The sequence below is a fragment of the Sinohyriopsis cumingii genome, chromosome 12, assembly GCF_028554795.1.
Source record: "Sinohyriopsis cumingii isolate HCF-2022 chromosome 12, ASM2855479v2, whole genome shotgun sequence".
NCBI classification, from domain to species: Eukaryota; Metazoa; Mollusca; class Bivalvia; order Unionida; family Unionidae; genus Sinohyriopsis; species Sinohyriopsis cumingii.
In genome coordinates, this window is record NC_142972.1 from 20,075,169 (window position 1) to 20,335,407 (window position 260,239).

Consider the following 260,239-nt stretch of genomic DNA (forward strand, 5'->3'; position numbering starts at 1 on the left):
TAGTAATGTTGGGTGGAAAGGGCCAACGAAGTATGTCCACTCAGGTTTTTTCGCTACCTGGGAAAAGTCAATAAAATATGTCAAGTCAGTTTATCCCATCACAAGTCTTGTGGATAATAATGAACATACTCTATTTTAAATAATGTTTAGTTATCCAATTGTAAAATTGTACATTGATTTGTTTATGATTTGTACGGTAAAGGTAGGTTAATATGATAATATTTACTTATAATAAGAAAACGATAGTCATCGAGTTCGGCTTAAGGTCACTGTAAACACGACATTCCACGGGCAAAGTGTGCAAACGTGAAACACAAAAAGCAAACTAAAAATCTGCTGGAAGCATCCCTATAACTATTATCCGCAACTAACTTGTGCTAGCGAAAGCTCATGGGGGGGGGGGGGCAAAGTTTACGTTATCCGAGTGCAGTGTTATGATAGCGAAAGCTCATGCGGAAAGGTAAGGTCTCAATTATCCCACAGTAGTGTAATGCCAGTTAAATCTCATTCGGGAGGGCAAAGTCTCCATTCTCCCATAATAGTGCAATGCCAGTTGGATTTCATTCGTTATGACAAAATCTCCATTATGCCATACTAGTGTAATGTCAGCTAAAATTCATTCGGAAGGGCAAGTTCCCCATTATCTTAATGCAGTGTAATGACAGCTAAAGCTCATTCGAGAGGACAAAATATACATTTTCACAAAACGTCATCGAAGTCGGCTTAGGGTCACTGTAAACACGACATTCCGCTGGCAAAGAATACCAATTTAAAAAGACATAAAAAAAGGTCTTCATTTTCTGACAGTAGTTTTATTCCAACTAGCTCAGTGGGGGGTGGGGGTGGGGACAATCCACAATTAATAAATAATGTCATCACAAAATTTGTTAGCAACGAATTTACAAAATATTTATCCGAAGTATCGTCAATACTCGCTTATAAAAGGAGTCAAAGTACAAACAACATAAGTGCATAGATCCATTATGCCACGGTAGATCTAGGTCCCTGCATAGATCCATTATGCCACGGTAGATCTAGGTCCCTGCAGTTTGCAGTTGGATCTAATTCACATCGCAAAATAGTGGAACTGTTTCAGACTGAAAGCAAGTAGCGGTCATTTGGGTAACTAGAGTCAATCTTACACAGTACTTGTTTAAGAAAATCAGCATGTGCAAGTAAAACTAACTAAAAAGACGTCAAACGTCTTCATTCCTAGTAAATGTATTCATTTGCACAAACCTATGCTGTGTGACAATTTTCTAGACAAAGAACATTATCCATTAAAGACTGAACCATACGCAGATGAAATCATTTGGATGGAAGATGTACAAAAATAAAGGGAATATTTAATATTCTGTCATGTCATACATATATACTACTAAGTTATTTAAATTTAAACTAAAATAATATAAATCAGAACATTACAAGAGTAATTACTTGGGAACTTTCAAGTAATTGCAAGCCTTTAAAAAAAACTGAAAAGGAAAAATAATATTCAAACTTGTGACGCTTAGTATATTGGACATACAAATGCTTATCAATTTGTTAGGCCTTTAAGAAATAGTTGAGATAAACAGTTGGGATTTTGCGTAGGGGGAGTTTCATGACGTTCTGGTCTATGTATATTTATAATCTGAAAGAATTACATAAATACTTATAGGTCTTCAAGTTGGTCAACTGCAATAGATCTAAACGTATTTGCAAGTTATTTGGTCCAATATTTATAATTTATACTGAGGTTTATATGCGTCTTGCAATATTCATAATTTATACTGAGGTTTATATGCGTCTTGCAATATTCATAATTTGTACTGAGGTTTATATGCGTCTTGCAATATTTATAATTTATACTGAGGTTTATATGCGTCTTGCAATATTCATAATTTATACTGAGGTTTATATCCGTCTTGCAATATTTATAATTTATACTGAGATTTATATACGTCTTGCAATATTGATAATAGTGTAATTCGTTAACTTGAACACACCAAATTAATGTAGATCTCGAGATCAACATGCAGTCTTATCCGAACGAAGCATTGCTAACAACGCCCAAACATCTACGCCGTCGAGCAGAGACAATTAATGTAATCTGCACGCAAAAGACGTCACACATTGTAAGTCAGCAGTTGCTTGTAGGCATTGTCCTTGACAATGTTAAGTGCATATTTTTCTAGTAAGATTTATGATATACGCTATATATTATATATATATATATATATATATATATATATATATATATATATATATATATATATATATATATAAACTGACGAACAGTGAGAAACTAGTATCTAACTAGCCTGAGCGATTTCGACCCTTTAATAGGTCTTTTTCAAAGGCAAGTACAAAACATAGACAAGACAAACGAATAAAACAGAAAAACAGTTATGTTTGTAAAACTTTACATGGCAGTTTCTACAGGGATTAAACCTTTAACTTTATTATGTTTCAACTACTTTATTTTAACTTGTTGCTGATACCGGAAAATATTTTATTGACCTTGAAATCAATGAGCCATAACGACATCTGCAATTTTATGTAAATTTATGTCAGCGCAAATTATATCCCGGATATTTCATTGTTATAGTAGTCATTACAGGATATGAAGCAAAGTTAGAGAATTATTTAAAAGAAAATGTGTCGGCTGCAAAAGAAAATTGTATTTGTGCATGGCTGTCTTTTTCTAGTCTTCTTGGCTTAAACCGCTTGGTTTCAATGTTCTAAGGCGGCGTATCCAGTAAGATTCCTTTTCTTTCCTGGTTTGGCAACTCCAGCTGGGGTTGTGAGTAATTGCAGTAAGTGTTATATCACTGAAAGTGTGGCCATGGGGAGCAGAAGAGTTGTGCGACCGGACTTCTGTACAGCTTTTTTGTCATCCAATCAGATCTATGAAGGTTAATCATTTTGGGTAGCTTTTCAGTTTCTCCGACATACCGAAGGATACAGATCTTACATGTGATGAGATAAATTACACTCTGTTTTGCACGTTTTGTTTGGACCATGTATTTTTAGTTTTTCCCTACTCACTGTGCCATAAAATGCCCTGGTCTCTATGATATGTTTACAGGTTTTGCACCTTTTATCGCCATAATTGCCATATTGACTAGTGTGGTCTTGATTAGTGATTGGTGTTAGCTACGCCTTAACAGGATGTCCTTGAGGTTTTTTGGTCTCCGGTAGGCTACTAAAGGTTTGTTAGGAAGGATTAACTTTAGTGCGTCCAATGATCCCACGATGGGCCAGTGTTTCCTGGTGATTCTACCTACTTTGGGGTTGTCTGGATGGTAGGTCTGGATAAATGATATCCTATCAGCCTTTTCCTTCTTTCCATATTTTAGTAGGTCAAACAAACCGCAATGAATTGAAAATTAGAGCACAAATCTTAGATAATTTTAGTATTGAATAAGTCATATGTCCAAAAAAATAAACTGATAAACGTCATGAATAATTAACCCTCTTTTTTGGTTTTCTTCATGAGCAAAACATCGGAAGATAATGAAGGAACTATAGGCACTTTTGGTGCCAGTTTTTCAAAATGCAATGGACTTTGCATATACAAATTATCTAGAGCGTTTGGCATGTTAAAACTGGTTACTAGTGGCAGTGGTCCCTGTGGATTTTCCGTCGTTAATTGAGATATATTTGAGTCAGGAGTGCGTGGGGATGTTTTGCGTGATATTTGTACCCACACAAATTAGATATTTCTCAACATCGTAATAATTTTTATTAACATGCATATTAACTAGTATTCTAATGACAGTCCTTGTCCTAACTTTAACAAAATACTTAGAAAAAGGAGCTTGTAAAGTCTGCCTCAACACCCTACAAGACGCCACATACTGATATGCGGTTACACTCCGATCAGTCAATCCAATTAATCAATTCATGCATACATGGAAATGTTGCTCTAGTACTTACCCTACTCCAAACTCAAATGATGTAATTTGAAAATAGTAGTCTGTAAAGTGTTGGGCGTTAATTGGATTAACTTCACAGGTCTAACACTGGAAATTTATACGTTGCCTATAATTTTGTGTTAGATGAGACACTTGAGAGTGAAGATTAATGTATCGTACCTGACACTCGCACATAATTGTTCATGTTTCTCACAAGACAGTCTGATATTGTAAAAAGATGGGGCAACCATGCTTTAAAATAGAATATCAGCTTTAGAAGAGCATCCCAGTCCTCACACAATACATATTAATTATTCTAGGTTAATTGCCCGTCCTCAGTATTACAAAATTAGAAAAGTGGGACGAGCGAGCTTAAAAGAAATTTAGAACGTAAAAATACAAAATGGATTTAAAAAATAGACCCCACTTGATCCCTCTTGTTTGGAAAGCGAAACACACATACAGAAAGACAAATGTGGGTGTTTATATATAGTGTGAGTTATGTATCCGCTCAAATAGATGTATATATATGAGAGAGAGAGAGAGAGAGAGAGAGAGAGAGAGAGAGAGACTAACTCAGATAGTAACATCAAGGTTGCATGACATGAGTAGATTTTCGATATTGATTCAAAGAATAAAAAAGGACGGAAGTTGAAAATTGATCGTCTTATTTATTGTTATATTCTGCACATGATCAAAGATATAAAGCATTAAACTGAAAAAATACAATTATTAAACAATGCGGGGAAATAAAAATAAAAAAAGAATAGCAAATCACTAACTATCTTAGTCATTGATCAATGAATTCAATCCAGAAATAAGCTATACTATTGTCGTCCATATATTCAATTTAATGTATTTTGGCAACATTTTACAAGCATAAATTCGGAAAACCTATTATAGCACAAAATATGAATATATTCCATAAAATAAAACAATATACCATTTGCAGGTAAATTTAGGTTGGAGTATTTTAGCACTTTCAAATCTGTTGCCCTTTAGTGGACGAAATAATGGTAGTTTTCCATCACCAGGGCAGTTATCATGAAACAGTAAAAATTGATATCGCCATCTACCCACAAACTTACTTTCAATTCGACCTGCAAGTAGATTTAAGAACATACTTAATTACTGATATTGTTTTCAGTTCTCACCCTGCATTCAAAGTGGTACAAGGCGTTTTACAAAATTATGTAGAACTGTGTTTTTCAACAACAATTCTAGTCCAGCCTACATGTACTAATGACGACTGTCGGCGAAACACGATGACATAAACCTAAGAACTCGGATGAAACTGTAGACTTGCGAAGGACTTTTAATACAACAATATTACAGTTAGTCTCAACATGGTGAATATCTTTTTAAAGCTGGTCATATCCTTGGAAGAACTTAGACGGAGGAAAGGTTCTACCTATGCAGTATCAATTTTTCTTTTTACTAGCTTGGTTGTAGAACCCCAGTTAGGAAACTAGCGGTTTATTCCTTAGGTGTGGAATGTGGGATCTAATTTTCAATGAAATATAGGTTTGGTTTTAAGTATTCCAAAAATTGAAAGATACCTAATGGTCAGTATCATGGTGGGCTTATAGGTCTATTATAGTAATTGATTAGTACCTTGTGCTCTGGATTAATGGTCACTCGCACATGCACTTTAACATGGTTGGACGTCAAAAAGGTGCATATCGAGCGTTTTACCGCCGCGGTATGCGGGCAGCATTCATACCTTTTACACCAAAGTACAAATTTTAGCGCGCATTATTGGTTCATAAAAATGGCTTGAACCATTTCATAATTTGATTTTACATATTGCTTGCTAAAATAATAAAATAATTGTACTTAAATCGTTCTGACACATTAGACTATGCACCGATCATAACTTATTTGGAGCGGTTTAGAGAATGAATAACCCTCGAGTGTTTCAAATTTTGATCCATTGATTAATACCACTCAGGCTCATACCAAGTGTCCTTGTGTTTTTTTTAAATTGTTTATTTTAGCAACGGATTAAAGTTCTGCTAAAAGTAACAGGCTAAATCGGATAGGTCTACCTCTTTATTGTGTCATAATTACAAGGCGTGCGACCACAATTACACGCACATACATACACACACACACACACACACACACACACATATATATATATATATATATATATATATATATATATATATATATATATATATATATATATATATATATATATATATATATAAGTGTGTGTGTGTGTGTGTGTGTGTGTACTCATTCCTATTCAAGTCAATATAAATGCGACATGACATACGCTGTTGTATCAAGTTAGTCCATTTTATTCGATACTTTGATGTGCCTTTTGTGCTTGGCAACTAACTACCAGAGAAGCCGGAAGAAAGCGGCACCAGAGCCGGCTGCTGATTCTGTCAGATCAATCAATAAGAAAGACAACTGCCCACGGTGCCATCACGATCTAGTCAGCATTGCGCATGTACCATACTAGGCAGAGTTCATCGATTTTGCCACTTCTGTAATTGTCTTGAGCAACGCTGAACACGGGAAGCGCAGAGACACAGCATTCTTCAGTTCGAATCTAGGTAAGTTTTTTTTGTAGTAAAAAGTCATTTTACTCGATATTTGTTTATTTACTTTTAACTTTCGACATTTATTTCAGAAAGAGTTACAATATTTTTACATTTGAATCATCCATACACAATGACAATGCACTCATCTGGCGAACCATATTGAAAGCAATATCAATAACAGAAGGACACCCGAGTCAAGTAATACAATGGATGTAAGTAGAAAGAGCGTGAACAGTACAGTCATGCTAATTGCAATACAGAACGATGTAAGGTTGAGCTCTAGGTTCTGTAAACCGAATTATTGATGATGTATTTTTTGTTTAAAAATATACATCAACATGAGTTAAACACTTAACTATTTTGAATGAGGTTTTCCTGAATAGAACTTAACATGGTCATTAATAGAACCGAACATTTTCTTAGTGCTGATTGTTCGAAACAGTTATAGAGATTATCAAATGACTAACATTTTACTTGGATGATACCAGTAAGATTTCATTTGTTACTGCATGGACTGGTCCTAGATAGAGTTAACAACTGCATGGAGTGGCCGTAGGTTGGGTTATCAACTGTATGGACTGGCCGTAGGTAGGGTTAACAATTGCATAGAGTAGCCGTAGGTAGGGCTAACTGCTGCCGTTACAATAAGCAACAAGCCTTTCACATGTCGTTATGTCTGTCTCGTACAAGTTTTATTCTGCTCTAATCATTGTTTTACTAAATACAAAGTGAAGCAAATGTATACTACGCAGGGAAATTTGTGTAAATCAAGTTTATCGATTTCTCCGTTCTCCATGGCGACTGTTAATGCTTCACAAATTGGCTCTTTTGTATCGAGCGTGTTCTGTACTGACGCAGTACGTGACGTAACATCTTTGTGCTGTCGCTATATGTGCATGTATCAATATACAATGATTTAATTCTATTTAAAATAACAAGTGCCTGGACAAGGTTTTGATAATCGTTGATCTCAGCCAAGAGTATGTTCTTCAGAATGTATACTACTACTACTAATATTAATAATAATAATTATAATACTTTTTACATAGGATTTACGGATCACACACTACTGTCAAACTATTAAAATAAACATGGACAGAAAAATGAAGGCAATAAAATGTCAAACCTACACGAAACTACAGTGCCGCGTTCTAAAATTATGCTAATATTTAAGGTATTATTTCCAGGTAAACATGAGACCAATCTGAAGCTGTGAATCGTATTTAATTATAAATACAATTTAGACGATCAGAGCTGGTGAGTCTCATTTAACTTTATGTACGCTTTAACCAGTCTAAAGGGGTGTATTCTATTTGATTGTAAGTACGTCCTACACTAATCTGAAGGGGTGGAACATATCTGATTGTAAATACACTTTAGAACAGTCTGAGCTGATGAATCCTACTATATGTATGCTTAAGACGAGTTTGAAGGTGCGAATTCTATTAATTGTAGGTACGCTTTAGGCTAATCTGAAGTGGAGAAACATATTTAATTATAAGTATACTTTAGACGAATCTAAAAGGGGTGAATCCTATCTAACTGTAGGTACACGTAAGACCAGTGTGAAAGGCGAATCCTATATAACTCTATGTACGCTTTGGACCAATCTGATTTGGCGAATCGTATCTAACTGTAAGCACACCCTATAAAATCTGATGCGTGAATCGTAGCTAATTGTAGGTACGTTTGTAGACCATTCTGAGTTTATGAATCCTATCTGACGTTAGGTATGCTTAAGACCCATCTGTTTAGGTAAATCCTATCTAGTTGTAATTACACTTTAGGACAATCTGACGGAGAGAATCCCATCTAATTGTAGGCACAATTTAGACCAGTCTGAATGGGTAAACCCTGTCTAACTGAAAGTATGCTTTAGACCAATCTTAGGTGATGAATCCTATCTTCTTGAAGGTATGCATGCTTTTAACCTGTCTGAGGTGGTTAATCCTATCTAAATGTAGGCACGATTTAAACCAACGTGAGAGGGTTGGTCCTATCGAATTGTAGGTACGCTTTAGAATAACCTGAAGGGTAAATCCTATACAGTTGTAAACATCATTCTCATATTCTTCTGTCTCAGACGAAGCGTACTCTAAATGCATTGCAAGAGTACTCAATGTACTATACTCCAAGGCTTTAACTTATGAATTTTGAAAACAACACTCCGTAATGGAGAATTATCGGTCAATATGAATCACTTGAAGGGAAAAAGAATTGCCAATGTCAGCCCTTATCTTTGTTATATACAGGGTATTATCTAGCACCCCCCCCCCCAATTAATTATTAAACAAATATAAACACTATCACACGTCTAGATCCTATGAATTATATGCCCCAACGCACCTGATTATGGCAACTTCTTATACCATCTGAAAACCATACAATGTATATAAACAGGCAAGGAAATAGGTAAATATGGTTCAGACAAATTAATCGAGTGTGATGAAAACTAATATCATTTAAAATTCTAATAATTTAACTTTACATGAGAACACTTTTGAAAATTTGGTCAGAGAACAGCATCGAAGGTGCTAACAAGATCGATAAGATCCATGACCTCACAAATATGCATAGATTTCGTTTATAATTTTTTTTAATCCTGCGTCTCTATAACATAGACCCAATGCCACGTTTGCTCAAAATCATTTTATAAATATATATAACGAGGTGGTAACTGGATTCTGGAAATAATAAAAGTGAACCATACGTCAGATTCCCTTTTGCATGTTGTCGTTCCGAATCAATCCAATCGGAGACATGCTCCAAGCTTAAGAAAAAGGTATGTTCATAAATATAGTCACCGTGGCGCCAATAAACCAAACCAGTCGGTTGGATCCTATGTTACCTCAATCATACACATATATGCTTGCCAGGATTAAGGTTATTTAGGACTTTGATATGTAAAATTAATTAAAACTTGCTGGAAAATATAGCTTCTGGTGTTGTAGTAAACTTGACCTATGAAGCGTCAGATCATCTAATTAATATTCATAAATGTTGCTCAAAATCGAACTGACTGATGATCCTCTTAACATATACATCGTCTAATTAATACATCGTCTAATTAATACATCGTCTAATTAATTAACATCTGTTGAAACATGCAACCTTCGGAGTGTAACAGTCTCACCAATCAGATACTTGATCATGTCACAAATAAATGTAGATGTGCTGATCACTGAACTCATAGAGTAATTTAATGACATAGCCTCCGTTTTAGGTTTTAAAAATATATTTTTCCAAATAGCAAAAAAGCACAGAATACTTATTACTCAATACTGACAGACATCAGACAGACGGACAATTTCCTACCTTCACATGCTAGTCTTTTATTGAACATTGTTTCCATTATGGCTGGGCATGAAACTTTGTTAAACTGGAGTGCTCATTCATATAGTACATACATGTTAGAGAGATGCTCGTGTTTTTAAATTGTTTAATACTGACAACAATACCACCATATTTTGTTTTTGAAATTGCAAGTCAGTTTTGAAAAGAGGCAAAACATTCTAGACATAAGTATGAAATAAAAGACGAAACGTGCAGCAGAAAGACATTTCGTATCATTCTTCATTGCATGTCATTCTTCATTGCATATCATTCTTCATTGCGTATCATTCCACACTGCGTATCATGCTACATTGCGTATCGTTCTTCATTGCGTATCATCCTTCATTGCGTATCATCCTACATTGCGTATCATGCTTCATTGCGCATCATGCTACATTGCGTATCATTCTTCATTGCGTATCATCCTTCATTGCGTATCATGCTACATTGCGTGTCATACTTCTTGTAGGTATTGCATTTTATTTCTTCAAGCACATCTAGCAAAAAGTAAATTTAGGTTTACAACTTTTGAATATATTACTTTTAAGTGCACGGATGATTATACATTTCATCACAAACTCTCTCTCTCTCTCTCTCTCTCTCTCACACACACACACACACACACACACACACACACACACACACACACACATTTCGGTTTTATTGTTCTAAATAGTCGACATTATCTTTCAGTAAAGTTTGCTCACTAAGTACTCCAACTGATTGCTGAGATATATGCGTTAACATATGCGTGAATGTATTCACAACACTTCCTAAAATATATTTTGACCAGTTTTCACTACTTCCCCTTTACTTCAAAGCGGAAAACCGAGAAATGTATTTCTTTGTTTGTGCATACTCAAGTGGCTTAATATTCCGCTTAAACGATGTTGCATCGATTTTATTCCCTCTTTGGATGCACACAGTTATGGTGCTATTGTCGATTACTTGAGTTAGAATCTTTCATAGCTTGCCAACAAAACATAAACACGCACTAACGATAACAAGAAGGAAAATAACAACTTCATTAAGGTTATTAAAAAATCAAAAACAAGCATAACACATTTAAAATATGACAATCGGAACTAGGCAGCTCCTATCCACTAACATATATTTATTTCTAACTCAAAATGGCTTACATTTGTCTTCTTAGTATCTGCATTGATTAAAATTTCAGCTGGAATACGCATATCGATCACATATGTGCAATGATCGTTAAAAGAATAACTCTCTTAATATTATTGTCGGAATTTCTACCTCCCAAGTCACTTTAACTTCATTTTTCGGGGGAAAAATCCCATTGGTGGACTGCGGCTGTACTATATGAGGAATTACACCCAGTTATAATCTTTCCAGAATTCACTAACATGAGAAAAGATCATACCAAATAATTCTATAAGTACCTATTACGACTGTCTCGAATGTTTTGTTTGCAAGTTGTTACGAGTATATGCTCTTAAAATAAGTAACAGAAAAAGAATGAAAGACAACAAGCTTTGCAAAATTTAGCAAATAATTTATTTCCCAAGAGAACTTACTGTATTGCGAATTAAATTCCAAGATAATCCAAAAGTTACAGACGCAAGTCCTAGTAATTTAAAGTCCTGAATAAAACTCAGTATAAGTCCCTAAGAAATAAAACAAAAAAAAAACTGAAAGCGATAAGGTGTCTGTTATAGCTTATAGAGTGTCGATGTGTCAAAGGTCTCTTGTTGAATCACAGTAATATAATTCCGAGTTTGTGTTCAGTATAAATTCCAGTGAATGTCTCTATCCTAGAATTGTGTCAGAGTACGTTTGTTTCCAGAGAAAATAATCACTTGAATTCAATAATTTGAAGAAATAAAATTCATCCCATCTGGACACAACATAATACAACTTAAAAGTGCTAGATGTTAAAGCACGAATGACCAATTGCTCACAGTTACATTACACACACACACACACACACACACACACACACACACACACACACACACACATATATATATATATATATATATATATATATATATATATATATATATATATATATATATATATATATATATATATATATATATATATATATATATATATATATATATATAGTTTGGCTTGACCTTAGGTCAGAATTAGCAGTTTCTAGAAAAAAAGATTTACTAGAATGATCGTGATGTTTACAAAATCAAAACCATGACCTGGATTACACTCAGGAAATTCCAAAACTTATACTCAAATAAATGTATTTATTTCTTCTATAAATAATGATCTTGATATTAAGCCCATAAACAGAGAGAATGATTTAGCTATGTATTAGTTGTTTATACAAAATAAAAAAATAAGGCAATCAGGTCAAGCAGAAATGAACTCAGTTTTGGACAAGATCAAGTCCAGCATACACTGTTACATTACAATAGCATGTAATGAAATACATTTAATTAAAAAAAAACTAACTAACAAACAATTAAATTAAATATACATAGAAACATCTACCATGGCTACATACACAAAAACGTATTCAGTATTTCAAAGGAATCATGACATTTAAGTCTTCAATCGATCTGTCTCCATAATTATATGTTTATCGCAATTGAACTAAGATCATCAATACTGTGCGTAATCACTGATCAACAACTAAAACCGAACTGAAGATTCCGTGGTCGTGAAGAAAAGAACCAATTCAAAAACTCTTCTATTGCATCAGCACCTAGCATTTGGAATTATTTACCCCTAAAGATACATAATACAAGCCCCCCCCCCCCCCCCCGCTTCGTTTAAAACCTCATTAAAGGAATATTTATGGAACAGCTGGTATGAGATATCAAGCCTCCCAATACATAATTGTATCATTGTGTCAAGAAATAAAATATTCAAGTTTCACCCGATGTGTGCGTATACTACTTCTGACATGCTGAAATGTATATAGTTCTACACAGTATATTGTTCATATATGTATGTTTTAATCAATATAGTTACACATATTAATTCATTTTAAGTCTGTGTGAGTTTGTGTGTAAGCATACTCGAGCGTGTGTAAGTGACTTTTAAAAAGAAAATTATAACATAACCGGTTAAAATATCGCAGATGGGTATTTCATGACCGTATGTGTTATCCTGGATAATAATTATTATTATTATTATTATTATTATTTCATAGGGCTGATTTAATCTTATGTGGAAACAATTTCGTTAAACAGTATGTATTTACAAAAGTCATCGTGGAAAGCATATAAAATTAAAGGGAGGATTGTGTGACTCCTCATTAAAAGTAACGTTTCCATATAGAATGTGGCTAAAGTGTTTTATGAAGGAATACTATTACATACATTAAAAATGATAATGAGATATTGAAATCCGATTATATATACAATAATGGTATAATGTCCACCTGCAAGTAATAAGTATTTAATGCAGAATATTTTACCGTATACATGCAAATCAACAAATGTGAAAGAAGAGAAAAAAGTATAAATATGTTGGCATTGATGGAGTAGAGGGAGGTAGATAAATAAAGACTCAACTTCAGCATGAATTGTATATATTTATTATAAACAAATGCATACTGGAGATGTAACATCTTAAAGCGAGAATATAATTAATGATCAGGTACATCTTTTAGTTCTAATTATCAAAACAACCGTCCTTGTTGCTGGCACGGGCAAATGGTTTCGTAGGAAACACATTAAAAGTCTGTCTGGAAGGAAATTGCAAAGGTGTTGTCTTTTCTGAACGATTTTTTCCTTTGATGTTAACGCTGCCTAGTTATTTTGTTGGAACTATACAGATTTTTCATGAGACTGGAATGTTGACTTTGAGCATACGGTATAAAAACCCATATCCTCGGGGGGACGGCGTAATTACCAAAATCATTTAACAAACACCTTAAAATAGTCCAAATAGTAGAAACTTGCTGTTTGTTTGCGGGATTAGGTCAAAATAGCTGGAATCTATTATAAAGTTAATTGAGAGGTGTTATGCCAGTTTAGTATGCTTTTTTTTTTAAGGAACAAATTGCAATTCTTTATACCACATGTACATTTATACAGGAATAATGGATCCTGCTGGACTGACCCTTTGATGCAGGCTTCTTTAATGGGACAGGTTGAATCGACCCTTTGATGCAGTCTTATTCAAATTTGCCGAAGTAACTAAGTCGGAACAACTAAACTAGACTCCATCCTCTTGCCTCGCATAATAATGACAATAAAACATAATTAAAATATGCGTATTAGGTTTCCTTTGTCTTACAGACAGAACAGGGAGATACGTGACCATACGTCATATGAGTACTTACTCCCAGAGTATAAATACTAAATCTTCTTCTCAGTTTACCTCATTAAGAGGGTACTTGCTCCAAACAGATTTGAACCACGTCAGAACTATACAAGTCTTCATGTTCATATTGTTTCGAAAATTTATATGCATTACGTTGCCTGATATTATCAATGGATACTTGGTGAATTTAAATTGTACACAAATTCATAATATTCTAGGCGGCTTGTAATCTTTTAGTTGTTAAAATTTCACCAACGACCGTCAAACTGTCTGCATTGGGTTGGTCTTGCTTTTTTTTAAGGTTATTTTACCTTATGAAATAAATATTGCAGAATGAATTGCCTTTACGTTTGTTTAGCTACTATAATAACTAGAATTCAAATCGATATTTTAAATCTTAGATAAAAATGTTGTTTCAATCCGTCTCGTTTAGACTTAGTTACGTATGGTGAAACGGATATGACATGGATTTATTTGGCAATTTAGATTGATTTACATTATGGCAACACAATCGCTTCCATTAAAGAAATACCCTTGCAGAATCTATCTCTTATATTAACGGCTTAATCGGCTTAAATATGTTTGAAGCCTACACCTAATACTTTACACAAGTACGGCATTCTGAAAGGCAGTGAGCGTTATCAGAAAATATGGCTATGACATCACCCTGTACATCCGGGTACAACATACAGATTAACATGTTGATGGCGCTCATGAAATATTAGTTCCATAAACGATTGACGAAAACGATGGATTCTGTGTTTGCAATCACTTTGTGGAGTGAGGGTATTTTTATTATTTGCAAATAATGCCTACCTTAAAATTGCTTCCAAAACAAACAAAGAAAACGTGAGATGAAATGTTAACCCTTAAACCAAACGAGTGAGGGTATATATATATATATATATATATATATATATATATATATATATATATATATATATATATATATATATATATAAGAAACTAGATTGAAAACAGGTTTATCGATTCTACAAATTCAAAGAACAAGTTGTTTTCTTATTTTTAAATCCCCAGCGTTATTAAAATAATTTTCCAAGTACATTATCGCCCTCTGTGCATGATGACCTACCTCACAAAAAATGTTGCATGTATCCCAAATACACTGGGTCGATATATTATGAAGTTATTGGTGTCAGTACTTTAATAAACCTAGGGTATATACTATCTGTATGTACGTCGCCGTTTATAGCTTTATTAGATGTTAGTCATTATTTCTTGAGTATGGGTAGTCAGTGTTGGGAACTTGTGAGTAATTAGCCAAGATCTAGTAACATACATCATAATGTGCAATATTCATGAAACTTTATGGCAGCATTGACTAATTTCGAAAAATGGACCCTCCCTAATTTATTAACATGTGGAATTAACGGGATATTTGTTGGTATAAGTGTTTAGTGATTTGAGATATGAACAATTCTTTTTGTTAGGTGCGTGGGTAGTGTTTTGTATTGCATAGCGTGAAGAACTAGTATTCTTGTTGGAAAAGCTTAGTTAGTATTGACATCAATAACTTGCCATATAAAACGATTATCTTCAGTAACAAATGGTTTGGCAAACAAAAAAATTCAAGTCCTGTTGTGGACTACTAACCTATTATTTGAGAAGACATAATTACTTGGTCTATTCTTATGCTTTGTACAGTTTCTCCTTATTACTTATTTCCTTTCTTTCTTTCTTTCTTTTTTCTTTCTTTCTTTCTTTCTTTGCAAGCGTATTGTGACGTGTACGGGGCATGCATAAACGAACATGTACTGCTTTGGTAACGAACCTTCCTTCTTGGTGTTCGTACGTACTCTGGTTTGTCAGAGACTGGTATCGGCACCCGATGAATATTCTCAAGTCCTGGCTCTTACCTATGCGTACAAGATAAAATAACTATTCCCTTGATTAACTTTGGTATGATTAGAATCGTGGAAAGCCTTTTCAGAGACTTAATTCCTTGTCTACTTATTAGAATAATTACCTCATGCTTATCGTGACTGTCTCAAATTTCTCAAAGTTTCTTGGTTTGAGGACAACATGCATCAGAATCGCGAATCCGCTTATCTTCGGCCTTTATATAGTTACCGGACGAGCCCGTTCATAACTGGACCACGCCATCATTGATACAGGGGTACTTATCAAAATGGCCGACTCAAGATGCACGGGAAAATCACTACAGTGTGTTTCGCCAACTTTACATTTGTAACCCCGAATTGGCAGTATTTTCCACAAGTTCGCCATTTTATTCAACCCGTTAGAATCGTGTGACGTCATGTCATCGTGTCTGATAATGACCATTCCTGCTATATCACATTCTCTCAGCCATGCACTAGTGTTATCACAGAGAAATTGGCTTTTTGTAATACAAAGTATTTGCTTAGGCATGTTAACATAGGCCTTTCTAAAATTTTAAACTAAAACAAGAAACCACTCTTTCAAAGCTTTAATTCGCTATATAATGTTATATTTAGTACAAACGCCCCTTATTGTAAATGTCAAGCTTGAAAAGCTCAAGCTGTAACAAACGCCCCTTATTTTTATTGCTTATATGTAACAAATGCCCATTATTTTCACTGTCAAGCTGTAACAAACGCCCCTTATTTTTACTGCCTAGCTGTAACAAATGCCCATTATTTTCACTGTCAAGCTGTAACAAACGCTCCTTGCTTTTACTGCCTAGCTGTAACAAATGCCCCTTATTTTTTACCGCCAAGCTGTAACAAACGCCCCTTGCTTTTACTGCCTAGCTGTAACAAACGCCCCTTATTTTCACTGTCAAGCTGTAACAAACGCTCCTTGCTTTTACTGCCTAGCTGTAACAAACGGTCCTTATTTTTACTGCCAAGCTGTAACAAACGCCCCTTATTTTTACTGCCAAACTGTAACAAACGCCCCTTATTTTTACTGCCTAGCTGTAACAAATGCCCATTATTTTCACTGTCAAGCTGTAACAAACGCCACTTGCTTTTACTGCCTAGCTGTAACAAATGCCCCTTATTTTTTACTGCCAAGCTGTAACAAACGCCCCTTGCTTTTACTGCCTAGCTGTAACAAACGCCCCTTATTTTCACTGTCAAGTTGTAATAAACACTCCTTGTTTTACTGCCAAGCTGTAACAAATGCCCGTTATTTTCACTGTCAAGCTGTAACAAACGCCCCTTATTTTCACTGTCAAGCTGTAACAAACGCCACTTGCTTTTACTGCCTAGTTGTAACAAATGCCCGTTATTTTCACTGTCAAGCTGTAACAAACGCCCCTTATTTTCACTGTCAAACTGTAACAAGTTAAAGCTGTAACAAACGCCCCTTAGTTTTAATGTCAAGCTGTACCAAGCTAAAGCTGTAAGAAACGCACTTATATTTAACGTCAAGCGATAACAAGCGCTGATTTTAATAAAGTATTCAAAAAAATGTATAAAGTAACACTCTTAAGTTTTAAATTAAACAAAAGGGCAAATCTGCACTTTAGAGTTCTCATAACGAATATAAGTTTGACTAATTCAGCCATCCAACTTCAAACGTTTTGTTTACTTTTTGTACTAATGTCTGTGATGATCGTCTCTCTTTTAAGACAAAGAAATTATTATATTTTATCAGTTGAAGAAAAATGGAAACGTTGTACAGACTAACGCACAATAACATGTATATGGACATAAACAAATCAGTGATATTTTTTTCATAATTGTTATTTCTGTCGGCACTTCAGTGTAGTCGCAAAACAAATACATGACCAGTAAGCTATAACTGAGTAGGTGTTTTCTGCTTGATAATATTCTGTCTTGATTTTATGCTCAATTTTGACCATCAATTCGTGGCAGATTTAAAAATCTGTTTTACAGTGGTGATGTTCTGAAAAGCATAACAGAATGTTAGTTTAAGAACCACAACTGATAAAATGGAAACTGACACGATTCTATTTTGTATACATGTTAGTTTAAGAACCACGACTGATAAAATGGAAACTGACACGATTCTATTTTATATACATGTTCAAGGCCTTTAATAATTATGAACATGAAGCAGGTGACTAAATAGATCGTTGGGAAAAAAAAATTAAGATTATATTCGTTTAAAGCTGTTGATATTGACACAAATATTAATAGACAGCAGTGCAATATTTGTAGGCTGCATTTAAAACAAAAATTGTTTAGAGGTTTAAAATGTCATAGTGGTGTAAAACCCTTTCTCAAAAGAATTTTTTTAGAATTTTTTTAAAACAGCTTGAAAAGGTTAAAAAAGCTCCATATAAAACGGTGTAAAACAACTCTAGAATAGATTGTAAAACCCCTATAGAAAAGGGTGTAAAACCCCTCTATAAAAGGTTAATTGTATCTCAACGATAAATATTTACATGATTTGAAGTTTGTGTCTGATATATATAGTACCACTACCAGGATTGACATATCTGATATCTATAGTACCACTACCAGGATTGACGTATGTGATATATATAATACCACTACCAGGATTTACATGTCTGATATCTATTGTACCACTACTCGGATTGAAATGTCTGATCTATAGTACCACTATTATGATTGACATTTCTGATATCTGTAGTATTACTAACAGGATTGACAGGTCTGCTATCTATATTATCACCACAAGAAATGATATGTCGGATATCTTTAGTAAGTATTACTACCACTATTGACATTTCTCATATTTGTGGTACCACTACTAGGATTGATAGGAGGATTGACATGAGGATTGACATGACTGATACCTGTAGTACCACTGCAAATATTGATATGTCTGATATATGTAGTATCACTACAAGGATTGACATGTCTGATACCTGTAGTATCATTACAACAATTGGTATGTCTGATATATGTAGTATCACTACAAGGATTGACATGTCTGATACCTGTAGTATCATTACAACAATTGGTATGTCTGATATATGTAGTATCACTACAAAGATTGACATGTCTGATACCTGTAGTATCATTACAACAATTGATATGTCTGATATATGTAGTATCACTACAAAGATTGACATGTCTGATACCTGTAGTATCATTACAACAATTGATATGTCTGATATATGTAGTATCACTACAAAGATTGACATGTCTGATACCTGTAGTACCGCTATTAGGATTGACATGACTGATATCTGTAGTATCATTGCTAGGATTGACGTATCTGATATCTGTTGTATCACTACGCGGATTGACAAGCAACGAAAGTTTTCGAGGGCTGTTGGGTTCACAGTGTGTAGAGTACCCAAGGTGTGGCCAAATGCCCGAATGCCGAGATTCCTTAGTACTACCGACGTTGATTGGTTGTACTAAGGCAAATACAATTGTTTATCTTGTGAAATATTTGTTGAATAAATATTTTAAAGGCGTTCTCATATAACATTGAAACCGTAAGTAGTCTTAACTGCCATTACGGCAGCCATTAATCGTGGCTTGTATATTTTATATTTTTTTCTCTCGGAATTTTCATGAAAAATGGTATCGTACAAAACACAAACACATTTTTTAAATCTTGCATTGATCAGTAGTTTATCTGAAATAAACAGAGTGATAATGGATAGTTAACTACCATTTTCCGTTTCTTATACCATGATTCATAACAATGTCTGACAGATTACAATCTCATTTCACTTTTACATTTCAGCCATTGACAGGTGAACAGTATGTAGCCAGTCAATGTAGACATTAGAACTAATATACTTTATTTAATCACGAAAGATACGCGGCAGAACTGGCTGCTTTTACGCTTATTCAGGAAATCAATGAGAGCAATCAATCTTGCCCATTAAATGCATGCTACATTTGCTCCAACATCCATATCACAGTTCTTATTATCTAGCTGAGAAGACTGGTCATTAAGAAAGATAATAAAATTCGGAACATCAAAATTGAGGTTACGTTTGTCTCAACATCCCGCGGCACATCCCTTGTGTCCCTGATTGACGTAAATGGTTATTATTTCAGGTCATTGTCTGTCTGTCTGAAGTTTTGTTGCCGCTTTATATTTTCCGTCTGTAACAAAGAAAATCCCAAATGTTTTTTAAAAAATGTAATTTGTAAACTGCACCAAGTATTATGTCTAGATGCCATCACTAATGTGAAGAATATATGTAGCCTCGCAGTTGTGAATTGAGTCGGTAAGAAGCAGACGATAATGTTAGCCGAATTTTTTTATTAGTGAAAATAAATAAATAATTAATAATTATTTCTCATTATAATTCAGACATTAAAAAGTGGTTTTACATTTGTGGTTCCATAACAAAATGGGTGGGCAAACATTTAGTATGAAAGGTTATCATGCATTTTTTCTCCGTCTTTTTTTTTTTAAGGCGATATTTAAAAGATCACATTTTAGTATACACTAGCTGGCCACTGTAACTATATTATGCAAACAGTTTAAATCGGAGTGTACGCTTTAGGATCAAGGTGGTGAACTGTTAGAAAATAAGCACTATTGTTTTGGGTTTCTTTCCAGAGGTGTCCAGATTCACGCACTGCAGAAGATTATTTTAGGAATAAAACTATACTCGTTTTGTACCAAAATAGTTAGATGATGATACGGCACACAATGAAATCTAAACTTTATCAAAGACTATATGAAATCATTTCTATTACTAGGTTGTGCCATCCTTTAGATTTGAGACTTATCGATCAACTATTTATCAGATGAATATATGACTCCAAACCCAAGCTGCGATAAGAATCAAGGACCAGTAAAAAGTATTGATCGTGTAAATACCATGGCTTTTGCGGAGGTTGCTTTGAAATTACAATAACCGTATTGTTCAGCCTCTGCAGTTAATTAAGATTGGTACATACTTCACACACCGTATTATACATTCCAATAATTATTAGTGTAATATGTATTGCCCATTATCTTTAGGACAGTGCACTACCTATCTGAGTGAGGTAAATGTAATTTACAATATGATACATAATACACTGGTGTAACAGACATCTAGATTATAACATCTTGAAGAAGTATGTTTTTACTTAAATTTTTTCTTCTTCTCAAATGCTGTCTGAAAAAATATTGTTTTCATTTTCATCATCAATGCATACCCCCCCCCCATTATGTTGTTTCTTTCGGTTGGCACATTCTAATGTTATATGGCTTTATAAAGCACTTTAAAATATATATTTAATGTCTATATTAAGCTCCAACGTGTACGATGCCTATGCAGAAAAGATTTTAAAAATGTTTCAAAATGAATTAAAATACTGAGTTTCTAAATGTAGTCAATATCTCTCTATATAAATGAAAGCGAATTTTGACAGACAGACATACAAATATATAGATAGATGGAGAAACATAAATGAATAACATTTAGATGAAACTATTGAAAACTAATTTGCTGTTCAGCTTTATACTGATGTGCGTGCACGACGCAATAGATTGTGTCGCTTTCCAAACCGTTCCATTGTTTGAATTTATGTTCGAAATTCTCGTTAATACAGATTAAAGGGAATCAATGCTGTCTCCCCTACGTCGGCCGACTATGAAAAAAAAGAAGAAATCGGCAAACTTAAAAGAATCCAAAAGCAACCAAGGTTGGCTTCCTTACGTCGGCCGACTTCATAAAACATATCAGCACCCTTAAAAGAATCCAAAGTCAATTTCCGGGGTTGGCTTGCTTTGTACTAAAATAACCTTTGTATTTTATATCTTGTTAGTAAGTTTAAGCAAGGCGTTTATTGCTCGCTGCCAGTTGTGTTGATTCATTGATGTATGCTTGGTAAATAGCATACACAGCAATAAATTGCATTAATAATACTTTTGTAACCCATGCTGGCGAAAAGATTATCATTTGCACTCACAGTGAATGTATTTAAAAATAATGATTTTTAATTGCGAGATACCGTCGTATAGTTAACCTGGATGCATTACAATCTTGGTCATTTTGTACCTTATAACTTATCACGTGTGAATGGCAGGTGCCTTCAAGCAATCGGGTGATATTCTCGTCTCTTTTGCCATTTTGTTATCTGACATAAGCGATAAACACAACAGTAATGATGCATAGGCCAGCCGGCATCCGCTACATATACGGAGTTTGTGGATATATTTGTTTCTTTAATAAATTTCGCATGATAACAATGCAAGGTTAGTTTCTTTCATTTTAATTTAAAATAAGTGTTTGTCTATTTTATTGTACTGTGTAGGTGTGTGTGTATGTGTGTGTGTGTGCGTGTGTGTGTATGAGAGAGAGAGAGAGAGAGAGAGAGAGAGAGACGGGTTGGGGGATTTACTTTTTTATTTGCATGGAATAATGGAGCAAATATGATTGACGATATTGGCTAGTAATGACAAGTGTTTAGGTTACGCGCGCACACACTAAGATATCAACTTGAAAAATAAAAACAAACAATACAATTAGCTGGTAAAGAGCTTCATATTACAACAACTAAACACAAACAAAATGCTCATCATTATTCTCTCTCTCTCTCTCTCTCTCTCTCTCTCTCTCTCTCTCTCTCAGAGAGACAGAGAGAGCAAATAATGCTGAGCATTTTGTTAGTGTTTCAACTCTGTCTCTCTCGCGTGAAAAAATTGCGAATTTGTGAATATCCTGTTACAGCCAAAATGCCAAACGTGACACGTACTTCTAAAGCGCTATCATCCAACACTGCTTATAACCCGACAGTGAATAAAAAAGAACAATTTCACGATAGCTATTCAGTGTAAAATACTATATTGATGAGATCGTCAATAAAGAAACTAGGACAACAAAACTGTGTAATTTCTACAAAATATTTCTCTCTCTCTCTCTCTCTCTCTCTCTCTCTCTCTATATATATATATATATATATATATATATATATATATATATATATATATATATATATATATATATATATATTACGCAGGATCAAATGACTACACTATGCTGTCGAATATGAGTCAAATTCTTTCAATGGAACGTCTCTAAATTGTCAGTGTAATCCTATATATCACAATATGCGAATAACGTAAGTGAAGCATTCTTAAATATGTTAATTTTGCTCTGATGCCAATAATATAACGGGGACAAAAAACAACAAGGGACATTCTCCAAGAAATCTGATACTAATGTACTAATGGCAGAATCGATGAGTCGCTCCGATAATCAACTGAAGATACATTGCTTACCATGGAACAAATGCATTACAACTGGACAGGAGTAATCTATTTTTCATGTCAATGTGGGAGGTGATAATGGAGGACAATAAGACTGCATCACGCAGAATGCACATTCCTGCCGCCAGAGATTTTACTTGCCTCCACTCCCATTGTGCTGTTAACCGAACGAAAGACATTTACACATGTTGTGATATTTTCATCTAAAAAGTCGAAAGTCTCTCCGCCCGACCCTCCTTTTTCTCTCTCAAACACACGCACACACACACACACACGCGCGCGCGTGCGTACATACATGTCCTAATCATCATTCTTATTTTTATAAGTAAGACCTTGTCCTTGAAAGTTGAAATATTAACATATTCGTTATAAATAAACAACACGAATTATTCTTATTTATTCATGTGCTAGTTTTATAAAGGACACATTTAGTCATGATATTAAACATTATTCTATCGGGATTATGGATACATTCCCTGAAAACAATTTAATACGGTATATCCAATGTTTTATTAATATTGACTTTATGTTGTCAGACAATATAAAGATTAATAAGCTAACCCATGATAAGAAAAAATGGTACTTCCATAAAGTCCATCACAAGATAAATGGTACTTCCATAAAGTCCATCACAAGATAAATGGTACTTCCATAAAGTCCATCACAAGATAAATGGTACTTCCATTAAGCCCATCACAAGATAAATGATACCCCCAAAAAATCGATGAGACTTTATACTTTATGCTAATAACGTTGTTACTGCTCAAAGATCTATTCATATGCTTGCATGATCCGATACAGCGAACGCGTGACACCGATCTCGTACTTAATAACAATGTGGGTGTTTTTTTGTGGTTTTTTTTTTTTTGTTTGCTTTTTGCTTGTTGTTAAATAAATATATTCTTATGTCTATATACAGCATTTGACCGTAAATATGTAACTGTACTGGAAGGCACTAATGTGGAAAATATCTATTCATGAGATAATGGGTACATATAATTATTTCTGGAACGATCGATTCCTGAGCGGAGGCTGGAAAATTGATTTACAGAAGGAGTTGTCGTCAGTGAGAAAAATAAAATAACCCACTTTATTCAAGCAAGACTGATATTGGCATAGTTGCCAAGCAACAATGACATACTACCTGACCATTAATTATCACAGAGACATTGCCCTGAGGACGAAATACAAAGGGCACTGTCTAGGAATTTCAAAGCAATTTCCTTTCAGTTTAAGAGAACATAATAACGTTTCCTAAGATGAGAAACATCGTATTCTTATAATGTGTTATTAGGCAGTTTTCTCTCTATATTTTAAAAACAATATTTTACATCTATGTCACGTGATATAGAAAATAATTCCACATTTATATTGGGGTTATTCTTAATAATGTTTGTCACTGCATATTAACTCGATCTTAGATATATAAATATAAACTGATAGACTAGTTTGTCTAGTAACAGTATATAACACAATCACAGTGATATAGATATGAATTGTGTGTACAATCACAGTGATATAAATATGAATTGTGTGTCCCATTTGTCCAGTCACAGTATGTAACACAATTACAACGATATAAACACAAACTGAGTTTCCCATTTGTCCAGTCACATAATGTAACACAGTTACAGTGATATAAACGCAAATTGAGTTTCCCATTTGTCTAGTCACATTATGTAACACAATTACAGTGATATGAACATAGACTGAGTTTCCTATGTGTCCAGTCACAGAATATAACACAACTACAGTAAACTAAAACAAAAACTGAGTTTCGCATTTGTCCAGCATGTAAACTTCTGGTAATATAAGGGGAAAAATAGCCAGATTAAATACCTTGCAATACCTGTCATCATTACATATAGCTGGTACTGAACATTGCAATTTGTCGATGAAAAACGTCCAGCTCATTAATGTCGGTGTACATGCACCCAACATGTATCTCGTTATGAAGTCTGGTGCATTTCTTTAAAGATTGTTTGTCATTTTAGCTGCACGGCATTTGCACTCGTGTATACATGCGAGGAGTCTTAATTATCACTTTTACTGCATAAATATGTTATCACGCAAGTTTTATATTCAGTCCGTAGGTTATTCCGAGTTTCCTCTGACCCTTGTCACCCCTTTTTCGATATTTGGATATTTATGTTGGTGTGTAGGGTCAGAGTCCATTCCCTAGCGAAAAGCTGGAATTCGCCGACACCATTTGGTTCAGCATTGGGAAGCTGCTTAATAGCCGGCCCAGCCAACTTGAATGACCTTTCGTCGAGATATACCTGCATGAAATTGATAGGAATATGATTTATTTTCTCAAAAGTCGTGAGCATAGCATTCATCATGTTTTTAATCCTCTGACAGACAAGACGAAAGTACATCGTTACTGAAATTTGATCTGGATCTGGCCATTTGCATCCCGAGTAACATGACTATAAAAATCTCGCAACCAACATAAATGTCCAAATATCAAAAATGAGGTGACAAGGTTCAGAGGAAACTCGGACTATCCGTAGGTAAATTAATTTTTGGAAGAAAGAACTGAAGAATGCTAAATAATACCCCAAATGTTACTCATATATCCAGGCGAATAGAATCAGTTTCTAAAGGAGAACATAATTGCACAACTGCAAAAATGGAATCATTTCTCACTAGGCTTTTGCCAAGGAATCTTGATGATTTGAACGCTTCCCTAATTTGTGTATGACTTGTTTTAAAACTGTTCCGTCAAAGAAGTAAAACCAATTATCGTACATGTAATATCAAAGTCATGGAATGAGTGTCCACATCTTTTGGTAGAAAGCTCACAAAATCATGGAATAAGTGTCCACATTTTTTGGGGGTAGAAAGCTCACAAAATCACGTTTCCTTCATTTTTGTTTTGTACGTTAAGAATTTAAATGAAAGGTTAATCACCACTTAAACGAGGTAATCTCCAAGGTCCATAGGTGTAACATCCTGAACGGAAAAGACCATCAGCCGTAAGTTTCCTCCATTGTGGCATTAGTAGAAGGAGGTTGATGCAAGTAGTAATTCGTTGTTGTAAAGCCCAAGTTTGTTTCATATCGCAAATATATTCGCACATGGAAACAATACAAATTTAATATTTTTTGCAGGTCTCTGGCCACCACTGAGGAATCTGAAGCCATGAAGTACATCATATTGTTATCAATGCTGGGATCGATATATTGTGCTCCAGTGGATGACAATGTGGTACAGCTAGGTATATTCTTAGACCAATCAATTAAAGCTGATAAAGTGAAAATTTGAACTTCACTGTTACAAGTTCATGTTCTGCTCAACTTTGGCTATGACCATCCAAATTCAGGATGGCATGGTTTTGGTGGGGTGACACAGGTGGGTTAATACCACATTGATCCTGGATCATTCGCAGCTTCGAGATCAGTTATACATTTCATACTTCCAAGGTCCATTCGGATCACTTCAGATATTTACTAAACAAGGATTGGGTGAGAGGTTACGAACGATCGAACTCTTTTGTTTCCATTTACAACTACACGATGAATCTAACAGTTAATGCAATACTATACATAGTCCAGATAGTCTGAATATATTGGGTATTTTTTCTTGGTGGCGAAATTTCCGGCTAACGAACTGTATGATTTTTATGTAAATCCAAAGCATACTTTTGTCTGTAAGAAATGTACGAGATATTTCTGAATGAATCCTGGATAGCAAAATTACTGTAGAGTGAGACATATGGGCTAAAACTATTATAATCCTGGATGGTAAGCTTGCCGTTGGCTGATATATAAGGACTATGAGTGTAATGATTAAAAAGCAAGTGTTTATAATGTTTGGTTATTTTCCAATTGTATAAAACATTACTTGTGCAAAGCCCAGGGAATAAATACTTGTGTACAACATTAAAATTACCTTGAAAGTGCATCATTTTAAAGTTGACATCTTTGTTCTGTTTCACCGACATTATTAGCCAGGTTGTATAGATGCTTCTTTACGACTACACATACACAAGTCCAATTCTTGAATATAGTTTTGATCATATTAGTTCAATAATTAACCTTCCACATTTTTTATTGCCGTACAGGTTGAAACTACATTATAATAACAATCTTCGAGTACTTGCAGAAAGCACTGTTCGAACAGCTGACAAATATTCAATTTTTATTCCTCCAATATAAAAATGGCTGACAATGAAATTTAACAGGAGACAAATTATTATAGATAATAGTGATTAACACACACACACACACACACACACACACACACACACACATATATATATATATATATATATATATATATATATATATATATATATATATATATATATATATATATATGTGTGTGTGTGTGTGTGTGTGTGTGTGTGTGTGTGTATATATATACACACACATGAAACAACTCTAAATGGACACAACTAGCTGTGTGCGGATGACAATGATAATCTTCATCAAGGTCAACGTTATAGGACTAAATCCAACCAACCAACTTGTATTAAGGTATACTGATGGTGGTTAACTTACTAGGCCAAATTTGAATCTGATCTGATGCATTATTATAATTATATGATGTTCTTTACATTTTTCATCAGTTTACCAATTCTTTCTGATACTTCCCTTTATGAAAACTTGTCAAACATTTTTAAATGCTCCAAGAAGTGCACTTATCTTCAAACACATAAAAATGCCAGTCAATATATGAAAGTTTTCTGTTAAAGCACTGAAGTCTTGTACCTCCCCCCCCCAAAAAAAAAACAAACAAAAAAAATATTTTGAAAATAGGTACTGAATAAAGTTAAATGTTATGCCACAGGAATTTATTTCTGTATATTTTCTCAGCATCAAGCAGACAGGCTTCCATATTATTTGGCGAAATGTGAAAATATTTTTTCCGCAAACTGTCGACAGTGCCACGGGAAGTATGTTTGTTAAACTTGAGGTTGCTGCTACATTAGGTAGTTAAAAAAGTGTTAATCGTACTGAAAATAGTTTGCTTTTACCACATACGACCCCAAAGTATACATTATCTTATCATAGTTACACCTATTACAACACAATAACCGATTGGACCCATAACGTATGTAACTAGCTCCGTTCGGTACCTGGTTCGTGTGTGGGGTGGGTGTGGGGGTAGGGGCTATGTGCAATAGGACATTTGTGGCAATGGACGCATGTTTTCACGTTTAGAAACATTTCTAGGTAGTCCGTCTCCAAAGTGAATTTCACTGGTTTGATAGATTTTATGTACGTTTATGCTACGTTTTTAGCAGAATTTGCATGACATGGAGGTAGCTGGTTTCAATCATAATTATATTCCTCTTTCAGTGAAGCGTGCACAAGAGACAATCATGTACGGTAATCAACAGAATGAGCCAATGAACAAAGTAAAAAAAAGTGGTAACGATTTGGCCACTGATACAGATATAGGGGGCACTGTGAAGGCATTTCCGCCAGTAGACATCCCGGAACAGAAGACTAAAGAGAAAGATACAGTGTCGCCAACTGCAGATAAAATAGATACAGGGAATAGTCATGACGAACATGGACCAGAGAAGGGAAAGAATGAAAATTCAAACCAAGCAAAGGCTTTGCCTGTTTTAGAAAATCTGGAAACTTCTTCAGATGTAAATGGCGTTGATTCGATTACTGATGTAGCTTCTCAAGGAAATGATGCAGAGGACAAGAGCAAAGAATCCGAAGATAACTTCAAAACTGGACCCGCCTTTACTGGTGAGATTTTCTTTCAGCAATGTTCCACCATGAATTGATCAGGTTGCGTCAGTATGTTATTTGACAGATTAGCAAACAGTCTGAACATTTGAATCAGGGTATATGTATTGCAAACCTAGGACTAATTTCTTTTACTTTCTATTTCCTCTTTCTTGGCATTGTATTTTTGGTTGAAAGAAGTTTGCTTACACAGGAACTAACACACTCGTTAAATTTGTCAGCAAAAAACTATCTTTCTTTCTGCTTCACAACTTATTATTTTTCACACTGCATGTAAATGACGTTCCTTGATCTTATATGGCAACATTCAAATTTGTCTGATCGCCATTTATATTAGCCTTTGAAATTCAAGACATGGTGATGGTGTTGCCTGCTAACACATAATTTAAAAACTCTTGGCATGATTCTCCTGTATACATTCCTTTGATGCCCATTTACTGTTATTTATGGTATTACAGGAATGAAAAGTTATCTTATGAATAGTAATTTAAGTACATTTGTTAACTAATATAATACAGTTTCATTAAATCAGTTTTCTATATGCATATTCAGTCAAAATAGCTTAATATGGCAAAAGCCATTAGATTATAATATGCCAGGAAAGTATAAATATTAACCAGAACTATGTCAGAATTAAAAATTATGTTCTTCAACAAATATGATGCAATTCTGAGAAAACAGAAACGTGTTGCTCGAACAAGAAGCCTTTCAAACGATAATACCTTTTTGTTTGGGTTAAATGTAACAGCTTCTTGAACGTTTCCGATAATATTTGTATCATACTGTATTCTGCTCTACGCAGAGGCGTAGCTGGGTCGGGGGGGGGGGGCAGGCGGGTTACATATGTCCCCGGGCGCCAAGGTACAGGGGTGCCAAAATGAGGCTTACAACGTTACATTATAATACGTAAACAAGGGTAATGTTCAAAAATGTGATTAAACGGGGAGAGGGCTGGGGCGCCAATTTTATAGTTCGTCCCCGGACGCAAAATATCATAGCTACGCCTCTGGCTCTACGCACTTAAAGTTAAGGCCACTTAAAGTTATCCTTTGTTCGGAATATGAAACCTCCAAAGCAACACGTTCATCAAACTATATATGAGAGAGCATGCAAGTGTATTGCTACAATGGCGTGGCAGATTTAACTTAGTTTTAAAAGGGCCCTGAGTGGCCGAGTGGTCTAAAACGCTCGCCGTTACTGATCATTGCCATCTCATCCCTGTCTGCGTGGGTTCGAGTCTTGGGTTCGGCCAATGTGGGTATGTGAGAAGCTTGCCAGTAGCTTCTAGTGGGTCGGTGGTTCTTTCTCGGGTCTTCCTGGGTTCTTTCTCCACCATTTATAATGGCCGCCATGTATAGCCTATCTTGTACTGAAAATAGCGTTAAACCCTGCAACAATAACAACTTAGTTTCAATAATGCAATTACCAAGCACCGAATCAGCATGTAGTGTTATATATGCATTAAGAAACGACAAGTTTAATCACTTCTCAGTTGAAAAGGCTATGAAAGTGTCTGCTGCAGGAAAGTACTTAATATCTTTCATTTGTTTATATTGGCCTATGCAGATGATGACGAAGCAATAAGGGCATACTTACAAATGCTGGAAACTGCTAAAGATTACTACAACCCTTACCAGGGACAACTGTACGATAACTACCCACCATATCCAGGCTACCGAAGGTTGAGGAGGAGTTACAAGTTACCTAAAGCGCGTACCATTAAGGAAGGCCACAGGACAAAGCGTGACCTCTTAGCACCAGAGGAAGAGCGTGCCCTTCTGGAATATCTAGAGCCATACGAAGGGTATGAAGTGTACGACCCTTACTCAGCGCATCAGAATGAAATGAACCTAGAACTTCTTCGACAGTATCTTGATCTTGATAGCCCCAGTGACTACACCAGTGGAAACAGTATCTACCCAGAAGAGCGATATTACAGCAATCAGGAAGCCGAACCATTGACCTATCGAGGTGAACCCGGATATTTCGTACCAACGAAGCGTCAGGCTGGGCTATCATTTGTTCCGGGTATAAAGAGGGACCAGTACTTCTTCCCAGCTTTCGAAGAGCCTCGCACCCATCTTGCGGCATTCACTGGAAAGCGGAATTATGATGACTATGCCGCCAACTATGAGCGGCTAATGCAGTTAGCGAGAGATCTAAATTTGAGAGGAGAAGGGTACTATGACCCTTATGAGAATTCGGTGAGCATTCAGTTTAATCTTCTAAATCGACCCTCTTTCACCCCAAAAAAATAATAATGTGGCACTCAGATAGCATATCCCGTGAGAAATGGACAAGTTTTATGATAAAATTCATTGCATGCTTCTCATAACACTAGTTGGGTGTCCATTACTCTACATAATTTGCAAAACATTTGGTCTTTCTATGACAGTTGTACTAAAATCGTATACCCCGACAGAGTACCGTGAATGGAATTAAAAGATATAAACAGTATTTTCAAATAACAAAAGGCCATGGGACATTAAAAATGTCCTTTTTGGCGCAAATCTTTTTATTTCAACGTCTTGCCCTTGTTGTGTAATATATACTGTTCAGCAAAGCAAAACAAGAAGCTTCTTATCTTCCTAAAGCGTTGTTAGTATTTCAATACTATTATACATAAATGCTGTCAAAATCTAACTGACCTATCATTATATAAGTCGCAATTTATATTTATGTACAACATGTTTCCTCCATCTCCAATTTCGATGATAGCTGGTATTCTAACATCAAAACAGAGGGACAACAATCAATTTTCTGAATAATAAATCCACTCTGAAATTACAATGGAAGTAGCCGCTACATTCTAAATTCTGTGCAGCAGATTGTGTTATCCTGTCTGTTTCATTATCTAATTGTCCTTTTCAGGAATACGGGTACCGGAAGTAAACAGTTCCTTCTCAGAGTGACATCAAAAAAGGAAATGGAGATACAATACGTATTCAAACTACGATCTAACAAAGAGTCAAATATGAGAGATAAAGTTCATTTTAGTTGTTAACCTATAGTTTGCTTCTATTACTATGTGTTCGTTAACCTATCATTGTCTGTTGTAATTCATATTTTCCGATATCACCGATAAATGTTTGTATGAAATGATTTGAAGAGCAGCTTGTACCGAAATTACACAATAACTGCAATGCCAGTAGCTGGTAAAGGAAAGTAACATTTCCATTGGTCAGAATGTTACCACGTGATCAAAATGAATTGCGTTTATTTTTGTATGAACTGTAAGGAGAACTACTTTTCTAAGAATACCCACTTCTATAAATATAGTCACATGTACAGCATAAGATAAACACTGCCTTTGAAAGCAAACACGAAGTAAGCATTACACGAAAAGAATATTCTAACCATTTGTAAAAGAAATAATTGAATAAATTTGGATTCCATTGGTTGAAGGACTGGTATTATCATGACCTTATTACAATCAACCAGAACAATCCCAAGTGCTATAAATAGCTACGTAACAGTAAACCCCAAACATGTATTTCTACGCTCAGTTAGGATTTATGTTTTTTAATGATGCAAACAAAATAACATAACAAATAATTGAAATTTCAATTATAAGAGTTTAACGTTGTTTTCGTCTGAGTTTATCGTGGTATAAACTGTCAGTTGCCTACTCACACAGCTTAAATAACACCCTTCGGGCGTTATTTGTTGTGTGAGTCGGCAACTAACAGTTTATACCACGATAAACTCAGAAAAAACAACGTTAAACTCTTAAATAACTGCAGTTGCATCAGTTGATAAATGAAGGGAAGATTTCCATTGGTCAGAACACAATTATGTGATCAGACCCAGTTGCGTTTATTTCTGTACGTATAACTACTTTAGACTAACTTCTATAAATAGAAGTCACGTGCAAAGTAACAAACGTTAACACTGAACTGGAAAGCATATACACTGCATGCCTTTAAAACGAAATAAAAACGGTGGGTTTATATTTTATTTCGAAAACTGAATAAATTGAGTTGACAGAATCAAATAACATATTTTGGCTGTTTTCTGAATATAAATAATTCTTTATTTGACCAGATCTGAAAAAAATAAGAAAAGCTGGGAAACTCAAAATCTGCCAAGAACACTGAGGCTACAGAACTTTAACAGCAGCTCGTTATAAATGAATTTCAAACAATATGTAATAGATATAGGGACTGGGAGGAGGAGATTCAAAGACTAACATTATAAGACTTGGATTCACAGTCCTACAATGTAAGACGCCGAACTCGATATTTACGATGTGGGGTGGGTGGGAGATCCGCTACACGCCCTTCGTAACCATTAGTCTCGATGTATTGCACTGTTTGAATATTGGACCCCCATCACTACAACCATTTACCGATAGTCTTGATTTCATCTGTAAGTAGCACCTGTAGGAAACATAAACTATTAATGAACACGAAAATAGATTTAAAGACGCGAAAATTGGTTACTCACTTGTCTACACAATAACGATCCACAAGTCACAATGAACTCATGATAACAGCAAATCCATGAGTCATTCGTATGTCAAACAAAACAACACATCCTTTGCTTTGAATAATGAACTTCAACTCAGAAAACATATGCCAATTTAGATAAAGATTAAGACCATGCTGTGGAATGTTCAAAACCTTAGATCACCCACCACTGGTTGAATTTTTTGTTTGATATTGACGTAGATATTGCGTTGCAGATGGAGAATTCCCTGTTCTATAAATAGCTACTCAGCAAACGCCTCAACAAGAATTCATACGCTTAAACAGGCTCTTAAACTGACAGGGAAATATCTGTTTAAAAAAAAACACAAACAGAATAACAATAATAAATAAATAAAATTATAAATAATTGCAATTATAAGAGTTTAACGTTGTTTTTTCTGAGTTTATCGTGGTATAAACTGTCAGTTGCCAACTCACACAGCTTACATAACGCCCTTCGGGCGTTATTTGCTGTGTGATTCGGCAACTGACAGTTTATACCACGATAAACTCAGAAAATACAACATTAAACTCTTAAATGAAGACACACATACAAACAAACAAACCTGCATACGAGGATACAGAATACAATGGTAGTTGCATTGAAATACAAATAAATATTAAAGATTAAATTATACACTGGATGAAAACGAAGAGGACAAAACATACTTTTTAATTTCTAAAGTAGTAGTCAGAAGATATTCTTTTATATCATTGAAAGTACTGATAGATTTTTCTTCCGAAAGTACTGATATATTTATTTATTTATGAAAGTACTGATACATTTTTACCCTGAAAGTACTGATAAATTTATTTATTTATGAAAGTACTGAGAATTTCTTTTATTTAAGCTTTGCTTATGCTTCAAGTGCTTTGTAGTTTTGTTGAATTTAAAAAAGGTTCGAACTTGTACCTGTCTCTTAAACAAATACATAAACCCAGAACTTGTCCGGTCTTCGTTATGTTCTTGATAATTTCTTTTTAATGTTATCAGTAAAATTCTGTGTATATCAATCTTTTGAAAATAATTGTATTTGCTCATCAGTAACCTTAGTTTTGTTGGTCCCATATCTATGCTTAATAGCTCTCAAATATCGCCTTGTTAAACAACTGTTTGTACTGAGAATGATCAAATAAAGATAATATATCTTTGTTACACTCGTTTTTAAAGTTCTAATTTTAACATTCTCGAAACGAACGTGATATATAGCAAGCAAAGCTAGCTTTATCATATGGTAACACACACACACACACACGCACGCATATATATATATATATATATATATATATATATATATATATATATATATATATATATATATATATATATATATATATATATATATATATATATGCGTGTGTGTGTGTGTGTGTGTTCTACACATACTTTGAAAGATGAACAATCAAAATATAAAATAAGCGAACTTGCTGGAAAATCTGAAAACAGAAAAGCGGATGTACACACATTTCTTTTACTTATTTCAGGAGTATATATTTATGAATTGAGGAAACAAGTTTGAAGGGACAGTGAGGTATATATGTTATGACGGTAACAATTTTCCTGTAATTCCGGAAATTCGTTATCCTCTGTCTGTCGCTCTGCCTGTCTGTATATCTGACTGTCTCCGTCACACACACACACACACACACACACACAAACACACACACACACACACACACACACACACACACACACACACACACACACATATATATATATATATATATATATATATATATATATATATATATATATATATATATATATATATATATATATATATATATATATATATATATATAGAGAGAGAGAGAGAGAGAGAGAGAGAGAGAGAGATCAGGCTAAGTGTTTTCCGAGTATAGATGTTTAGATGACCTCTTCACATTACTATCGAATGTAGATGATATGTATATTCAATTTCGGAAGATCATAATTTAAAAAATATGAAACTTATTAGAGAAAGTTATATCAAAGTGAAAAGATGTCTCCTGTCTTATCAGCTCGGGGAAAATTAATTCTGAGGCATCATGAGGTACGTCCTTATCCCCATTACAAATTCCCCAGACAGCAGATCACATAATTCTACTGGAAATACAATATCTCAGGTTTTTTTCGATAGAGTAAAAAGTGAAAACTTAAAAATAAAACAGTACGGTGATTAAAATCCCAAATAGCACCAAACATTCTATCATAAGATCAAGTGTATGAAATTCCAATTGAATTCCAGTGGTATTCTGAAAACATTTCGATATTGAATGAGTGATATGCCTGTGGTTTTCTCGAATGTGTTAATGTGCCAGTTGCCTGGAGTGTGGCGATGTGTTAATATTCTTTCAATGTATCATAATAATGTAATCGAAAATGTCGTTGTCGGAATTCACAACAATTCCAATTAATGTTTAGTCCAAGAATATTACTGATCACATTGGAAATCCAGTGAATAATAATTGCAATAAATAAAAGCACCAAACTAAAAACTGGACACCACAATAAGACTGATTTCGCTTCGGATGGTAAGACAAGAAAGAATAATGTTTCAAGTAAACAACACATGAAAAACTAAAACACATTAATAAAGCCAGGTCGTAGGTCAGTCTCCTTTATTTGCCATTCAGAGATATCAACAAGTGTAGGAATTTCCAAGTGGAAATCCATATCAAGGACGCATATTTAAATAAATATGTTTACATCTAAATATAATAATCTGAATATTTCATCTATACACTTAAATAAATATTAGCAATGTATTATGTTTGTCAAGTTGTGAAGACAGTCCTCATTTATGTACGAGCTACTAAGGACGAAAACCTAGACGACAGCTATTCGTTCAGTCTATTTGGTATTAAATTCCTCTGAAGCATTTTGTATAGAAAAGCTGATAAAGTCCGCAACATCAGAAGTTAAACAACATGGCCTAATTGATCAGAGTGTGAATACTATTCAATAGCAATTGAATGGAAAGCTATTGGTACAAAAACATACAAGCAACATTTAACTGAAAAAACCATTTCAGCACAAAGGTTACATTATTAATGTTTATAATTTATTTTTTAACATCTTATAACTCTATGCTAGATTTTAGAATCCGAAAGAAAAATGTAAGTGAAAGAGCTTTTGTTGAATAAATGAACGAATGACAGGTTACAGTTGACTTACCAAAATGGATGCGGCGAGTTACATAAAAATACGTAAAGTCTTATCACATAGCGTTATGAAGACCCCAAAACTTGGCATGTCTTCGAATGAATTAACTGCACGCTGGAAGCACTTAGAATTCAATGACGTTGGAAAATTTCATGAAGATTGACAAGATTTATTACCACAATTAGATTAGAAATACGAAAAAGCCTTACCTCCATTCGAATATTTTTCGTTGGAACCTTCCAGAAAACAAAAGGTCATTCGTTTATTATTCCAGAAAATACAAGTCGCACTTCTAAATTTCCTGAATAAATAAACCCACCCAATCTGTTAATACTAATGAATCGCTTTATTATAAATTTTGGTGTAAGAAAGTTTCTATCCGGCTTGAAAGGATCAGAAACACGCTGACCTACTTCTCTAAAATACAATTCAATTAGCATTATCTAATTGTGGATTGACATCATATAATTCATCTTAATAGTTCTCACACAGTAAGCTATTTGTGACTCCACATAGGAAATTAATTCTTATTCTCAGTGTATCTATGACATTCTACTGAACTACTACTTAATGAAATAGGTACCATATAGTATGAACTGGAAATTGCTACATTATGTACACTATTACACTCGATTTTCTTAATCTAATAATAATATAGTATTATATCTTATTCATTGTTTAATTTGTTTCTTTCTTTCTCGATTTTACCACCCGTACTGTCTCTCTCGCGTGTATATGTGATAACTGGCCGCCTCTATGGCCTAGTGGTTAGAGCGTTCGCCTCGGATGCGGGAGGCTCTTACCCCAGCTGAGTGATATCAAGGACGTATAAAAATGGTACTAACAGCTGCCTCGCTTAGCGCTCAGCATTAAGAGGATAGTGTTAGGCGTAGTCGGTCTGGTGTCAGGACTGGGTGGGGCATGATGCTACATGTCTGTGGCATGATACCCCAGTGCTAGACATTACCATAAACTGCCACACTGCAGACATCGTAGCGAAATAACTGAAAAATTGTTAAAGCTACGTTAAAAATACAAAGCACAAACACACAAACAGACACGCACATTTTGAGAACTATTTTTTTCAGGAGAAGACATTTATTCCCCGCCTCTGAAGCAATGTTATACCACGTCTAATTTAGAGGGAAATGAATTAAGCATACAGCGCATCATCTACAGTGTTTCATGTGCCATCCTAAAATGTCTGTCTCAGAAATTCAAAAGGTTTCCCAATTTTGCCTCAATAAATTTAGCACATTCCCATTCTTGTCTGAATAATAATTCATGATGTTTCTGAATATCACACATGTGGAGTTAAAAAACTGAAAACTAATTTGATAATTTTAGAATTAAAACTAACATTATGACTAGTCTTCTAGTGTCAAGGCTTTTTTCTTATATACCTCAAAGTCATGGATTGCACACATGCCAAAGTGGTACTATTAACTGCAAGAACAGAATAGATTAATCCTCGGTAGTCAGCCATACCAGATGCTCTGGCACTTTTACAGGCAGATACGTCATCTGATTCTCGACAGTAATGTACGATGAATGGACCTTTTTAAGTTGTGTTCATGAATGCAGCGAATACCTGATGATCAGGGCATATATTTTGTCCTTCATGTATACAGTTTATACACTTCAGCAGGACACATTTTGCACAATTACATTGAAATAAGTAAATCTCATTTGACACCTTTTTATTCACTACATTTTGAAATTAATTAAAATAGACTACATTTTAAAATTAATGAAAACTGACTACATGTTGAGATTAAGGGGGTGGGGGTGGGGTGAATATTCAGCTAGAAACACCGGAACATCTTTTAGTATACACCACTAAGGAGGATAACCTAGGAGACCGCATTAGTCCTTTACAGAAAGTTGCTATCCCCTTTAGTTATTTCGGAGGGACGCGCATTTCTGTACTAATAGGTAGTTGAAGAAAATAAACACTAACCAAGAGAACGATAAACACCTCAATAAAATCAATACTGACAATCTAAACTGTAAACAGATGACACTTTATTTATGCAGATATAATAAATTTGTGACTGGGCACAAACTCGAGTTGATATCCGTGCACGAAACACTTCGCTTTAAAACTGTTCCATTGTTTTAATTTGTTTTCAAAATTCCCGTGAATACCGGTGAAAGGAAAACAAAGAGGATACACAGTATTAACTTGCTTTAATAATACTTTTTGTAACCCATGCTAGCAAAAAGATTGTCATTTACACTCACAGTGAATGTATTTTGATATAATGATTTTAATTGCGAGATACTGTTCGAAAGACAACCTGGATAAAATAGACATTTTCCGAAAATAAAGAAATAACTGTTAATTTTCTGGGTTTTTGAAGTAACAGAAAACTCGAATCGTATGGCACATAGCCGAAAAGCTAATTCAAACGGCATAATATAACTTACCCAAATGTTATATAATTTTTCTGTTCCGCTTGGTCTTCGAAATATAGTTGGTAGATTTTTTTGGCTTTCATGGTCCCGTTAAAATGTTGGGAACAATTCTTGTTTGGTCGTTATTGACATGTTCAAAATTTCGCCTCGCATTTTTGTATCGTTGAATCAATATTTTTCTCAGTAAAACGATTGCACAAAACATACACCGTCTACCTAATAATGTTTAGTTGGCCTAAACACGATTTGGCTTACTCACTGCAAAAATTAAGAATTATGTCTCTGTAATCAAACCGTGTAATCCGATTACATCAAATAGCGCGTGCAGCAGCATCATTTCCTGGTATAAGGGAAGGTAAAGGTAATATGTCAATCACGGAGAAAACCTCGCCTGTCCCCATGTGTCAATATCGCCACAAACTCAAAGGGTACCATTAATTCTCTTCGATTTCATTATTGACACAAAGTTCGCATTTCCTTTCATGTCCTTCGTTTCCAACATGGCTACCAATATCGATATTTAATGGGTGTTAGGAAGCCTTTAATTTACTTAAAGCCTTTATGTGGCTTTCATTAGGATATTATTTCAAGATAAGAAGCTGTTTCGAACAGATCTTTCATATCTGATACATGTATGAATTTTCTGAAGCAACTGCTAAACTCCAGTCAGAATCAAGTATGTCTTTAAGACTTTGGTTAAAATGCGATAAAAGGAAAATATAGGGTAATACCAGGCTTCTCCGAATCGTGAGATCAATAGCGTGTTCTTAAGTTAGAAACCCAGTTGTTAGAATTCTTTATTTCTCCATCGGTAATATTAATTGGTACAAAGAATATAACTATTTGTGTTTAGCAGTTTGAAACAGTACTAATTATGGGCATATATATATTTAGATACAGTGGATATCGACATAACTCTCCATATACAAACATATATATGTTTTTTTAGAAATTTGACATCTAGTTACCAAAGGCAATACTTTCTATGAAACCGTTCAAAATTGCCCAATTTCACAGCAATACGATACAATTCGAGATACAAAAGAATCAAATAAATCACACATTATAGTCACTTGACATTGTAGATATTCTGTAGATTGTTACTATGACTCAGAAGTACGTTCATTACATTGACAAATTGTTCAGCAACAGTATCTGTGGCACATGGAAATGAGATTCCGTTGGTAGAAACAAGTCCTAAGTAATTCAAATGATCCACAATATCTAGAAATACATTTCCGTACTTAAATGAAATGTTTAGTCTTCTAACTCTTTTGTTAAAAATTACATGAGTTGTTTTATCAATATTTACAAATATATACCATCTTATTTATTATGCAAGTAACTTATTTAAGAATGGTAGCAAACCATCTGCTGTCTCTAAAAATATCACCGTATTATCAGCAAATAATAAAATATATAAAGACATTTCTTTTTATTATTGCAAAATTTCTGTCCATTATCATTCCTGCTTTGAAAACCTGAAACATGAGTCTCATAGTTCTTAATCTCAGACGCGAGTTTAAGCGAAATTAAGTTTTAATGTTGCAATGATTTCTTGTAGAATGGAGTTATTACTAGATTTAGTCATGGTTTCTGCGGTCACTCTGTCGATAAATCCAGCAAAATAGATGATATCGACTACCGAAAACAAAATCTTCGAGAGGTAGTGGGCGTCGGTTTGGGACGGAGCGCTGAGATTTGGGACCGTCTATTTAGTACGTATTCATGGAGGGGGAGCGGATTAACCCAAATGCATACGCTTGCGTATGGGGGTGTCTACTGATAATGTACGTACGTATATGAAACGGGGGTCGGTGGGTGAAACCTCGATAATAATTTGTCTACATTGGCCTTCAAATGAACCACAGCTACCGGGAGAAGTAGGATTGAGGGAGAGGTCTAACTTGTATGCCACCGTATCCCTGATTGCTAGCTATCACGCAGGTCAGCAGCGAGTCTGACACAGTATGGCAGCCTGCCATATGGATTACACATTCTTCAATCTGGCCTCAATGCGGACTACCGCTGGCTCAAGATTTTAGCTGCCGCGGTGCTCAAACGTATGTACGCAGGTGGGGGAGGTGTAAAAGAAGTACACACGTGTACAGGGAGGGGATGGGGTCAAGCTTTGCCATATTTTTGCGTACATACTAAATGGATGGCCAGTTATCTTTCAATAGGAATTTTATTTTTAAAAAGAGTTCTTGTTTCAATGTGGACATTTTTATTCTTAGACAATGATTGATTATTGTAAAGTTCAAGGCAGCAGTTTTAATTAACTTTGTTATCCGATTGACATTTTTCATTACGCATCAAATTAATTTGCTTATTTGACATGGAATCTGGATTTTCCCATCCATGTCCGTCACTATGTCCATCACCACTCCCTAGAGATGTTACTGACCACACCTTAGAATACCAGACCATAGCGAAGGCGTATACATTCAGAGTCATGTTTAAAAATAGCAGTTCTGTCCTCTGCAATAGTTTCTGTTTCATTGTCCCGAGTCAGTGTTGATTTGCAAATATGGAGCTGTCGGACTATATAGATACGGAGAAGATATGCACTGTTTTCATGTTATTCGTCTCCAAGAGAAGAGTCTGATAAAAAAATACTAGTGAAATGTAAAGGACGACACACAGAGCGAAATACTACCATGTAGAAACCAATAAACTCTAAACTACCGTTTGATGAAACATTTTACTCTATGGAAAATCTTACACTGGAATATAAGAAGATGCGGTGTAAATACGAAATGAAGAAAAACTGGCAATGGTCAGTTGATGCAGTTATTAACCAGATTGCACCAACAATATTATAAATTGAAAAAATATTAAATGGCTTCGCCAAATATTGATGAACTCAAAAACATTTGAAAGTTTGCTTGCAACAATCACTAGTATTGCTCAGGGAAGTACCTGTTGAACGTTTTTCAAGCTCAAGTTGTCATGTGTTTATTTCATGATGGTCATTCTTGTTACGGGTAACTAAATACCACTTTACGACTGCTGTGTGCAGATATTTTGGTTGTTAAGAAGACTGTTTATATACCTTTATTTCCCCAACAGTTATCCCTTTATGTGTATGTGCAATATTACTACTAGATGCTAAGGTGTCACGTCAAAATTATATGTGGATGCTTTGAATTTAACCAGGTTTTGGCGGCGGTTTGGAAACCAGCAAACTCTAAACTACCGTTTGATGAAACATTTTACTCAATGGAAAATCTTACACTATGGAAAGTCATACACTGTGGAAAATCATACACTGTGGAAAATCATGAAACATTTTACTCACTGGAAAATCTTACACTGTGGAAAATCATGCACTGTGGAAAATCGTACACTGTGGAAAATAATTTACTGTGGAAAATCATGCACTGTGGAAAATCATACGCTGTGGAAAATCCTAGAGTTTGGTAAATCACATTCTGTAGAAAATCTTTCACTACGGAATATAGTACACTATGGGTTCTCTTATGATATATATGAAAATTCTAAGGCTATGGAAAATCTTCTAAAATTGCTGCCTTCAAGAATTTTCCAAATAAATATCTGCAGATATTGCTTTGATTAATTGTATCATTTTGGAAAATATCTTTACATGATAATATTAAGTTATTTTTATCTTTTTCTTTTGAAACAAATCATTATACCATAAATAATAGTTACTTTCAAACCATGGCGCATTCTGTTGCAGATCACGCATAATTACTTCTTTCTGATTTCTGTCCACCTCAGTAGAAACTAATGATATTTCAAACTAATATACCAACGAAAATTATGTTTTATTTCACGTTTACCCCACTTCTATATCATATTCTCAATTTTATGAGACGTGACTAATAAGCCAACATCTGCAGTGATCAAACCTTATCATGAAAAAGAACATAAATAAGACTTTGAAAGACTTTATATTGAATCAGACTCTGCCAAACTCTATTGAATATGGCTCTGACAGACTTTATTGAATATGGCTCTGATATACTCTATTGAATATGGCTCGGACAGTCTCTATTGAATATGGCTATGTCAGACTCTACTGAATATGGCTATGACAGACTCTTTTGAATATGCCTATGACAGACTACTGAATACGCCTATGACAGACTTTATTGAATATGGCTCTGATATACTCTATTGAATATGGCTCGGACAGTCTCTATTGAATATGGCTATGTCAGACTCTACTGAATACGCCTATGACAGACTCTTTTGAATATGCCTATGACAGACTACTGAATACGCCTATGATAGACTCTATTGAATATGGCTATGACAGACTCTGTTGAATATGGCTCTGACTGACATTACTGAAAAGTGCTCTGACAGACATTCTGTATTAGGTATACGTGACTCCGACTCTCAGAACTCCGTAGGCTCATGCTAGTTTGTCAAGGTCCCAACATAAATCTCTCGAGTCTCCAAGTTAACTGGTCATAGTAATAGTAATGCTTTCTTAATGGCCTTTTTAAAGCACACGATGACAGTTACTATGGAATATGATGTTACCTTTATTTCCATATACCCACCTGTAAAACCTTGTTTATGTAATTTCAGGCACTGTGGTGGGGCATCCGTGTTCTTTGAACACATCTCTATTATTTTCCTTCACTTGTGAGTTCACACACACACACACACACACGCACACACACACAGAGCAACACAGATATATATATATATATATATATATATATATATATATATATATATATATATATATATATATATATATATATATATATATATATATAGTTTACTTACACACGTGCATACATAGACACTGTCGCCATGGAACTTCGAAGGATGGTACTCCTAGCATCGATGATTTGGGAGGAGTAAGAAGATCAACTCACAAGGCAAGTATTTTACTTTGAACTAGTTATTACCGTGCAATGAAAAGAATAAAATTTAAACACAGTGCCCCTGTTTCATGTACGAGAGTATTAATTCAGTGCTCAGAGGAAGTCATGCAATTTCGTAGGAAATCAGTAACTTAAGAGGAGGAGATTAATGTTGGTTAGGTGTGAATGATCCAATTATGTTGAAGGATACTACAGAGTCTTGATTTAGAATTACATAGGAATTATTGGATCGTCTGAATGTCATCCTAGATTTCGCAAACTTCATTACATTCTCGTTTTGTCGTGGCCAAATTAGACATTACAGTAATGTTTCCTAAGGCGACATTGTCGTCATCAACAGTTTGTTCAGGTGCTGGCTTATGTCTCTTATTTGCATATATTTCCTAAACCCCTCATCATGCTTGGAATAAATCAAACAATTCGGAGGCGAACGCTTTTATAACCCGGGCCTTGCGGTCAACTTCGCAGTCATTGAATCTTTTACGCTCAATGATTAAAGTATATTTTTCCTTTTATTATTTGCATACATGTGTTAAAGCCTTTGGTTGGTTTTCCTCGTACTTGGGATTAAAGAGAATGAAGCTGGTGAATTTTTTTGTTTTTATTGATTTATATTTCCATAACTCCTGTATGGCTGTTTATCAAAATTGGGATGAATCACTATGAAGCTGGTGCAATGCATTCTGTGACATGCGCACTTTGCCACTGTCATCTTAATACAATATTAACATTCAGGTTTTGCTTAAAATTATTTAACTTTATTATATTACCGTGATGAATATTCTTCATACTTGAAACGTATGATTGCTTAGACAATTTATTTTGGAATACTCTATATCTACCTCTCTCCCACCCTGTTCCTTGGTTATGGGGTCGAAGTTGCAGTCGTAGAAAAAAAATGCATTAAAATTTGGTTAAACGTTTCATCTGCTTATATTTTCCGAGCATCTTGATGGATTGTGTTCATACATTTTGATGAATCGTTGTTACGCTGTGACCATTTATTCTGTAACATGCACACTCAACGTTTTAAATTTGCGGCCAATTTTGCGCGTTTTATGACAAAATGTTGGTCGTGGGTTCCATATGCAGTCCCTGCCATTCTTATTACAAATTAATAATAAATTAAAAGGAAACAAAATATCCATTCAATTCATGCGATAATTAAATGGTAAATGTGTAGTTTTGGTGGCTCATTTACTGTTGTAAAAAATCTTGGTAATTTGGTATTGCCAACCACGAAGTCACATCACTCATTTTCATATTTAGATATTGCTTTGTTGCATCATCATCATCATCATCATCATCATCATCGATAGTCTCTTGCATCATTTGAATCTGGTTTCCATTCACGACAAGGTCTCCACTCATTTCGTATTTATATCGACACAGCCTTTGATATAGGCAACCGCCACGCCAAAGTCTCGTTTCAGGCCTAGTAGCTTCAAAAGATGATCTTGAATGTCCGCGTTAGACGTTTCAAATTTGCTGTTTTGTTCATCCTCATCTTTGCATCGATTTGACATTAGGCATTTCTTGTATATATAAGATAAAATCATGGTCTAATTGTAAATTCTGTCAATATTATTTTTCAACATTTCTTTTTTACCAGGATCAGAAACTGCCATCGCCCCAATCGTAACTGTTGTTTAACTGACTTCTTTATCTTCTTCCTCGTCAGTATTGACGTCTTCGATTGTTTCTGCAATCACTGGTTCTATATTCGTTGCGTTGGTGAATCTTTGCCGGCGTGTACAATAATACTCGCATATAGCTTCTCAAGGCCGACAAAGCTGATTATGCAATTTTATTGCGATACCACCTTTAAGGCATTTGCGGACGCCAAGAGCAACACCAGCAGCGAGTAAATGCGATTTACAGTAATCATAATGGCACCTAATTTGGCATATTCTAAACTTTCTAAGACATAACACTTTTGCACTGTCTGTGTTTTCACTGAACCTTTAATACACGTACAGAGTACGCCGTTTTATTTTCTGTACTTACGGTGGTATCTGACTAATGATAGATTAAGATTTCACAAAGTCCATCAAGCGACCAATAACACTTTTGTGTTCTGGAAATTCGAAATTTTATATCAGGAGTTTTCGAATCTATAGCCCTGTTGCTTTTGGTACCGTAATAAATTTATATGCAAACAAGGATGGAACTTCCATCAATTCGGTTCCATCGCTGATTATTAAGACAACTTGAACACTGTCAGAATTTTCACGTTTATCACCAACAACATTAACATTCTGGCTTGCTTGTATATTGATACAATGGCCGGACGAAATTGTTTGGTAGAATTTTTCCGAATGTTTGAGTTGCTCCTTTACGCGGATTTGTCGATCGGTTCAAAGTAATTATATTCCTCATGATTCCTGGGTGCGGATGCCATTGTTATATTATGATGCTAAAATAATCTCTCTAATTTATTTATCCTTTACGATCATATTCACAAATTTTGTTGAAAACTTTATTGTTTGTAAGTTTTTGTCCATGATTATATAATAATAATAAAAATAATAATAATAATAATAATAATAATGAGGACTTTGTATAGCGCCTAATCTTTAGAAGCTCTAAGCGCTTTACAACATTAGACAACACCTATAAGATAAGAAACAATAATATTATTACAAAAACAAGCAACATGAAATTAGAAAAACATTTTAAAAAATAAAAATAAAAAACATGCTGAGAATATTTCAGGTAGGAAACATTAGGTCTTTAAGTTTGTTCTTGCAGTTGAAATAAGTGAGTTTTGAGAGCCCTCTCTGGTCTGGTCAACGTCAGCGACTTTCCTTTATGGATATGCAGTCCAGGAAAATCAAAATTTTGATGAAGTTTAAAAAACTTGTTGGTTTTCGTTCTTTTATATTGCTTCTGTTAAGATCACAGAGCCCACACGACTCTTTCAATACTATCACTGGAATATTCACTACTTGTTTCATTATCAGCACTGGTTGGTCTGGTCAACGTCAGTAGTGAAGGGGGACACTTTACGTACAATGGGAATTAGCATTAAAAACACCCTTGGGACACTTTACGTACAATGGAAATTTAACATGGAGAAAAATCGTGGGACACTTTACGTACAAGGGGAATTAACATGGGAATAAATCGTGGGACACTTTACGTACAAGGGAATTTAACATGGGAATAAATTGTGGGATACTATACGTACAAGGGGAATTTAACATGGGATTTTTTTTTTAAAAAAAAGTTTTTTTTTTAAAATTTAAATTTAAATTTAAATTTAAAAAAGGGGTAGGCAATTCAAAGACTATCTCTTTTCGAGAAATATGGCTGGCCCTGAAAAGGGCCTTTGGGTTTTATGTTAATGTATTCATTAACATAAATGGCACCGCATTGGTCTTCTTCTTGTCCTTAGGCTGCGTCTTACTGTTGGTCCGTACATCAGCACTCTTTTCAGGCATCCTTGTCTTTCGACGTAGATCCTACGTATCCACAGGCTGGTGTTTGTCCTGTGGACAACGGTCCACTTGGATCGGACATACATGAGCAAGTCTGTCCGAAACATCATGGAAGACACAAGGGTGGATGACTCAACTGTAGTCCACATCTTGAAGCGACGAGAACAGGTGAATCAATGCATTGAACGGCGCTTATTTATAGGCGGAGGAAGGATTGAAACGGATTGAGTTCATTTACCAATCCGAACACGCGTTACAGAATTCAGTCAGCTCGCATCCAATCCGAAGAGAGCAGTCTGTGACGTCACGTAGTCAATATAGATTCGCTAGCGCTTGTGTGCAGTCAATCTATGCGACAGTGATTCAACATGACGGAAACTCAGAAAACGATCCAGTGGTGTGCACCAGCAGGGGAGACTGCCCAAGGGAACCCGGACTTACTTTCAGAAGAGGTGAATTGGGATTTTGTGGATTTTCTCTCCTCGCAAGAATTTGTTCCGGAACCTTCGTTACTTTCTTCATTACCGCAAGTGGAGAATTTTAGACAGAGACAGAAAGAAGAATTGGAGAAATTTATACAACGACAAAAGGAATCGGAACAGGCTTTTCTCCTACAGCAACAGCAACAAGAAGAAGAGGTAAGAAAAAAACAACAGCAACAACAGCAAGAAGAAGTAGAAGCAAAGAAACAAGAGGGTGAAAATCAAACGGTCACGGTACTGTTGGACATTTTAGCGGAGTTAAGAAGTCTGAAACAAATGTATCAGACTTCTTTATCACGACCGAAGAGAATACGACCTTCCCGAGCCAAACATGTCAACCCTGTGACTAAGCCTACCGTACCACCCTTAGTGATTTCAACCCAATCATCATCATCATCATTACGCAGTCCAGAAGTAGGCCTTGGCCGTGGCAAAGGCTTAAGGCAGTTAAAATTGATTGCTTAAACTCACCCCTGCACCATAAATAAAAAAGGCCCTTTTCAGGGCCACCCACATTTCTCGAAAAGAAATACAATTTCAATTTGCCAATAACTCAAAAAAACTCACCCATGTTACCCTTATAGTACGTGTCTGTGTATGAGTGCGTGAGTGTAGCTTCTTATTTTAAAATCACAACTCAAAGACACTTACCTTATATCATTCATTTATTCTTTTCTCCATTTTTTACAATCCAATTCACAATTTATAACACAACACTTTAATAAAGAAAAGTTCATTAATTTCTTCTTTTCTCCTTGTTTAGTCTCTCTGTTTTTTGAATTTCTTCACCGTCACACTCTTTTCCTCTTCTTCCTCCTCGCTTTCTTCCCTTCTTCTTTTTTTCTCCTGTTTCTTTTTCTTCACCTGTCTTCTTTCTTCCTCAAAAGAATCCCTCTCTTCCTCTGAAGAATCCCTCTCTTCTTCTGAAGAATTCCTCTTTTCTTCTGACTCCTCTTGTTTCTTTTTTGGGCAATCTGGAGACCAATGTCCTTTTTCTTGACAATAATAACAGGTATCTTCACTTTTGTCTCTTTTAGTCCCTGTTTTTTTTCTTTTTTGACGGTCTGGACACTCTGAAGACCAATGCCCTTTCTTCTGACAGATATAGCAAGTATCTTGACTTTTATCTCTAAAGGAAGGAGAGTAGTCCGTAGGCTGGTCTGAAGAGAATTTTCTAATGACCCCTCGCAAAGCTCTGACGAAACGTTCCATCTGGTCAGTCTCTTCCATCGTTGTGCTCGGCTTGAGAGTGAAATGAATAGTGAAAGGACAAGACACACACCCTTTTATATACGCTGGTCTGCTATGACTATAAAGTAGTTTATGGTGTTTGAACTTGAGTCATTTGACTTTTTGCTTTCAAGATGAAACGATCCCATTCATTCGAGAAGAAAGAAGAAGAAAGTAAGAGGCAGAAACGTGATCTATCGCCTCGTACCAGGGCTGAAATCTTGGCACAAATTCATGCCAGTGATTTTGAAGAGGACATGAGTGAACCAGAATCCGAACCCTCTAAACCAAGTTCACCACCCTTTGTCAACCCTGAAAAGTACTATTCCATTCGAGAGACGGAAAAGCGCTCCTCTAGAAAATTTAGAACCACGGCTTACAAATACACGGTGAAGTTTAAAGATTTCAAGTCCGAAGTACCGTTAGAGAAAGCAGAAGTGTTCATCACTGAGGTGTGGGATTCTTTGCTCACTGCACTCAAGCGACAATGTCAACCCAAAGAAGACGATCGTTTGAGACTTTCCATACAACACGACGGTTTGAAATCCCCTGTTTGGATCGAGTTTAGCACCCCTGCAGAATTAACTGCTTCCAAAGTCATGGACAAGATTCAACACGTACAACAATCTAATGATCAGTTTGACATCACCGATGGTAAAGCCACACTGGACATGACCCACGTCTCTCCTCCTCAAGGGACAGGACGCAAAAAGATGTTATTGGTGGACGACCTTCGCAACACCAAAAAGAGTCTCGTCCGAATTAACAACTCTCATGACCAGATGTGTTTAGCCCGTGCCATCGTGGTGGGACGAACCTATGCCGACAAGAACGACACGGTAGAATGGAAAAGAACCTGGAACACTATTCAACGTTCCCATCGAGCCAAGCAACTAAACGAAGCAGAACTCCTGTTGCAACAAGCTGGCCTGTCCAAAGACACACCCTGTGGCATTCCTGAGATGCAAAAATTGCAAGATGCCCTAGCTCCACGCTACACCTTGAAAGTGCACCCTCAAGAAGTGCGCGGACCTCTGTTGTTTCGAGGCCAAGACTTTAAGGACGGAAAATACATTCATGTCTATTATCACGATGAACATTTCGATACCATTACCAGTATCACCGGATTCCTGAAATACGGTTATTACTGTGAGAAATGTGACCATGGTTATAACAATCGAGAGCAACACAAGCATTGTGGATCGAAATGCACAGGATGTTTGGCCTCTTCACCCTGTCTGAGCGAAGAACCAGTGCCTTGTTCCACTTGTCTGCGCACGTTTGTCAGCCCTACCTGTTACCAACAACATCTGAAAACGCAAGGTTCACAGAAGAAATGCGCTTGTCAACTGCTGAGATTGTGCTCTACGTGTGAACAAGTCATACGTACCAATAATACCAAGGCACACGTATGTCGAGGAAAGAAAAAATGTCACATTTGTCACCACATCGTGGACTTGGAACACCAATGTTACGTGCAAAAATACCAACCCCCACCAGAGAAAGAGGACGGTCACAAGAAGAAAGGCAATTTCATCTTTTTCGATTTCGAATGCATGCAAGAAACTGGCATTCACATTCCTAATTTCTGCGTGGCTCATCGAGCGTGCGAGAAGTGCATTCAAGAACCTATCTTCAGTCATTGCCCTCACTGCAGCAAGATACCCGGAGGGCGTGAAAAAATCTTTCGGGGACCGAACACGTTAGCCGATTTTGCCCAATGGGCCTTAGACCCCGTCGACAAGACGTGGAGCCAAGAGGACATCGAACGTTACGGAGATTGTCATCGTCATGCCACGGTGATGGCTCACAATTTCTCCGGATACGATGGACAGTTTCTTCTCAGATATTATACGGAACAAGGCACCGAACGTCCTAAAGTGACTTTGAACGGAGCCAAAATCATTTTCATGCAAGTGGGACAAGTGCAGTTTAAAGATTCGATGAGTTACTTGGCCATGCCTTTGAGTCGAATGCCTAAAACGTTTGGAATGACAGAAATGGCTAAAGGGTACTTTCCACACTTTTTCAATACGGAAGCCAATCAACATGCCGTTCTACCCCATTTGCCTGAGGCTCACTATTACGACCCCGACAACATGCGTACCGAACAACGAGAAGCTTTCTACGCTTGGTACCAGGCTCACGCCTCGGACCCTTTCGACTTTCAGGAAGAAATGCTAAAGTATTGTCGTTCCGACGTGGACATTTTACGGCGTTGCTGTGGAAAATTTCGAGAACTGTTCATGGAACACGGAGGGGTCGATCCTTTGAAAGAAGCTTGCACCATTGCCAAAGCGTGTTCCTTAGTGTATCGACAACGATTCATGCCTGAAAAGACCGTGGCTGTCATCAGTCCTCAAACGACCCACTTTGTCAAACGTCAATACTCGGTCAAAGCCCTACGTTGGTTACATTACTTGTGCGACAAGGAAGACAAGTGGATTCAGCATGCCCGCAACGGAGGGGGCGAAAAGACCATCGGAACGTATTCGGTCGATGGCTGGGACTTAGAAAACCCCAAGATCGTGTACGAGTTTAACGGTTGCTTATTTCACGGATGTCCCGTCTGTTACCCTGACCGTGGCACTAAAAATCAGTTTTTGCAACGAACCATGGAAGACTTGTACCAGGACACTTGTCAGCGGCGCCTAAAGTTGGAACAGCAAGGATACCAAGTGGTGGAAATGTGGGAACACGAGTACGATCACCGTATGAAAACCGATCCCGAGTTTAAACGCCTCGTGGAAAGTTACCAGTTCGTGGACCCGCTGAACCCGAGGGATAGTTTGTACGGAGGAAGGACCAATGCCACCTGTTTGCTGTACCAAGCCGACGAAGAGAAAGGAGAAGAAATCAAATACTTGGACGTGTGTTCGCTGTATCCCTACGTGTGCAAATATTGTCGTTTTCCTGTAGGGCACCCGCAATTGCTGACGGAACACATTGACCTGAAAAACATTCGACAATACGAAGGCTTGATCAAGTGCAAAGTTTTGCCTCCCACGAACCTCTACCACCCCGTCTTACCTCACCATTGTCAAGGCAAACTGATGTTTCCCTTGTGCCGTACTTGTGCCGAAACGTGCAACCAAGACCAACCTTGTCAGCACAGCCAGGAAGAACGTGCCTTGACGGGAACCTGGGTCAGCGTAGAATTGTTCAAAGCTCTGGACATGGGATACCAACTGTTAGAAGTGTACGAAATTTGCCACTTTCCCAAGACACAACAATACCGCAAGGGTGACCCCACGCAGAAAGGCATTTTCGCCGACTACGTGGATGCCTTTTTGAAACTGAAACAAGAAGCCAGCGGCTATCCTTCCTGGTGTCACACTCCCGAAGACCAAATACAATTCAAAGAGAAATATTACGAACAAGAAGGTATCACTTTAGACCACATCGAGAAAAACGAAGGCAGGCGATCGTTTGCCAAAGTGATGTTAAATTGCTTCTGGGGCAAAATGGCACAACGACCGTGTTTACCCAAGACGGAATATTTGACAGAACCTTCCCGCTACTTCCAGATGATTCACGACAAAACCAAATACATGAAACACGTGGACGTCGTTCGAGAGAATTTGATCTTGGTCAATTACGAAGAAGATCTGGACTTTGTGCAAGACGACCCTTTTGGAAATGTCATCATTGCGGCTTACGTGACAGCCCATGCTCGCTTAAAATTGTACGAAGCTTTAGAACTGTTAGAAGAACGCGTCCTGTACTTTGACACGGACAGTTGCATTTACATCCATCACCCGATTCAACATCACCCTAACATCGAAGGAGACCGTTTAGGAGCCTGGACAGACGAACATCCCGACGACAAGATTCTAAGTTTCGTCAGTGGCGGTCCCAAAAATTACGGCTACGAATACCGGGACAAACAAGGAGAAGTGCACACGACGTGCAAAGTGAAAGGACTGACTCTGAATTATCGTACCAGTCGAGTGGTCAACTTTGGGGTATTGAAAGAAGCCTTGCAATCGGGAGAGGATGGAAACTTTAAAGTGACCACTCACCAACCGAACAAGATTGTACGTTTACCCACTCACCACATCGTCAGTCGACCTTTGGAAAAAGTTTATCAAATCGTGTACCAGAAGCGAGTTCGACTTCCCAATCATTTCACCTTACCGTATGGACACGTTGGTATAAAACATTGGTTGTAAGAGGATAGTTACCCCACCAGAAAGATGACTTCGCCACAGCAAGAATCGAGTGAGAAACCCGATGAGAACTCCAAGTTCAAACCCTACCATTTTCCAGTCTTCTTACCTGACTATTGTGATTGTGCCCGTCGATTGGACACGTTTCAGAAATGGCCTACGGATAGGGAAGGATTACCTTCTTCGCATGTTTTAGCTAGAACAGGATTTGTCTACTTGGGACCTGAGTCAGGATTGGGATACGAGGTACAGTGTTTCGCTTGCGGACTGAAGTTACGAATGGATCTATGTATCTATAAAGATTCAGCTATTCTGGAACATACTCGATGGTCTCCTCACTGCCCTTACCTTTCTATGGCCTTTCCACCCATTACACTACGGTACAATGTTGACGGTACCTTAGAGACGGTACCTTCCGAAACAAGACATAAAAAACGTAAAAAAGGAAAGATCTACAAGCTGGAGACTGCATTGCGACTAGTATAAAAAGGGGGCTATGGTCAAGATCGATAGTTCATTGTGACTACCAAGACCGAGCGAACAAGATGAATACTTTGAAAAAGACATCGTTCCAGTTTGGGGATTGTAAAAAAGTTGTATCTTCCTCTAGTGTGACTAATATTGGATGGATAAGACCCAGGCATTGCGACGGAAAATGTCCGGAAGGAAACTGCGATTGTCCATGTGGTTACCATTGTAATTGCGTAACGGAGTTTGCAGACGAGTGCGATTGTGAGCCTTGCGATGGGACCGATGCTGTACCTTGTGACCTGAGCGATGCCGTAAAGCATCATGGGAACTTTAGTACCCCTACCCCTGTCATGGAAAGTGATGCTGTGCGTGTCAAACCTGTGGGATGCGAAAGCGATGCTGCTCGTCCTCTTGGACATTTTACTGGGTTTCGTTTTAAAGGGGAATGTCGACCTTCACGTTTACCTCCCTACGGATGTCATCCAGCCCTGAGCAAACTCCTACCCATTTCACTCAACCCTCATCGAAACGAACCTGTGAAAAACGAATATTCGTTTCCTGTGCGTTCGTCGGAATACTGCGACTTTGAAAATCGTCTTCAATCGTTCAAAGGAAAATGGCCAAAGTATCTGGGAGGACCGACCCCCGAAGAATTAGCCAGAGCCGGATTTTTCTACTTGGGCGAAGGAGATAAAGTCAAGTGCTTCAGTTGCGGTGTGTCACTTCACCACTGGGAACCGCAAGATTCGGCCTTCGTTGAACATGCTCGATGGTCACCGAATTGTCATTACTTACCCTTAGTGGGACCGAGACATTGAAGTAACTTTTTACCATAATCATCTGTTCATGGATACTTTACAAGAGAACATTCGTGCTTTGCCTGTGGAGTTGAGAGAACGCATTTATCGAGAACTGGTCAAAATACAAGTGAAACGTAAAGAACAATTGCATCCGATACGTCACCGGTGTTTGAACCACTGGTACCTGAAGGCTATACAAGGATTGATTCAATTGAAAGTGTTCCATCGGACAGACATTGATCAACGATCCTCTAGTTTTAAAAAGGATTGGTTTGGTATGGACGATTGTAGTTACATCATTGTAAACGTACTGCATCGAATTCCAGAGGAAGAGTTAACGAATTACCAACATCTTGAACACAATGTCAACTTGGTGAAAGAGGAAACTTCTGAACGAATTGTCATGTGTAGATTAGTGACTCAACGATTTAAATTCGACACTGAAGTGAAACCATGTTTGTGCAAAGAGTACATTTCTTGTGTCAGACCAAAGAGGATTTAGTATGACCTATTCATGGATACTTTGCTAGAGAACATTCGTGCTTTGCCTGTGGAGTTGAGAGAACGCATTTACCGAGAGCTGGTGAAAATACAAGTCAAACGTAAAGAACAATTGCATCCGTTACGTCACCAGATCTTTAACCACTGGTACCTGAATGGTATAAGAGAACTGATTCGTCAGAAATTGTTTCAGTGGTCAGACCTTGTTCAACACTTTGAGTTAGTGAATGATCGAAACGTTCATTATTTTGGTTACTTCGAGATTCACCTACAGCAATACATTGAGGAAGACAAGTTAAAGGATTATCAACATATTTTACGTGGAATCTACTTAGAGGAAGAGGAAACTTCTAAACGAACTCTGAAGTTTCGGTTACAGTATGCAAGATTTAGATTCCCTACTGGAGAACGAAGATCTCTGGCTAGAAAGTACGTGTATTGTTTCCGAAACAAAGAGACTATAAAAACAGGCTGCCATGCCACGACTTATGTCACATGTCATCCAACAGATTCCGTGGAAGGAACTCAATGACCATATTCAAACCGTGGATCATTACCATCAATTATTACAAGAACTGTATCCATTCAATTTTGGACGACAAGTGGTGTGTGTCTTAGTGACTTGTTTTCTAGGATTTCGTTTACCAGCCGATTCTTTGTGGACTCTTTACGATCAGTACTTACCACCTCCATGGCCTTAAATGGTCACGAAAAACTCCTTTTGTTCAAAGCCTTGCGTTTTCATCTGGATACTTCTCGACCTCAACAGGAAAAAAAGATTCGTCAACTTTTAGCGACCCAAGACGTGTATGACGATGTGTGTGTAGCTTGTGACTTACACCCTCATTGGACAGATGTTCGTGATTGGAAAAAGGGGGGTTTTGAGGTTTGGACCCAAGAAGTGGCCCAGTATGCACAAGAGTTGTTCAAGGAAAAAAGTTACTTTTCAACCCGTGTTAGTGACGGTGCCAGAAGAACCCGTCACCGAGAACAACCACTCGCTTCAGGACAGGACTGTCATGGACATGCCTGAAAGGTCATTCCGGGAGGACACTTGTGTGACAATACCTCATGTAGAGACTGTAAGAACATTACACACTGTCCCTAGGACATCTTGGTTAACCAAAACATGTTGTACAGACACTTGTTTATATTTCACTTTGATCGCTTTGCTGTGTTTTATATTCCTGTACATCACTATTTGGGTTGTATGTATTTTTGTCTTTCGTGTTCATATTTGAAAAAAACATTCAATAAACGTGTTCTGAAAAAGTATATAAACTCTTGTCTTGTTTGTTTTTTCGTGTCACAAGTGACATTTCTCATACCATGGCTACCTCTGCTGTCTCTGCTCCCTCTTCCTCTACTGTCAAAGTCATCGACGAACACTTAGATCGTGCCAGTGGGAGGCTTTGTATCTTCGCCATCCCTTTAACATGCTCATTGCTGGACCTAGCGGTTCAGGCAAAACCGAATTCGTCAAACGTTTGATCGAACATAAACATCATTTGATCGATCGGCCACCTCAACGGATCGTGTGGTGTTACAAAGAGTGGCAATCGGCGTACAGCCTCTTGCGTGAACGTCAAGGCGATTCCATCGTGTTTGTGGAAGGCATTCCTAAAGAAGACGATGGCATCGTCTCTGACTCCCGTCTAACCCATTTGGTCATTTTCGACGACATGTTAGGAGAAGACGAAGAAGAAATTAAATTGTGGTTCACGCGCAAAGGGCATCACCGTAATGCCAGTGTCGTTTACATCACCCAAAATTTGTTTCAACAAAGTAAAGCCCATCGCACCATCAGTCTCAATGCGCATTACGTGGTCTTGTTTAAAAGCCCTCGAGATAAATCGCAAGTGCAAGTCTTAGCCAAACAGTTAGGAACGCCTTGGCTGACTCAGGCGTACGACGATGCCACTCAAACGCCACACGCCTATTTACTCGTCGATTTGAAACCTACGACCCCCGAGGATTTGCGATTTCGTACCCACTTGTTTCACCACTGGTGCCAAGACGGAGGGCCTGTCCTGTACACGTCTCCGTCCTCGACTTCATTTCACTCCCCATGAAAAAATCTATAAAAACCTCAGACCCTTTTTCGTCTGTCTCACACAGTGTGAACATGACGTCCCTTCAGTCTCATCTTCCCGTCAAATTGATTCGTGCCTTGTATGGCATCAGCCGAGAAAAAGATCCACAAACACGAGCCCGTGTCTTAGAAGCTAGTCTCAAAGAAGTCTTACGATGGTTCACGGTGACGGCACGTCAATTACTCCAAGGAATCATTCAGATTCCTCATCAAACCCAACGCTTTTTCGATCGAAACAAAGTCGCTTTGGTCCAACTGGCCGATCCTCGCATCGACACTCAAACCAAAAAACAAATCATTTTGAAACCTGGAGGGAGCGGTACTCTAGGAGGGGTCATCATTCGCTCACTCTTAAGATGGGATCCTAATGCCCCCAAAGTTATCCCCAAGACAAAAGTTCAACGAAGCCCCAAGAAGAAAAAGAAAAAGACCAAGTCCCCAAGAAGAATAACTTCTCCAGTGGCAGGACCCTCCTCTTACCAGACACCACCACCATCACCCCGGAAAAAGAAAAGAAGCCCCCAGAAAAAGAAACAGAGAAAAAGTCCTCAAAAAAAGAAAAGTCCACAGAAGAAAACTAGTCGCAAGAGAGGCACTTCAGCCAGGACGCAACCTTACACTCGCAAACCACGACCTGCCACAACGTCTCCGGCAGCCTCACGTTTGTCCACTTCTCCGTTGATGTCACCAGGAACTGAAGAGTACTTGGAGACGTTGATCACACCAAGAACTTCTCCGTTGATGACCCCCAAAAGAGCTTCCCCAGTGGCAGGACCTTCCAATTTAGCAGCAGTGGCTGCTGCTCACAAAGTACCTTCTCCCAAAATCAAAGTTCAAGAAAGATCGGGCATGTTACAAAGTTTACTGGATTTGTCCAAGCAAGAACTGGCTCGATTTAGTCCGTTACGTACCCCTGCACGACGTGTCATGCCTGTCCTCAAACTGATAAAACGTAAAGACAATCAGTGGCGACGCGTTCCAGTATAAAAAAGGCCTGTGACCGAGTAGGGTATCAGTGTTTTTAGGTGCTCCTAAAGACTCAAAGATGTCACCCTCCAGAAAACCCCAAGGAAAGAAAAGGAAAGGACTACCACCACGTTTAGCCAAACATGGGGACCTGTTATCTGTCCTGTCCAAAGCTTCTCCACCCCTACGAAAAAAACTCATTCAAACGGCCTCCAAAGAGGTCATCGATACCGTGTGCGAATGTTGTTTGAACGTTTTGAAAGGCACTATCCCTTTGTCCAAACACCAGAAACAATGCTTAGGCAAACATCGTCACGTTCTTCGGAAAATGGTTCAAAAGAAAGTTCCCATTCGTCAGAAAAAGAAGATGTTGGTCCAACGTGGAGGTATTTTACCTCTCTTGTTAGGCCCCATACTGAAAGGAGTCTTGGGAACCATGTTGGGAGGACTGATGGGAGCAAGATAAAAAGGCCTTCGGAAGTCCCAAGATCTCAGAATTCACCCCTGACAACCCCATGGAAGGACGAAAACTAGCTTTAGTGCCTTACAAACGATGGATGGAATACCATCGGTGGCAAGAACAACGCACCCCGCATTTACCTCCCAATCCCAATTTGAGCGAGATGTCCCAGTTACAACACGAATTGCAATCCTTGCTGGATCGCCAAGATTTGTCCGAAACAGAAAAATCGCAAAAGTACGGTCAACTCTTGCAACGACTGCAACTCTTTCACCAGAAAGCTTTAGACGAAACAGCTCTACCCACTTTGAAAGATTTTAAGACCTTGATGAAAAGTCCAGCACCATCACCAGTACCAGTACCAGTACCAGTACCAGTGGTCAAGACAGAAAAAGGAAAAGAAGAAGAAGAAGAAGGGTTTCAAACTCCACCAGAAAAAGTACGCAAGTTAACAACACCACCTACCTCCAGAATTGGATGGATTAAAAAGATGATGGCCACCCCTTCTTCCTCACAAGAGAAAAAGAAAGTGAAGACAGAAGTGAAGACAGAAGTGAAACAAGAACCGATATCCCCCGCTCAGACATCCTCCTCTTCGACACCTATTGCTGGCCGCACACGCAAAGCCTTGCAATCCAAGAAAATACCCCAAGAGAAAAAGAGTAGCCTCTTCCAAGAGTGGGTGCCTTATTAAGACACCAATCCACACAAAAAAATGGAAAAAGTCTTAGCTAGCATTTACTACGATCCCTCGCATCCTGCAGGTTACGCAGGAGTTCAAAAATTGTATCGTGCTGCCAAAACGCGACTGAAAAGTCTCCGTTTACCTCAAGTGCAACGATGGTTACAAGAACAAACTACCTACACTTTACACAAACCCATTCGACGCAAGTTTGCCAGAAGTCGCACCCGAGTGGAAGGCATCGATCATCAATGGCAAGCCGATTTAGCCGATGTCTCTCATTTGGCCAGCTACAATCGTGGTTACAAATATTTGTTTTGTGTCATCGACGTCTTTTCCAAATTTGCCTGGGTCGTGCCTTTGACTTCCAAATCGAGCAGCGAGTTAGTGCGAGCCCTGCAACGGGTGTTGAAACAAAGCGGTCGTCACCCTCTTCGATGGCAAACGGACAAAGGCACCGAATTTCTGAACCAAGCTTTCCAAAAAGAATTAAAGAAACGTGACATTCATTTTTTTACCACCGAGAATCCCGAAACCAAAGCCAGCATCGTGGAGCGTTTTCAACGCACTTTGAAAGAACGCATGTGGAAATATTTTACGCATCACCACACTCTGAAGTACATCGACATTTTACCGCACCTGGTGCAAGCGTACAACCAATCTTACCATCGAAGCATCGGACGTGCCCCGCAAGACGTGACTCCCGACAACGAAGTGCTGGTGTTCGAGCGCCTGTTCGGTACGTCCCCGACGAGGGCTGTCCCTAAGAAAAGTGGAGAGTTGGCCGTAGGAGATTGGGTGCGCATTGGCAAAACCAAACGCACTTTCGACAAAGGTTACTTACCTAACTGGACGACCGAATTGTTTCGCGTCACTGGACGAGTGCATGGCCGTCATCCTGCCGTCTATAAATTGGAAGACATGAACGGAGAAGTACTCAAAGGAACGTTTTATTTGCCCGAGTTACAACGTGTCACCAAAAAAGAAGACGACGTGTACGACATCGAAAGCATTCTCGAACGCAGAACCCGTAAAGTGGGCAAACGACGTGTCAAAGAAGTCAAAGTATGTTGGAAAGGATATCCACCCAGTTTCGATTCTTGGATCGACGCTTCGCAAGTCATCGACTATAAAAAGAAGAAGTGACCATCATGCCCTTTCACACATCAGACGCAGCTACGTCGACCAGTCCTTCTTCCCCTAGTTCTTCTGTGCAAGATTTACAAAAACAACCCTTGTGGGTGTGGTGTGGAGAACGTGTGCCTAAAACGCAAATCGTCTTTTTCTGCCAAATCTTCGTGGTGTATTGTGTCATCGGGGCAGCCATCGCCAATTTGAGTTTGCAACAAGGAGACAAACAATTGTGGACCATTTTATTGAGCAGTTGCATCGGTTACCTGCTTCCCAATCCCTCCCTGAAATTCTCCTCGAACGGGAACGTTGTGTCCAGTGCCAGTGTCAGTCACCACTCCAATAACAACCAGAACCCCATTTTGGGCGGAGACACGCCTCTGACATCCACTAACCCCTCGGACAGTCACAGAACTCTGGAATTATGAGTCACCAAAACCAATTTTACTTAACCTTACCCAGTGACAGTTCCATGGAGGTGTTTCCCAACAACACGTTGTGCTGTTACACGGCCAAATTACCTCAAGCCATCCCCTTAGATCACGAAGCCCATTGGGAAGTGGCTTTAGTGGAAATGATTCACCCGACCCAAGTTCACAATGTCATTCCCAATCAAAATAAATTCGATGTGGAAGTTCATGACGAGCCATTGCAAGAGTACTTGGATAAGAATGTCAAATATGACAATAAAACCTATAATGAGAAAACTAAAACGTGGACCTACCACTTTGTGATTCTCCCAGGCTATTATTTCAGTGGTCATCATTTGGTCAGCGCCATAGCCTCCAGGTTTAATGGCGTGTTTGGGAAAGCTTTTGACATTGTCAAGAACAAAAGTGTCACCCTGGAGTACCACAAAGTAGCTCGTCGCTTCTTGATGAAATTTGAGCGAAGTAAAATCGTGTCCATTGAATTTTGTCCTGAATTGTTTGACATGTTGGGCGGTAACATGGAGCTGAGGAAGAAATTAGAACAAAAAACACCACCCGAATTACCCATCATTTACGACAACGTGACTTTTGGCCAGTATTTTAATAGCCCGGTAGAACTGAACCAAGGACTGAATTTGATCTTTGTGTATTCCGATGTGGTGGAATACAACGTGGTGGGACACACCTCCGTGCCGTTACTGCGTGTCATTCCTTTCAAAGTGGATTCTGCCACGAACGCTGACGAGGAAGGTGGAAACACTTACCACGTCCACCGCGAATTTGTCCATCCTCACTATTTGCCTGTCAGCAAGTCGTATTTGGACACGGTCAACATTACTATAAAAGGAGATTTGGGACAAAATATTCCATTCACCAAAGGAAAAGTCACGGTGAAACTCCATTTTCGAAAACGGTTCTCTCACGACTCGTAAGTAAGTAAGTCATGTATCCAGTGTACCAAGGGGTGGCTCGACAGCGAGGACACGGTTTAGGAGACATGTTAAAATCGGCCTTTCGTTCGGTGGCCCCAGTGTTGAAACCGATGGTGACACGCGGATTGCACGCCTTGAAAGATGCAGCACTGACACAAGGCAAAGAATTTCTCCAAAATGTCATCATCGACAAACAAAACCCTAAAGAAGCCTTCATGAGGGCTGGCAAAAATGTCTTGCTGCAAACGGGCAAAGACATTTTGGGCCGACGAGACACACCTATAAATGCCCTGCACGCTACCGAGTCAAGCATTCAGCAAGGACAAGGCAGAAAGAGACGACGAAGAAGAAAACACCCTTTCACCAGACTTCAAGCGAGAAAGGCCAAGAAAAGAAGAACCGTTCGAGACTTAGACGTTTTCGATTATTGAAACACAGCAACAACAAAAAAATGATGCACCGAGAGTCTTGCGCTTGTTCCAAGACGGAACTGGATCTGTTTGCCATGCCCCCCACCATGATGACGATGCAAGAATCCCAGTGGGTGGAATTTCATCCCGTCTCCTCATTGACCGATTCCACTCCCATCGAGTTTGAAATCAAAGGACAGCCCGAAGATTACATCGATCTGAATAGCAGTTACTTGTACCTGAAAGTCAAAGTTGAAGATAAGACAGGAGGTGATATAGACACTGAAGCAGTAGCTCCCGTCAACAATTTCATGCATTCCTTGTTCAGTGGAGTGGACTTGTACTTGAACAACAAACTGGTCAGCAGCAGCATGGATACTTACCCTTATCGGGCCTACCTGGAAAATCTCTTGACGTACGGAATAGATGCCAAGAACACTCATCTCAATGCCTGTGTGGTATGGGAAGCTGACGATGAAGATCAGTTTGAATTACTTGAAATTGATACAACCAAAGAACACAATGGGGGATTTGTAGAACGAAGAGACAGAATCAAAGGAGTCAACAAAAGTTTAGAACTGATGGATCGTTTGCATTTGGACATGTGGCTGCAAGAGAAATATTTGCTGAACGGAGTGAATGTTCGCCTGAGACTGAATCGGAGCAGTACCGCTTTCCATTTGATGGCTGATAGTGACGGTTACAAAACCAAAATCCAAGAAGCCAGACTCTACGTGCGACGTGTGGAAGTGCTACCTAAAGTAGGTAACGACATCAGTCAGACGTTGAGCAGAACGACCGCCAAGTATCCCATCCGACGCGTGGAAGTGAAAACGTTCACCATTTCTGCTGGACTGCAATCCATAACCGAAGATCATCTGTTTCAAGGACAGTTACCCAAACGTTTGATCGTTGGTATCGTCGAGAATACAGCCTTCAACGGAGATGCCGAAAAAAATCCTTTCAACTTTCAACACTTTTTAGTGAAGAAAATCGAAGTCAGTCGTGATGGCAAGACCTTGTGTACCCGACCTTTCGAACCTGACTTTGCCAAGAAGAATTACTTGAGATCGTACTTGTCCTTGTACGAAGCCACCGGACAGTTAGGAACCAACACCACTCACGGCATTACGTATGACGATTATGCAGGAGGCTATGCTTTGTGGGCTTTCGATTTTACTCCAGACCAAGGCAGCGACGAGGGACATTTCCACCCTATAAAATCCGGCCAGATTCGTGTGGAACTTCAGTTTGCAAAGCCACTGGACAAGACAGTGAACGTCATCCTGTATGCAGAATTCGATAATACCATAGAAATCAACAGTTTGAGAGAAGTCATTCTAGATTATTAGAAAGCCATGGAAGACTGTTGTCCCTCTTTACCTAGTGGAGAACCTTTGGAGATGGAATGTAAGGAGACCGTGGAAGGAGAAGAATCTCAAGACAAAGACGAAGAAGATATCATGATGAAGTCGAGATGGCCAGAACAAGAAGCCCATTTAGTCTGCTGTTTTGCCAAACACTTGGTCGACAAAATGACGGAATTGATCAAGAAAAATTGCTATGGATGTCAAAACGATCATCCCAGTCAAATTCAACACGATAAATGCCTGATGTTGAGTCAAGAAGAAAAATTGGACGAGTATCTGGACGAAGCTTGGAGCCTCATCTCGAACAAAGACGTGTTGCACCAGTGGTATAAAGACTTGCGTGAACATTCTTGTCCAGCATTAACCACTCAAGAGATCCATCGTATCGAAGCTCTCCTGAATCAGAGTGAGGAAACAGAACGAATAACCGTTTATTCGTCAGACATTTTCAAGCAAAAAGTCAGGATCGAATTGACGACGTATTATTACCTGTGAAGAAGAAGAAGAAGAAAACAAACACAAAACAATGGATACCTGGGAACTTTATTACCTTTTGAACCACAGTTCGTATACGTCTTCTTGGAATCCCGTCGTCTGTGCTAAAGATGAACTCCCTCATCGCAAACCTAAAGACCATCAAGCTTACGTGATCAACACGGACGATAGTCATCTCCCAGGAACCCACTGGGTAGCCGTCTACTTTCCTCAAGAAGGCTATGTGGAATATTTCGATTCGTATGGATTGCCCCCTTTGGAAGACGATATCATTGACTTTATGAGAAGAAATGCTCAAACCACCCGATTCAATAACGTGAAATTACAAGGCACAGATTCCTTGGTGTGTGGACAATATTGTGTGTATTTTCTGCATCATCGCAGCCTGGGCTATTCCTTAGAACATTTAGTGACTCATTTCGATCCTCGTTCTTCTGCTAGAAACGATGTGAAAGTAGATCGATGGTTTTGTGACCATTATGCTTATCTTTTGTCTCATGCTAGGAAACGTAGTGTCCATCAATGGCCTAATGATTTCCAACAGTGGAAATCACAATTTCATTCACAACGTTGTCAGCCTTGTTTAAAGTAGATTGTATTTGAAGAAAAAAATGTTTGGTATTTGAAAAAAATTGTTTGATGTTATCATGTTGGATTATTGTTAGAGTTGTTGTTAGTTAGTGTTAAGTGATTTTTGAATAAAAAATGTTGTTTTGAAAAAAATGCCTTTGTGGTTTGTTTAGCTAGAAGAATGTTGGATTGATGCTCTTTCATTTCTTACTATCCCTCTCATGAACGTTGCGGCTCGAAAACCGTGTGGGGGATGTTTTCCTTCACGTCCGCGCTTTCACTTTAAGAACCGGGTTGTTCCCAGTCTAGCCATCCATTGTCGACTCATCCTCCTAAGAAGATGTGCTCCAAACTAGCTAAGCTCAACGAAGCCTACGTGAATTTGCATAGGGTCAGACACAGTCTGATACCGAAACCAGAAGAAATAGAGAATGTGAGAATGTTAAAAATCACTGAAGACCTGATAGAAGAGCTCTTCAGAGAAGAAATGAACAGGGAGAAAGAAGAATGGACAGAGAAGTACAGACTTCAAAAACAGCAGCAACAGCAGCAACAACAGCAACAACAGCAGCAGCAACCTGAAGCTGACAGAGGCTTTGTCGATTGTCGTATCGACACCAAAGAATTCTTCTTCTCTTTCCGAAGAAGCAGACCTATTGCCAGAAAGTCTATCCTCAGAGGACATCGCATTCTTAGAAACTGAAAAAAGAATGCCATAGCAAAACAAAAAACAGCCCTTTTCAGGGCTACCCAATACTCTAGAAAAGAAATAACTATCGATTTGCCAATGTATGTAGGTAGAGTAGTGTGAAAATAAACACTAACTCTAGCTTTTAAAAATGTGAGCGTATGAGTTTGAGTGATTGTGTTTGTAAGTCATAAAGTAGGTTGGTGTGGATAGTAGATTAAAATGATGTTTGTTTTTTTGGGCTGCTTGAGGTGTATATTAGGGGTTAGATTGGATTGCTTTGCGTATGTGGATAGTCTATTGAAGTGATGGGTAGCATAAAAAAGTGAGAGAGTGTTTCTTTTAGGTCCGCGCGTTGTTGTTGTTCTTGGTCATGATCTAGGTAAGATGAATTTTATGTTTTTAGGGGGATGTTTTCCATCACGTACGCGCTTTCACTATAAATTGAAACTCGTTCGGCAGTCGAGCTACCCTTGTTGATTGATCAACGCAAAAAATGAACACGAGACTTGAGAAACTGTTGGAGCTTCATGTGCATCTGGAATATGCCAGGCGCATATTAAATGAACTGGCCGCGGAAGCCATTGTCGAGGAGGGAAGGATAAGAGAGGAGGAAAGAAGAAACAAAGAAGAAGAAGAAAGAAGATATAAAGAGGAAAGAAGAAACAAAGAAGAGGAGGAGGAAAAGGAGAGAAGAAATTTCAAAATCCCAGAGAGTGAAAATTGGGATTCTGAAGCAACATATCCTGCCTCTGCTCTCTCCCCTCAAAAGGTAAAAAGTAACTGGGGGATAAGATGTGTATGTGGCGCCAGGCCTGGAAGGTGCCACCATTAACCAGGTGCCCATGAAGTTCCAAACAAAACAGCCCTTTTCAGGGCTACCCAATACTCTAGAAAAGAAATAACGATCGATTTGCCAATGTATGTAGGTAGAGTAGTGTGAAAATAAACACTAACTCTTTATTAAAAGTGGAAGTGTATGTGTTTGTAAGAGCTCAGGTATGTTGGTGTGAATAGTAGATTATGGGTTTCTTAGCAAATGTGGAGAGTATAGTTAGGGTTATATTATATGAAATGAGAAAAGTGGGATGTTTTCCTTCACGTACGCGCGATGTTCGGTCATCATCTAGGTAAGATCCATTTTATGTTTTAGGGGATGTTTTCCTTCACGTTCGCGCTTTTCGTATAAGAACCCACAGTATTCGTCGTTCAAACCATTCTGCAAAGAATACAAAGAAGATGGCGTCAAACCAAATGGACAAATTACAAACCTTGCAAGACGTTTTAGACAACTTAGGAATAATGGAACAGATGCTATTAAGACTGGTTGAAGACCATTATTCCTATAGTCCCCATCGTGTAAAGATGGAAATTAACAATTTAAGGAAAGCAAAGGACAAGATTAGTGGTGTAATGAAAGAGATCAAGGAGGAGAAGGAGGATGAAGAGGAAAAGATAAGAATAAGAACATGGAACGAAAAAATTGAAAAAGAAGAGGAAAATGAGAAGAGGAAGAAAGAAGAAGAGGAGGAAGAGAAGAAAGAAGAGAAGGAGAAAAAAAAGAAGAGAAAGAGTGTTGGAGATAAAATAAGAAGTTGGTGGAGGAAAAGAAGAAATTAGAAGCAGAAGAAGAAAACCCAAAGGCCCTTTTCAGGGCCAGCCATATTTCTCGAAAAGAGATAGTCTTTGAATTGCCTACCCCTTTTTTAAATTTAAATTTAAATTTAAATTTTAAAAAAAAAACTTTTTTTTAAAAAAAAAATCCCATGTTAAATTCCCCTTGTACGTATAGTATCCCACAATTTATTTAAACCAAAATGTAATCGAATTGATAAAAGCAATACATAATATCCAGAGTCGGATAATGAAACGACCACTGGTCAGACAGACAGGAGTCAACTCCGAACTGATCGACCAACACGCGCTAACGAAAGATATGAACATTCTCAGACGGATCAAAATCGATTTAGTCATTCTCCAAAAGCAACAAAGACACTGATTACAGGATCATCTCTCCTGAAAGGAATCAACACTAGAGGACTTTCACGCAAGGTTCATATGAAATCATACCCTGGTGTCACCATTGACAGTCTCAAAAGAGAACTGAACAAACTCGACCTAAAACAATTACCATTCGATTATCGTACAAGTAGGAGAAAATGACGCCGATAGAGATCTGGAATTAAACCAGTTTGAAGTCAAATACATGTCCCTCATCAACCAGTTGCTAGTCCAGGTAGAAGAGTCGTTATATCTCGCCTTATTCCAAGACGTAAGGAGGACATGACGCAGTATGGTGACATACTGATATATATTGGCAGGTCCTTCAACCTGCCATACGTATCGAATCATGATAGCCTTTCGCTAGTGTCGGGTCAGCTACCATCTATTTTTTTCATTCTAACCTGATCCATATAAAAGACTCGGTCACAGCAAACCTATTGAAAAATATGCATAGTGTTTCTCCTGTACTCAAAGCAACGCCTACGAACTTGAATAAGCAAAAGTCAACTGTACTGGCATAAGCAACAAAAAAAAGCCCCAGACTAGCAATGCAAGACAGTAATGGGAGGGAACAGAAACAAAATACACAGAGTACATGATATGGTTATCGAGGCAGACTCGATCGTAGTACAAGGCTCTAGAAAAAGGGATACCTCAAATCAAACGACAGTACGGTGTGTTCATCTGGGTATAGTGACGATAATACAATAAACCTCAGTCACAAATAAGTATCATGTTCTTGGAGAAAGTTCGTCCGACTGTCTTTCTGTCGAAACTACCAATTCTAATTGTACATGCCAAGGTTATAATGTCTCTTCCCCTTACTCGAATGTAACTAATAAATAAATCTTCACTTATACAACGACTGTGAAAAATGTAAACTGTACATCTTTTGGTCTGAAAAAGAAAGGCTTACAAATTAGAAATCTCAGTGTAAGACGCATCTTACCGAAAATCGACGAACTAAGACTTACGATACAAAATGAATCCATCCTTGCAGTAATTGGACTATGCGAAACGTTTGTAGATTGTAATGTACCCGACTTTGATATCTCTATTAGCAACTTTTCTTTGGAAAGACTAGATCGACCACAAGGCATAAGAGAAGGGATAGTAATGTACGTTTCAAATAACGTAACATACAAGAGAAGAACTGATTTCGAAATTTCTACTATATAATCAATGTGGATCGAGTTAAGTTTCCTCAGTAGTCAATCTATTTATATCTGCTCCGTTTACCGACCTCCAAACTCCCTCTCCACATGGACTGACCAATTTGAATATGAGCTAGTGGTTGTTTTATGTTCCAACGATGAAGTAATAATCATGGGAGACTTTAACATTGACTTCCTCTCTGATACTAGCGCTAAATGGCCACATACGATACACGACTTTATACAGTTAATAAATGCTCCAGCAAGATTAACAGCCTGTACTTCCACCCTGATCGACCACATCTGCACTACCCATTCTGACAATCTCTACTAGATATACGGAGCCTCTAGCACTGTGGCATCATGCCGCAGACATGTAGCATGATGTTATGATGTTCCACCAAGTCACATTATCCTGACACTAGGCCGACCAGTCCTGACACTAACCTCTTAATGCTGAGCGCTAAGAGAGGCATCTGTTAGTATCATTTTCGGGGTCTGAACCCGTAATCTCTCGCATCCCAGGCTGGACGCTCAAACCACTAGGCCACCGGAGCGGTAGAGGACGCCAAAGACAGACATACGTTGAGTACGTGCGTTAAGAAACCTAGTAAATTATTCAAGCTAAAGCAGCTAACGCCGGGGAAAATAAATTCAGAACTTATTTCGACAACAAATTATGGGGCCTTGAGTAGCCGAGTGGTCTAAAGCGCTCACCGTTCCAGATCACTGCCATCTCACCTCTGCCTGCGTGGATTCGAGTCTCAGGCTCGGTTAACGAGGGTATTTGAGAAAGCCTACCAGTAGCTTCTCCTGGGTGGGTGGTTCTTCCCGGAGTTTTCCAGGGTTCTTCCTCCACCAGTTATACTGGCCGCCATGTATAGCCTATCTTGTGCTGAAAAACGGCGTTAATCCCTACAACAACAACAACAAATTATACCACTGTTGCAAACTCGTGTTATAAAACGATCGCTTAAGGGAAAAGTTCCATATAACAGGACAAATGATAAGTCCTATGAGTGCCAAGTTTACACTAAAATCGGCAACGCTGTGGAAATCAAACGTCATACCTCGGCCTACAGCAATAATGTATGAAATAACTATCGGGGATAAAACTAAACGCTTCAGAGCTATAGGAAACACACGAAACTATCGACTTTAACCATTATTCACCCATCACTTGATATTCGTGGACTCACGGACAGACACGTTACAGGACCCACGTGACAAGAGGAAAAAGAAGATCCTCAACGACACATGTATTTGGAACATAGTAACATTCACAGCTAGGATAAGCTCTCAAAAGATTATTTTTCTTAGAACATAATTTACATTATTAACCTATAGGACACACGGTACTAATGATATTGAAAAATGGGAACCAGCCTGGAAATAGGTGAACCTAAAATAGAGTATATATGGGTTTTGGCTGACCAGGATTGGTTAATAATGTAAGTTATATTTTAGAGAAAATAATTTTTTTGAGATCTTATCCTGGTTGCAAGTAAAAAAAATAGAGACATTGTTTTATTGATGGAACTTCAGTCCTTTAACAGCCTTGAGTTTGGAACACTCATTATTAAAATTAGCACCTGACTCATCGGTGCGGAATTGAAAGCACATGTATAAACTGCCACACTACAGACATCGTAGCGATATAACTGAAAAATCGTTAAAGCTACATTAAAAATCCTACACACACACACACACACACACACACACACACTCCATTGCGTATAATGATTTCCACTGTGTATAATGATTTCCATTGCGTATAATGATTTCAATTGCGTAGCAGGTCGGTCTTTGAGTAAATTTGAACTATAATTTTAAAAAAGTATTCATTTTTATTTGTTGACACCAATTTTACACCAGAAGACTTATCTAGTTAAAATAGTGACGAAACAGTGTATATATAGTTTTGTTGATTTCCGTTACGTACGTTACTTCCATTGCGTGTTTTAGTCATACTGACCTGTACTGCGTCCTATTACAAGGGAAGGAGTTGAGGGTTGACGGCCTTGATAATTTCAACATTTTGAGGTTTGAATCTGAAACAATAAGGCGGATCGAAATTTTCAGCTAAGTCAGCTGTTATAAAGAATTGACTGGTTTGCGGTTAAATTAAAATACTCATCGTGGGATATTTTATTTATGCAAGAAACCGATACGTAGAACCGGTTCCCCCCAAAAAACAAAAACAGTTGGCGTATTTATTTAAAAGACAGGACAGAAGGCAAGTAATTTTATTTATTTTTAAACATACATACAGGTGTACACATGTATCTCTTTCTAGCTAACTATCGCGGACGGGGAATGCTACACCAAGTTTTATAGACTTCTCCAAAATATAACATATTGAATCATAATCCATGCTTGACTGCGGATTGTAAACGAAATACAATTATGCTAGGCCTACTTGATGCCGAATAATTCAAGAGCAAGGTATCTTTTCTTCCAAAAGTTCACAAGTTCTGCAGAAATCAGAACTATATCAAGAAAGTTAGTTCGAGTGCGACAGCTTATTGCTCTCCCATCATCCCAAGCGCCAACAGCTGCCATTTTCACCTAATTTAACTGCATTTCTTAAAATTACTAACTGTGTTGGCATTCTTGTTTAATTTATAATGTATAGCAATAAATCATTCCCGATATTTTATAAGTGGGCTGTTATTTAATATTTTAACTTGTAAAGTCGTTCCAGGCTGGAAGTGTGAAAAGGACTAGAATTTTTAAGATTCATTTGGGTATATTTAAACAAGAAAATTCTAAACAATAATTACAATATTGTTTTATTTTCTTCTGTTTATTGTCTGCTTGAACAGTCGCAAAAATTTAATACGTGATTATACAATTCCCTTTGGGAGCCGCAATTTTGAAACAGTCCAACCATGTCACAAGATGTAAGTCTTCTAAATTAACATCCCAATCAAAACATATGATGTTCACTGTGATGCGTCTACCTGGACGCTGCAAATGTTGATCAGTTTTATCCTCAGATTCACTAAATGCATTCGATTTTTTGGTAATTTTAATAGACAGATCAAAAGTCCACCACTTTAACTTGCTCCTTACAAAAATATTCCACAGAAAATATGTTTCAAACTCTGACAGCTGAAATGGATCTTAAGTTATTTTAGATGATTTACACTCTGGAATGTCTCTTGAATTAAAAAGCATGGGGCAAAGTTTCTCTTTCTCTCTCTCTCTCTCTCTCTCTCTCGTTTGTTTAATTTTGCAAACTACATCGAATTATTCATTGTCAAACATTTTGTCCAAACTATTGTTGTCAACCTCAACTAACTAATTTCTTTACCTAGTTGATACCGTGAAAGTCACTTAAGCCGCTCTCGTTGACCTGCGGTGCTATGCCATTAATAAATCATTGGAGGTCGTAGGTAGATGGCGCTGGCGATCAACATTAAGATTGTATGAAAATGGCAACCACATTACCCCTACAACCTTCTCTGCTTCTATATGAAAAATATTGCCATTATTACATCTGAATTTATTCATGGTTGAAAGGTCAACATTTTATATTTAGCTGAAATGACACTAGGTCTTTTATAAAAAAAATATTAAGCGGAAATAAACGGGACTTTACAAAGCGCAGTAAATCTGAATATACGAATATATACGCTGACCTACAACCACTTTTAAAAAATTTTGGAGACCATTTTGCGAAAATAATATTAAATGTGTGAGAATATTTGAGTAAAAACCCCGAATTAAATCTTATAAAGGTACCCAAGCCATCAAGAACAGGGGCTCTTACAAGCACGTCCCTACGTAAAATATGTAATAAATGGCAACAATACGACATTGAGTTCTAAAACATACGAAAACTTATTTTATGAAAAAGCGGACATCTATCCCGAGGAAGCATGTTATACAGGTGTGTTGTCGTTTATTAAACTATATGCTCTGAACAAAAATGTTACAACTTTTCGTGTGTAATGCATTTTTCGATGTTAGACTCGGACATGACTGGCGATAGTGATACTAGTGATAGTTATTATCTGTTTGTGATTGTGATCACCTCAGTATTATAACAACCAGATCATCAGTTCCTGATACGATCTTTTTCTAGTGATACTGGCATTGGAATTAAAATTACCATTTTTTTATAGGAAAAAAACTAAAATTTAATTTATGTATAGGACACGAAAACCAATTCATGTCATTTCTTGTGGATATTAATCTGAATGAATATTGTCATTATCAAGAACAGAAAAAAAGATCTGTAAAACAAAAAAATCCTCGTCATAAATACTGTTTGATAACTAACTCGTGATTGGTCCCTCTCTCTCTCTCTCTCTCTCTCTCATCTTACAGTTTAACACAACTTCATGATCTTTATAATATTGCTCAAAATTGCTCAGAATTTTTAAGAATTATAAAAAAATGTGTCAGATTTGGGATATCCAAATTTTAATGTTGCAGTATCCACAATTTATACCATAGAAATGCAGATTTTCTGTAATGACAAATTAGTTGAAAACTTGTACAATATGAAAAGCTGATTGAGGAATTTCAATACTATCATAAGTAAATACTAAAATGGCAATTGTGGTTGACTAAATTGTTATTTTATATCAATGTTCTTATATATGTACACGAACACTGTGTTAGGTATGTTTAATTTATATTGTTTGTTGGCTTTTCTCTATGGTTAAGTCTTATGCATATCTGTATTTGGTAATTGACCTTTGTACCTGACTAGTGACATTTATAAATTATTTTGTAAACAACACAATACATATGTAAATATTCTGATCATTATTATTGGAGGTAAACATCTCTATGTGAATCTGACTAATGGCATTAGTTTTTCACTTGGAAATTCCAAATCTTGTTGACAGTTTTGAATGTTTTGATTGTTAAACTATTCACTGGAATTACAAACTGCTCATTAATACCTCTTGGACTAAATCATTAATTTGGAAATTTAGTGGAGTCAGTCAAGGATATTTTGGATTATATTATTGAGACACATAAAAAAAATCAACATATCGCCACATTAAAGGATATTTACACATTAGCACATTTTGACCACAGGCACTTCAGCACATTCAGTACTGGAATTTTTTTGGAACACCTCTGGAATTGAATTGGAACTTCATATATTTAGGCTTGTGATATAACATTTAGTACTATTTGCGATTTAATTCACAATACTGTAAGTTCGTTTTAAATTTTCACTTTGTATTCTTGGGAAAACATGATATGTTGAATTTCCCAAAACTTGTTGTTTTTTTGCGCTCATTTCTGTTACTTAGTTTAAGACCATATATTCGTTACAACTGTAATGAATATACACTATTGGTTTTAATAGTGACATATAATTTCAACCTGTGTATGACTCATCATTATAGTATTACTTGGAAAAAATGGGGCTTGGATAAAAGGCTTTACAAGTAACTGAAAGAAAACATGAATTTATTCTTGAAGCTGAATGTTTACAAAACATTTATATGTAACCTTATACAAGACATCCAAATTTCAGCATGAAATATGGTGACGTCAAGAATTTGCATAAAGTGACCAAAGACCAATGTTTAAAATGGTTGACAGTGCACGAGTTTGAATGCCACGCGTGAAGTTATTTGGAACGAATATAATACAGATCAGTTAATTTTTCTTAATTCTGCACACACAAATTATGTATAAAACATTGAAATGAAGAGCAACAAATACCTTCAACATTGTTTGACTCCAGAAAAGTAGCATTGGATGCAGACGTTGTGTGTGTATGAGTGCGGATGTGTGTGGATGTGTGCGGGGAGGAGTTGATTTAATAACACAGAAAGGCTTCAGAAGTACCAGCAACATAGAACAAGTCAATTTATTCTTATTGCCGAATGTCCACACAACATTACTATCTTACCATATGTAAGAAATATGCACATTTCTGTTTGATATAGCATGGTCATGATTTTGCGAAGTGACCAAAGACCAGTATTGAAATGGTGGACTGTGCATGTGGTTGAATGCTTAGTGTGCAGTTTTTTGAAAAGATATGATAAAGGTGAAGTTATTTTTTAAATTCTGCACACTCAAATTATGCAGACAAATAACATTTTTGTGTATTTTAAACTTTTAAAAAATAACATCCCTTTTCTCTTCCCAGAGAGAAAAGCAACGATTTTCACCCAATATGACCGGCTGCACGCTTCACCCCAAGCCTGCTCCAAACCACCCAAATCTAGCCCAGATCCACCACAAACATAATGTAAATCAACGAAACATACCCAAAACCCCACAAGAAAGCTATGGAAACAGACAATATTAAGTCGCATTTAGTATTTACATTGGCTAGAATTGATACAAGGGAGACAAATCTTCTTAGATTCATCGCCAATGCTGGTTATGAAGTCAAAACAGACCCTGTGAATACTTTTCCAAGTTAAAAGAAATTTATGCAAGAAAACAAACCAAACAAAAAGCAAACACTGTTTTCATGCTCGCTCCACTAAGCGATGGACGACAAAAAGCAAACGAGAGGCAATGGATAGATGACATTTAATTAAAAATAAAGATGAACTTGGCTTTTTGAAGCTTGATGCATATCTTGTTAAATTAACAAATTTGCAGTAGACAAAGTCAGTTCTAGAGCAAAATGTTTTTGATAATACTACGATCTCTTGGACCGGTTGAGTATATTTGTCTGCTTGTCTGTATGTGTCTGTCTGCTTGTCTTTACTGAACTTTACTCTCGTTGTTTATCCTTTAAGTTTACATAGATTACTTCCCGAGATCTATGTTGAACATGTGTAAGCATTTACTTGTGTCCATTGGAAAGATTGTCCTGTTGAGAGACGTAACGGCTTCCACAACTGAACAATAAAATAAAAAGAAATTTAATTAGGAATATTTAAAAAAAATACAAGGCCTCAATGTAGAACGAATACTTTTATCGAATTTAAATGCGGGAATAATAAACAGAATAAAGAAATAATGAAATTAATATTGTTATATGTATCAGCATCATATCTGAGATTATTCGAAACTGTCAAGTCTATTTGCAGTGGTTGAAGCTGCGTGCACTTTATTCATCTTGGCACTTAGTAAGTTCATCCTCTATCATCTACATCCTTTCTCTATCTGTCAGTAGTAAGGGGGGCCACCTTACGTACAATGGAAATTAGCATTAAAATACACCCTGGGCCACTTTACGAACAATGGAAATTTAACATGGAGAAAAATTGTATACCACTTTACGTACAAGGGGAATTAACATGGGAATAAATTGTGGGTCATTTTACGTACAAGGGGAATTTAACATGGGATTTTTTTTTTTTTAAATTTTTTTTTAAAAAAGGGTAGGTAATTGAAAAGTCATTCTCTTTTCGAGAAATATGGCTGGCCCTGAAAAGGGCCTTTGGTTTTCTTCTTCTAATTTCTTCTATTTCTCCACCAGCTTCTTATTTTCTGTCCTACACTTTTTCTCTTCTTTTCTTTCTTTCTTTTCTCCTCCTCCTCTTCTTCTTTCTTCTTCTCCTCCTCTTCTTTCTTCCTCTTCTCATTTTCTTCTTCTTTTTCAATTTTTTCGTTCCATGCTCTCATCCTTATCCTTTCCTCTTCATCCTCCTTCTCCTCCTTTATTTCTTTCAACAGATCACTGATGATTACCTTCATTTTTCTTAAGTTGTTTATCTCCATCTTCACTCGATGGGGACTATAAGAATAGTGATCCTCGTTTAGGTTAACCAAAATTTGCTCCATCATTCCTAAATTGTCCAGGACGTTTTGCAATTTTTCCATTTTGTCAAGGTGGTTCGAAGCCATCTTCTTTTTTATTCTTTGCAGAATGGTTTGAACGACGAATACTGTGGGTTCTTATACGAAAAGCGCGAACGTGATGGAAAACATCCCCCTAAAAACATAAAAATTGATCTTACCTAGATCATGACCGAACAACGCGCGGACGTGAAGGAAAACATCCCCCTACTTTTCTCATTTCATATAATAGAACCCTAACTATACTCTCCACATACGCTAAGAAACAATAAAGAAACCCATAATCTACTATTCACACGAACTTACGTAAACTGTTACAAACACAATCACTAACACACAAACACATACACTCGCATTATTTAAAAAGAGTTAGTGTTTATATTCACACTACTCTACCTACACACATTGGCAAATAGATCGTTATTTCTTTTCTAGAGTATTGGGTAGCCCTTAAAAGGGCTGTTTTTTTTTTTTTTTGAACTCCAGATGCACCTATCTAATGGTTGCACCTTCCTGGCCTGGCGCCACACACGCATCTTCTTCCCCAGTCTCCTTTCACCTTTCTTCTTGGGAGTGCAGAGGCAGGATATGTGGCTTCAGAATCCCAATTTTCGGTTTCTGGGATTCTGAAATTTCTTCTTCTCTCCTTTTCCTCCTCCTCTTCTTTGTTTCTTCTCTCCTCCTCTTCATTTCTTCTTTCCTCCTCCTCCTCTTTCATTCTTGCTTCTTCGACAATGGCCTCCGCGGCCAGTTCATTTAGTATGCGCCTGGCATATTCCAGGTGCATCTGGAGTTCTAACAGTTTCACAATTCTGGTGTTCACTCTTCTGGTGGTGTTGATCAATCAACAAGGGTAGCTAGACTGCCGAGCGAGTTTCAATTTATAGTGAAAGCGCGGACGTGAAGGAAAACATCCCCCTAAAAAACATAAAATTGATCTTACCTAGATCATGACCAAAAAAACAACAACGCGCGGACCTAAAAGAAACACTCACTCACTTTTTTATGCTACCCATCACTATTTTAAAATTTTTATAAATCACTTCAATAGACTATCCACATACGCAAAGCAATCCAATCTGACCCCAAATATACACCTCAAACACCAAAAAAAAGACATCATTTTAATCTACTATCCATACCATCGTACTTGAGCACTTACAAACACAAACACACAAACACATAGCAGCAGAGGGGGCGAATCCGACATTTTGTCCAATCGTCATTTGGCTTGATTAATACTTCTGCAACTCAACGATCTAGTGTCGTCAGCGCCTGGTAAAAAAAAAACGACCTCGTCGTTGGGGGATCGTCCAATCGTCATTTGGTTTAATTAACACCTTCTGCGCGCCGATCCCCAGCGTCGTCAGCGTCCGGTAAGCACATCGACGACCGCGTCGATGTCATCGCCCCCTCTGCTGCTAAGGAGTTATTTACAATGAGGGTCTTTATGATCTTACAAACAGAGTGATCACTAACTCCTCCTCCTGTAGATCAATTAGGTTATTTGACTGATCGGTAAGTCTAAAATTAATTCTCGTTAAAAACCGATCATGGCATCGCATATAGACCGGATTAATCGGACTCTCAACGATTAAAAATCCCGGAGGGGCTGTTGGTGAAAATGAATAAAGGATATATCCCTGTTGAGCTTGATTTGATTGATTGGTATCTACCTGGTAACTTCCTTCGATAGCATCACACACTAGATTAATTGCTATCACCGATGCGATATTTACGTTGTATGGAGCAATATGCCTACCACCATCTCCGTTATCGTGTCTGAGGATAGTTGATGGACCGAGAAAATCATTAAGAGATTTTTTTAGTTCTGGCGCGTTGTATCCTGGAAACTCGAGATTGGGTAAATCGGCTTCTATGATATTATACTCGGTTAGGAATTTTTGCTTATTATCATCGCTGTTAGCAGATATTGTCTCAACGATTCGTTTATTAATATATTCCATGTCTGATATAAGTTGATTTAACACCTCAACGTGTTTTCGTACTTTTGTTTTCCGTAGCTGTTCTAGTTGTGATTGGCAAATATAATTAATCTCGATAAAAAAATTATTGATATCATTTAAACTAACTGTGACCGCGGCGCGCGATTCAGGAGTTCCCCTATGCCGAAAATGCCATTGCATGGTATTCCTGTCTTGAAATATAAACCTGCCGGGTAATAACGCGTTTTTTTATAGTGGACAAAACACCTTGATAACTGGGATTAATCTCATGATACGATTGCGCATTCGTGTGCAAGTCCGCGGGACTTTCATGAAGTGGATTCTCAGGCCATCCTAGTATGGTTCTTATTGAACTGTTATGAATATCAACCATATACCCCGGTGTGCTTATTTCAATCGTCGACGATAACGTTGGTTCATGAACCGTAATAGCGATTTTTGATTCTTTTCCTGTGATCGATTTTATCCTGCGCTGAAATTCTTTATTGATTTGTTCTATTTGGTATGACCCAGTTGGTATTGTAACCTCCTTCCAGTCTGGGGTTACATCGGGTTTATTTGTCCATGCAAAAACCAGCGAGTTATTAGGTTGTTGTCCGTTAAATGCGTCCGCTCGAATATTAGGCCAACTGTGATATACTCGCAATTTTGCCAGCGCTATTTCCTTCACTGGAACCGGTGATGGGAAGTTCACACTGAATTCGGGTTTCGTTGACGTTATCGATATCATATTTGTTTGTACCGGAGTGGTGTTCTCCGCGATCCGCTGAAGTAATTGAAACCCTTCGGGGTTCAGCGACATTATTATTATTCGTTGTGTCTAATTTCAACAACCAGAGCCCATTGAAGTGGTCCCGGCTTCCAGTTGAAAATCCTCGATTTTTGACATCGTGGAGCTATACAACTGGACCATCGTGGAGAATTCAACATCGGATATGAACAAATTATCAATCGACAACGAGATCAACCCGGATAATTTCGAGTACGCGTCGGATACTATTTGATGTTTTACTGTATACTCGTTGAGTTTTTTCTGAAAACACGATGATATCTTCCTAGTGATTGCGTTGGCAACTTCAGCAACTGTTGTCATCGCGGAGACAGCGATTGGAACAGCGATCGGGGCTATCGTGGTCACCGTGGATAAAATAACACCGGTACCGGCTACTATACCTGACACCGAGTACACGACCGCGTCGATGGCGGTTATTTTTCGGCGGTATTTTTTTATTTTTGCACGGTATTGTTCGGAAAGCGTTTTCAAATTCGCGGAGAACTCTTTTGCGGTATCGAATCGATATTGATGTGACGTTGGTGATACCTCTGATTCAATTACCCTGGTGGTCATTTTATTTTAAAAGAGCTAGTGTTTTTAATTACTTAGATCCGCTACAAATTCCACATACCATGTAATGTTTGCCCCGGCTATATTTCTATCAACGGCATAAATTGTAAACGGTTCAGTTGCGTCCTTGTCTATAATTGTTGATATTGTATTGTTAAACCCGGATGAACTCGACGATAATATATTAAACTGCATCATTGAAACCAGTGTCAATCGATAAATGCCCTTAACAGTTGCGGTGATATTTACTGTATTCTGTGCAGGAGTCCAATCGAATGATCCATGCCGAATCGTGTATACTGTGTTGATGGTGTTCTCATGAGGGATTTTTATTTTTATCATTTCCGGTATTCTGTCTTTGATATTTGCAACATCAGCTATGATTGTTTCTATTTCCCGTGTATGCACGTATAAACCCCTTTTGATCGAGCTTTCAATATCAGTTTTGATTGTTTCTATTTCCCGTGTATTCTCGGTCATACTTTTTTTGTTCGCTGCAACATCAAGTTTGATTGTTCCTATTTCATATGTATGCACGTCTATACCTTTTTTGTTCGCTGCAACATCAGTTTTCATTATTCCTATTCCCCGCCAATACGCGTCTACATTTTTTTGTTCGCTTCAACATCAGTTTTGATTGTTCCTATTTCCTGTGTATGCGCGTCTACACCCTTTTTGTTCGCTTCAATATCAGTTTTGATTGTTCCTATTTCCTGTGTATGCGCGTCCATATTATTTATGATCGTTGTAACATCAGTTTTGATTGTTTCTATTTTCGTCCATGCGAGTCTACATTATTTATGATCGTTGCAACATTAGCGCCGATTATTTCTATTTCCCGTTCATGCACGTCTACACTCCTTTTGTTCGTTGCAACATCAGCTTTGATTGTTTCTATTTCCTGTCCATACGCAGTGATATCATTTATAGTTATTGTGATTTCATCCGGTTTGGCATTTTTTTTACCAAGGAATTTATCAAAGTTGTCATCGATCCTGTTAACATTTTTTCGTAACGAGGTAAATTGACCCGACAGCGTCGTAAACTCCAAAATAGTATTTTTTATTGTTGCAAGATTCGGTTCGGTTACCGTCGGGGTCCCAAAAAAACTAGCGGTAGTGAGTTGTATATCGGTGACAGATTTTTTCACCTCGGTGACAGATTTTTTCACCTCGGTGGCAGATTTATTCACCCGCGCGTCAAGTTCGGTCACTGATCTATCCAACCTTGTAAAACCGTCTCGGATTAATGTTATCGCCGATATATGTTCACCCGGTTTGAGTCGTCCGTCGCCGGTATACAGCGCGATAGTGTCCTCGGCGGCATTACGCTGTCGTATTAAAACGTCATCCAGCGACACATTACTGGATTTCAATTTACCCTGGCGGTCTTGAAATACAACTATTTCACCTGGGTCAACACTTGTTAAATTCAACGTATCAGCGATTTCATCCTCAATTAGTTTTTTTATGTCATCGGTGGCGGACGTTTCCGTGGACTTTTTCAGCGCCGAAACCGGTCGTCCCCAGATATCAATCATTATTATTGTAAAATAAAACAGCGTTTCTAATTAACCCGCCGGGCCTCTACGACCCCACTAGTGTATTCGTTTACAACCACATGAGGTGGTTTCCGCGATGATGAAATCGTCGCGAGTACGTTCAATACCTCACGGCCACATATCGGTGGGTCACTTAACTGCTGTGTTGGCAGAGTGGAATAAAAAACCCGGGCTGAACACGCCCGGACATACCGCATGAATTCGTTCGGCGGGGATAACCCGTATGAATCAAAATAGACGATCGCACGCGGATCAATCGCGTATGCAACCCAATGAGTTCCCGCTCCGGAGGACCCATCGAGGTTAATTATGCCGGTTTCAATATTCCTTGGTGCCGCCGGTAATTGATCCCTCATAAAAACACCTCTGAAGTTTTTTATCGCTAGCGCGTTTGCGGCGTCTATTAAATCAAAATTAGACATGGGAGTCATTGACTCCTGCGTTAATAAACGGTTCCCGGTAGTCTTAGACCCTTTCCCGAGTACCATGAATACGGGGTTCCCGGTAGTCTTAGACCCTTTCCGGCTACGGGTCGTTTTTTTTTATAGCCTTTCCCGGTTGCCTTCTTCAATGCCATTCCCGCCGCGGCACCAACGGCTCCTAACGCCGCCGCCTTAGCCACTGCTGGTGCGGCCGCGGCAATCAACGCTGGAATCGCAGCTAACAGCGGAAATATCCCACCGGTCTTTTCCATGTTTTTAATCGCTGCGGCCGAAAAATCTATTTGAACGCCCTTTTTATTCTTCATCGCATCATTGAAATGTTTTATTTGACGCGCCGTCAACGATATCTTATGATTACCACCCGCCATCTGCGACGGCTTCAGCGTTATTGTGGTTCCGCATTGTTTAGCCGACTTTGATCGTAATTTCTTGACTTGACCATCAGTCAACTCTACACTGACAACACTATACGACATTTTATTGTAAACGCGTTTGTGTTTTCAATTACATGTTTTCCACTGGCGCATCAACGATTCTCATTCGTCCACCAACACCTTCTAGCAGCATTGATTTATCGCTGAGAATGACAGCAACCGCTCTATAATTAACATTACCCGGGGATATATGAGCTCGGAAGTGTATATCAACGACGGATTGTCTCGTTAAATCAAGATGCTCCAACGAAAAATAATAAATCGGATACAGGTTTTTAAAATCAAGTTGCGATATTTGCAAACCAGTGTCGACGTTTTGATCACGACCCATGTATGACAGCAATCGATGATACACACGTGCGATATGGTTGTCGCCGTAATTAAGCTGTATATCCTCGGATGGTTCCTGTTGTCCGTTTATTCTCAGCGAAACATCCCTGACTCCTAATTGATCAAATATCATATGGCTGCGTTCTTGACTGCCCAATCGTTCCCTATTCTGTAGCGCTATGAATATATGACGCGGGGCTGAAACACCCTGTTTTGATGCCAGGTGCCATGTAAACGTATCGGCGACGTTATCCTCTTTAGCATCAGTTGTTACCGCTAGCCAACTCAACAACGATTTCCCTCCCTGTTCCATAAATGATAACAATCGTGCTTCCGTGGTAACTGATGGAGTCAGCACCGGCATCCACAACAGCAGCAGCAGCACGCCATATTGCATTGTTATCATCGCCCCTTCGCGTTAGCGCGATTGTATGCTTAGCCCCATAGATAACTTTTCTGACATTTCTGCAGAATCCAAATATGTGATGGAGTGGAATCGCGCATGAAAACTGTCGGCGTGGTCTTTGCAACATCCCTACTCGTGCTGCGAATCCTAGATTGTAATCATTGTTGATACTCTTTATAATATTGAAATTAGCGCCTGGTCTTGCTCTGCGGTCTGGATTGGCTGCTTCAGCCTGTGGGTCAGCTGCGGTATCTCTTTCCGCCAGCACGTTGATGTACTGAAGATGATCAGCGTTATTAGTGGTGTCCTTCGCAAACATCATAGATGGACCCGCCGATCTTGTATAATCATCCGAGTATCTCGCTAACCCAATTATCGTCGTTGCAACATCAACCTCGCGTTCTATTGATTCAATTTCTCGCCCGTCAATAAGATATCTGGCACTCTCAAATAACGCCATGATACCGTTGTTAACGAAGCCAACTCGAACACGATCGTCATCTGCGTATGGTGCATTATCGGCAGCATTTGTCACGAGTTCTCCATCAATTTCGATAAACGCTTCACACGGCAGAAAGTATTTACTGGTATCTTGGACTTGAAGTTCAATTCGCGATCGTAGGTCAGGTTGCGCTGCATAATAAGAATAAAATTGATAATCACGGACAGAATCATCCCTGCGCACTGGGGCATCCATATCAAACGCGGGGTCAGCGGTTCGCGCAAACATTTTATTATTATTCATGTCGGTGTTTTCAATTGAAATCCATCAACGTCGTTTTCGTCGTAGACCACTCCCCGCTATCGCGTTCATGAGCGCGCTGGTTGCCGCATCGGCGGATGGCGAAGTCGCCATTGGCGGAGTCGTCGGCGCCAACGACTCTAGTTTTTCTTCCACGGCGTTATTTATTACTTTACTGACATTTGCAGGCATCACTGTCGTTGATGGCATCTGTTTTCGTTTTGAAAATCTCCTGGATTTCACCAACGACATTAGTTTGCCCCACGCGGCTGAAAGCGCCTTTCCGGCAACATCTCCAATAGCGCTGATTCCCTTATCACGAATAACATCAATAGCCTTCATTCCTAATTGTTTGGCTAACGGCGCTACTTTTGGAGCCATTCTTGTAAATAACCCCGCAATGGTGCTACCGAGACCATCTCCATAGTACGCGCGGTAAACAGGCAATCGCGAGTTTACCACGTAGACGAGTACTGGTTTATCATGGTTGTAGTGTATGATCATCCTTATTAAAAACACCAGTTTTCCAATTAATCATCCACGAGCTCGTGTATGAGCGTTCGATATGCATCAATGTCCATAATACCGCCCGCAAATAAACGCTTGCAAATATCAGCGGCCTCATTGATTATTTCCGGAGAGTTATTTCCGGCTCGTTTTCCTCCGATTAGTACTTCCAGCCGTGATATATCACTGAGAATACTATTAGGACAGGTAACGCCGTAGGATTCTTTACCAACAGAGTATCCTTTTCCTTTTTTTGGTGTTCTACTCTTAACTTCCTTGTGGAATGCGTCGTAATCGGAATCACCACGTGGTACCGCATCTTTATGTTTACTCGCTAAATACACTATTCTTGCCCAATCCTTTAACGTCTTTATATTTTTCTCATAACCGCTATTAATATACTCATCTCGTATGCCCTTAGTAAAATTTTTGACAGTAAAATCAACTAATTCTTTATTGCTGTTGAAGGCTCTAATTTGATCTATTGTGCTTTTTTTAAGTACATTACGGGGTATATTCTCCCCTTTCTCTTTTTCTTCCGGTATTTCTTCCAGTAGTTCTTCCGGTATTTCTTCTTCTGGTTCTCTTGCGGTGGCGCCTAGTTCTTCTTCGGGGGCCATTGTAACATAAGGTTCTTGTGGTTCGGTTATAGCGAGTGGTGGTGGCCTCCGTGTTGTAGCAGCCGCTATTTTTGCAGGGAGTGTTTCTAAAGACCTTTTTGTTTGTTTTGTCTCTGCCGCTATCTTTTCAAGCGCACCAAGAACGGGTACAGTTGCCGCCGTAACATCCTTAGTCGCTTTAGTTACCGGGGCAAATAACTGTTCACTTCCAACAGCAAAATCAGTTTGCATTTGTTGTCGCGTTTGAAGTTTCTCTCTCACTCTGTCTCGTAACGGTATAAACTTTCTAAGCGCTGCTAGCCGCTCTCTGGCTAGCCGAGTAGTAAGTGATTCACCTACCATTATTGTAAATTGATCCGCAATTTCAAATAAAATTTTCCGCCGGGTCTTTCCACGGTGGCAAGAATATATCAAAGCAAAAGTTGTGTCATTGTGTACATCACATGTATATAATGTTACATTGGTATGCCGACTTCGTCACGCGACGTGGGCACAGGTAACTTCAAGCTGAGGCTCCCCACAGGGGTTTCGTCTATGATCCTCCTAATGTTTTTAATCTTACTAGAGATCTCGCGGCGTTTTTCATAAAGCTGCCCGAGTTTTTTTCGTATTGTTTCAACGGCAGTGAATAACCCAATGAATACGCTTACGTCATTGCCATACAGGTTCTCATTAATTGTATGTTGTAATCGTTTTATAAAAGAATACTCGCGGGCTAGCGTAAAACGCCCCCGCTTCGATTGCTCGTTTATAACCTCATAATCGGATAATATTTCCTCGCTGTTGAGCCTATCAGATAATACAATTCCTTGATTTTTTAATTTTGAAATCTCAGTTAATATATTATTGATGTCTTGGGGATCCATATTCTTATAAACATCTTATTTCTAATATCAAAAATTTTAATAAAATTTAAGTTTAAAGTTTAAAGTTTAATAAAATTATTGGGGGTCAAAAATGACCCCGTTTTTGTATGGACAGTACAATGCCGTAAATCTCCACTCGAGTGTTGTGGCAGATTGCAGGCATATGGACAGTACAATGCCGTAAATCTCCACTCGAGTGTTGTGGCAGATTGCAGGCATACATGGACTGACGGGGGCGTGGTTTGCACTCAACCGAACCAAAACGCAACCCATAAAAATCAATCATGGTTGCGTAGTTGGAAAAAACCAACCGCGCACACTATGAATGATAGTGTGGGCTGCGTTTTGGTTCGTTTTGAATTTCAACGAAGGGGGCTTTATCCCCTACCCCCCAATTATATAGAAAAAAAAAACATCTGACCGTTTCCCGCCAGGCAATTGCCCGCTGCGAGGCGCGAACCCGTAAATTGTTGACTCGAGTTTCATAGTCAAACATGTTTGCATTGGACTACGGACGCACCTAACAAATAACGAGATTTTAAAAAATATAAGCACGTGGTGCGTTCCAGGTGAACGCGCATAGGTAACTCATTTACATTGAAACAGACGACTATTTGCAAATCACGTGACAGCATAACTCTATCATGGCGACTTCGTCATACCCTCACGAGTTATCCCCCTTCAGATATGAAAATCGAATTCTATGTCCGTTTTTACTTGAGAAAGCTGTTTGATATACTCGTTCTGCAACAAATCGTACTGAGGCGCTACAAATGTCAAAATATTTTCCTGCCTCATTCATTGACTGAAATATTTTTTCCTCGTGCGTCGACGTATCAAATGATTTGACGCCCCTTGCTGCTTTTGAGTACTTACCAGTCTGGCCTTTTTTAATATTTTCACTCTGAGAGATAGCTTGCAGATTACACAGTCTGTTATTTTGATAATTAGAATCAATGTGATCAATAACGAGACTATCTTTGATCAATCCGTGGAAACATTCATAGATGATTCTGTGACAGAGATATTTTTTCCCTCCAGCAGTAAACATTAAATACCCGTGATTGTTTTTCCATCCAAACGGTTTCTTCAGTCTACAATTTCTAACAACGCCGTCGCGAGATGCCTCGTAATTGACGAGCAGGGGATGCGGCTGAAATTCTTGGTCCATTTATATAATAATACTACTTGTCTAATTTATTATTTGGTTTAATTATAAATCTTTCAACATAGTCTTGGGGGGTTTTGATGACGGAGTCAGCGGTGGGGTCAATGACGGCGTTTTTAATTCGTTTGTCATAATAGCGTTTTAGTTCCCTGTATCGCTTTCCGCCACAATTAATACACAACTGCGATTTTCCTCTTACACCAACGTGGCAAACCAAGCACGGGAGGGGGCCAAGAGAACCATTACGAACGCTTTGTAAATGATACCCGCAGAATTCACCTCTACATGATTTATTGCACGGGGTTATCGACCCAATCATCAACCATTTGCATTTATTCATTATACTATATTCTTTTATTTAAATACTTGTTTTAATTATATGGATGAGTTCGAGAGATTAGCAGCAATTAAGCCCTGGAAAAATATTAAATTCAATCTCGATAGAGTCCTCAAGGACGTACCAAAAGCGTTAATAAACGATAAAACCCTGTTGAGTAAAATACGCGATTGTATCGGTGAATTCAAGCGTGATGGTGCATCTCATAGTTGGTCAACATTTCGAATTGATGGCGTTGTTGATGCTACCATGAACGACAAACGCGCAGCAACGATAATATCACAACTTGACGGTAAAAAGTATTTCTTCAGAGTAAAATTCATTGTCCGGGTGGAATCAGGTAATTGGATCACACGTGATAAATTTGAACCAGTTCTCAGCGACAAGAAAACAGTTATTGTTAGCCGCGACTCCAAGCCGGGGCTGTTAACTGGAATTGACAGACCATACTATGAACGAGCGTATCCTGAAACAGCAGTTGTTTATGGAATATACCCGTTAAATAAGAAACCTGATATCCGAAAACTGAAACCAATGAAACAGTCAACTGGGATAAATTGTGTAGCAGAACGAATAATAGAGCATTTTACAAATGCATGTCGAGGAAACAAATTGACTGATTTACGACGTAGCAAAATCAACCAGTGGGAACTAACCGTAAAAGAGCGTGGAGCAACCATCAGCGACATAGCGAGATTAGAAACATCGCTGAGATTTCCAATAACCGTTACAACGATAACCGGTGAAGTATTATACGAATTGAAGTATAAATCAAATGGGGCCCCAATCAAAATTATTGATCATAACGAACACGCATGGACGCCCGCGATCACAATATTTCCACGGGATAGAACAGTAAAGTATATACCCGAAGAATTTATACAGGATAGTTTTCTCGCGGAGAGGAAACTATTTGATGCTATTGCCTACTTGTGTAAAAACGACCCTGTATCAGTGTGGTTACTTCGCAGCGCTGAAAACGATGCGGATACCTTTGATCAATTTGTAAGACCAAACGGTGAATTATATCGCACTGAAGCATTTCACAACAGGATGAAAAAAACCGCCATGGAATTTGAAGAGCATGATGAACAACTGCTAACAAATTGTTTTACGATTCCATCGGTTGCGGCTCATGTTGCAGCAAGGAAAAATGCGTGGAGACCAACGCGCAGGGAATTTCTACCGGATGTACAATCCAGTTGTTTGGAATACTATCACGGTGGACTATGGAACACTGGATACAACCGCGACGCTATGATCTCGGTTGATATGGTTGCCTGTTATCCAGCGAGTTTTCTCGGGTATGGATCCGCCGCTGAGTATTTCAAACGATTTGGACACCCCAGTCATGAAATGACTCGTGTTGCTATTAATGGAACACTGCCTGATTTTGATTTAACCGGATTCGCTCGCATAGTATCATTTGAATTCGCGGCAGGACTCCATCGCTGTTGCTATATTTGGATCGGTAGACACATGAATGAAAAGAAGTGGCTGCCAATAGCGCTGCTACGGTATATGATTGATTGTAGCATGCTAGTTTCGTTGATTGTCAGTGACGCGATTATATCATACCGGGCGCAGACTGAAGTCTGGTTACCAGAACCAGAGCGTCTAGATAGCATAATTGACGAGTCCAGAAAAAACATTGATGCCGACGAGGAATATATCATCGAATGGTCCAGGAGGATATTCAACCAACGAAACAGAGAGGCAAAAGATCTCGGTAGAAGAATAATCGGTAAGTTCACACAAGGTGGAAAAAACTGCGACTACAAACGATATTGCTCGCGGCTGATTATAGATGACGCAGAATATGATTTCGTAATCAAGGACGCAGTGGCAAAAAATAGATACGTGAACTGCAAAACAGCTTTCTTGTCCAATGGAACAAGGTTGGGTACAGTTGTTACCTACAGCGACGGAGACAGCCCAGCATATCCACATTTGAGGGCGTCTATGCTGGGTTACGCCGCTATCAATTTATTCTCGATGATAAATAGATTTCCCGACACCGCGGTTAGAGTAGCCGTTGATTCATTTTATATTAACGTAAAGTATAAGGGAAACGTAGCCGAGTTTACTAGTCCGGACGAGAGTTGGGGTACATGGAGAATTAAAAAAGAAATACGACGCGATTATTCCCCGTCAGCGGATGTCACCGTTGAGAACGACTACTTACGCGGTGATAAATTGTCAGAATGGTCTAATGCACCACCGTGTTCTGATCCAATTTGTAGGCACAAGACGGTTTATTTAAGCGGCTGTGGCGGGTCAGGAAAGACGACTCGGGCAATTGAATTATTTCGAACGCGGGCAAGTATAATCGTGCTTACACCGACCCGTAGACTAGCGCGAGAGATAAAACAACGAAATGTTGACGCCGTTACTTATCACAGCTTTTTTCGATACAGCGGCGGTGAGTGGACTCCTGATCGAATGGGTGAAAAATTTATTCCTGAGGTTATCATCTGGGATGAGATATGTACTGTTTCGTTAGACGTTTTACAAATGTTTCTTGAGTGGTTGCTGCTCGCGAATACAGCGGTAATCATGTGTGGGGATCATGGCCAACCACCACCATTTGTCGGCGAGGGTCCACATGATTGGTTGAGCGGGTTTGTGGACTATTATGAAGAAACCGATACTGATTACCGGGCACTTGATGAACAACTGCGCGAGGTTAAAAAATTAATCAGATTACAGCCGGATAGAATTCAGTGTGAAATAATCCGCGAGGTGATTCCGGAAACGCCGTTAAATGAATTCTGGGAAACATGGAGACCAAACGATTTAATTGTAGCAAGTAGAAAGATAGTCAGAGACACACTTCAGCGGAAGTTGTTTACGTTGCATAAGGAAAAGTTTCCAACGCGCCCAGTGCCGTTATGTTATAGACCCGCGGATACACGGCGGCAGAACATTGAAGTTGAAATTCCGGGCCCGACAGCGTCAGGGACAAAAAAACAAATTCTCGTGCTGAATGATATTGTGCTCGTTGATATCAGCGTCGTCGAGGACGCGCTACGTGCTGATAAATCCCCGTGGACGCTAGGATACGCAACGACAATACATTCCTCGCAGGGACTGACTATCACGGATACAATTGTTTGGATGGTTGATAATCGAATCGAATGGTCAAATCTAGTCTATCTTGCAGTGTCCAGAGTACGGAGAATAAATCAGCTTCGAAGAATTGTTGTTGACGGAGTCAGTGACGAAGCCAGTGACGGAGTCATCGATGCAAGCGTCATCGATAGAAAACTCTCGGGTTACCGCCAACAGGATAAAAAAAACAGCGGCGTTTTGATATTGATGCCGAATTAATAATTGCGTTACGACAACAACAGAATAATCACTGCGCGAGTTGCAATTGTATAATGAGTTGGCGTTATTCGGATAAAGACGCTCGAAAATTTACCGTGGACAGAATCGATAACAGTCTCGGTCATGTCAAAAACAATGTGAGATTGACCTGTCTTGAGTGCAATAGACGCAACGGCGCTAGTTAAGACCACGCGGGGGTAATTGAGTGTCGTCAGGTATCACTTGTAGTTGCTCGCGTGTAAACCCGCGCTGAGGAGCAGTTGAATCCAGTCTATAGATCGGTGGTCTACCAGTTGATCGTGTTATCGTTGATATGTTATGTGTGGTAACACTCCAAATAGGATCAGTAGCTCTTTTTTTACCGCCTTCAAGCTCTCCTGGTTCATACAGATATCTAACAGTGACATCGCCGAGAATCGGCTTGGAAACGCTATCTATTTTTGATCTTCCGGGTATATACTCGTATTTAATCGCGTCGCTGGGCTTCATGTTGATTGCTCGGGTAATCTTGTTATTTAACGCTGCAATTATGCCTGGCAACCTTTTGACCCATTCACGAGATCGTTTTTCTTGGATGAATTCCTTCGCGTATTGATATCCAAATAACCGTTCAGCAAGAGTCCGATTGAATCGTTCAACAATTGCCTGATCACGATGTAGCGCAGTATGACCTCGTCGTATCGCGACGCTATGATGTTTCAGCGTTGATAAAACAGCGCCGCGAAATTCACTACCAGGATCAACTTGTAATAGATTTGGCCAGCGCAGAGGACCTCTTCGATAAATTCTTTCAAACGCAGCGGCTACTTCAGTTGCTGACTTTGTTTTTAACGGCTCCGCTTGTTTGTATGGACTCGCAACATCAACTACGGTTAGCGCGTATTTGTAACCGTTGTCATGCGGCAAAAATAGTATATCAGCCTGATGAACTTCATTAGGTACGCTGACATCAAAGCGCGAGAAGTTGATTTGTTTAGGCGGTGGTAGATAGATTTGCCATATAGCCTGTTTGGATAACCAGTTAGCCGCAGTGGCATTTGTTACCTTTGCAGCGCTTGCAAGCTTACCAATTGCGGCCTTCCCCTTCCAGTATCCTCTCGGAGAATAATAGATGGATTCCATATTGTTATTAATTACCAGCGCCCATCATTAATTTACCTTTCATAGCCGATTTTACCAGCCATGAGGCCAATTTTTCTTTGAAGGATTTATCAGGAATAGCATTTAACGCGTGAATTAATTTTACGTCCGCGATATGACGCTGTTGCAGATCGCTACTTTTGTAAGCAACATCATGAGCATGACACGCCTTATCGATAGCATTTATTGGGTACTCACCGGGTTTGGGTTGATTTTGATCATCGAGTCTGATATCTAATCGTGTTCCGGGGCCACAGTAGCTATATCCTGGGAGGTGCTTTTCTCCTGGATACTTTGCCCACGGGGTTCCGGGGAGTTTTGATAACCTGGCTGCAATATCACCTCCTCGCTTTTTTTTAAAACATCCTCGGGTTTAATAGAAATAAATCTAAATTTCTTTGTACCGCATTGTACACACTTACCAGTAAGGGCCGATCTGTTATTTCTTGTTGTAGCGGTTGTCATATCATTTGTGCCAGTACGTACTCTACACTTCACACAATATAGATCCATAATTTATGTATAGAGATATGAATATAATTGATTTTTCGGCGACTAAAACAAGAGAACCAGTTAAGCATGTTGCAGCGTTACCAAACTCGATCCGGATGATTATCATCGGACCATCTGGATCCGGCAAGACGCAATTGTTACTTAATTTAATAATGAGATGGATGAAGTGGGACAAGTTGTATTTGGTTGCTCCTAGCGTGGATGATCAACGATGCTACGAGGTGTTGAAAGATTTCAACGAGAATGCATCAGTGATCGCTAAAAAAAATGTTATTGAGTTTATTACAGATATCAATGATGCACCAGGTATTGATGATATTGATGGCGACGTTAACAATCTAGTCGTGTACGATGATGTTATGTTAGACAATCAAAAAAACCCAGCTAGGATATTTTCCAGAGAAAGGCATAAAAACACCGACGTGATATATGTCACTCAACGATACACTCAGATTCCAAAAGTAATCAGAGACAACTATAATATTCTTGCTGTATTCAACGGCGTTGATACACACACGCTACGAAATATTTGGCAGACATGGTGCGGCGGTGACATGGACTTTAATGTTTTTCGAAACTTTTTTAGTCATGCTCAGTCGACCCCACATGGATTTGTAACGATAAATTTACATGACCCTCGGACACGATATCGTATCGGACTTGACCAAATATTCGGTTAGTTGTAAATAATTTTCATTGTAAATAACTCCTTAGCAGCAGAGGGGGCGATGACATCGACGCGGTCGTCGATGTGCTTACCGGACGCTGACGACGCTGGGGATCGGCGCGCAGAAGGTGTTAATTAAACCAAATGACGATTAGACGATCCCCCAACGACGACGTCGTTTTTTTTTTACCAGGCGCTGACGACACTAGATCGTTGAGTTGCAGAAGTATTAATTAAGCCAAATGACGATTGGACAAAATGTCGGATTCGCCCCCTCTGCTGCTCACATACCCTCACATTTTTTAAAAAAGAGTTAGTGTTTATATTCACACTACTCTACCTACACACATTGGCAAATTTATCGTTATTTCTTTTCTAGAGTATTGGGTAGCCCTGAAAAGGGCTGGTTTTTTTTGTTTGCTATGGCAATCTTTTTAGTTTCTAAGAATGCGATGTCCTCTGAGGATAGACTTTCTGGCGATAGGTCTGCTTCTTCGGAAAGAGAAGAAGAACTCTTTGGTGTCGATACGACAATCGACAAAGCCTTTGTCAGCTTCAGGTTGCTGCTGCTGCTGCTGTTGTTGCTGCTGTTGCTGCTGTCTCTGAAGTCTGTACTTCTCTGTCCATTCTTCTTTTTCCCTGTTCATTTCTTCTCTGAAGAGCTCTTCTATCAGGTCTTCAGTGACTTTTAACATTCTCACATTCTCTATTTCTTCTGGCTTCGGTATCAGACTGTGTCTGACCCTATGCAAATTCACGTAGGCTTCGTTGAGCTTAGCTAGTTTGGAGCACATCTTCTTAGGAGGATGAGTCGACAATCGATGGTTAGACTGGAAACTGCCCCGGTTCTTAAAGTCAAAGCGCGGACGTGAAGGAAAACATCCCCCACACGGTTTTCGAGCCGCAACGTTCAATGTGTGACATGAGAGGGATAGTAAGAAGTGAAAGAGCATCAATCCAACATTCTTATAGCTAAACAAAAGACAAAGGCATTTTTTTCAAAACACAACATTTTTTATTCAAAAATCACTTAACACTAAACAACAACTCTAACATTTTTAACAATAATCCAACACTATAACATCAAACAATTTTTTCAAATCACTAACATTTTTTTCAATTGACAATCTACTTTAAACAGGGTTGACAACGTTGTGATTTCCACTGTTGGAAGTCATTAGGCCATTGATGGACACTACGTTTCCGAGCTTGAGACAAAATATAAAAATAATGGTCACAAAACCATCGATCTACTTTCACATCGTTTCTAGCAGAAGAACGAGGATCAAAATGAGTCACTAAATGTTCTAAGGAATAGCCCAGGCTGCGATGATGCAGAAAATACACACAGTACTGTTCACACACCAAGGAATCTGTGCCTTGTAATTTCACATTATTGAATCGGGTGGTTTGAGCATTTCTTCTCATAAAGTCAATGATATCGTCTTCCAAAGGGGGCAATCCGTACGAATCGAAATATTCCACACATCCTTCTTGAGGAAAGTAGACGGCTACCCAGTGGGTTCCTGGGAGATGACTTTCGTCCGTGTTGATCACGTAAGCTTGATGGTCTTTAGGTTTGCGATGAGGGAGTTCATCTTTAGCACAGACGACAGGATTCCAAGAAGCCGTATACGAACTGTGGTTCAAAAGGTAATAAAGTTTCCAGGTATCCATTGATTTGTGTGTGTTTTTTTCTTCTTCTTCACAGGTAATAATAAGTTGTCAATTCGATCCTGACATTTTGCTTGAAAATGTCTGACGAATAAACGGTTATTCGTTCTGTTTCCTCACTCTGATTCAGGAGAGCTTCGATACGATGGATCTCTTGAGTGGTTAATGGTGGACAAGAATGTTCACGCAAGTCTTTATACCACTGGTGCAACACGTCTTTGTTCGAGATGAGACTCCAAGCTTCGTCCAGATATTCGTCCAATTTTTCTTCTTGACTTAACATTAGGCATTTATCGTGTTGAATTTGACTGGGATGATCGTTTTGACATCCATAACAATTTTTCTTGATCAATTCCGTCATTTTTTCGACCAAATGTTTGGCAAAACAGGAGACTAAATGGGCTTCTTGTTCTGGCCATCTTGACTTCATCATGATCACTTCTTCTTCTTTTTCCACGGTCTCCTCACATTTCATGTCCAAAGTTTCTCCACTAGTTAAAGAGGGATAACAGTCTTCCATGGCTTTTAAAAATCTAGAATGACTTCTCTCAAACTGTTGATTTCTATGGTATTATCGAATTCGTCATACAGGATGACGTTCACTGTTGCTGGTAGTTCTTTTGCAAACTGAAGTTCCACACGAATCTGGCCAGATTTTATAGGGTGGAAATGTCCTTCGTCGCTGCCTTGGTCTGGAGTGAAATCGAAAGCCCACAAAGCATAGCCTCCTGCATAATCGTCGTACGTAATGCCGTGACTGGTGTTGGTTCCTAACTGGCCGGTGGCTTCGTACAAGGACAAGTACGATCTCAAGTAATTCATCTTCTTGTCACTAAAGTCAGGTTCGAAAGGTCGGGTACACAAGGTCTTGCCATCGCGACTGACTTCGATTTTCTTCACGTTGAAGTGTTGAAAGTTGAAAGGATTTTCAGCGAAGGCTCCGTTGAAGGCTGAATTCGAGACCATACCAAGGATTAAACGCTTGGGTAACTGTCCTTGAAACAGATGATCTTCGATCATAGAATGCTGTCCCTTGGGAATGGTGAACGTTTTCACTTCCACACGTCGTATGGGATACTTGGCGGTCGTTCTGCTCAACGTTTGACTGATTTCGTTACCTACTTTGGGTAACACTTCCACGCGTCGTACGTAGAGTTTGGCCTCTTCGATTTTGCTTTTAGGAGCCTTAGCAGGACCAGCCAACAAATGGAAAGCGGTACTGCTGCGATTCAGTCTCAAGCGGACATTCACCCCGTTCAGCAAATATTTCTCTTGCAACCACATGTCCAAATGCAAATGATCCATCAGTTCTAAACTCTTCTTCTCTATGATTTTGATTTCTCTTTGCTCAAAGCCGGAATTGCTTCCATCCAATGCGTCGAACTTGGTCGCTTCGTCAGGTTCCCACAGCACACAGGCATTGAGATGAGTATCCTTGGCATCTATTCCGTACGTCAAGAGATTTTCCAGGTAGGCACGGTAAGGGTAAGTATCCATGCTGCTGCTGACTAGTTTGTTATTTAAGTACAAATCCACTGAGCTGAACAAGGAATGCATGAAATTGTTGACGGGAGCTATATTCTCAGCGTCATCTACTCCACCATCATCCTTATCTAGAACTTGGACTTTCAAGTACAAGTAACTGCTATTCAGATCGATGTAATCTTCGGGTTGTCCTTTGATTTCAAACTCGATGGGAGCGGAATCGGTCAATGAGGAGACGGGGTGAAATTCCACCCACTGGGATTCTTGCATCGTCATCATGGTGGGGGGGCATGGCAAACAGATCCAGTTCCGTCTTGGAACAGGCGCAAGACTCTCGGTGCATCATTTTGTTCTGTTCTTTCTCAATAATCGAAAACGTCTAAGTCTCGAACGGTTCTTCTTTTCTTGGCCTTTCTCGCTTGAAGTCTGGTGAAAGGGTGTTTTCTTCGTCGTCTCTTTCTGCCTTGTCCTTGCTGAATGCCTGACTCGGTAGCGTGCAGGGCATTTATAGGTGTGTCTCGTCGGCCTAAAATGTCTTTGCCCGTTTGCAGCAAGACATTTTTGCCAGCCCTCATGAAGGCTTCTTTAGGGTTTTGTTTGTCGATGATGACATTTTGGAGAAATTCTTTGCCTTGCGTCAGTGCCGCATCTTTCAAGGCGTGCAACCCGCGTGTCACCATCGGTTTCAACACTGGGGCCACCGAACGAAAGGCCGATTTCAGCATATCTCCTAAACCGTGTCGAGCAACCCCTCGGTACACTGGATACATGACTTACGAGTCGTGAGAGAACCGTTTTCGAAAATGGAGTTTCACCGTGACTTTTCCTTTGGTGAATGGAATATTTTGTCCCAAATCTCCTTTTATAGTAATGTTGACCGTATCCAAATACGACTTGCTGACCGGCAAATAGTGAGGATGGACAAATTCGCGGTGGACGTGGTAAGTGTTTCCACCTTCCTCGTCAGCGTTCGTGGCAGAATCCACTTTGAAAGGAATGACACGCAGTAACGGTACGGAGGTGTGTCCCACCACGTTGTACTCCACCACATCGGAATACACAAAGATCAAATTCAGTCCTTGATTCAGTTCTACCGGGGTACGAAAATACTTGGCAAAAGACTCGTTGTCGTAAATGATTACTTGCTCACCTTTTTGATCAAATTTCTTTCTCATCTCCATGTCTCCGCCCAACATGTCAAACAATTCAGGACAAAATAAAATGGACACGATTTTACTCCGGTCAAATTTCATCGAGAAGCGACGAGCTACTTTGTGGTACTCCATGGTGACACTTTTGTTGTTGACATTCTCAAAAGCTTTCCCAAACACTCCATTAAACCTGGAGGCTATGGCGCTGACCAAATGATGACCACTAAAATAATAGCCTGGGAGAATGGACAAGTGGTAGGTCCACGTGTTAGTTTTCTCGTTATAGGTTTTAATGTCAGACATGGCTCTCTTATTCAATTCCTGTTGCAATTGCTCGTCATTAACTTCCACCTTAAAAAAATTTTGATTGGGAAGGACATTGAGGACTTGGGTCGGGTGAATCATTTCTACTAAAGCCACTTCCCAATGGGCTTCGTGATCTAAGGGGATGGCCTGAGGTAATTTGGCCGTGTAACAGCACAACGTGTTGTTGGGAAACACCTCCATGGAACTGTCAATGGGTAAGGTTAAGTAAAATTGGTTTCGGTGACTCATAATTCCAGAGTTCTGTGGCTGTCCGAGGGGTTACTGGACGTCAGAGGCGTGTCTCCGTCTAAAATGGGGTTCTGATTGTGGTTGTTGTTGGAGTGGTGACTGACACTGGCACTGGACACAAGGTTCCCGTGGTTCCCGTTCGAGGAGAATTTCAGGGAGGGATTGGGAAGCAGGTAACCGATGCAACTGCTCAATAAAATGGTCCACAATTGTTTGTCTCCTTGTTGCAAACTCAAATTGGCGATGGCTGCCCCGATGACACAATACACCACGAAGATTTGGCAGAAAAAGACGATTTGCGTTTTAGGCACACGTTCTCCACACCACACCCACAAGGGTTGTTTTTGTAAATCTTGCACAGAAGAACTAGGTGAAGAAGGAGTGGTCGACGTAGCTGCGTCTGCTGTGTGAAAGGGCATGATGGTCACTTCTTTTTATAGTCGATGACTTGCGAAGCGTCGATCCAACAATCAAAACTGGGCGGATATCCTTTCCAACGTACTTTGACTTCTTTGACACGTCGTTTGCCCACTTTACGGGTTCTGCATTCGAGAATGCTTTCGATGTCGTACACGTCGTCTTCTTTTTTGGTGACACGTTGTAACTCGGGCAAATAAAACGTTCCTTTGAGTACTTCTCCGTTCATGTCGTCCAATTTATAGACGGCAGGATGACGGCCATGCACTCGTCCAGTGACGCGAAACAATTCGGTCGTCCAGTTAGGTAAGTAACCTTTGTCGAAAGTGCGTTTGGTTTTGCCAATGCGCACCCAATCTCCTACGGTCAACTCTCCACTTTTCTTGGGGACAGCCCTCGTCGGGGACGTACCAAACATGCGCTCAAACATCAGCATCTCGTTGTCGGGAGTCACGTCTTGCGGGGCACGTCCGATGCTTCGATGGTAAGATTGGTTGTACGCTTGCACCAGGTGCGGTAAGATGTCGATGTACTTCAGAGTGTGGTGATGCGTAAAATATTTCCACATGCGTTCTTTCAAAGTGCGTTGAAAACGTTCCACGATGCTGGCTTTGGTTTCGGGATTCTCGGTGGTAAAAAAATGAATGTCATGTTTCTTTAATTCTTTTTGGAAAGCTTGGTTCAGAAATTCGGTGCCTTTGTCCGTTTGCCATCGAAGAGGGTGACGACCGCTTTGTTTCAACACCCGTTGCAGGGCTCGCACTAACTCGCTGCTGCATTTGGAAGTCAAGGGCACGACCCAGGCAAATTTGGAAAAGACGTCGATGACACAAAACAAATATTTGTAGCCACGATTGTAGCTGGCCAAATGAGAGACATCGGCTAAATCGGCTTGCCATTGATGATCGATGCCTTCCACTCGGGTGCGACTTCTGGCAAACTTGCGTCGAATGGGTTTGTGTAAAGTGTAGGTAGCTTGTTCTTGTAACCATCGTTGCACTTGAGGTAAACGGAGACTTTTCAGTCGCGTTTTGGCAGCACGATACAATTTTTGAACTCCTGCGTAACCTGCAGGATGGGAGGGATCGTAGTAAATGCTGGCTAAGACTTTTTCCATTTTTTTTGTTTGTGTGTTAATAAGGCACCCACTCTTGGAGGATGCTACTCTTTTTCTCTTGGGGTATTTTCTTGGATTGCAATGCTTTGCGTGTGCGACCGGCAATAGGTGTTGAAGAGGAGGATGTCTGAGCGGGGGATATCGGTTCTTGTTTCACTTCTGTCTTCACTTTCTTTTTCTCTTGTGATGAAGAAGGGGTGGCCATCATCTTTTTAATCCAATCAGTTCTGGAGGTAGGTGGTGTTGTTAACTTGCGTACTTTTTCTGGTGGAGTTTGAAACCCTTCTTCTTCTTCTCCTTTTTCTGTCTTGGTCACTGGTACTGGTGGTACTGGTACTGGTACTGGTGATGGTGCTGGACTTTTCATCAAGGTCTTAAAATCTTTCAGAGTGGGTAGAGCTGTTTCGTCTAAAGCTTTCTGGTGAAAGAGTTGCAGTCGTTGCAAGAGTTGACCGTACTTTTGCGATTTTTCTGTTTCGGACAAATCTTGGCGATCCATCAAGGACTGCAATTCGTGTTGTAACTGGGACATCTCGCTCAAATTGGGATTGGGAGGTAAATGCGGGGTGCGTTGTTCTTGCCACCGATGGTATTCCATCCATCGTTTGTAAGGCACTAAAGCTAGTTTTCGTCCTTCCATGGGGTTGTCAGCGGTCGATTCTGAGATCTTGGGACTTCCGAGGGCCTTTTTATCTTGCTCCCACCAGTCCTCCCAACATGGTTCCCAAGACTCCTTTCAGTAAGGGGCCTAACAAGAGAGGTAAAATGCCTCCACGTTGGACCAACATCTTCTTTTTTTGACGAATCGGAATTTTCTTTTGAACCATTTGGCGAAGAACGTGACGATGTTTGCTTAAGCATTGTTTCTGGTGTTTGTACAAAGGGATCGTGCCTTTCAAAACGTTCAAACAACATTCGCACACGGTATCGATGACCTCTTTGGAGGCCGATTGAATGAGTTTTTTTCGTAGAGGTGGAGAAGCTTTGGACAGGACAGATAATATATCCCCATGTTTGGATAAGCGTGGTGGCAGTCCTTTCCTTTTCTTTCCTTGGGGTTTTCTGGAGGGTGACATCTTTGAGTCTTCAGGAGCACCAGAAAAACACTGATACCCTATTTGGTCACAGGCCTTTTTTATACTGGAACGCGTCGCCACTGATTGTCTTTACGTCGTATCAGTTTGAGGACAGGCATGACACGTCGTGCAGGGGTACGTAACGGACTAAATCGAGCCAGTTCTTGCTTGGACAAATCCAGTAAACTTTGTAACATGCCCGATCTTTCTTGGACTTTGATTTTGGGAGAAGGTACTTTGTGAGCAGCAGCCACTGCCACTAAATTGGAGGGTCCTGCCACTGGGGAAGTTCTTTTGGGGGTCATCAACGGAGAAGTTCTTGGTGCGATCAACGTCTCTAAGTACTCTTCAGTTCTGGGTGTCATTAACGGAGAAGTGGATAAACGTGAGGCTGCCGGAGACGCAGTCACCGCTGTGGCAGGTCGTGGTTTGCGAGTGTAAGGTTGCGTCCTGGCCGAAGTGCCTCTCTTGCGACTAGTTTTCTTCTGTGGACTTTTCTTTTTCTGGGGACTTTTTCTCTGTTTCTTTTTCTGGGGGCTTCTTTTCTTTTTCCGGGATGGTGTCTGGTCAGAGGAGGGTCCTGCCACTGGAGAAGTTCTCCTTGGGGACCTGGTCTTTTTCTTCTTCTTTGGGCTTCGTTGGACTTTTTTCTTGGGTATAACTTTGGGGGCATTAGGATCCCATCTTAAGAGAGAGCGAATGATGACCCCTCCTAGAGTACCGCTCCCTTCAGGTTTCAAAATGATTTGTTTTTTGGTTTGAGTTTCGATGCGGGGATCGGCCAGTTGGACCAAAGCGACTTTGTTTCGATCGAAAAAGCGTTTGGTTTGATGAGGAATCTGAATGATTCCTTGGAGTATTTGACGTGCCTTCACCGTGAACCATCGTAAGACTTCTTTGAGACTAGCTTCTAAGACACGGGCTCGTGTTTGTGGATTTTTTTCTCGACTGATGCCATACAAGGCACGAATCAATTTGACGGGAAGATGCGACTGAAGGGATGTCATGTTGACGTTGTGTGAGACAGACGAAAAAGGGTCTGAGGTTTTTATAGATTTTTTATGGGGAGTGAAATGAAGTCGAGGACGGAGACGTGTACAGGACAGGCCCTCCGTCTTGGCACCAGTGGTGAAACAAGTGGGTACGAAATCGCAAATACTCGGGGGTCGTAGGTTTCAAATCGACGAGTAAATAGCCATGTGGCGTTTGAGTGGCATCGTCGTACGCCTGAGTCAGCCAAGGCGTTCCTAACTGTTTGGCTAAGACTTGCACTTGCGATTTATCTCGAGGGCTTTTAAACAAGACCACGTAATGCGCATTGAGACTGATGGTACGATGGGCTTTACTTTGTTGAAAAAATTTTGGGTGATGTAAACGACACTGGCATTACGGTGATGCCCTTTGCGCGTGAACCACAGTTTAATTTCTTCTTCGTCTTCTCCTAACATGTCGTCGAAAATGACCAAATGGGTTTGACGGGAGTCAGAGACGATGCTGTCGTCTTCTTTAGGAATGCCTTCCACAAACACGATGGAATCGCCTTGACTTTCTCGCAAGAGGCTGTACGCCGATTGCCACTCTTTGTAACACCACACGATCCGTTGAGGGGGCCGATCGATCAAATGATGTTTATGTTCGATCAAACGTTTGACGAATTCGGTTTTGCCTGAACCGCTAGGTCCAGCAATGAGCATGTTAAAGGGATGGCGAAGATACAAAGCCTCCCAACTGGCACGATCTAAGTGTTCGTCGATGACTTTGACAGTAGAGGAAGAGGGAGCAGAGACAGCAGAGGTAGCCATTGTGTGAGAAATGTCACTTGTGACACGAAAACAAACAAGACAAGAGTTTATATACTTTTTCAGAACACGTTTATTGAATGTTTTTTTTTCTTTTCAAACATGAATACGAAAGACAAAAATACATAAAAGCCAAAGGCTTAAGCACAAGAATAAAAGGCACATGATAACCATTAACGTGGAATAAAAACAAGTGTCTGTACAACAACATGTTTTGGGTAATGTTCTGACCAGTTCTATAGTAGGGGGTAAGGTCACACAAGTGTCCTCCCGAAAGGGTCTTTCAGGCCTGTCCACGACAGTCCTGTCCTGGGTGACGGGTTCTTCTGGCACCGTCACTAACACGGGTTGAAAAGTAACTTTTTTCCTTGAACAACTCTCGTGCATACTGGGCCACTTCTTGGGTCCAAGCCTCAAAACCCCATTCTTTCCAGGCACGGACATCTGTCCAATGGGGATGTAAGTCACAAGCTACACACACATCGTCATACACGTCTTGGGTAGCTAAAAGTTGACGAATCTTTTTTTCCTGTTGAGGTCGAGAAGTATCCAGATGAAAACGCAAGGCTTTGAGCAAAAGGAGTTTTTCGTGACCATTTAAGGCCATTGAGGTGGTAAGTACTGATCGTAAAGAGTCCAATAAGAATCGGCTGGTAAACGAAATCCCAGAAAACAAGTCACTAAGACACACACCACTTGTCGTCCCAAATTGAATGGATACAGTTCTTGTAATAATTGATGGTAATGATCCACGGTTTGAATATGGTCATTGAGTACCTTCCACGGAATCTGTTCAATAATATGTGACATAATCCGTGGCATGGCAACTTGATTTTATAGTGTCTTTGTTTCGGAAGCAATAAAGGTAATTTCTAACCAAACATGTTTGTTCTCCAGTAGGGAAGTTAAATGTTACATACTGTAACTGAAACGTCAGAGTTTGTCTAGATGTTTCGTCTTTTTCTAAGCAGATTCCATGTAACAAATGTTGGTAATCCTTTAACTCGTCTTCCTCAATGCGTTGCAGTAAGTTAATCTCGAAGTAACCAAAATTACGAACGTCTAGTCCATCATCATCCCCAAACTGAAAGTGTTCAACAAGGTCTGACCACTGAAAAAATTTCTGACGAATCAGTCCTCTTATACCATTCAGGTACCAGTGGTTAAAGATCTGGTGACGTAACGGATGCAATTGTTCTTTACGTTTCACTTGTATTTTCACCAGCTCTCGGTAAATCCTTTCTCTCAACTCCTCAGGCAAGCCCAAAATGTTCTCTTGTAAAGTATCCATAAGTATATACACTGTTTTTGGAATCGTTGGGTGGTGGCCAATAGCCTCGTTTAACTTTGTGCCTGATGTAATATCCACTCATAACACTGGACAACAAATTTTTACAAAAGTCATGTTACTGAAATAAAATTAGTCAATTCTTATCAATTTTTATGTGCTGAACACGAATATGACAGTCAAATTGCAAAATTGGCTCTAGTTTTTTTGTAATCTGCAAGAAATTAATGTTTACATAACGAAATGCATTCCAATAGTAAAAGGTCAACTGTAATAGCCTACCTATAAAAAATCAAGTCATTGACTACATCTTAGATTTCTTCGCCTGTCTCTTGTACAGCTGTTCGGGAGCATCTCTGAGGAGTGTCCAGCAGTAGTCAGCCAGCATTGTAGTGGACCATTTTCCCTGGTATCTTTGTTCCATTGTTGCGATATCTTGATGAAAACGTTCGCCGTGTTCATCACTAACAATACCACAGTTGCTAGGAAAGAAATCCAAATGGGAATGAAGGAAGTGAATCTTTAGAGACATATTGCAGCCAAGTTTCTTATACTTCATCAACATGTCTTCTACTAGTTCCTTATAGTTTTCTGCCCTAACATTTCCGAGGAAGTTTGTAGAAACTAGGCGAAAAGCATTCCATGCTTGTTTCGCGTCACCTTCCAGCAAGTTGTTGAACCGGTCATCTTTGAAAAGCTCTCGAATCTGAGGACCCACAAAAACTCCCTCTTTAATCTTTGCTTCGCTGAGTCGAGGGAATTTTTCATGCAGGTATCGGAATGCTGGCAAAGTCCGGTCAATGGCTTTCACGAAGTTCTTCATCAAACCTAGTTTGATGTGAAGGGGTGGTAGCAAGATTTTCTGAGCCTCAACCAGAGCTGGGTGTTGGATATTCTTCTCTCCAATGGCTACATTCTGCCTGTGAGTCCATTCCTTCCTCATGTAGTGCATTTCCCTTGCTCGGCTATCCCACTCGCATAAGAAACACATGTATTTTGTATATCCTTGCTGCAGTCCCATTAAAAGGGCAACTACCTTCAAATCACCACAGAGGTGCCAGCTGTACTTGTTATACTCAATGGAATTCAGTAGCTGCCTTAAGTTATCGTATGTCTCTTTCATGTGGACAGCATACGCTACTGGAATAGATGGAAGAATGTTTCCATTGTGCAAAAGCACAGCCTTGAGACTCAGTTTCGAAGAGTCCACAAATAGTCTCCATTCTTGTGGGTCATGAGTGATTTTTAAAGCATTCATGAGGCCCTCAATATCGGAACAGAATATCAGATTACTTTCCTTTCTGAAGAAAGGCTCCAATTGCTGGTGGCGCTTTCGATATGCAGTAATTGTGACATCTTCTTCTAGAAGATTCCATTGTTGGAGTCTTGATCCTAGCAATTCTGCCTTGTTCTTTGATAAGTCCAAATCACGAATCAGGTCATTTAGTTCTTCCTGTGTTATTCTGTGTGGGATTGATGATGCACCACAGTGAAAATCTGGATCACTGCATGCTGATGGACCAGGAGAAGAACAGGTCGACTCACCTTTGTCTTCGTCAGATGAATCAAGAGAATATTCTGCTGGAGGTTCTGGAATAGGAAGTCCCTCACCATGTGGAACTGGTCTCAATGCAGACGGAATGTTTGGGTAGACTATTCTCGACTTCTTTCGCTTCGTTATTCCGCCGGAAAGAGGAGGAACCAAGCAGAAGTAACAGTCATTTAGGTGGTTGCTTGGCTCTCTCCACACCATTGGGACTGCAAACGGCATTGATGACCTTTTGCAATTCAACCACTGTGAAAGCTGTGTTGTACATGTAGCACAGCATATATGCGGAGCCCAAGGCTTGTCTTGGTCACCAACCTTGCATCCGAAGTAAAGATGATATGCCTTCTTCACTTGAGAATTGATACTTTTCTTCTGGTTGGCAAATGTCACTTCCCCACAAATATAGCAAAAATTGTCCGCGGTATTAACACACTTTCGACCCATTACTGTTCTTTATTGTACGTAAATGGATAAAATAATAAGTTTTATGTAACAGAAGCTTGAACTGTCTCGCACAACGTCTAAAATATTTTAAATGCTGAACCTATCTGATTGGGCTTTATATAGTACACTGCTTACGTCAGCTTCAGCAGCCGCCTGGCATTAGTATAATAGGCCTACACATGTATAGTACACTGCTGACGTCAACTTACTTCAGCAGCCGCATGGCATTAGTATTGCACTGCATCAGAAAATGATGCAATCAACTGTGGATGATGTGAGCATGATGGTATTATGCAATGTTACATCATTATTCCGGATGTTGCTGCAGTCCTACTGGAGAAATTTACACAGTGAAACATAGAAAATGAGGTATATGAATATCTTCAAAACGAGAGCCAATACAAATTTTTCACGGTTATATTCGTGTTCGGCACACCAAAATACTACAGATTAGGGCCTTTTCAAGTCAGTAATGATTTGACTGTTGACCAGTGTAATCAGTCTTCTTGTACTTTGGAACAGAGCATAATTTAAAAACGGATGAATCACTTTGAGTTTGCGTTTCACTTGTATTTTGATCAGTTCTCGGTAAATGCGTTCTCTCAACTCCACAGGCAAAGCACGAATGTTCTCTAGCAAAGTATCCATGAATAGGTCATACTAAATCCTCTTTGGTCTGACACAAGAAATGTACTGTTTGCACAAACATGGTTTTACTTCAGTGTCGAATTTAAATCCTTTAGTCACTAATTTGCACATTACAATTCGTTCAGAAGTTTCCTGTTTCACTAAGTTGACATTGTGTTCAAGATGTTGGTAATTCGTTAACTCTTCCTCTGGAATTCGATGCAGCAAGTTTACAATGATGTAGGTAGAATCGTCCATAACAAACCAATCCTTTTTAAAACTAGAGGATCGTTCATCAATGTCTGTCCGATGGAACACTTTCAATTGAATAAATCCTTGTATAGCCTTCAGGTACCAGTGGTTCAAACACCGGTGACGTAACGGATGCAATTGTTCTTTACGTTTCACTTGTATTTTGACCAGCTCTCGGTAAATGCGTTCTCTCAACTCCACAGGCAAAGCACGAATGTTCTCTTGTAAAGTATCCATGAACAGATTATGGTAAGTTACTTCAATGTCTCGGTCCCACTAAGGGTAAGTAATGACAATTCGGTGACCATCGAGCATGTTCTACGTACGCCGAATCTTGCGGTTCCCAGTGGTGAAGTGACACACCGCAACTGAAGCACTTGACTTTATCTCCTTCGACCAAGTAGAAAAATCCGGCTCTGGCTAATTCTTCGGGGGTCGGTCCTCCCAGATACTTAGGCCATTTTCCTTTGAACGATTGAAGACGATTTTCAAGGTCGCAGTATTCCGACAAACGCACAGGGAACGAATATTCGTCTTTCACAGGTTCGTTTCGATGAGGGTTGAGTGACATGGGCAGGAGTTTGCTCAGGGCTGGATGACATCCGTAGGGGGGTAGACGTGAAGGTGAACATTCCCCTTTAAACCCAGTGAAGTGTCCAAGAGGACGAGCGGCATCACTTTCGCATCCCACAGGTTTGACACGCACAGCATCCCTTTCCATGATAGGGGTAGTGACACTAAAGTTCCCATGATGCTTTACGGCATCGCTAAGGTCACAGCGTACAGCATCGTACCCATCGCAAGGCTCACAATCGCATTCCACTTCCGAAGCCTCACACTTGAATTGTGCCTTTCTAAACAACTTGTTCTGTGTTTCTCTGAAAGTATTCATCTTGTTCGCTCGGTCTTGGTAGTCACAATGAACTATCGATCTTGACCATAGCCCCCTTTTTATACTAGTCGCAATGCAGTCTCCAGCTTGTACATCTTTCCTTTTTTACGTTTTTTATGTCCTGTTCTGGAAGGTACCGTCTCTAAGGTACCGTCAACATTGTACCGTAGTGTGATGGGTGGAAAGGCCATAGAAAGGTAAGGGCAGTGCGGAGACCATCGAGTATGTTCCAGAATAGCTGAATCTTTATAGATACATAGATCCTTTCGTAACTTCAGTCCGCAAGCGAAACATTGTACCTCGTATCCCAATCCTGACTCAGGTCCCAAGTAGACAAATCCTGTTCTAGCTAAAACATGCGAAGAAGGTAATCCTTCCCTATCCGTAGGCCGTTTCTGAAACGTGTCCAATCGACGGGCACAATCACAATAGTCAGGTAAGAAGACTGGAAAATGGTAGGGTTTGAACTTGGAGTTCTCATCGGGTTTCTCACTCGATTCTTGCTGTGGCGAAGTCATCTTTCTGGTGGGGTAACTATCCTCTTACAACCAATGTTTTATACCAACGTGTCCATACGGTAAGGTGAAATGATTGGGAAGTCGCACTCGCGTCTGGTACAGGATTTGATAGACTTTTTCCAAGGGCCGACTGACGATGTGGTGAGTGGGTAAACGTACAATCTTGTTCGGTTGATAGGTGGTCACTTTAAAGTTTCCATCCTCTCCCGATTGTAAGGCTTCTTTCAATACCCCAAAGTTGACCACTCGACTGGTACGATAATTCAGAGTCAGTCCTTTCACTTTGCACGTCGTGTGCACTTCTCCTTGTTTGTCCCGGTATTCGTAGCCGTAATTTTTGGGGCCGCCACTGTGGAAACTTAGAATCTTGTCGTCGGGATGTTCGTCTGTCCAGGCTCCTAAACGGTCTCCTTCGATGTCAGGGTGATGTTGACTCGGGTGATGGATGTAAATGCAACTGTCCGTGTCAAAGTACAGGACGCGTTCTTCTAACAGTTCTAAAGCTTCGTACAATTTTAAGCGAGCATGGGCTGTCACGTAAGCCGCAATGATGACATTTCCAAAAGGGTCGTCTTGTACAAAGTCCAGATCTTCTTCGTAATTGAGCAAGATCAAATTCTCTCGAACGACGTCCACGTGTTTCGTGTATTTGGTTTTGTCGTGAATCATCTGGAAGTAGCGGGAAGGTTCTGTCAAATATTCCGTCTTGGGTAAACACGGTCGTTGTGCCATTTTACCCCACAAGCAATTTAACATCACTTTGGCAAACGATCGCCTGCCTTCGTTTTTCTCGATGTGGTCTAAAGTGATGCCTTCTTGTTCGTAGTATTTCTCTTTGAATTGTATTTGGTCTTCGGGAGTGTGACACCAGGAAGGATAGCCGCTGGCTTCTTGCTTCAGTTTCAAAAAGGCATCCACGTAGTCAGCGAAAATGCCTTTCTGACTGGGATCACCCTTGTGGTATTGTTGTGTCTTGGGAAAGTGGCAAATTTCGTACACTTCTAACAGTTGGTATCCCATGTCCAGAGCTTTGAACAATTCTACGCTGACCCAGGTTTCCGTCAAGGCACGTTCTTCCTGGGTGTGCTGACAAGGTTGGTCTTGGTTGCACGTTTCGGCACAAGTACGGCACAGTGGAAACATCAGTTTGCCTTGACAATGGTGAGGTAAGACGGGATGGTATAGGTTCGTGGGAGGCAAAACTTTTACACTTGATCAAGCCTTCGTATTGTCGAATGTTTTTCAGGTCGATGTGTTCCGTCAGCAATTGCGGGTGCCCTACAGGAAAGCGACAATATTTGCACACGTAGGGATACAGCGAACACACGTCCAAGTATTTGATTTCTTCTCCTTTCTCTTCGTCGGCTTGGTACAGCAAACAGGTGGCATTGGTCCTTCCTCCGTACAAACTATCCTTCGGGTTCAGCGGGTCCATGAACTGGTAACTTTCCACGAGGCGTTTAAACTCGGGATCGGTTTTCATACGGTGATCGTACTCGTGTTCCCACATTTCCACCACTTGGTATCCTTCCTGTTCCAAATTTAGGCGTCGCTGACAAGTGTCGTGGTACAGGTCTTCCATGGTCCGTTGTAAAAACTGATTTTTAGTGTCACGGTCAGGGTAGCAGACGGGACATCCGTGAAATAAGCAACCGTTAAACTCGTACACGATCTTGGGGTTTTCTAAGTCCCAACCATCGACCGAATACGTTCTGATGGTCTTTTCACCCCCTCCGTTGCGGGCATGCTGAATCCACTTGTCTTCCTTGTCGCACAAGTAATGTAACCAACGTAGGGCTTTGACCGAGTATTGACGTTTGACAAAGTGGGTCGTTTGAGGACTGATGACAGCCACGGTGTTTTCAGGCATGAATCGTTGTCGGTACACTAAGGAACACGCTTTGGCAATGGTGCAAGCTTCTTTCAAAGGATGGACCCCTCCGTGTTCCATGAACAGTTCTCGAAATTTTCCACAGCAACGCCGTAAAATGTCCACGTCGGAACGACAATACTTTAGCATTTCTTCCTGAAAGTCGAAAGGGTCCGAGGCGTGAGCCTGGTACCAAGCGTAGAAAGCTTCTCGTTGTTCGGTACGCATGTTGTCGGGGTCGTAATAGTGAGCCTCAGGTAAATGGGGTAGAACGGCGTGTTGATTGGCTTCCGTATTGAAAAAGTGTGGAAAGTACCCTTTAGCCATTTCTGTCATTCCAAACGTTTTAGGCATTCGACTCAAAGGCATGGCCAAATAGCTCATCGAATCTTTAAACTGTACTTGTCCCACTTGCATGAAAATGATTTTGGCTCCGTTCAAAGTCACTTTAGGACGTTCGGTGCCATGTTCCGTATAGTATCTGAGAAGAAACTGTCCATCGTATCCGGAAAAATTGTGAGCCATCACCGTGGCATGACGATGACAATCTCCGTAACGTTCGATGTCCTCTTGGCTCCACGTCTTGTCGATGGGGTCTAAGACCCATTGGGCAAAATCGGCTAACGTGTTCGGTCCCCGAAAGATTTTTTCACGCCCTCCAGGAATCTTGCTGCAGTGAAGGCAATGACTGAAGATAGGTTCTTGAATGCACTTCTCGCACGCTCGATGAGCCACGCAGAAATTAGGAATGTGAATGCCGGTCTCTTGCATGCATTCGAAATCGAAAAAGATGAAATTGCCTTTCTTCTTGTGACAGTCCTCTTTCTCTGGTGGGGGTTGGTATTTTTGCTCGTAGCATTGGTGTTCCAAGTCCACGATGTGGTGACAAATGTGACATTTTTTCTTTCTTCGACATACGTGTGCCTTGGCCTTATTGGTAAGTATGCCTTGTCCACAGGTAGGGCACAATCTCAGCAGTTGACAAGCACATTTCTTCTGTGAACCTTGTGTTTTCAGATGTTGTTGGTAACAGGTAGGGCTGACAAACGTGCGCTGACAAGTTGAACAAGGCACTGGTTCTTCGCTCAGACAGGGTGGAGAGGCCAAACATCCTGGGCATTTCATTCCACAATGCTTGTGTTGCTCTCGATTGTTATAACCATAATCACATTTCTCACAGTAATATCTGTATCCCAGGAATCCAGTGATGGTGGTAATGGTATCGAAATAGTCATCGTGATAATAAACATGAATGTATTTTCCGTCCTTAAAATCTTGGCCTCGAAACAACAGAGGCCCGCGCATTTCTTGAGGGTGCACTTTCAAGGTGTAGCGTGGAGCTAGGACATCTTGCAATGTTTGCATCTCAGGAATGCCACAGGGTGCGTCTTTAGACAGGCCAGCTTGTTGCAACAGGAGTTCTGCTTCGTTTCGTTGTTTGGCTCGATGGGAACGTTGAATAGTGTTCCAGGTTCTTTTCCATTCTACCGTGTCGTTCTTGTTGGCATAGGTTCGTCCCACCACGATGGCACGAGCTAAACACATCTGGTCATGAGTGTTGTTAATTCGGACGAGACTCTTTGGTGTTGCGAAGGTCGTCCACCAATAACATCTTTTTGCGTCCAGTTCCTTGAGGAGGAGAGACGTGGGTCATGTCCAGTGTGGCTTTTCCATCGGTGATGTCAAACTGATCATTAGATTGTTGTACGTGTTGAATCTTGTCCATGACTTTGGAAGCAGTCAATTCTGCAGGGGTGCTAAACTCGATCCAAACAGGGAATTTCAAACCGTCGTGTTGTATGGAAAGTCTCAAGCGATCGTCTTCTTTGGGTTGACATTGTCGCTTGAGTGCGGTGAGCAAAGAATCCCACACCCCAGTGATAAACGCTTCTGCTTTCTCTAACGGCACTTCAGCCTTGAAATCTTTAAACTTCACCGTGTATTTGTAAGCCGTGGTTCTAAATTTTCTAGAGGAGCGCTTTTCCGTCTCTAGAATGGAATAGTACTTTTCAGGGTTGACTAAGGGTGGTGAACTTGGTTTAGAGGTTTCAAATTCTGGTTCACTCATGTCCTCTTCAAAATCACTGGCATGAATTTGTGCCAAGATTTCAGCCCTGGTACGAGGCGATAGATCACGTTTCTGCCTCTTACTTTCTTCTTCTTCTTCTTTCTTCTCGAATGAATAGGATCGTTTCATCTTGAGTGTAAAACGTCAAATGACTCAAGTTTAAACACCATAGACTAATTTATAGTCATGGCAGACCAGCGTATATAAAAGGGTGTGTGTCTTGTCCTTTTCACTATTCATTTCACTCTCAAGCCGAGTACAACGATGGAAGAGACTAACCAAATCGAACATTTCGTCAGAGCTTTGCGAGGGGTCATTAGAAAATTCTCTTCAGACCAGCCCACGGACTACTCTCCTTCCTTTCGAGATAAAAGTCAGGATACTTGCTATATCTGTCAGAAGAAAGGGCATTGGTCTTCAGAGTGTCCAGACCGTCAAAAAAGAAGAACAAAAACAGGGGCTAAAAAAGACAAAAGTAAAGATACCTGTTATTATTGTAAAGAAAAAGGACATTGGTCTCCAGATTGCCCAAAAAAGAAACAAGAGGAATCAGAAGAAAAGAGGAATTCTTCGGAAGAAGAGAGGGATTCTTCAGAGGAAGAGAGGGATTCTTCTGAGGAAGAAAGAAGACAGGTGAAGAAAAAGAAACAGGAGAAGAAAAGAAGAAGGGAAGAAAGCGAGGAGGAAGAAGAAGAGGAAAAGAGTGTGACGGTGAAGAAATTCAAAAAACAGAGAGACTAAACAAGGAGAAAGAAGAAGTCAATGAACTTTTAATTAAAGTGTTCTGTTGTGAATTGTGAATTGGATTGTACAAAAAAATGGAGAAAAGAATAAATTAATGATACAAGGTAAGTGTCTTTGAGTTTTGATTTTAAAATAAGAAGCTACACTCACGCACTCATACACAGACACGTACTATAAGGGTAAAATGAGTGGGTTTTTTGAGTTATTGACAAATTGAAATTGTATTTCTTTTCGAGAAATGTGGGTGGCCCTGAAAAGGGCCTTTTTATTTTGGTGTAGGAGTGAGTTTAACCAATCAACTTTAACTGCCTTAAGCCTTTGCCACGACCAAGGCCTACTTCTGGACTGCGTAATGTTGATGATGATGATGATTGAGTTGAAACCACTAAGGGTGGTACGGTAGGCTTAGTCACAGGGTTAACGTGTTTAGCTCGGGAAGGTCGTATTCTCTTCGGTCGTAATAAAGAAGTCTGATACATTTGTTTCAGACTTCTTAACTCCGCTAAAATGTCCAACAGTACCGTGACCGTTTGATTTTCACCCTCTTGTTTCTTTGCTGCTACTTCTTCTTGCTCTTGTTTTTTTCTTACCTCTTCTTCTTGCTGCTGTTGCTGTAGGAGAAAAGCTTGTTCCGCTTCCTTTTGTCGTTGTATAAATTTCTCCAATTCTTCTTTCTGTCTTTGTCTAAAATTCTCCACTTGCGGTAATGAAGAAGGTAACGAAGGTTCCGGAACAAATTCTTGCGAGGAGAGAAAATCCACAAAATCCCAATTCACCTCTTCTGAAAGTAAGCCCGGGTTCCCTTGGGCAGTCTCCCCTGCTGGTGCACCCCAATGGATCGTTTTCTGAGTTTCCGTCATGTTGAATCACTGTCGCATAGATTGACTGCACACAAGCGCTAACGAATCTATATAGACCACGTGACGTCACAGACTGTTCTCTTCGGATTGGATGCGAGCTGACTGAATTTTGTAACGCGTGTTCGGATTGGTGAATGAACTCAATCCGTTTCAATCCTACCTCTACCTATAAATAAGTGCAGTTCACTGCATTGATTCACCTGTTCACGTCGCTTCAAGATGTGGACCACAGTTGAGTCATCCACCCTTGTGTCTTCCATGATGTTTAGGACGGACATGCTCATGTATGTCCGATCCAAGTGGACCGTTGACCACAGGACAAACACCAGTCTGTGGATACGTAGGATCTACGTTGAAAGACAAGGATGCCTGAAAAGAGTGCTGATTTATGGGCCAACAGTGAGACGCAGCCTAAGAACAAGAAGAAGACCAATGCGGTGCCATTTATGTTAATGAATACATTAACATAAACCCAAAGACCCTTTTCAGGGTCCCCATATTTCTCGAAAAGAGAATGACTTTTCAATTGCCTACCCTTTTTTTAAAAAAAAATTTTAAAAACAAAAATCCCATGTTAAATTCCCCTTGTACGTAAAATGACCCACAATTTATTCCCATGTTAATTCCCCTTGTACGTAAAGTGGTATACGATTTTTCTCCATGTTAAATTTCCATTGTACGTAAAGTGGCCCAGGGTGTATTTTAATGCTAATTTCCATTGTACGTAAGGTGGCCCCCCTTACTACTTCTGTCTCAACATTCTGCTCTAAAATACTTCTTTGCATGAGTGAATAAATACAATCCCTTCAAAATCAGAATCACAGAGAATGGGACTGTGATCAAAGCAGCTTTAAACGCCTTGAAGTCTTTATCACGTTCTTCAGTCCAGACAAATGCTTGAGTGTTCAAGGAAGTTGATGGATGCAGTAAATCGCTGTCCAGGTTTAAATATTATCTAACCTGCACGATTTGTTTCTTTTTCCAAATATTTTAACTTTTTGCTTCGCGCGCGCGCGCGCGCACACACACACACACACACACACACACACACACACGCTTTTGTGTGTGCTCATTTCTGTTACTTAGTTTAAGACCATAGAGTCGTAACAACTGTAATGAATATACACTATTGGTTTTAAAAGTAACATATAATTTCAACCTGTGTATGACTCATCATTATATTATTACTTGACAAAAATGGGGCTTGGATAAAAGGCTTTAGAAGTAGCTGAAACAAAGAAAACATAAATTTATTCATGAAGCTGAATGTTTACAAAACATTTCTATGTCTCTAAAATGAAGTTTAATAATGGCAAGTACTAATTCTGTTTATTCAGTTCATTATGTCTCATCGAATATGAATCTACGCCTTGAACTTTTTCTCAGCATAAAATCTTGTGCCATGCTTCCAACAGATTATTTCATAAACCATTATAGCGTCAAATCCAATAATACTTGAAAAATCTGTGGTACATTTCAGCTCATTTATATCTGCAACAATTCCAGTGTGTTGGAGAGGCTTTATGTGTGTTGGGTCTTTGCTTTGATGTATTAAATGTATATACCACAATGGTAAATCGTGTTTTGTGACCCGCTATTGCCCAGCGCGTATAGTCCATTTCTCCAGCCAAAAATGCTAAATTAATTTCTTTTGGTGCGGCACTCAACCTTGTAAGTATCACTGCCCTTCAGAGGGAAGTCAACGCTGACAAAGTCGAGCTTGTCAGGGTGCTGATAGTAATTGCCTGGCCGGTCAACATGCTTTGTGAAGACCCGATTAAATGGCCCACTCTGAGCATCGTTCGTCATTGTACTTCGCGTTAATAATTGACAAATGTGGCATGCACTTTGGTCCTTACATTTAGCTCCGTTCTCACAAAGGCGGCACTGCAATAAATCGATGTCAAGCCTTTGGCTTCAGTCAAATACCCATCCAGACTAACTGGACATGTATTATTCAATGCGCTTTTCACCATTAGCTTGTACGGCCACTCAGTCTCACCAGTTCACAATACGGTGATGGCAGCATTCAAAAAAAAATGACCGTCACTTAAATGGTGTTTACTAGCTCAGTGTTTTTGTCCTAGACTTTTTATAGCCCTATTACAGCTTCTTTTAGCTGCGCCGTCAACACGAGACTATCACAGTTTCCATCTCCATTGAAAGATTGCTGATAGTATGGCACACCCCAACATTCGTGCTCAGAATTACCCTGCCGTAGTCGTTAAACATTAGCTGAAACCAATCGTGATCTGAAAGGCCTGGCTAGTAGTATTGCATTCGACTGTGTAGAAGCAGTTCACAAATACGATGGTGGCGGAGGCATCCGATTGGGTAGTAGCAATGACATTGCCAGCCCAGACTTGTATAAAAGCAGAGCTGACGCTATGTATATATGGATAGGGTCATTGTTGAGAGCCAGAGAGTCTTGTAGAAACAACATCGCCATCGTCCAAACAGTTAACTTAGATAGTCTCAGGCTTATGCTGAACATTTAAATGATACCACGGTTGAAGTTAGTTTTTTTTTTACGATTGTACAATTGCAGTTCGGAGCTGCTGCGCCACCGCTGTAAGTAATGTTGGATGGCAGCGTAACAGTGTCGGGCACAGTGATACTGTTATTACCTAAGTTTGGAAATCTTACGACAGGACGTTGTTTTCACAGTCTATAGTGGTTGGTATAATAATCACATAACACGTGATAGTAGTATAAGGGGTGAGATTAGCGACAATGGGAATTAGCATTAAAAACACCCCCTGGGTAAGATTAGCGACAATGGAAATTTAACATTAACCACCCTGGGTAAGATTAGCGACAATGGAAATTTAACATGGGCAAAAAACCCTGGGTAAGATTAGCGACAATGGAATTTAACATTGGAGAAAGGAAAAAAAAGGAAATATTGAGATTAGCGACAAAGGTATTCGAACAATGGAAAAAAAAATATCGATTCTAGGGACAAAGGCAATTGAACATGGGGAATAGAGTTTGGGTCTGTCTAGGGACAAGGGGAATTGAACATGGGAATAGAGTTTGGGTTTGTCTAGGGACAAAGGGGAATTGAACATGGTAGAAAAAAAAACTACTTTAGGGACAAGGGGAATTGAACATGGGATTTTTTTTTAAAATTTTTATAAAGGGGTAGGCAATCGAAAGGCTATCTCTTTTCGAGAAATGTGGGTGGCCCTGAAAAGGGCCTTTGAATTTATGTTAATATTAATATTAACATAGACGGCATCTGTCACATCTTCTTCTTCTTAAACTCCTTCTAACTGCAGGTCCATACACAAGTACCCTCTTGAGGCATCCTTGTCTTTCTATGTAAACTCTTCTCATCCATAGACTAGTATCTGTCCTATCAACAACAGTCCACTTGGACCGGACATACATGAGCATGTCCGTCCTAAACATCATTGAAGACACAAGGGTGGATGATTCAACTGTGGTCCACATCGTGAGGCGACGAGAACAGGTGAATCAATGCAGTGAACTGCGCTTATTTATAGGTAGAGGAAGGATTGAAACGGATTGAGTTCATTCACCAATCCGAACACGCGTTACAAAATTCAGTCAGTCCGCATCCAATCCGAAGAGAGCAGTCTGTGACGTCATGTGGTCTATATAGATTCGCTAGCGCCTGTGTGCTGTCAATCTATGCGATAGTGATTCAACATGACGGAAACTCAGAAAACGATCCATTGGGGTGCACCAGCAGTGGAGACTGCCCAAGGGAACCCGGACTTACTTTCAGAAGAGGTACATTGGGATTTTGTGGATTTTCTTACCTCGCAAGAATTTGTTCCGGAACCTTCGTCTCATTCTTCATTACCGCAAGTGGAGAATTTTAGACAGAGACAGAAAGAAGAATTGGAGAAATTTATGCAACGACAAAAGGAAGCGGAACAAGCTTTTCTCCTACAGCAACAGCAACAGCAACAAGAAGAGGTAAGAAAAAAACAACAACAAGAAGAAGTAGCAGCAAAGAAACAAGAGGGTGAAAATCAAACGGCTACGGTACTGTTGGACATTTTAGCGGAGTTAAGAAGTCTGAAACAAATGTATCAGACTTCTTTATTACGACCGAAGAGAATACGACCTTCCCGAGCTAAACACGCCAACCCTGTGACTAAGCCTATCGTACCACCCTTAGTGATTTCAACCGAATCATCATCATCAGAAGTAGGCCTCGGCCTTTCAAAGGCTTAAGACAGTTAAAGTTGATTGCTTAAACTCACCCCTACACCAAAAAAGGCCCTTTTCAGGGCCACCCACTTCTCTCGAAAAGAGATAGCCTTTCAATTTGCCAATAACTCAAAAAATCAACAAAAAAAAAAACATTTTACCCTTATAGTACATGTCTGTGTATGAGTGCGTGAGTGTAGCTTCTTATTTTAAAATCAAAACTCAAAGACACTTACCTTATATAATTAATGTATTCTTTTCTCCATAGTTACAATCCAATTCACAATTCACAACAGAACACTTTATAAATTACATTCACTTCTTCTGTTTCTTTTTTTACTCTCTCTTTTTTTCAATTTCTTCACCGTCACAGTCTTTTCCTCCTCTTCCTCCTCACTTTCTTCCCTTCTTCTTTTCTTCACCTGGCTGCTTTCTTCCTCTGAAGAATCTCTCTCTTCTTCTGAAGAATCCCTCTTTTCTTCCGACTCCTCTTGTTTCTTTTTTGGGCAATCTGGAGACCAATGTCCTTTTTCTTTACAATAATAACAGGTATCTTGACTTTTGTCTTTTCTAGCCCCTGTTTTTGTTCTTTTTTGACGGTCTGGACACTCTGAAGACCAATGCCCTTTCTTCTGACAGATATAGCAAGTATCTTGACTTTTATCTCGAAAGGAAGGAGAGTAGTCCGTCGGCTGGTCTGAAGAGAATTTTCTAATGACCCCTCGCAAAGCTCTGATGAAACGTTCCATCTGGGTAGTCTCTTCCATCGTTGTGCTCGGTTTGAGAGTGAAATGAATAGTGAAAGGACAAGACACACACCCTTTTTATATACGCTGGTTTGCCATGACTATAAATTAGTCTATGGTGTTAAATTGAGTCATTTGACGTTTTGCACTCAAGATGAAACGATCCTATTCATTCGAGAAGGAAGAAGAAGAAGAAAGTAAGAGGCAGAAACGTGATCTATCGCCTCGTACCAGAGCTGAAGTCTTGGCACAAATTCATGCCAGTGATTTTGAAGAGGACATGAGTGAACCAGAATCCGAACCCTCTAAACAAAGTTCACCACTCTTAGTCAACCCTGAAAAGTACTATTCCATTCGAGAGACGGAAAAGCGCTCCTCTAGAAAATTTAGAACCACGGCTTACACCTACACAGTGAAGTTTAAAGATTTCAAGTCCGACGTACCATTGGAGAAAGCAGAAGGGTTTATCACCGAGATGTGGGATTCTTTGCTCACCGCACTCAAGCGACAATGTCAACCCAAAGAAGACGATCGCTTGACACTATCCATAGATCACGACAGCTTGAAATCCCCTGTTTGGATCGAGTTTAGCAGACCTGCAGAACTAACCCCTTCCAAAGTCATGGACAAGATTCAACACGTACAACAATCTAATGACCAGTTTGACATCACCGATGGTAAAGCCACACTGAAAATGGTCCACGTCTCTCCTCCTCAAGGGACCGGACAACGCAATAAGGTGTTATTGGTGAACGACCTTCGCAACACCAAAAAGAGTCTCGTCCAAATTCACAATTCTCAAGACCAGATGTGTTTAGCCCGAGCCATCGTGGTGGGACGAACCTATGCCAACAAGAACGACACGGTAGAATGGAAAAGAGCCTGGAACACTATTCAACGATCCGACCGAGCCAAACAACGAAACGAAGCAGAACTCCTGTTACAACAAGCCGGACTGTCCAAAGACACACCCTGTGGCATTCCCGAGATGCAGAAATTGCAAGATGTCCTAGCTCCACTCTACACCTTGAAAGTGCACCCTCAAGAAATGCGCGGACCTCTGTTGTTTCGAGGGAAAGACTTTAAGGACGGAAAATACATTCATGTCTATTATTACGATGACCATTTCGATATCATTACCACTATCACTGGATTCCTGGGATACAGTTATTACTGTGAGAAATGTGACTATGGCTATAACAATCGAGAGCAACACAAACATTGCGGATGGAAATGCCCAGGATGTTTGGCCTCTCCACCCTGTCTAAGCGAAGGACAAGAAAGAGTACAATGTCCTGCTTGTCTGCGCACGTTTGTCAGCCCTGCCTGTTACCAACAACATCTGAAGACGCAAGGTTCACAGCAGAAATGTGCTTGTCAACTGCTGAGATTGTGCCCTACGTGTCGAAAAGGCCTACGTACCAATAATACCAAGGCACACGTATGTTCAGGAAAGAAAAAATGTCACATTTGTCAGCACATCGTGGACTTGGAACACCAATGCTACGTGCAAAAGTACCAACCCCCACCAGAGAAAGAGGACGGTCACAAGAAGAAAGGCAATTTCATCTTTTTCGATTTCGAATGCATGCAAGAGACTGGCATTCACATTCCTAATTTCTGCGTGGCTCATCGAGCGTGCGAGAAGTGCATTCAAGAACCTATCTTCAGTCATTGCCCTCACTGCAGCAAGATTCCTGGAGGGCGTGAAAAAATCTTTCGAGGACCGAACACGTTAGCCGATTTTGCCCAATGGGTCTTAGATCCCATCGACAAGACGTGGAGCCAAGAGGACATCGAACGTTACGGAGATTGTCATCGTCATGCCACGGTGATGGCTCACAATTTCTCCGGATACGATAGACAGTTTCTTTTGAGGTACTATCCGGAACATGGCACCGAACGTCCTAAAGTGACTTTGAACGGAGCCAAAATCATTTTCATGCAAGTGGGACAAGTACAGTTTAAAGATTCGATGAGTTACTTAGCCATGCCTAAAATGTTTGGAATGACAGAAATGGCTAAAGGTTATTTTCCTCACTTTTTCAATACGGAAGCCAATCAACACGCCGTTCTACCCCATTTACCTGAGGCTCACTATTACGACCCCGACAACATGCGTACCGAACAACGAGAAGCTTTCTACGCTTGGTACCAGACTCACGCCTCCGACCCTTTCGACTTTCAGGAAGAAATGCTAAAGTATTGTCGTTATGACGTGGACATTTTACGGCGTTGCTGTGGAAAATTTCGAGAACTGTTCATGGAACACGGAGGGGTCGATCCTTTGAAAGAAGCTTGCACCATTGCCAAAGCGTGTTCCTTAGTGTACCGACAACGATTCATGCCTGAAAACACCGTGGCTGTCATCAGTCCTCAAACGACCCACTTTGTCAAACGTCAATACTCGGTCAAAGCCCTACGTTGGTTACATTACTTGTGCGACAAGGAAGACAAATGTTTTCAGCATGCCCGCAACGGAGGAGGCGAAAAGACCATCGGAACGTATTCGGTCGATGGCTGGGACTTAGAAAACCCCAAGATCGTGTACGAGTTTAACGGTTGCTTATTTCACGGATGTCCCGTCTGTTACCCTGATCGTAGCACTAAAAATCAGTTTTTACAACGAACCATGGAAGACTTGTACGAGGACACTTGTCAGCGACGCCTAAAGTTAGAACAGCAAGGATACCAAGTGGTGGAAATGTGGGAACACGAGTACGATCACCGTATGAAAACCGATCCCGAGTTTAAACGTGCCGTGGAAAGTTACAAGCTGATGGACCCCCTAAACCCGAGGGATAGTTTGTACGGAGGAAGGACCAATGCCACCTGTTTGCTGTACCAAGCCGACGAAGAGAAAGGAGAAGAAATCAAATACTTGGACGTGTGTTCGCTGTATCCTTACGTGTGCAAATATTGTCCCTTTCCTGCAGGGCACCCACAATTGTTCACGGAACACATCGACCTGAAAAACATTCGACAATACGAAGGCTTGATCAAGTGTAAAGTTTTGCCTCCCACGAACCTATACCATCCCGTCTTACCTCACCATTGTCAAGGCAAACTGATGTTTCCACTGTGCCGTACTTGTGCCGAAACGTGCAACCAAGACCAACCTTGTCAGCACACCCAGGAAGAACGTGCCTTGACGGGAACCTGGATCAGCGTAGAATTGTTCAAAGCTCTGGACATGGGATACCAACTGTTAGAAGTGTACGAAATTTGCCACTTTCCCAAGACACAACAATACCACAAGGGTGATCCCAGTCAGAAAGGCATTTTCGCCGACTACGTGGATGCCTTTTTTAAACTGAAGCAAGAAGCCAGCGGCTATCCTTCCTGGTGTCACACTTCCGAAGACCAAAAGACATTCAAAGAGAAATACTATGAACAAGAAGGCATCTCTTTAGACCATATCGAGAAAAACGAAGGCAGGCGGTCGTTTGCCAAAGTGATGTTAAATTGCTTGTGGGGTAAAATGGCACAACGACCGTGTTTACCCAAGACGGAATATTTGACAGAACCTTCCCGCTACTTTCAGATGATTCACGACAAAACCAAATACATGAAACACGTGGACGTCGTTCGAGAGGATTTGATCTTGGTCAATTACGAAGAAGATCTGGACTTTGTACAAGACGATCCTTTTCGAAATGTCATCATTGCGGCTTACGTGACAGCTCATGCTCGCTTAAAATTGTACGAAGCTTTAGAACTGTTAAGGGAACGTGTCCTGTACTTTGACACGGACAGTTGCATTTACATCCATCACCCGAGTCAACAGCACCCTGACATCGAAGGAGACCGTTTAGGAGCCTGGACAGACGAACATCCCGACGACAAGATTCTAAGTTTCGTCAGTGGTGGTCCCAAAAATTACGGCTACGAATACCGGGACAAACAAGGAGAATTGCACACGACGTGTAAAGTGAAAGGATTGACTCTGAATTATCGTACCAGTCGTGTGGTGAACTTTGGGGTATTGAAAGAAGCCTTGCAATCGGGAGAGGATGCAAACTTTAAAGTGACCACCTATCAACCGAACAAGATTGTACGTTTACCCACTCACCACATCGTCAGTCGACCCTTGGAAAAAGTCTATCAAATCGTGTACCAGAAGCGAGTACGACTTCCCAATCATTTCACCTTACCGTATGGACACGTCGGTATTGGTCTGTATATAAAAAGGAACCCTAGGCAAGATCGATAGTTCATTGTGACTACCAAGACCGAGCGAACAAGATGAATACTTTCAGAGAAACACAAAACAAGTTTAGACAGGCACAATTCAAGTGTGGGGCTTCTGAAGCGGAATGCGATTGTGAGCCTTGCGACTTTTCAACCTGTGTTAGTGACGGTGCCAGAAGAACCCGTCACCCAGGACGGGACTGTCGTGGACAGGCCTGAAAGACCCTTTCGGGAGGACACTTGTGTGACCTTACCCCCTACTATAGAACTGGTTAGAACATTACCCAAAACATGTTGTACAGACATTTGTGTTTATTCCACGTTAATGGTTATCATGTGCCTTTTATCCTTATACTTCTTTTATCCTTATACTTAAGCCTTTGGCTTTTATGTATTTTTGTCTTTCGTATTCATGTTTGAAACATTCAATAAACGTGTTCTGAAAAAAAGTATATAAACTCTTGTCTTGTTTGTTTTCGTGTCACAAGTGACATTTCTCACACAATGGCTACCTCTGCTGTCTCTGTTCCCTCTTCCTCTACTGTCAAAGTCATCGACGAACACTTAGATCGTGCCAGTTGGGAGGCTTTGTATCTTCGCCATCCCTTTAACATGCTCATTGCTGGACCTAGCGGTTCAGGCAAAACCGAATTCGTCAAACGTTTGATCGAACATAAACATCATTTGATCGATCGGCCCCCTCAACGGATCGTGTGGTGTTACAAAGAGTGGCAATCGGCGTACAGCCTCTTGCGAGAAAGTCAAGGCGATTCCATCGTGTTTGTGGAAGGCATTCCTAAAGAAGACGACGGCATCGTCTCTGACTCCCGTCTAACCCATTTTGGTCATTTTTGACGACATGTTAGGAGAAGACGAAGAAGAAATTAAACTGTGGTTCACGCGCAAAGGGCATCACCGTAATGCCAGTGTCGTTTACATCACCCAAAATTTGTTTCAACAAAGTAAAGCCCATCGCACCATCAGTCTCAATGCGCATTACGTGGTCTTGTTTAAAAGCCCTCGAGATAAATCGCAAGTGCAAGTCTTAGCCAAACAGTTAGGAACGCCTTGGCTGACTCAGGCGTACGACGATGCCACTCAAACTCCACACGCCTATTTACTCGTCGATTTGAAACCTACGACCCCCGAGGATTTGCGATTTCGTACCCACTTGTTTCACCACTGGTGCCAAGACGGAGGGCCTGTCCTGTACACGTCTCCGTCCTCGACTTCATTTCACTCCACAAAAAAAAATCTATAAAAACCTCAGACCCTTTTCATCTGTCTCACACAGCGTCAACATGACATCCCTTCAGTCGCATCTTCCGTGAAATTGATTCGTGCCTTGTATGGCATCAGTCGAGAAAAAAATCCACAAATACGAGCTCGTGTCTTAGAAGCTAGTCTCAAAGAAGTCTTACGATGGTTCACGGTGACGGCACGTCAATTACTCCAAGGAATCATTCAGATTCCTCATCAAACCAAACGTTTTTTCGATCGAAACAAAGTCGCTTTGGTCCAACTGGCCGATCCCCGCATCGACACTCAAACCAAAAAACAAATCATTTTGAAACCTGGAGGGAGCGGTACTCTAGGAGGGGTCATCATTCGCTCTCTCTTAAGATGGGATCCTAATGCCCCCAAAGTTATCCCCAAGAAAAAAGTCCAACGAAGCCCAAAGAAGAAGAAAAAGACCAGGTCCCCAAGAAGAACTTCTCCAGTGGCGGGACCCTTCTCTGACCAGACACAACCCCAGAAAAAGAAAAGAAGCCCCCAGAAAAAGAAACAGAGAAAAAGTCCCCAGAAAAATAAAAGTCCACAGAAGAAAACTAGTCGCAAGAGAGGCACTTCCGCCAGGACGCAACTTTACACTCGCAAACCACGACCTGCCACGGCGGTGACCGCATCTCCGGCATCCTCACGTTCATCCACTTCTCCGTTGATGACACCAAGAACTGAAGAGTACTTGGAGACGTTGATCACACCAAGAACTTCTTCGTTGATGACCCCAAAAATTACTTCCCCAGTGGTTGGATCCTCCAATTTAGTGGCAGTGCCTGCTGCTCACAAAATAACCTTCTCCCAAAATCAAAGTCCAAGAAAGATCGGGCATGTTACAAAGTTTACTGGATTTGTCCAAGCAAGAACTGGCTCGATTTAGTCCGTTACGTACCCCTGCACGACGTGTCATGCCTGTCCTCAAATTGATACGACGTAAAGACAATCAGTGGCGACGCGTTCCAGTATAAAAATGGTGTGTGACCAAGTAGGGTATCAGTGTTTTTTGGTGCTCCTGAAGACTCAAAGATGTCACCCTCCAGAAAACCCCAAGGAAAGAAAAGAAAAGGACTACCACCACGTTTAGTCAAACATGGGGACATGTTATCTGTCCTGTCCAAAGCTTCTCCACCTCTACGAAAAAAACTCATTCAATCGGCCTCCAAAGAGGTCATCGATACCGTGTGCGAATGTTGTTTGAACGTCTTGAAAGGCACGATCCCTTTGTCCAAACACCAGAAACAATGCTTAAGCAAACATCGTCACGTTCTTCGCCAAATGGTTCAAAAGAAAATTCCGATTCGTCAAAAAAAGAAGATGTTGGTCCAACGTGGAGGCATTTTACCTCTCTTGTTAGGCCCCTTACTGAAAGGAGTCTTGGGAACCATGTTGGGAGGACTGGTGGGAGCAAGATAAAAAGGCCCTCGGAAGTCCCAAGATTTCAGAATCGACCCCTGACAACCCCATGGAAGGACGAAAACTAGCTTTAGTGCCTTACAAACGATGGATGGAATACCATCGGTGGCAAGAACAACGCACCCCGCATTTACCTCCCAATCCCCATTTGAGCGAGATGTCCCAGTTACAACACGAATTGCAGTCCTTGATGGATCGCCAAGATTTGTCCGAAACAGAAAAATCGCAAAAGTACGGTCAACTCTTGCAACGACTGCAACTCTTTCACCAGAAAGCTTTAGACGAAACAGCTCTACCCACTCTGAAAGATTTTAAGACCTTGATGAAAAGTCCAGCACCATCACCAGTACCAGTACCAGTACCACCAGTACCAGTGACCAAGACAGAAAAAGGAGAAGAAGAAGAAGGGTTTCAAACTCCACCAGAAAAAGTACGCAAGTTAACAACACCACCTACCTCCAGAACTGGATGGATTAAAAAGATGATGGCCACCCCTTCTTCATCACAAGAGAAAAAGAAAGTGAAGACAGAAGTGAAACAAGAACCGATATCCCCCGCTCAGACATCCTCTTCTTCAACACCTATTGCCGGTCGCACACGCAAAGCATTGCAATCCAAGAAAATACCCCAAGAGAAAAAGAGTAGCATCCTCCAAGAGTGGGTGCCTTATTAACACACAAACAAAAAAAATGGAAAAAGTCTTAGCCAGCATTTACTACGATCCCTCCCATCCTGCAGGTTACGCAGGAGTTCAAAAATTGTATCGTGCTGCCAAAACGCGACTGAAAAGTCTCCGTTTACCTCAAGTGCAACGATGGTTACAAGAACAAGCTACCTACACTTTACACAAACCCATTCGACGCAAGTTTGCCAGAAGTCGCACCCGAGTGGAAGGCATCGATCATCAATGGCAAGCCGATTTAGCCGATGTCTCTCATTTGGCCAGCTACAATCGTGGCTACAAATATTTGTTTTGTGTCATCGACGTCTTTTCCAAATTTGCCTGGGTCGTGCCCTTGACTTCCAAATGCAGCAGCGAGTTAGTGCGAGCCCTGCAACGGGTGTTGAAACAAAGCGGTCGTCACCCTCTTCGATGGCAAACGGACAAAGGCACCGAATTTCTGAACCAAGCTTTCCAAAAAGAATTAAAGAAACGTGACATTCATTGTTTTACCACCGAGAATCCCGAAACCAAAGCCAGCATCGTGGAACGTTTTCAACGCACTTTGAAAGAACGCATGTGGAAATATTTTACGCATCACCACACTCTGAAGTACATCGACATCTTACCGCACCTGGTGCAAGCGTACAACCAATCTTACCATCGAAGCATCGGACGTGCCCCGCAAGACGTGACTCCCGAAAACGAAGTGTTGGTGTTTGAGCGCATGTTTGGTACGTCCCCGACGAGGGCTGTCCCCAAGAAAAGTGGAGAGTTGGCCGTAGGAGATTGGGTGCGCATTGGCAAAACCAAACGCACTTTCGACAAAGGTTACTTACCTAACTGGACGACCGAATTGTTTCGCGTCACTGGACGAGTGCATGGCCGTCATCCTGCCGTCTATAAATTGGACGACATGAACGGAGAAGTGCTCAAAGGAACGTTTTATTTGCCCGAGTTACAACGTGTCACCAAAAAAGAAGACGACGTGTACGACATCGAAAGCATTCTCGAACGCAGAACCCGTAAAGTGGGCAAACGACTTGTCAAAGAAGTGAAAGTACGTTGGAAAGGATATCCACCCAGTTTTGATTCTTGGATCGACGCTTCGCAAGTCATCGACTATAAAAAGAAGTGACCATCATGCCCTTTCACACAGACGCAGCTACGTCGACCACTCCTTCTTCACCTAGTTCTTCTGTGCAAGATTTACAAAAACAACCCTTGTGGGTGTGGTGTGGAGAACGTGTGCCTAAAACGCAAATCGTCTTTTTCTGCCAAATCTTCGTGGTGTATTGTGTCATCGGGGCAGCCATCGCCAATTTGAGTTTGCAACAAGGAGACAAACAATTGTGGACCATTTTATTGAGCAGTTGCATCGGTTACCTGCTTCCCAATCCCTCCCTGAAATTCTTCTCGAACGGGAACCACGGGAACCTTGTGTCCAGTGACAGTGACAGTCACCACTCCAACAACAATCACAACCAGAACCTCATTTTGGGCGGAGACACACCTCTGACGTCCAGTAACCCCTCGGACAGCCACAGAACTCTGGAACTATGAGTCACCAAAACCAGTTTTACTTGACCTTACCCAGTGACAGTTCCATGGAGGTGTTCCCCAACAACACTTTGTGCTGTTACACGGCCAAATTACCTCAAGCCATCCAGTTAGATCACGAAGCCCATTGGGAAGTGGCTTTGGTAGAAATGATTCACCCTACACAAATCCAAAACATCACCGAAAAGCAAAACACTTTTGAGGTCGAAATCCTGAACCAACAATTACAAGAAGTCATGAATGACATCGGGTTTTCTGGGGACACAAGACCATCCAACAATTCACCCTTCAATATCTTCACCTTGAAAATTCCGGCAGGGTTTTATTTTAGTGGTCAACATTTGGTGGACACCATTACTTCCAGGTTCGAGTTAGCCTTTGGCAAAGCCCTGAACAGAGTCAAGAAAAGTGTCACCCTGGAGTACCATAAAGTGGCTCGTCGCTTACTGATGAAATTTCAGGATACCCAAACGTTGTCCATCAGTTTTAATCGTGACTTGTTTGATATTTTAGGTGGAGACACAAAAATGGCTCCAAATTTTAAACCGAAGATCAACAGCAATACGGAATTTTACAAGTTTTTTTCGATTCCCTGTAGAACTGAACCAAGGACTGAATTTGATGTTCGTGTACTCCGATGTGGTGGAGTATAACGTGGTGGGACACACCTCTGTGCCGTTACTGCGTGTCATTCCTTTCAAAGTGGATAGTACCACAACCAGTGACCAGGAAGGTGGAAACACTTACCACGTCCACCGGGAATTTGTACATCCTCATTATTTGCCTGTCAGCAAGTCGTATTTGGACACGGTCAACATTGCTATAAAAGGAGATTTGGGACAAAATATTCCATTCACCAAAGGAAAAGTCACGGTGAAACTCCATTTTCGAAAACGGTTCTCTCACGACTCGTAAGTCATGTATCCAGTGTATCGAGGGGTTGCTCGACAGCGAGGACACGGTTTAGGAGATATGTTAAAATCGGCCTTTCGTTCGGTGGCCCCAGTGTTGAAACCGATGGTGACACGCGGATTGCACGCCTTGAAAGATGCGGCACTGACGCAAGGCAAAGAATTTCTCCAAAATGTCATCATCGACAAACAAAGCCCTAAAGAAGCCTTCATGAGGGCAGGCAAAAATGTCTTGCTGCAAACAGGCAAAGACCTTTTGGGCCGACGCGAAACACCTATAAATGCCCTGCACGCTACCGAGTCAGGCATTCAGCAAGGACAAGGCAGAAAGAGACGACGAAGAAAACACCCTTTCACCAGACTTCAAGCTAGAAAGGCAAAGAAAAGAAGAACCGTTCGAGACTTAGACGTTTTCGATTATTGAGACACAGCAACAAAAAAATGATGCACCGAGAGTCATGCGCCTGTTCCAAAACGGAACTGGATCTGTTTGCCATGCCACCCACCATGATGACCATGCAAGAATCCCAATGGGTGGAATTTCATCCCGTCTCCACATTGACCGATTCCGCTCCCATCGAGTTTGAAATCAAAGGACAGCCCGAAGATTATATCGATTTGAATAGCAGTTACTTGTACTTTAAAGTCAAAGTTCAAGATAAGGATGGAAATGCTATAGACACTGAGCCAGTAGCTCCCGTCAACAATTTCATGCATTCCTTGTTTAGCGGAGTGGACTTGTACTTGAATAACAAACTAGTCAGTAGCAGCATGGATACTGACCCTTATCGAGCGTACCTGGAAAATCTCTTGACGTACGGAATAGACGTCAAGAACACTCATCTCAATGCCTGTGTGGTATGGGAAGCTGACGATGCAGGCGAATTTGAAACATTCAAAACTGATACAACCAAAGACCACAATGCGGGATTTGTAGAACGAAGAGACAGAATCAAAGACGGACACAATTTAGAACTGATGGATCGTTTGCATTTGGACATGTGGTTGCAAGAAAAATATTTGCTGAACGGGGTGGATGTCCGCCTGAGACTGAATCGGAGCAGTGCCGCTTTCCATTTAATTGCTGATAGTGACGATAATTACAAAACCAAAATCCAAGAAGCCAGACTCTACGTACGCCGTGTGGAAGTGTTACCTAAAGTGGGAAACGACATCAGTCAGACGTTGAGCAGAACGACCGCCAAGTATCCGATCCGACGCGTAGAAGTGAAAACCTTCACCATTCCTAGGGGACAGCGATCCATGATTGAATATCATCTGTTTCAAGGACAGTTATCCAAACATTTGATTGTTGGTATGGTCGAGAATACAGCCTTCAACGGAGCTATCGCTAAAAATCCTTTCTACTTTCAACACTTTGACGTGTCCAAGATCGAAGTCAGTCGCGATGGCAAGACCTTGTGTACCCGACCTTTCGAACCTAACTTTGACAAGAAGAATTACTTGAGGTCGTACTTGTCGCTGTACGAAGCCACGGGACAGTTAGGAACCAACACCAGTCACGGCATTACGTACGAGGATTATGCAGGAGGCTACGCTTTGTGGGCTTTCGATTTCACTCCAGACCAAGGCAGCGACGAGGGACATTTCCACCCTATAAAATCTGGCCAGATTCGTGTGGAACTTCAGTTTGCAAAGCCACTGGACGAGACAGTGAACGTCATCCTGTATGGAGAATTCGATAATACCATAGAAATCAACAGTTTGAGAGAAGTCATTCTAGATTACTAGAAGCCATGGAAGACTGTTATCCCTCTTTACCTAGTGGAGAAGCTTTGAAGATGGAATGTGAGGAGACCGTGGAAGGAGAATCCCAACACAAAGACGAAAAGGACATCGTGATCAAGTCGAGATGTCCAGAACAAGAACAGCAATTGGTCTCCTACTGTGCTACATACCTGGCAGACACAATTACGACATGGATGAAGCATGATTACTATGGATGTCAAAACATCAGTCAAGAAGAAAAATTCAACGAATATCTGGACGAAGCTTGGATTCTGTTTAAAAAAGACGTGTTACGTTGGTGGTATAAAGACTTGCGTGAACATTTCTGTCCTCCATTAACGACTCGAGACATCCATTACATCAAAACCCTCTTTGACAAATTCAAAGAGAAAATCGAGATCGAAATTGATCACTTATTATCAGCAAAAGAACATTTAGTGACTTATTTTGATCGTGATTTTTCTAGAAACGATGAGAAAGTAAATCGTTGATTTTGTGACTAGTATGCTTATTTTGTTGTCTTAAGCTAGGAAACGTAGTGTCCATCCATGACTCAATGACTTGCAACAGTGGAAATCACAATTTCATTCACAACGTTGCCAACCCTGTTTACAGTAGAGTGTAAATTGAAAAAAATGTTTGATGTTATATTGTTGGATTATTGTTAAAAAATGTTAGAGTTGTTGGTTAGTGTTAAGTGATTTTTGAATAAAAAATTATGTGTTTTTAAAAAAATGCCTTTGTGATTTGTTTGGCTATAAGAATGTTTGATTCATGCTCTTTGATTTCTTACTATCCCTCTCATGACACTCATTGAACATTGCGGCTCGAAAACCGTGGAGGGATGTTTTCCTTCACGTCCGCGCTTTGACTTTAAGAACCGGGTTGTTTTCAGTCTAACCATCCATTATCGACTCATCCTCCTAAGAAGATGTGCTCCAAACTAGCTAAGCTAAACGAAGCCTACGTGAATTTGCATAGGGTCAGACACAGTCTGATACCGAAGCCAGAAGAGATAGAGAATGTGAGAATGCTAAAAGTCACTGAAGACTTGATAGAAGAACTCTTCAGAGAAGAAGTGAACAGGGAGAAAAAAGAATGGACAGAGAAGTACAGACTTCAGAGACAGCAGCAACAACAACAACAACAGCAGCAGCAACAGCAGCAGGAACCTGAACCTGAGAGAGGCTTTGTCGATTGTCGTATCGACACCAAAGTTCTTCTTCTCTTTCCGAAGAAGCAGACCTATCGCCAGAAAGTCTATCCTCAGAGGACATCGCATTCTTAGAAACTAAAAGATTGCCATAGCAAACAAAAAAAACAAACAAAAAAAAAAACAGTCCTTTTCAGGGCTACCCCAATACTCTAGAAAAGAAATAACAATCAATTTGCCAATGTGTGTAGGTAGAGTAGTGTGAATATAAACACTAACTCTTTTTTATAGTGTGAGGGTATGTGTTTGTGTGTTTGTGTTTGTAACATCTCACTTACGTTGGTGTGGATAGTAGATTAAGATTTGGGGGGGTTGATTGGATTGCTTTGCGTATGTGAATAGTATATTGGAGTGATTAATGAAAAAAATTTTTAGAATAGGAATGGGTAGTATAAAAAAGTGAGTGAGTGTTTCTTTTAGGTCCGCGCGTTGTTTTTTGGTCATGATCTAGGTAAGATCAATTTTATGTTTTTGAGGGGGATGTTTTCCTTCACGTCCGCAGTTTTAGTATAAATTGAAACTCGTTCGGCAGTCCAGCTACCCTTGTTGATTGATCAACACCAGAATGAACACGAGACTGGCGAAACTGTTGGAACTTCATGTGCATCTGGAATATGCCAGGCGCCTGTTGAACGAACTGGCCGCGGAGGCCATTGTGGAAGAAGGAAGGATGAGAGAGGAGGAGGAAAGAAGAAATAAAGAAGAGGAGGAGAGAAGATACAAAGAAGAGGAGGAAAGAAGATACAAAGAAGAGGAGAGAAGATACAAAGAAGAGGAGGAGAGAAGATACAAAGCAGAGGAGGAGGAAAAGGAGAAAAGGAGAAGAAATTTCAGAATCCCAGAAACCGAAAATTGGGATTCTGAAGCCACATATCCTGCCTCTGCTCTCTCCCCCAAAAAAGTAAAAAGCAACTGGGGAACAAGATGTGTATGTGGCGCCAGGCCTGGAAGGTGCCACCATTAACCAGGTGTCCATGAAGTTCAAAAAAAAAAACAGCCCTTTTCAGGGCTACCCAATACTCTAGAAAAGAAATAACCATCAATTTGCCAATGTGTGTGTGTGTGTGTGTGTGTGTGTGTGTGTGTGGGTAGAGTAGTGTGAATATAAACACTAACTCTTTTTTCATAGTGCGAGTGTATGTGTTTGTGTGTTTGTGTTTGTAACTGCTCACGTAAGTTTGTGTGAATGGTAGGTTATGGGTTTCTTTATTGTTTCTTAGCGTATGTGAAGAGTATAGTTTGGGCTTTGTAACCGCTCACGTACGATTGTGTGGATAGTAGATTATGGATTTTGTTTATTGTTTCTTAGCGTATGTGGAGAGTATAGTTTGGGTTTTGTAACCGCTCACGTACGATTGTGTGGATAGTAGATTATGGATTTTGTTTATTGTTTCTTAGCGTATGTGGAGAGTATAGTTTGGGTTTTGTAACCGCTCACGTACGATTGTGTGGATAGTAGATTATGGATTTTGTTTTAATGATTTGCGTGTGTAAATAGTAGATTTGGGGTTTGTTTATTCTTGCTTCACTTATGTGGATAGTATATTATATGAAATGAGGAAAGTAGGGGATGTTTTCCTTCACGTTCGCGCGTTGTTTGGTCATGATCTAGGTAAGATCAATTTTATGTCTTAGGGGGATGTTTTCCTTCACGTCCGCGCTTTTCGTATAAGAACCCACAGTATTCGTTGTTCAAACCATTCTACAAAGAAGATGGCTTCGAACCACCTTGACAAAATGCAAAAATTACAAGACGTTTTAGACAATTTAGGAATAATGGAGCAGATGTTAGTGAGACTCAATGAAGACCTATAGTCCCCATCGACTAAAGATGGAAATTAATAACTTAAGAAAAGTAAAGGACATAATAAGTGGTGTCATGAAAGAGATAAAGGAGGAGAAGGAGGATGAAGAGGAAAGGATAAGAATACGAAAATGGAATGAAAAAATTGAAAAAGAAGAAGAAAATGAGAAGAGGAAGAAAGAAGAGGAGGAAGAGAAGAAGAAAGAAGAGGAGGAGAAAAAAAGAAGAAAAAGAGTGTAGGAGAGAAAATAAGAAGTTGGTGGAGAAAAAGAAGAAATTAGAAGCAGAAGAAGAAGAAGAAAAACCAAAGGCCCTTTTCAGGGCCACCCATATTTCTCGAAAAGAGAATGACTTTTCAATTGCCTACCCCTTTTTTAAATTTAAATTTAAATTTAAATTTAAAAAAAAATTTAAAAAAAAAAAATCCCATGTTCAATTTCCTCTGTCCCTAAAGTAGTTTTTTTTCTAACATGTTCAATTCCCCTTTGTCCCTAGACAAACCCAAACTCTATTCCCATGTTCAATTCCCCTTGTCCCTAGACAGACCCAAACTCTATTCCCCATGTTCAATTGCCTTTGTCCCAAGAATCGATATTTTTTTTTTCCATTGTTCGAATGCCTTTGTCGCTAATCTCAATATTTCCTTTTTTTCCCTTTCTCCAATGTTAAATTCCATTGTCGCTAATCTTACCCAGGGTGGTTAATGTTAAATTTCCATTGTCGCTAATCTTACCCAGGGTGGTTAATGTTAAATTTCCATTGTCGCTAATCTTACCCAGGGGGTGTTTTTAATGCTAATTCCCATTGTCGCTAATCTCACCCCTTATACTACTCGTGATTGATTATGAACGTAAAAAAATAGCGTTAATTTAAATCCAGACTGAGATATATATATAACATTGTGAAGTTAGTTTTCATGAGGAAATAAACATTTCCATAATTACAATTAATATTACTGATGGACTATGGTGCAGTTGGTTTATATTGCTAAACACCGTCAGCAATAACCTTTCTTCAGTGTATGTAAAGTCCACTGTCAGTAGTATCACTGGGCAAAAGACCCCAACAAACAACCAAGAAAACTCCAGACAAAACCAGACACCCCCCCCCCCATAATAAAGATTTATTAGTCAGACAAACAACAATCGGTGAACCTTCAAATCGAGGGGATACTATTTGTGACCCTTAGGGTATGGTATTTGTGACTCTTAGGGGATGATATTTGTGATTTTTAAGGGTGGTGTTTGTGACGCTTATTGAGCCTGTTTGCAGGAGTATAGACGATCGTATTATTTCCAGATATATTTATATAAAGCATACAGACGCATTCTTTGACATCTTTGCCGTCTTACCAGCAAACCATGGCTACAGGTTAGAGGTGCGTGTCTGTAGTGTAGCGCACTCATTTACTCTCAAGGTCATTAAAATCTTTTTATCACGAATTTTGCTGTTTACATAAAGTGTTCAATGATTAAAGAGTCACACGTTTCGCCTGGAAAAAATATTCAGATCTGCAACCTACTTCCTGCTAGATGCTGAACAGTTTCGCTGTAAAACGTACAAGCTTATAGTAAATGCAGTGGATAGGGTTGACAGTCACTGATTTTGTCAGTAATTATCTTCGCGTATAAACAGCAACGAGAAGAGAAAAATAAACGTTTCGCCCCAACATTGAGGGGTGGAAGTAGGGTGTGGTGCTCAGCCGCTCAAGCAACAACTTATTTTCCCTAGCTTTCATGCAGCAAAACTCTCGTTTTGAGTCGACATTGAGTGAGGTGGTGGAGAGGGATAAGAAGGCTAAGAAAATCGTTTTCTTCGTATTCCAAAATGACCCACAACCATCTGGTTCTCAACAGAATTCCATCTAGGGCATCCGGAAAGGAGGAAAAAGCTCGGCCTCTCAAAAACGTATTCCATTGGCTCGCCGGCACCCAAAGAACTTCCCAACAAGTTGACCATAAAGCGGTTGAGGCAAAAGCACTTCCTCAACCGAAGATATTCCATCGAAAGATTCAACGAATTCGATTTTACAGCAGGATATGGTCAATTAATGTAAAGAACACCTGTGAATCTGATAATAACACTGGACGTTGATTTGCCATTTGACAAGACAAATTTGAATAGATACACGTATAAGATATACGATTTCAAGGATTGAATATTTAATGCTGTACACCGTTGAGAGAAATGCATTCATGGATTCTATTGAATAGTTTAAGTATGATGTCGTCATAGATAAATAAATATCTTGCACGTATACGGATCAGTAACAAAAATAGAATATTTTTTATACACAGACAAATCATCAGTGTAAGTTATGTAAGTTGTTTATTGTAATTCGAAACTATCATTGTACCATATATATATATATATATATATATATATATATATATATATATATATATATATATATATATATATATATATATATATATATATATATATATATATATATATATATATATATATATATATATATATATATATATATAATTTTAGGAATGTTATGCAGCAGTCAGGTGTATTCTGGAAAGTTTGCACATTATATCCGGGTTATGTATGTGAGTCACGTTAGTTCACACATATTACTGACAATTATTTACAGAGGCACTGATTGCATTCAGCTATTTTATAACTGACTGCATAGTCTTGCAGACTACTTTACGTAGAATTAGAACTGAAAATTGCAAAACCTATGATATTTAAAGACTAGAATAAGACTTAAAATAATAGTAACATATCACATTTGTGTTGAAAACATATTTGCAGATGAAGTTTGCAAGTACTGTGACTTAAAAAGGTATGAAGAGAGGGCATATTCATAGTTAATGCAATGCGAATTTTAGATAGATCCAAAACGTATCACAACTTTTATATCTTGCGTTGAGTTCAGGTTAGTTAGAACGTTTAGCAGATTATGATGATTTAAATAACTGAGATTGTATTTCGTGGTACAATTAGATTGATACTAGACAGATATGTGCAAGAAAATAATACATTCAAAGCAAATGATGAAAACGGCAATCAAAACTATTGATGGAGAGCTCAATGAGACCAAATAAAAGTAATCTGGCCATCGATTCTAGAACGCTAGATTGGTGGACCATGACAGGCCGGTACATGACTTTAGATGGGGAAATGATGAACGAAATAGATGAGTAGAAGAGATATGTTTGAAAGTGCTGGTAATAGTTATACTGGTTCCATATTATAAGCATGTTTGCAGATTCCCAAACACCTAAGTATTATCTTTAATAACGGTCCTTTTATTGTCGGAAAAAATTTGTGTCAGACAAATTAAACACAACATTAAACTATATACAGTTGAAAGTGAATTTTCAAATGCCAAAATATATAGTATTTACAAAGAAAACAATTAGCATCTTGTAATTAATGTTAGTGTAATAAAGCGAGAAAAGTATATTATCCACACCAGCCTGCGTTGAATTTAGTGTTAGACAAATTTTAGAACTTTATATATGAATTTTATTACAACGAATTAAAAACAAATATGGTGATATAATGGATTTAAAAAATAAAATAATACAGATTCTCGATGCATTCATTTTGATACAGAAAACGTTTAAAATGACATGAACAAGAACATTGAATTTTACGAGCCTACTGACTATCCAACATATTTGGCATAGCAAGAATTTTTTGCTAGTGAGAATATGTGGGAGTGAAATAAAATATTATCCGTTCATGAAAGAAAAAGAGACAAGACAGTTTGAAAAGAATAAAAGAAAGATAAGTGATTGAAAAGAATTTGAAATTCGGGATATACTTTATTAAGTTTATTTAAAAAGAAAATAAATTACAAAGAAATGGATGTAAGCAGAACATCCTATTACGAGATGAATAGCATGAAAATAAGATGTTTTTGAAGATCAACCGTTTTTAGTTGCTAAAGTAACGACATTACGTTACAGACACGTGACCATGGTACCTTTGATACCCACTGCATATGGCGTCAATGATTGTGAAATGTTTCTTCAGAATATCACCGCTCTTTAGTGAAGTGAAATTGTAAATGGATTAAAACGTTTTTCTTGATTCTGTTGTAAAGCATGTTTAATTTATCATTCACTTCATCTGGAATAAAATGATTATTTAACAATTCATTTATTGTTTTTGTCCTTGTATTCTCTCTATAACCTTTGATTACAGATTTGTACAAAATGTTTGCAATTTATACCACTAAAAGCTAATTAGACTGGTTGTTTCATTCTTTACGTCGTCTGGATGCTGCAATCGTTGATGAGCAACTGTGCATTGGTTACTTTTTACATACAATCAAATAACTCTAAGCACGTATCCAATACATATTATTTGGGATCTATGCTGATAATATTGTTATCATAGAGTAACCACATTCTGTTGTTGTTAGTATTTTGGGTTTAGCGCCATTTCTCCCTTACGTTACAAAGCATTATGCACTTTATTTTTAATCAAAGACATCCTTCGTTGATTTTGGAAAATGTTTTATCATTGGATACCTAGCTATATACTTTCTCTACAAGTGTTACACAGTATCAACTTTTAACTTGCATATGAGATTCCTTAAAGTTGAACAGGCTGCTATGTTAATGATTCTCTCCAAATTGATATAGTCATACAAAAAGCGACTTTATCTCTCTACTTATCATTATCTGATTGTTCCGTTGATTAGGATGCATTTGTATCGTATTGGCAGCAGATAATTTCCAGCACATAGTAATTGATTCCAACTTCTACAACATCAGTCTTTTAGGATCAGGAAGTGAATTGGTGTCCTACATATTATTATCCTCCAAAGCCTTTCGTATATGAATATCAACATATCTTTTTATAGCTGTATCAATATTTTTCATATCTGACGGTGATACATAATAAAGTCTGTAAAGCGATTGATTTAGTGCTGCATCTTTCTACCATTTTGTGTTGAAGGAAAATAGGTAGGCTCTGAAGAATAATTACTTCGACGACATCTGATATATAGAACATGTGTATAGTGTATACGTTGTACCATTGATATACCACGAGATGTAACTTCGACATCTGATATATAGAACATGTGTATAGTATGTACGTTGTACCATTGATATACCACGAGATGTATACATTTTTCGTTGAAAGGAAACAATGTTTATACAATGATTGGTATTTTAAAGATACACCCTTCATGCTATACGTACATGTTATTTTTGTCACAAATACATATACTTGCATTTCCGTCGCAGTTAAGACTGACTACAAGCAAATGTGTATTGACAGAATGAATAAACTCTGCACAACCATGTCCACTGTAACCCCTACAAAATGTAGGTCTTAACTTCTTAACCTTTTGCTAATAATCGCAGTGTCCTTTGCAAATTGTTAACCAGCTTCTTTTAGTTTTGAACTTCTGTTTTCATTAATATTGATAAAAATATATATAAGACACACTTATGATTTAAACAGGAAAGATGGTTCAGATGAAGAATATGGAACACTAAAATAACAGCACGGTTAGTTACGTGAACGAAGGAACATTTTTCCATCTTATTCGTATATGTTTCCTATTTATATTGCCACACCTAGATATCATTCTGTTAATAACCCAACATTAATGTTCCGCATTATCTATACTTTTACTCTGGAAACATTTGACTGTTTGATTATTTTGAATTTTCTGCGATTTGATATGTTTGTATATAATTTGAGACTATTTTCCTCAACCTATCATTTTCACAGAGGTCATCAAGTGTGTTAGAAACATCACTATTCTTTGTGCTGTAAAATAATGCTTCATTTGCCCATTTTTAATTACATGATTGTTTCAGCTACAATCTTTGAAGAGTACTAGTCAGACGAAGAAATGAAGATTGGAAGCATAACATGGACACTGCTTTTTTTAATTCAATTTATCCAAGTGGCGTCATGGTGCAATAATACAGGTATTATTTACTTTACCCTTATCTGTAGCAAATATATGACACTAAAATTTGCTGCTGAATGGTTCTCGAAACAATCAAAGGTTAGTTGTTACAGCAAAATTCATTTGGTAAACAACACAATTCTCATATACAGGTACCAATCAAATCACCTGAATATTTGTTCTCTCGGTTTATGTGCAAGGCGTCATTACTTTACAATGAGTCTATGCAAAGGAAAACACAGAAGGTAAATACATCGTCAGGTAAACGCCTGTCATATAAATAATGTTTTGTTATGATGTTTTATTGTCTTCCTTCTTTGTGCATTTGTGTTATCTCTTTTGGAATTGTGTGAATGAACGTGGACAAAGCAGTATGTTTTTGATTACCAAGTACAGTGTTACCAATGATGTCTGCTTTGGTTTGCCTTGGCGATTTCGAAACACTGACTTTTGAACATTCGTTGTGGCGTGCACAGAGCTCCGGCAGTTGGGGTTTGGGGTGGAGGCGGAGCGTTAATCCCGGTGTCTTTATATGTGAATTTGATCAAGCGAAATGCGTTAAGTTATTATTTCACTGGTTTGAGCTACCTGTGTGCAATTGTTGAATATATTGAATGTTTCGGAATTTATACTAAATCTTTACTAAGTCAGACAGATCTCACGTAATGCCGTGATATAGAATAGAACATGTCTTTTCCTATTTAGACATTGTATTGCTGAATTCAGTTATACACTAAATTACACAAAACAATGTGACGTTTCTTAAGCTTTACTTATATTGATTGATTTCCTAATGTGTCTTACTTAAGCCTTTCCTTTCACCGACAAACCTGCCTGTGAAAAATACAAGAAACAAATAAATTAAAGTACAAACGGTACTTGATTTAAAAGATTTGAAATGGCATATCATTTTAATAATAATAATAATAATAATAATAATAATAAATAATAATAATGATGATAATAATAAAGTATTTTTAGTGTGATTCGTCTCTCGCCGCAAATCGTATATGCAGTTTAAAAATGCACTTGGGGAGCAACATTGTGTTAATTAACAGCTTATGTCTTTTTACTGCCTTAAGTTTATTAGATATTTATCCGAGAAAAAAATGTTTGTAGTTATTGTTGTTGAATAAAGTCTTTATTGTTGCTGTATATACAAACAGGCACATCTCAATAATTTCATCAATTTTAAAATCAGTATGTCAATGAAAAAATCACTAGTGTATTTTTGGGATGATTTAATATTCTTCCATTACTATAGATAACTTTCTGCTCAATGGATGGAAGAAATTCAATGGAGCCCTTTATAAGAAGTTCTCAGATTCAGGGAAGGACTATACTGATTCGGAGATTTATTGTCAGAGTTACGGAGGTTCCTTAGCTACAGCGAAGACCGCTGAAGAAAATGCTTTTCTATATTCGATACTCACGTAAGTAATGCTATGGTGGACATTTAACTGTTTCAGAAAATAACAGAAAGAAAATATTAGCAACATAAATATAAAAGTCAAAAAGTTGCCAGTTGTTGAAGGTTATTTATGCTAAAATAGAACAAAGTATAACAATAGTTGAGTATTTGCTATTTCCTACATCCATTCTTTCATCTCTGAGTACAGAATTTTGTTTCTTTTTTCTTTTCGTTTCGGTTAAAAAAATTTGATGTGTTTATGGAGTGGGATAAAAAAAGATTCATTCTATCTGGTTTTCCTTCGTCACGGAACGTCTGTTATAATACTAATGAACAAAAGAGTTCATTCCAGCTGGTTTTTCTTCGACATGGAACTGAGCAGAAACAAAAAAAGTATATGTTCATTGTAAACTGGATTATGCAAAAAAGATTTTAATAATCTTAACACTGTAGGTGACTTCTGGGCAATATGGACTTGCAAATACCACTACTATTAAAAAATTGAAAGTAAATTAAAAAAATTCTACAGCATAAATGTAGGAGATGGTATAGGAAAATGTTTGTTTATTTGTTGACAAAGTTTATAAAATTAAACAAGCACTGAAAACTATTGCCAAATATGTGTATACGTCACTCAACAAAGCAGCGGTGTTAATGATGACATCAACGGAAGCTTAAAAAAAGCTGGCTCTAAGATCAGCTATAAAGATTGTTTCCATATTAGCTGAATATGCCATTTTACGTATAATAGCAATACTAAAACTGCCATTTTCAGGTTCATTTTAGGCAGGAAAATGAAATTGCAGAAAAGGGTAAAAAGATTAAAACGTATTTATACCTTCAAAGAGTAAATTGCATCTATTGCAACCATATGCTTAAATATAAAGTCTTTGACATTTATTTCGTGATCTTCATTTGGTTACGTTCCACGTGTAGTTTTGATTATATGTCTTCTCCCGCCATGTTTGTTTTACTTGTTTTCATAATTTTTAATCACGTTCTCTTTTTTTTCTCACTGTCATAACCTTGCTGGACGAAACTAAGTTTTGAAATATCTTTTGTAACATTGTATTGCAGAGTCTAAACAATGTGTAATATTTTTATCTGATTTTGATATATTTATTCCTCAAATAGGTAACATATAAGACTCGAGAGTTTTTATTTAAATAATATTTTCACAGGCGGTACGAAACATAGTGTCGCTCTTGACAGTACATTCTCATTACACCAACATATAATGGTCATATCCAAAGGTGCATATCTGAGGCAGAGAGGCATTAGATCCAATTACAATCTTTTTTTCGATTGATGCCACTAACACACTTAAGTTTTCCTTAGTACGTTCACGGATGGACAATTGTAATTCACTTTTGTCTGGATCATCTCAAGATCTACTGCATAAACTTAAAAAAAATTTAAAAAAATATGGCTGACGGGATCATCCTTCGAGTGCAAAAACTGAACACATCTCCAATGCCCTGTAACCTTTATTGGGTACTTGCTCTATCCAGAATCAAGCACACAATATTTTCCCTCTGCCACATTTGATTCACTGGCTCCAGTTGAATATCTTACAAAATGAAAATTTGAGAGGAAATTATAGTAATATAAATTGAATTGAATAAAAAAAAATCCTAACATTTTTTCTGTCAAGATCCATTAGAATAAAAGAATACATGTTCAGTGTTAATTTCAGATCCAGAAATTTGCTGGTCTGCCACGATTCCAGACGTTATCAAAATGGCAATATCCAGAACTCATTTAAATAAATCACAATATTTCCAAAATGAATTATAGTCCACTGAGCACTTTCTGCTTCCACAGAGCAATCAAAACAAATATTCTTCCTTTTAAATAACATCTAAATATAAAATAAAATTCGTGCGTAGACTTGATGATACAACAAGAATACAAAATTATGAATGACTCCAAGAAAGGAATGACTATAATTGATCAGTTCTCTCGTTATATATACTTTACGACAATATGTCGTAAGATACCATAAGTGATAGGTCTTACTAAGCACCAAGTTCTAGATGCATGGAATTTATACTCTAAAGATCATAAAATAGACCGTATGCACGTACACAAAAATCCACTTTCCACATTATTTGCAGTAGGTTTTGCAAAGTCCTGATGTTTTGGTTTATATTATTTAGATCCATTATCAATATCTTTTTTAAAAAAATATTCCATGCAAGAGGATGTGTTACTAGAAAACTTTTGTACATATTTCTTCAGAAGGACTAGAATATTGTTTGTAAAAATGCTTTTCGTGTGGAGTAGGATGTATTTTGCCACATATAAATTTTGTATATATTGCTCATACATACACGTCGCCAAACACTTGTTTAATCTCTCTCTCTCTCTCTCTCTCTCTCTCTCTCTCTCTCTCTCTCTCATTTCTCAGTTTTTATTTAGGTTTTTATTGTATTTTATCGTATGGGAAATTACATCTTGGACTTGGATCATGTCCAAAGTTAAATTCATTTTCCACTTGACCTGAATAATTGATTGTTTTTATTCTAGAAAGAACTAATAAATAGCAAATAGTTTTTTAAGAATATTGGTTAACTATTAGGGTTATAATCTTCTCCTAAACCAAATGAATTTCTTTTACCGTAATTTATAATAATTATAACTGAGATTATATTGTGTATACATTAGGAACATTCTAGAAGGTCATTTTCCACTAGGTAATAGGTAATAGTGGTTTGTTTTAAAAGCAAATTATTATTGTGACCCGAGGTCAGGTAGAGGACTGTAACCAACAAAAACAATTTCTAGAAAGTTTTCAGTCATGCTTTAAGATATGAGAAGAATCAATTGTATTATTATTGTGTCCAGTAGTCCATTTTGTCTGGCATTTAATTAGTTAATTTATTTATTTACTGGAAATAAGAAATGCTTATAAAATGACATTCCTGGAAAAAGAGACTTGAATTAGAGTGAAATTAGAAAAAATGATATATTCTTGGATTGTATTATTGTGATGAAACAAAAGGCTGCTGACAATCATTTCAGAGGCAAACAGGAAAATCAACGCTTCTAGCGTTGAATTAAGTTTGGATCGCCATTAAATTTTATTGAGAACTTTAATTATTAGTACTTGTATCCGTAAGGCTCTATTTATTTGGGATTGAATTCGCAATACTGTAAATTAATGATTTTATATTTTAACTTTGTATTCGAGGAAATAATTTTTTCTGTTTAATTTTACAACACTTGCTGCTTAGCACTCTCACTTTCACTCTTTTTTATTATCATAGAGTCGTAATTTTATATATATATATATATATATATATATATATATATATATATATATATATATATATATATATATATGATCATTGTGGTCATTGAGAATATTAATTTAGTTTTCAATTCATCCATTCATTCAGTTTGTATTTTTAAACTGGTTTCATTCCACGAGTTAGTGTTAGATATCAAGGATTCTGCCATTACCTACATTTTTATGCGAGCGGTTTTACCAATATTAGCATTAAGAATAGCAAAAGGCATGGCTTACTATAAAAAAAATTTTCAGAAGGATCAAGCAGAAGGGCTCGGTATTAGTGCGTTTTGCTATGTTACTCTTATCTTTTGCAGTTATGGACGAGGTGTGATATATATAGGCCTAATAAATGATGGCGTCAACTGGATGTGGAATGATGGTACACCTGTGATATATTCAAACTGGAGTAAAGGTAAATTAGTTACTTTCATCCTCTGATGAAGAAGTCGTATTTGATATCCTTATAAACAACAGACATTACTAGTAATGGGTAATATAAGGATCAGGCCGTCAAGTCATGGATGAAAACGCTGGAGAAAAGAGGCCATTTTGTGCACAAGATGGCATACAGCAAAACACATTTGCTGAATGATTCAAGTGAGTGCAAACATTCCAGACAATTAAAGGTATGTACTTCAAGGCATTTAGAGCCGGGCAGGAAAACGACAATTGTATCATGGTGGGATAATCGGAATCATGTATATACACAAACAAAATAAGTTGAAAGCACTGAGAAAAATGATGGAAAAAATCGAAAAAGAAAATTCCATGCTGACATTAAGGGTATTGACCATATCGTGAATAATTAGTAATAGTAGCCAATTTTAGCCGACATTGTGATCGTCATCCCGATCAAATTATGGTTTGGTGTTTTACTCCTATGTGACAGCAAGATATGGCCTATTTAATTTAAAATAAAACAAAACTAATTCACTGATTTATTCAAGTATGGCTCCCTCTGGTACTCTATATTTTATTCAATATGTACGCTTCCCCACATCCCTGTACAACCCCGATGTGGGTGCATGACAGCAGAGACTACCTCCGTTCTAGTGAAACACAAATAATATTGAACTTTTGAGTACAGAAATATTGCATTGTTAACATTGTCAAGCCAAATAGTATGTAGACATGCTCCTAAGAAACGTTGTACAATTGCTCATTTCAACTATATATTGCTGGAGCTAAATCAAATGCGTTGAGTTTACACTCTTGCATTGTTGGATGATTACATATTTATTCCTATATATGCTAGCACCATATCATAGAGATATTTACAGCAGCATGTTTAAACACACAATTGAGGTATGCGTTCAAATTAGAATAGAAAGAATGCAAAGTCAAGATTATTGTCAACCAACCAAAAACAAACTAGTGAGACGTCTCACCGAGAGGAAGTATATAAAAGGCACCGAAACATACTTGATTTACCATAGGAAATGCTGATAATGTCTCTTAAAATAAATATATTTTCATTTGATGATGATATATACTAGACAAAGCTGGCAATACCTTTGGATGATACGCATCTTTTTGAGATCGTAACAATTATAAGTTGCCTGGATCGTTTTTGAGCACAGCAGCCTTTTACTGTTTCACCGGTAGTCTTCACCTAAGAAGTGCCACTTCATTTACAGTTTGATGTGCATATATATTAATTACATTGTAATAAAAAGAAACATTAAGTCAAGTAAATAGCCAGGTAAAAGTACTCTCTCTCTCTCTCTCTCTCTCTCTCTCTCTCTCTCTCTCTCTATATATATATATATATATATATATATATATATATATATATATATATATATATATATATATATAATGGAAATATGTGCAATTCATCAGAGTATCCACCAAGAGCTAGCAATGAAAAGAAAATATAGAGCATTTTGAGACAGAATATTAAATGCGTTTGTTGGAAGTATGACACATTAGTCACCTTGTGTACAAATGATACAGTCGAGGTCGAGCACAAAGACTCTTGGAAGTTACTTGTGTTATGTATGCCTCCCGTAAAGAGCAGCATTAAACGAGGGACATACAGTGTACGTATGCAGCCGAAGTACTGTCACATATGAAAACTATTCCAACATGGACTATGCCTTTGGTCTGGTGATATCAAATGTTACCTTCCTGTGGGTAAAGTTTGTAGGTACTACGTTCAACATTTTGCATACAATTCATGATAGTTATATAATGAAAAATGTATACATCTCGTGCTGTATCATTGATACAGCGGTAATACTATATATATATTCTCTCTACAGATATATCAATTAGCATAGTCTACGACTCCTGTACTTCTTAAATGAATTCAGCAAGTAAGCACGGACTTCCTGAACATTCGAAATTAGGCTTTTAACGGCATTTTATTAAGTTAAACGCATTTAAACCTGGATTTGAGAAAAATACGTTAATAATCAGTTTCGATTAGGGTATGCACATAGTAATTTTAGCCTTTTTGAAAAATAGAGAACCCTGACAAGCGACTCGGATATTTTAAACAAAACAGTCCATGCTAATGTTACAACCAATGATCAGCTCTCTTAGAATAAAATACTTTATCCAATTCTGCCTCTCTTCCATAATGGTATCCTGTTCAATTAACAACTCGTGATTAAGTTACGTAAACGCTTCATATCGGGAAATGGTAATTATATGATGTAGATTGAGAAAACTCTTTTAACTTGTTAGTGAAACTGCATGCAATTTAGAGCTGATGTTAGATATACCAACACGTTTTTGCTTCCATTTTAAGAACTTGCCCTTGCTCAAGAGAATCATATACAAGATGAAAATGATGCATCCCACTAGCTAAAGAAATAAAAAAAATTCATTGCAAGTGTAGTCTTTGGACCTAATCTACTATGGGAACAAAATCAAGCATAAGATACATAACAGAAACCTTGCTCTTTACCTGCGCTTGGTTTTGGAAGTCTAAATATACACAGAGTTGTCTTGTTTGAATAGCTACAGTGACTTAAATCACACATAGACTTTAGATTTAGTTGGAAGCAAAAAGCTGATTTAAATCATATTTATTGAAATTCACAAATAATTTCGTGATTGAAAAATAAATGGAGAATCCCAGGGAAATATAAGCAACAGTTACAATTGTTAAGAGATATATATCTGTTGTCAAGAGGACAAACATTAATGATAGATTGCTGTTAATCAGGATCCAAATCAACAATGCCTGTTTTACGGTGCTAGAGCCGTCTAAATGACTGATGTACATATAATGTTACACTATATTTAAAAGCTAATACGATGATAAAAGTATGCTTCTCATAAATAATACAGGTTCCCTTTGTAGTCATGTCTGTACAGAAAAATGTACAGTCACGCGAAGTATGGTAAAATGATGTGACACTCTTGTGGACGAGACTGATATACCTCAATCGACAGTAAGCGCTCCCGGAATTTTCAAGGGTGGCTACATCGCTCATTACAAAAGAAGAAAGAAAAATCTATATTAATACTAGACTAATAACAATGGAAGAACATTTACAATCGGATAATAATTGTGAATGACAAAACTAATTTGCACTGTTAGATGTACTAAAATTGATTATAATCAGTCGCAATTTAAATTACAGGTTGATGGATTTACACCCGGCATACAATCACCAGATGTACAACACCAACGTAAAAAGGGTGGTGTTACACTGGACAACAAATTTTTACAAAAGTCATGTTACTGAAATAAAATTAGTCAATTCTTATCAATTTTTATGTGCTGAACACGAATATGACAGTCAAATTGCAAAATTGGCTCTAGTTTTTTTGTAATCTGCAAGAAATTAATGTTTACATAACGAAATGCATTCCAATAGTAAAAGGTCAACTGTAATAGCCTACCTATAAAAAATCAAGTCATTGACTACATCTTAGATTTCTTCGCCTGTCTCTTGTACAGCTGTTCGGGAGCATCTCTGAGGAGTGTCCAGCAGTAGTCAGCCAGCATTGTAGTGGACCATTTTCCCTGGTATCTTTGTTCCATTGTTGCGATATCTTGATGAAAACGTTCGCCGTGTTCATCACTAACAATACCACAGTTGCTAGGAAAGAAATCCAAATGGGAATGAAGGAAGTGAATCTTTAGAGACATATTGCAGCCAAGTTTCTTATACTTCATCAACATGTCTTCTACTAGTTCCTTATAGTTTTCTGCCCTAACATTTCCGAGGAAGTTTGTAGAAACTAGGCGAAAAGCATTCCATGCTTGTTTCGCGTCACCTTCCAGCAAGTTGTTGAACCGGTCATCTTTGAAAAGCTCTCGAATCTGAGGACCCACAAAAACTCCCTCTTTAATCTTTGCTTCGCTGAGTCGAGGGAATTTTTCATGCAGGTATCGGAATGCTGGCAAAGTCCGGTCAATGGCTTTCACGAAGTTCTTCATCAAACCTAGTTTGATGTGAAGGGGTGGTAGCAAGATTTTCTGAGCCTCAACCAGAGCTGGGTGTTGGATATTCTTCTCTCCAATGGCTACATTCTGCCTGTGAGTCCATTCCTTCCTCATGTAGTGCATTTCCCTTGCTCGGCTATCCCACTCGCATAAGAAACACATGTATTTTGTATATCCTTGCTGCAGTCCCATTAAAAGGGCAACTACCTTCAAATCACCACAGAGGTGCCAGCTGTACTTGTTATACTCAATGGAATTCAGTAGCTGCCTTAAGTTATCGTATGTCTCTTTCATGTGGACAGCATACGCTACTGGAATAGATGGAAGAATGTTTCCATTGTGCAAAAGCACAGCCTTGAGACTCAGTTTCGAAGAGTCCACAAATAGTCTCCATTCTTGTGGGTCATGAGTGATTTTTAAAGCATTCATGAGGCCCTCAATATCGGAACAGAATATCAGATTACTTTCCTTTCTGAAGAAAGGCTCCAATTGCTGGTGGCGCTTTCGATATGCAGTAATTGTGACATCTTCTTCTAGAAGATTCCATTGTTGGAGTCTTGATCCTAGCAATTCTGCCTTGTTCTTTGATAAGTCCAAATCACGAATCAGGTCATTTAGTTCTTCCTGTGTTATTCTGTGTGGGGTTGATGATGCACCACAGTGAAAATCTGGATCACTGCATGCTGATGGACCAGGAGAAGAACAGGTCGACTCACCTTTGTCTTCGTCAGATGAATCAAGAGAATATTCTGCTGGAGGTTCTGGAATAGGAAGTCCCTCACCATGTGGAACTGGTCTCAATGCAGACGGAATGTTTGGGTAGACTATTCTCGACTTCTTTCGCTTCGTTATTCCGCCGGAAAGAGGAGGAACCAAGCAGAAGTAACAGTCATTTAGGTGGTTGCTTGGCTCTCTCCACACCATTGGGACTGCAAACGGCATTGATGACCTTTTGCAATTCAACCACTGTGAAAGCTGTGTTGTACATGTAGCACAGCATATATGCGGAGCCCAAGGCTTGTCTTGGTCACCAACCTTGCATCCGAAGTAAAGATGATATGCCTTCTTCACTTGAGAATTGATACTTTTAATCTGGTTGGCAAATGTCACTTCCCCACAAATATAGCAAAAATTGTCCGCGGTATTAACACACTTTCGAGGCATTACTGTTCTTTATTGTACGTAAATGGATAAAATAATAAGTTTTATGTAACAGTAGCTTGAACTGTCTCGCACAACGTCTAAAATATTTTAAATGCTGAACCTATCTGATTGGGCTTTATATAGTACACTGCTTACGTCAGCTTCAGCAGCCGCCTGGCATTAGTATATTAGTATAGGCCTACACATGTATAGTACACTGCTGACGTCAACTTACTTCAGCAGCCGCATGGCATTAGTATTGCATTGCATCAGAAAATGATGCAATCAACTGTGGATGATGTGAGCATGATGGTATTATGCAATGTTACATCATTATTCCGGATGTTGCTGCAGTCCTACTGGAGAAATTTACACAGTGAAACATAGAAAATGAGGTATATGAATATCTTCAAAACGAGAGCCAATACAAATTTTTCATGGTTATATTCGTGTTCGGCACACCAAAATACTACAGATTAGGGCCTTTTCAAGTCAGTAATGATTTCACTGTTGACCAGTGTTATCACTGTATGATGTCAAGAAATTTAAATTAAATTATCACATTTGTTTTCCATTTTTGAGTAGGCGGAAGTTTCCTTTCATTCTCTTCAGAATCGTTTGGGCTCTGTATGCGTGATAACTCTCGATCGTAAAACATGCTCTCTCAATCCTTGCCTTTCATGTCTTAGAGCTTGTAGGGGTGTTTTTACAATTTTTATTCATTTTTTAGCTTCAGTCCGATCGAAATACAACGACAATCTCGGACAGGCACTTTTATTTCAACAAATCGGAACATCGCTTTAGTCGCATTGCAGTTATAAGTGCTTCCCAATTAACGTAAAACGTTTTGCCGTTCAATTGGTTAATTAAAATCTTTATTTCACATACTGAGTTACCATGTGGATTTTAATCCAGCTCTATTTTTCACTAGTCCTCTATATGGCTTGATAAATCGCTGTGCACTGATCTAATACATTTGATGGGATATTCAGGTTGTGTCGTAATATTTGCCCGATGCAAATCTGTGTATTTTTCTAGATCACATAAAATTTAATTTTTCATTTGTTGGTGCAATAAACAGCAAACTATGTTTCGTTGTAATTTTTCACTAGTACATTGAAAGCATTTTCTCACTTCCATTAATTCTCCGGCATCAACAATATTGGTGATTTTCAGTAGCATGAAGTGGCCTTATGGTTTCATGGGTCTGTTGTGTTAGTCGGAGGAGAGTGGAGTGTACATTGTGGATAACAGATGTCAGTACGATTGAGCTGTAATTTCAATTAGTGAATCATTTATATTATATTGGATGTGCCCAAAATATCAACTTTTTAAAATTTAGTTAGTTGTATCACCTTCTCATAATGTTGTGCAATAACCCTGTTGCAATATCAAAATATTTAAATGGTCAATATTTAACTCTGTTAGGGACTTTACGCTGTTTTCTTTACTCTTGTGGACTTTTTCAGAGTATCTTAAAAGACGCTATTATTTATTGTCAATGTTTTAAACGACGGTCGCTACTTTCTCAAAACAGGCAGTATCTAAGTTGAACATGATCTAAAGTATACGATACAGTTTCTAAAACCTTAAAAAAGTACGCATACACACATATGCCCCTATCTGTCTTTCTATCTATCTATCTATCTATCTCAATCATATCTTTTCCTATGTTGTAGCACATAAATTGTCATCTTATATAGGAATATTAATTTCATCCCAATTCCACGGTTTCAATACATTGCCAGAGAAACAAATATTTAATACTAGTTTACGGACTTGCTTTCCTGCAAACTGGCAATTGTCGTGGTCATTAATCCAGTTAATGATGTTAGTGTTCTACTAAGACATGACCTTTTTTTGAGAAGTTGGCAATATGTAAACAAATGGAAACGAACAGTGTTTTTCCTATTTTCAAAAGTAGGCGCTATTGGTCCTAAACCACTTTGTTATCAACACGTGTCTATCAGCTTTACAAGACAGCAAAGGAACATCATTCAAAGTACATGATCGTGGTATACTTGTTCAAGTCCAGTCTTCAGACCTCGTATGCGCAGGTCTTTATTGTAGCACAATATGAAATGGTAAGTTTTACCTTTTAATTGTTGGCAATTACAAAATTTAACATTTCTCCATTTATTTTATCTGCTCGTTTTCTGCACTGAGTAATGACGTTCATATCTTCCAGTGCTTTAGATGTTTAGAAACTTTGTGCACGTTAAGACAGTCGTTGATATATTTATATTGTAATCATATTTTTCGTTTCCGCATGACAAATACGGTGGAATTTTTGTTCATTCGTTTAATCATTCTGTCTTTTTTAAAAATATATTTCAGATGCAGTACTTAATCAACAAAGTAAGTGTGCTTACGTATATGTGGATACACTGTGGTCTCCAGTACATTGCTCCACACAGTTAGCAGGGGGAGTGTGCAAATGCCCTATTGGTAAGTAGCTGTGACAACATGCAGCAATTTTAATTTCCTTATAAATCTATTTTAACCTTTTTATGTTTGAGAGAGAGAGAGAGAGAGAATGTGTGTGTGTGTGTGTTTTCTAATTATTACTATTAAAAGATCCCATTTTGAAACCGGTAGTAAATCTACTATATTGTAGTATTTTTAGGTACCACTGTAAGCAACGATTGAGTTATTATCCACAAGATTATGCAAGTAATGGATATTAAGTTAGATTATAAAAGAGAAACGTGTTGTCTTATTTATTGACGCATCTTGACGTTTTGCTTTTGATCACGTGCACCCAAGACAATCATGCATTTGTAGCAGAATTACTGATGAAAAAAAGTCTGTGAAACCATTTATCAAAACAGGATAAGAGTATTTATTAAATTGTAGTTTATCGCTATGATTGATTGGTTGTGGTAATTGTGCTTACATTTCTATAAATTGCGGTATAATAATATGATTTACAACATCTCTAAAACGACCAAAATGGCATTAATCCGAGATTGTCTCACAATCAGACTTAAATTGTAAAGTGCTTGTAATAAGGTATTACGAGTTCACAACAATTATTAAGACATAATACATGATTGAAAATATGAAAATAATGAAGTATTGCTGCAGTTATTGTATATATATATATATATATATATATATATATATATATATATATATATATATATATATATATATATATATATATATATTAAGTAGTATGCGGTTTACGAATCCTGGGCAACTTAAATTTTTACTTTTCCCCCTAACCTTTGATTTTCACCACAGCCTCTGGTCATCAACCTGGATATCGGTCCTCCAAATGCTACTAAGATACCATGGATATCGGTCCTCAAAATGCTACTAAAATACCCTGCATATCGGTCCTCAAAATGCTACTAAAATACCCTGGATATCGGTCCTCCAAATACTACTAAAATACCTGTGCACTCCTCTTGAGCAAATGATGAACGGCCATGGAACATCTGCGTCATTTGCCTTAAAATTTAAAAGAAAAAGCCTAGGTCACTAGTCGTAAAAATGTTATAAAACATTTTTTAGTTGCAGACGTGGGCCATAGACGTTTAGTATTTTATAAAGAAAAAAATTTACCAATTGGTCCCCAAATATCTTTTTAAATGATCTAGCCGGTGGAATCATCATTTATGGAAGCAAACCCTGACTCACCTTAAACTTGTAGTAGAGAAATATACTTTGAAATGGTATGTAGTTTTCAAAATTGTATGAATAAATTAGGCCAGAGGACAACCTGGGTCAGTGTTAGTCAGTCGGGGCCAGTGGTCGCCCAAGTTGTATGAATAAGACGTCGGGGCCACAGAAAACCTGGGTAGTGGACGTTAACATTTTATGAAAACAAGCAGGCCACTGCTTTTTAAATTTAATGGACGACAATTGTGTCCAGTGGTCAGCTTATCTGTATGAGGAAACCTGGTTCATTGGGCATCAACATTATCTGAATGACATGGTCAGCGTTCAGAAATGTTTTGAAAAAATCCTGACTCAGTAGTTGTAATTTTTTGTGAGAAAACCCAACCACTGATCGTCAGACTATTATGAAGAACTTTTGTCAGTGGTTAAGTGTTTATGAGAAAATAATGGACTAGCGGCTGCCACACTTGGTCAAATAAATCAATAACCTTTCAATTTGTTTGAGAAACCTGGGCCAGAGATCCTTGCATTTTGTATGAAGAAAAACCAAACTATTCCAGCGGTCTTCACAAATGTATGAAAAAGACCCATATCAGTAATCGTTAAAATTTAGGCCGGTTGACGTCAACATGTTAGGAGGGAAAATCTTAAGTTGTTGGAAGAAAAATACCGGGGACAGTTGTAGTCGTCAACATTTCATGAAACAAAAGCATGGACCAATGCTTTGTAAATGTCGACACTTAGGGCAGTTGGTGCAGACTGTTATGGGACGAAATAATGGGTCACCTAGACCATCAGCCTTACCTTTATATAGAAAAGTACCTGGGCTGATTATGAAAAGTCTGGGCTAGTAGCTTTCAAACAGTGTATGAAATACAATCGGATACATTGGCTGTTAAATCTTGGTCAGTAATCTTCAAAACTTTACGAAAAACTCCACTGACATTTAAGAGTTAAATGGAATAAAACAGAACCAACCGCATCTTCAATAAACATTAATTTTAAAGTCAACATACAGTTTGTGCAAATTAACTATGATGATCTAAATATACTCACGAGTAACTATTAAATGACCAAGGAATAGCTACTGAATTTAACAAGATAATACTGAAGAAACACACAACATGACTATTTCAAGTATAAGCCAGTGAATACTGCCAAAGGAGACACTACTAAATTCGCCAGCGACGATTCAGTCGTTCTATACAGGGCACTATGTGATATGAAATTTTGATAAAATTAGTTAAACTGTGCAGTATGGATCGCATCGTTAATATATCTTGCTGGCATTTATCAGACAGAAGTACAACTGAGATTGCTACAATAATATACAGGTTTTAAATCATTTTCAAAGACGATAAATGCTCTCTGAATGATGAGTACAATCCCCATACGGTAAAGCCGTTGATCAAACAGACAATATAATAATTCTAGAAAGAATTGAAATAATATGCAAAAACGGTATTATTTCTGATCACCACATTATGATTGGAGCTACCTAAAAGGAAGGACTAGAATGATTGCAGATTGTGGCATCTATTACAGACATCAAAAACGCAGTATTTACCGAACATCGGAAGATATATCTATTTGACTCCATATGCTGACATTTTATTTCTTTAAAATATGATCGGACTAACAAATGAAGGAATTACGAGTCTAAATCTGAGTACTTGACATTATTTAGTATCAGTTTTAGATGGGCAAATAGATAGTAAAATCTATTAAACAGCATGGTTCTACATTTCAAGTCTAAAACATTTATGTATTAATTTAGTGTGAAGAAAGTTATAACTCAGATGAAAACATCACATAAAGCTTTCAAGATTATATTCACTTTTAACAATTAGATTAGATTACACATTACAGTTAATGGCGATTGTATATTGCTTTCTATTGCACAATGTTCTTTTGATAGACAGGAATATCATAACCGGGTTTATTAACAATCTACAAGCAAACTTCCGATTCATTTATACTAGAAATCAATAATATGTAAAAATCAATACGATTAAGAATATACTACCAGCAGCAGTTAAACAGTCTTCAACAATTCGTCAGAATACAGGATATCAAGTAATAGAACTAGAACAAGAAACGGTTTGTACGGCCTATATGGACAACACAACAATACAAACAACAATACTAACAACTAGCAGTCCTAATGATTTAACAGATGTGAATCATGCAATATATAAACAAGCAGTAGTTAAATATCATTGCAGAATATGGTGCAATTTCATTTTGAAAATAAATTAACTAGATAGCTAATCCGTGATGTTTTGTACATAATACAAATATAGCTTTTACGCAATTGCAGAGAAAAGCCGACTTAATGCAGAAATGAAAATAGTAATTCAAAAAATAAGTTTCCCGGTAAATTAAAAAATCAGCTTATTGCACATCCAACTATACCAGGCAACGCTGCGCAAGCTTTTTAGGTAAGCTAATCTTCTTGTGATTAGTTTTTTTTTTTCATGCCTATTTTGAATTTTTCAATGAAGGAGTTAGTGTTACCGCTCCTATCGCTTTGTACTGTTAATGCTTTTTAAAAAACTTACTCTGGTTAGAATACGAGTTGCTATTTTCATACAAATAGATGTGGAAACATTAACAGTTGTTGTATCTTTTTCTTTAGACACTTGTTTTTGCCTTACACGTGATGGAAACTTTTGTTTAACTTCAGATTAATAATGTTGATAGTTTCCATTACGTTCCTTATCTCTTTTATACAGAAATATTTATGTTCATTTCATTTGGTCGTTTCTTAAAATGGCTTACACTTTGGCTTTTCACTATAAGTCTATGAAGCTCATTTCCTATATATGCTAAGTGGTTTTGTACACATATGCTGCCTCTCCGTCAAGCAAGTCAAGGTGTATTTTCATTGATTTCATCTTTAGAAACGTAATTACTTCTACTGCAGCTACATTACCCCTGTCTTTCTTCGTGGGAAATATATAAACTTGGAGGTGGTTGACTATCAGTATGTTCGACGTATCCATCTAGTAAAACTCTGCTTCTTTTACTTTCTCGTGTAATGGCTCATATTGTTAATTGGTTTCATTTCTATCTCTTCAGTAGCTCTTATATGTTGATTATAACTCCTGGCTCTATCATCTGTAATAGGGTTGTCATTTTGTAGTGGATACCGAACACTTATTAGCTTTTATTCAGCCAAATTCTTCCAAAGCATGACTAGCACCCATTCTTTGATCTGTAGAGCTGGCTGATATTATTTTATCATCTCACTTATCTTTTCAGAATTCAGATTCTTTCTTCACCCGTATTTTATTAAAAAGCCTTACCATCAATAGGAAGATATTTTCAGTTATTTTGAAATTAAGCCATTTATTTCAGATCTATAGTTAATAGTTTTGTGTGTGCAAAGATCAGGCACTTCTGCATTTATTGGCTTGTCTGCTTGTATATGTGTTTAAAGTCCCTCATTTGATAAGTTTTCAGTTCAAATATGTTGACATTTTGTGGCTGTAATCTGAAGATCTTCACCCAATATTCTTTATAAAGAGATTTTGCAAACTGTTGATCAGAATCGCATTTACCATTTTACACTATTTAAATGGATCATGCACACGTTACTATAAACAAATTACACATAATAGATTCCAACGTATTTATGTGTCATTCAAATAAATCAATGAAATATGTCTTAAGAATCAACGGCTCATTCATTTAATGACAGTACATACATTTTATGTGTTCTTTTACCATTGTTACAGAGACAACTATTTATGCGTTATATTATACGATATTAACAAGTGTAATATTTAATTCACCGCTAATGCGTTTGAACTGAGTTTTGATATCCAGACTATCGATGGAAATGATTCAGATTCTTGTGGAACGATTACCCAACATGTTTTACTCTCAAGCTAATAATCTAAAGGAACAGTTTACATAATCAACACAAACATTTTTAGCGAACAACACCATCGCACATAAAATAGTATTGTGAGAGTTCACATTTTTGTTTCACAGACTTTTATTGCATACAGACTGATCTGAGCAGTACATATAAGAATTGAATACAATTCAAATGTAATAAATCAGTTAAAGTACTACATGTATCCACCGACAAATCAAATGAAAATCAAATGTACTCGCATATGAAAGGTAAATTTATTTTGTTTCATTCGCGTAAACACAACTTCAGAACAAAATACATATATAATGTCTTAGTTAATTTGAACACATCAATGTCAATCATCACACATTGCATGAGGTATATTTTCATTATAATAAATTAAGTCGTAATATTTTAAATAACTGTGATACGTATAACATGAATCGTTTTGTTGTGTATGACGTGGGGTGGAACAAAATCACAAAACCGTAAGCAAGATTACATTTAAAACTTCAATACTGCAAACAAAGTATAGTGTTGATATGCTTAAAATGTATTGTTTTTAACATAACAATTTTCAAGTTGTTAGCAAGATGTTAATGTAAAATGTATTGTTTTTAACATAACAATTGTGAAGTTGTTAGCAAGATGTTAGTGTAAAATGTTTCATGGTAACACGTGTGTTATTAATTGTGATGCTTCTCTATCATTCATCTCTAAGACATATACATTTTCTAAAATTGTATTGTCTTTTGTTTAGTTGAACCTACTAAAGTCATCAGTTCATTCCTACTGGTAAATTCTTTTCCATCAAAGTGTTGTTCCCATTTCATTTTTCAGGTGTTTCTTTGCTTTAAAGATGTTGACAAGACTTATAATGTACAGTTCATTTTATAAAGCACTTTTAAACGTTTCACAATCACGAAAGCTAGTTTCATGTTTTTGTGAAACAATCCCCGTTTTATTCTTTATTTGAAAATGTCACTATGGCATTCTTTACTACATGAATTACAGTTTGCATCATTATTTGGAATTATTCTACAGTTGATTGTCATGATCATTTTAGCTAATCCTCTTTTTCTAAAATTTATTTGTGATTTAATTAAATTGTTTGTTTGTTACTTTTAATTTTTTTAATCCATTACATTCTATTGCAATTTAACTTTATTGACTGCATTTGACATTGTCCGGATATTCAGTTCAGTTCTGTTTTATCTGACTGTTTTTGTAAACAACTAATAATAGAGACTTTGTATCCAATGCTGACCTACTTCCTGACCTTGATTCAGAACCAGTAAGAGTTGAGGTAAACAATTTTTTTTATAAATTTAAGTTTTTCCCAGAGTAAAAATCATTGGTTTTAGTCAAGGCAGTACTGGGAGCACGTGATCTTAGGCATGTAAAATGCTTCTATGTTGTTCTAGAAGGGTGATCATGTGACCCTCTTACGGGAATCTGTTTTGCGTTTTAAATTAGTGTATAACTGTTTTCTATCGAGAATTTGGGAATAGGGGCAGTAAACCATTGACACTTAAAGGTGTTTTGTTTGACCTTAAGTTGAAATTCTATTTTGTGTAATACAAGTGATTATTTTCCCTGGAAATATAAATGTGCTTATACAGAATTATTGGTCAAGGACAGTTATCGAAATTTACACGGAATTTAAACATTGGAATATTATTTTATGTGATTCAACAAAGAACTGTGGACACATCAGTACGACGCTGTCCTCAACATACATGATTGCCTTCCATTTTGGATTTCATTAGGAATCGAACTCAGTTTCATTAGGAGTTTTTATTGCTAGGACTTCTATTTGTTAATTCTCTAAACCGTAATTTCTTTTTCTCAGTTTTGCCTTATTTTTATAGGGAAATAAATTATTTGTTAAATTTTACAAAGCTTGATGTCTTTAATCTTTTCTTGTTGCTGTTTGAAAAAGCCTAAACACGTAAAATTTTGGTGTGTTAAAGTATAACCTGATTAAGTAAGAATAAAAAATAACATGAATTTTTTTATTCTTGTAATTGAAGTTACCTTTAGCGATTGCTATAATTATCAGTGTAATGAGTACTACCACTTACCTTGCTGGACTAAATGGCATTGTTGTTGTCTTTGTATCCGATTTCCATTCCACAACTGTGGCATTTGTTTGTTGAACCAACATGATTTCAATATTGTTGTAAAAGATACTTCTAAAGCGTTTTCTACTTTCCGCATAAATTAACTTTGTTGTTTCTGTTGAATAATCATGAATGCCTTAACTGAATCTTTTTTAAATTTGTAACTGCTAGTTGACAACCGTAGTGTACTGTCTTGTCATTACGGATCTCTGAAACTTATGCTTGGCTGTTGCTGTCATTTTACTTTTTACCATGAGTCATCGTTTGTATCTTTATAACTTTAATTTAGTTTACAATACTTTTAAAATCGCAATAAATCACGTACCTACACACATCTATTAAAATAAACCATTACCTATCGTTATTAGCTTAAAAATGTGTATAACAATCGTTTTGAGGTATTATGAATTAAATTATCAATCCCAAACTAATTATATTTACCTGCATTTCCTTTTGTTGCTGCAATTTGGAAAGGCTTTTACTCAGATTCTTTCATTACTTCACTCCACAGGCCTTCTTCATTACTTCACTCCACAGGCCTTCTTCGTTGCTTCACTCCACATGCCTCTTCATTACTTCACTCCACAGGCCTTCTTCATTACTTTGTTCATCTAGAACCTCATAATCAGTTATAAATATAAAACTCCTTTCCATTTATTAAGATAGGTTTTCTTGATTGCCCATAAGGTAAACCAATGTTCATGCGAATCAATGAAACAAATTTGAAGGCATTATCTATATTAATTTTTACGTCATTCAGTCTTTCTTGGCTTACCTATTCTGGTAATTGTATATATGACCTTTCTATAACAGGCCAGTTTTTGTGTATGTTAACTGTTAATTCATCAACTTCTATAACTCCGTTTGTATTTATTTCATTCCTGAATGACAGAACTCAGTTATGCTTCGTGTACTAGTAACAAAAGTATCTAATAATGGAGTTGCCCTCTAGAACTATTGCAGCGTAAATCTCATTTAAAAAATTATTTTTAATTCACCAATCAGTTTATTTATTTTCGTCTATTATTACCTGCTGAAAGAAATTTCATAACTGCAAAATGATAAATCTATCTTTCAACAATATTGATGAAATTTTCAGAAACGTAATATTATTTTTTTCTTCAAATATTTAAAATAAAGGGAAGAAGGAAACATAAACAACTTTCCATTATCCATGATTGAAACTATTGCTATTCAGGTATTTGATAGAATACCGAGAAACATTTATAGTCTTATTTAAAAAATATTCTCATCGCACAAAGACACCGCTTCGGTGGCCAAGTGGTTAGAGCGTCCGCCTCGAATGAGGGAGGTCCAGGATTCTAACCCCGGTCGAACCATACCAAACACTCATGAAAATGGTAATAACGGCTGCCTCGCTAGGCGCTCAGCATTAAGAGGTAGTGTTAAAACTGGTAGGCCTGGTGTCAAAATAATGTGACTGGGTGGGACATCATGCTACATGTCGGCGACATGATGCCCCAGTGCTAGGCATTACTATAAACTGCCACACTGCAGACATCGTAGCGATACGACTGGAAAATTGCTAAAATTACGTGAAAATCCAAAGTATTATCTTCTATGATGAACGACTCTACTTTGTTTCTAGGTGATACGTTAAACTTTGGAGTTACAAATTTATGTACGTTTGACTTTGAGATGTATCCACTTATATTAGATGAGCAGTATTAAAGCCACTTCCCAGATATTATAGGAGTCATCATATTCTCTCCGTTTTCACCAATAAATGTATTTCCTTTGTTCTCTTTAAAATCATTTCAACCTTGTACATGTCATGCTGTGCAAATCATCGCATTTGTCGTAGAGCAACAACCACTCCTTGCGAAATATTCATTAAAAAATCTTTCTTTTCATTTATTCCAATCAGTAGACAACGCGTCCTTTGTAAAGCCAGGCTGGTAACCAATTTAAATTATAGTTTTATACTCTAACCGCCCGACTTGAATTCCTACTTTTACATTTAGGTGTTCCATGTGTATCATTTGTCAATCACCGAAGAAGTTAATCCATGCTTTAGATCTATTATTTTCTTTACGTCCTTGCTTTGAAGTTTCGTCTATATATCTGAGAAATATTAGTCAGTCCACATCATAGTTTAGAGAATATAGCTACCCAAATTTTAGTTTTCGTGTTGAGTAAAATATGTTCACATTCTACTTTGTAATATTTTACTGTTATTAAGCCATTTCTACAACAGTATATTGTCAATATTTGTAGGAATCATACAATGCTATCTTTTCCCAGCAACATCATATAAGCTGTCATTTAATGTTTTTTTAAGTTAGCGCTTTTTGAAGCTGTTTCTAAATGCCTCATATGTGTCTTCACCTCTTGTAGATTTGACTATTTTAGCCATAGATGTGTAGAGAAAATTATTTCAGATAAAATGTTTTTATATACATTTTTGTCTTTCAAGCAAGCTAGTAAATCTATTCCTGCCATTAAAAATTAACATAATTGTTAAGAGCCCTTTTGTATCGAAATCGTTGTATTGATTGTTTGTATAGTGTATTTGTAAAGGTATGAGTCAACCATTCTTTTAAGCAACTGTATTTGACCTTTAGTTTTTTTTCTCTCACAATTGTTAGACTGTTTTGTGTAAGGAACTAGGCTTTCATAGTTAATGTATAAACACAAAAGACGTTGATCCTAGGACAGTTATTTAAAAATGTATTATTTGTTAAATCATCTGAGTTGTAATATATTCTCCATAGCAAAGACATAATTGTTGACCAGTTTTAATAATAAAACAACAGTGTATACAGTTCGTGCTTTTTGTACCCAATAGTTTTGGTCTAATGAAACCGTCATAAAAGTCATATGGGACTGAAAAAAATTCTACACACTGACAATCAGCACTGATATTCTTCAGTGTTAGAGAAGACGGGAAGCCTGCAAGACCTTTGAATGAACATGCTATTGAAATAAATACAGTTTTGTTTTATCCCCGGTCAACTAGGTTAAACGATAAATAATGTAAAGTACGAAACATGTGTTAATGCTTAATAGATACAGTTTCTATTATTTTGTTTTGGCTTTGAAGAAAAAATTATCATTTTGCAAGTCTCTGTATAATTACTTGACATAAGGTTCATAATGTAAGGTTAGATTAAAGCCACAAATGCAACCGTTTATCATAAACTTCACCATTTTTCCAATTTAAATAAAGTTTGGAATAAACAATATGACTGTTAAAAAAGCTATCTGACATAAACCGTCCCCTGAAATATTCAAGATGTTAGGTTTAAATGACGTTCAAATATTTAGGTTTGAATTAAGAGGTGCCACACCTTAATTCAGTCAACAAAGTAGCTCGTAATTCCGCTCTTTGCCAGGAATGCTTCAAAAGTAGTAAAGTGATACATTCGACATTAGTTAGAGACTCATATAATAATAACATTCGTACGTGGCGTACAAATTTATTCGAGAGAAAATAAAGATAGGCAGACTAGCTTTTTCAAAGCAGATCTGAGAAGAAACCTTGCATTAGATACAAACCAGATTCACGTAAGTACTGGTGATCAGCTGGGTCGCTAGAATATACATTTAAGGGCGAACGTGGCTTGAAGAGAAACGACATCGCTTGGTGTTAATAACTAGAGTTTACAACGGTGACGTCATCAAATTTTGTGTGCCATCTTTCGACTTAAATCAGTTCAACCACGGATCTCGCCGATCGACATCAATACAATTGTTGCACATGCGAAAAGATATGAGGCGCCGTAGCTGACAAAAGCTGGTCCAATGAGAAAGTTGCAGTTGAAATTTCGATGTTGTATGTCGAGAATTACAATATCACGTGTTGGATCAAATTGCATGTCCTTAAAGTTCCATTTTCTAGATCGAGATTTTCGATTTTATATGTTGAATTATACAGTCGTGTTTTAAAGTTCTATTTCCTATGTCGACGTTCTACAGTGTACACAGCGGTGGTTGAAATTTCAATATCATATGTCGAGAATCCCTAATGTACACGCTGTATGTAACTGTTTTTGATGAAACTTCCATTTCATATGGCGAGTATTTAGATTTCATCTGTTGAATTTCACAGCAACGAGAAGCAGTCTCCTTGTTTAAAAATAACGCGGTCCGTTCACTAGAGCGACCTCTAGCGAGAAATTCATAGTAATTCTCGACCTGTGAATGGTAACTTTCAAACTGTAAATGCACGAAATCTAATGGCGCCTAATAATTGAATACATGAATGGTGTATCATAATACCGCCATGTCGGCCTATTCTGCGCGTCGGGTAATTCTGCGCAACGATATGTTATTTCAGTAAACATTTGATCACGTGCTATTTGGGGTCAAATATCCATTTTGTATCCAGAAAGAAGAATCGTACATTAACTAAGAAAAGTGATATTCATAAAGTGTACAAAAATATCCCACATTTAGACTAAAAATGCACATAAAAATGTGATTTCTAAATGGCAACATGAAGACCCACTCCATGACCTTCTTGAACCTGTAACCCAGAAAATTCGATTTACTATGCATCTTTTAGAATCATACAAATAAATACATTACATAAAAGATGGAAATGTGTACCTCAAAACAAAACTGTATTTTAATCCAAATTTCCAATTTTGCAAGAAGTTGTCCCACACGTACAAAATCGTCTGCTACCCAACGTGTCTACTTGCCGCGAGAACATAAATTCTCAACTAATTCCGTGGCATATTGTCTGTTTCTAAATTCTGTAGTAATTTTTCCCCATCAACAAGACGTTGTAAACACATTACATCCTATTCAGTGTTGTTTCTCTTCCACATAATAGCTTAATTTTCATAAAATATTGAACTTTACTAACTTTTTTACAAGATCGGTTTAGTTTGCTTAATATCTCTTGCCAATTATTGGCATTTTTACATTGAATTTTGTAAAACTAGCTATAAACCTGACCTATGCACAGGACCGAGTCAGGAAAACAGTGGGGTGGTATCCCCTGTGTCCAAAACTAATATTATTTTAAACAGAATATTCTGGTAATAATTGCATCTTTTCAAATGGTAAGCATTGCTGTATTTTATTTTTGTCAATCGCTCGAATTCGGTATGCGTTTTGCTTCAGTATTGGAAACGAATATATTAGGTGCACAGAAATGCCCGACAGCAGTGTACTCGATATTATTTTGAATTGTTAAAGTGGACATTGTGTAATGATACTTGTAACACCAACACATCATTTCACCATATGAAACTGGCGATTCTGACAATCACAATAAAATGTCCAACCACCGCTATGTAATTCAACAGATACAATATAAAAACTCATCATACGAAATGGAACTTTCAGCACAATCAATGAAATTCAACAAGTCAAATTGAAACGCTTGACAAATTTTTTTAACAACTGCCATATAATTCAGAAGATACACAGGATTTTCAACCAGCGCTGTGTAATTCAACAAATGAAATTTAAATACTCAACATATGAAATAGAACTTTCAAAATAAACTCTTTGAACCAATACGTAAATTAGGAATTCTCGACGTATGACATTGAAATGTCAACCACTGCCGTGTAATTAAAAACAACACAATCTAAAACCTCGACATAAGAGATTTAACTTTTAACCAATAATGTTTAATTCAACAGATACAATCTAAAATCTCGACCTAGAAAATGAAACTTTAAGGACAAGCATTTTTGATACAACACGTGAAATCGGAATTCTGGACGTATGACATTCAAATTTCAACGGCACCGTTCTGATTGGACCAGCTTTTGTCCGCTACGGCGCCTTTTAAAAAGATGCAGGTTTCTCAGTTCGAGGGACTAATTGCATAGTTCATAATGTAATGAAACTTTTTTATTATCAGGCTTTAATGGAAACCAACGATGTTTAGGACCAATAGATTTCAACATTCAGTATTATTCAGATGATTTGGTATATACATCTTTTTGCACATGACAGCGGTATTAGGGCTTAAAAACTGTTGTAAATAATTCCATGTATCGGACAGCGTTGATACATTTCAACTTTAGAAAGGTCCAATTTTGGTTTAGGACTTATAATCATTAAGTAGTCTTTAACGTTAAATAAAACAACTTTAGGATGATAAGTACTACTGTTTCAGATGTAATCGACCACACCCTATTAGTCTATTATTATCACCTTAAATTAGCTTTAAAATTTACCTACTGACTGTATATAGTCCATTTAAAATTTACCTACTGACTGTATATAGTCCGTTTAAAATTTACCTACTGACTATATAGTCCGTTTAAAATTTACCTACTGACTGTATATAGTCTGTTTAAGATTTACCTACTGACTGTATATAGTCTGTTTAAAATTTAGCAAAATGTTCACATAACTCTGTAGATTCTACGCATGGTTAGGTAGGTATATCGAAGCTGTACCACTTACCACCGCCTTGGAAAGGCCACATTATTTCAGCAGATTGTTAGCTACTCTCCGCTGTCAGATTTTCCGTCTGTATATTGCATGCGTAAAGATATTGTTTCATATGGATTTTGTGAACTTTGTTTTATTGTTTGCATGTTTTCTTAGTTTAACACGTAACTACCATGTGAGCGTATTGTGGTGACTGTGTAGCACAACTATTGCTCACTTGCCATAATCATGTAGCTTACGTCAGAGAGCATATTTGCTTTGTATATTATGTTCTGGTAGTCGTAGACATCAATGTCTTGTTCATTTATGACACATACTATTCTGTATAGACTGTTCTGTTATTGAGAATTCTTTGATATTGTCAGGTTCATTGTACATATGATGTCTTCAAATATTTTAAAAACCACGTAAACCATTTGAGATATGTACTGCAAAATGGAAGTACATTTGAATTCTTTACTTTTAACTTTCTTTCTTTAAAAAACAAACAAAAGAGCAGTCACAAAAAACAACAAATGCATAACAACCAAATATCACCTGTGCTTTCTGCTCCAAAAAATTATACTGCCAATATTTACTATAGTAGAGATAAATATTCCCAGATATTTCTGAAATTGCAGAATAAGAGCTTTATTTTAACAAATAATCGTTAATAACTCTTTATGACATATTAACAACTATACTATCATAAGTTTTAAATATTTAATGTTCTTTATCACATGTAAATACAGCCAACATTCCATCTTTAGTTATATCCACAAATACACATACTTTCTTCATGCAGTAAATAGCATGAGCGGTCTACATTACCATAGTGAAAGACACTAAGAAACTTATGCCAACAATAGTAACAATTCACATAGAGAAAAGTTATGAAATAATGAATGTAGTTCATATAGAAAAAGTAGGTATATTTTGATAAGATCCCAGAACCTGATATGTTTCAATGGATTTTTTATGGCTATGTTTGACGATAATTTTAACCCATCTAAACTATAGAGTACAAAGATTGCCTTAAAATGTAGACCTTACTACTTTGCTATTTGAGTTGCAACATGAACATATTGTTTATGTGAAGTGAACTCATTAAAAATAAGTTTAATAAGTGACAGATTTCGACACAATTTAAACATTATTATGTATGAATTGATTGTTAGATCAAATTAAAAAACAAATAAGATGACTTGAAAGAATGATTGACTCAGAAATACACATTTCAGAAGCAATACAAAAAGATTTCCAAGCAAAAGTGCTTATATCAATGACAATCAGTTAATTGCAGGCATGTATGGAATTTACAAGCATACAGGTTGTATTATTATTAATCCTTATCTGAACCTGGTGTTGCCTGGTTCGTATTTGATTTCTACCCAACATATGATGCCAATGTTCATTTTAATTTTCAGCTGTTAGTTGTAATGCAACCAATCCTTGTTCTAACCCATATGCAGAATGCAAGAGTGGCATTTGTCAGTGTAGGTCAGGATATTTTTTAAGTGGAACACTCTGTACAGCAGGTAAGATATTGAGACTCATTCAGGCATAAAAACAATTAATGTTAGATGGATGAAATCTCATTCTTATGCAACTACTGAGATTTTAGTACAGATTTTATTTTACAGAATGACCTAATTTAACAAGATTAAAAGAAAAATGTCAATACAATGCTAATATAAGTCACTTTAGTTACAGTCTAGATATCCATGTCATAAAGTCTAGTGAAATCACTATTCACCAGATTTTTGTACTAAGTTTTATAGACAGCATCTAGACAGAAAGATAACTCAAATTTGTGAATATTATGTTCATCAACTAACAACTATGGCCACCGTGGCTATAACTAAGTCCATATTTAAATTACATGTACTTCTGGTCAAAACATAGAGCACTGACTAAATTCCACAATATTTAAATTACTTCTGGCCAAAACATAGAGCACTGACTAAATTCCACAATATTTAAATTACTTCTGGTCAAAACATAGAGCACTGACTAAATTCCAATGCATGTTTTGTGTAATAAAGCTGTTTCAAGGAAGTGAATAATTGTGTAAACATGCCACTATTACTAAAATAAAATGGCTTTATTTGACTTTTTCTCTTCAACCATTTAACATAAGTATGCCAAATTGCCCATAAAACCGACCGGCAATTTGAAATGACCGATATCTGAGAATTGATTACTGAGTAACTGCTAAACGTCTTCTCAAAGACAACTGAACCAATTGCAACCAGGCTTTGCAAAGATTATCTGGGGATAAATGCATCTAAAATATTGATAAATAACAAAGGACCTCCATCAAATATGGCCACCATTACTAAACATAAGACATATTTTAACTATTTCATTTATAAAATTACTCAAGAGAATATTTCAGTATACATTTACAAATTTATACAGCTAATACCAGTTTACCATCAAATACTGATAGTAAGTATCATTTCATGAATCTCATTACCTGCAAATAATATATTTCCACCATTAAATACACAAACAATTTCTACAACAGCGCATCCTCTAAAGCATCATCTTATAAAATGCTAAACATTTCAGTAAATTGGACATAATAACTTTGGCATGAACAATTTTTAAGTTTGTTCAAATGATGCTATCTGCAATCAGATTTGGCTATCAGCACTAAACATATAAATAAAAATATAAATGTAATTCTCACAAATCGCTTTACATAGTTTGGCAAAATCGATAGATTCGATCCTGGCAAGAAGATGGTTTTTAAGTTAAAAGAAAAAATACCAACCAGCTGATCATAATTGCTAATTATGAAAATGTTTTAATGACTTCTGGAACGGAATCAAACCAAATTTGACGATAAATCATTTTAATAAGACCGTATTTCAAGTTGATACAAATAGTGCTGACCTGACACCATATATTGACCGCTGTTGTAAAATTAAGACACAAACATTCAGATGATTTCATCTCAAATGCTGCATAAGATAATTTAACCATAATTTGTAAGAAAACAGCAGTAAATGCCAATCAGAATGATATAAATGACGTAGCTTTACTATTGAATGTGATCATTTTTATGCCAACAAGAGGTGAAATCCTTTTAAAAATTTGTACAGAACACTAGAATTTTGGTAAATGCCTGTGACAACAAATTATGCTATTATTACATACATATATACATACATACATACATACATATACATGTACATACATATACATACATACATACATACATACATATACATATATACATACATACATACATGTCTTATTCCATGCCTTCGGACCGCTCCAGTGGCCTAGTGGTTAGAGCGTCCGCCTCGGATGCGGTAGGACATGGGTTCGATCCCTGGGTGAGTCATACCAAAGACTTACAAAAATGGTACTAACAGCTGCCTCGCTTGGCGTTCAGCATTAAGAGGTTAGTGTTAGGACTGGTCGGCCCGGTGTCAGGATAATGTGACTGGGTGGGGGACATCATGCTACATATCTGTGGCATGTTGCCCCAGTGCTAGACATCACTATAAACTGCCACATTGCAGACATCGTAGCGATATGACTGAAAAATTGTTAAAGCAACGTTAAAAATCCAAATCACAACAAATCACCAAACTAGATGAACAACACTCATATCATGGCTTCAGCAGACGTAATTAAATAGGTATTCCAAATGAGAGTTGTAAACTCAAATATACTCCAAACACATTGCTTAATCATTATATTTTGAATCACTTTTCCTCCCAAACTTTTATGATGATTCTTATGAAACTTTACATACACATTAAAACTGATCTTTGATAAAATGTTACCACTCTGAAATTCAGTGTAACTATCAACACTACCTTCTGAGCAACTATATGCATAAATGATATAGTAAATGTACAAAAAAGCAGTTCTTAATTTTAAATGGGTTAGATTAATTTATATTTCTGTTCAACAGAAGATATTGTTTCTTAATTTAGTCTTACTACCAAGAGGATTGAATACTTTATGGAGTACACAGTCTTGCCTAACTTTTAGGTTCTTTAAATATCGGAACTTCTTTACCTATAAGGCGCATATAAACCAATATAGTATTATTCTCGTCATGGACAATATGCTATAGAGAACCACACAGTAAAGCCGAGTTGTGAAATTTAGACAATTGACAGATTCTAAATAGATTCTCCCCGAATGACAGATTACAATGTCAGCTATTCGTTCAACATGTAACGCAAACAAGAGGGTTCAAATCCTTACGCTACCCACACGTGGTTAAAAATTTAGAAAAGGCCCGATGCGTGTTCCTGCATGTACTAACAGACCACTGTTGGAGGCCGCATCCGTGGTGGCTCAGCAGCTATCGTACTGGGCTCATGACTGAAAATGTAGTGTTTTGATCATCCCTTGTCGGCTACCATGGTGCATGTATGGGCAAGCGACTTTACTTAAATGCACTCTGCACTAAATGACTTACTTGTGTTGATGTTCCATAAAACACCAAACCAAACCATTTCTATGCAGTTACTTCGAGTGAAACTTGTTAGAGTGAACCACGATATAACAACAGAAAGAAAAACTTTTAAAACGTTCAAAATATATTAATTCAATAGCATGCAATAACAGTAGTCAGACATATTCTGGGGTGAAATAATTGTTCTTATCCATTTGCACTCGTCTGTATACTTCAAGATAAACCATAAATGAAATCATCGCTCAAACATGGAGACTGATCTTTGTAACATGTTTTGTTTTTGATGTTAAATTAGAAAACTAGCAAGCACTAATATTTGAAGAAACTACATTTAACAAAATGCTTGAGTAAAATGTTTATATTATTATTCTAGCAAAATGGTTTGTGTTTATTTATTTATAAGTAACTATTTAAATTCCATTTTATTAAGTTTTTTATGTCTATTCTAGGTAACTGATGGTAGAAATTTGGCCCACCTGCCTATTCCCGTCTTTTTTTGTTGTGTTTTTTTCCAACATTTTAGTTCAAAATCTGACACTGTTTATGAATGTAATGGAACTTTCTCTTGAAATGACCCACATCCAAGCCATTGTGGTGTCATAGGTCACGTGACAGTGTGCATTGAAAGGCATTGGTAAACAATTACTCATTCCTGGTTTTAGTTCTTTCTGTGGATTAATTTACTCTTGTGTTCTAATACAATTTGAAAGGATTGATTTATTTAAATCATTCATTAGAATTACACAGTATTCATTGACTTTAAGACTAAAACAATACTTGAAATTATCGTGGACTCATTTAAAAACATTCTGATTCTTTCATTGCCATGGGAACATCTGCACATTGAAGACTTCTTGTACATGAAGACATTTAAGATTATTGAAATACATTCGGAATGTTCTATACATTTGAACAGTGATAGCATATGTAGGATTATTTGGGAGTTAGGTCATAATACTGTAAGACTTAGTGTCTTTGAAATTTTCAATTTGTAACTTAGACAAATATATCTATTTGATAATGTTACTAAATTTTTGCTGATTTTGCATTATTTCTGGTACATAGTTTACGACCATAGAGTCGCAACACTATGCACCACCTCTCTGAAACAGATGAAAAATCATTCTCGTGTAAATATGATCAATTTATAGGGACTGTTTCTTGACATCAATTTAATGTTTAAACCGATTTCAGCTGTTGATTCACCATGCGATATAGCCAATGGATGCTCCAACCCTTATGCAAGTTGTATTGGTGGCTATTGTCAGTGTAGACCAGGATATTCTAAAAGTGGAGTCCACTGTAAAGCAGGTACAGTATTGTTGATAATACTGTTTGTTTCAAACTTTAAACAGTTTTCAATAATTATGATGTGAAAGATAACACATTTGTGATCATGTTTTTATGTAAACATTTTGAATTAAGTCATGCTAATTTTAGTTTATTACATCTATGGTGTGTCTGTTCATGCATAAAATAAATATACCTGTTCCAAACAGATTAGGAATCATCCTGTTGTATTTATGATTGTTTCTTAATGGTATTTTCCTCAACCTGTAATCAGTGTTTAAACTGATTTTTTTTCCAGATGTTGGTACACCATGCGATACATACTATGGATGTTCCAACCCCCATGCGAGCTGTAATGGCACATGTCAGTGTAAATCAGGATATGACACAAGTGGATCCCTCTGTAAAGCAGGTAATTATCCTTATAATAGTTATTTTCAAAATTGTATTCAATGATAATCAGTTAAAAGGACAATATGTTACGAAATAAAAATTGCATAACTAATATGTCTATCTTAACCTTCTTCCTTATGCACTTTGCTTATGTCTTCATATGAGCACTTACTATACCAGCCTTATGCACTTTGCTTATGTCTTCATATGAGCACTTACTATACCAGCCTTATGCACTTTGCTTATGTCTTCATATGAGCACTTACTATACCAGCCTTATGCACTTTGCTTATGTCTTCATATGAGCACTTACTATACCAGCCTTATGCACTTTGCTTATGTCTTCATATGAGCACTTACTATACCAGCCTCATGCACTTTGCTTATGTCTTCATATGAGCACTTACTATACCAGCCTTATACACTTTGCTTATGTCATCATATGAGCACTACTATACCAGCCTTATGCACTTTGCTTATGTCTTCATATGAGCACTTACTATACCAGCCTTATGCACTTTACTTATGTCTTCATATGAGCACTACTATACCAGCCTTATGCACTTTGCTTATGTCTTCATATGAGCACTTACTATACCAGTCTTATGCACTTTGCTTATGTCTTCATATGAGCACTTACTATACCAGCCTTATGCACTTTGCTTATGTCTTCATATGAGCACTTACTATACCAGCCCTATGCACTTTGCTTATGTCTTCATATGAGCACTTACTATACCAGCCTTATGCACTTTGCTTATGTCTTCATATGAGCACTTACTATACCAGCCCTATGAACTTTGCTTATGTCTTCATATGAGCACTTACTATACCAGCCTTATGCACTTTGCTTATGTCTTCATATGAGAACTTACTATAATACCAGTCTTTCTAGAAGGGTTTACTACATTCCTATTGTTTCTCTCTATTCATTCAGTCTGTAATTGTCAATGTCCACTACACTCATTTTTTCCTGTTGTTGACTTTGATTAGACTACCTTAATTTTAATGAAGTTGATTAAACTTGCTTAACCAATTATTGCATTCTGAGAAAAGTTTTCTCGAAATGTTGAACAAGCATGACCTTTTATGGTGTTTAAATGAGCCAACCAAAATTTCTCTGTCAAACACAATCACTTATGGATCGATGAAATGTACATTCTTACTGTGCAAGAGGTTGTTCATTATGTTGTTGATGGCGTATTGTGATGCATGCATAGTCATAGAAAGCGAAGACATCATGTAGCGGGCAGGCACAGCTGAGTTAAAAGGGTTGTGGATTACCTTTGTCTTATAACCAGGTCACTATATATAACTGACCAATACTAGGGTACGAATAACTGACCAATACTAGGGTACAAATAAAGCTGATCAAACTATGATTGATTTCTTCTGTTTCATTATACATGTATGAACATTTATTATTTTCCTCCCAATGTTCTTCATCTTCCTCATGTTTGTGTCGTATATGATACCAAAAATATGCTAGATGCACTGTTGGACCTTGTGAGTATAATTCAATGTATCAGAAGCAGAACCCTTTTCTAAATCACCTAAATGATTTTGCATGGTAAAATAGTTAATATCTTATTAATTATATTAAAAATAATTAGGCTCAAAGAAAAAATATTACAAAGTAGTTTTGCTGATATGTGAGCTGAGACCTTTGCCTAACAAAGTGATGTTTGATTCTTTACGTGAACTTCTAATACTCTAATCTGATTATGTTTAATATGTTTACGACATTCATGATGTTATGCTGAACTTATTATTTATATTTACCTGTCAAACACAAATTAAGTCTAATCCTGATCTAAACATAACTGATTTTTCAAATGAATTTTTCATGAACTCAGTGTTTAAACTTAATATTTAGCCGTTGGAGTAACATGTTAAATAACCTGTAGATGTTCGATCTCCTATTCAGGGATATATAGTCAGTCCAGATCAGGTTAGGATTAATTCTACTATCTCTATTCAGGGATATATAGTCAGTCCAAATCAGGTTAGGATTAATTCTACTATCTCTATTCAGGGATATATAGTCAGTCCAAATCAGGTTAGGATTAATTCTACTATCTCTATTCAGGGATATATAGTCAGTCCAAATCAGGTTAGGATTAATTCTACTATCTCTATTCAGGGATATATAGTCAGTCCAAATCAAGTTAGGATTAATTCTACTATTGCTTTTCAGGGATATATAGTCAGTCCAAATCAAGTTAGGATTAATTCTCCTATCTCTATTCAGGGATATACAGTCAGTCCAAATCAGGTTAGGATTAATTCTACTATCTCTATTCAGGGATATATAGTCAGTCCAGATCAGGTTAGGATTAATTCCAACCAGAACATAGAACTCGTTCATGTTTTATGGATTTCTCCACAACTTTTCAATCCTTAGTTTAAGTTTCAGCTATTGGTACATGTTTAATATTCTCTGCAAAGCAGGTAAATTGTTGAAAGTCAGGTTGTTATTTTCCATTTACATTTGTTCAGCATTTAGAACAGAACAATGTCAGCGCATAACGTAATGCAAGAAATTAAACATACTAAATGAAATATTTTCTTGTTTTACAAAGTGCCACATTTTATTTCAACACACATAATGGAGTTTGGCAATTAATCTAATTATATCATTAAGATAAAAAGTCGAAATGTATTATTCATCTTGAGTAATTATGCAAATATCCAAGGTAACTATCTCCAGGTAGTTGATGGCAAGGTCTTTCTTCCATCATGCTGATATTTGAGTTTCCAACATCTCCAGTATGGTCAGTTAACATATTTAAATTGCATTTCACTACTGCAATCCAGGGAGTCACGTCCGCAATATCTGTGATAATAATTCAGATCTGTTGTGTAACGTCAAATATATCTGGCTTTGCTTACAATACGTACAAATAACATTGAGTGGCACTTTGAGGCTGATGATGATCCCCTTGTGCCATTTGCTGCCTACTACTACTACTGTTACCTATTAAAGGAGCGTGAACAGTTTACACATGTAAAACACATCTGAAAAGAAAACCGGTTAACCTCTTACAAGCAACTGATATCCCGGGCTTATTGAAAGTATAATTCGCACGTATTCTATTACCTGTTCAACTATATCAACTATGATAACTACAGATGATATATTAGTTTCTTAAACATGTGCTTTCCATGGACTTTTTATCTTTTAAATAAACAAGCAATATAAATCTAACATTTTGTATTAAAGTACTACGTACTGAATCTAGTGCAAACTCTTGTATTTCATATTAGCAACCAATTGTGTGCTTAAGTAGGAAGACTTTGTGTGCCACTATTATACAATTTAATGTACTTTCAATTTCCCTTAATATATATGTCTGTCCAAACCAGTCATAGAATCATTTCGGAACATACGATGTAACATTTGGATATTCCAGTCCATATGCAGACTGTACTAGTAGCACTTGTCATTGTTAGTCAGGATACACCCAAAACGAAACCCACTATACAGCAGGTGAATTATTTATTATGTGCAAAATACTTTCATGCAATAATTATTATCAAGGAAAAATTGATGGTATATTACCATAAAAGATTCCTCCACAATTACGCTTTAGTTTTTGTACTCCTTGTCAAAAAGCAAAAATCTTATAATATGGGATGCAACCGATGTCCAGTAGCAAATATATTTCAGGTCCTCCAAAACAAAATTGTGGTCAGTCATTAAATTATTTTTGCATACAGTTTTATCTTGCGCTCTATTTTGTCATAAAGTAAACCAGTGACCCTCAAGCATCCAATACAGCCGCCACGATTGCTGTCATATTTTTATTCATATATCTTCTTGATTGAATGGTTATATTGAGATAGAATCTTCACAAAAATAATTCTTACTCTATGTTGATGATCTTGTATAAAATTAGTGCCTCTCATTCTTCCCACGTTGTGGTAGCATTTAAATATTGACCATCATACTCCTTTTAAACCAAAGACCATACAAAAAGTATGCTAATATGATATCAAACATATCATCCATGTCGGTCATCTGAAAATCGTGCTTTCGTTCTTCACTTTAAGCAGCGAATCACATCGACATGAGACTTTCACTAAAATGTTTCATATGACATATATTTTGCCATCATCAAAAATGGTGTGCACCTGACTGTGAACATCGCATTCCTAGAAGCCTTCTGAAAAGTTTGCTATTGCTATTCCTCTTGTAGGAATGGACAGATTTGTATGTAGTTTGCATTGATATATATAGCACTTAGATGTGTCCAGATATGTATAGCTCCAATTTGACATTGCTGCCATGTTTTATAGATAGTCTTAATTAAGCGATCTGATGCCCTATAGATTGTCATAAAGCTTTGCAATCACATGTCCTGCTGGGCAGATGGTCACATCAACAAATTGATTTTAATTAAACATGTTTCAGATCTGATATCCAACATATACATCATGTCGGTTATCTTGATGAAATAATTTCTTGTTAGATTCTTCTTCATGTTTTTGTGTGTGTCTCACTGAAAGATTCTTTATTGTGTAGAGATGGTTCTTAATGATATATTGAATAACGATGATCTCACCTTCCAAAATGGCCACCTCATTGGTTATTATGTAAATGTTAATAAGAGTACTACTCCGTGTCATGTTCTGAACTATGTCTCCATGTCATATCAGCACGTGCTTCTACAACATTAGTTAAGACAGTATTTAGTTGGTCGTACTTTAGAAGCTTTTGATTGAACTTGAAAAATGGTAACATTGACAGTCAACTTTATTATATTTTTATAGCTACTTCTCCTGATTGAATTTTAACATCAACATGTACTTTTAACTATAGTAACAATGTTGGTCATCTACATTCTAAAATCTGCTCTGTTTATGAAAAGATAGTGGTTTATTTGAAATACCTCTTGACTGCTCCAGCGGCCTTGTGGTTAGAACGTTTGCCTCGGATGTGTGAGGCTGCAGGTTCAAACCCTGGCCAAGTCATACCAAAGACTTATAAAAATGGTGCAAACAGCTGCCTCACTGGGAGCTCAGCATTAAGAGGTTAGTGTTACAACTGGTCTACATGGTTCCTGCATGATGCCTCAGTGCTAGACATCACTGTAAACTGCAGACATCGTAGCAATATTACTGAAACATTGTTAAAGCTATGGTAAAAATCCAACACACAAACACATATCTTGCATTGTACAGTTAGTTCTGCAGATCTGACTACCAACATGTCTGCATTATTACGATTTTGTTTTGAAAATTCGACCGGTTATATCTTGTTCAGATTTCATTCAGACTGTGAATAAGGTGAACAAATGAATTGCGATACATGTTACTTAAAATTTCCTTTGAATAACATGTTTATAGTCAACACTTGTACATTGATTTCATGACATACAGTCTTCACTGTGGAGTTTACTCTGCATTGCACAAACAAATATGAATGTGCTTTTATGAAATCACATTTTGGAAGTATCTGAAGAATATTGAATGTTTCTAAGTTAAATATTAATAATGGATTGTGACATATATTTCATGATCCATCGTGCAGCACTATATTTAGTGTTCAGCCCTGTGTATCAGACAGTGTTGCCTGCACAGGTATACAGATGTACCATGAGGCATAATTAGATTCTTCACTGTAAACTCTGCAGGTGGGAAATGGGTATCAAACTAACATGAGCAAAGACCAGATCACTATCACCTAACTTGTTTGTGAACAGTTTTATTTAGAAATATTCCTCAAATACAATATAAATGGGGCCTATATTTCCACCATAAGTAATTTAGATTTTGTCTTTTATGTAACTCATTGTTTTGGATAATATTGCTGGGAAATGAATACAAATTGATAAAAAAATGTGGAAGCATCATAAAGATGTTTGGCGGCCTTGAGACAAAAATAAAGCCCCGCAATGTGGCCGTGATACTTTTCCTGATCAGTATAATTTGTATTCCTTGCTTTGAGAAGAGAAGGAGATGGTATCTAGGATCCATTTGGATTGTCATGTGTATAATGTCTGTCCTACTTGTCCAGGCTGCAACACCAATGCTACCTTACCTTAATTGCAACAAAATTGTATTATGATTGCATCCTAGGATTAGCATGCGTAGCACAACAAAAGTGGTCTCTGTAAATTTCTTTCCAGAGTTTATGAACAGTTTGGTAACACAACATCAATACCTAATTCCAATGCCTTTTCAGATATTGCCATCAAATGTACAATCGAATATTTCCTAGCAGTAATAAGTGTCATATAGCAACAGTGGGTCACTTTAGCAATCATTTCCAGCTGATTGTAAATCGAGCAATCACAATTAGAATAGCATGCCATTGTGTCAAAGTCGATCCCCATTGTTCTGTTTCTAGCAGAAACTACATAACATTATGTACAGTTATACTTAAGAAAAGTTGCTACTAATTATTGATCACCCATGTCCATCAATCATACCTCATTAGGAATGTACTTGAGATAGTAATGATACTGTTGTTTAGGTCTTTACAAAATCATTTTCAAATTAGTGGTTGGTCAGAATCAAAGAGATCAGTTAACCACCTTGTATCGATTGATTGAGAAGAAGTGAGGTGTTTGCAGTTGTGCAAATCCCTACAGAGAGAAGAAAATCTATGTTATTTCATGATGCCATATGTTATTTCATCATGCCCAATTTTTCTTGGCAGGCAGTTACATTATTGAAGCTACCATTCATAAGACAGCCATATTATCACAATATTAATTATGTATAAAGTTCAAGTACAAGTTGATATTTGATGGACAAATGGAAATTGAAACCAAAATACACCTCTCCGTATGCAACATGAATGTTTCATAATTTTCCAATAAAGAGACCAACTGGAGTTTGTTGGACCCATCCGACAAAATCCTTTCAATACAAGTCCTTGATCTTGAACTATTTGAAATAAGATGATTTTGAATAGCTCTACATTTACTATTTTGCTATTGTCAACTTGTAGCAATAATAAGTGACGTGCCCTTTCTTCTTACAATCAGTGTACGTGGAAGGATGTAAGGATTGTTCATCATTCCTATCAATGTTTGATTTCTGAAGCTGTGCAGATAAAGATTTAGAAGTACTTGTGTGGAACAGACTATTTCCTTAACCAAACAAACGATAAGAGAAGACTAATTGGCAAATGAAACTTTGTTAAATCCTGATACAATCATCAGCTGTGCGAGCAGCATTTTCCAAAGTTTCTCCTTTTGCTTGTTAAGATAGTTATTGACAATACTATTGATGCAGTTCTTAAATTCTTCAGTTGATATGAGTTGTGTGAAGTTATCGGAATCTTTATTAACCTAATCTCCACTGAGCACCACCTATAAAATAGTTCTTGTTTTACCTTGCAAACTCGACACATGTATGCACAGTTTTTTTCTGCAATTCCCAGGTATGAACTCATAACACTTTAAGATACATTCCTTAACCATGTCATCAGCAGTTTGTTGTACCGTCACTAAAGTGTAGACTTGAAGAGATTTGACAATAAGTACATTTTTTAAAAACAAAGTCCAATGTTTTTTTGGCTAGTACTAATGTTAAATATTCTCTCAAAGTGTGGAAAGTAATATTTATCTACTTCTTTGTATTGTGAATAAGGTTCTAACCAAATAGTTATAGTAACATCAACACCTGAACCTTTGTGTTAAAAGGAGTGTGGTTTCTGCCTGTCGGTTCAAATTATTTTAATCTATGTTGTATTTCCCATTCGTCTCTCTAAATCAGCACTTGCTACTGGTCTCTTTGCATCAGCATTTGTATTTCTCTCCTTTTAGCGCTGCCTTTCTTGTTTTATCTCTTTTTCCTCTCTGCATTTGTCATTTTCTTTGTCTTCTCTCTTTTTCTCCTGTTTGTCTCGATACATTTGTGTTTCCTCCTTTTCTCTCTGCATTTGAATTTGCCAGTCCTTTTCCTTTTTCTGCATTTGCATTTGCATTGCTTTTTTATGAAGCAGAGGTTTTGCCAATTCCAACTCTGTCTTGTCCTTTGACTATAATTCCTTTAATTTGCTATCAGAACCAGAAAGAAATTTCCCAAAAATAAACTGAAATCACTATCATCCAAACATTACATTCCCAACAAATACTGAACCAAAATATTCTTTATTTCTTTCTTTGTTAAAGATGCTTTTACCTCTGAAATAACAAAAGGTCTGGCTAGCTCAATGAACTCGTTTTTTTATAGACTTTAAATCCTTCAGAATATTCGATGACCGTGTGAATGCTTGCTGGTTTCACAAAAGAATTCTTATATGCGTGAATTTTTTTTAACCAGGGACAATGAAGGTTTGGAAAAAAGTTATTTAAAATTTTGAAGACTATTTTTAATGTCTTTGAAATGTTGTGAATAAATTCATATTGCAGACTAGACCCCAATTTTTGTTACAACTGTATGGCGTATATAAGGTTACAAAAGTTGTTTATTTGCCAATAATACCAAGCTTAAATTGAAATGACACAGTATTGTGAACTAAACTCCATATAAGCCTAAAGTCCCATCATATGTCCAAATGTCTTGACTGTCCTGATATATCGCAATGATACAATCCAGAATGTCTTTGAACAAGTTCTCAATAATCCAAAATAGTCAACGGGAATTTGAATAAGTAAATCAAATGATTCACTTCAAATTAAATTTAAGCAAAGATCATGGATTCTCAAAGACTGATATTAAACTGGAATATAGAATCGTTTACTAAACCTATTATATACATATTTTCTTTGACCTATGTTGAAATAGAGAGCTCTGGAAAATCCAAATTTCTGATAATAAATTACACCAAGTATTAAACATCTCTTCCAGACCCTTCTAAGCTTGTAATCAATGTTGGGCCTTGAACTCAAATATTAATAAACAACTTAAAAATATGTGTGTATGAGTGTGAGGTTACCATTTAAATTTATGTATAAAAGAATTTAAAACTCTGTCAAATTTGGTGCCAACGAGGAAACCTGTCCTGCAGATGGTTACCAAACATGAAAATCATAGCTACACTGTGTTATAAAATTACATCCAGCAGTTTAGGAGGACAATAAGTAATGGAGAAACGAGCAAAGAGACAGGAAAAACTATCATATTAACACAGGTTATCCTAATATCCCCAAGGTCTTTTTTAAATGCATATATCTATCTTTTCCAAATTGATATCATGTTTCTTTTTATTTCCAGTTGTCGGTGCACCATGTGACCAAACCAGTGGATGCTCCAACCCATACGCACAATGCACTAATGGCATCTGTGACTGCATGTCGGGATATTTTAGAAATGGAATTCTCTGTAAAGGAGGTAAATTGTCTTATGGTTGTCAGCATAGATATGTGTGTATGTGTCTATGCATGCGTGAGTATATGCTTGTGATTGCAATTTATGATCATATGACTCTCACACCCTGCTAGGACTGGTAACAAGTATGAAGCTTTTCATGCAGATTGTCACTATGCAGAGTGACCATAATATTTCCTGAAATGGTAAAGGACAGACTGACAGACAAATAGATGGACAGACAAACAGAGGTGATCGCAATATCCACAATTATATTTCATAAAGATTACTCATAGGTTTTTCCCCAAATAAATGTTACAGACTAAATAAAATTTCACGATCTATTTCTGGGATATCTTTTACCTTCTGCACAAAGCAACTATGACATATAGATCGAGGAGTTCTTGCCATATTTATTCTGCCAACGCATATGTAAAGGTTTGCAATCATCACAGTTTCTACTAAAAAATTTCTGCAGAATTAAAAATTTACTATACAAATATTCCATGAATAGTGCCTTCTGTAACTATACTCCTCATATAAAATATGATCTATGTGACCTATATTCCATGTTCCAGTGATCAGAATTAACATTTGTGTTTAATCAAGTACTACAACACTTTACTGGAAAATGTTTGCAGATGAGTCAGAACATGTATTTAAAGTCTTCAGAAAAGACTTTGTAGTTGCTAGATAGTATTGTACTAACTGACAGGTATTGACCAGCATTGCTTGCATTTGTCTTTATGATTAATATAAGCGAGGTAGGCTTAGTCTATGGCATATGACCTTTTGTTCCTTTCAGCATTGTAAAAATTAAACATGTTCATGATTATTAAAAAGTCAATGGTGCAAACTGTACCTTCATAATGAACATATGGGTAACTTTTGAATATTTATTTGTGTTTTGCAACGGTTATATATCCATTGATTCTGTGACTAATAAGGTATTGAGGTTGCAATCATACAAATTAGGTTGAACATGAAATAATTCAGGCACTTATATCCCATTATACATCAAATATCTGCATAACATTTTGAATGATGCATTTTATAATTCAGGAATAATGGGAAGATTTCAATCAAAACATAGCATATAAATATTTATGCTGAATTAAAGATTGTACGTGTCCGGTTTTATGAGTATGTCATCCGTTAAACAATACCATTGCAGTTCAATTAGATTAAAGATTTAATATTGATAAGTAGCTTTCCATTCAACAAATAAACCTGATTTGAACATGTTGCAGTCTGGTAATGATAAAAAACGGCATTAGAACGCATTAATTGTTTATAATGATCGATAAGAGAAGAAAGAATGTCACAGTTTCAGAGACAGTGACATTTAACTCAATCATACATTGAAAGCTTATTATTTGATTTTATCTGAAAAAAATTGTACGTAAGAGTAGGTTGAGATCCATGGTTTCCAACTCTTTGATCCTCTCATATCAATGCAGTGTTGTATTAAGTTGCTCTGTTTCCTGCCCAGTAGAGATGTTTTAATCTTCCCCTGAACATAACGGTTTCTTACTTAATTTCTTTTCTGAACACAAAGGCAATATTCATTTGTATTTTCAGCTCTTGGTTCAACATGTGATGTAAGTAATGGATGTTCCAGCCCCTATGCAGATTGCACTAGTGACACTTGTCAGTGTAGGTCAGGATACACCCAAAATGGAACCGACTGTAAAGCAGGTGAATTGTTTAATGTGTGCAAAAATATCCTACTTTCATGCAGTTATTATTATCAAGTAAAGTTGACAGCACATTACACTGACAGTTTCCTGTAGAAGTACGTTTGAGGTTTTGTACTACTTCAATCTCTAGGACCAGAGTAGTCTCTTATCTATCCTATTTTAGGAGGGATGGTGGTAAGTCATGTAATTTTGTATGCAGCTTGATTATGAGGTCCAATTTATCCTAAATAAACCTGGTGTCCCTCAAACATCCAATATAGCCGAGATGATGGCCAGCTTCAAATTCACATTACTGCATATCTTACTGAAGAGATGATCATACTGTCATGTCGTTTTCAGGAATCATTCCTTATCATGCGCAGATGATGTGAAAAAAATGGAATCTTGGCATGCTGCATTGTGCACTCTTGAAACAAAATATATTATTCAGTGTGTGCAAAATATATAATAAATCCATGTAATAATTATAATCCCATAAATCTGACAGTATATAATATTGAAAGGTCCATGTACAATTACAGTTTAGGTTTTGTACTAGTTGTCAAAGAGTGGAAGAGCTTTTGATAAAAGACGCGACTACCATCCATTAGCAGCTTCTCCTAACCTAAATCGTGGTCAGTGTGATCATTAGTACTCAGTTTTACCTTGATGTCTACTTTGTGATAAAACAAACCAGCGAGCCCCAGAAAGCAAATACGGCCGTCATGATTGTCATCATATTTTTAATCAAAAGTTTTCTTCAATGGATGCTCATATTGGCATAGAATTTTCACGAAAATAATTCGTATTTCATGTTGATGGTCCTATACAATATTGGTCCCTCTCTTCCCACATTGTGACACCATATAAATATTGACCACGCTGCTCCTTTTAAATGAAATAACATACGACAATGGAGTTTGCGGGAGTTTGTGGGCTTATACCCCGCCCCCAAGTCATACCAAAGACTTATGAAAATGGTACTAGCAGTGCTTCGCTTGATGCTCAGCATTAAAAGGTTAGTGTAAGTACTTGTTGGCTTTTTGTTAGGATAATGTTCCTGGGTGGGACATCGCAATACAAATATCGGATTAGCAGTTAAATCTGATCTTGTGCGCAAGCTTACCAGCTTACCTAAGGGCCAAAACGATTGTCTAATGTCTTTACAACTTAAAATGCTTTCCCAAGGGCCACAATGATCGTCTAATGTCTTTACAACTTCAAATGGGAAACAAGAAAAGCACCATGTTTCTTAGCACCTATGCTTCAACAGTGACCAACCGAGATAGTGTGAAAGATAAGGTATATGAAGAAAAGGAATCCTTCATTTGAACCACCCCGAGATCTGAACAGTTTTTTATTCTTGTTGAGTTCAAAACTAGAGTCAGGACTGACCACATACCCTGGAAAGAAGTTACTGGAATGCATGGTGTCCGCAAGTGCAATGGCAATAGGCTACTGCTGTTTAAGATGTGCTTTGCACATGATCGTGTCATCACAAATACGTTGTTCCACCAACCTTCCTGTAACAAGACTCATGGACACCCCCTTTTTCATGCATTGAAGTCTCATCAACTATGTCATCACTATGATGAAGGACAGAAATGACGTAAGCGTGACAAATGCTATATGCGGTGCTGATTGCTGGGTGGACCAAAGGCTAACTGAGTTTGAATTCACAACCATCTCAAGAGATGTCCCCAAGGGGAAATGACTATAATATGACTTAATGTCTCAAAACTCAAAATTAGTTCCATCAGCGAAAGGCTCTCAAGGATCCTGTACAGCAAGATGGAAGACCTCCAGATTGGTCAGCCACCTGTGGAAGATGTCTGGACCTCCTTTATAGACACTTCCCCACTTCCACAGTCCTCGTACATAAGGGACAAGTGGCACGTAAGAACCAGGACTGGATAGATGATAACAATCCGGTGATAGAGGTACTGCTTGCAAAAAAACACAACCTTGACAAAGCGGTTCTAAACAACCCTTCATTAGTCTTATAAGAGGACAGTCTTCACCATTATGTACAGGATGATTCAGCGAAGATTTGAGAAATGTATGACTCCTGGCTCATCCTCTGTGTCCTCTATCCACTTCAGTGCAGATAGAAACATTGAATACTCAAAAGGTTCAGATCTCCCTGGATTAATAGGACAAACACTTCATTGTTATCCTCAACCGTCGATCATCATTCAACATTGAAGCCACAAAATGCTTGCTTCAAGTGGAAACTAATGCTGAGCTGGACTCTCCACTCTGTGCAAGAGGTTAAGAAGCCGTCGTTCAGCTGTTATATTGAAAAGTCCCAAGATCAGATGCCATACTTGTACAAAGCTGGGGTACCTCTAGTACTAAAGAAGTTCACAAAGTATACCTATACAAGCCTTATAAGGGAAACGTCGATAGCTACAGAAGAATCTCCCTCCTGTCAAATGCTGGCACTTCCTCACGTCCTGCTCAATCGCCTCAGTCACCATCTTGAGCAGGGTCTACTTCCAGAAAGCAAATTTGATTTCTGCGCAGGCTGTCGGGCAGTTGACATGATATTTGCTGCTTGATAACTCCAGAAGAAATGCCAGGAGCAACACATAGACTTCTTAACAAACTTCAACACAAAGATGGACTTTGGAAGATCAGGGCAAATTTTAGGCTGCTTTTTCAAGTTCATCACAGTCATTCGTCAGTTCTATGAAGGCATAATGGACGACGGTGAACCACCCGACACATTACCATTCATAAATGGTGTCCAAACAATTCTGCATTTTGGCTCTCACACTCTCAGCATAATGTTCCCTGCATGCTGACAGATGCATTCCAAAACAGTGATTAGGGCATTCATGGCAGATACAGATTGATGGGAAAGTGTTCAATCCCCCCCCCCCAGGTGAAAGCAGACAGTCACGAAGTTGAAGAGAACCGTCATCAGGGACATCCTTTGAGCTGACAACTGCCCTTTCAACTCCAGCTCAGAAGAAGACATGCAGACCAGCATGAAGAGACTCGCATCAGCATCGAAAAGACTGAAGCCATTTACCAAAATACCCTATGAAGCCGTACTTTCATCAGAGCATCACAGTGAAAGGGCCAGAAACTCTATGCTGTCAACATCTTCACATATCTGGGTAGCAGCGTGTTAAGAGCAGTGAACATTAACATTGAGGACATCAGTGGAATTGCCCAAGGAAGCTTATCGTTCATGAGGCTACATGTGAAGGTATGGTACAGCGTAACAAGATAACTGGATTGGATTTTGGATTCATAACAAGATGTTTGATGGTGATATAAATACAATGTTTATTGATGAATGACTCAAATCAAAAAAGAATTATGATTTATACGTGCTTGTATAATATCCAAACCTTTGACAATTTAACATAATCCGTACGAATCTAATAATGTAACATAAATGTAAATACAAGTAAATGACCTTACGCAATACAGAGATAAAGGTTAATGAGTCACAGTAATTTCACACAACGAAAATAAAGATGTACTTTACTCATGTAGCAAGATTAGTGAAAAATGAGGATTTTTACTCTAATATTAAATTGATTAAACGATGTTACAAATATCGTACAAAATAACTTTGCAGTTCCAAAATACTGGAAATAAGAAACCCCAACATTAGCCCACGGCTAAATGATTACATGTATGAAGTTACACAAAACACTCAGGCACTAGCATACTGGACCACCACTCAATTCCTTGATCAGTCAAGCAATTAGTGCCCACCAATTGGTCGGCAATGCCCAATTTTCTGCTGCATGGCCGCCGTTCAACCAGCTCCATCTCCAACTCCATCGTCAGCTCTACAGCCATTATGGCCAGAACCACAGCCGTCATGGTCAACTTTTATGGTCAGCACTAGAGCTGGTACCCTGTCAACCCTGACCACCATGGTCAGCTCTATGGCTGACACTGTCAGCTATGTTCACCATGAATCAGCTCCATAGCTGCCACTGTCAGCTCTGATCACCATGGTCAGCTCTGATCATCTGAAACTAAATCTAACACCATGTGCTAAGAATGACACAGGCATATACGATAACAGGTAATGACGTTATATACTGTAAGCTATACACATTACAATATTAGCACAACATTACAAGGCAATAAACAAGTTCAGAAGTGAACCAACCTGTGTCCGATATGACTCCCATGGTACTAAGCATTTCTTAATAAAATGCAACTTTTTGCTAATATAAATCTCTCATTAAGACACATAAAAGAATAGAAAATATTACGTAGCTTTATACTACGCAAGCCAAAGCTTCATAGAAAATATACAAAACTAAACTTGGAAGTGTAATAGGTATAACCTTTAATATGAATAAGAAATTAATAAATAACACATAACTCTAAAGCTGAAGATTTGCAAGTCCCTAAGTAGACTGCTCACTGACAAGACATTCCGTAATGTAAAGATTTCGTCCTACGGTGAGGTTTTTATACACAAACAATGTAGCCCTACATCTTGTGTGTGCTTGATGAATATTGCTTTTTCTGATCGAGAGCACTTTGCACTTACAGCATAGGATGAACCGAACTCATTGTTCGAAATATTGTACAGTATACATAAATCATTCTAGGGTATTGTTGTACACAACAACAAAAAAACCTGAGTACATGTAAATGTGTACCGTGATACAATCCTCACCACCCTCCTGTATGCCAGTGAGACGTGGAATATCTATAGCAGACATTCATGACAACTCAGTCAATTCCACGAGTTGCTGCCAAAAGATTATGCGGGTCAGGCGACAAGACAAATTTCCTGATACAGAGGTTCTCCCATCTGTCTTCACTCTGTTATAGAGAACATTAGCTAGATAGGAAGGGCACATTGTCCATATGCCCATCTGTCTTCACTCTGTCATAGAGAACACTAGCTAGATAGGCAGGGCATGTTGTCCATATGCCCATCTGTCTTCACTCTGTTATAGAGAACACTAGCTAGATAGGCAGGGCATATTGTCCATATGCCAGATGAATGTATTCCAAAACATCTGAAATGTGATGAACTTTGTGAGAGAAAGCGCGCTTTTTTAGGACAAAATAAGCAATTCAAGGACACACAGATGTTGTCCTTAAAATACCTGCATATCATCAGTGGCTTATGGGAGGCCCTTGATCAAGACTGTCCCTCCTAGCAAAGCAGGATCACAGCTCGGACCAGCACAGCAGAACAGCAATAAATCGCTTAGATGCAGAAAAAACAAGCCATTCGTAAGGTTCAAGCAGTCAGTGCCTCTACACCTATAACAACCCTTATGTGTGCCGCAATATGTTTAGAGTCCAGCCCTGTTTGTCAGACAGTGTTGCCTTCAAGGTATACAGACAGGGTAAGTATCTAGATTCTTCATTATAAACTCTATTGGTGGGAAAATGTACTAAATTCAGCAGGCATAGATCAGATCACTATCACCTAACTCATGTGAACAGTTTCATTTAGTAAAGTTTATCAAATACTGTGATCTAGTCATGTGAATAAATACCCAAATGCTGCATGATGAGTATCACATCCTTCAAAGCAATGCATTAAATGATCCTATTTTATGCTCAGGTGATATTCATTACACTTCCTGGTTCTTCATACATGGCAGTCATATAACCTTTTAAAGTTTAGGCGTCATGTGGAGCATGGCATTATTCCTCAAGTTAAAACAAAGTAAATGGGGACTATACTTCCACCAATAGGAATTTGGACTTTGTCTTTTGTTGAACTCAGAGTTTTGGACAATGTAAATGGGGACTATACTTCCACCAATGGGAATTTGGACTTTGTCTTTCGTTTAACTCAGAGTTTTAGACAAAATTGCTGGAAAACTAGAACAACTTGATACATAGACATGAAATCGAAGACTTTATGTTACCTTGAGACAAATATAAAACACGGCAATCTGGCTATGGCAGTTTTCGTGATAAGTATATTCGTATACCATAGATTCGAGAAGAGCAGGAGGTGGTTTATAGGATTCAATTTATCCATCTGGATTGTCGTGTGTATGTATGTCCTGTTTGTACAACAATCTGTGTTACTCACTGCAACACAATTGCACAGTGGTTGCTGTAAATACCTTTCCAGAATTTATTAACAATTTGCTAACACAGCATCAGTACCTAATTCCAATATATTTTCACATATTATCACCGAACGTACACTGGATTATATCCAAGCATAGATAAGTGTCACATAGTAACAATGGGTCAGTGAAGCAACACTTTCTAGCTGATTGAAATTATTTGATACAAATGTATCTCCCCAGAAGAGTAAACCGTAACAAACAATCTGAATCAAATTGCCATGCCACTGAGAGTGAATTCCCGTGGTTCAGTGTTACAGAAGAAACTACATTACAAAAAGCAGACAGCTTTAATAAAATCGTGATTGATTATTCATGTACGTAAATCATAACTTATCAAGAACATACTTGAGATGGTATTGGTTATGTAGCCTATACCTTTAGAAAAACATTTTCAAACTAAAAGTGAGTGGGAGGTGGCAGATTCGAACCCTGACCGAGGCATCCCATAGATTTATAAAATGGTATTAACAGCTGCCTTGCTTGGTGCTCAGCATTAAGATGTTAGTCTTAGGACTGGTAGGACTGGTGTCAGGATACTGTGACTGGTTGGGACATCATGCTACATGTCTGCAGCATGATGCCCCAGTACTAGACATTACTATAAACTGTCATTCTACAGGCATCATAGTGATATGACTGAAATATTTTTAAAGCTACATTAAAAATCCAAATCATACACACACACACACACACACTGAAACAAGAGGTTGATCAATATTCAGTGAGATCAGTTAGTCACCATGTGTTGACTGGTGTTTGCATTATGAAAATCCGTAGAGACAGAAGCAAGGCCATGCTACTTCATCATGCTGGTAGGATAACACCACAAGCTTTTTGTGGCACTGGCGTATATTGAAATTAACATTGCATTGTTTCTTACAATATTCATGGTGTCAGTGATACATTATTTGCACTAATGTTAACCACAAGGTAATGATAATAGATGGTCAAACCGATGTTACAACAATCACACCTCGCCATATGCAATATGAATGGTTATAATTCTCCAAACAAGAATGAGACTGGAGTTAACTTGACCCAACCAATTTATTCCTTTCAATATCATCCCATGACCTTGATCTGTTTGAGATAAGATCATTTAGAATAGCTCTGTTTGAGATAAGATCATTTAGAATAGCTCTGTTTGAGATAACATCATTTAGAATAGCTATCTTTCTACTATTTATAATGTTGCTGTTATTAATAACAAATGGCATACCCTTGTTTCTACAAAAAGTGCACATAAGAAAGAGACAAGGATTTGTAGTCAGTCCAATCAGACATTTCACTTCTCTAAGTTATTGCAGGTTGAGATTTGGAAGTTAATCGTATTAGACTGAAATGATTTCTCAGATGAGAGTAAGAGTCAAATGGGTCAAGATATATTCATCAGCTATGTGAGCAGCATTTTCCAAAGTTTCCATCTTTCACTTATCAAAATAGATGTTGATATCACTATGGATGCTTTTGTAAACTCATCAATTATTGTGACTTGCCTGAGACTATTGAAATCTCTATCAACTGTCCTGCCAGAGCACCACCTATCCAGTTTCTTGTCTACAGTTCATAAACCTTTGTCGACATGCCTCAGGTATCAAGTCAAAACACTTTTAGATACATTGCCAAACGTCATCAACACTTTGTTGTATCACAGTGAAGTGCAGACTTGATGAGATTTGCCAATGAGTACATTTTGTGATAACCACGTGAATTTTTATGTTGGCCACTTCAGGTTTTCATCCTTCTCGCAAAGTGTGGAAAGTATTTATCTACTACTATGTCTTGTAATGGAGGTACTACCCTCATATTTCTGGTAACATACAAACTTTTACTTGAGTGTTAAAAGGAGTGGGATTTCCGCCCACCATTTTTTATTATTTTAATCTTATTTCATTTCCAATTTATTCGCTTTACGTCTGTCTGCATCTGAATTTCTATTTCTCTCTCTTCGCTTATTATGCCTTAATATTTCTCTTTGTTATCTGTCTCTCAGCATTTGTCTTTCTCTTTCTTCGTTTTATCTCTTTTTCTCCCTTTACTCTATCTGTATTTGAGCTTCCCTTTCTCTCTCTCTCTCTCTCTCTCTCTCTCTCTCTCTCTCTCTCTCTGCATTTGTATTTGCCTCTACTTTTTTTATCTTTCAGCATTTGCATTTGCATCATTTCTGTCTGAAGTTGACGCTTTGTTTATTCCAAGTTAATCTGGTCTCTTGACTGTAATTCCTTACAAGAGACAGATGTTGTACTAAACAAACTCAAAACACGTTCCTCCAAACCTTCCATTCTCAACAAAACCTGAACCAAAATATTAGTTATTTATTGCTTTGTTACAGATTCCTTTACTTAAGAAATATCAAATGTCTGGCCTGCTCAAGGACCTCGTCCCATTTCATAAACTCCTTCTCATCATTAGATGCTTGTTGATTCACTATAGTTACTTAAATGGGTGAAAATAAAATCTTTCCTAAGGACAATGAAAATCTCGAAGCAAAAGTATTTAAAAAGTTTAAGTTAATATTTAATATCTTTGTAATATTATAAAGGATTTCAGATTGCTGACAGGCCACCAATTTCTGTTATGATTCTATGGGCTTAAACCATGTAAGGGAAACATGATTGAAGAAATAATTTATTTGTCTATAATACAAAATGTAAATTCAAATGATACTTACAGTAATGTGAATTAAACCCGAAATAATCCTAAATGTACCATCACAGGTCCTAAAGTATAGAATGTCCTGATGTATTGCAATGATATAATCCAGAATTTTTTTAGTGAGTTCTCCATAATTCAAAACATTCCATACACTATTTGTAATTCTGTTGGAAAAGAAAGAAAAAAATAATTCCTCTCAACTTACATTCAAAAACAACTATAACAAATGTACATGGGTTCCCAAAGATTGATATTAAAAAGAAGAAATGAATGAATTGATTAACTTTATATATATATATATATATATATATATATATATATATATATATATATATATATATATATATATATATATATATATATATATATATATATATAATTTGCCTTGACTTATGTCACAATAGAGTGCTTTGGAAAATCTAAATTTCTGATTTGTAAGTTCCACCAAAGAGTAAACATCTTCGCTTCCAGAACTTTCTAAGCTCATAAATGAGGTTAGGCCATGAACTGAAGTTTTAACAAACATCTTTAAAATCATGGGAATAGTCGGGTAGCCAAAAGTTCTATTTTCACAACCGTCGGTTCAGATCAGGATAAAAGATTCATACATATATACCCATACATGCACACATCCATACAAACATACTTGCAAAATAACTGCATACAGACACACACACCCATACATACATACATACATACATACAAAAATACATTACACACACACATACATATATGCATACATATATACATACATACATACATATGGCTCTACCAAAATGAGTGACAAGGAGGAAAATTAAATCTAGCAGTTTTGGAGGAGAAATAGTAATGGAGAAATATTAAAAAAATACAGGAACAACTAAGATACTAACATGGCATAGCCCAATATTCCCCAATTTTTGTTGTTCAAATATGTATGTATGATCCTTTAGCTATTTATCTTCAAAATGGAGACCGTGTTTTATTTAATTTTCAGTTGTTGGTGCAGAATGCGACCAAATCAGTGGATGTTCCAACACATTTGCTCACTGCACTAATGGCATTTGTGACTGCATGTCAGGATATACTACAAATGGAACTCTCTGTAAAGGAGGTAAATTGTCTTATGGTAGTCAGTGTGTGTGTGTGCGTGTGTGCATGCACGCGTGCACGCGACTGCAAGTTTCAGAGCATATGAATTTTCATACCCTGCAAGGACTGGAGACATGGATGAAACCCATCCTGCAGATTGTCACGAAACAGGGTAACCATATATACAATATATCATTTTCTAGGAGATACGGTAATGGACATAGACAGACAAACAAAGGTGGTAGTAATATTCACAATTCTATTATGTAAAGATTGTGTATAATTACTTGCCCAAATAATAAGAATATTCATGATCTATTTCTGGGTACCTTCTTTACTTTCTGTGAAAGGCGACTGTGGCAGATGGATTGATGATATCTCTGCATATTTCTTCAACCAACACATGTAAAGTTTTGCATTTAGCACAGATCCTATTAAAATGTATTTGCAGAATTTATACATTTTGTTTGCAAATGTTCCACGAATAGTACCTTCTTTAACTAAACTTTTCATATAAAATTAGGTATATGTGACTTACATTTCATTTCCCAATGACCAGAAGTAACCTTTGTGTTTATCCAAAATTCTACAACACTGTACTGGAAAATGTTTTTAGATGAGTCAGGAGAACTGTTTAAATTTTTTTTGAAAAACATTGTAGACGTTAGATAGCATCATACTAACCGAAAGGTATTGGCCAGCATCGCTTGCAATGTTCTTTATGGTTTATATTAGTGAGGTTATCGATTTCAGGCATATTTTACCTCTTGTTTTGTTCATCATTTTGAAAATTAAACAAGTGAACGACCCTTGTAGTTGATGGTGCAAACTGTACTTTCATCATAAACACATCAGTAACTTTTGAATATTGATTTGCATTTGGAACATCTCTGTATCCCTTGATTCTATCACTGATAGCGTCTTGAGTATTGGTAGATGCTTGCAAGCATACAAATTAGGTTGAACATTAGGTTGGCATATCGGAATAATGTATTTCATCATTCATTAATATTTATACTGATGTAAAGATAACATGTCTCTGCTATACTGAGTAGAGTGTTGAGTACTCACATTCCTTGCAGTATAATTAGAATGATGAAATCTTCATAAATAATGTTCCGTTCAATGAATAAACCTGACTCTCTTTTTAGAAATGAACTTGTTACTACCTGCTGATGATGACAAATGTCATCTTGCTATTATTTGTTTCTGATGGTGGACCATAGAAGCAAGACAGCCATAATTACAGGGACAGGAATTGTGGAGTCGACCATACAATAACAGTTGATTATTACATGCTCATTTTTGTTTCCGTTAACTTTTCATTGTCACAGTCAAGCAATATTTTATGATATTGCACACCTTTATATTACACTCATGTGTGCCCAATAGTGTATTAGGACCTACTGTCTAAACAAATTTTGTACACTCATGTAGTAGACGCTTTACGATTGGTTGATTAAATTTGTTTCTGAATGAACAAAAGCATATGTTTCGTAGACTTCCACATATCAGCTGCTTTGCAATATTCTGCTTAAAATTGTTCTATACATTGTTTTGGAATTAAGCCAGTGATAGACGCCTGACAGGTCATACAATTTCTGGGTCCCTACAAATAACATGCAGGTGACAAGGCATAAACGTTTCTACTTCTGGTAGAAGGAATGGAAAAAAACATTGAGTTTTACATCCTGAATGTCTATAAAATGTACTTTCTTAGTTCTGCAAATCCAAATTACTTGAGCCATCTCATGGTTTCTAAAGCTTGATTGCACATTTTTAAATTTTACTGTAATTTTGTCTATATTCCAAGTGCAATTACATCCTCCTTACTGTACTTAAAATGATATAAACATTATATTCTATAGCGTCTTTTTGTAATTACAGTTGAATGACTTCATATCCACATTATGATTCCAAACATTCAACGACAGAACAGAAACACTTGCACATGCCATCTTGGTCCCTTGCTGCTGAAATTAGATGTATTTCATGTAAAATTTACACAGATAAATCCCATCATGTTCACGAAATTTAGCAGAATCGACAAAAATACACAAATTTGTTCACTCCAGAAAATATAAAAGTTGTTGCAATGCACAATCATTCACAATATGACTCTAAATTTCAATTTTAAGTAGACCAAAATGCCATTTTCTTTTGAAAGTGATGTTTAGCGTGTGACTAAGTTCAAATTTATCTGGGCTGAGTTCTGTGCACATTAATGATGTGTACTGATGAATCTGCAATTGTGTAGGTAGTTTGGAATACAAAATAAATTCAGTTACTTTGTTTGTGTATGTAATAAAACCTTAGGTAGAAGAAGAAAATGAGCATATAATAAAAAGGTTAATGCGTTTGTATGGGAAAATATGAACTTGTTTATTTGGACAGATATACTGCACTCCAAAGGTCGGGTAGTTTATCCATCCAAAAAACTAGTTCATATTTTCCCATACAAATGCAGTGGCCTATAATTATCATTTCATTTTCATTTAATAACTTGTACACTTCTGTAGGCCGAGCTCCATGCTTTTGAGTAGGCACTGATAATGCTTTTAAACTCTTTGACTCTCTCATAACGATACAGCAGTATATTAAGTCACTCTCGTTTCTAGCCCAGCATATATTTTGAATCTTCCCCTGAACATGATGGTTTCTTAGTTGATTTCTTTTCTGAACATAAAGGCAATGTTCGTTTGTATTTTCAGCTCTTGGTTCTAAATGTGATGCAACTAATGGGTGTTCCAGCCCCTATGCAGATTGCACTAGTGACACTTGTCAGTGTCAGTCAGGATACACCCAAAATGGAACCGACTGTAAAGCAGGTGAATTATTTAATATGTAAAATTGTCATACTTTTGTGCAATAATTATCATCAAGGAAACTTGACAGTATATTACGTCCCTTCACAAATAAGTGTTAGTTTTGTACTTCTCAAGAAATAAAGGAGCTTAACCTTTTTTCTTTCTATTTTATCTATTGTATTTTATAATGTGATGGTGGTATACAATTTCATTTTTATTATGAGGTCTACTTTAATCTCCCATGTAAAGCTGGTATCTCACAAGCATCCAATTTAATCCACATAATCGCCGACTTTAAATAATGTTACTGGATATCTTACAGAACAGATGATCATATTATGTATACCTATATTTTTTGTTACTTCTGGTATATGATTTTGATTTAATTAATTTTTGTAATTTTTATTCTTGGCTGTAAATTGTACAGATTATCTTTAGTTCTATTTTGCCTATGTGATTAGGGTCTTTTAAGAGCATAACATTACATTGGATCTGTAAATATATGCTTACTTATATGCTGACATTTGCTAAAATTAATATTAACAAGGGGCCTCGAGTGGTCGATTGGTCTAAAGCACCCTCTGTTATGGGTCACTGCCATCTCACCTCTGTCTGCATGGGTTCAAGTCTAGGATTTGGCCAATGTGGGTATGTGAGAAAGCTTGCCAGTAGCTTCTCGTGGGTCAGTGGTTCTTCCCAGGGTTTTCCAGGGTTCTTCCTCCACCATTAATACTGGCTGCCATGCATAGCCTATCGTGTGTTGAAAAATGGTGTTAAACCCAACAACAATAACAACAACAATAATATTAACAAGGCACACAAAACGAATCACATATTACCATATATGATGTTGCATTTAACCTTTCACACAGTTACAAACAGAATGATTCTACAGAATTCACATTATATTGGAATAAAAGATTCTAAAATCTGTGGAAGACCACATGGATAGTGAGTATCAAACGTGACAGGCCATTCCTTCCCCTCTTTCCTACACTATTCACTGAACATCTTCACTATCCATATGGTCTTCCACAGAATTTCAGAATCTTTTATTCCAGTATAATGTTAGATTTCCATTCCTTCACCTAGAATCACATAATTCTTTTATGAGTTTTCTGTTACCCTAATTGCTGTCATATACCTAACATCAATTCAACAAAAAGGAAGTAGCTATATTGGTATTTGTGCAGGTTGACGTTTCTTTTTCACCCGTTCAGGCAAATCTGTATAGAAGCTTCATCTTATAGAATGATTTTATTCCTTTTAGTCAAACATCGTTCCATCCTGTTAATGCCATATCACGGCTCTGAATGTCAAGTCAAACTGAACTTTTACTGATCCAGACTGATAGATCTTTGAAATTATGAATTTCTTCAGGCATTCTTCTGTGTCATTTAAAACATTCATATAAAATTGCATGAATACCATCATAAGGTACACAGTTTTACATTACACGTAATGGATCACTAAACGTTTTTGCAATAATTCTACTTCATCTTGCTTCATTTTTTTATTTATACATCTCACGTCTTACTTCCACCAAAGTATTGTAATACAGAATTTCATACTGTCTTTGCTCATGATTCTTGCAGCGTTAATGAGAGATCAAAACATTGAAAGATTGATTCCAAAGCAGAACTTAAAACTGCTACATAAGTGCTTTGACAAACATGCTCTCTGACTGATATTACCTGTGCTGTGAGTTTCATGACACAAAAGTAAAAAATGGCCATATGCTCTACCATTTTGTATACGAAATGCAGTAACACATAATAGCCAGAAAGGCGTTAGAAGGGGCTTGTCTAGTGTGTGAATAGCAGAAGGATTCAAGGGAAACTACACAAAAGTCCGTATTAGATTCCAGTATAAATTGTATGTGTGAAGATATGAAATGTTTTCCATTGACTCTTTTTGGCACAAGAAAATTCGCTTGACTATATTAACTTCTCATGGTATAAGATACACTGAATTCTTACTATATCATATTAATGACAATCGTGATCACATTGACTGAAATAATCAAGATATTTAAAATGGTGATCAAAGGGATCAGAAGTGTTAAAACAATATTAGTATCTAGTTTAATGTCACAAGCTTTTGAACTTTTGACAATCCACTTAATGTGTCTAACCATCTATCAGTAAGTTACAGAGACAGAGAGTGTTTATGTCTATGTTTATCTAGTGTCAAAGGTAACATTTCTAGTAGATGAAATAGAATGAAATGGATGTGATGTGATTTTGATTTTTAATGTAGCTTTAACACTTTGTCAGTCATATCGCTACAATGTCTGCAATGTGGCTGTTTATAGTGATGTCTAGCACTTGGGCATCAAGTGATGCATATGTGAGTTGTGAATTAGCTGTGAAATTATTTTTGTCCTAAGCAAATATGCACAATCATTGATATATTAAAACATCAGTGATTATTTAATTTCCAGGATGAATTAAAGTGTGCCTGATAATCTTGCATGGAATGGTATTTTTAGAGAGAGAGAGAGAGCAAATTCTACATGATAATATTTCTTGATTTTGTTTTTAATAGTGCACTGAATTAAAACTGCTTGCAGACGTGCGTGGATCATAAATAAAAATTAGATGTATTGTACTGAAAATAGACGTACTAGTTTTTTTAGCTATACAAAAGAAATCACATAACTTTAAAGGAAATTTACTTAATGCAGACAATCAAACCAATAGTTACTAAGTTCTGACCATACCATAATATGAATTTTAATCTAATGTTATTTACAACAAAAAGATCGACTTCTTACCAATTTCATGGACAGTATTCAGTGTAATTTAAATTATGTCTCTTCACACTTGCAGTACCTACTAAACCTGATCATCATACAAAACCCATTGCTTGGATAGTTGGGGGCATAATTGCTGGGCTTGTGGTCATTTTACTCGTAGGAATTGGCATCTTCCTTTGGAGAAGATCTCAACATAAGAAAAAAACGGGACATGGTAAGAAATGTCATCTTCATCAGCACCTTAAAAAGTAAAACAAATATTATTCTAAATGCATGCATAAAGGAATCATGGTAGAAGAGAAAAAAACATGTCATTGATGTTTAGCCATCCTCAGTAACATTTGAAATTAAATAAACTATAAATGTCTTTAAATATTTTCGTCATTTGTAAATCTTTTGTATTTATTGGTAAATGTTGGAACCATGGCATTAACATTTTTAATGTCTTTAAATATAAACAATTGTAATTTGCAACATTTTACTGAGCTCCTTCTGGACACAATGAGAATTAAAGCTCATTGCAGTTAAAATAATTTTTGAAGGGGCATTATTCAGTTAGAATACTAATATGCACGTAATATACCTAACATAATTTGAATACCTAAGTTTTAAGGATTCTATCAATCGATTTCAAAATTTAGTGATAGTCACTATCTTTGTTTCATTATATCTTGCATTCTTATTCATTTCAGTTACAAAGAAAGATAAATCGACGGGGAATGAAGAAAGGTAAGATTGGCGTTGATCTAAATTTATTATACAGCTACAAAAATGCCATAGAACGTATGAACAGATTTATGGATTTAATGGATTTCTTTAGAGCTTAGACAAAGCTAACTACTTTTTATTGTACGTTTAAATTTTAGATATATGTGACCATAGTATATATTATTTAAGGTAGTGTTGTAGAAATGGCATTCCCTTTCAAATATACTTTTTTAATGATTTAACCGGATATTGTTCAAAAAGTGGTTATATAAAGTTAAACGTTTCATGATACACATGCAAATGTATAAGCGTGTTTGTATGTCTGTGCATATGAAAGACAGAGAATACAAATCAAAATATGGTGAATAACAGTCCTTTCAGGTGCACTGGGTCATGTACAGGATGTCATGGTCTAAAGAATCTCGATTTTTATGGGCGGCATATACTATAGCAATCTATTTTTCAGGTTCTATCCATTCAACAAATTCGTCCTTCAAATATTTTTCTCTATTTCTAGAAAAAGAAGCAATCTGTTTCTAAAAAAAGATGCACATCTCTCTCCCAATCATTTTCTGTAAAAGAATCAGTATATTTTACTCTCAAATAACTACCCTTACTTCTATATTTTTTATCATAAATATTTCACCTGTGTTTTGTATTTGCGCCTCCTCTGACCTGAATAATTTCAGCATCACAATTTTGTGTGTCCACATTAAGCTTACAAAGCTGTGTTTGGGTCAACCACAGGGGGAAATGTTCATTTAAATTTGCTGTAGAAAGCATCCGTGTGACCCCAAACTCCTTTTGCATTAGGCTGCTTTTGGTTAAAACCAACATTATTGTCATGATAGAACATAATTTTTTAAAAAGTTAACAGGTTTAGTTAATACGTTACGATTCTATACATTTTCTACGGGAGAGCCAGCACTCCTCTTTCAACCACCTGCACCCTCCAACAAGAACATCATGTCAGAAAGGAGCAGGCTGCACCTACAGTTATATGAAAGTTCATGCCAAACACTTATTTTCTAAACAATACCTGGTTAGAGTGTCCACCTCGGATGCTGGAGGTCGTGGGTTCGATCCCTGGCCATGTCATACCAAAGACTTACAAAAGTGGTACTAACAGCTGCCTTGCTTTGCGCACAGCATTAAGAGGTTAGTGTTAGGACTGGTTGGCCTGGTGTCAGGAGAATGTGACTGGGTGAGACAGCATGCTACATGTCTGCGGTATGATGCCCCAGTGCTAAACATCACTATAAACTGCCACACTGCAGACATCATAGTGATATGACTGAAAAATTGTTAAAGCTACGTTTTACAAATGATGTAAGAAAACAACATCCTTTTAAAAATATTGTTGATAATAACAAAATATTTAAATTACACATTGCAACATATATGAAGTGTTTCCATTCCATAATATGAACTAGTAAATAATATTTACAAACTAATGTTGAATATCATAATACACACATGCACATTAATTGGTTATGATTATTGATGCATCTGTTCCCTTGCTAATTAATGGAATACTTAATTTTACCCTAACCTTTGACCTTACCCTAACCGTAACCCTAAGTAACTGAATTTATTATTTATAAGTTTGGACTGTTTTTGATTACTCATGATAGAAAATTCCTCAGTAGTTTTCTTAAATATGTTTCATGTTTGGAAACAATATGTTTTCCCCCTGCCACATATCTCATGATAGTAATATTTTGCAGGTGTAGGGTGCTTCATCTCTTACGGAACACTATTCCCATTTGTCTCACGTGTACCTGATCACACATTGCACATTATCAGCTCCTTTTCTTAAAGAAAATTGCTTTCTCCAGTAAAATAGAAAAGGTCCCTTCAACTTGCAATTGAGTTTTAATGAACAAATACAGGTAAAAGCCGTTATAACGCAAGACTTTGGGTAGAATAACAACTCTATATAAGGGGGATCGAGTTAATTTTAATTTAAAATATTCCCAAATTGGCTTTGAAATTTCAAAAAATAAAAAATTCCCAATAGAAAATTTGCTTTGAAATTTCAATATCATCTGTTTTAAGTAACCTCTTGATGATATTATCATTTGTTTTGTTTGACGGGTTTGATTACACCATACATTAAAGAGTGCAGACTATATTCAAAAATCTTTAAGTTGTCTGAACTTGATAGCTTTCTTTTTTTTTGTTAACACATTTATCATGGCAATATGTTTTAGAAAATTTCGGAAGTTAAGGCAACAGCAGACGCAGTGCTGTTGTTAAAAATCTGCTAGGGGTAAGAATGACTGGCTTTCCATGTACTTAGGATGTTAAGAAAAGGTCACCTTAAATTAAAAAATGAGAGCCATGCTGCCATCACGGTATAACGAATCGCATTATAAGAGGTTTTACAGGTAATCATGTGTCTGCTTATCAGTTTGTTATAGATAGCTTTCTCTAAAGTGGTATCAGTTTGTCATTGACTTCTTTATTAGGATAAGTCAGTGAGCCATTGCCAAGAAAATGAAAGCATAAAAATACCAAAGGTTCAATGAGGTAGCGTTTGACTGGCGATAGAATTGAAAATAAAAAAATTAGATTGCAAAGCAAACCAACAAATATTATATGTGTGTGTGTGTGTGTGTGTGTGTGTGTGAGTGTGGGTGTGTGTGTGTGTCTTTATAATAGTGTTGGGGAAAGGTTAAAAGTTTCTCTTTTGTAGTCTATAGAGGACTTGTAAAATCTCAAACACACAGAGGTACCATCAAGGAGTGACACATGTACACAACTTATATTTATGTATAACAGTGAAACAAAACCATTAAACTTAATTAAAATTTACAAAGATATGTTGATGTATAAAAATAATGAAGACCTAACTACATGTCTAAATATTTGAATGCAGCATGAGCCATTCTACTTAATTTGATACCAAGAATTTTGACGTAACGTTGCACAGGACACGATAATGAGATAACAAAAAACAAAATGTCAATACAGTAAGAAAGTACTAGCATTACAATTTATAAAGAGGTACATGTTTGTGTTTTCTATATTTCTAAGAACCCATCATTAAGTATATGCGTCCATTTTTGAAGCAAATGCAGAACACATTTCTACTTATGCATTAATGGGTAAGCTAAAAATACTTTTTGGAAGACACTTTTGTCAAATATTGAATCATGTGATATATTATTACTGTTCCAAACACATTTACTAAGACAAATCTTATATTCCATATCAAGCACAAAAATGAATCAAAGAAACACCAGACATGATGCAGCCAATGGACAAGAAGGGCAGCGTTTGACAGGAGCCGAAGCAAGCCAAGATCCAGACCATTAACTTGTAAAGTACCATCTGCTTCACTTCTTGCCATACAATAGCCATACGTTGTATAAATCTGAAGTACCGTCTGCTTCACTTCTTGCCATACAATAGCCATACATTGTATAAATCTGAATAGTTGACTACCCTAAGGGGTCTAGTTTGATACTTGAAGATAATGAACCACCCTACAGATGGTATGGTTTGACACTGGAATGATAATGAATTATGTTACAGAGGGTATATTTTCACATTGGCATGATAATGAATGATGTTACAGAGGGTATATTTTCACATTGGAATGATATTAAAAGATCCTACAGAGAGTTATTATGAAAGCATTTTATGAGATTTAACATTATTTGTTATTGTTTAATAACCCATGCATAACACGTTTATTTATTCTTTGTTTTTCTACAATTATCTTCTTATAAACTATCTTTGCAAATGTATAAGATGACCTTTATAGTTGCTTAGCAATATGAACCTGACATTATTTTCTTAATTACAGATTCAAACTAAAGTTATGAAAATACATTGATGGAAACATCTGAAACAACTACTGAGTAATTACAAACTGATGAGAGACCCAGAGACGATAGTGATTCAAGCTTATCATATAATCAGTGTTATTGGAGTATATACTTATATTAAAACATAATAGGTGTTGCAAGTATGGAGACTATTAAAACATAATAGGTGTTGCAAGTATGGAGACTATAATGACCATCTACAATGCTATTGCAATATTTGATGTTTTACATTATTCTCTTTCTCCAAGGTGATCACACTGATTATTGCTTTGGGCAGATATTTCTAACTCACTTCTTGTTTAGCTTCTATGAATGTAGTAACATTCATGATATACATATATAACCATATGAACCAGATCATTGGCATATTAAACAGATCAATGCCATATTAAACAGATCAATGGCATATTAATGTGTGATTGAATAATAATCACATCATTAAATGCTACCCAGATCACTGGCATATTAAACAGATCACTGGCATATTAAACAGATCAATGCCATATTAAACAGATCAATGTAATATTAATGTGTGATTGAATAATAATCACAACATTAAATGCTACCCAGATCACTGGCATATTAAACAGATCACTGGCATATTAAACAGATCAATGCCATATTAAACAGATCAATGGCATATTAATGTGTGATTGAATAATAATCACATCATTAAATGCTACCCAGATCAATGCCATATTAAACAGATCAATGCCATATTAAACAGGTCAATGGCATATTAATGTGTGATTGAATAATAACCACATCATTAAATACTACTCAGATCACTGGCACATTAAACAGATCAATGTCATATTAAACAGATCAATGGCATATTAAACAGATCAATGGCATATTAAACAGGTCACTGGCATATTAAACAGATCAATGGCATATTAAACAGATCAATGGCATATTAAACAGGTCACTGGCATATTAAACAGATCAATGGCATATTAAACAGATCAATGGCATATTAATGTATGATTGAATAATAACCACATCATTAAATACTACCCAAATCACTGGCACATTAAACAGATCAATGTCATATTAAACAGGTCACTGGCATATTAAACAGATCAATGGCATATCAATCAGGCCAGTGGCATATTAATGTGTGATTGAATAATAACGACATCATTAAATACTACCCAGACCAATGGCATATTAAACAGATCAATGGCATATTAACATGTGATTGAATAATATCCATATTATTGGCATTTTAATCAAAGCATTGTCCAATTACTGCTCAAATAAACTTGTTCATATGCCTTTTTACATACAGATCATAATAATTTGTTCATACACCTTTTTACATATAGATCATAATAATTTGTTCATACGCCTTTTTACATATAGATCATAATAATTTCTTCATACGTCTTTTTACATATAGATCATAATAATTTGTTCAAAGCATGCCAACATCCTAAAAGGTGATTAAAGGTAAACTACAGAAATAAATATGATGCATTGTTTCAAATAAAAATGATATAAAAGAGGTAACTACTATATAATTCCACTGCTTGATGAAACAATATCATCATAGTCTGTAAGATAATTTTGTTTCAACCACCTAGTTGTTCTTTGCTTATGTGCTTTTGTCTGATTAGTTTTATATGCAGCTTTATATATACATATACCACATGCTATAGACATTTTTGTAGTAAATAGCCATGAGTGAAGGAAATGACCTCAATAGGTTAAAACCTCAAGATGTAAGCATCAACAGCTTCATCTGACTTGATATCTTTGTTACTGAGTAATTTAACAGCTAGTTTCACAGAAAGCTTCATTATGAATAACTGTTTTACTGTCATTATGGCTATAAGACAAAAAAAGATTCTTTCAAAGATTAAAATACTAGTCTTATGGTGGGTATGTGAGAAAGCTTGTCAGTAGCTTCTTGAGGGTCAATGGTTCTTTCCGGGGATTTCCCGGGTTCTTCCTCTACCATTAATACTGGCCGCCATGTATAACCTATCATGTGCTGAAAAATGGCATTTAACCCAACCACAACAACTAGTCTTATGTTGGTCAAAATTATAAAATGGTAATATTCAATACTACATTCTCATGATAATTTCCATTTTCTTGAATATAATATTGTACTGAGGTTGTGGTTATGTACACGCAAAAGAAAAAAAATCAAATAATTTCCATTTTCTTGAATATAATCTTGTATTGAGGTTACGGTTATGTACACGCAAAAGAAAAAAATCAAATAATTTCCATTTTCTTGAATATAATATTGTATTGAGGTTACGGTTATGTACACACAAAAGAAAAAAATCAAATAATTTCCATTTTCTTGAATATAATATTGTATTGAGGTTACGGTTATGTACACGCAAAAGAAAAAAAATAAAATAATTTCCATTTTCTTGAATATATTGTATTGAGGTTACGGTTATGTAGACACAAAAGAAAAAAAAATCAAATAATTTCCATTTTCTTGAATATAATATTGTATTGAGGTTACGATTATGTACACGCAAAAGAAAAAAAATCAAATAATTTCCATTTTCTTGAATATAATATTGTATTGAGGTTGTGGTTATGTACATGCAAAAGAAAAAAAATCAAATAATTTCCATTTTCTTGAATATAATCTTGTATTGAGGTTACGGTTATGTACACACAAAAGAAAAAAAATCAAATAATTTCCATTTTCTTGAATATAATATTGTATTGAGGTTACAGTTATGTACACGCAAAAGAAAAAAATCAAATAATTTCCATTTTCTTGAATATAATATTGTATTGAGGTTACAGTTATGTACACGCAAAAGAAAAAAATCAAATAATTTCCGTTTTCTTGAATATAATATTGTATTGAGGTTACGGTTATGTACACACAAAAGAAAAAAATCAAATAATTTCCATTTTCTTGAATATAATATTGTATTGAGGTTACGGTTATGTACATGCAAAAGAAAAAAAATCAAATAATTTCCATTTTCTTGAATATAATATTGTACTGAGGTTACGGTTATGTAGACACAAAAGAAAAAAAATCAAATAATTTCCATTTTCTTGAATATAATATTGTATTGAGGTTACGGTTATGTACACACAAAAGAAAAAAATCAAATAATTTCCATTTTCTTGAATATAATATTGTATTGAGGTTGTGGTTATGTACATGCAAAAGAAAAAAAATCAAATAACTTCCATTTTCTTGAATATATTGTATTGAGGTTACGGTTATGTACACACAAAAGAAAAAAATCATTCCACAATCATCATAGCTAATGAAGAATAACCAGATACCTGATGTTGCTTAACAAAAATAATATTTATTAGTTTTAAAGATTTTAATTTAGTCAAATACATTTTGGTAGACTCAGTCATGTATATAAGGTTAATATTATGCCATCATAAGTTTGTAGATGTGGTAAGTGTAAAGGTAGTTTGAACTTTTCGTTATCAATATCATTAAATGTGATTTCATGTTTTTGTTCTCTTGTTAAGGAAGGGATTTTATTATTTTGGTCAACACTAAATAAATAAATATACTTTATATTTCACCATGGAGGATATTTTTGTGATGTTGGCATTTTCTATAAAGCTACAAATTTTATTGTTTGGTTTTTAATGCACCGTGTTTCCGTTAGGCATAAATTTCAGAAGGGAATATTGTTTTGAATTATTGGTCTGGCCATTAATGTATTTTAAAGGCTACACAACAGTCATGTACAGGTTCAGTTTGTACAGAATATAAAACATTCAAACACTTTTGAGCCATTTTATTAAAACAGCTCTTGCCAAATGATACAAAATCCTGTACAATTATATTATCTATTGTGAACATCTATGTCATTATCATATCCAACCATAAACAAAAGAACATGTAAAATTGAAGTAGTTTGCAACATATGTTCCTGTTGCTATTATTAAATGTGTTTCAAAGATTTTAGTTTATTTTTTAGGTTTTTTTGTTTTATAGTTGCATTTTTGTTTTCGAATAGAAATGAAAAAGCTATGTCATGCTGTGTATATATATATATATATATATATATATATATATATATATATATATATATATATATATATATATCGCCATAATACAAGATGACTACACATGTATTTTAAGTACTTGGGTAAGTACGTATGTGTGTGTATATATATATATATATATATATATATATATATATATATATATATATATATATATATATATATATATATATATATATTCTGCATTTTAGGCTGAATGGGTTGGTAAATTAAAATGAAGGATTGTTTCTACTGCATTTTGATACATAATAAAACACTGAAGTGCATTACAATATAATATTTATCAGCAATGCTCATATATGCTTGGTTTTAATTTTTGTAAAGTATATTGCATTAGCCTCTTTCACTTATTGAATGATATGACATTTTAATATTTAGGCTAGCATCAAAGGACTAAATGAGCTAGATGTATTTTCATCTATGGCGCCTATTTGATAAATCAAGGGTCATTTTGACATGACATTTTAATATTTAGGCTAGCATCAAAGGACTAAATGAGCTAGATTTATTTTCATCTATGCTGCCTAATTGATATATCAAGGGTCATTTACTGGCAGTTGGGCTAGGGCAGATACTAAAATAATGATTGAATAGGTCATTACCCTTGGTTATTCTAATTGCATACCAAAAAAGGAGATAGAACATGCATATTTTATATGTTGGGTCTATAACTGAAACAATAGTGCACCTGGTGTCCTACAGTAAAAGGACTTTGAAAACATGCTGATAATTTTGTAGGTTTCTAAATTTGGTTGTTTTATTGATCTGTAATTTGATAAGTAATGTCTCTTGTTTATTTCACAGTTAATCTGATTAGGAAACCATTTGTTTTGAAGTTTCTGCCTCGCATATTGAACTATAATGTGCTTATCAGTTGCAAAACACTTCAAATGTATTACAAAATACTTTTCAAGAACATCTAGTCTTGAAAATCTCATTCAATATCTCCTCTGTGTTTTCCGTCATTCTTGTTTATGATTTGAAGATTGTAATTAGTGCATGATTTCTATTCAGCATCACACACACACACATGCACTCCCCCATTCCCACTATGGTTACTGATGTATCAGCCCCTGTACTGTTGATTATACATGGGATTTGGATGACAGTTTACCCCTCTGTATCAATGCCTTTAGTGTTGGCTCTATATGGAATTTGATGACCGTTGCCATCATATTTAACCCAGTGTCAGTACACTTTGTGTTGGCTATTCAGGGGATGTTTTGATAGCCATAACAACCATGTCCACTCCACTATCATTGCCCTTAGTGTTGGTTATACATGGGATTTGGATGACCATTACCAAATTGTCTAGTCAAGTGTCAGTGCCCTTGATGTTGGTCATTTGGGTTTTCTAAATGGGCAAAAATACTCACACAGGGTATAAGTCAAATTGATTTGCAGTCATCTGAAATGTAGATTTGATATGTGTTTCATAATGACAGCAGAGAACTTGGAGATCTGAATGTTAGAATTAGCAACATTTTTAATATTGTAACTATCATAATTGTATTAATTGTATCACTAACTACTGTCATTGATGTATTTACATTCTATATTTCTATATAACAATAAAATTTAGGATATATTTACACATTTTTTACTTATCTTGCTCCTCATATCATCCTATTTGCACATACATATTTAATGATACTCTTATGTTACATGTTTAGGCTCGAATCAACAGTAACACAAGAAAGAGTGAAAACAACAAGCAATTTATTTCCCTGGAAAAATACTGTAAAAATTAAAAAAATAGAACTTACAGTTTCCAGAACCATGAATAAAGTTTTTGCAGACCTAATATTGAAAGGTTCTGATGATTTCAAGTTTGAGTCCCGACAAAGAATCCAAGATGGATAGCGATGATGTATGTTGTAGCCTGTACTGTGTTGATGTCTGCAGTTCTTTGTACAAACAATAACTTATCCTCTGGTCTTGGAAATTCAAACAGAATTTTCAATAAATGTCATTGTTCAAGAATTCTGTATGAGTACAATAATATTTCCAGAGAAACTAATTAATCTTTTAGAGTCCAAATAATTTGGAGAAAAATTAACTAATAACTCAAAAACTCAAAAGTTAATTTCTGGTCACAACAGAAGAAAACAACTTGACATCAAGTGGTTAAAAGCCTTGGACTCTGAGATCTCTCTCTGTCTCTAAACATCACTATTAATACTAAGTATTTTGAAATTTCGGAAATGCCTAATTGTGAAATATATTGCAAAATAGAGGATGGCGTGATCATTTTTACATGTGAAAGTCACATAGCTCCTGTATGTCCGTGATAAGAACCAATCATTTTACTGCTAGAAAAAGTTGTTTACTTGACCCTCAATCAAGGGCAGGAACTATGTCAAAAATAGAAACAAGTGTTTATATTATTAGTTATCTAAATTAAAACTCGGGTCAAACTGAATGTTCTGGAAAATATCAAATTCCAGGTAAACAAAATTACATTATATTGACATGTAAAGAAGAAAGAAAGACTCCAAAACCCACAAAAAATCGAATCAAATCAAACACAAATTAAATCAAATATAAATTAAATCAAATATATGTAACAATACACACATTTGTTGTTATCATACAAATTAAACTTGTCAGTTGTTCAAAAGCTTATGAGAGCTTCTGATTAATTTGAAATAAATAACTGGTTTAGTTTTCACAGGAACAGTTATCAGCATCTATAAATTGTACACATAGTTTGTGTATCTCTCAGAATTTTATTTAGTGACCCAGTATGCACCTTTAGTATGATAATTCTGGTTGCTTCCCATTTTTGGTCGTGAGGCCATCGTGAATGTTTCATTGACTTGGTGCTACAGGCTATAATTTACCTTTAACTGTTCAACTAAAAATCGTTTTAAGACCATGATTTGCGATTCTGTTATGTTTTGACCAATAAGCAAATGCACTTTTGAGTTTATGGTCATCCACCGGTTAACAGCAGCCCCTGCTACCGAATGCAACTTAGTGCTGTTACCCCCAAGATGCCGTTTTTCTGTTCCTGTGCAACGAAATGTTTCTAGAAGAACCGTACTGTAGACAGTCAAAAGTTATGTGGTTTATCGATCGTCAGGAACATCGTATTATAATTCCTCTGTTCCATGGGTATGATATTATTTTTTTATTTGGATGATTTGTTTGTTTAGCATCCCTACGGAAATGTACTTTTAACCTATATCTGTGACTTACTGGCAAGAAGGCCGTAATGTTTGTAGAACATGCTGGTTTCCTTAACATAATGGGATCTTGGGATGACACGATCTTCATTGCGACTGCCAACACGCCCAACATGAATACCATGTTTTCAGTCTGTCACTGAAACGGTTAATAGTTGTTTTTTTTTTTATTTTCTTTTCTTTCCTTTTTTTTTTTAGGTTTTGTCTTGCCGTTTATTGTAATGCGACTGAACATTTTTATTTATATCTAGTTGAACTATTTCTTGCTTTATGGTGAGACAAATAGTAGAAGGATTTACTGACTGTGCAGGCAGTATTTTATCTTTCCTATCTATCGCAATGATTCGTGTTCTTGGTATATGTCTGGTTGTTACCCTATGACCGAGTTGTCCTGTCAAAATTAAATCTCTTCGAACCTTCATATTTATAAAGTTACCTGCTCAACTAGAGGCTTAGCTGATACAATATACATTGTCAGAACGACGAAGTGATGGTATTGCCATAAGCATTTCACTCTAATAGTGATGCTAAATATGAACTCTTCTGGCACAAACATGGTGGAATGCATTTGACAAAACTTTCAATATCCCCGACTACTAACGCTTCTGCAACGAGTTTAGTGTTGATAAAAACTCATGCTAGCGGCAAAGCACTGCGAAAACAGCGACGTATGGCCTAGCCACCTCTGTATGATAACCGAGCTTATTTTCGCTTATAGAACAGTCAACGATACTGATTAAATGTCTTACAGGACAGTGGGGCCTGTGAGGGCTTAGGTTAATACATGCTGGAAAAGTCTCGGGACTTCACGTCGGCCTGTATAAAGGGTCTAAACAACAAGGTATAGATTTTGACAGCAAAATCAGTTTCTCACAAACGTTGAAGATATTCGTGTCACCTAACTACTAGCCAGCACATGTGCATTATACGATTACGTATCTTACACCGACACTGTGCCATGATCTTTGGGCTCTGTAGCCGAGGAAGAGTGTGTTTGTATGCGAACTGCTCGGTTCGGCATCTTAGATTCACTTCGTTTTATCGTTTATTATTTACACAACTATACCCCTGAACAAAACATACGATAGACAGTAATCCTATGGCAGAAAAGGAGCGGGAATATTTCTGTCTAACAAGGCAAACAAATCGTTAGCTTCCGAACTCGCGAAAAATTGATGTATGAATTTAAAACGATGAACTTCAACAAATAACTACAAACTTGCATCAGTACACATTGTATATGATTGGGACTATACATATGTGCTTTCCCGGGCCCTCGCTCGCTTATCATCAGATAATTTCCTCTGATTTTTCTAAGATTCCGTGTCTCGCAAAATGTAAAACCCCTTGTCCCTTTGACAATTTATTAAACGAGATAAATTAGTTATCAATTTTCTTTAAAGCAAAATTCTGGCTTCCCTTAGAATTTAGACTGACTAATTGTGCGAGACGAACTTCTTACAAATTTGAATTCCAACTGGGAACACTCCCTTCGTTTAACTTAGTCAATCAGGATTAATTTTTCTAACCGCCAAAATATTTTAACGCTTCCATCGAAGTCAGAATAAATCTCTCTGGTCTGCCTTTCTTAAAAACATCATTAATGACATCTCTTTCTAATGGCCCAAGATTTCCAAAACATTTTGGCTCTGGTTTGTCTCAACTCGGCCATTTTCCGCTATTTGACTTTACATTAACATTGGTCTTTTCCATTAATCTGACCGTTTTTAACAGACTCCATATAAACGCAAATATAAATAACATATACCCTAGGTTTATAACATTTTCAATGTATTGGGCTGATTCTGTTCTCTTCTTTGACGATGAATCAAATTACTTTAATATGGATGAATGTTGCAATTCAAACAATAACGCGAAGTAAAAGTTTAAATGTATAACCATTTGGCAACCGATAACTAAAGACTGAACCGGAAATGATTGAATGGGGAATTATTCGTTTCTACTAAAATAGTTGTTGTGTATTGTGCTTGATCTTGTTCAGTTATTGTTTATGAGATGAAATTAAACTGAAGTAAAAATAAATACGATTACGATGGTTTACCTTCTTTTCTATTGTTGCTACCGGTGAAAACCCCGGGAAGAACAACCGACCCACGAGAAGCTACTGGTGCTTTTTATGACTATTCTGTATTTTAAAAAAATACCCATTTTTTTTAAATAAAAAAAATAAATAAATAAAATCTTAGAACTTGAATGTGAACAGAAATTTGGTAGCTAGCTAGGTGGAAAAATACGAATTCAAAAACGTTTACAACTCCGACGATAGGTCCTCCACATAGCCAAGATCTCCTAAACCTGCCGGGTCACAGACCTACTGGTCTCTTGTTTACAGCTAGAAAAAGAGTGTCAAAGGGCTGTGATTATAGATATGACAAGTGGGACTTTTCAGATATCTTGAAGTGTTTATGTAGCTTGAAGTAATACGACTGTACGTCCAGGTTATCTGCGTCCTAATTTTAATAACAATGGCGATGTTCGGACGATGACTGGGTTGTACTCACCATGTTTGGGGTCACTTAATCATAACTTCTAGGTAACGCTTTAAATTAATGAAGAAATTTCACTGTTTGGCTCTGAAACTTCAGTAAACTATGACATTTCCTAGTAGATATGAGACGTATCTTTCAATACTGTTGTCTTGGAAACCAAACCATTATTTCAGCTCAAAAAAGCACACATGATATATCTGTCTTATTTTCCAACAATGTGTGTGTGTGTGTGTGTGAGAGAGAGAGAGAGAGAGAGAGAGAGAGAGACCTGATTTCAAATTTATTTCCTGTCGAATCTTTTCAAAGAACCAGGTTTGAATGTTCAATGGAGAGTATGGTTCCTCTCTTTAAAGCTTTTTAATAAATATATATTTAGGATAAAATAATAGAGAAGACAAGAGGCAAACAACCAAAGCAAAAGTGAACGCAGATTCTATTACTATAAATTCAGGTTTAAAACGTTTTCCAGAAGAAGAAAAAAAAAACTTTGGATTTAAAAATAATTATAAGAAACAACTACGTCTACTTCGTTCGAAACTGAGCTCACACTTGACGGTTATGTTTCGGCGGCGCAATACTGGTGTAGAATGTGTGTGTGTGTGTGTGTGTGATTTAGATTTTTAACGTAGCTTTAACAATTTGTCAGTCATATCTCTACGATGTCTGCAGTGTGCCAGTTTAAAGTGATGTCTAGTACTGGGGCATCATGCCGCAGACATGTAGCATGATGTCTCACCAAGTCACATTATCCTTACACCAGGCCGACCAGTCCTAACAATAACATCTTAATGCTGAGCGCCTAGCGAGGCATCTGTGAGTATCATGTTTAGAAGTCTTTGGTATGACTTGGCCGGGGGTTCGAACCCACGACCTCCCGCATCCGGGGCGGACGCTCTAACCACTAGGCCACCGGAACGGTCTTACTGGTGTGGAAGAGAAATAAATAAGTAAAGCTGGTTGAAGAATGGTGATTGCTCCATTTGAAAGAAAAAGATAGTGGAACAAAAGGGAAAGAAAAAGATATAAGCGAAAGGAAGATTGAACTTGTTTAGTCAGGTCCTCAAGGTAGATGAATCTGGCTGAGGTTCAACCCATCCAACGTAGACAGAATTAGACTGTACATGCAGTTTGGCCAGTCAAAAAAAAAAGATGAAAAAAACTTGTTGGTCTAGGTATTCTGGAGCTAGGATGTCCACAATGTTGTTGATAATTCTGTATAACGTTATAAGTAAGGTTTTTTTTTTTATTCTCCTTATTTCCAGTGACTCCCGGTCAAACTTGATAAATCATCTTTCAAATACTGTTTTTACTGATGTATCTATTGTTTGTTTCTTTGCTGCACGTTGTTGCACCATCCATGGCCGGTGCAATTGTATTTTTTATATCTGGACAGCGGTTATTATAAACGTTCAAAAATTAATACTGAATACACTTGCTTGGTGATCTCACTATTATGGTGTAAAGTTGAGCCGATAAGCTGATAATGTAGGTCGACTGGGCGTCAGCAGAGCTGTTGAAGGCTATAGCTGTAATATACGAGAGAGTTAAAATGCATGTTCAACGACGTTCTCTTTTTCTTTATTCGTTCGTTCTCGAGCAATATTGTCAACAAAATTTCGGGCACCTCTTTTTGACACCCCTCCCTCCAAATCTTGGCGCCCCAGGCAGCCGCCTAGTGGTTAGCCCTCAAATTTGTATTTAGCAAGGGAATAGTTGCATGTGCCCCACATCCCACGGCCTTAAATGATAATGATACTGGCATAAATGGGAATTTAAAATTGTGGTTTTAAAGTTGCGATTGTATGCATTGTTAGAGTGTCTGAAGTGGTTGACCACAATATGTGAGCATCTAACAGGAATTAACATTAGCTAATGTTAAGCCGTAGGAATTTGACCATTGGGCAGTGTAGCCTAGAGCGAATATAAACCTGTGAATTACGATATAGCTTCAAACGGGAAATGTAACGCTGAGGGCATCTTTCTAACATTGTTAGAAATGGTTATACAGGAATGATTGTGACCTAAAAAAAGGGGGAGTTTAACATTGAGGACACATTGTAACATTGTTTCAGGTGATTGACCTCAAATGGAGGCTACATTGTTATAGTGATAAAAGCTGTTGACCTCAAACAGCACACAAACCATGCAACACGCTCAGCGTAGTGACCTGGTGTCTAGTGGCGACGTCTATATTACCGAGATAGGTATGTACCACACATCATGCTGGGGGTGGTGTAAACAGGGACTATCTGCGCTTTTCTGAGTAGATATGAAGAACTCTTTTACGTGTGAAATGGATATTTTGTATTGTCATGAGTGGCTAAGCTACTAGTGCCAAAACAATGTTTCTACTTCACTCGTGAAATATGTCCTTATATCGTCTACAAAAAAAAAAAATGCAGATTGTCTTTGTATTAAATAGTTTAGAACAAAAAACCTTTGATATCCATTCATTTTCTTTCCTCCATTCTGTGTCAAGAAGATTAACAGCTGCACTACTACACTGATAAATAGAAGAAATGAAGTTTTACAATAATTTAAAGACGGCCTTTTACAATTTAGATGTGCATATTTAGTACATATAATGCTTTAGTTTGTGTATTTTGTGAAATCTGAAGACATTTTTATCTTCGTTAACACATTTCTTACGCAGATTGATACAGTGAAAATTGGCGAGTGTGGCCATTATACAGACACGACTAGAACGGTCCAACAAACTTCGGAGCATAACATCATTAATGGACAGATTTAAATGATAGTGGGTTGACTTGTAATACGTTTTGTTCCTATTTTTGTTTATTTCCGGTTTTGTTCGTGATATTTGGTGTGTAGTTGTTACTAAGAAATGTCCAATTGTTTCATAGTTTTCAGGCATGATTGTAATTATGATAGGAAAAATCGTTACTTAATCAATTTTATTACTGTGTGTAATTGACAGATTTTCTTAAAAATGTGTACCGTTCATCACTGAGTGTAATAAGTAATCAATACAATATGAATGACTCAGTGTCGAATAGCGACCGCTGATGAAAGTAAAGTTACTGACAATTTGCATGATTCGTGTGAAAAACTAATTATCAAAATGTTATTACCTGAGTTACAAAAACGTGCCAAATTTTAACAGAGACTAATTAAATTCAAGAAAAAGTGAAAAATTGGTCAAGGTGAAATTTACTACCAAAATTTAGAAAATGTAAAGGAGTTTAGCGGAGATTAGAAAATATCTGGAACATTAAATTAAATGGGCTTAGACTAAAATAGTAGTAAAATTACATAAATTACACAACTGTACCAGACTTTGGTGGAGTTTGAAAAAAATGTTGAAATTGTTTGGCTGAGACTTCTTTTTAAAAATCGTCACAAAAGGAACCTGTACGACACGTAAAAGGAGGTATGGGACTAAAGATACCTGTTAGCAATGACAGGAACTAGAACACTGACCTTCAGAGTGTCACAAGAAAGAAAAAATAGATAGAGCATTTAGAAGCAGAAATCGAAGAATAAACCATTGTAGTAAAGAAATTAAAGAAGATGAGCCAAGTCGGAGAAACAGTAGAAGCCGAAGCTAAAAAAATTCGAAATCGAAAGACAGTAAGAAAGTGGACGTTTGTGGTATGCTATCAAATTTCATTGAGGATTCTAATTTTACTGGAATTTACCAAAGAAAGCATACGTGTATCGTTGTTTTCTGATTTCTTTCTTTTAGTATGGTTATGATGCTCAGACGCGCCCAAGGAAAAGAAAATATTTCGTTTCGGATAGTAACTGTTGAGTGCTCGAAAGCAAATGTTTAGTGTTGGATAGTAAATGATTTTGTGTAAGTCACTTTTCATTTCTCGTTGATCAGTAAGTGTAGGGTGTTGTTCACTCAAAATGGCGTGACATTTTTAAGAACTTTATACATATCTCTCTCAAGTAAAATAAAATTAAATATATTTTACGAATTTCTAAATGATTTGCAGGTTTTAATTTATCTCCGGGTATTATTCTGTGTTTGCCAATCTCGGTATTAATTTGTTCAGTACTTTTTGCAAAGAAAATATAAATTTATAATGTTTTACTTTAAAAATCTTTTTAGAATTTGTGAAAATTCTTTTCAAAATTGTTATGCTTTCAAGGGGGATTTCTTCTTTCATCTCTACAAATGTCCGAAAGAGCTTCGGAAGTTTAATATTAATTTTTGTGTAGTTCATAATTTGTACGAATTTTAATACTAGTTATAGTCTGCGCCAACCTTTCAACATGTTTCCAGATCTTTTTCGGGCCTAGCGAAAGTCTGTGACCGTAAATCTAACGCTCATATTCTCTCTGGTCTCCGCTAGGTTGCGGTACAGATTCAGAATTTTAGTTCTAGAAGTGTCATGATATTGCTGGTGATAATATGTTCTTGGAAATGCAGCAGCCTTTGGTGAGTGATACGGGATTGTAGTTACTGGCCTTGAAATTGTCTCAATTTTTGAAAATTACTATAACAGTGTGTGACTTTCAATGGTCAGTTACTGTTCTACAGTTTTATGGTATCTGCTAATCTTTGTTGCCGTCTGTGGGTTAATATTCTTTAGCAATATGAAAATATCAACCCCGTAAATAGTGACTGCGATTTCTGTAATTAATGTGTGTGTGTGTGTGTGTGTGTGTGTGTGGTGAGAATTGTTTGCCTCACCTTCGTGAATGAATACTGAATCATACTGTTTGCTGTATCCTTTGGGTCGGAATGTATTTTGCTGTTGAATTTGATTGAGTGCCATTCTGCCCTTGTCCGTCATCACAGACTTGATAAATGACCAGAACCTCATTTGGTTTTGTGAATTATAATCATTATTTTGGGCTACTAGTTCAAGTTATGTTCTCAGCATATATCCAATACACATGGCATTCTGCTGTCTCCGGTTGTGCTTTGACCCACTTACACTTAACAATATCTATATCACTAAAAGCACTTCTTTGTCTCTCGAACAGCTTATTTATCCCCCATGGACAGCTTTTATGTGCATATCCGTGATTTATGGTGTGTTTTTATTGGATTCCGAATAGCTTATGTTGGGTATATCTCTCCATTAGCTAGTGAGTTATAAAGTCAGACCAGAGAATATTCACGCCCCATGCTCAGACAGATTGTGAAAAAAGCCACTAGTATATTCAGAAAGTTCCTTCTTAAAGTTTTCGTAATCTGCTTTCTAATACTGGTTGTATTTATAGGAAAGAGAGTTGTTCTTTATGGATCTAAGACTAAATTCGAAGAAGACTGCTTTTAACAGGGTCTGATATGTCTGCAACTACATTATTTGATTGATGAGACATGATGAGACATTCATCATTCTAGAAGAGTCGTTCATGGATTCTGGCAGGAGTCTGCTTTTATGTGCTCTAGAACTACCTTATTCGTAAAGGCATTTTTTACTGGCCAGAACAGCGAGTGATATGTTGCCTATGTGCTGGATATAAATTCAAGCTTATTTGTCCAGTCAGTATCAGCTAGACTGAAGGCACCGCGAAATCGTACGTTAGGATATGATTTATTGGTATATGAGAGAGATCAATCTGGAGTCTTGAAAATTATTCCTGGCCAAGACTTTCTAGAGGTCGGTGGAATGAGCCAATACATAAATTATTGTATCCCTTAAACTTATATTTCGCTCGACTAAATTCCAACTCCTGTTTCCTAACTTTCATAATTGTTGGAAACAATAGTAAATAAATCGCACCCATTGCCACTACAACTTTTCTTTTTGCGAGTGATGTTAGATGGAAATGTGCTTCATCGGTGTTGATATTCCTTTTCAGTCATAATTCTGATTTGTTTATGATCTCTGTTTAGTTGACTGTATGATATTCTGTAGCAATAAAAGCTTTCATATTGTTCTGTTGAACTGACATCAATATGAACTTTCCTGATTTGTACCCGATTTCAATACTTATTATATGTTCATATTTTTCTCCGTTAACTTTACATTGTCAGAATCGTTCAGTAATTTACGATATTGCACACCTTCATGTTCCATTCACGTGCATAAAGGAACTTCTTTCTATTGTAAACACACAATGGACGCAGACGCCAGCACTTTTGATTTGTAAATAAATTATGTACGCTCGCGTAGTAGGCATTTTAAGTTGTGGTTGTTTAAATTTGTTCCTGAATGAAGTAAAGCAACTGTTTCGTGGATTGCCACATACCAGTTGCTTTGGTACATTCCGCGTTAACTTTTTGATACAATGTTTTGGATTTAGGCTAGCTATACAATAGACGCAAGAAAGGGTCTTAACAAATAACATACAAGTGTCAATACATAAACTGTCTTCTTTAGCTGCTGATATGAATGGCAAAAATACACTTACATTTTTACATCATGAATTTCCTCAAAATGTGCTTTCTTAGTTCTGCAAATCCAAATTACATTAGCCATGTCATAGGTTCTCAATCTTTATTACACATTTTCGAAATTGTACTGTAATTTCGAATATAAGTGTAGTTACATCCTCCTTACTGCACTCAAAATGAAATAAGCATTAAGTTCCATAACATCTTTTTGATAATTGCAACTGAAAGACTAAGTATTTTCCCACATTATGATTTCAAACATTCACTGACAGAAACAGGAACACATTTGCAGATGGATGTCAACATGCTTCTTCCTCACTTCTTTAGTCCTATGTATTTCATGTGGAATTGTCACATATAAATCCCGTCCATAATCACGAAATTTCGTAGAATCGAAAAAAATACCAAAATATATTCATTTCAGATCAAATGGAGAAGTTGTTGAAATGCGCATTCATTCACAATATGACTCCAAGTTTCAATTTTAACTAGACGCGCCATTTTCTTTCGAAAGTTATGTCGAGCGCGCGACTAAGTTCAAATTTATCTGGGCGGAGTTATATGCACAGTAATAATGTTGTTATTGTGTAATGATGAATCGGCGCTTGAGTATTTAGTTTGGAATATGGCATACATTCAGTTATTTTGTTTCTTGTTGTGTATTGTGTTAATATAATTAAACATTAGGTAGAATTTTAAAAAATAGCACATCATAATAAAGTTACTGCATTTGTATGGGGAAATATGAACTCGTTTTGTCGGAAGAATATACTGCACTCCCAAGGTCTTGCTGTAGTTACATCCAAAAACATTCGTTCATATGTTATCATACAAATGCAGTAGCCTATAATTATTATACAAGAATGAAGCGTAATATATGTTACATGTATGCCAAGATAGATAAGAAACCAAACAGTTCAAAGGAAAGTACACGTTGTGCAAGGAAACTTTGGAAATTTCCCGATGTTGTTATGGATAAGCTTTAGAGATCCGATGGTCGTGTTGCATAATTAGATAGAGAATAGTCCAGCTCCTTGAGGGTTCAATAAAAAAAAAAAAGTTAAATTTAAGCCGGTCTTTACTTAGAAACTTCGTTAACTTAGGCTTGTTTGACTACAGGTCAGCTCTCACCTGGATTAGTTTCTTGTGTTGTTAGAATTTGTTAGTACAGGTTTCTCAGTCAATATAGAAAACGGGAAAAGAACTGAGTCAGGGTTTTAATTTTATTCTAACCATTTACTTTGCATATCTAATGTATAAGCTATAGCTAAAAGCTATCGATCTCATCGGATGTGATATCTGAAAGTCGCCATCTGTATCTATTGTGGTACTGATGACCTCTTGAATATGTCAAGCATGTCATATGGTACATCTGACAAATTTTCGTCGGTGGAGGTCAAATGCACTGATAAGACTGGTAGTATTCTCAAGTGGGAGAGTGGTGTTCAATTTCTGGCTTCCCAGCCCTACCCTGACAATCTGATGGCGTCTCGGGTAAAGAGTCATGGGACATATAGCTGGCTCCCAAGTTTACTGAGAATACTAAAATAAAGATAAACGGATAACAAGGTAAACAAAAACAAACTCCACGCATGTGCACTGCTTGTTTAAATCAACTTCCACCGTCTCTTATGAGTTCTCTGATACAGATTAATACCTGAATGAATCCAAGGAAAAGGTACGCCGGTGAATACCAGATGGATGCCGATCGTCAAGTGAACACGTGTGCAGTTCACAGGATCTGCTATTGACCATCAGGCTAGACATTCTTCAACTAAGTAATTCGACACATTAAAAAGGAAAATACATTGCTAATTTAGAATGAAGCTTGACGAAGTATTAGAAAAAGTTGGGGATTTCGGCTGGTACCAGAAAAGACTGTACATATTGCTGAATATACCGGCCATGACGTGTGGAGCCTTTATGATGCTCATCATAATTCAACTGTATACCCCCGCACACAGGTGAGTGTCCATCTCCTCCATGAATACAGAAGTATACTCGAGCACACAGGTGAGTGAATATTTCATAAACTGTATAATCCAGCGCGTATGTTTGTTTTTGTTTGTTTTTAACGGTATTTTCAGCAATTTATTTTGGTTCTACCATGCCAAAAGAAATGGGAACTAGGTACCTAGACAGCCAACACGGGTTGGCCAATGAGAGTTTCTAAACCGGAACCCTTCTATTACAATTCCAACGTATTACCAACCGAGCTACCACAACTTACCTATTTTATCAAGGTGGATGAAACTTACAGAGGACTGTATGAGCCGGCACATAGGTGATTAAAACTGTAAAAAAATGGATAGATCTTCCTAATAAAATATACACGTTCATACGGAGTGTGTGTTATTTGGCACACACACACACACACACACACAAACACACACACACATACATATATATATATATATATATATATATATATATATATATATATATATATATATATATATATATATATATATATATATATATAAACTGAGTTTTAAATAATACATATCCCGATCTCCTGTGACGCAGGTTGTCCTAGCTTGCGAGGCATTCTGCACTACATGAAGGAAGGCCCAATATTTTTTTTAAAAATAATAGATAATAATCTCTTAATTATATACTCTGAAGAAAAAAAAAACTTTAGTTGCTCAATATGCGATCGGAACGAAACAATTGAAACTGAAGATTAATCAAACGTTTTCTTGAAATATGTACACGTAGTCTATTGTATGAATGAAATATATGCACTTCGAATTTATACACATTTCGTTAGTGCTAAAGAAAGCGAACAGTGAACGAAACCAAGTTTATACAAGAGGATGAAATGTCATCTAGTCAAAGAAATACAACGAAACGTTGATATTAGAAAAAAATGACGCAACGTAAGAATGGAAATTTAAAATGTAAATAATTTAAATTAAAAAAATTAAGCAATGATAAAAAGATTAGCCAGAAATATTCTGTCTAATGTGGTATTTGTGATTGCCCTTTATTTAATGCTGGTGACGCGTATATTTGAAATATGCAGTTCGCGTGAGGATTAACGGAAAACTGACAAGATATTGTGGCCCATATGTCTTCGAAAATAACCGAAAATAAGGATATAAGTTCATTTTAGAGTTGCTACTGTACGAGATGAAGAAAGAAAAGCCGTTGATAGTGGATAAAAGTGCACGGTTTACGTGAAGATTGTTCACATAAAGCTTCTATTACACTGGTCAACAGTGAAATCATTACTGACTTGAAAAGGCCCTAATCTGTAGTATTTTGGTGTGCCGAACACGAATATAACTGTGAAAAATTTGTATTGGCTCTCGTTTTGAAGATATTCATATACCTCATTTTCTATGTTTCACTGTGTAAATTTCTCCAGTAGGACTGCAGCAACATCCGGAATAAAGATGTAACATTGCATAATACCATCATGCTCACATCATCCACAGTTGATTGCATCATTTTTTGATGCAATGCAATACTAATGCCATGCGGCTGCTGAAGTAAGTTGACGTCAGCAGTGTACTATACATGTGTAGGCCTATTATACTAATGCCAGGCGGCTGCTGAAGCTGACGTAAGCAGTGTACTATATAAAGCCCAATCAGATAGGTTCAGCATTTAAAATATTTTAGACGTTGTGCGAGACAGTTCAAGCTACTGTTACATAAAACTTATTATTTTATCCATTTACGTACAATAAAGAACAGTAATGCCTCGAAAGTGTGTTAATACCGCGGACAATTTTTGCTATATTTGTGGGGAAGTGACATTTGCCAACCAGAAGAAAAGTATCAATTCTCAAGTGAAGAAGGCATATCATCTTTACTTCGGATGCAAGGTTGGTGACCAAGACAAGCCTTGGGCTCCGCATATATGCTGTGCTACATGTACAACACAGCTTTCACAGTGGTTGAATTGCAAAAGGTCATCAATGCCGTTTGCAGTCCCAATGGTGTGGAGAGAGCCAAGCAACCACCTAAATGACTGTTACTTCTGCTTGGTTCCTCCTCTTTCCGGCGGAATAACGAAGCGAAAGAAGTCGAGAATAGTCTACCCAAACATTCCGTCTGCATTGAGACCAGTTCCACATGGTGAGGGACTTCCTATTCCAGAACCTCCAGCAGAATATTCTCTTGATTCATCTGACGAAGACAAAGGTGAGTCGACCTGTTCTTCTCCTGGTCCATCAGCATGCAGTGATCCAGATTTTCACTGTGGTGCATCATCAACCCCACACAGAATAACACAGGAAGAACTAAATGACCTGATTCGTGATTTGGACTTATCAAAGAACAAGGCAGAATTGCTAGGATCAAGACTCCAACAATGGAATCTTCTAGAAGAAGATGTCACAATTACTGCATATCGAAAGCGCCACCAGCAATTGGAGCCTTTCTTCAGAAAGGAAAGTAATCTGATATTCTGTTCCGATATTGAGGGCCTCATGAATGCTTTAAAAATCACTCATGACCCACAAGAATGGAGACTATTTGTGGACTCTTCGAAACTGAGTCTCAAGGCTGTGCTTTTGCACAATGGAAACATTCTTCCATCTATTCCAGTAGCGTATGCTGTCCACATGAAAGAGACATACGATAACTTAAGGCAGCTACTGAATTCCATTGAGTATAACAAGTACAGCTGGCACCTCTGTAGTGATTTGAAGGTAGTTGCCCTTTTAATGGGACTGCAGCAAGGATATACAAAATACATGTGTTTCTTATGCGAGTGGGATAGCCGAGCAAGGGAAATGCACTACCTGAGGAAGGAATGGACTCACAGGCAGAATGTAGCCATTGGAGAGAAGAATATCCAACACCCAGCTCTGGTTGAGGCTCAGAAAATCTTGCTACCACCCCTTCACATCAAACTAGGTTTGATGAAGAACTTCGTGAAAGCCATTGACCGGACTTTGCCAGCATTCCGATACCTGCATGAAAAATTCCCTCGACTCAGCGAAGCAAAGATTAAAGAGGGAGTTTTTGTGGGTCCTCAGATTCGAGAGCTTTTCAAAGATGACCGGTTCAACAACTTGCTGGAAGGTGACGCGAAACAAGCATGGAATGCTTTTCGCCTAGTTTCTACAAACTTCCTCGGAAATGTTAGGGCAGAAAACTATAAGGAACTAGTAGAAGACATGTTGATGAAGTATAAGAAACTTGGCTGCAATATGTCTCTAAAGATTCACTTCCTTCATTCCCATTTGGATTTCTTTCCTAGCAACTGTGGTATTGTTAGTGATGAACACGGCGAACGTTTTCATCAAGATATCGCAACAATGGAACAAAGATACCAGGGAAAATGGTCCACTACAATGCTGGCTGACTACTGCTGGACACTCCTCAGAGATGCTCCCGAACAGCTGTACAAGAGACAGGCGAAGAAATCTAAGATGTAGTCAATGACTTGATTTTTTATAGGTAGGCTATTACAGTTGACCTTTTACTATTGGAATGCATTTCGTTATGTAAACATTAATTTCTTGCAGATTACAAAAAAACTAGAGCCAATTTTGCAATTTGACTGTCATATTCGTGTTCAGCACATAAAAATTGATAAGAATTGACTAATTTTATTTCAGTAACATGACTTTTGTAAAAATTTGTTGTCCAGTGTTATCAAAGCTCGCTCGCTCTCTCTCTCTCTCTCTCTCTCTCTCTCTCTCTCTCTCTCTCTCATGATCACTATTGGTAGCCGTGCACTGGTGGACGAGAGCTAGTTTCCATAATTTTCAGCGCTGGTGTCATCGTATAGAAAGGTTACAGTCATTGTCGGCCTCTGACGGCCTTATATTTATGACGTGGTCAGCACTCCAGGTTTCCCTCGCCGATTCTACTTATCTGTAACCAAAAGCAGTTGATCGAACGCAGGCACGTATTTACCAAAACCGGAAGCTGTGAATATTTTTATTTAACTACGGCATGCTATTTAATTTGTGACTTTCCACAAGACGTTTGCTATACACGTATGGAAAATCTTGACTGCTCATTAGCCGCGTACAGATGAAGCTGACAGAGTTTTATCTTTTAATTACATCTTTTATGAGACGACCATCCCTCAAAGAAAATAGGAGGCTATTACATTTTATACCGGCAATGTTATCATGGATTCATTGCAATCAATGGCTGCATAGAAGTTCAAAAGGGACACACTGAATATATGTTGGGATTGGTAGGCCAAAAGATCACGGATCATTGGCATTTATTCATATTAATTGCAATAAGTCTTAGATGAAACCCAAATTGCTTGTGTAAACCTTTGTACGACAAGAGAAGAGCATGGGCTGCATGAAAATAGACGTAAAATGTATTCTTTAAATATTATAAGTTGTAACATTTTCATATCCTTAAAAATCGACGATTCATTTTCGTCGATATTTCGCTTCCCCTTCTTATCTTCTTTTCTTAATCGATCGTTCTTAAACATTATGTATTCTAACTTCACAGTCACTTCCATTATCATAAAGAATTTGTAAAAGTCTATAGAAAATATACGTTCGTCCCAGATTTAGTTGTCGCTTCTTATTCCGAATTTATTATTTAGTCTTGTGTTGCAATTTACAATTTACAAGGCCGTTAAGAAATTAGAGAATTTCGGATCGTCACGTTATTGGAGTGTCATGGGTTGTTTCGTTCAGTGAACGATTATCGTGCCTTTCCCGCTCTGGAGTAACTTAGGAGTTATGTTATCACATACGTATCTGGTTTATACCATACACGATAAAAATCAATAATAAATGGGTTTCTGCGTGCAAATAGTGGTGTAACAATGAACAAAGATTATTCAATGGTTCTGCAATTAATACCGTATATATGTAAATATAACCAAAAACAAATGCCACTTAATAGCGGAATTCATTTTTAAAGAATTTCTTTGGACTTTCAGTAAGAACTTACATTATGCTTAACTTTATCACAAGTCGTTGACCTGATTTAATTTCCAGACCATTACAGCTATTTTTAAATTCACTTTTTGAACTTTTTGATACGTTTTAGAAAAACACCTTGTTAACACAGCGAGGCAAAATAGAACTGTACGTCAGCATGTGATATTTGGAAGACTTATATGCAGATGACATGATTCTAGAGAAAGTAATTTTGAAAATAGTTTAGTCACGCATGACTCAAAAATGACGTTTAAGATAATACACCCTAAATTTACCGTATCACATTGTCAATACTGATTAGTCTTGGCCTGCTAAAACCATATCTGCATAGGGAACTTTTAGTTCGGGGGAAAATTCGATAAAACTACAAACAAACGCACACCCGTTGGGGTAATTTTCAAGTGAATATCTTGTTCCTTACCCCTTGAGTAAGTATTATCATCCTGGGCATAAAATAAAAAGTGACGTTAGGCAAAGAAATAGCCAATTAATCTTCAACGATCATTCTGATATAAATATTTTACCTTTGTGTGCCTTACATATTTGAATGACATGCTTTGTTTCATTATGACGTACAAATATATTTATCACTCATAACGCAGTCTGGATGCTTGAAATATTGGTCGCCCCGTTTTGGGTTGGATTTTTTTGTTTTTGTTTGGGGGGGGGGGTCACCAAGGCCATGTAATCGTTTTAAAAAAAATTTCATAAGTGTGAACAAATCATAAGTGCACTTACTAAATTCGTACTATCAAACCACATTTTTCTTTAAAAGGAAAATCATAGCAAGCACACTTTCATTTGGATCGTAACTTGGCAAGTGCCTCTACCGACTCGTCACATCACCTCTTAAATAAAACTGCAGCGTTATCGCCGTGTACCGGTTACATTGACATACGGTATGCCTTAAATCCAATTTAACTCATAAAAATCTACAATGCAGTACATGTTTTTGATGAAGAAAAATACATTTTGCACTTAAAATATAAATTTTAGTACCAGTTATACTCGGATTAGGACTAGAAATTACGGGTACTCGAAATTACCATTTACCTATTATTTTTTAAAGTAACATATCGATGTAAATGTCTAAAGATACGATCAAAGCATGTTCTTAGCTATAAAAAAAGAAACCAATTTATGTTGTCAAAAAAGTTTACAGCCAACACATGTGAAAGTAGGTTCCTGTTAAACCAGGAAAGAAGGCTTGAATTTTTGTTAATAATCGAGATTAAAGCTTCTACTTTGACCTCACATCACTCACCCATCCCCACGAATGAAATTTACCAACAGACAAATGCGCAAGTGGATAATCATTCAGGAAAGAGGACTTCAATCTAGAATAGTAACCGACATAACAGCTGCTATCATAATACTCTATCACTAGACTGCGAAATCATGTGAGTGATGATTATGGTTTCAGGATCTGAAACCTACCATAATTGCACTGTCAAGCATGCAAAAACCAAGGCCAGTTCTGTAATATACCATATAAATATATTTTCTTGCGTTTACAACACGCGTGGGTATTACATGTCCACTCACTACTAATAGTATAGTTAAATATGACGTCCATCTCTAATGTACGTTTGTACTGTTATGGTTTCCTGGCGCAGGTCCAACGTATGCCCATCCTTGTCCATAAGAATAAAACGAATTATGTGACAACCGACCATTATGACATGGAAGATACAATATTGCCGCAGGAATAATCGAGAGCAAAGTATCCGGGCAGGAAGTAAAATTCAGAGAGAACTCAAACAATATGTATATAACCTAATGACCAAGAAGATATATCGGAAATTTACTGGGTTAAAACAAAATAGACGCTATATGAATTTTACAATAAAATACTTGATACACCTGATACTGGAAAATATGACAAAGTCCAGAAAATGTTAATATTTAGACAACTAGTGTAGAAGCATTTACTGTCTATAATATATGTGTGTGCCTGTGCAGAAAAGTTAATAACATAAAAGCAGTGCTTTCTCTTTTTATGGTGATGCCATGCTGAATGTCAATTATTGTGCAACACAATTATGTCATCATAGTGTGTGCGATGCTGCGTGAAATACCGTACTTTAATTTCAGCGCTGGTTCAAATACGTATAGATAGAACTGCACTCATTGGAACTCGTGTTCAGTGTAGAGTAAATGAGTTCACGTTTAGTGAGAACCACTGGGAAATGCAAACGCGGGATTAAAACATGTTGTTGATCATGTCGCCGCTACGCTTGCAAATCTAGCTGGGACACCGTAGCGCAAATAAACTTTGTAAACAAAAGCACATCCTGAACAAGGTTTTATTTTTATTTTATTTTAAATATAAAACCTCTGTTATCCTACTATTAGTAATTATTTTCGTACCTTCAACGCAAAAGACTAGTTTTACAATAAATGTTTGGTCGTAAGTTTAGGTCAAAATTTTACGACCGCTTTGCGAAACGGACTTTTAAATAGACTGACAAGAGTTGCGCTAGTCATGATGGATCTTTTTTTCGTGAAAGGATACCCAGAATTTGGCTTTTCATTAAGTTACTATATTCGTTATATGTATTTTTATGCAAAGGAAACGTGGCAAGCCTCGTTACCTTTATATGATTTTTTTTTTACATCCCGTGCTATATCATTTATAAGCGTACATGCTATTAATCACCTGCAACATGTAACAATTTTGGACTTAAGTAAATCAGTTTGACTTTGCGTAAATTTCAAATCATCACATTTTCTGTGTATGTAGACATTACATGTGTAATTTCGGTACACGTCTTATGGAAATATTTGTGAGCAAACACGTATTTGCATGATCTGTGATCTGTGTTGTGTAAAACAACTTTTAAAGAATCCGTGAAATTCTTTACTCTAATTGTAATTGAATAACTTTTCAAGATAACCTATATCGTTATGACAATATTTTGGTAATTTAAAAACGTAGTACACATTTTTTTTAAGTGATACAATTTGTTCTCCTTAATTTTACTGTCAATTTAACATGGCATTATATTTGAAATAATCATATGTATATATACTAGCGTCAGTTTAGCGCGACCTTGGCTTGATATCAGTGACACAAATTGTGTTTATCGTCCAATTGGACAATATAATCTCGTGGGGCACTGCATCGAGTTCATCGCCCAGTCGGACAATCTTAACACTAGGGCTCTGCTGAAATGAGTTCGTCATTCTGCGGAGTATAGACTCAAGTAATTTTTAACACTAATTTAGATGCAAATGCTAAGCACAACGTGCTTATGGTTTACAATTGATATTAGGAGTCGTCCACATATGAGGTCACGCAATTTTTTGCCATCTTTTTACACTCTTCCCCCCTCGTCACACTTCGTCAACTGTGACGTCACAATCCCCCCCCCCCTTTTTCCACTACTTTTTTGTCATACTGAAAAGTAAATGTGATGTAAATCAGTTAACTATACAGACAAAACAACAACCTTTTATTAAAAAACAAAGTATTTAATTAATCGAACTTTTACAAGGACTGCTTTTTCAAGTTAAAAGTGTATAAAATTATTTTAAAAATTAATTAATTTTAAACAAAAAAAGGAAATATAAATTAAACGCATCCATTACTTTAGTTCTAACTAACATTAAAGTTTCAATAAATCCACAAACATTCTAAGAGTTTAAAATCTGAAGTATTTGTAAATGAATTATTTCTCTTGATAGTTATCATTATCCCAAGGCAAAGTAAGATGCTCATCCATTGAACGAACAAGAAATTCATTTGTTTCTATATTAACATCGTTTATTGGAAGGGATATTTCCTCAAAATCAAATTCATAGTCGTCAGTCCAATCCACACTTTCTCCATTCTCCGCATTTGCTAGTAGGACCATCATTTTGTGTTGCCTTATAGCAGCGAATCTCATTGGTCTGATGCGCTTCGATAGAACTGATTTCAACGTCATAGCTGCCGGTGACACTGATCCGATCAGCGGGAATGACGGTCCGAGATGAGCTTGAACATTCTGTCTAAAGGCCAGTCTTTGCAATGACGATCCGAAATGAACATAACGTTCTACTTGGACCGTTAACACCTTCTAGGCCTGATATATGCAGATAATAAGATTATTAAAAATAACATTCTTTTTTAAACTTTAACATTTAATAAAACTTAAAATATTATAATTATTAAACTTGTACTTATGAGGTTTTTTTGTCTCGTATTATAAAGGTTTTGTTTTATTTGACAAATATTATGGAACAAATTTTAATTCCGCATTTTACCCACTATTCTGCTTTTCGATTCCTCATTTTTTTCCCACGCCATTCTACTTGTTGAAAAGTCCCCAATTCCGCTTTTTACGCATACTCGTTAGAGGTAGTATGTATGCCAGACTAATCCGAGTTTCCTCTGATCCTTGTCACCCCATTTTTTATATTCGGATATTTATGTTTGGGTGTAGGATCAGAGTTAATTCCCTATTGAAAAGTTGGAATTCGCCGACATTTGGTGTCGGCATGGGGTATCCGCTTACTAGCCGGCCCAGCAAACTTGAACGACCTTTCATCGAGATATACTTGCATTAAATCGATAGGAATATGATTTATTTTCTCAAAAATCGTTAGTATAGCATTCGTCGTGTCTTTAATCCGCTTACAGACGAGACGAAAGCACTTCGTTGCTGAAATTCGACCTGGATCTGGCCATTTGCATCCTGAGATAATACAAATCGCGCAACCATGTCAATGACATCAGAGGTCATATAGTCACGTGATATCGACATTAAACAAATTTCCAAAGTTGTTGTAAATATAATTTGGACATATTATAAAGTCACTTAGTATTTGTAAATTATTATCCTGCACACTTAATTCTCTACATATTTATTCTGAGAACAACGATCAGAAACCTGTCAGTATCGCAGCATGGTGGAGAAAACCATTTTCAACAAGTACCGAACACGCGTCAGTGATGGTTTTTGATGTGTCACATGACTACAACATTTAACGTGCTCTGTGTGTAGGGAATCTGGTTTTCTTCAAATTGCTGCACCATTTACAGATTTCCGGTCGTTGTTTTCACAATAAATATTGTGAAAAGTTTATGTTTATTCATTTTTCTTTTTAAAAAAATTACGTGACTTTCATTTATATGTTCAAATTGTTTTCATACAGCAACTCAAGAAATTGTTTATTGTTGATATCACGTGATTTTATGACCTCTGATATCATTGACATGTAGAATGCGTGAGTTGCATAGACACGTGACTAGAAATTCAAACGAACGGATCAGGTCAAATTTCAGCAACTATGGACTTTCGCTTCGTAGGTCAGCGGATTAAAGACAGAACGAATGCTATGATCGCAATTTCTGAGAAAATAAATCATATTCATATCGATTTCATGCAGGTATATCTCGATGAAAGTTCGTTCAAGTTTGCTGTGACGGCTAGGACTATATCCCTACACACGAACATAAATGTCCAAATATCAAACATGGGGTGGCAAGGGTCCGAGGAAACGGGGACTAATGGCAGACGTGTTAGAAAGAATTTGATGGGATTTATTACGAACATATATCCGATAGATGCATTTTATACATTAAACTGGCAAAATACATACATTCAGTTGGAGCAAGAAAATATTTTATCTTGAAATATTGGCCTACATGTATATAAAACGGATAATTTCTAGATTACCGTACCACGCACATAATGTCATTCATAATATCGACACGCCATTTAGAAATTATATCGTCTTGAACTCTAGTCAGTAATCAAAATTATTTGTTCTGGGAAGTCCAGTCAATTTACGGCCTAGAATAAAATAAATTGTAGCATTCACAATATTCGGTTATGCATGCATTTTGAGACGAAACTTCTATACCTGACGGTCATGTATGTTGTGATTTCAGGGAAAACCCAGACTCAACATCGTGTATCTATTTGTACAAATTGGCTATAAACACGACCGTTAGGTATAAATTTATTTTATGTATCAAATTATTTTATATATCAAATGGTCGTGTATATAGTCATTCCCCATGCGGAATAAGAGACGTAAAGTGTGAAGTAATTACGGATTACGATATTACAGGTAGTGAAGTGACTGTCATAATGTCCTAATCAGTAATCAGTTCCACTTAACAACTGATAATCGATTATAATCGGTTACTAATAATAAGAGTTAATTTTAAATTTTTTTAAAATATTGTTAAATCTTTGCTCAAGAGTTAAAAAATGTCAATAAATGTACAGGAGTAATCTGGTTTAATGACATGTATAGTTTACCTGATAAAATTATAATATTTTTTCATTTGTGTTGTGTTGTGTTTTGTTGTTTTTGTTCTACAACTTTGCTAAATGAAATCAACCTTTTATGGCTGATCAGTCATATGTAACTGAAATTATTGTTGCAATCCCTCAAATCCTTTCATTCATATGTGATGTGTCTATAATTTAAAGTACAGGACATGATTTTCGCTTTCTCATTGAAATACAACAAAGGATTTTACGTTTGAACTGAAATAATCATCAAAATTTGTTTAAATTTACTAACTCAACAGTTTAACAGCTTTAATCATGTAATCATGACTATGTTCCATTATATGAAAAATTCCACTTAGGGAATATGGTATGGTTTTATATTTGTAAGTTTTGAAGTGAATAAATAATTCAGATCAACTTTATTGGATTGGAATTTACCATTTACACAGGAGCTTACTAACCTTTGTATTTTGCATCCAACTAAAAAGTAATCTCCCTTTACACAATCGCTTATAGAGTTTCACAATCGATCATCTTATTGATTCGCTCAATCAACTGATGATCGATTATAATCGATAATTGAAACAACACTACATGTTGTACACAACTAAATAAATATAAACATTTAACAATTAAATAAGCAATAATTTATATTAAATATTGCATTTATTACATGGATTACATCACTAATTTGAGATACACATTTGGGAAGATATTGATTCAAGTTGCAATGTGTATATCAACAATATCATGAATGATTATCATTGGTAGGGTATTGGGTATAAATATGTAAAACACAAAGCATGCACTTACTGAAGTGAAGTATCTCTTAGATAAACATATTCATCACCATAAAGGTGTCTGACGAGAGCTGTTTCCACAGCTCTTCATCTCACCTGTACTCCAAATAGAAGTTAGCTTTAAAAATTACTTAAATTGGTAGATACTTTTGACAGAATTGTTTTCGTCAAAGTTTTATCTATTTCATATATCTTCTAAAAATGTCAGGCTAAACTTAGTGAGACAAAATTAAATTAGAAATTTCATTTCTGGGAAACCAAACTTTCTTCGCATCATAATCCTGACATTGAATTTGTCTATCTTTTCTATCTATGGTGCAGATAACTCCAAAATTGGGAATTATTTATAAATGCGTGGAACTAAATAAATATCTTTGACCATTGTCAAGTGAATGATATCTGACAAGCCTACTCTAGGAGTCCAGTTAGGCTGATTGTAACAGCACTACATTGAGATGTGTAATCAAGCTGATTGTAACATCACTACATTGAGATGTGTAATCAAGCTGATTGTAACATCACTACATTGAGATGTGTAATCAAGCTGATTGTAACATCACTACATTGAGATTTGTAATCAGGCTGATTGTAACATCACTACAATGAGATGTGTAATCAAGGTAACTGTAACATCACTACAATGAGATGTGTAGTCAAGGTAATTGTAACATCACTACAATGAGATGTTTAATCAAGGTAATTGTAACATCACTACAGTGAGATGTGTAATCAAGGTAATTGTATCATCACTACAATGAGATGTGTAATCAAGGTAATTGTATCATCACTACAATGAGATGTGTAATCAAGGTAATTGTAACATCACTACAATGAGATCTGTAATCAAGGTAATTGTAACATCACTACAATGAGATGTGTAATCAAGGTAATTGTAGCATCACTACAATGAGATGTGTAATCAAGGTAATTCTAAAATCACTACAATGAGATGTGTAATCAAGGTAATTGTATCATCACTACAATGAGATGTGTAATCAAGGTAATTGTATCATCACTACAATGAAATGTGTAATCAAGGTAATTGTAACATCACTACAATGAGATGTTCAATCAAGCTATACAAGTAGCTAATCAATGAATGTGATGCAATGTTTATTCCCCCAGAACAACATACCTTTATCATATGCATGTGTTTCAAGGCTAGTCATTTGCACCTTTACAGAAGTTCTTACTGAAACCAGAAATCTAAGAAAAAAAGAAAAATGTGGTGGAATTTAATGTAAAAAATAAACTTAATTACCAAGAAAAAATGAGTAAATCAAAAAGCATTTGAGGGATATGACTTTGTTCTATGAACTATGTAAGCATCCTATGTACTACTTTCATAACGCACAATTAATGGCATCTGACACAAGTTGATGTTTGCCTTTTCCATTTCAGATGCAAAATCCATGGCCTTGATAATGACACCTATGCCGTACAGGGAGAATGGCATCAGGAGCTCATCAATGAAACTATTCCCTCATCCACAGATGGGATAAGTCTGTATGACAAGTGCCACATGTTTGTGGAAAATAAATCCAACCTAGTAAAATGTGAAGATTGGGTCTATGACCAAAGTGTATTTTATTCCACATTAACGAGTGAGGTAAGCTTCGTCATCTAGTCCTGACAATCTTTGGATGAGATATAAAACAATAAAGCATAAACGAACACACACACACATATATCACATACACTGAAAATAACATGGCATTTAAAGTGTTGGTATAAAGCAAATTGATATACCAATACTGTTGGTACATCAAACTGTGATCCGCCCATGGCTCAATAATAGGAATATATAAACATTCCTTCAACTGCAGGCCTATACATCAATGATGAATTTCTGCTCATTTATTGATCATAAACGACATTTGAAAATAACGATAAACAGTATTCATAGTCCCTGTTTTCCAAATGAAATTAAAATGGTACACAATTTCATCAGAATCCTTTTTTTACATTCCCCTCTCCCCTCTTGTTCATAAGGAAAAGAAAAAGCAAAAATCTTTAGTGAGAGAGAATAACATATGGCATGTGAGAAAAACATTATGACTGAACTTGTACCAAGTAACCTTCAGTAATCTGGTTCATCATAACGGTATGTTTACACTTTCCTTGGGATCTGTCTACAGCGTTTATAATATTAATCATACATAGCTGCAATCGCTAGTCGCCACTAGATCTACATGTTAATATTGTCGGTTACAAGCTTACAAGGCACACATACTGTAGTGTATTTAATGCTTTGTTGTTGTTGATTTTTAAACATATTATAATGAACTAAACTTGATTATTAATTATTAAATATAAAAATATCCAAATGGTCACCCTCATCCCCACTTCTCTCTCTTTCTGGATTATCTTAGCTAGATGCAGGCTAAAATTCATAAAAATACAAGGGTTGGGCATTTTCACTTGTGTCATACGACGATGCCTCTGGCCCTATGAATGACGGTAGAGTTTAGTCAAACCGTCCAAAGAAGAGAGACAGACAGACAGACAGACAGAAGAGAGAGAGAGAATTTTATAGTCTTTAGAAATGTTATTTAAAGTAGAATAATGACTTAGATGAACAGTCAATATATTAAAATATTTTAATTACCTCTTGTTGGTTCGTCATTTCGCTAGTTTCTATTCCATGCAAATTTCCATGCGTCAGTATGTGAATGTCTGACAGTTTAGGTTCAGTGTACAAGATTCTAACCATGTTTGTATGCAGTACTTTCTTTATAAAAACCATATTTCATGTTTAAATCATGAGTGTGTCTTATATTGATTTAATAAATGTGAATAAAAATAGAAACTCAAAAAGAAAACAATCAGCTTATCAATTTGTTTATGTGATTGTGAACAACAAGCAAAAATTGTAGAGCTATATTTTGTAGCGGGCACATTCGCAGTGATGTGAGGAGTTCATTCACTCGGTCATTACACAGTTACCAGGAGCATATTGTAACTCCATTCAAAGTGCAAATATGTGTAATTGTTTGTGATGTAAATAAAATATATACATAGTATGTATGCTGTATCTTTGATATATCACTCATTGTATACATTTTCCATTAAAAGGAAACTCGGGAAGCCTCATTTCTTTTTAATGAAAAATGTATACATCTTGTGGTATATCATTTATACAGCATACATACAATTTATATATATATATATATATATATATATATATATATATATATATATATATATATATATATATATATAATCACAACTCTATGGTCCTAAACAAATTCGATAGAAAAGAGTTAGAAGTAACAAGCTTTGTAAAATTCAACATATAATTTATTTCCATGGAATACAAAGTGAATATATAAAAAGAACTCTATTGCAAATTAAATCCCAAAAATTCCTAGAATTACCAACACAAGTCCTAAAAAATAAAGTTCCAAATAATCTTTAGTGGTATTCCAAATAATTTCCAATGATGGTGTTGATGTGTCTTTAGTGGCCTGTCGTCTCTAATGTTCTAATGTACCAGTGGCCTGGATTTTAATGATGTGCCAACAGTCTTTTATTGAACCACAGTAATATAATCCAAGGCTTCCTTGTTTGAATTCACTATAATTCTAAGCTAATGTCTCTTTCCAAGAATACCAAAGATCACTTTCTATTTCCGGAGAAAAATAATTTGAATTCAATAATTTCACCCAATTTAAAATCTGAATAAAACAATATAAATGATTTCTGCCCAGATATTATTGCATGAAAAATAGTTTTTCCAGTAAACAAGGTTATAAAACCCTACTTGACCATAGTTACAATTATCATTTTCTAAAAATTTTTTATTTTGTAATGGAAAATTCCAGTCTAGAAAAGGTCTGGTTCGATTTGGAACAAAATATTTAATTTTAATGTAAATTACAAAGTGAACAGAATGACACATGGGTCAATATATATATATACCAATGCTTTGTGGTAAATTGTAGTAAGGAGTCTATATGGTTATGATTAGATCATTATTAATGCTACTAAGGTACATTTTACATTGTAATTAAATAAACAACAAATACTTATTACACCACTCCCTCGATAACTCGCGCACATCGGGGTCCAGAAACATCGACCGCACTATAAGCGAGGGGCGAGTTATCGAGGGACCTATAAAATAAGCCCAAAACCAATAAAGTGATTGACGACATAACGGAAAAATGGGGGGGGGTAGGCAGATTATACTGTTGAATACTCACTTTATAATCGTTCTGAGATTAACTGTTAGTAAATATCTCTTCATAACGGTGTACTTTATTATTTTCTCATAGGACAACATTAAAAATTTCAGGATTAATTACAGTATATTGAGGCGATCATCGAAAACATTATTCCACGTGGTTTCCGTTCGCTGAACATGTGTACCACTTCACACATTGTGTACTACGTCACTAAGTTTTATGTTGAATTGTATACATTCTAGTTTTATTGTTTGAGCCAAATTAGAAGTTTTTTATACACAAAAGATCGACTCTTTTCGAGAAACAGTGTCGATCGAACGATAGATAGATAGATAGATTTGAATGCGATAGAAGTAAAATGGAAAACAAAAAAAAAAACAAGAGTTAATCAGTACTGACATATTTAATTGGTCTACAAATTTAAAACAACGTAAATTAGAACAAGTTAATACTTGCCGTTTGTGCCACACTTGACAAATATCAATACACTTTTTGAAAAAATCAGTTAATTTTTTTGTGCGTGTTACTCCTTGGTTTCTCTGCCGCCAAGCAAAATCCCTCAGATTTCTCAACTGCATGAGCTTTACGTAGTCAACATTTTGGGTCTCCAGCCACCTTATGGCAATATCAAAATATTTGCTTCCTGTGCAGAGGGGTGGGGGTGCAACATCTGTGTCTGCATCACTTTCAACACTTGTGTTACTCCAGTTAGAATCGTCTTCTGCTGCAAATTTGTTCGCTATAGAAATAATTATAGTTTCATCTGACATGTATTCGGCTGTAGGGCAATCATTGTCAGCACAAATCCACTCCTCCATCAAGAGAAACGCCCATCTCAGGACCATGAGTCTTTACTAATTTCTCCCAAACAGCCTCGGCATTAATGACATCAGTTTCACTGAAACATTCGAAGTCACTATCGTCGTCGTTGTCTCTGTTACTGTTTTGCTTTACGTCAAAGGCAGCTCCAAGACCCTTAATTCAGCACGGGTTTCGATGTGACGGTCGATTGACTCTTTTCATGTTTTCAATGAACAGACTATGTTGTGATTATAATGTTTACACTGAAACGGAATTAAAGGATTAGAACGTGACTTTCACACAGGAAGTCGTTTAATTGGTGTTTATTTCATTCTCTGTTGCCACCTGTTAACAATTATCAGAAGTTTTCATTGATCGCTATTTCACCAGACTGTTTATTTACAGTATAATGACAACTATTTATCCTAAAAACTTACATAATATATGATATCTTTAAACAGACGTCTCACTAGGATTTTAAAACTGGGTCTTTCTGCCTCTGAATTCAATCACTAAATATCAGTATATTTTCTCACTCGGCCGCCAAGTCAAAGCCTTTGAACTAGCCGCCTAGCTGTTGCATCATGTTCTTTTTTTTTTAATGTACTCTTATGAAATAGCAACAGTACATCAAAGAGTCTTTCAGTCACTGAATTCTGTCATTGTAAATATCAGCACAGTAAACTGATCAACACATTTTCCCACAAAGCAGGTGGCTGAAACAGGACCGGCAAATCTTTGAATTTTCCCGCGCACCTATTACATGCGTACGGAGGACTCCAGCCTCAGTGATTTTCTGCGTCCCAGATCAAAAATTGGCGTCCAAATACGCGTAATTAAGCGTTTTCGAGATCTCTGAAATTAATTCTTCTCTAAAGATATTTTAAATACATTTTGTCTGGAAAAAATCGGGAGCCAAGACGGACACCGCGTTATAAGCGGGATCGCGAGTTATCCGGGCGCGAGCTATCGAGGGAGCGGTGTACGTGCATATTACAAAGTGAATAGCGGCCAACGTGGGTATGTGAGAAAGCTTACCAATAGCTTTTCCTGGGTCGGTGGTTCTTCCCAGGGTTTTCCAGGGTTCTTCCTCCACTATTAATACTGGCCGCCATTCATAGCCTATCATGTGCTGAAAAATGGCGTTAAGCCCCACAACAACAACAACAACAACAACAAAGTGAATAGAAGAAAAAACATAAAATTCATATATATGGAGAAGGAACAAATATAGTAACCAGATAGGAAAGATGCAAAAACAGTGATTGATAGTTGCTGATTCAGATTGATCTACTCTTCATTTCAGATTCATATGGTCTGTGATGAAGCCCTTAAAACTTCACATGCACAAATGCTATTCTACTTTGGCGTTCTAGTTGGAGACTTTGTTTATGGTGTCATCGCAGATGTGTAAGTATAAGTCATGCAGCCAGTATAAATATAACTTCTTTTAATATATTTTCCCACTATGTGTATTGAACATTTAAACTAGGCAGCACATCAATTATTTTGTGAGTAAAGTTTATTTCATGTTGGCAGGGGGAGGTAGTCCCCATCTACTTGGTAGTAATTTGATTTGTTTCGCTCTTTTTCTTGATATATTTTAAGCTTACACATCTCTGAATTTCTTCCTTTGAAGTCTTAACACCCCACCAGGAGCCAGGAATAGGATACATTGGTGATGCCTGTCTTACATTAAAGATTCTGTCATCCAAGCGTCATCACCTTGCTCTTGGCAATACCGTTACGTTTTTAAAAATATTTTTACCCGCAGAGGTCTACAATCATATGTTTGCAGACATGTTCACTCGACACGTTCCAAATATTCATGTTACTGTGACTTTGAATTTCTTCCCTTGTTTTTACAAACCAGTTTTAAGTCACGTGTCACTGATCAGGTTTTTAGTATTAAACTGCCAGCATACTAAAATGTATAGATTTAACTTTTAATAGTTTAAGGCCAAGTTTAACAGCTTTCATGTCAATAGGGTATATGTGTAGGTACATAAGGACCCAGTCTAATTTTAGTCAGTTTGATAATTCTCTGATACTTTCTTTATCTCCATGCTTATTGAAGAAAAATGGGATTATTTAATCATGTCTGCCTGCACTTACACCCTTTAAGATAAGGTTTTGATACTTTGGTGTATGATCAGGGTGGTCATTAGGTATAAAAATTGTTAGGTGGTGGTGGCGGTGCATTTGTTTTCGATGAAAACCTTCTTGTTTATTAAATGGTTACATACACATACTTCAACAATAGAAGCATTATTTGCTTGTGAGAATAAAATAATTTAGATTCTAATTTATCTACTTTTTAAGCAAGCAAGTTTTGAACTTATTACAAATTTTAATTGTGATATGCCTAGTGACCAAAGTGTGATACTGATAATAATTGTCAATAATATATATATATATATATATATATATATATATATATATATATATATATATATAGATGGGGCAGAAAGAAGTCTCTGTACATAGGTTTTGTTGTCATCTTGGGATCAAGTGTTGGTGCTATCTGGTCATCAAGTTTTGAGTCCTATTCAATACTTCAGTTCCTGGCGGGTGGTTCCAGCCATGCTGGATTTGTAATTAGTGTGGTACTCTGTAAGTATTAACCTTTTTACTCGGTCAGAGATACAAGTAATTACCCTGTAGACTTTAACTTCTCCATGTGATTTATGTTTCTATTTTCTAATTGTATCATGCATAGACTGAAAAATATACGGTTTGTTCCTGATTATGTAGACTTACCTATCAACAATTTAAATAACACACAATACAATGGTTCAGTATAAACTTTATTGTAAATATAAATAATCTCTGGCATAATGGGGGGCAAATCCTGTCAGAGAACACTGCACCAGCTGAGCTCTGAATTATTTCTATAGGAATACCTCAGGAAGAATGACTTGGGGGAGTTTAGCTTATGAAGAGTGTCCGACACCTGTATGTGGAGCCACAAGGGGCTGATACGAGGTATATAGAAACACTGATAACCGAAACTCAGTAAGTCTGATCCTGAGGATTGCTATAATAACAAACATCTGCCAATACACCATACATGCACCGTAGGAAGCGGGTATGAAGTATATGGGCATAATAGTTGAGTACATTTAATTACTGACACAAATTGGGGGTCAAAAGCAAAGTTGTGAATGCATGAAACTTGGCAATGGCAATACCTCAGGAAGAGAGACTTGGGAGTTTGTAGGGATATGAAGAATGTCCGACACCTCTGTGTGGAGTTGCATGGGGCTGATACAAGTTATTTAGCGACGCTGATAACCGAAACCTGATAAGTCTGATACTGAGGATTGCCTTGATAATAACATTAGCTGACTTAACAAAGGTCTCCCAGAACAGAGCTGGAATGGTATGCTATGCATGACATGTCTCAAATAAACAACGTGGTGGAAGGAGGGGAGGCAGGTGGTTCTTAATGCAAATAATGCAAATAATGTTAAAGATTAAATGCAGCATCTACACTGAAAGGAATGAATCTCTATAGGTGTATCAGTTATATGAATGATGCCCTAACTGACACAATGTTTGATCACATGCTCCAACTCAGTCATGTGATTGGTTGAACATGACAACGTAAATAAATTTATTTACTAATCTTATTAACGTATATTGACTACAATGACATGTCTGGGCAGAGAACTATAGTAGACAAAGAGGGGCCCAGCAAGGAGCCAGAGAATGATGCACTGTATGTTACTTTAAACTACATTTAACCGGTTAAATTATAATTTAAGGGTTTCATTACAAATTTCTTATCCACAGACAAAAAACATTTATAAGCAAGACATTGGTTAATGGCACGCCATTGCACATGGCTGAGTTTTCGCCTCATTCACCATCTTGAGCAGGCTCTACTAACAGAAAGCCAGTGTGGTTTCTGTGCTTGCTGTGCGACAATTTACAAGATATTCGCTGCATGACAACTCCAAGAGAAATGCCAGGAGCAAAAAAAAGACCATTTCACAACCTTTGTTGACCTGACCGAGGCTTTAGACAGTCATTCGATTGAACTTTGGAAGATCATGGCAAAATTTGGCTGCCCGAATTAGTTGACTCATCACAGTTGTTCGCCAGTACCATGACTGTATGATGACCACAGCAAGAAATACTGTATTATTAAACATATTATACATGTATATGTTTTTCCTACTGCTAAACCAACTATATCCTTGTATTATTATTATTTCTGTTTACAGTGGTTGAGTTTGTTGGTCCAAGTAAAAGAGTCATTCCAGGTACAGGATTTCAGTACGCCTTTGCGGCGGGTATTATTTATTTGGCTGGTGTTTCTTACTTTCTCAGGGATTGGGTATATATCCAGGTGGCAATGGCAGTGCCATGTGCCTTCTACATTTCATACTGGTGGTAAGTAATCTACATGGTCATGCTTCCTAAAATTCATTCTCTACCAGAATTTGTTGCTATCAGTTTAATTAATTAATATACAGCATTGTTAATGCCTTCTAGACTGTTTATTGTATGAACCTTTGAACTGGAACTGATCATCACTAACTGAAAACTATAAAAGTAAGAGACTGCTATGACTACAACCAAGCTTCACCTATACTCTGCAAATTTAAAACATAACATTAATCATAATGGGTGTTAAACCAAGTTAGCAGCAAGATGTCATATGAAAAATGAAAGACCTAGTAAATGAAAATATCATGTAAGCATATTTCATCTACTGACTGGGTGCTTTGCCATGAAAAATGAAAGACCTAAATGAAAATATCATGTAAGCATATTTCATCTACTGTCTAGGTGCTTTGCCTTGAAAAATGAAAGACCTAAATGAAAATATCATGTAAGCAAATTTCATCTGCTGTCTAGGTGCTTTGCCTTGAAAAATGAAAGAGCTAAATGAAAATGTCATGTAAGCATATTTCATCTACTGACTGGGTGCTTTGCCTTGAAAAATGAAAGAGCTAAATGAAAATGTCATGTAAGCATACTGACGGGTGCTTTGCTGTACAGGGGAGGCCTTTATGGAGATTTAACGGGAATTAGGAGTATAAGGTTGTATTCTTTTATGTCTTTGTTTTTTTTTGTCTTCAGTTGTTCCTTCACACAGCTGTATATCTTGTTAGTTGCCAAATGAAACAGCAATTATGTTTGAAGGGCAATATGTAAGTTTTGTGGTTTGGCAGCTGGTACTTTATACCATGATAATCGCAGAAAAGATTACATTAAATTACGTTAAACTTCTATAATTGCCATCCTGAAAACATTTAGGAACAATAACATTGATTCTGACCTTTATAAACATGTATGATGAGATCATTCTCCATTTTTAAATCAGCTATTTTAGTGTCAAAGAATTTCCACTGGCCCATGCATCGATCCACTTTCATTAATAAAATATTAAAACTACGTTACATTCTTCAGATTAGAAAGTTAAAATAAAAACAAAATGTGAAGAAATGTATTTTCCTATAAATCCTTGAATCTGCATGCAACCTAAATTCATTGTACCATGCATTGTAATGAAAGCACAGCCATGTAAAAACAAAATACATAGTCTCTATCATGAAAAAGTACTAGCAATGCATAGAATCTGATGTTCTTTTATGGCACACATTGAAATTGGCCAAAGGTTTTCAATTAATTTCTGAAACTCAAAAATGTGTATTGACACAGCAGATTTAACTGTTTGATTGTCACAAGGTGATCAGTTTTATCAGCTCAGTCATAAAGATAATAATTCTTCCAGGTCAGAGGTCAGGTCTTACAGGTCAGAGGTTGTACATGCAGACTATTACCAGCAGTGTGTTTCCCATTACATGGAATACACACATAAATAGGACACAAATCCTATCCATGGCTTCTGCTTCCATCACTATGCTACATTTCACTGATTGGCTCCAGTCCAATTTATACCTATCTGACATCACCAACCTCAAAACTTTTCTGCTCTTCTGACACACTTGCATTTTGTATGTATGTTAAAAGGAAGTCATATGGACAACATTCTTTAGCATACCATGGCCTTGCTATGTGGAACAAATTGCCCATAGATCTTAGTCACAAAATCATTGTGATCTCATTTAAAAATGCTCTCAAAACTCACCTATTTTGAATACAAGGACAGATTTAATGACTTAATAATGTTTGCCTCCTTAATTATTGTCAGCATCTTTTGTGTTTTAATTTCATGGTGTTTGTTTTTGTAATCTTGCCGTGCTATATGCTTTTATATGTTACCTAATATTGTAAGGTACCTAGAGCTTCTAAAGTCCTAAATCCATATTATTATTTTATATTTTGCATGTGTATGTGGATATACATAGATTTATATTTATGTATTGTATTAACATGCAGGCTGATGCCCGAGTCCCCTCGATGGTTTCTCAGTAAGAAAAGGGTAGAGGAAGCAGAGGCACTGATGCGAAGAGTGGCAGAGGTGAACAAAACTGAGCTGCCGACTGGAAACTTATTTGATGAGGAGGAGACATCAGGTCCCAGGAACGAAAATGTATCAGTACTCCGAATGTTTACATCAAAGATTCTTCTTCCAAGGGTGTTGATAATGTTCTTTAATTGGTAAGTATTCTCTCTCTCTCTCTCTTGATCTCGCAACCCTTTCTGTCTGTTGTTACATGCATATGCCAAGCTATCAGTAGGTCTGTATACTTATCACTTCAGTCTGTCTATGTCTGTCTGTATGTATGCATGCATGCGTGCACGCGCATGTGTGTGTGTGTGTGTGTGTGTGTGTGTGTGTGTGTGTGTGCGTACATACGTATGTACGTACGTATGTATGTATGTATGTATGTATGAACATTAGATCTCAACTAACTTATCTGGAGTAATTTTTAATCCTTAAATTCATCATCAGCTTTATCTTCTCTCATTCTCTCTGTGTGCCTGTTAGTTAGTGTAGATAGGTAAGCAGCTATGGGTACATAGGTAGGTAGATACATGTCAGTGTAGATAGGTAAGTAGCTATAGATACATAGGTAGGTAGACACATGTCAGTGTAGATAGGTAAGTAGGGATGGGTACATTATAAGGTAGGTAGATACATGTGAATAGGTAGAAAATTGGTTTGGAAGGTACATATATTGCTATAAAGAGGAAGTTTGAAAATTTCAACAACTTTTCAAATCTTTTTATCATTAATAGTCAATAGTTACAAATACAAAAGTACGAATCATTGGGAAAAACTCTTTAAACTTAATATTTTGAATTCCATGATGAGTCATCTTTTATAACTGAGTAATATATTAACCATCACAGATTCTTTCACGCAGTGCATTACGGTTGAATTACTATTGTGCAGATTCTTAAACACACAGTGCAATACAGTTGGATTACTTTTATTTTTCAGGTTTGTTGTTTGCATGATTTACTATGGAGTAGTAATGAATGTAGAGAATTTGGGAGGAAATTATTATCTAAATTTTTTCCTAATGGCTTGTGCAGAATTTCCCGGCTACACCATTTGCTTCATATTAGTAGATCGTATTGGACGGCGACTGTCGCAATGCCTTTGCATGGTCATTGGCGGTTTGGCTTGTATTTGCACGCTATTTGTCATATTGTATGGAGATGAATGTAAGTAAGAGTTGCAAAAAAATACCTCTTATATGACTTTTTTCTCTCTATCTTTGTGTGCTCTTTAGAGAAATACATGTTCAGGGAATTATTACAAACTAAATACGGATCATGAAAATTAGAAATCATATCAAAAGTTTAATTCATTTTATACAAGAAGTATTCATGTGAGAGCTATAGATGATAATGGTCATATGACGATAAAATAATACAGGTTTTAATACTGCTACTACTACTGTATAAATACAACAGCAAACAACTTCAAACAAAACTAACAATAGCAACAACAACACTGACAAATTTGTCCTCTTTTTTTGCAGCATTGTTTCCACTGCTTATTGTTCTTTCCCTAATTGGAAAGATTGGAGCATCAGCGGGATTTGCGTTAGTTTATATATATACAGCGGAACTACTGCCAACTGTTGTAAGGAATGCTGGGATGGGTGCAAGTTCCTGCTTTGCTCGTATCGGAATTATGGTAGCACCCTATATAGCCAAATCGGTACGTTCCATGTTTAGATAACAAGTTGCTGTAAATCAAAATATTTTTTGACATCACTTTCAACCAGTGTGGTGCATTAAGCATGAATGTGACATATCATTATCGCTAATTACAGGTTGTTAAAGTGTTTTCGGATAAAATATGAATGTCAAATTGCAAAGTGAATGATATTTCATCTTGTAGTGTTTTTCCCAAATTTCCCACTCACAAATTTTGTATATATGGCATTAAAATAGATGCATATTTTGCATATTGCCCTTCAGTTGATTGGAAGTGAAGCACTTGCTTACCACTTCTTTAGTTTAGGGTTCCTATTTCACAACTTGAAAACCAAATGCAGGTATTCATACTTTCACAACCTCAAAATCAAACTTCTTAAGTTCCAGTGTTTTTAAAAACCAATCACTTCTATGCAGGTATTATGGGATTGCAGACTACATGCAAGAATTAATGACCTCTGAAATTGAAGAACCTCAAAAAGTGCAAAACTATGTACTTGAAACTGTAGATTTGACAACTGAAATTGTTCATAAGCAGTTTTTGCAAACCCACATGTCAGTGCATCTCTTTGCAAAGAATTTTACTTAGTTTCAGTTACAATCAAAACATATACTGATCGTAGGATGCTATGAAAATAAACAAAGTAATCAGTCCAAGTGTTTAGAGCTATTTTGTTTAGTCTCAAAATAATGACAAGTCCTCCAACCTGGTTGGCACAGAGAGATAATGTCTGAAACTGGATGGATAGTAAATCATCAAATAACTTACTGAGCGGCAATGGTTCAGATTGCTTCAAAATCGCATTTGGCACAAGCATCGGTGGGGAGTATTTAATAGTATTTGATGAATCGTTTGTAATTGTTGAAGAGTTCATAATGATTTGTTTCATGTGGAATTGGTAAACAGCAAAGGACAGCTTAGTTTTTTTTCTACAGATTTTGTCAGGAATATATAGACTTCTTCACAAGGATTCTTCACATGTGCAATATAATAATATATGTGGGTTAGTTTTCATGCCAGAAATGAGTTATAACCCTCAAACATGTTTGATTATAATTGTGTTATTTATACACACACATGCACTTTCTTACTGTCATTGTATTTTGCAAGAAATCATTTTACTCATTCAAGCAGGGCCCTGGGTAGCCAAATGGTTAAAAGCCATTAAAAATCACTGATATTTCACCTCTGTCCAAGTTCTGTTAGAGAATCCAACTTATTAACTATGGGTATGTGATAAAGTTTGCAACTAGCTTCCCTTTGGCGGGTGGTTCTTCCCGGGGTTTTCCTGGCTTCCTCCTGCACCAGGCATTCTGGCAGCCATGTGGCGCATATCATGTGCTGAAATATGGCATTAAAACCACAAACTTATTCATAATATTTTCACTTCCTCTTTACTTTCCAAACTACATATCTACAGGGATATGCAAGATATGGTCATATATATTAGTCACATTTGTTCTATTTATTAGGTTGTAGTAAAATCTTGTGCAGGTTCAAGTACGGTAGGTACGGCCTACTTTATGTTTTCATATTTGCATTTCAGGGTGAACTTATAGGTGGGAAGTATGGAAAGGCACACCCTCTGGTTATATTTGGTGTGATGGGTGTGGTGGCGGGTCTCCTTTGTCTTCTTCTGCCAGAAACTATGAATAAGAAACTTCCTGAAACCATGGAAGATAGTGAGAGGTTTGGAATGTAAGTAAGCCATCTGCACAGGCTGAAACAGTATTCATAAACAAAATATGAGTTCCTTTCGGGGCAACAATCCTGTTCCATTTGGGCGTTTTACAATATTTTCAACTCTCAATGACTCCAAATATTAGTCAAATGGTTATGTAGAACAAGCAGAAAATAAGGAGAAAAGTCTCAGGGGAGAATAGTAAACAGTATTGTGTGGTGCACTCTTTATACTGTCAGCCCATAATGGCCTATGGAAAAAGCATTCCTATTTCATTTACAATTCTGAATGTTCATCTTGCAAGAGGGGAATACTTGTATATTATGTAAGAAGCAAACACAAGAGCAGTCTGCATGAATATCCTGGCGAATGCATGATAATATGATGGTTTATGTAGCAGTTTATACTTGAAAAATATGTTAACATGACTGTTATCTAGCAGTAAATACCATTAAAATGAGAAAACATGATGGTTATGTGGCAATAAATACCATAAAACCAAGATTTTTAATGTCATTATCTGTATGTCGATAAAAGGAAACCAGAGTGGATGGTATTTGGAAGGAGGGTCATTAAATTATGTGTTAAATGTTACATATTTTAATTTTAACCAAGTGCAATGAAGAGGCTAATACTTAGGATGGATATTTCTGTTCTTAGGCATGGTTTTTGTCAGCCTTATTCAATACAATCTCATTTGTGAGGGAGATTGACTTTTTAATGAATTTAAGGTACCCACTTTAACATTAACCAAAATAATTACCATATATGCCAGGTTTTCTGGGACTATCAGGGAGATTGGGTCCAAATGAGGGAGATTAGTGTAATGATCAGTTTTGTCATAAATTTAGATGTGAAAGTGGATATCATACCAAAACTAAGGAAATGAACTACATTGATAATTAGTCAACTTTATTAATTTTCTTATGCTATTTTCTTAATCTCACAAAAAAATAATTTAAGAACCTTCTCAAGAATCACTTGTGAGACACTGTTACCTCAAACATTCAAACTTATTTTTTGTCAGTGTGTACTGTCTTTCAGTCCTGTAGAGAAACTCTTTTTGCAGCAATCAATTGAAGGTCTGAGTTCAAAACAGTCAAACTTAGCATTTGTGTTACACAATGTTAAATTGAAGGTCTGAGTTCAAAACAGTCACACTTAGCATTTGTGTTACACAATGTTAAATTGAAGGTTTGAGTTATAAACAGTCACACTTAGCATTTGTGTTACACAATGTAAATGATGACTGTTTTTCCACATACATTTCAATTGTAGTCTCTCTCAATCTTCCTCAAGATGAAACAGTGCTCAGGCTCTGCAATATCAGGAGTTTGGTAACAAAGGCCACCAGCATCTGGTCAAGAAATCGGAAATTAGCTATCATTTTGGCTGTAACTTCCTCATACAAGAACATCACACTCCTGAAGAAGCAGCTCAGCTGTGTTGGAGACATGTTGTCTTGGCTGCTTTCATTGCCTCAGTTTAGGCACATATGACAATTTCTCATTTGCAGTGTGTTCCATAGTTTTGAAGATCATTTTTCTTCCACTAGAACAAGAAATGTTCAGATGTGAGTTGAAGGTTGTGCTGTATACAAAGCTTCCTCCCTTTTCACTATGTTTCACACTTTTTAATTCATCTATCGTACTGTTGAATTTGCAAACACATTTTATATTTCATGGCATATTTTCCTTTGATTCTGTTAGCATATGTTTTAATATGGTACCCAAAAATTTATATTTCCAAATAGATCAAAAACTATTTTATACCTGTCAGGTTGCCTGAAAGCTGTTATATACGACATTACTCAGTATTGAAATATTGATGAGTTAAACAACTTACGTGTATGCAACAAATGAATCAGTGCCTGTTATGAGTAGTGATTTGATTGTTTGTTAGGTTCATAACCACTGGATTGATGAATTTCAATAGTCGAAGAGTCCACTGAATGTTGTTTGCTGGAAATACCCATACTTGGCATATGTTTTATTTCGGGGAGATTTTGTTGGCAGATTGGTAGATCAAAATATGGGGTCTAAAATAAAAAGACTACCGGACAATCTGGGAGACTTAACATGTATGACTGACAATCTTTATTCCCTCAACTTTTATTATTTCTTTCTCAATTTCAGTGTTTCTCTTCCTCAAAAGTGTTGATTTATGTTTACAAAAACAAAACTGTGTACAACTCAAAATTTGCTTTTGCACATAAAGATAATGTTTTTACATTTTTTTTTGTTTCTTTCAGAAAAAAATTCCAGATGAAGGAAACAATTGAAATAAATATACAAGTGGATGAGTCGCAGAAGAAATTACTTAGTAAAGTTTAAGTGAGACTTTGAATGACTTTAGACACTTTGATTTTTAGTTTTCATGGATGCATCATCTTTAATGGAATGCCTTCTTGATTTAACATGTTTTGAACACTTTACAAGAAACTGCATGATTGTCTTCCTACACTCCATGCTGCATTGACTAAATGAATTATTATCTTTTCACAAAGTTGGACAGGATATGGCATTTTTATTATTTGTTGTCTTCAACATTTGTTCTCATATTTGTATATTTTGTAGTTCATTTTCCTGTTTGTACCTATGTTTCATTGTTACACCAGGAAATAGAAGCCATTATATTTAGGACTATCAGATTTAACACAATTCAAATTTTACATGTTGATATGACTTACTAGTTGTAATAAAACCAAGTCTTTGTAAAATATCTTATTGAGGAAATATCATTCTGTCATTAAACTGGTAAATAAAACATACATTATTTTGTATTTTTACAACATATTTCAAATTCAAATGAAAGCAGAACTTTAATGCATATTTGAGACCCCTACATACTGATTTCTAACCTTAGTGCGTCTATGTACATTAAGCATTGAGGAAAATATTTTTCTCACATTTCTATGTGTGTAACATCACTCTTTCCTGTATAGAACAATGATTGGGTATAGGTGTCAACTTGTACGGTTTACCTGTAATTTGTACAGTATTTCCTATTTTTGTCTCTGTACGGCCATATAGCCATTTTATACGGACTTTTGTAAAAATTAATTTCTTTATTTTTTATATTTTTTTTGTGTATTAGGGACTCTGGACATAAATTTTCTTATAGAACAAGAATTCAGTGAGATCAGGGTGGCCCAAAACATCCAATCAAATTATACTAAAAACCGCACTTTTGCTTTGATAATGAAATTAATTTTATTTCATGGTTCAACTCCTGTTGTTAAGATCTTGTCATTTATTGCTCTAAAATTTGACGCTCACTCGGATTTCTTATATTGACTAACAACCTGTTTAGTAAGTATGTTTTCTAATTTTATACATTATTATTTTATTATTTGTACTAATATTACTATCAAATGCATAAAGTTTACATCAATTTTCATACTTTACCGTATTTACCGTATATGTTGGGACACCGTATTTGTTGGGTCACCATAAATTAATTTTAAAAGTAATTTTTGTGCACTGTATGTTCTGGGACACATCGTTATTTTCGAGTCGTAAGTTGTGGGACACCATTTAAATCATTCGAAAATTACATGTCAGAAATTGCACTCCAACTGAAATTTTATTTTTTTTAAAAAAACTATACTTGACATAAAACTCTTCAATCCACTGCAGCAGCATCTCATCAACACAACGCTTCTCCTGCACACGTACGATCTATTCTTTTGTACATGAATATATTTTTAGCTTTCTCATACCGTGAAAAAATGTTAGAGACAACACACCACCTGAAGCGGAAACTGCAAGGACAGAAGTCAGATGTTTTCAAATCTGCACTAGTCTTGCTAATTCTCACACTTTTGACGCCCATCTTATAGACAGTCCATCCCGGAATGCGATCAAAGTACACTAGAGTTTTATCCATGTTAATGATCATATTGTCGGCAAAATGATCTATTCATCACGTGATTTTATTTTGCTCCAAATCTTCTGGATGATGTTGGGTCATCGATGTTCGCGCACAAAGCATTATATTGTAAACTTTAAAAACTGTTCCATTGTTTCACTTTATTTTAAAAACTGTCGTGACTAGTGGTGAAAAGAAATCCAAGTTAGCTTCCATATCTGGGCCGCCTTTGTTTATTCGAAGCTAAAATATAAAAAATTGGCACACGTAAAAGAATCCACGTCAGCTTCTGAGGTCAGCTTGCTTTGCAATAAAATAATCTTTGTATTGATATCCTTTAAAAAAAATTCGGCTTCCGAGTCCAAAGTCGGCTTTCGACGTCGGCTTGCTTTGTGATAAAAATAACCTTTGTCTTTGATGTCCTGTTGGTAAGTTCAAAGAAGAAGTTTGCTGTTGGCTGCCAGCTGTGTTTATTTACCACCAGGGCTTCTATGTGCTTGGCATTTTTTGTAGTAATTATTACAAAGGTGCACTGATGTCTGCAGATAAATAGTAATGATACTTTTGTAACCTGCGCCGGTGAAAAGATTTTCACTTGCACTCAAGTGAATGTGTTTTTAAATAATGATTTTTTTTGCGAGATGCTGTCATTACAGTAGACCTGTATAAAAATTATTCTTGGCTATTTTGAACCTAACACCATGCCATGTGTGAATGGCAGTTGTCTTCAATATATCAGTTGATTATTTCCCTCGACATCTGTGCACAAAGCACTATATTGCGTCAAAATTTGTTCCTTTGTTTTAATTTATTTTCAAAATTCTCATGAATATAATTCAAAAGGAACCCAAGTTTGCTTCCAAATCTCGGCCGTCTTTGTATATTAAACAAAAACAAAAATATATAAAAATCGGCTCACTTCACAAAATCCAGTCAGCTTCCGATGTCGGCTTGCTTTGCAATAAAATAACCTTTGTATTGATATCCTTTACGTGTGTTCCCATTACCACTTTTGAGGTTAATTTTCGCACTTAACAAAAATGATAGAGATGTTCCAAAGTTCCATATCAAATTTGAATCAAGGACTAGACTACATTTTTGTTGTCTGTTTTGTTTGTTTTACAGTCTCGTTTAATCAAATGATAAGAGTGGACCTTTTCTTTACCTGTTCACAGCGTTGTCATGTACAAACCATCTTCAGTACAGTTTTGATACTGTCTATAGCCATTCCATTTCTCCATATCACTTCTCATAATGAAACTTTATACCGATCAATCACAAAATATCACTATATTTTTAGAATTTTTGGCAAACTCTCAGTTAAATTTCAATCACAAATTCCCACTGATATTTTCAGAAATGTTGGCAGAGTCAATGAAATTTCATTCACAAAATTTCACTGATATTTTGAGAATTTTTTGGCTAAAATCTCCTAAAATACCATAATTTTTGTGAAAAAGCACATTTGAGTGAAAAGAAATGTTCATTGATTTTGCTGAAATTTAAGTCACATTTTCACTAGGGTATGTTTTTTATAAAGCATATTTTAATAGGAAGTCAAAAAATTACTTTTCAGAATAAACATTAGATAATAATAATAATAATAATAATAATAATAATAATAATAAAGACTTTATTTAGAGAAGGTAACTCAATTAGTCACAGAACTAATCTACCTTGAGGCCTTCTATCTGTTATGTACAATATATACAGTATATACAACATGATGTGAAGAGTCTGGCTTGACACTAAATAATTAAGTAATTTTAAAATTCAAAGTATCAAGCCTGGAACACATTTACAGGCATCAGTGAAAACTTAAACATATATATATAAAACATAAAATATAATCCTGTATTGAAATATTCAGCTATGAAAATGATGAAAATTACAGAAAAGCAGGCGGCATTTTTTGTACTAGAACTGTTCAATTTTCTAAAGATTTCATCCATTTAAGACATTGATTGTGAAATGATTAAATGCTAGGAGCCTGCATTATGTCACTGGGAATGTTGTTCCATACCAGTGGACCAGTATATTGAAAACTTCTAATGGACCTTAAATTTGGAGTGCCATCAGCATCTCTTTGGTGAAAGATATTGCTTAGATAGACAGGAATGTCTTTTCTGGATACTTTATACATCAATTTGGCCTTTCTAAGAAATATTCTTTCATGTATTGTTAAGATCTTTATATTATTCTTTGCATCCTGAAAATTGTCTATACTTTGATCTTGAATTAAATGGCAAGCCCTCTTTTGGAGTCTTAGATCAGGCCCAAAATCCACCTTGCACCAAATTTTCTAAGTCCAAAGATCCATTTATGCTTGTACTACCAGATATTAATTTTCTGATCATGTTTACATTTTCTCTACTTTTTTGGTCATGTCTTTGTCTGTTTTTAAACATCTGTGGAAATAAAGAAAACTGACATACATGTGTTTTTTCAAATTTATATATATTATATATATTCATCCTACCACATCAGCTACACTGACATGTACATGTACTCTAACTCCCACAAAAATTTCTATTTGAATCATATAATTTAGGTTATTAATTCTTCAGAGAGTATTTTCCATGATGCTATAATACATGAGCCAGCTTTCCATATGGAAAAAAGTGCTTATGGATTAAAGTTGCAACTTTATTCCATATGGAATTTTCACTTGCTGTGAAGTACTGATGGAACTGATATGGAATAAATTGCCTGATTCCATAAGTTTTTCAGTCCGTATCTCTTCCATACGGATTCCTGAAGTATTCCATACAGAATCCATGAGAAATTTCTGTACAGGATGGCCGAGTGGTAAAATATGCTTGTCATGTGATTACTTGCCTCCAATGTGCAAATGAGAATGTTGTCAGTTACTTGTGGAAGGTCAGTGTTTCTACATAAGTGATGTTTGGTGTCTCAAAAGTACTTGGATTTTCTTCAGCAGTAAAACTGGCTGCCATATATAGATTCTCTTCATCTGAAAATTATGAAAAAGGCCATAATGATCTACCAAAACCCGATATCTCATGTCTAAATGACTTTGGCTGTTGGAGATAAACATCAAGTCAACAGAGGCTCCATGTTCCTAAGTGTACAAAGGTGGTTGCTTTTACATCACTTGCACATCTCACAGAGTGAGGTTTTGTCACAGATCAACCAATTTGGGTTGGTGGTCTTTCTGGGTTCTTCCTCAACCTAATATATTGTTTTAAAAAACCACCAAAAAAAACAAACCAAACTAAATCAACCAACTAATCAACTGTGGCAACAGCAGCAAAGATACTAGTCCATCATTTTTGCCAGAGCTGTATGAGTTTATAAATTATTGTAGACCTTGGAATATTGTCAGTTGTTATGCCTTTCTGACAGTTACCAAAAAGTCATCAGTTTTTACAAAAGGATTTTTCATGGTGAGCATATGAGAAGTCTTAAGCAATCCTGCATCATGCGCTGCTGAAAAGTTCACATTTTAGCTCACTTAAAGTTTCTCTAACGTTGTCCATTGTTCCAACTAGAACTGTTATAACTTATTCAAGCTATATTCACCAATATCTGGAGATATGCATCTGTAATAAATATTTGCAAAAAAGTATGAGAATGCATCAACTATTTTCAGTGATGCATTTTAATTGAACAACAACCAGAATCAACAAACCAAGAAATAAAATAATTCACATCTCTCAAGCAGAAGTACAGTGTATACCGGTAATCATAATCTGCCAAATTTTTTTCAACCATACTGATTTGGTGGACATAATCACCAGAATGGACAGAAAATGACCAGAACAGATATAGCCATAAGGTTAAAATTGATTTAATACTTCTTTTAAGTAGCGAAATTCACATTGGTTTAGTTAACTGTACACCCTTTATTGTCTTCCCTTTGATGTAATTTCTTACTGAAGCTGAGAAAATAATGTTGCACACATAATAAAAGAGGCACACTTCTATTCATTATTATTTTTATTATACTTCTCCATTCCAGCCTGTTCTTCTGATCTTGTCCCCTCCTCCATACTGTTTGTCTTGTTTATGATATGTATCTAAATTTGTCAGTTACTTTTCCTACACTAAATTTTGGTGAATATGCATATCAATGTGAAATGCAATGGGCAGACTAAATCCAAGATTGAAAACCTCTACATTTCTTGATGTATTCTGCTTGGATTCCATGTTCTGTACAAAACTCAAGAATTCAGGACTCGCTGTACTAATTCAGTTCCTACTGTAAACCTCTGCAACACCATGATATGTAAATTCAATAACTTAACATTTTGAGTGCTAATGATCAAGTTTGTATCAGTATAGACACATCTATGACGACAGCTTTTGTGAAAAGAACACCATAACAGCTGCAACATTTTATTGACCTACACCAATTTGAAATTTGTGCGTTCAATACTGCACCAAAGAGACAGCTGCTGAACTCAGTAAAGAGTCTTCTAGACTCAGGTTTGCAAAGGGATGGAAATTATATTAATAAAACAATGTCCCTTACTTTTTTCAGTTACAAGTAGGATAAGCTCTCAAAAGATTCATTCTACTAAAATCTTACTTTCATTATCAATCAATCAGGGACAGTCAAACACATATATACTCTATTTTATCTTCACTGATTTATAGTATAGTTCTTGTTCTTCCATATCTGTAGTAATGCGAGTCCTTCAACAAATCTCAGTGGTTGTAAGATTTTTTCAACCATGCTACTGGACACACTGTAAGATAATGTTCAAGTAACAGAAATACCATGGGATAACATGAGACCAATAAAATCAAATAAAAGTAAAGTTATCTCCCCTGCAGGGATGCTGCCAGGATTTCTGACGTCTTGTGTGTGTGTGATCTCCAATGAGGAAGCGGTGGCAGGAGGAATAGCCATTGTTAAATATCTCCCTAACACTTAAATATCTGTCACTCTTTCTTACTGTTCCACTCTGTTAAGGCTCTACTGAAGTCAAAATATTCAAAGGCATGTCATCCCAAGTTGTATAGCAATTATTACTGTGATGTCATTGGGCACGGTCACGTGGTCGTAGTGGGCTCACGGTTAGGATGGCAGAAAGACCAGAAGCATACTCCAGTTTTGACAGCTAATTACAATGTTAAAAGAATTTTAAAAAATTCTAACAATTCAGTTATATACTTGATTCATAGTCAATGAACAGGTTCTAAAATTGATGTTTTATTTTGGAGCCATGTTCCTCCATCACATTCAAGATTTGAATATACCAAAGGTGAAATTAGTACAGTTGCATCCTAAATTACTATCATAGCTACTTCAAATGTTATTTAATGTGAGACTTTAATGCCAGAACTCGTAGCTTCAGTGATTTTCAAGTTCGAAAAATGAATTTCTTCTTAAACAACTCAATTTGGTATAGATTACATTGTTTTGTTTCTTTTAAAATGAGACTGAGAATTCTAAATGTGTAAAAATTGCACAAGAAACGAACAACATCAGATCAGAAGATTAATAACACTGGGAAAATATTGATAGGAATATGCAGAAATAATATTATTATTTAAATGGAATATGTGGTGACAATATGAGTGCTGGTTCTACAACTTTGCAAAATACATATTGTACAACTATTCTGTTGTTTCTAACAACACTGTAATATGGCAATAATTTCTGCACACATGAAGTTGACCCACTTTTAACTTTAGTCCCCTGCTAATTAATAGTTTTAGATTTTACAACAAAACTAAGCACATTTTACCTTTGACAATAATACATGATTACAAATATTTAGATTGCAAGAAAATAAAAGTTAAAATTTTATTAAAAGTACTGGTACCAGTAAGACTAAAGGAGATGGTAAAAAAGAATCAGGATGAACAGATTAGTAGTGTAGTGAAGAATCCATATATCATAATGACATCAAGTATTTTTTCATCAATTTCATCATTAGTGACAATGCTTCATACTGTTGTCTACTAGATAATAGTAATCCAATTTTAATACAAATACCAAATGTTGGCTTGAAACAAGTGCCAAAAGGTCTGTTGAAAATATCACCATAATCAAAATATACATAGGAAGAAGTTAGAACCGAACACAAACAGGACAAATTTTATCCATCAATCTTTGAGTTTACACAGAGTCAGTCTCTTATGTTTATTGTCATTTAATTTTTGCACACAGAGCGCATGTTCTTCATTTGGTAATACATCTGCATGATATAAAAGTTAGACACGTTATTCTTTTGTTGCCACAGGGGTTCTGCCAACTAGAGATCTACACATAATTATGTTGTATGGGGATTCTCTGATGTTTCCTATGAGCATTAATCTGTTACTTGTTTCTGAATTTAATATGATCCTCCTCCTCTGTGTATGAATATTATTCTGTGCTGAGAACTCCTTTAATTGCCTGCTGTCTGAAACGCATATGCATAACTAGCTTGAACAAGTTACTGTTCTTTATGGTTGTGTCATTTTCAACATTTCAGAAGTATGGCCCATGGGTACTCTCTTAGACATCTCTGTTCCAAAAAGAAAAGTTTTTCCAGAGGTCTCGCTAGGATTTTAAAACTAGGAGTCCAGGACTCCCATAATGGTAAAAATAGGAGTCCCACAAGCAAAAGTTGCAGTCACCTCCCAGAAAACTATGCAAATTATAAGAACTATTGGTTGCCATTGATTTTAATTTCTGCATTCTTCATAACACTGACATATCTCTTGTTTGTCCATCAGAGTGAGTCTGAATTTTGTCAATCCATGGAAGGTCTTATTCAAAGCACTAAGCTAGGCATCACACACTTTCTTACTCATTCAAGTCTAAGTCTCAACATATCACGATTCCGAGGTCACGTGCACTGCTTATACCGCTACACTCGGAAATGAACACAATAATTTAAGCTAAAGTTGTTTATTTGATGTACTGTTATAAATGACCACATGCACATCTCTGGGTCTTTCTGCCTCTGAATTCAAGCACATCTAACATCAGTAGATTTTCCCACTCAGCTGCCAGTCAAAGCCTTTTATCTTGCCGCACAGCTATTGCAGCATGTTCTTTTTATGTACTCATATTGGTGACATGTACGGGGGGGAGGGGCTTTTCAGCCACTAAATTCTGTCATTGTAAATATCAGCACAGCTAATTGACCTACGAATTTTCCCACTAAGCAGGTTGCTGAAGCAGGACTGGCAAGTCTTTGAATTTTGTCGCCGACATTATTACATGCGTACGGAAGACTCTCGCCTAAGTGATTTTGGAATTGGCATATGCTTGATTGAGTATTTCCGGGACCTCTGAGTATTCACTAACACGAACTCTGCCAAAGATTCATTTCCTTGTATCAGTGCTTCACTGCCTCTTATGCCAGATTTTTTCTCCTCCGTAATGCTGCATTAGGGTTTTAAATCCAACATTCCCATAGTCAGCTTGTTCAGACCACAGGGGCTCGTATCTTGTATAAAAATGACCTGTCATGCATGTACTATATAATAACTACATGCGAGGAAACTTCTCTCCTTTCTCGCGCGACCCATTTAAGAATCAACGCTGTTATTTCAAGCCACATTTCGCGTAATGTAATAAATTTGGTACAGATGTTTAGCTCAGGCATTCGACTGTGTAACCCTATCAAAAGTTTGACTTAATATCATACCTTTAAGGAATGCCAAATCTTTTTCCCACGGTACCGCTCGAGATGTACCAGTGATCGCACCCGCTTAATATGCAAAAACAACGCCCTGAATGGAATACTACCTTCTCATTGGCCAACTGAAAATAAGTTACAAAATAAATACAGGACGTCCTTTTCTTTATCATCTCTTTTCGTAGTGGTGGCTGCCGTGTGGGAACTAAGTTTCACAAAACAAAGAAGAAATTCAGAAACTGCTGAAGATTTTCCTGTACTTGCTATAGATGCCACAAACCATCTCCAGACAAAATGGACAAAGACAATGCACAAAGAACTCGAAGAAAGTAAACATGTCCATCTTTACTGGGATAGTCTTTTAACTTCTTGCTCACAAAATTGGGAAAATTATCTAGAGAGTTTTTCCGCAAAGATCTCAAGCACATATAATTAGCTAGAACCTGCTCGTAAACAGGCAAACGAGTATGCCCTTGTTCAAAATAGAAATAAACCCTTGTTCGTTTCTTTTCTTTGTGTTTTTGTTTTTGCAAATAAACAGTCAATCATGCAAACCATGCTTTCATCAGACCTCTTGCAAAGAACCTCCCCAATAGCTGACTAATTCCTTTGCGCCGGGATGTAGCGGTAATGACAGCAGTCATGTGTGGTAATGAAAAACTGCGTCGACTACATCATAATATTTATAGCATAATGTGCGCAGAAGCATGTCTAGTGCTAACGATGGTAGCCAATGAAACACGAAGATGCCGTTTTGTTTCAGTACCACTGTATCTTCATCCAGTGCTGGCACAAATACATCTGGAGCGTGCATAAGTTGGAGACGAGCCTATTGCAGGGTCAGGAGGTAGTTTCAGTAATCAGTGAATGCAAAGATACCAGTGTAATGCTGCAGCATATCCAAATCAATAAACCACCCCGTTATGATAGAGAAAAAGAGTAAAGTATTGATTTACTTTCCTTTATGAAATCAATCCAAATTAAAGATTTCTTTAAATTCAAGTTTATAATTGGATTCAAATATGTAGGCATCAGTTAAGGACGAGATTACAGAAAATTCTCTCGATTGCTGTATCTGGCCTGTTTCGCCATTATAGTACATAATCCAAGTTGTCATTTTCAGTATGGCCGTACAAGTAGGACTCCGTAATAAATTCAGACTGTGGTTTAGTAGAACCAACAGTATTTACAAGTAGGTCATTATAATTTTGCCGTGAATTTTGTTACAATTTCTGCAGTAAGGTATTGTTATGAGATTTCCCATTCACAGTGATTTTCTTCATCACTTCTGCATCTGTGACCTCGTGACATTTTGACTCTATGCACTTTAGCAAGATTTTTAAATCGGTCTTTGATAGACACTTTAAAGGAACAGTTTACAATTTTCAATGGATTTGTTATGTAGCTAATTATTTGCTACGTATGATAATAGTAAACATTTACTATAATTATCCAAGTCCGATCCTTCATTTTCACATGACATTGGGCCATATGTTTATCTGCTTCACTTTACAAAAATCTCTATATTGTGAAAACTTGCAAAAATTAAATTGATTGTTAGTTGCAGCTCAGGGCTGTAAAAGATGTCATTCGACTACATATCCTGTTGGACATTGGTGTAGCAACTTCCAAAGCAACTCCAGCAACTGCTTGCGTTTGGTGTAGGGATAAAAATGTCTTGTTTCGCTAAATAAACATGCTCCTACTTCAATTGACTTCGTCATTCCTCAGCTACCATCGCATTCCAACCAACGAAAATTATAGGTCAACGGCTGTTGTAAACGCTTCCAAGTCATTAAGTCAGGTTTTGATTCCGTCAGGAAAAAGACATCGGTGAAAGGGTAGTGTGCATGAAGCTGTTAGACTATAACAACAAACTCAACCTTAGTAGTCTTTGATTTTTGTTTTTCATCATGCCGATGAAAGTAAGGGCGATGTGGTCACTAAACACAATAACCGAAGAAGGAGCTGAACTTCAAAATGTTGTGATGCGAATATCAAAGTCAAACATTCCTTTTCAATTGTTGAATAATTTCTTTGGTACTTATTTAATTTCTTAGAAAAATAGCACACTTGATGATCAACACCATTTTCGTCTTCTTGAATCATATACTGCAACAACAGACAGTTTAAATGACTGAAATTTTGAGCTATAAGAACTGGTGCGCTTTAAAGTATGGCTTTTAAGTTATCAAAAGCCTCCTGACAATTTTATTCCAAAGGAACTTGTTTTTCTTACTCAATAAATTGTCATGGGTTCCGCAATTAGGGAAAAATTGGAACAAAATTTCCGATACAATCCAGCCATACCCCAAAATCGCATCAGTCGCTTTTTATTAGCAGGCACGGGAAATTCAAAGATATCCTTAATTTTAGCATCCATTGATTTAATATTATATTCCTGTAACAACAAACCATGTCCCACGATATGTCCTAAAAAAGTTACACTAGCACGGCAGAACT

General features: G+C 37.0%; 3 protein-coding genes across 6 annotated transcripts; all 3 read left to right on the forward strand.

Moving 5' to 3' along the window:
* The first annotated feature begins 6,327 nt into the window (after positions 1–6,327).
* On the forward strand, positions 6,328–34,491 carry LOC149786061 (uncharacterized). The gene is made up of 5 exons (XM_089976351.1): positions 6,328–6,466; positions 26,269–26,375; positions 28,462–28,866; positions 30,433–31,070; positions 31,738–34,491. Exons 2-5 carry the CDS (start codon positions 26,300–26,302, stop codon positions 31,756–31,758), a joined length of 1,140 nt encoding a protein of 379 aa, XP_089832477.1. The 5' UTR covers positions 6,328–6,466; positions 26,269–26,299; the 3' UTR covers positions 31,759–34,491.
* Positions 34,492–70,225: 35,734 nt separating this feature from the next.
* On the forward strand, positions 70,226–207,206 carry LOC149786062 (uncharacterized). Of its 4 annotated transcripts, none has more exons than XR_016424861.1 (17): positions 70,226–70,480; positions 138,265–138,378; positions 139,624–139,792; positions 143,380–143,477; positions 150,951–151,061; positions 166,019–166,129; positions 170,233–170,349; positions 170,627–170,740; positions 179,893–180,009; positions 181,567–181,683; positions 191,385–191,501; positions 194,191–194,307; positions 197,118–197,258; positions 197,737–197,773; positions 200,974–201,076; positions 201,567–204,724; positions 204,795–207,206. XR_016424861.1 is itself a non-coding variant. In XM_089976352.1 (16 exons), the coding sequence occupies exons 2-15, from the start codon at positions 138,300–138,302 to the stop codon at positions 201,071–201,073; spliced, it is 1,545 nt and encodes a 514-aa protein (XP_089832478.1). In that variant the 5' UTR covers positions 70,226–70,480; positions 138,265–138,299; the 3' UTR covers positions 201,074–201,076; positions 201,567–207,206. The 4 variants fall into 4 exon arrangements, 1 of the variants encoding a protein (XP_089832478.1); XR_016424860.1 differs by having other exon boundaries at positions 201,567–202,452; positions 202,513–207,206; XR_016424859.1 differs by having other exon boundaries at positions 201,567–201,719; positions 201,755–207,206.
* An 11,834-nt stretch (positions 207,207–219,040) lies between these two features.
* LOC149786063 (organic cation transporter protein-like) lies at positions 219,041–251,164 on the forward strand. The gene is made up of 10 exons (XM_089976353.1): positions 219,041–219,595; positions 232,943–233,150; positions 237,836–237,939; positions 238,988–239,142; positions 240,759–240,927; positions 242,884–243,105; positions 243,893–244,119; positions 244,440–244,621; positions 246,168–246,319; positions 248,554–251,164. The coding sequence occupies exons 1-10, from the start codon at positions 219,453–219,455 to the stop codon at positions 248,633–248,635; spliced, it is 1,644 nt and encodes a 547-aa protein (XP_089832479.1). The 5' UTR covers positions 219,041–219,452; the 3' UTR covers positions 248,636–251,164.
* Positions 251,165–260,239: the final 9,075 nt, after the last annotated feature.

Coding starts and splice junctions, on each gene's coding strand:
- LOC149786063 (XM_089976353.1), top strand. CDS start 219,453: ATGAAGCTTGACGAAGTATTAGAAAAAGTTGGGGATTTCGGCTGGTAC. Junction 233,151..237,835: donor ATTCCACATTAACGAGTGAG/GTAAGCTTCGTC, acceptor TCTTCATTTCAG/ATTCATATGGTCTGTGATGA. Junction 243,106..243,892: donor TTGATAATGTTCTTTAATTG/GTAAGTATTCTC, acceptor TTTATTTTTCAG/GTTTGTTGTTTGCATGATTT.
- LOC149786062 (XM_089976352.1), top strand. CDS start 138,300: ATGAAGATTGGAAGCATAACATGGACACTGCTTTTTTTAATTCAATTT. Junction 139,793..143,379: donor TTTCTATATTCGATACTCAC/GTAAGTAATGCT, acceptor TATCTTTTGCAG/TTATGGACGAGGTGTGATAT. Junction 194,308..197,117: donor TGGAACCGACTGTAAAGCAG/GTGAATTATTTA, acceptor TCACACTTGCAG/TACCTACTAAACCTGATCAT.
- LOC149786061 (XM_089976351.1), top strand. CDS start 26,300: ATGAAGTACATCATATTGTTATCAATGCTGGGATCGATATATTGTGCT. Junction 28,867..30,432: donor AACTGGACCCGCCTTTACTG/GTGAGATTTTCT, acceptor TGGCCTATGCAG/ATGATGACGAAGCAATAAGG. Junction 31,071..31,737: donor ATGACCCTTATGAGAATTCG/GTGAGCATTCAG, acceptor TGTCCTTTTCAG/GAATACGGGTACCGGAAGTA.